This window comes from Eutrigla gurnardus (genome assembly GCF_963514095.1).
Source record: "Eutrigla gurnardus genome assembly, chromosome: 10".
NCBI classification, from domain to species: Eukaryota; Metazoa; Chordata; class Actinopteri; order Perciformes; family Triglidae; genus Eutrigla; species Eutrigla gurnardus.
Window position 1 is genome coordinate 2,444,086 of NC_139924.1, and position 288,358 is coordinate 2,732,443.

The 288,358-nt window shown below is 43.5% G+C and overlaps 9 protein-coding genes across 13 annotated transcripts; 3 read left to right on the forward strand and 6 right to left on the reverse strand.

Moving 5' to 3' along the window:
- Window positions 1-14,301: 14,301 nt before the first annotated feature.
- Window positions 14,302-18,626, forward strand: atf5b (activating transcription factor 5b). 3 transcript variants are annotated; one of them, XM_084018642.1, is made up of 4 exons: window positions 14,302-14,504; window positions 15,122-15,343; window positions 15,709-16,903; window positions 17,343-18,626. In XM_084018642.1, the coding sequence occupies exons 2-4, from the start codon at window positions 15,205-15,207 to the stop codon at window positions 17,527-17,529; spliced, it is 1,521 nt and encodes a 506-aa protein (XP_083874768.1). In that variant the 5' UTR covers window positions 14,302-14,504; window positions 15,122-15,204; the 3' UTR covers window positions 17,530-18,626. The 3 variants fall into 3 exon arrangements, with proteins under 3 accessions (XP_083874768.1, XP_083874770.1, XP_083874769.1); XM_084018644.1 differs by lacking the exons at window positions 14,302-14,504; window positions 15,122-15,343 and adding an exon at window positions 15,375-15,423; XM_084018643.1 differs by lacking the exons at window positions 14,302-14,504; window positions 15,122-15,343 and adding an exon at window positions 15,382-15,489.
- Window positions 18,627-56,155: 37,529 nt separating this feature from the next.
- Window positions 56,156-62,712, reverse strand: LOC311020438 (ribosomal biogenesis protein LAS1L-like; the record flags this gene model as incomplete). Its single annotated transcript, XM_084020461.1, has 3 exons — window positions 56,156-57,871; window positions 60,015-60,441; window positions 62,527-62,712. The coding sequence occupies 3 exons, from the start codon at window positions 62,710-62,712 to the stop codon at window positions 56,835-56,837; spliced, it is 1,650 nt and encodes a 549-aa protein (XP_083876587.1). The 3' UTR covers window positions 56,156-56,834.
- A 1,051-nt stretch (window positions 62,713-63,763) lies between these two features.
- On the reverse strand, window positions 63,764-95,839 carry LOC311020439 (uncharacterized protein; the record flags this gene model as incomplete). Its single annotated transcript, XM_084020462.1, has 11 exons — window positions 95,570-95,839; window positions 91,855-91,976; window positions 90,937-90,961; window positions 87,402-87,448; window positions 87,128-87,275; window positions 86,744-87,047; window positions 80,665-80,770; window positions 79,774-79,920; window positions 74,850-74,910; window positions 73,917-74,080; window positions 63,764-63,949 (listed from the first exon to the last, which is right to left on the reverse strand). The coding sequence occupies exons 1-11, from the start codon at window positions 95,724-95,726 to the stop codon at window positions 63,764-63,766; spliced, it is 1,467 nt and encodes a 488-aa protein (XP_083876588.1). The 5' UTR covers window positions 95,727-95,839.
- Window positions 95,840-119,103: 23,264 nt separating this feature from the next.
- On the forward strand, window positions 119,104-135,705 carry pou2af1 (POU class 2 homeobox associating factor 1). The gene is made up of 5 exons (XM_084019999.1): window positions 119,104-119,227; window positions 125,376-125,503; window positions 132,531-132,570; window positions 132,681-132,961; window positions 134,079-135,705. The coding sequence occupies exons 1-5, from the start codon at window positions 119,212-119,214 to the stop codon at window positions 134,508-134,510; spliced, it is 897 nt and encodes a 298-aa protein (XP_083876125.1). The 5' UTR covers window positions 119,104-119,211; the 3' UTR covers window positions 134,511-135,705.
- Window positions 135,706-150,797: 15,092 nt separating this feature from the next.
- Window positions 150,798-156,564, reverse strand: linc.pou2af1 (lnc RNA pou2af1). Its single transcript, XM_084019897.1, has 5 exons — window positions 155,352-156,564; window positions 153,479-153,579; window positions 153,024-153,075; window positions 152,004-152,311; window positions 150,798-151,358 (listed from the first exon to the last, which is right to left on the reverse strand). Exons 1-5 carry the CDS (start codon window positions 155,356-155,358, stop codon window positions 151,008-151,010), a joined length of 819 nt encoding a protein of 272 aa, XP_083876023.1. The 5' UTR covers window positions 155,359-156,564; the 3' UTR covers window positions 150,798-151,007.
- Window positions 156,565-158,826: 2,262 nt separating this feature from the next.
- pou2af2 (POU class 2 homeobox associating factor 2) lies at window positions 158,827-168,946 on the reverse strand. Its single transcript, XM_084019340.1, has 5 exons — window positions 168,740-168,946; window positions 167,143-167,243; window positions 160,844-160,883; window positions 160,295-160,599; window positions 158,827-159,765 (listed from the first exon to the last, which is right to left on the reverse strand). The coding sequence occupies exons 1-5, from the start codon at window positions 168,747-168,749 to the stop codon at window positions 159,328-159,330; spliced, it is 894 nt and encodes a 297-aa protein (XP_083875466.1). The 5' UTR covers window positions 168,750-168,946; the 3' UTR covers window positions 158,827-159,327.
- A 46,352-nt stretch (window positions 168,947-215,298) lies between these two features.
- zbtb44 (zinc finger and BTB domain containing 44) lies at window positions 215,299-230,392 on the reverse strand. 3 transcript variants are annotated; one of them, XM_084019950.1, is made up of 6 exons: window positions 230,108-230,392; window positions 227,129-228,232; window positions 222,907-222,991; window positions 222,446-222,597; window positions 221,383-221,683; window positions 215,299-219,090 (listed from the first exon to the last, which is right to left on the reverse strand). In XM_084019950.1, the coding sequence occupies exons 2-6, from the start codon at window positions 228,192-228,194 to the stop codon at window positions 218,694-218,696; spliced, it is 2,001 nt and encodes a 666-aa protein (XP_083876076.1). In that variant the 5' UTR covers window positions 228,195-228,232; window positions 230,108-230,392; the 3' UTR covers window positions 215,299-218,693. The 3 variants fall into 3 exon arrangements, with proteins under 3 accessions (XP_083876076.1, XP_083876075.1, XP_083876077.1); XM_084019949.1 differs by having other exon boundaries at window positions 222,877-222,991; XM_084019951.1 differs by having other exon boundaries at window positions 218,858-219,090; window positions 221,600-221,683; window positions 222,877-222,991.
- A 3,928-nt stretch (window positions 230,393-234,320) lies between these two features.
- LOC311020197 (A disintegrin and metalloproteinase with thrombospondin motifs 8-like) lies at window positions 234,321-252,396 on the reverse strand. Its single transcript, XM_084020116.1, has 9 exons — window positions 251,517-252,396; window positions 249,933-250,172; window positions 245,549-245,681; window positions 245,209-245,376; window positions 243,340-243,632; window positions 241,339-241,525; window positions 238,979-239,151; window positions 238,457-238,632; window positions 234,321-235,865 (listed from the first exon to the last, which is right to left on the reverse strand). The coding sequence occupies exons 1-9, from the start codon at window positions 252,228-252,230 to the stop codon at window positions 235,121-235,123; spliced, it is 2,829 nt and encodes a 942-aa protein (XP_083876242.1). The 5' UTR covers window positions 252,231-252,396; the 3' UTR covers window positions 234,321-235,120.
- A 1,917-nt stretch (window positions 252,397-254,313) lies between these two features.
- LOC311020098 (A disintegrin and metalloproteinase with thrombospondin motifs 15-like) lies at window positions 254,314-269,636 on the forward strand. Its single transcript, XM_084019934.1, has 8 exons — window positions 254,314-255,386; window positions 257,171-257,303; window positions 259,013-259,180; window positions 264,422-264,705; window positions 264,792-264,969; window positions 265,168-265,343; window positions 267,044-267,219; window positions 268,476-269,636. The coding sequence occupies exons 1-8, from the start codon at window positions 254,430-254,432 to the stop codon at window positions 269,251-269,253; spliced, it is 2,850 nt and encodes a 949-aa protein (XP_083876060.1). The 5' UTR covers window positions 254,314-254,429; the 3' UTR covers window positions 269,254-269,636.
- The last annotated feature ends 18,722 nt before the right edge of the window (window positions 269,637-288,358 follow it).

A 288,358-nucleotide genomic window follows, 5' to 3' on the forward strand; every position in this document is an offset into this window, starting at 1 on the left:
ATCAATCAGCTGATGCTGCTCCCGTGAGCTGCCGCCGCACAGCGCTCCCTCTCCTGCAGCCAGACGCTGCACCACGCCCACCTCCACAAGCACATATGAACATGAGCAGCATGAACAGCTTTGTGAACACATTTATAACTTACAAAATACAAAATGTATGAATGTAGGCTGAATGAATGTAAAATATTGGTAACGATGTTTAAATAATGACAGTTATACTTCCTGGATGGTAACATGTAAGGAGCAGTAGGATAACTGAACACGTTGGTTTCCCAACGAAGCGATGAGATGTGGGATATGATTGATAGATCCTGGATCTGAGCCTGGTCTGGAGCAGGCTAGCTCCACAGGATAAATCTCCATGGTGACTTATGTTATCAAATGTGCAACATGCATATTCAAATATTAGATACTGTGTCACCGTTCTGTATTCAACCCAGCTAATCCAGTCATCTGATGCCTCATTCAGGCCCTCTTTACACGAAGGGAAAACGCAGATATTTCCACGCGGTTTGACCTCTCATTTACACGAAAACGCTGTTTTTATCACAGAAAACGATTATTTCTAAAAACTCCGGCCAAAGTGGAGATTTCGGATAATGCCGGTTATGTGTGTGGGAGAAACAGGGTTTTAGGTTCTCAAGTGTCACAGGAAGTCGCTCGAGATTTTTGTGGTTGTTGATTCTGAGGATTCTAATTGGCTTGCATGGCTTTATCCTTCTCCCTACATTGCCGCCCATAGGTTTGCCATCGTTATAATGGTGGCGGGGGGGGGGGGGGGGGTATTTGTTTCTCTAAATACCCTGCTACGTGTAAACGTGGCCTCAGTCTCACCACAGACTTTTCCATTCAGTACTTTTCCCTTCACCCCACCTCAACCTCACCCAGCCTGGCAGCCACTCCCACCAGAGTAAGCCAACTCCACTCACCTGTTATTCCCTGAATCACTAATCAGGCCATTATAAAGACTTCTGGGCTTCACACGCTCTCTGCCAACCCTGCCTGTTCCCGACTCTGCTGCTTGCCTGGATGTCATCTCAGCCTTCTGTCCCTGATCTGGAGATTTCTCCTGGTTTGGTTGGTGGTTGGTGGGCCGAGCAGATCGGTGGGACAGACACTGGGTGCAGTCGACTAGTCAAAAAATAAGGTCCTAACTCCTATTCCTAACTCCTATTCCTTGACCTCTGGGGAAAACGTCACAAGTTAAGGAAAGGCGATAGGAGAACACAAAAGGATTTAGGAAAAGACGGCCGCGGTGCTCAGAGAATCCGACCGGACTTTCACTAAGCTACGTCATTATAACGCGGCCGCTGATGATTGGCAGCTGATGATCGGCACCAGCGATTGATATGGGTCTGCACTGGAGAAACTACAATAATGGACTACAAAAAGCGCATCGTCCATTTCTCCCCATGTTGTTGGTTTTATAACAACAAGTCCTCCAACTCATACGACCACAGTTGTCGTTGGTCCATGCACTCGAATACGACCTCTGGGAGCGTATTGCGGAGATTCTTCCGCAACGATAGTAGTGGTTAAGGTTAGGGTTAGGTCGACGTGTGGAGGCGGTCTCTGCCGATGATGCACGCGCGGGGGGGGGGGAGGTTTAGGGGGGGGGGGGGGGGGGGGGGGTAGCGCGGGGGGCGCGCGGGGGGGGGTGATTGACGGGGTGCGCGCGGGGGGGGGGGGTAGCGCGCGGGGGGGGGATGGGGGTGGGGGGGGGGGGGGGGTGGGGAGGGGGTGGGGGGAAGATGTCGTGGAATCGGGGTAGGTTTAGGTCGACGTGTGGGGGGGGCGATCGTCTGAGACACCGGAGTGTCGATATTTACTTGACCGCTAGAGGGCGCGCTATTTTGAAACGTAACATATGGTCGTAATTCGGTGCTTGACACACGACCTATGTGGTCGTTTTCTCGAGGAGGACAGTCTGTTTTATAAACAGCTGGTTCACCGACCGGCTTCAGGTCCAGCAGCTCCTGAAATAAATAAAAATATCATTAAATTATTATCACTGTCCACACATTTATCAACACAATTCCAATTACTATATGTCTGCATGAAAGTAATTGTTAAATATGCTATTGGACAAAGCCCACCGGCACCGGAGGGTTTTGGTGACATGCCCCCAGTCTCACCATGGACATGAAAGAGGATTTGTTTTTTTTTAACCTCCACGAGCGACCAGTGCATCACTGTAAGACCAGTGATCTTCTTCTACCTGCAGAATGGGAGATTCAGACCACCTTCTTCACAAAAGAGAAGTATAACTTCAATGACACACTGTGTTTCATCTAAGTCGACTCCCACTGCGTGTTCCGCTGCCAAACGAAGAGCAGCCGCCATGAATCGCTCCGTGAAGCGGAGCCGAGCAAGAAACAAGATCAACCACATCAGGATCCTGTAAGCAGATGGACTGAAGAAAGCCTGTTTTTGGACAAAGGAAGTCAAAAATGAGCAGAGGGAAGTGAGTCACTTAAAAAACAGCGAGCACAGGTGAGGCCCATCATCCTGGAAGACACAAAAGAAGGTGAACACGAGGGGAGGTTCTACCTGGATATTATTCTCTCTTCCCCACCACACTCCCTCTGTTCATTTCCCAGCGAGGACAGGAAGCAGAATATAGATCAGTAGAGATGGGCTTTTCCAGTTTGCAATACCATCAAACCTGTAACAATACACAGGGCAAGTGCTGAGATTCTGTAGAGCTTTTCATTCAATTCAGGTTTGCCATTATACCGGAGGTTACACAGTGACAGATTTGGGATGTCTTTCCTCCACATCTTCTTTTATCTTCCGTTATCTTTTTGTCTCCTCCGGTCTTTGATCTCCGCTGCTACAAAAATCAATCAAAGAAAGGACTGAATGGAACAGAAATGATAAAAAATGTACAGTATTTTTGTCTGCTTGGTTAAGACTGCACTACTGGGATCAGGTTATTCACAGTGCTGCACATGCATGTCTGTTTGTCTGAGAGGTTGACGACACATTCCTCAGGGCAACTAAAGGACATGACATGTTGCACAAAGCTGGGGTCTGAGAGCAAGCTGCTACTCAAAGCCAAGATTACCACTTTATATGTCCACGGGGAGATTATTTGGGAACATAATGGAGCATAAAGCAGGAGAAGAGTGTTGAGGGTTATGCAGCTGCAATTCAGAGTAATCAAGTGGACTATTAACAGCAGCTTATGAGCTGATTGGATGGCTCCCATAGTGGCTTCAGTGCAGTCCAAGTACTACCGACACTCGTCTTTAGACTTCATGGGTAATTGTTTAAATGAGCCGGTTTTAACAACCGTTCTTTATTTGAGAGTCCAGATCTCTGTGTGTCAGTGTGGAGGACATGTTATCCTACTCTTCACTCTCAGATTTGAATGCAGCTTTGTCTTTAATGGAGTATTCAGTTCCACCTTTCACTCCATCCCACAGACCTCAACATTGGCCCTGACGTTTGTTAAGTACAGCTGTTGTTCAGGGGAGGAAACGGTGGACTTGTTTAGAAACTGAACATCCATCAGTCATTGCTTGTTTGTGACCAAGGAAAGGGAAACTCCCTTACATTCTCTCACATGATCCACCATTTCATTTGTAGCAAAAGTTACTGTTTGATCTTTAAGCTGAAGCATCGTCTACTTCCACTTTACTCACTTCATCCTGTCTCCCTCCACCAACCTGTCTCCCTGCCACGTTACTCCCTCCACCAACCTGTCTCCCTGCCACGTTACTCCCTCCACCAACCTGTCTCCCTGCCACTCTTCATCCTGTCTCCCTGCAACTCTTCATCCTGTCTCCCTGCCACTCTTCTCCCTTCACCAACCCGTCTCCCTGCCACGTTACTCCCTCCACCAACCTGTCTCCCTGCCACGTTACTCCCTCCACCAACCTGTCTCCCTGCCACTCTTCATCCTGTCTCCCTGCAACTCTTCATCCTGTCTCCTGCCACTCTTCTCCCTCCACCAACCCGTCTCCCTGCCACGTTACTCCCTCCACCAACCTGTCTCCCTGCCACTCTTCATCCTGTCTCCGTGCCACTCTTCTCCCTCCACCAACCCGTCTCCCTGCCACTGTATGTGCGTGTGTGTGTGTGTGTGCGTGCGTGTGTGTGTGCGTGTGTGTGTGTGTGCGTGTGTTTTCGTGCATGTGTGTGTGTGTGTGTGTGTGTGCATGTGTGTGTGCGTGTGTTTTCGTGCGTGTTTGTGTGTGTGAGTGTGTGTGTGTGTGTGCATGTGTGTGTGTGTGTGTGTTCACTGCAGCAGTCAGGAGAGGGCAGCAGACATTCAGCAGACTGTTTCATGTCTCTCATCTCCAATCCAGGGAGGGGCTCATTAAATCCAACTCCTCATCTCTGGCTGATGAATTCTTTATAAATACATTATGTTCACCCCTCTGCTCCTACAAAGATATCATATAAAAGTTCAATTAGCTGGGGTTTGATGATCTCAATGAGATGATCTTTTACAGCTAAAAGCTCCCTCTCCACGTCCACTGGAGCCTTTCCAGAGCAAAAAGCACACACGGAAAAAACAGTAAAGGAACATCCACCAGTGAATAACAAAGGGAAGTCAGACGCTGCATGGGGATTTAGATGTTCAAAGGAGCAGCTTACGCCTCTGGGCCATGCTGGGCTCTCTTGAGTCGGAGAATGAAATCTGTTGTTTAACAAGCCTTTATTGGAATCCACACTTCTACCAAAATGTTGAAGATCAGGGACAAACAAAAGCGCACAGCGGTGGTACATGAGCCAGCGATGAGCACGATCCCAGATCATTTTTTGTCAGACTGTATGATTCTTATATTGGTATAACAAAAATCCATGGGTTGTGTGTGTTTGGGCGAGTGGTGTGTGTGGAGCTTGAGCAGGGATATGTTGAGCTTCAGGTGGTGGATATAGCAGAGAGCTGGCTGCCTTCGGTTCACTCCGTTCTTTTTTGGCTGTGTAGTTTCTAGAGGTTTATTAAGCACCGCCTTGGTTTGTTTCAAGAGTCCCATGGGTGCTCCAGAGACCAGGACACCGCCTTATAGCTTTAGCATGCTTTGTGTGACTTAAGATCTAAAGGAAAACTCCCCCTCTGATACTCTTACATTCTTAGATATCTCCACTTTGTGACATTCAAAACAGTTTGTTTTTGATGGCTAATTTCTTTTATTTGTAAACTGCACTGAAACCTGAACCGCCTGCGACCACTTTACTCTCTGCAGAATCATTTCCATTTAACTGTGTCAATCAAGAGTTTTGACTGAATACTGATTGTATACTGTAACATACTGTACTGTATGTATATTTACATTTCTTACTATATTAAATCCCTTACTTGGGCCTTCCCTCCATGTAGACCCCCAACCAGGTTCCCTCCATCACAGCTGAAATCACCACTATTGCTGCTTTGTACATGTTGAAGACCCAGATCCACCAGGAAACCAAACCCTGTCCTGTCTGTGTTCATGACATCATCCAGAGGCTGACCGACGCCCACTGCTAACTGGCCCGATGTTGGAAACACCATATTGTAGCGCCACCTGCTGCTGTGATGCTGCTCATCATTGAACGCTTCCTGGTCTACGGCATCATGTTGGAGACGGATCCATCTCTGTGTGGCTGTGCCTGCCACTATGGACTACAACTGTAAATACTACTAAGATAAATACTACTAATACTGTTAATTGTATTACCATTGTTAATACTACAACCTGAATGCCCTTTGACAGCTCACAAAAAAAACAACATATTGTCATTTAATGATATAATAATGTTTTTCAGCAAGAAAAGAACACTAATAAGAATTCATGTTGCAATTGTTGTTTATTGTTGCACCTGCTTGTTCCTGATTGGTGGGTTTGTCTGGGGTGATGACATAAGCAGCTACGGTGAAAGCCCAGTGGAGCAATGATGTATAGAAACATTACCAGAGCTGTCACACACTTGCTTATTCAAACTAAGGAAACACAGACCAGTGGAATGGATCACATGACTTCCTGTATGTAAAAGGTATCACCTCGTCACCTGAGTCCCCCTCAGCTCTACGGAGCATTTTACCATCTTTCAGCTCAATGTTTGCTGCACCGTTACAGATTTGGCTCAGTCTCACAGCTGTTTCCACCTCCCTTTCATCAGATTCAATCAGCAGACATTTAGTTTAGCTCAGTGTAAAGACTGGAAACGCAGAAACAGCTAGCCTTGTTCTGTTCAAAAAAGCATTATAGCCTGCCAGAAGCAAAACAGAAGAGTACAAACAAGTTGTAGTTCAAAACAGACAAAGTGAACGTTGTCATGGTGATGTCACCCATTTGGTTTCGGGACTACTGTTTTGAACCATCAAGTTCTGCATTTTATCATCGCCTTCTTGATTTTTTTGCAACCAGTGAAGGAAGTGACCATATTTGACTGTGGAGGAGCGATGGGTGGATCTGATGAATACAAGTGGCAGAGCGGCACCCTTACTGGATCTGTATCCATGTGGATTCTGGTGTGACACTGCTAACAATGCTAGCGTCATGATTCAAGTTTAAACTTTACAGCTAAGTGTTAAAGGCATCTTAGTAGCTAACTGCATTGGTAGCGACCTGTAGGTAGCCCCGCCCCTAAAGCATCCCCTGCTTTCTGGTCTGTTGGACTCTAAATGGACCATAATGTACTAAATGAACTTCATGCTGGATTGAAGAAGACTTGAAACTAGAGATTGAGACCATAAACTCATGTTTACAATGTTTACTGAGATAATACATCAGGAATGAAGTAAGACCATTTTTTCATAGACTTCTATACAACCAGAGAGGAGTCGTCCTCTGGTGGCCAGCAAAGAGAATGACAGTTTAATGAACCTCAGCCTTGACTTCACTTTTCAGAACTGGATGTTGCAGCCTGGGTCCTACAGGGGGCATCTTCTATAGCATATGTTAACTGGTAGCTGTTTTCATAAGTCTTTAAACTTATGAAAACTAATTTCATTTTCTCAGAGAAAACAATGTTCGATCCGTGTTAAAGTTTCTACACCTTCTGATAGTACAGATAGTCAGCGAGTAAAGCAGGTTTGGTGTGTTTTCACGCCTCTGAGCCCAAGTTTGGCAGATGCATTGCATTATGGTCAATTGAGGCTACTGCCAAGTCAAAAGAGAAATCTGCCTAGCCTGTGCTGGAATTTCTCTCAATATGACTTGACTTTGAAGCCCTCAACAGCTACAGGCATAAGACACCAACAAACAGCAACATGCTACGGCTTTCTCTTTTGACATAGCTACACTCTTTTAGAAAGGCAAAATGTTTTTCTCACTCTTTTATTGAAAATATAAATATATACAACCTTTTCACTTATTTGTTTGTTAACATCCCTTACTGTAAAGTGCTTCTAGTCCTTTGTGGGTTAATGTGTATGAAGGATATTCTGTGCTCTCGGTATTTGTGGACTCGTCCTAGAATCCTCCCTCAAGGCATGAATAAAGGATTTTGAATTGACGTGAATTGGATGATCGCTCTGCCTGAGCCCATTGTGGAATGAATCTCCTTCTGTTAAACCTCAGATTCACTTAAAGGTTGAGTAGTTGATTCTGTTCGGAAACACTTTCTGTTATATTACTTGAAATCCTCGTTACATACAGATAAATGTAATGCTCTGACATGAAAACATTTTAAAAATGTCATCTGTGGCTTTAGCGGGTCGGTAAAAACCCCGTCCAATCAAAAAAGTCAGGCCGGAGAAAATAATTGGACGTCCTGCCTGTCTGTCAATGCTTACTTCCTGATCCACTCTGCCGATCTCGGGCACTCGTTAGGCATTCTGGGGGAGGGGCTTTGAACAAAGGTCTCAACGAAGGGGGCGGGGCTTTGCCGGTTTGGTGATGCGTTCAAAGTCTTTGTGGTTTTTCCAAATGACCTACTCTGCCTTTAAACACCACCAACCAATGTGTGTCTCCTCATCAGCTGCATGCAGCTGAAAGAAAGCCAGCTCCCACCGACAGGCTGTGGCTCCACAGCTCCACGGGGCTCCTGGTGGAGGTGCTGAGGGAGAACAGTGTTTAAACTCCAGTAAAACACAGCTCCCTTCAGCTCCCACATCAAAGGCAGACGATTACCAACAGCCTGCTGCAATGAGACCACGACGACTTGAAATCACCGGGACGGCGTGGTACACTCCTCCCCAACCACAACATGGTTCCAAGGCTGTGGTGGAACACCCTGAGAAAGACAACAGTAATCTAGTAATGAGGGTTTCTCTGGATGTAAACTCCTGCTTTAATAAGCCTTTCATAACTACCTGGCTAAGAATGATAGAATCCTGCAATAAAAGAAATCATGTAATTGAGCAGCCCCCCCCCCCAGAAACTACACATGGCCCGTCTCACTCAATAAACCTCCTTACTGTCCACATACGTGTCCAACCTAATATACAGTAGAGGCACTGTCTTCTGCTATCATTTACTATCAGTTCAGGTCTGTGTCAGCAGGTTCTGACTGGTCTTTGAAGGTCACTTCAGATGTGGTTTCTCTTTTTTGACACTGTTTGACAGTGACAGCAGAGACAGAGACAGCTGAGCCACCAGATGTCCTACACCTGATACTCTGTAAGAAAAAACCCAGAAGAAGAGGAGAGAATATAATGTCCCGGCACCTTCCACAGATACCTCTGCCAATAAATAAATAAATCGCATGGAAATACCCAAAATATTAAATTACATTAAATCACATGAAATTACCCAAATAATGAAATGACACTCTCAAACCTATCTGTATGAGAACAATATCCTGCCATATGTAGTAACATCAATGGTTCACAGAGGTTGACAGAAGCTGAATGACTCTCTTCAACTACAACAACACTGAGCTGAGCTCACATTAACCCCATCACAGAAATCGTTTTAGCTACGCATATATTTTCCTTTTTTACCACTGTGTGAGGACGGTTTCTCCAAATTCAAAAATCAAATGAAAGTCTTGGTGGCTGATGGCCGCTGTCTCTGGCAACGTGCTTTCTAGTGGAGGTTCTTGCTCCCACAATTCAATGCATCATTTAAAATAAGGATTGAAACACTAAAAGTCAAAACAGAAAATTCCATCATGCTAAGACGTTACATTGGCCCATATTATAGGGACATTTCTTAGGGTGTAATTATTAAATTACAGCGCTCTCTTCACCCCAAAAAATAACCATCATAATATAAAATATCAGCAAATCAAGATTAAAATGCCAGTCCCACACTGCATGAAATGTGGAACATTTAAAAATGCACCTCAAATTGATCTGAAAGATATATATATATATATATATATATATATAAATATGGTAATAATAGTTTGTTCTGAAACGAGATCTTCAAAAAGAGACCGGTCTCGAGTACTTCAACACTTGTGACCCCCGATTACAAACCAGCAGTGTCTCTACTTGCGAACAGGCTGAATGTCTCTGAGGTCGGAATGAAGCTGAATCCAAAAGGGATTTTCTTGTTCTGTGATAAGATAAGACAACACTTTTACGTGGTCTGAAGAGATAAACCGATCCAGTATTTCATGAAAAAAGCAGAGACCCCCCCTCACCTCTGCAGTAGTCAGGGTTTAACAATGGTGTTGGACTCACGGCTCCTCCTTTCAATCATCTGAAGGATATTTGAATATGTTGTGAAAAAGCTGCTTTTCAATTTCGGTTCAGTTCATTCCACTGCACACACACACACACACACACACACACACACACACACACACACACACACACACACAGAGAGAGACAGATACGAAGAGATTGAGGCGTTTCTACATTTTGCCGGTTTTCAGGTTCATATATATATATATTTATTTTAGATTTGTTTGCAATCTTTAAATGTCCTAATGAGTGAAATGAGTCTTTCATAATTAAACCTACAAAAATCATTGTTTCATCATCTGAAACATGCAAATGAACTCGGCCTCATTCATATTTCCTTTTTGATTTTTACGTGACGTTAATTAAAGCATTAAAACAAATGTAGAAATGTACGTGGTGTGTTTGGTCTCTAGCAGTGACAGATGTGAGATGTATGGGGTGTCGTGGGGATTGGATTAAATTGTCTCCATTGGATATCCTCCCCAGCTCTCTGCTCCATCCTCGGCGTCAGGGTGGTGTTCATGGCTCCGTCATCAGCACGCCACGTCTGTCTGTGTGTGTTGGCCATATTGTTGCTGCAGCACCGCAGTGCTTACGGGTGGTTTGGGGTCCCCTCGGTGCCCGGCTCCCCTTCACGGAGAGGCGGGGAGAGAGTGACACGCTCCCCTCACATGTTCTCCTCGGGGAACACTTATCAAACCAATACGCCAGCCGTCATTCAAGCCGCCATGCTGCAGACTCTCCACTTTGAAGTCTCCCCATCCTCTTGTTTTTTTAATCCCCCTCGCCTTTTCTCTCAACGTAATCCCACTGTAACTGCAGGGATTCTTCACAATTCACACAACAAAAAAACACACACACACACACACACCACTTCATCAACAATAACAATATGTTGAGAGCAACTATTGAATAGGAGGCTAAATCTAAATGGTGTAAGTGCTGGCACTGCCACGCATCTCTGCGTCCGCGTTGCCAGTCGCTGTAAAAAGTTAATGTAAGCGCGATTCACAGGGAGCTGCTGGTGATGAAACTATGGTGTAACTGATACCAACGTGCCACAGTGAAGGAGAGCATGGCCGCCCTCTCTTTGAAGGAGGCTCTTCCCATCCCACGATGCTCTGCTGGAGAGGCTCCTGTACGGCCGTACAGTACACACGGACAGATGGAGGGCAATACTGCACACAAAAGAGGCAATAGGGTTTTTTTTGCCGCAATACAGAAAAAAGCCTGCAAGTGAAGGAATTCATTGTTGGCTCCCCACACAACACTGAATGAGAGTGTGAATATCCAGTTTACAGTACGGAGGCTGATCTCAAACACAACCGCTTCTATGTCACGGAGATTTCCACATATTTATCATTTATATGATATCAATGTTATCATATTATTCCCCCCAAAAATACAATTACTAATTTAAAATGTGATTGGCATAATCATTTAAAATCAGTGTTTGCTTGTTTTTTATTTCCATGTGTGAAGATTTCTCTTCAATCTTTAATGTTTTGCTACAAAAACATTGGAAAGTGTTGATATAGATTCATAAGTGAGTTTGGTAAATCATTTTGTTAGAAATGATAAAATAGATGAAATGTAAAATTCTTGCCGGGGCATTGCACACAGCACCGCAACTTCCTCCTGATCTCCGCGACCTCGGGTACTACAAATTTGTGCGCGACTAAAGAGGTGCATAATTCATAATAAATAAAAATCCTAAAACTGCCTTGCCTGCAAAAATAGCAAGGCACTGTAAACAATGGGGGCGTAAAAGAGCTCTGAGGGGGAGGCCGTGAAAAACCCACGGCTACAGGGATGCCAAAAAAACATGTTTTTATCCAAGAGGGGTGAGCTAGTGTTGCCTATTACTATAGCAACAAGAAGACCTGGCTGCTTCAATCAGCTTTTGGTTTGTCGGCGAGGAGGAGGATAGGCAGAGCGGCTCCAGCCAGGCAGCCATGCAGGCGTCCTGGTTTTACTAATGAGGGCCGGCCGGCCGACCTCACACATCCTACTGTCACTCTGCAGCCTGCAGAGGTCACACTCACAGAGGGGACGAGACCCAACACACCCACTGCTATGTGAAGGGCAGCTGTCTGGAAACCTGACTCTCTCATCGGTTTTATTTGGCATCAATCGGGATCCACGTCTGTCGTCCAGCAGCAGGAAGTGGCAGTCGGCTGTCTTCAAACAAACAAACAAACAACCATATCTTGTCTATACTTAGCTTTACATGTTCCAATGCTTGCAGCTCTGTCAGACTTGTTGTTTTTCTCTGCTTCATTAAAGCTTGTGATTAAATGAAGGTGCTGCTTTAAACGATAATGGAGTTGTGACAGAGAAGACATTCGTAACGGCATCAGAGTGTGAAGTGGCAGAATTACTCACCACCCATAAAGGCAAACTGCGTCCTCGGCCGTATTTCCACGCGGATCTTCAAACACGACATTCATGTGGTGAAATAAAAGCCCAAACACTCTAATAGCACATCGGTGGCCTGCATGGTGAAAGTCCAGTGTGTTTGACTCTGTGACACCTGATTCATTGTGACTTACTTGTTAAAATAATGTTGTGTGGGAACGTTATATTTAAGAAGACAGGGTTCTTTTAATTCTATTATGGGTAACACTCCATTTTAACCCCACTATTATTATTATTAATAATAATAATAATAATAATAATAATATTATTATTATTATTATTTAACCCCACTAATCATGGAGCATATATCAGTATATAAGTCATATATAAATATTTATACAACACTATCATGTGTTAAGAAGCAGGTATAAGGTTTGAAGAGTACAGTATTTGTCAACAATTATAACTCCTATGAAGACATATTTTTACATATCAATTGGATTGTCATCCATGATCTGTTTATTCAGCAGAAAACCTCGGGACGGAGCGATGGAGGATTTTATGATGGATCACGATAAGAAACACTCTCAATTTTCAAGTTTTCAGTGCAATTGATAGTGATACATTTTTGCATTTAAATATCTTTTCAATGAAAATTAAATATCTTTTGCTATTCAAGTTTGTATGTGTGTGTGTGTGTGTGTGTGTGTTAGTTGTTCTTTATCCCTGATGTCAAGGAATGTCCATAACCTTTTATTTATATATTTATCCATGAATATATTTTTTCACCCGTCTAATCGTCCACCAAGTGGAGTGCACAGAGTAAGTGTTTCATTTCATTGTGCTGTAATGGATGACAATAATGTATTTCATCGTATCTTACCTCTCCCTCTTTATTACTTTTCATTTGTCAATTCCAATAAAACTGTACCAACGTGTGTGTGTGTGTGTGTGTGTGTGTGTGTGTGTGTGTGTGATGCTATGTAACTGTAGTTCTTGTATAGGGACAAGTCAGAATGTGTTCCTCAATAGTGAGGAGGGGGATTTACCCTTAAATACATATTTACATGAAATATGTATCTGATAAGCATGTGTTCTCATACACCTCACAAAATCAATGAAGAAAACTCAACTGACATCAATTATATTTCTCATAATTTGACATTGTTTTAAAATCTCCAAATAGAGTACTCTACAAAACTTTAAAAATGTCCTTTTATCTGCTTATTAATACATAATAGTGCTGTATATAATTAAACAACACTGTCTCCTAAAAATGATGCTCTCAACAACAACACTGCTTTGTAAATGACTTTACTGGGAAAATGTATTTTCTCAAGTAAGTCACAATTAAGTTTCAAGAGTCTCCAATAGTGGACGTATAGGTCAGGGGGTCCAACACAGGACTTTCACCAAGGAGACGGATGTGAGAGTCCTGTGTCAACGAGTACTTTTGCTGTTGTTCTGTTGTTTTAATGTTGTTGTCATTATACGCCCATTTCCATGGAATTTTTCACACTTAAAAACAGTTCACTTATACGATGCAATTACTATTCATGTCATATCAAATGTGGTAAACGTGTTTAAAAAAAAGACAGAGTTCTATAAAGGGTTAGATATGCTTGATTTGCCACTGAGAACCAATGAGCACACAGTGATATTAAAATAGGGGACCATATAGCTCAAATCAACATTTCTCACATTGTAACAGATAGTAAGTGTGTGTTTGTGATCAGCCGGAGGTCAGCTACCTCTCTGTAAACTAGTCCCAGGCTGCTGCTGCTGCTGCTGTAATGTGTAATGATTAGTAATCAGTAGAAGAGCGATGGCAGGCCAATAGAAATAAAAAAGTTCCCCCAGATAAACCAATGGTGTGGCCCCACTGTTACAGCGCTCAGCGAATCCCCTGCGGATCTGATGCAACAGGGCTGCAACTAAAGTTACTCCGTCGAACTGCAACATGGTGTCCTTCCGCTACGGCGCTACGGAAACTAGAGCCGGCTACACCGTCTGTAAAGTATCCCTCCAAGCTGCCAGACCGTCTCTGGTTAGAAGTGTGTTTCTGGTTCAGCATGTTAGTTCCAGTCTGACTGGACTGTTAGGCAAATGTGTACGTTTCACTTTCAATGCCAGTTACAATCGAATAATACTTTCTACAGCGGAAGAACATCACGAGTGTTCTTAGGGTTGTGTGTCATTTCACATGTGTGGCATTTAGTGTACATCGCCGACATAAAGGAGACTAAATGAGTGCGTTCAGGTGTGTGTGTGTGTGTGTGTGTGTGTGTGTGTGTGCTGGCGGGGAAAGTCCCGAGCTTCATGACGTAACGGCCGGCTGAACTCTGTAAACTGCGGAGTGATTTCGTCTGCTGTGATCAGGTCCGGGCATTAGGAGTTCCAGAAGTAGCGGATTTAAAAACTTTGTGTCTGCAAGTCTGTTCGTTGAAATAACACTTCCCGAGTCCCCGACGAGCAAAAGGGGAGAAATATGGCTTTCTAGTCCGCGTCCGTCGTCCTGCTCGCCGTAAAGCTCCGCGCGCTTTGCTCGCTCAGCACCGAACACCGGAGGAACTATGGGGTGAGTAACCTGCTTACCGAGAAAGTTGGACGGCAGCGTCCGCGTTCAGCTACAACAGAGTTTAAAGTAACATTACATGGACAGCACGTTAGTAAACTTCATTTACAGACTGTTTGAGCCGTTATTACTAGTTTAAAGTGACATGTCAAAGTGGTGACGTGGTAATAAAGGTGGATTCTGGGATTTTCTTGACACCATTTAAACTCCACAACAAGTTACATTCAGGAAAACAACGTTCTGTTTGTGAGTTATAAACGTCTGTTATTACGATGTTTAAAACCGTTTTTTAATATTTGATCATTTACCTTTTTTTATTTCCCCATAGTTTATTGTGATGTAAAGTATTTTAAGTTCCTGTTTTGCACAAGATAATTATATTGTTGTGACATAAATCCATAATGGCTTCACAGCACAGGTGGAAAAGTGATGACTTGATTTGACCTCATTCAACTTTTAAAATACATGTTAAATGTTATTAAATGTTAAATTTTAAATATTAAATAAAAAATATAATTTTTCAAATTTGGGGAATTATTAAGGGCTTTAGAGGGTGAATTTGATGATTTAAAGGCTCAATCAAAATTGTACACATTTCTTAATTTCCTTCATTTTTTCAGGTCTTCAGGTATCTGCGCAATTCTTTCATCCACGCAACGCACGGTTTGTGCTTTTGAACAATTTAATCGAAGCAGAAGACACAATGGCGGCATCGATCCTTCGCAGGAAAATTCCTCCCATTTCCACAGGCGAGCTCGGCGCTCCCCCTCTCCGACAGGCTAGCTACAGCCAATCACGGCCGGGGACGTGGGCGGAGCCAGCGGGAAGGCAGCACTTAATTGGTGAGTTTTTCCAAGACGCTTTTTTATTTTTCCACATCCCGAGGTCGGAGCCGCAGTGCAGCACGGGCTAATGTCGTACAGTGAGTACAGCTAAGTGGATATTTATCGAATGCAGACGATGCTGTTCAATCATTTTCAGATGATCGGTTAGTTGTTCACTTGGATTCTTTCTGGATGTGTTGCTTCATTTAAAGCTTCATGTTTTTTTTACATTTATCCTCTCCACCTTGCGTGATTTAAGATTTTTTTTTCAGATTTTTTTGTTTTTATTTCAATTATTCTCCACAAAAAGCTGAATGCAAAAAATGGATTGCTTTACTGCTTATATTTAATTATTTTTTGATTTTTTTGATTTTTTTTCATAGGTGATGGTCACTCAGATTGGATGACGGAAAAAGTTGATTTGTCTTCATTTGTGTCGACGACCGAGTCTTCTCCCAGCTCCTCCCTTCCACCGTCGCCGTTAGAACAAGATGTCAAGGTGCCCTCGGATCTGGAGGTCATGACCTCTCTACTGCAGGAGGAGCTGGCTCAGCTGGAGGACTACTTCCGCTCGGAGTCCACATCCACAGCGAACAAGTTGGAGAAATCCTCAAAATGTGACAAGGGTGCTCAAGCCATGGGCTCCCAGTCTTATTATCAGTTACCCTATGGCTCGTATGGGACCAGCCAATCAGAAACCAGCCCTGTGGTTGTTACCTTGGCAACAGGGGAACTGGACCTGGGCAGCTTCTGTAGCGGTCCCATCGGCAGAACCAAAATTGCGCGACCGGCGCCGTACAACTACCACCACCGGTACCACCACCACAACAACGGGCGGAGAGTCATCAGCGAGGCTGTGAAGGTCAGCGAGGACGTTGGACTTGATACGTGGGGCTCGAGGGGAAGTTACTCAGGAAGCACGGAGTTGTCTGTGAACCACTACTCCACGCTGAAGACCGTGAGCAAGAGCAGCCTCGGTAGCGTCAAGAAGGTGAGAGAATGTGCTTTATCGTTGAAGGAAGAGGAGAGTTACTGTTTCTCGGAAGGAATGTTTTGCAGCGAGGAGATTGCGAGAGGCTTTTGTCTGGGAGGCTCGTACGACGGCCACCACAAGCGGACAGACGGACAGTTGATGCACAATGTGAAGGTCAATGTAAGTTACGACAGCACGGGGCTCGAGGTCTTGCACTGCAGTAAAGATGGAGGACTTTCCGGAAGTATTCCCCAAGAGACAATGGTGGCCGGGGACGGCTACTTCCACCAGTCCATGGCCAGCACAGAGCCTTACCATAGCTTTATAGGGGACCTGGATCAGCCCTCACAAGCACAGGCTGTCGAGCCCCAACATGGCCACTACCTCTATCCAGAATGCCTTGCAGACCAAAGCTACGAATGTCTGTCCAGAGGGGAGGGCGAGGGCGCGCTGATGGGTGCCCCCATCCACCGCCCCACCCAGAGGCTAAAGGATGAGCCCTGCTCTGTGAAGCCGGCTCTGGTGATGGGCGCCGCTTCTCCGGAGGGCGGCACTGGAGAGAGGAAGCAGAAGAAGAGAGACCAGAACAAAACGGCTGCTCACAGGTAAACAACAGCTCTCACTCCTGCATGCTTCATCAGCATCTACTGAATGGTCTTTTGTGTGCAGTGGATCGTTGCATCTTTCCATATCAATCAGTTAAAGACACTGAATACTTGTAACTGTTAACATGGCAGGAGTGTTACATACTCCGAGCACCCCCGCTGCTTTAAATGTCCTGCAGAGTGAAGGAGGAGATGGAAAGTCCCTCACTGCTGCCAAATTCAGCCCCACCTCTCCGTTCTTATAAGTCTGCTGTGTCTGTGTGTGAGTGTCAGTTCTTCACATCTGTCTCATGATGTTAGCTAAGGAGAAAAAGAAGTGTTTGCTCAGGGGAGGGATGCGTGTAATCCAGCCGACGTGGCTCGCTTGTCACGTTAATAAAGATGCAAGGCAGCAGAAAAGTCGTGTCAAACCAACAAAAGGCAGTCCCTTGTGTTGCAGGTACAGGCTGCGTAAGAGGGCGGAGCTGGACTGTCTGGAGGAGGAGCTGCACGGCCTCGAGGGGCAGAACCGGGAGCTTCGTGACAAGGCGGAGTCCGTGGAGCGAGAAATCCAGTACGTCAAAGATTTACTGATCGAGGTCTACAAGGCGCGAAGTCAGCGGCTCAAACAGGACGGCAGTGCCTAAACCTCCCACGCTGACCTCACCGCCAAAAAACTCCCAACCAGCACCAGGAGGAAAAAACAAGTCAAGAGCACCAAATGGTTTTTGTCTCACAGGAATGAAATGGTAGTTGCATGATTTTGGTAGTTCTTTTTAAAAAAAAAATAAAATAAAATAAATACAATCGTTCCAAGAGGATGGCCAAATAAAAAAACCCACCTTTCCTAAAAAAAAAAAAAAAGCAAAAGGAGAAGTTTCCAAATGGGTGACTAAACTATAAGAAGCCTTAGTGAGGTGGCTCCTAGAGGAGATGCTGAACTTGTCCGTGACCACTGTGATCCGAACTGCACTCGCAGCCTTGATGACTGAGTTTGCGCTGCTTGCAATGATTGATCGTTTACAAAATGCTCTGAATCGGTAGTGGTGATGGAATTTGCTTGTGTTTTTTTTGTGACACGCATTGGCAGCATCGAGGCAGATCCATGCTAAATATACATTTTATTTTCTATTTTATTTTTACTTAATAATGTTCATTTATCCTTTTTGCTTTAAAACAATCGACTGAATAAAGAGTTTGCTGAAAAAAAGTGTAACACGCTCTACAAATATTAATCATCAGAGACATTTAGAAAACGTGTATTGCTAAAAAATGTGGAGTATTTACACTTCTTTCCCCTACTGAAATACCCAATGCATGTTTGATTTTGGAAAAGCATGTGCGAGTGTTATTTGAAGGCAATATTCTGTTCACTGCATGGCTTCAAGATCTCCACCGCGTCCAAACTTTATTCTTCTCATCGGCTGGCGACTCTTTTGACCGGAGTTTCCCGCCGGTGTGACTTCCCCGCTCAGGTCTTTTGGTTTCCGCTCTGACAAACGCAAACATTCTCTGGCTTTTCTTCTCTTCCTTTTCGCTCTTCTCTCGGCTGTATTTTGCGAACAAACAATCACCTGTTGACGCAACAATAAATCATTGTTGGGTAACGGTACGACTTCATGGGAATTTTGTTTTTCAATTGATCAATTTGATGTGTCTGAAATTCAGGTCCTTTTTAGGAATCAATGTCAGGAAATTATACATCAGGTCAATTACAGCCAAATAAACCAGTTATGTAGTATCATTCATCTCTGCCTTTGGACTGTTCTTCACCGGTCACGCTCTCATTCTGCAGCCGTTCAAACTCCTCGTCACAACCAAGAAGTGTAGAAGTAGGAGAGTGGGAGGAGGGCTGGGTGGGGGGGCAGATGCAGGATAAAGACCCTCCTCCCCTCCTGTCTGTTCTGTGGAAGTGTGGGTTCCAGCCCTCTTTTTGGCTGCAATGCAGTCAAGATATTTCCCAGGATTCACCACTGGACGGCAGCATAACGCAGACTTTGATTGACACCTGACCCCGTTTCCCTTTAGATGTAGAGCTGTGTGTTGATTGGACGTGGCCGAACAGTCGGTGAGGGAGATGTGACTGCAGAGGGACAACATTTCACCGCTCGCTTCCTGTGACCGCCGCAGGGCCGAGCACAAGATATCAAGCTCCAGCAGTCAACAGACAACATGAAGTTGCCTATCTCGTCTCCCAGTGTGTGTGTGTGTGTGTGTGTGTGTGTGTGTGTGTGTGTGAAATCTCTTGGTATCTCTCCGAGCAGTCATACGCCTTTCAAGTGCATGAGGCAACATCACACAATCGTTGCAGGAGGAGGAGAGATGCAAGTGAACTATCAGAAAGAAAAGTACTGGCTTGACAGAGAATGCCGTTAAAGCTATTGATTCTGTTCTGTCTGCTGTTTGTTTCATAAAGATGCTATCTGAAAAAAACAAAAAAAAACAATTCAGTTTGTAAAGCTGATAATAAGATATAAGATTTATTTAGCACATATTAACTCAGCCGCTCCTTTATAAATGATAATAATTTGAATATAATCTAAAAATTATCCACAAAGGGAATCCAAATAGTAATACACGTATAGCTTATTAATCAGAACAAATCAACCAATTAACCAACCTTTCAAATGCCACAACAAACCCGGAGAAAATGTGTGAATTAAAGGGTTTATTTAACATTACAATCACATCACACCAACATCTGTAATACATGAATAATACAAGAATATGAATATATAGTAGTTTGCTCTGTGAAGTCTGCTCTGGGGATAATCAAGGGGTAATGTAATAAAACATTTTGATAATATATATATATATATATATATATATATATATATATATATATATATATATATATATATATATATATATATATGTGTGTGTGTGTGTGTGTGTGATACAGTTGGCTGTTAAAATGTAGTGTGTACAGGGAGAAGTATATCCGTTTGTTGTGAGCACACATGGATCACTCCCGAGAGGTTTACTGTGTGGAGGTGTTTCTTGCCAGCAGGTGTCATCCCGAGCTCAAACAAGACTGGAGCCATTCCTACACTAACCCTGCAACAACATGTTGGGCCAGAAATGTTACGGGAGCCCACTCATCTGATCCACAACACCTTCAGCCTGATGAAGTCTGGCGAGCGATACTGGAGTGCAGGGACAGCCTATTCTCACAGGCAGGGACAACAACCATTCGCTCTCATGCCTTCCTGAAGCAGAGTCATCCTCATGCAATCCACAGAGTCTATTTTTATATTCTTATTCCTATTTATTTATAAATATATATCCCCCCCCCCCATCCCATGTTCACGAGTGCACAAGTAAGAATTTCATTATGCTGTCATGCATGGGTGACAATAAAGTATCTTTTCTCATCATGTTGTGACACTATATTCCAGTCCTGATGTTTGGCTCTCTAATTGGGGTTAAATGAAAATCCTTCAGGTCAGTTGCACGTCATTAACCCCGTGGAGCAGAGTCACAAAGAGTAAAACCTGAAAGCAGCCAAAACCGATGCTAAAAAGTAGGTCAATTTGGTCATAATCCATCCACGCCTGTGAGTTTGTTTTGGGGTTATTAGTTATTATTTGTAAGAACAATTTTACTGAGTAAGACAATTGACCTATATTAAAGGGATAGTTTGGAATTTTGGACATAAGACCTATTATCCAAGTCAGCCGGTGTGTTCGAGACGTCTGGAGACGTTTTCAAGAAATTTCAGTCAGTTCTTCTAGTTGCCGAGTTCGCTTGTGCTATGGCTAGCGCAAGTCAACGGTTCTTGGCTAGTCTGGCATTAAAAACACTCATACCGACTCCACAGTGCACCCGAGGCAAATCAATTGTAACGACAGACTATCGATGTACATATCTATGTTGATAGAATGTTTGAAATAAAACCAACCTTGCATTTTTAAGGATATATGTCTCAGCAGCAGCAGCAGCAGCGTGTCATACTTCCTAGTAGGCTATGGCAGCGGCAGACTGATATCACCTAGCACTTATAAGTTACCGGTTCTATAATAGTTTGTTTACCTGCTGTCATTGCTACAGACGCAGAGTAGCCTGCAGTGCTAGTTTCTTCAATCTCACAGAAATGGACACTTTTGGAGAATATACTGAAACTTTTGAAGACTCTGATGAGGAGTTTTTTTCCACCCAAACCCAACCGTATCTGTACGAGCCTGAATATACAGAGGAAGAATTGCGCGAGAGGGATGCTCAAAGGGCAGAACGTGAACGAGCGTCTGTGGAGACCGAGATAGCCCCCGCTGGAGCTGAGAACCGGGACCGAACAAACGGAGACTGGTGGTGCCAGGAGGGAATCCCCCGCAACGCGTCGGAGGGTTTACGGGTCTACGGACAGAGCAGAGGTTCGGGTTTGCGGTGCGTAATTGCGGGTTGGCTGGGCCGTGGGCTGCCCAGTGTTTGCGTGAGGTCCAAGCGCTTTTCACCCAGGTCTGAGGGCATGAGGCCCGACAATTCGGCACGATTTTGGCACGAGTTCGATTGCCTATTTACGGGCAGTATTTCGGGCGGCGCGTCTTAGAGTTTTGAGTCCGACAGAGCATGTGTGGATTCGCATGGCCGTGTGCTGCCCGGTGTTTGTTTGTTTATGAGGTCCAAGCGCTTTTCAGACAGCCTTGGGGGCATAAGGGCTGAGTTGAGTTGTGCAATATTTTGTTTTCTGTAACACTTTCTGTATTCATTTTGACGTTTGAAATAAAAATTAAATGTTGTATTATTTTGTCCTGGGACTGCACAGTGGTGTAGTGGGTAGCACTGTCGCCTCACAGCGAGAGGATCCCGGGTTCGATTCCCGGGTCAGCCCGGGTTCCTTCTGTGTGGAGTTTGCATGTTCTCCCCGTGTAAGCGTGGGTTCTCTCTGGGTTCTCTGGCTTCCTCCCAGAGTCCAAAGACATGCAGGATGGGGATAGGTTCATTGGTGACTCTAAAATTGCCCGTAGGTGTGAATGTGAGTGCGAATGGTTGTCTGTCTCTACATGTCGGCCCTGTGATAGACTGGCGACCTGTCCAGGATGTACCCCACCTTCGCCCAATGACAGCTGGGATCGGCTCCAGCCCCCCCGCAACCCTGAATACAGGATAAGCGGTAGACAATGGATGGATGGATGGATGGATGGATTATTCTGTCCTGAAATCATTGAATTTTGGAAAGGTTCGACTTGGCCATCCAGGGCAGTATGACAACGGACGGATGTTAAAATGTATATTTCCAGAGCAGAAAGAAAGTTTTACAAAGCCTCAAAGATTATTATCGAATGATCCGACCAAAGCAAAGATCACAGAATCACCAAAATAACAGGATTCCTCCTCTGGAAGAAAAAACAGCTAATTTTATGAAAATCTAGCCGTTACCTGTAGGTTTAGCCTGCACTGCCATGAATGAAAGCCTGGCAGCAGCACTTGCACAAGGTTAGCAGGTCAAAAAGACGAAAACCATCTAAAAGGTCAGCTGGGGTCATGAAAAGAGATGGATGTCAACACTGTTGGACATCGGTGGAAGCAGCGAAGCTTGACCTTCCACAGAAGCCATTTACCACTTTGTACAATTAGTACGCAAACAAACAGGAAATGATGCAATACATGCACAGATGGATGTAAAGCTAACGGTAACCTTGGAACACTAGTGCTCATTAAAGTGTGAGAAGAAAAAGGTAAATGCACTTTCACAACCTTGTAAACAAACGGCAGTTGATGCAACAATCTCAGCTCAAGGTCATGATTTTGTCTATTTCCATCCACAACTAGTTTGGACTTTTTTACCTGCTGCGTCTCCATTTCCTTTGTGCTTTGCAACATGGTGCATCAGCGGCACATAGAATTAGTGTTCAGGACAGAAGATGTGACCAATCACCTGCAACTATGAATTGACATGCTCAGTAAATATATTGATATTCTTGTGAGTGTGGCTGAAGAAAAATGAGTTAAGACGAAGGCAACACAGGATGGTGTTCGAGCCAGCAGGGGAGGGCGATGGGGGAGAGGGGATGTGATGCAAGAATGGAAGAGAGGGAGGAGGTGGGGTGGGGGGACCACACTGAGGCTCCAGTAATGGTGGAGAGTAAAGGATGAGATGGAGTTGTTGCAGAATGGCCTGCAGCTCTGTTTCAGGCTGAGTGTGTAGACCAGCAAGGAGCTGTTAAATATGTTATGAGCGGCTGTAAGCAGCCAGTGGGGGAGATACAGTTACAGTACGAGGGCTGAGGTTAAAGATGGTGGGTGAGCTGATGGAGGTGGGTGGTGGGGGGTGGAGGAGGAGGGGACTGTAGTCATGGTGACATTACCCATTGCTTTGTGGACTCCAGTTTGGAAGCTCTGAGTTCACCATCTTGGATTTTGTCCGTCGCCATCTTGGTATTTTTGCAACCAGTGAAGGAAGTGACCATATTTGGACTGTGGAGAAACGACGGGTGGATCTGATGAACACAAGCGGCAGAGCGGCGCCCCGAGCAGCAACCTTACAGGATCTGGATCCATCTGGATTCTGGTGTGAAGCTGCTTACAAAGTTAACTTCATAATTCAAGGTCAACTTTACAGCCGAGTGTAAAAGTCATCTTAGTAGCTAGTAGCATTGGTAGCGTGGTAGCCACCAGTCAAACAGCAGGTAAACCCCGCCCCGGCTACCCTGGTTCAAAACCGCCCTGTTCCGGTCTTCCTTTCGGTAAGTGAGCTATGAAAAGAAACCGAGAGTGGCTGAATCGAGGTGGACTCTTCTCGTAGACTAGGTCTTGTGGACTAGGTCTTGTGGACTAGGTCTAGTAGGTCTCGTGGACAGCTATTGCAATTTTCACGGTTGCGGTTCTGTGTGAGTCACACTCACAGTACGTCGAGCTACCACATAAAGCCAGTAGAGGCGCAAGTGGACCAGGAGACTAATGTTACACACCATAGAACAAGATGGGCTTCCTACCAAGCATTGGTAGTAGGGTTGCAGTCGAATAGTCAAAAGATGAGGTCCTAACTCCTATTCCTAACGCCTTTTCCTTGACCTCTTGTCAGGTTCGGACAAGACGTGGACTCGAAAACAGGAGGTGAGGACCCAAATGCAGTCAAAAACGGATTTATTTCAATAATAAACTAAATACAAACAAAACTAAGACAAAAAACAAAGTATCAAACCAGGAAGACCACGAGGCAAAAACATGACCATCACAGAAACACTTACGAAAGGAAACCAGAACACCAAGGGACACGGGAGGCAGGACGCAGGTACAAAGAAAAAGCCAGGGACATGACGTCGTGCAGCATGCAGGGGGTAACAGATGACAGCGACAATGAACCGACGATGAGACAGGGGAAACACACAGACTATATACACAGGGAGGCAGGGAGCTGACGAGGAACAGGTGAAACACATTAGGGCAGGCAGGGTAATCAACACGAGAGGGTGGGGGAGTCAAGACAGCGGAAACAACAAGGACCAGGAAGTACGAGACAGGAAATCACAACGAAACAGAAACACAGATCATGACAGTAAGGGACGGATCCCAGATGTCCCCAAGGTCCATGATACGTAGGGCGGGTGGAGGGGGCCAGGAGGTGGGGTTCAGGATACGTAGGGTGGGTGGAGGGGGTCTGGGGGCAGGGCTCAGGAGGCCGGGCATGAGGGCGACCCAGCGGGCGGGGCCGCTCAGGAGGCCGGGCATGAGGGCGACCCAGCGGGCGGGGCCGCTCAGGAGGCCGGGCATGTGGGCGACCCAGCGGGCGGGGCCGCTCAGGAGGCCGGGCATGAGGGCGACCCAGCGGGCGGGACCGCTCAGGAGGCCGGGCATGAGGGCGACCCAGCGGGCGGGACCGCTCAGGAGGCCGGGCATGAGGGCGACCTAGCGGGCGCGACCGCTCAGGAGGCCGGGCATGAAGGCGCCCCAGCGGGCGGGGCCGCTCAGGAGGCGACCTAGTGGGCGGGATCGGAACAGGAACAGGTGACGAGCGGACCTCCCGAAAGCTGCGTGGAGCAGGTGCAGGACGGCCCCCCGTCGGAACAGGAACGGTTGACGAGCGGACCTCCCGAAGGCTGCGTGGAGCAGGCGCAGGACGGCCCCCCGTCGGAACAGGAATGGGTGACGAGCGGACCTCCCGAAGGCTGCGTGGAGCAGGCGCAGGACGGACCCCCGTCGGAACAGGAAGGGGCAAAGAGCGGACTCCCAGACGGCTGCGGGGAGCAGGCGTCGGACGGACCCCTGTCTGGGACGATCCTCCGCCGGGACTGGTGATGGACGGGCCGCCGACTGAAGACCACTGGAGAGTGTCGACCGGGCAGCCGACTGAAGACCACTGGAGGGAGTCGACCGGGCCGCCGACTGAAGACCACTGGAGGGAGTCGACCGGGCCTCCGACTGAAGACCAATGGCAGGTGTCGACCGGGCCGCCGACAAGAAGCGGCTCTTAAAAACTTGTTCCCGCGATGTTTTGGGTCACGTGATATGGTTGCGACCCTGTGACGTCTTTGCAGTCGGCTGCTAAGTCGGACACAAAAATCTAGCCATCATGCATCGCTTCAACCCACAATACATCACGTTAGGTAGTGCGCTGCAGGCGGCTACATCAAGTCGAATTCCCCTATTGACGTGGGTCTGCAAGGCTGAAACTACAATCTTCCAAAGATGAACTACAAAAGACGCACGTTGCCCCGTGTGTTGTAACCGTGATGTGACATGTAGGTCGGCGGTCAATTTAACAAACGCAATCGGAAATATCGGCGCTATGGCTCATGTGATTGATTTGGTCTGTCAATGTGTTGGTTTATGTTGTGATATATTGTCGTATGTGAGTAGAATTATTTAATGGATTCATTAGTATTTTTATTGTTGTCATTAACGTTAGAAAGCGATTCTACGGAGCTTTCAAAACAGCATTAGAAATTCAGCCAGGAATAAACAAGTTAGCTTAATTGTTATACTTTCCTTTATTGTATTTGTAATCTGGACAGCCAGGGTGCGCATTTATAGCGGAGAATTCAAATGTCCTCTCCTCAATATTGAGAAAAAACATCCCTAGTCTGCCTAATTTTACTTTGATCAGCATGGTAGATATATTAAACAATAAAAACTTGTTAAACTACAAAAACGTATATTCTTAGACACCTAAGAGGCCTACCAAATCAATAAGAGACATACACAGGTTAAGTAATAAATTGTGTTTAATCGTTTCATAAAAACTATGTACAAAAAAAATCTAGGGCTTTCCATTTAACAGTGAACTCCCAGTGGGGAAAAATTGCTTGTAGTAACATGTGCCACAACTCCCTCTGCCAGGGTGCACAGACATTTACATTTGTTCATTTATTTTTTGTGATTTTGTGATGTGCTGCTAAGTATCATGTGCCAATTGTGTGTTCTTTTTCTTTCTAGCAGCATTCCTCTGCTTGATGCAGTATCCATCGGTGCTTCTTCTTTGCCTTCCCTTGGAGCACTTCTAGGGCCTTACGTCTAGCAGCATTTCTTTGCTTAGCTGCATGTCTCTGCCGTGCTTCCTTCTCCTCTTCCTGTGCAGTCCTCTTGCTTTCTTGTGCACTTGCACAGGTTTTCTTGCAGCCATACTCCACCTGGAATTCAAATATTACATGATGATATTGCATGATATTGACATGACTAGGCTATACAAGCATAGTCTTCTCTAAGAACAAGGTAGCAACATAACATCAAGTAACAAAATAAGGCATAATAACAAAAGATGTTATTAACAGTGATCATTGTATGTGGTATTTGTGAACCAAGTACACAGTGTAGGCCTACTGTGTGTGTGTGTGTGTGTGAGTGAATAACGGAGAAAGAGCACTATGCGGACGGAGATGAAGGTCACTCGGTCACGCCACGGTGTCTAGCTCTCCTCTCCGCGCACTGCGACACAAACGCGCACCGTACCGGCAAACTTTTATTTTATGCCGGTGAAGACTACACAAATACACACGCGTAACAAATGCACATGGAGGAGAGGAGCATTACCAAAACATTACCAAAACAGCAGAAACGCGACCAGACTTGCACATTAGTTCCTCATGTAACATGTAATGTTAGCTCAAAATACATCATGACACACGAGGGCTATGCGTTTACAGGCTTATAAGGCTAACGTTCATTGACTAAAAGACAGTTCATAACCAAGCTAAATAAAGCATAGCCAGCCAATGAAAAAAGCTATGAAAAAGTTTCGACACTCGTACTCCAAGTCTCAGCTCCGAATCCGTCTCCGCTCCGGCGTCTTCAACCATCACAACTTGTTTCAGCTGCGTCTTCGCGCGACTCGATTGATGCAGTGAATGGCCAATCATAGATCAGCAGCACACTGGTGTGCCTTCAGGACTGGCTGACAGTCACACAAGTGACAGTCACACAAGTGACCTATTTGGCCATGAAAAAAGCGAGTTTTGCTTTTCGGCACGCTGTTTGCATCCATGCAAAGAAGAAGAAGAAGAAGAATTTACGGTTTGCGCTAGCCTCGATAGCTCAGGACTCAGGACACGTTTGGTACCGTATTCGTATTTGTCACGCTAACATGGAGAAAAAGAGGTCGGAGAAAAAGTGGAATGTGGTGGCGTGGGCCGGAGGAGGAGAGCGATGAAGAGATGCCTTTAATCCAGCCATGCTATACATTCTTAGAAATAAGGGTTCCAACAGGGTTCTTTCACAAGGGCTGAGGTTCTACCTGGAACCATTTGCTTCTGAAAAACCCTTTCCCTAAGAAAGGGTTTTTCAAGGGTTCTTGGTAACACTTATGGTTCCAGTAAGAACCATTTTGATCGAGAGAACCCTTTAAAACCCCTTTCCTCAATAAAAGGTTTTAAAAGGGTTCTTGGTAACGCTAAGGGTTCCAGTATGAACTACTTTGATCCAGAGAACCGTTTTTGGAAGAAAGAGTTCTTCAGAGATTGTTGAAAGCATGGGTATAAGGTCCTGTGTCACCAGGGACATACTTCCTGATAACACTTACCAATAATGGTGCAAAATACAATTCCTTGTGACTACTGATACAAATACTTTTCATATCCATTTTTTTGTTTATTTGTTCTTCTCCAGATCCTGTTGATCAAACTGCAACATAATTGCCCATCTTTGGATTTGAACACCTGCCACCCAGTCCAAAGTCACTGGCAGTAGTGACTGAGCTAACCAGCTAGCTGCATTGAGTCATCAGGTCCACCATACTAGTCTATCACCTTACACATTCTGATCAGACATACAAATAATGGCAGTCCTGAAACTGAAATGTTCTGTTACCAATTTATTTTCACAACCATTAATTATAAGAAAGCAAGACCTTCATCAGCCAATCTTGTTGACCCAGGCAAAGATTAGCTGTGACTGGGATTTTAACCCCCACCCTCCAAATCTAAAGTCTGTACCATTACCCACTGAGCTATTCAGCAGAATGTGTAGATCCACTGACTCGCCACACTCACTCACACAGCCAGGTTGACAGTTCCTTCATGTCAGTGGTCAGACAGAGGGAGCTGATCATGTGTCTGTTTAGCTCTGTCTGTGCAAACTGTGACTTCTGCTTTTAGGTCACAGGTTCAATTCCCATGTTGACAGATATCATACCTGTTGTGTTTTTGTCTATTGGACCCGGACTGAGAGACCAGAGGCAGAAGGCAGGTTTAAGATGTTTATTGTAACCAGAAATGAATGGTGCAGCAGGCTGGTGCGGGTGACGTGTCCGTTCGAGCTGGTTAGCAGAGGACTGCTGAGGTGATGAGCAAGCAGGTGGACTGGCAGGCAGGGATGAGTCCAACGGGAGAACGCTGGAGTCCTTCTGGAGAGCGAAGTCACAAAAAAGGCGTTAGTAAAGATTACGACTAGGCAGGAGAAAGCACTGTTTGCGGAGACGAAGATCAGAGCTTCACACATCACCGTAGGGACGAAATAATCTGGCGCCGGAGTGATGAGGACGCCAGGTTTAAATAGTCTGCTGGTGATCTTGATGATTGGCATCAGGTGTGCCCGCTTGGTCCTCTGCTGCCGGCACGCCCACCGGCCACGCCCCCCAGAGCGGCTGGAGAGTGAGAGGGAAAAGGAGGGGGAAGACAGACAAGGGAAAACACAACACAGAAACACAAAAATCCCTCCCACTGTCCTGGCAGAACCGTGACAATACCTTGCTGATTGCACTTCCAGGCAATTAGCTCAGTTGGCTAGGAGCTGGTTCTTGGTGCCAGACGATCTGGGTTCAAGCCCCAGCAAGGGTGATAATGGTAATACATCAAAATACCTGGTGGTCTTTGTGTAACAAATGTACAAAATTTTAGAGTCATGGTAGATGATGTTTGACAAAAAACATATCAGAATTTTTATCCCAAAAACTGTTTTTTTTTTTTTTTTTACAGTGTTTTCAAATCTGCCTGCGCGACAGTGAATGGCTTACTTAATTTGTGAAGCCACAGTTGAGTTGCCATTTGCCAATTAGCTCAGTGTGATAGACAATGGTCTTTGGTTCCAGAAATTGTGGATTTCAGCCTCAACTGGTGCAAAATTTGCAACATTACAATGTCAACTGTCTTGCCTTCCTATTCTCCTGTTTGTTGCTCAGAATTGCCTAAAATTGCCAAAAATAGTCTGGACCTGACCCATTGCTGCGCAGCAGTTATAATTGTGTTTATTTTTTAAAGTTTAGTTACACTACTCCCTTCTTCAGGAGGAAATTGACACACAGCAAAGAAGCAGCCAGGGGAATTGAACCCTGGTTCCCTACAGCAAGGATATAACCCCTCTTCTGGGGCATCTAAGTGAGCTATACTACTCACTGGACTTTTGAAAGTTTGTTACAAGTCACGTGATCTAGAGATACAGTATGAAGTTGTGAGTTCAAGGCCTGGTTGATGAAGAGTGACCATGTTAATGCCTACTGAGATGATGTGTGGATTAGTGACAGACAATTAAACACTTATTTTACAGACAATTTTACTCATGTATTTGTCTCCTCCTCATACTTTTCCATGATCGGCCTCATCCCATGGCTGCTGTACCCTGCTGACTGGCTTAGTCAAGTTGTGAAGCTGCACAAAAGTTCAGCGATAAAGAAAGGTCTTTGATGTCAGAGGCCAAGCCTTAACTGATGAAAAACTCATATTGTAACACTGACTTTTGGGGCTACTACATCAGGGTTTGTTGATGCCGGGAATTGAACCTTGATCTCCCAGGGGAAAGGGCAAGGTTTGGTGTGTTGGGCCTGGGAGCTGGCACAATGGTGGCTGTCATGTGTGAGTTAAGAGCTGGTTGCCCCATGGATTGCACCATATAGTCTGGTCTTCACCCTCTACAAGCCAGGTGTGACATACCAATTGTGATTACTGCGAACAGAACAGAAAAAAAAAGAACAGAAGAGAGAGAGAACAGAAGAAACTTCAGAGAATCAAGGTGAGCTAAATATAATATCTTATTTCAGCATGCTTGACCCTAGCTGAGGACTTTTATGGTGAAAGGTGGACTAAGCATTTGTTTCTTGTTATGTTTTGTTCGTTTGCTTGTTTGTTTGTTTTCTTGTAGAAATGACTTACACAGCTTGGACGAAAGCCGAAGTGTGCCATTGGCTTGAAAAAGAGGGTTTTGCTGAGATTTCCATTATTGTTACAATATGTAACATTTTGAGTACTTGTAACATAACACTGAAAAGTATTTTAACATTATTTAAATCAATGTGAAAACATTGTGGGGTTCCCTCACTTTCTCATGATTCTGTTCCACTGTCACGATAACTACATACAGTATGTACTCTGATTCCTTTCATTGGACCATGCATTATTTTATTGTTTGTAGATAGCTTACAATAAGGCACAGTAAATGCACCTTGGATTGATGGAACTAAAACTCTTTTTTGTCTCCCCTTTCTGCCATGTCACCGTTGCTGGAGATTACACAAATCCACGACTGAGGACAGCATGATGTGTCTGGCCTGTCATGTTGCTGATTCCACTGGACCTATGCTGACTTTTGACCTGTTCTCCCCTGGGACCTACACAGCCTGTTCTGTTGGACTATCTTTAAATAAATGTTTTTCTCATTCAAATGTTTTGAATGTTTGTTCAATGTCAACATGATAAATGACCACAATATAATATGAACGTATCTGATCTGTAGAATACAATATGGTTCTTTATAGAACCCTCAGAGGACAAGACAGTTATTTGTGAAAACCTTTGAAAAGGGATGTTTTTAGATCCCCCTGTGTGAGGTCTAGATGAAACCCTTGAAACATGAAAGGGTTCTTGGTGGAACTCCTTGTGTGGGTTCTAGATAAAACCCTTGAAAAACGAATAGGTTCTTAGTGGAACTCCCTGTGTAGGTTCTAGACATAACCCTTGAAAAACAAAAGGGTTCTTAGTGGAACTCCCTTTGTGGGTTCTAGATAAAACCCTTGAAAAATGAAAGGGTTCTTAGTGGAACTCCCTGTGTGGGTTCTAGACGTAACCCTTGAAAAATGAAAGGGTTCTTAGTGGAACTCCCTGGGCAGGTTCTAGATGAAACCCTTGAAATATGAAAGGGTTCTTAGTGGAACTCCCTGCGTGCGTTCTTTGTAGAACCTCTAATCAGGGGTTCTGGGTGGAACTCTCTGTTTGGGTTCTACATCGATAATCATATTGACTGGGGATGAGCGAGTACAGCATTATCTGTATCTGTATCTGTATCTGTTAACCATATGAATTATCTGTATCTGTATCTGTACTCGGAAATGGGCGGGGCCTAACCCGGAAGTGGGCGGGATTTAACCCGGAAGTGGGTCTGGTTGTCTTGAAATGAGCGAGGTTTTAACTGCTATGTTATTTTAAGCATGCAATTGATATGGGCTGATCAGAAATTGTTATTTATTGCTGATTAGAAAACTATTTACAGGACAGCATCAGCATTGAGCTTCAGATCAATGGTTTTGATCACGATAGCAAACGAACTATTTACAGAACAAGTTTTGCAACAATGAATACAACACATGCGGTTGCAATTATCAAGTAAAATGTAATGAACAAGAGTTTTCATACTCAACAATAACTTTTTTCTTTTAACTTTAATTTTTTTTATGATCAGTGTGATCTTTTTTTTTATATACGGTATTATATATATATATATATATATATATATATATATTTTTTTTCCCACACCAGGTGTGTGTGTGTGTGTGTGTGTGTGTGTAGCTTGATTTCCAATATTTATACCACTACCAGCTTTATTTTTTCACGAAATACAGCAAGAAAGTGTTAGAGCCAGGCAGCCAGATGACGGTTAAAAAAAGAAAAATCTCCGACAGGCAGAGACGCAACGCGAGTCGGCACCACGTCTGAACGAAGTACCAGAACTCTACTAGTTCAAGTAAGTACCAACCTAAGTAATAACAAACCTGAAGCTGAAGAAAGAAACCCTAAACATTAACGGAAAACGACCCGCGAACCTGAGTGACTGAGGGAGAGACAGAGAGCTGTTCTGTGTGTGAGTGATCAGAGCGGACACAACAACACATCTGCGAGTGTGTAGGGGAGGGGCTGTAGCATATCACAGGACGCAGACACAGTCAGCTACCCAATGAGGATTTTTATTTAATCCGAGCACAGATATTGACTCGTATTACTCGTGTAATACTCATACTCGGCAAAAGTGCTTTATCCGTACCGGATACTCGTTTCAGCCGAGTATCCGGCTCAACTCTAATATTGACATTAATAATTAGCTGTTGATAACCAAATCTGCTCCTGCGACATCCCCAACAAGGGGTTCTGGGTGGAACTCCCTGTTTGGGTTTTAGATGAAACCCTTGGAAAATGAAAGGGTTCTTGGTGGAACCCCCAGTATGGGTTCTTTGTAGAACCTCTCCTGGGAGGTTCTGGGTGGAACCTTACACACACAGTTCTAGGTATAACCCTTTATGTGGGGTTCTCGGTAGAACCCTCCAAAAGGGTTCCAGGTGGAACCTTTATAAAAGGTTCTACCTGGAGCCAAAAAGGGTTCTCCTATGAGGACAAGCCGAAGAACCTTATATGGTTCTACTTAGCACTTTTATTTCTAAGAGTGTAGACGCTTCAGAATGGGGGTGAAAACCAGCGGTGCTACTCAGACTTTGTCAGACACGGATATGGGGGAGGAGGAGGAGGATGAGGAGGAGAATTGCCTCGCAAACATGATGACACCGTCTCCAACTCCGCCATCGTCCCCGACATCCACACCGTCAGCCCCGCCACCGTCCCCGTCACTCTCAGAACCCTCAAGCTGGACCGAGTCACAAGTAAGCGGGTGGTTGAGATCTATCGGTGTGAAAGAGCCGTACGTAGAAAAGCTTCATGAAGAGGAGGTTGATGGGAAAGTTCTCGAAATCATCGACGAAGCTTTTCTGTGCGGTAGAATGAGCGCATATGCTGGTTCGAAGGAGAGATATACTCTTTTTCAACTCGCGGCAAAACTCACGCTCGACAACGCACATCGACGATGAAACCGATGGGGGGCTAATGTTGTTTTTCCCCAACACGGTGAGAACGGCTGTGTTTCATCTCCTCAACCAGGCCCTCCACAAGTTTAGGCAGAGCGAGTGCTACGGCTACCAGGTGAACGACCCGAGCCAGAGACAGCACCCATGCCTGAAACCCCCTGAAGAGGACATTCTCCTGTACAACTACTCTGGAGTCATCAAGAGTCGGCGTACCTCTAAATTCATTCAGGCCATTCAACACTTGCTGACGCTTCGTCGCATCAAGGTTGAGGATTCAAGGGTCAAAACCTATGCCGAGTCTCTGCTGTCTCAACTGAAATCTGAGATAAATGTCTGGGGAGCCATAGATGACATGTACACTGAGCTGGTAGCGGATAATGAAACGATTCTGAGACATCTTGGTATGGTGACAGATTGTTGGAAGAATTAAAAAAAAAAAAAGATGGGTAATTATTGGAGAAAACTTGTAAACTTTGTCGAGAACCACGCTGTTATTTATCCGTTGATAGACGCGATAGAGCCGTTAATTCTAAAACGAGACGAACCTCAAAAACTTCAAATCCTTCTTGATTGTGCCCGCTCTAAGCCTACCTGGGAAGCGATCGTCTTTCTTGATGGGCATCATAGTTCTATAAACTTGTCCGACATTTTTGAAAGAATTTTGTTCGAATGGTCTAAAGAAAAGTCTTTTCAACCTTCACCTTATCACGTGTTCATTTTATATGCTCTGTTTGTTGATATGACGATGTATCGCCTGCCATGCAATATCCCCGTAAATGTTTTTCTTGAACTACAAAAACTACACGATATGATTAAATTCACCTACAGTATCCTTGTTTTATATCAAACCTTGTTAATAGTTTATGGTTTATAGTTTTAGATACACTGATTTTTTTTTAGAATTTGTTGTTTAAGAAGGTTTTTTTTTACAATTGTTGTTGTAGATAGCCTACACTTTGTTTTTAAGAAATGTTTTTAGAAATTGTTTCTCATGAAAGAATAAAAAAATGTGTACCAAGAAATCCGAGGTAATTTCTTTGTCGTCTTTTCACAATGAAGAAAGCTATGGAAAAAGCGTACTATACACCCGCACACCCGGGTAGTTTCGGAGGGGTCGATCGACTCCATAGAGCTATACAGGATTAAACGGGGCAACGTGTCAAGAGAGAACATTTTCAAGAATATTTAACGGGACAGGATGCCTATACACTCCATAAACCAGTCCGCATCAATTTTCCAAGAAACAGAGTCTTTGTACCTCGCCCTTTAACCCAGTTTCAAGCCAACCTCTGTGACATGCAAGCCTTGGCTGAATATAACGACGGTTTTAATTATTTATTAACGGTCATCGATGTATTTTCCAAGAAGGCCTATGTGAGGGTTTTGAAGAGAAAGACCGCAGACGATGTCGTTAAATCGTTTAAATCAGTGTTGGAGGAAAGCCAGATCCCTCTCAAACTACAAACTGACACGGGGAAATAATTTTTTAACAAAAGTTTTCAAGCTCTGAAGAAGGAACACGATATTTTACATTTTTCTACAGCCAGCGATCTCAAAGCCTCGGTGGTTGAAAGATTTAATCGTACTTTGAAAGGAAGAATGTGGAGATATTTTACAGCCAACAACACTATGCACTACCTAGATGTCTTACAAGACTTGGTAAAAAGCTACAACCACGGATATCACAGCAGTATTAAAATGAAGCCGGCGGAGGTGACTTTTGAAAATACCCCTCAAGTGTTTGAGAACCTCTACGGCTCAACCGCAGCATGCAAACACAAATACAAATTTGTGGTGGGAGACACGGTGAGAATATCCAAAGTGAGAGGAGTATTTGATACAAAATATGAACAGAGTTTTACAGACGAGGTGTTTACAATAAACCAACGTCTCCCGCGCTCTCCCCCAGCATACAGACTGAAAGATTTTGACGGAGAAATCATAGAGGGATCGTTTTACAAAGCTGAGCTGCAGAAAGTAAAAGAGACCATGGGCAAGCTCTATCATGTGGAGGAAATTCTAAAACGACGTATGGTTCGTGGTAAAAGACAAGTTCTAGTGTGCTGGAAAAACTGGCCTGAAAAATACAACAGTTGGGTGGATGCCGACGTCCTTACAAATGTATAAAACAATCTGATGCGATGTAGAGCCTCTAGTCTCGAGGACAAAAGAGCAACGAGCATCATGGATCATTCCTCCGACGAGGGTTTTTACCTCACCCTACCCTCCAACGCCAGCCTCAACGTTTTTAAAAAAAAACAAAAATTCCCATTACCAGATAGATTTGACTCAACATATAGATTTAGAAGGGTCATGGGAGGTGGCCTTAACGGAGATTTCATACCCTCACTCGTGGTATAATGTTAAGAACCATCAAGAGGTCAAACCTGCGGCGAACGTGAAAGTTGTTAATCTAGAAAAAACAGAGATTTCAGACACTCGTGGGTATAGGGTTTCTATCAGGGGTTCAGCAAGCAACCCACAAGAGGAGAACGTTTTCCGTCAAGAAATTAGAGGAGGATGTTACGAGACCATTTTACGATTCATAATTGAGCTGAATCATTATTTACAAAAAATCGACGCCGATGTGAGGATAGCCTTTGACGATGTTCAAAAGCGAATCTCCTATCTAGCAGGGGGTCAAACTCATTCACTCCCACGGCTTACATCGTGGGAGTGAAACCCGGAGAGTGGATCAAGTTTGACGATGGGTTGGCCCCCTATCCAGCGGATATAAATGCCGGTTTTTACCACCTGTACTGTTACAGTGACGTGGTGCGCCCTCAGATAGTAGGCGACGCTTACGCTCCTCTCTTGAGAATCGTGAGTGTACAAGGAGCGTACGGGGACGTTGTCACCAAGTATTTTAATCCCGCCTACTATTTACCCGTCTCAAAAAATCACATTGAAAACAGGTGCAGCTTTAATCTGATCAGAACAAACAAATCGATTTTACCTTTGGCAAGACTATTGTGAAGCTCCACTTTAGACCCGTCAGAAAGTAAAAAAAAATTAGAAGCGAGAATGAGTTACCCCATGCATGACCCTCTACGTTTAGTGGGTTATTATGAAAGCCAAGTGGAGGGTTCCCTCCCCGGTTTCGCAGCTTCACCTGTGATTTACGGGCCTAGGATAGGCTCCGTGTTTTCGAGGCTGTTTTGTTTTGTATCCCCTCTTGTGAAAAAAGGTTTTGCCCTCGCCAAACCTCATCTTAAAACAGCGCCAAAAAGTATTTGTATTTATTTATTTTTTTATTAACCTTTATTTTTCCAGGAATATTCTCATTGAGATTCAAAATCTCTTTTTCAAGAGAGTCCTGGCCAAGAAGGCAGCATACAAACATTTAAAGTTTCACATTAAAAACAACAAAAACACAAAATTTCACACTAAAAACAGACACAAACACAATAAAAAGTGTATCGCTTCCGACGTATTCAGCCAAGCCGTCGGAAAAATGAGCGGTCTCATGTGTCAGGGGGTACAAGAAGGATTGGGGGGAATAATGTAGTGATGGGAATTCCGGCTCTTTTTGGAGAGCTGGTTCTTTTGGCTCGGCTCACTAAAAAGAGCCGGCTCTTTCGGCTCCCAAGTGGCTCCTCAGATTTTCTGTTGCTTAAAGTATGTTTATCACCAAAAATAATGCAAAACCATGTGTAAAATGAATTACTAATGTGAAAAACATACACTATATCAAATATGTCATTAATATAGGTTTAATAAGCTACTGAATACACTCAAATTTGAACAGAGTGCTACAAAAATAAATTATTAAGTAGGCTATAAAAAACAAAGTCCCATCCAGGGCTCCAGACTCCTTGTTTCACCAGTGTTTAAAAAACAAAACAAACAAAACAGAAAATTCACTGGTTGCATATGTGCAAGAGGATGGACTATTTACATTGAAGGTCCTCATGTGCCTGTGCAGGTTATTTGTGGAGCCTGCTCTATATGATATTTTCACCTTGCACAAGTTACACTCCGCCTTTGAGCTGCTTATAGCATTGAAATGGGTCCAAATTCTACTACGTTTCCTGCTGCTGTCACTCATTTTCTCACCGTTTGTTCGTCGCGCTCTCTCTCTCTCTCTAGCTCGCTCGTTCTCTCGTCCTCTCTCTCGCTCTCTTGTCTCCCTCCGTGTGCATGTGCGTGTGCTCACCGCTGTGTGTGTCTGAACCTCCCTGTCCCCCGCCCCCACTGCTCTGTGTATGGACACGCAGTTGCCGCCACACATATTGATCAATCACCTGTGGCTTTCACCAAAACTAGCAGAGAAAAAAATAAATAAATAAATAATTAATCGGCTCCCAGTGAGGAGCCGGCTCCCGTCGTTCACTTCAAAGAGCCGGCTCTTAGAGCCGGATCGTTCGCAACCGACACATCACTAGAATAATGGTCCTGGGAAAAAAAATCAGTCGGCAGAAGCCTTACTAAGAGAAGGACCGTCGTCGAGACCTCGGGTGATATATTTTAAAGATAGCTCTTTTACATAAAAATTCGGCCGAATGCACAATGGCTGAGCTGGATTTATTTTCAGCTCCTATGACTCAAATGTCTATCGAAGATAAAACCTACTCAGAAGTCCAGCCACTGTCCGCCATCAGCGACGGGGGTTTTATTCCGGGAGAAGGTGAAAAGTATTTGGATCTGAACGACACCTTACTTCACCTGTGGCTCAAAATTATTGACGCTGATGGAACAGATATCGAGGACGACGCAAACGTGGGTCTCATCAATTATCCTCTGAATACCGTCTTTAGCCAATGCGACATTATGCTTGGGGATAGACTGATTTCTCAATCTAGCGCCACTCACCCCTACAGAGCAATAATTGAAACGTTACTAAACTATTCTGAAGCCACACTCAAAAGTCAATTTAGCGCCGGTTTATTTTACAAAGACACGATAGACTCTATAGTATCCGCGAACGGGCCCAACAGAGGACTTAACGCCAGAGCACACAGCCGAATCTAAAGAGGTTCACCTACTGGGACCACTCCACGCCGACATTCTTTTTAGCGAAAGACTCCTTCTCAACTCGGTGGATGTGAGAATCAAACTTCGTCTGAAAGTGCAGGGTGCCTCTCTATTCACAAAAAAAGTCGCTGTTTCTCCGGCTGTGCGATTGGGGCACGCCTCGGCCTTACTCAGAGGAAATGCGCTCTACCCTTTGTCACGCGTCAGCGTGAAAACGTACTCTCTCCCTGACAATTCCAGAGTATGCACCCAGGAAAATCTGTTTTTGGGGACGATGCCTAAATACATTGTTTTGGGCATGGTGAATCACGAAGCTTTCTCAGGAAGAAGAGATCTCTCCCCCTTTAATTTCCAGCATTTTGATGCAGAATACATCACTCTCTGGGCTTCGGTCAGAGAGTTTTACAACATGTTTACCGCTACAGGGAGGCATCTGAAAGATTTACCTCTAGGCATCAACAGACAAGATTTTGAGCGGGGGTATTTGCTGTTTGTGTTTAATCTCAATCCGGGAGAGGACAGCGATGCATTGTCCAGGGTTTCTAACGGAGCTTTAAGGCTGGAAATGAGATTCAGACGACCCTTACCCAACACAGTCACTCTTGTGGTTTACGCATGCTATGACTCTATTTTGGAAATTGATTCCAAACGCCAAGTGCTGGTGGATTATTATTAATGAAAGAAATGAATAATCATCAATTGGAGAAGCTTCTGCGGAAAGTGCTGGGGAATGTTTTCTGCGGTGTATGGGCCTCTGACCAGCTTACCTCGCCGACTCGCTCCTTTGCCTTACCCTCCTACTTTATCGTCAACACGCATGAAGGACATCGGCCCGGGGAGCACTGGTTATCGATGACTCTGGAGGAAGATGGGGCCGCAACTTTTTTTGATTCTTATGGATTTTCTCCCGATTTTGATTACTACCCTCGGAGCATCTTGCGCTTTTTGGAAAATCGTTCTGACCGGATATTGTACCACAACCTCCAGCTTCAACACCCTTTATCCACAGTGTGCGGTCAACACTGCGTTTATTATCTGTACTATCGATTTTGCAGGCTGTCTTTTGAACAAGTTTTGTCTTTATACGATAATGATGTAGTAAAAAATGACCTTGAAGCAAATACCTTGGTGAAAAAATGTCTACGTTGTACTAGCTCTAATAAGAATAATACTAGTTGCGGTGTACAAGACGCCTGTTGTTTAGAATCTTTTTTGAACCAATGTTTAAAAAAAAATGAAATGAAAATGCTGTACACACACTCTTAGAAATAAAAGTGCTAAGTAGAACCATATAAGGTTCTTCGGCTTGTCCTCATAGGAGAACCCTTTTTGGCTCCAGGTAGAACCTTTTATAAAGGTTCCACCTGGAACCCTTTTGGAGGGTTCTACCGAGAACCCCACATAAAGGGTTATACCTAGAACTGTGTGTGTAAAGTTCCACCCAGAACCTCCCAGGAGAGGTTCTACAAAGAACCCATACTGGGGGTTCCACCAAGAACCCTTTCATTTTCCAAGGGTTTCATTTAAAACCCAAACAGGGAGTTCCACCCAGAACCCCTTGTTGGGGATGTCGCAGGAGCAGATTTGGTTATCAACAGCTAATTTTCTCATTTTGTCTGGAGAAAGGAAGGAAGCTGCTTTGTCTCTTGTTGGTAAGTCAGAAACTAATTGTAGATTTGGGTTTAGGCATTGTGTGAGTAAAGCTAGTTGTAACATTTAGTCTTGTGTTGATAGCTTGTTGTTGAAATTCTAGTGAAACTGTCTATGCTAAGTGAGTAATCAACTAAGTTTGAGCCAGCTCAGGTGTAGTGAATAGACTTGATTGGAGGGAGGGGTCACACTCAGAACTTAAAGGACTGCCAGTGAACCTCCTTCAAACCACATTTTGTCTGGAGAAAGGAAGGAAGCTGCTTTGTCTCTTGTTGCGTCAGCTGCAGCGTCTGGCCATCAGAACGAAGACAGCTGAACAAAGACAAGGGAGTCTATCTGTGGGAGTCCATCGAGGACGTCCATTGAGGTAGGTATAACATCTCCCCCCTCGTGTCTTATCCCAGTCAGGACATCACACTGGAGAAGATTTCACCGGAGACCCTTCGCTCGAGGCTGTAACCCTCTCTGCTACCCACCATTCTCCACCGGTAAGGAACTTGAAGTACTAGGGGGGCTGTGGAACTGCCAGTCTGCAGTCAAGAAGGCGGACACCATCTCAGCCTATGCCTCCCTGCAGTCTCTCCACTTCCTGGCCCTCACGGAGACCTGGATCACCCCAGAAAACACTGCCACTCCAGCTGCCCTTTCAACTGCCTACTCGTTTTCACACTCCCCAAGACGAACAGGGCGAGGAGGAGGAACTGGGCTCCTCATCTCACCCAGATGGTCCTACCAGGTCCTTCCTCTGGACCACCTACCCCAATCTACACTTGAATTCCACGCCGTCTCTGTCACCCTTCCTTTCAAACTCAACATCATAGTGATCTATCGCCCACCCGGTCCTCTCGGTGACTTTTTGGATGAGATGGATGCCCTCCTGAGCTGCTCCCCTGATGATGGCACACCACTCGTCGTCCTCGGTGACTTCAACATCCACTCGGGAAAGCTGCACTCATCTGAATTCATTGACTTCTTTTCCGCATTTGACCTTACACTCTCCCCCTCTCCACTAACTCACCGGGCCGGGAACCAACTTGACCTTGTCTTCACAAGATCCTGTGGCATCTCTGCACTCTCTGTTACCCCGCTCACCGTGTCGGACCACCACTTTGTGACTTTCTCCCTCCCCATGGAGCCCACCACATCCCTCCCCTCTACGCCTCGAATGGTCACCAGCCGCCGCAACCTGAAATCCCTCACTCCCTCCGCTCTCTCCTCAACTGTTATCTCCTCGCTACCATCCTCAGAACAGTTCTCCTTAATGCCTACTGAGGAAGCCTCCTCCATCCTGATGTCCTCACTCTCCTCTTCTTTGGACACTCTCTGTCCCCAATCTCACGACCTGCACGATCATCTCCCTCCCCTCCCTGGCTGTCTGAACCTCTGCGAACCAACAGATCATTGTTGCGAGCGTCAGAGAGAAAATGGAAGAAATCGGGCCAGCACGAGGACCTTACTCACTACCACCACCTCCTCTCTAACTTCACCTCAACTGTTTTGGCAGCTAAATCTGCCTTCTACCTGGCAAAGATCAACTCTTCTGCCTCCAACCCCAGGAAACTCTTCTCCGTGTTCTCCTCCCTCCTCACCCCTCCTACCCCTCCCCCCCTTCCTCCCTTACTGCCGATGACTTTGCTACTTACTTTACCAAGAAAGTAAATGACATCAGCTCCTCATTCACGCCTATTCCCTCCCAGAAGACATCTCCCCCAACTCTCAACTCGGATGGTCTTACCAGCTTCCCCCTCACCTCTGAAGACGTTCACGCACTTGTTACATCTAACCGTGCCACCACCTGCTCCCTCGACCCGATTCCCTCCTCTCTTCTCCAAGACATCTCACACGACATCTTGCCATTCCTCACCACCCTGATCAACTCCTCCCTCACCTCAGGTGTCATTCCAGTGGATTTTAAGACAGCTACCGTGAAGCCTCTCCTTAAAAAACCCACCCTAGACGCTACTGACATCCAAAGCTACAGACCTGTATCTCTTCTTTCATTCCTCTCTAAAACCTTGGAACGTGCCGCCTACAACCAACTGTCATCCTATCTCTCGCTGAACAACCTCCTAGAACCTAATCAATCAGGATTCAGGACTGCTCACTCCACTGAGATGGCCCTCCTCACAGTGACCGAGTCCCTGCGAGACGCCAGAGCCTCGTCCCACTCCTCCGTTCTCGTTCTCCTCGACCTATCTGCTGCATTCGACACAGTCAACCACCAAATCCTCCTCTCCACTCTGGCTGAACTTGGCATAACTGACTCTGCTCTCACCTGGTTTACATTATACCTGACAAATCGCACCTTTCAGGTCACATGGAATGGCTCTATGTCCAAACCCTGTTCTCTGGACACGTGTGTCCCTCAAGGCTCAGTATTAGGACCGCTTCTGTTCTCACTATACACCAGATCACTAGGTTCTGTTATCACATCGCATGGATTCTCCTACCATTGCTACGCAGATGACACCCAGCTGTTCCTCTCTTTTCCCCCGTCCTCTGACACTCACATTGCAACTCACATCTCGGACTGTCTGGCTGACATCTCTGTCTGGACAACTGCACATCACCTCAAGCTTAACCTGAATAAAACTGAACTCCTCTTCATCCCAGGGAAAGACTGCCCTCGCATGGACCTGTCGGTCACTGTCGAGGGCATCACAGTATTGCCGTCGTCAACTGCGAAGAACCTGGGTGTAATCCTCGATGACCAACTATCCTGCACCCCCAACATCACTGCTGTGGCCCGATCCTGCAGATTTGCCCTCTACAATATCCGCAGGATTCGGACCTTCCTCACAAAGGATGCAACGCAACTCTTGGTCCAAGCACTGGTCATCTCCCGCCTTGACTACTGCAACTCTCTCCTGGCCGGACTCCCGGCCTCTGCAATTAAACCATTGCAGCGTATCCAGAACGCTGCAGCACGCCTTATCTTCAATCTACCCAAATTCTCCCACGTGACCCCCCTCCTCCGTGACCTCCACTGGCTCCCTGTTGCAGCACGCATCCAATTCAAGACGATGACACTGGTCTTCAGGGCCATCAATGGAACAGCACCCATCTACCAAAGTCCAGACTCTTCTCTGTTCTGGCGCCTCAGTGGTGGAACGAACTCCCGACTAATGTCAGGACAGCTGAGTCATTTGCCATTTTCCGAAAAAGGCTACATGGCATGTCCCACTAACACCCCCCCCCCCCCCCCCCCCCCAAAAAAAACCCCATACCTATAGCACTCTGATCGTAGCACTGTTGCTCTTGAAGTACTAGTTTACTCAGATGAGGACCTAACACTTGTTCTATTTTTAGCTCTTACTTTAACAGCAATGATACGTTGTGGTTTCCTTGTTTCCTTCTTTTGACAAATGTACTTATTGTAAGTCGCTTTGGACAAAAGCGTCTGCTAAATGACCTAAATGTAAATGTAATTATTAATGTCAATATGATTATCGATGTTAATAATTATATTTAATATATTATCATGATATAATCACAAATAAACGCGACCACCAGATGGAGCTATCCCCCACAGCGTTCAGGGGCGGAGCCACTGACGTCCGATAGGATCGCGAGAGAGAGAGAGAGTGAGCGAGAGATGGCCGGGTACAGCCACCGGATGGAGCTATGTCCTTAGCGTCCGGAGCCGGAAACAGCTGGCGTAGGACACGTGTCGGGGGGCGATGTATGTGTGCGTGTGTGTTAGCGGGACACAAACAAAGAAAGGGGGAGAATGCTCGCGCAATATTCTAAGGCTCAGCAGGCGTGTTACTATCACACGGGAGCTTGTGAATGAACTGGTGTTCATTCAGCGGGACCGGTCTTTTAACTGATAGTAGACGCTTGCTGAGCTCGCGAATATGGCTGAGGTTAGTCAAAAACACTGTTACAGAAATCAACCCAGCAGCGTGGGTATACAATCAGCATTCAAATACAACAACACGGAAAGCAACGGACTCGGCGGTCCGTGATCAAAACTTAAAACACGGCTTAGTCCAGACAAGAGTGGAGCGTGTTTCCTCTCGTTGATCAAACTCGAAAAAAGAAAACAGTTCGTGTTTCTTTCTTCCGTGGGCGACAATATAATCGCGGCTTGGCGATTTAGTCAGCTTACTTCAGATAGGAGCTGGTAGCTGGAATGCAGGAACCGGTTTTGTTCCTCTTCTGCAGGCGAACACAGAGATAATTGCGCGGCCGTGGCGATCCCTCAGGATCAGGAAAATGGGGAGATGACTGTGGCCTAGGACAAAGGAAACTCTGCGGACGTTATAAGTTGGTCTCCTGTTGCAGCGGTATGCTGCGGTGGAGGAGGCCACCTCCTGTTGGTGGAGAGAGCTGGAAGAACAGTTCTTAAGATGGCGTCGGTTTATATAGCTCACGGCTGCTCCCGGGGACCCCCTGGGGTACCTGTGGTTGTCAGCCAATAGGGCACCAGTTGTGTGACGTTGCACTTCGCACCCAGGTGAGAAGTGAAACTAAAATGGCGGTGTAGTTTTTAATCCCCTTTGTCCCTTTGTTCTGACAGCATGTGTAGGCTTTTGTAGGCCGCATTGTGTAGTCCTAATGGTGAGGTCCCAACACCCTCATTAGAGGTTCTACAAAGAACCCACGCAGGGAGTTCCATTAAGAACCCTTTCATATTTCAAGGGTTTCATCTAGAACCCGCACAGGGAGTTCCACTAAGAACCCTTTCGTTTTTCAAGGGTTTTATCTAGAACCCACACAGGGAGTTCCACTAAGAACCCTCTCGTATTTCAAGGGTTTCAGCTAGAACCCACACAAGGAGTTCCACTAAGAGCCCTTTCGTATTTCAAGGGTTTCAGCTAGAACCCACACAAGGAGTTCCACTAAGAACCCTTTCGTTTTTCAAGGATTTTATCTAGAACCCACACTGGGAGTTCCACTAAGAACCCTTTCGTTTTTCAAGGGTTTTAACCTCACACAGGGGGTTCTAAAAACATCCCTTTTCAAAGGTTTTCACAAATAACCGTCTTGTTTTCTGAGGGTTCTATGAAGAACCATATTGTATTCTACAGATCAGTTTAGTTCATATTATATTGTGGTCATGTATCATGTTGACATTAAACAAACATTCAAAACATTTGAATGAGAAAACATTTATTTAAAGATAGTCCAACAGAACAGGCTGTGTAGGTCCCAGGGGAGAACAGGTCGAAAGTCAGCATAGGTCCAGTGCAGGGGTGCCCAACTCCGGTCCTGGAGAGCCACTGTCCTGCATGTTTTAGGTTTCTCCCTGCACCTGATTCAAATGATTTTCAAACCTGTGACAAGGTTCAGTTGCTTGATAACAAGCACATCATTAGAATCAGGTGTGTAAGAGCAGGGAGAAACCTAAAACATGCAGGACAGTGGCTCTGCAGGACCGGAGTTGGGCACCCCTGGTCCAGTGGAATCAGCAACATGACAGGCCAGACACATCATGCTGTCCTCAGTAGGTGAATTTGTGTCATCTCCAGCAACGGTGACATGGCAGAAAGGGGAGACAAAAAAGTGTTTGTTCCATCAATCCAAGGTGCACTTACTGCATTTACTGCGCCTTATACTCCAATATTAATGCTATTAGACCTCAGTGCTGCATTTGACACTGTCGACCACTCAATACTCTTGGACAGGTTGGAAAACTGGGTGGGGCTCTCAGGCACAGTCTTAAGCTGGTTCAAGTCATATCTACAAGATAGGAATTATTTTGTTTCCATTGGCGACTTTGTATCAGAACCTACCAATGTAACGTGTGGAGTCCCCCAAGGTTCAATCTTGGGGCCAAATCATGCAAAATAATAACATTGAGCACCATTGCTATGCCGATGACACCCAAATCTATGTAGCACTATCACCAAACGACTATCGCCCCATAGATCTTCTGTGCCAGTGCATTGAGCAAGTCAAAGACTGGATGTGCCAAAACTTCCTACAACTAAATGAGGACAAAACTGAGATAATTGTTTTTGGTGCTAAAAAAGAAAGGTTTAAAGTAATTCAACACCTTCACTCTCTGTCCCTGAAAACCTCAAACAAAGCCAGAAATCTTGGGGTTATTATGGATTCTGATTTACATTTCGACAGTCACGTTAAATCAGTAACAAAATCAGCCTACTATCACCTCAAAAATGTAGCAAGACTTAGAGGGCTCATGTCAGCTCAAGACTTAGAAAAACTTGTACATGCCTTTATTACTAGTAGGCTAGACTACTGTAATGGTCTCCTTGCAGGTCTTCCGAAAAAAAAACTGTCAGGCAGCTACAGCTTGTTCAGAACGCTGCTGCTAGAGTTCTTACAAAGACCAAAAAATGTGAGCACATTACACCAATTCTTAAATCCTTACATTGGCTCCCTGTGTGTCAGAGGATTGATTTCAAAATCCTCCTGCTCACATATAAATCACTACATGGTCTAGGGCCGAAGTATATCACTGATATGCTCCCACTACATAAGCCTTCTAGACCACTAAGATCTTCTGAGACCAATCTGTTAGTGATTCCCAGAGTAAACAACAATCACGGGAGACCATCATTTAGTCACTATGCAACAAATGGCTGGAATAAACTTCCTGAAGATGTAAGACTTGCCCCAACTCTGACCACTTTTAAAACTAGACTGAAAACTTTTATGTTCACCATAGCTTTCTGCTAAATCTTTTAATGTCTGCACTGTTTTTAATTATTGCAAATATGTTTTTATTCTCCTTTTCTTTCTGTAATGCATTTTTAAATTTTCCTTTATTTTCTTTTAATTCTTCTATTTTTTTTCACTTTGTTGTATGACATGTCATGACGTGAAGCACTTTGAGTCTGCCTTGTGTATGAAATGTGCTATACAAATAAAGTTGCCTTGCCTTGCCTTGCCTTATTGTAAGCTATATACAAACAATAAAATAATGCATGGTCCAATGAAAGGAATCAGAGTACATACTGTATGTAGTTATCGTGACAGTGGAACAGAATCATGAGAAAGTGAGGGAACCCCACAAAGTTTTCGCATTGATTTAAATAATGTTAAAATACTTTTCAGTGTTATGTAACAAGTACTCAAAATGTTAGGTATTGTAACAATAATGGAAATCTCGGCAACACCCTCTTTTTCAAGCCAATGGCACACTTCGGCTTTTGTCAAAGCTGTGTAAGTAATTTCTACAAGAAAACAAACAAACAAAACATAACAAGAAACAAATGCTTAGTCCAACTTTCACCATAAAAGTCCTCAGCTAGGGTCGAGCATGCTGAAATAAGATATTATATTTAGCTCACCTTGATTCTCTGAAGTTTCTTCTGTTCTCTCTCTCTTCTGTTCTTCTTCGTTCTGTTCTGTTCACAGTAATCACTATTGGTATGTCACACCTGGTTTGTAGAGGGGGAATACCAGACCATATGGTGCAAACCAGCTCTTAACTCACACGACAGCCACCATGGGGCCAGCTCCCAGGCCCAACACACCAAACCTTGCCCTTTCCCCTGGGAGATCAAGGTTCAATTCCCAGCATCAAGAAACTCTGATGCAGTAGCCCCAAAGTCAGCATTACAATATGATTTTTGCATCAGTTAAGGCTTGGCCTCTGACATCAAAGACCTTTCTTTATCACTGAACTTATCTGCAGCTTCACAACTTGACTAAGCCAGTCAGCAGGGTACAGCAGCCATGGGATGAAGCCGATCATGGAAAAGTATGAGGAGGAGACAAATACATGAGTCAAATTGTCTGTAAAATAAGTGTTTAATATTTTTCAAATTGTCTGTCACTAATCCACACATCACCTCAGTAGGCATTAACATGGTCACTTTGCATCAACCAGGCCTTGAACTCACAACCTCAAACTGTATGTAGTGTAACTAAACTTTAACTGCTGCGCAGCGATGGGTCGGGTCCAGGCTATTTTTGGCAAATTTAGGCAATTCTGAGCAAGAAACAGGAGAATAAGAAGGCAAGAGAGTTGACATTATAATGTTCATTTTGCACCAGTTGAGGCTGAAATCCACAATTTCTGGAACCAAAGACCATTGTCTATCGATCTGAGCTAATTGGCAAGTGGCAACTCAACTGTGGCTTCACAAATTGAGTAAGCCATTCACTGTCGTGCAGGCAGATTTGAAACCACTGTAAAAAAAAAAGAAAAAGTTTTTGAGGTAAAATTCTGATATGTTTTTGTCAAACATCATCTACCATGACTCTAAATTTTTGTACATTTGTTTCACAAAAATTACCAGGTATTTTGATGTATTACAACTATCACCCTTGTTGGGGCTTGAACCCACATCATCTGGCACCAAGAACCAGCTCCTAGCTAACTGAGCTAATTGTCTGGAAGTGCAACCAGTAACATATGATATCTGTCAACATGGGAATTGAACCTGTGACCTAAAAGCAGAAGTCACACATTGTACAGACAGAGCTAAACAGACACATGATCAGCTCCCTCTGTCTGACCACTGACATGAAGGAGCTGTCATCCTGGCTGTGCGAGTGAGTGTGGCGAGTCAGAGGAGTCCCTGATCTACACATTCTGCTGGATAGCTCAGTGAGTAATGGTACAGACTTTAGATTCGGAGGGTGGGGGTTAAAATCCCAGTCACAGCTAATCTTTGCTTGGGTCAGCAAGATTTGCTGATGAAGGTCTTGCTTTCTTATAATTAACTGCCATTATTTGTATGTCTGATCAGAAGGTGTAAGGTACTAGACTAGTATGGTGGACCTGATGACTCAATGCAGCTAGCTGGTTAGCTCAGTCACTACTGCCAGTGACTTTAGACTGGCTGGCAGGTGTTCAAATCCCAAGATGGGCAATTATGTTACAGTTTGATCAACAGGATCTGGAGAAGAAGAAAAAAACAAATACGGTAAACCAAAAAAATCGATATTAAAAGTATTTGTATCAGTAGTCACAAGGAATTGTATTTTGTGCCATTATTGGTAAGTGTTATCAGGAAGTATGTTCCTGGTGACACAGGATCCATGCTTTCAACAATCCCTGAAGAACTCTTTCTTCCAAAAACGGTTCTCTGGATCAAAATAGTTCTTACTGGAACCATTAGTGTTACGAAGAACCCCTTTAAAACCCTTTATTCAGGAAAGGGATTTTAAAGGGTTCTCTGTATCAAAATGGTTCTTACTTGAACCATTAGTGTTACCAAGAACCCTTGAAAAATCCTTTCTTCGGGAAAGGGTTTTTCAGAAGCAAATGGTTCCAGGTAGAACCTCAGCCCTTGTAGAAGAACCCTATTGGAACCCTTATTTCAAAGAGTGCACTGCGTTTGATGAATAAAAATTTGTATTGAAACAAAAGTTTTGTCATGTCATGTCATTCAAGGTTTAGCGTTAGGTGGGGACAATGTCACTTTTTTTATCTCTTCTTCTTCTCCTCTCACTCCCCAACTCTTCCATGGGTTGAATCTAACGTGGGGACAGTTTAACTTTTTTATCTCTTTTTCTTTTCCCCTCATTCCCCAACTCTTCCTCGGGTTGAATCCAACGTGGGGATAATGTTACTTTTTTATCTCTTCTTCTTCTCCTCTCACCCCCCAACTCTTCCTCGGGACGAATCCAAAGCTTGGGGGTTAGAAATGTTTCTTTTTCCACCGTTCCACCTAGCCTGGGGGTAGAGACCGACTCACCCCGTTTCCCTTTTTCCTCTCCCTCCTCCTCCTCCTCCCATTCTGGTTCAAACTCCCCCTCTTTTTTTAGACGCGTGTATGGATCCCGTGCTCTGGGGTTATGAATAGTTGATGTGGGTACGTTTAGCTCCGTCAACGCGGATACAAATTTTCTCCATCCGTTGGGTGTGCGGTTCTGTGGTTTTTTGGTCCACTGCAGGGGCCTAGATAGGACCCTGTCTCCTTTTCGGCACATGTGCGACAAAGTGTAAACACTAGTTTACCCTAATGCGGCGTTCACACCGGACGCGATAGACGCGAATACAATCGCTTGAGACGCGTGTATCGCGCCGCTTGATCATTTTGGACTATTTGTGTCATTCGCGTCATTCGCGTCATTCGCGCATGACGCTCATTTTTGAACCGGTGCCGCTCTAGCGGGGGAAACGAGGGCAGCGCCAGCGGGGGGCCGGCGGGTCACGTCGGCGGACCCTCCTCCTCCGCCTCGGGGTACCTGATGCCAGAGTCTGTGAGCCTCCTCCGGGAGCCACGTCCCTCGCACCTCTCCCCAGGGAGAGTCGGGGCCACATTCGACTAGACCTCAGATCAGACGAGACAACCCGCTGAATTTAAGCATATTACTAAGCGGAGGAAAATAAACTATCCAGGATTCCCTCAGTAGCGCCGAGCGAAGAGGGAAGAGCCCAGCGCCAAATCCCCGTCCGACGGGCGGGCGGACGCCATTCGCTTCATTCGCGTCAGACGCGCCATTCGCTTATTTCGCTTCATTCGCGTCAGACGCGCCATTCGTTTATTTCGCTTCATTCGCACCGCGTCCCATCGCGCCAGACGCTCCATTCGCGCCGCCTCCACCTGAATCGCGTGTCATCGCGCCATTTACATTGATTTTCAATGTAGAGTCGCCGCTCAATTCGCGTCTACCGCGTCTGGTGTGAACGCCGCTTTAGCATTTCTGTAGGGTAGCGTGGGGAAATAGAGACCTCGAGGAGGGTGAACGATGGCCCTGGCCAGACCAAAATAGTTTTGAACGTCGTCAAAATACGTGTGGATGATGACGGGGTGACCCAACGGATAAGGAAATGCGCTGTTGACATACGTTAGAGAGATGTGACATCCCCATATAATACGCGCTGCCCTTCCCCCACCGTGTGCCTCAAGCTGAAGGCGCTCGTTCTACCCCCAAAAAGAGCGTGTCGTTGGATAAGAGGTTCGGGAAAATTGCGAGTTTTGAGAAAGTCCATTACCCCAGGGTGTGATTTTCTCATCTCATTCCACTCATGCTCTCTTATCATGATCGTGTTGACTTTGTGATCGCGCTTTAACGCCTCTATTTTTTCCTCAGTAGCCCTGTGCAACTCCCTGTAAGGAGTTTTTGTCAAAGGACATATGGCGCTGGGTTCGAAACACGTTGGGCACCCATGATAAAAACACCCCTGAAATTCCCAGACGTACAGTTTGTTGTCAATCAGACCAAATCCGTCTACAAAGTATGACCCCATCTGTTTTTCTCCTTTGTTTAAAGCGTGCTGAATGAAAATTCCGCGATGACGCGACTCCCATTCTAACCATTGGATGCTGGCGTGGGAGTATTTTTTACACTGCCACCTGTAGTTATCCGCTGAAAGTATGGCTAGTGAGCGTGGCTCAAGGAAATTAGTCGCAAACACCTTCATGCAGGCTGAGGTTATGGTGATACGGGTGAAAGGATCAACACCCGTCTGGCTCATAAACTCTGCTCTAAATTTGATACATCTTGTGCGGAGAATGTCGACGTCGTTTTTTGCAGTAATGTACCGCTTGTTTTCGGAAATCAAAGGCCCCTCGGCTCTCTTTATGATACCACGCCTCAAACTTGTCCCTCTCGACGGCTGTCATGCGTTCTACACCGTAATTGTTGGTCAGGGGGTATTTTTACAACATAGTTTAAATGTTCCTCCGAACTAAATTTGTGAGGAAAATACCCCTTGGACCAATCGCTGAGTCCCAGTGCTTTAGGCATCGCGCTGAGTGGCATGGTAAGGAAGGACAGTGAGACTAGAAAGGGAATGTGTGTGTTTTTGTCATCAACAAACGTCTCAAAATCATAGAATATGATTTTATCATCGTGCTTTACCTCGCGTGCAAGGGGTTGGATGTAGCAAAGATGCCCCGTTTCGGTTGCCTCTGTGGTGCAGGGTAACGCCTCTCTACATATTTGACATTTTAACATAGGGCACTTGTGTTTATCGATACCTGTAGCCACAGGTATATCGTAAAATAGTTTGCATTTTTTCCGCCTATCGCAAATGCTGACGAGTTTGCCCATTATTAATCGTTTTTCCCTATGTCTGAGGAGACATGTGGGAGACTGACACCACATGTTGCAATCCTGGCAAAAGACCAGTTTTTTCGTTATTTTTACACAGTCAGGATTTTTACAGACCAAGCAATGCCCGTTGCAGCTGTGTCTGTTGGGGTTGTCGTACCCTCTGTAGCAGTAGTGGCAAACGTACGGCTTTGACAAAAATCCTTTAACGTCGGTGATGCCGCTGTAATGATTCTGAGATAAATACAGATACAACGGATTGTCTGATTTGGGGGAATCTGTCTCGAACCGTGAGAAGGGACGTTGACCCTCTTCTCTGTACAGTATGACAATTTTACATTGCACGACTTTTTCAAATTTAGGGATATGACTGAAAGTGAAGGAGTTCTGGTCGTCTAAGCCCGCTTTTTTCTGTATTTTTACGGCCTCCAGCACAGCCTGGCTATCTGTAAATTCAGGATGGATCAGGTGGGCTAGGCTGATGGCAAAGCAGAGTTGATTATTTGAGTTGTATGGTTTATACAGATAGCAAGCTTTCTTTCTGTGGAGTTCGTGTTCCAAAAGGCTTTCCACTCTTCTTCTGACACCCCCTCTAGGGTTATGTACCACTTGAACCACTACCTGTATTTCATCATCGTCCATAATTGCCGCATTTGATTGTACCAGTTGGTCTAGCACGGCTTGAAAAGCATTCATCACAGCCCCGGCATCGTTTTGAAAAGTAAAGGAAGTGTGTTGTCGTGCGCTGTCACCGATTAACTCTAATTGAACGAAATTGTCGGGTCTAGCCTCTGCCGTTACCCTTTCTGAAAGGGTTTTCAAGGTTCCCCATGACTCGGCGGTAAAATGTGGCGTAATCTGTTACACCATTGTTTTGAGGAAAAGTTAAAACACTTTTCATCTCTACATTGTTGAATGTATCACGCCTCAAGTCTTCAGCATTTGTCTGTGTGTGTCACTGTTGGGTCTCATTTGAAATTGAATGGTTAAGACACGGCTGCTGCCGCTGCTGCCGCTCCGTCTGTATCTGTATGTGCGAGTTTTGGGTCTTGTTTGGATTTAAATGATTAAGAGCATCTTGCAGATGGAAATAGTCTAATTCATAATCTGCCTGGTTATTGGAATCTAAATTATCAAGAGCATCTTGTAAAGGTTGGAAATAGTCGTTTTCATAATCTGCCTGGTTACTTGATTCTAAATTATCAAGCTCATCTTGTAAAAGTAAGAAATAGTCGTTTTCATTTTCTAACGCTTCTAAGGGGCCGTCCAGACGAAGCAAAACAAACTTTTTTTCTCCGTTTTGCCTTGGCGTCGTTTCAAGAAAATCTGCGTCCGGACGAATCCACTGAAAACGACTCAGCGCGCTGTAGTACATATTCCAGGCCCTTATGCGGCGCTGTTTCTGCTACAAAAACGCAGAAGAAGAGACGGAGCTTGACCGGATGTTTTTCCATTGCTATGGCAACACGTGAGAGTTACGGCTAATCTCCGCCCGACCACCCGATCAATAAACACCCATAAGATGACAATTTGGCCCGTATAAATAAAACCAACAATAAGCATCAACAGCCGTCACCCTGAGGACCTTGACGAGGCGTTCTCACACGTTGGGATGGATTAATTAAATAAATGCCTACATTCATGGGAAGTTAGCTAGCGGTTGTTTGTTAGCGTCATAATAAAGTAGCATATCTGCGACTTTTTTCCCGGAATATCGCCCCCCTCTCTCGGCTCCGTTTTTTTTCATACAGCGGCCCTGATACGCCGTCGTACAGACGAGCAGAATATCTGCTACGAGCACGGAGGCCGCCGTTGTTGTTGTTGTTGTTGTTACGAGACATCGTTGGGGAAGAAGTCATGCTCGAGGGACGAGGAGCGGGGCGATGACGTCAGCGTATTCGTTTTCGCCGTCCACACGAAGACAAACACGAAACGGAGGGGTGCCGTTTTTTCTTTTCCACCCTGAGAGCTGGTTTCAAAAAAGTGCGTTTTCACGCCGCGAAAATGCCGCATTCTTATGGACGGAAGGGCGAAACGCACAAGACTTCTGCGTTTACGCACTGAAAACGTTTTTGTGTGGACAGGCCCTAATTCTCTGACAGCCTCCTCTAATTCGGGCGGAACTATGACCCTTTCCTCCGCCATTCCATCCAATTCTCTAACAGCCTCTTCTAATTCGGCCGAAACTACACCCTTTCCCCTTCCATTTCAATATCAAACTGTATATGACATCATTTCACTCATCCAATTGAATAGGATGATAGAAACGCGAAATAAATATATATACGAGGGAGAAAAAAAGATTATTACCCGTCCTCATCCTGAATGGTAGTGTTGGTCTTGGATACCTCGGAAGACGGTGAGGTTGTGAAATACTTTTTTTCAGTTTAAATATGTTTTTCCGAGACAATGTGAATCATTAGTTTATTCAAGTTCTTTATTTTCATTATTGTGAGGGGGCCGTGTTTAAACTTTCAAAGCTTCTTTTTGACCCTGCCTAAAGTTCAATAGAAAATACAATACAAAACAATAGACAATATTTTCCCGTGGTTTTAAGGAATATAACGAGGTAAATTCACCTATTGTGCGTCTGTGTGACTGTGCGTTCAGATCTGAAAACCTAAAGATTTCATTCAAATAGTCATCTCTTTCATAGGTGTGTGTGCGTCTGTGTGACTGTGTGTGTGTGTGTGTGTGTGTGTGTGAACTCAGATCTGTAAACCTAGAGGGGGCTGACCTTTGGCCCTTTCTCAGCAGAATTGGGCTCAGAAATAGAATCTAATTGGTGTTGCTTCTCTTTTCTTCTAGGTCTCCTGTTCTCAGCTGATTTCATGGAGGAGCTACACACCGCAACCTCTGATGACAATAATGATGTGTTTAAATACATTTTCTGTGAATAAAACAGGTTTATTACAAACTCTGAGTAGTTTGTCCCATGCACCAGGTTGAGGGGGGCACGGCTGAGAATGTGTAAGGCTTCATACTAATAAGATATCCAACACTTAAAAAGACCCCCCCTTTTTCTACATCCTCCTCCACACCTCCCTCTCCTCTTCCCCCTCCACAACCCCTCCCCATTTTCTCATGCTTTTAAAGAATATAAAGGTATACCTTCACCTATTGTACGTATGTGTGTCAGAAGACTGTGTGAGACTACAGCGCACACCCCCTCTTCCCACGCAGAGACGATGACATCATACTCATTAAATATTCAACCCATGTTCCCCCCATGCCCCCCCCCTTGCCCCTCCCCTCATCCATCAAATTTTGACATATGGTGTATCCTTGTTCTCTCTCATTTCATTGTAGGCTATGTTAAGATTGTTTTGTCATTATAACCCCATGCAATAGAACATTTAAAAGCATGTCATTTCATTGGAGGTTAATTATTTATTTAGCCCAAAAAAGTTTAAAAGTAATTCAAGCTTCACAAACTATTAGATCTTGGTGTTTTATTTGGACTTTGCCCTGTCGAAGATCCATAAGGGTCCAGACTGTGTGCAGTTGCAGTTTTACAGTCAACCAGTAGGTAACACTGTCAAAAAAACAAAAGGGGTCTGAACGTGCGGGTCCAGAAGTGCGGGGGTCTGAATCTGCAGGTCTCCGGGTCTGCAGCGACATACTATTGCGCTTCGCAGCTCCACACGTCACGACTTGCGAACCGCTTCTTCTTCTTCTTTGGATTTCTTATGGCGGATGGCAAACCAGCTCAGAGGGGGATTACCGCCACCTGTGGATCAGTGTATTGCCAGGAAAATAATTAAGAAACAAAAAAAAAAAACACTAATAATAATTGTAATAATACAATTTAAACGAAATAATAATATTAACACTTATAAACCGGCGTCAACACTTTCGGGCAAATTCTCAAAAACATAAAATTCCTCCTGAACACAGCAAACAGTTACATCATCATCTCTATCACAGTCTACGTAAATTACGTGTAGTTAATTAAAACCACCATTTGTTACATGACTGCATTATTATATAACTGTAAATATCTAAATAATCCAAAATCTATATGATTTTACTTTACACTCTGGCCTTTAACGTAGTTCCTCAAATGCTGCTATGTTGGCTGTGGAAGAACCTATGTCAGTTTTTTCTTGTGGAAATCCATCCAGGTGGTACCTGGTAACAAGTCAGTGTTTGCCTCCACGCTAGCTAGGTAGGTAGACAGACAGGTAGACAGACAGACAGACACAGGGCTGCTTGGAGTCTGAACCCTCCGCTAACATGTCTGCTCGTGCAACAAAGTCTCCACATCAGACATCTTTCACTCCAAAAGGACATCGTCCTTCAATAGAAAAGTATTTATTGAACATATGCATGTAAAAACAGTGTTACACAAAACCAGCCGGTGCTCGGAGCAACATCCCCAGGTGTCGACTCAAAACCCTCTGAGGGACAGACAGCTGTTTCACTTGTATGACGGATGGAAGAGAACCATATTCATTAACCATTTCCAAATTCTATATCACGTTCATCCCTGTCATGTGCAGTCTATGATGCTTCATAGATGTGTTCAATGTCTGCACTGCTTTCACTTTAGTCTCAGCCACCAGTTAAACATATTGTAAACACAACAAGAAGAATTTAGATGAGGGCTGCAACAAACCACCACAAATGTTCACCACATCAACTAACCGGCTGATTATTTTTAAACTCTGTTGTCTGTAAATAGTCAGAAACCCCTTGGATGGTTGTGAGATAAACAAGGCATTTGAAGAGGTCACTTTGGGCTCTGGACATTGTATTAATCCTGAGTTGCCCTCCTTAATGACATAGAAACAGAAATGCACCAAATCGTTCACATTTAAGAAGCTGAAACTAGTGAATGTTCAGATAAATGATGATTAATCAACTGCTTTACACATTTGCTGTTTATTATTGAAGTTGTCATATTCTGAACGTTGTGTTGCTTTGTCCAACCTACCGAGAGCACAAGTTCAACACTGCCAGCAGCTGCACAACAACTCAAAACAGTTGCAGTCCAGACTTCAGCTTACTGAACTCAGCGTGGCCCCACAGAAGGCCCTCAGCTGTTCTCAGCGGGGCCGAGGTCCCCGGGACACTGCATGGCGTGTTGCTCTCCGGCTCCACCGTCTGGTCAAACACAGTCATTGTTGAGTAGACGTCCACCATCAGGCGTAATGGGTCATCGGACTGTCCGGGGACTTGACCAAGAGGGAAGTTCTTCCACAGAACTTTATCACTACACACCTGCCACGGAGAGCCTCGGAGCACTTCGGCCTTCTCGGCCTGGGCATCGCTCCCCTCCCCCTCCGCCATGGAGCGCCAAGGACGGCCATGGTGCCGTGAATACTGCATCTTCTCGAGCAAGCTCTCTAGAGTGTAAATGGGCTGCTGCTGCTGCTCCAGAGGAGGGCCCGGCTGTGGCACCTGGGTGTAGATGGAGACGAGCTGGAGCGCATGCTCCATGTCGTCCAGGATCAACTGGAGCAGGTGAGGCGTGCTGGTGCAGGGAGCCTCCAGGCACGCCGAGAGCAGCTGCTGCCACCGCAGCTGGATGCGGTTCACGAAGACTCTGCCCTTCATTCTGCCCTTCTTGTGGCCCTTTGTTTCAAAATGGTATTCAAACCTCTTGCTGTTACAGAGAAGGATTTCTGAGATCCAAGCGGAAACGTAGAAGGCCCTGTGGCTGTTGGGCTTGTCGGTCAGCAGCTTCAGCTCCATGAACAGTTTCTCCAGGAGGAGATGGATGAAGGCCGGCCAGTTCAGCATCTTAAGGAGGGGCAGCCAAAACCGCAGGAAGCTCTGAGCCAGTCTGGGTTCAGTGGGGTCCCCGTCGTCAGACCCGGCGCAGCCCAGTGTTTCCAGTTGTTCGCAGGTAGGAACTAGAAACCCCTCTTCCAGCAGCACGTCGATCAGCAGAACACTTGACTGCAAAGCAAACTGCTTGATCTCCCCTAGCAACCAGCTCATGTCTGCAAAGGGGGCGGGCTTCTTCTCCCGGTCCCCAGGGACCCCATCTAGACCCTGGTGTGGCAATGCTACGAGGGAAAATTTTGAATAAGGAGCCAACAACGCCACCTAGGGGAATTTCACCCCCAGGAATTCTAAATATATAGCTAAGCTTCTATAATACTAAAGGACACACAGGTTTAATAGTCACTGGCTCAGATGTGATTCCAAAAAAAAACAAGTTTTATTATTAAATATTGTTGTTCTTTTCTTTAGTAAAACAAAAGCAATACAGGTTCCCACTAAGATCAATAAACAGGACAATTAATATTACACCATCTAAAATAGGGCCGCTTTAAAGCGTTGCTTAAGTTGTCGATAAAGTGCTAGGTGCAGGGCTGGGGCTCACCGGGCAGAGATGACTTGCTGAAGGAGAGGGGAAGGGTCCTTATGCTACACCACACGTGAAAACCACACAAATTGTTCATCACAAAGTGCACTACTGTAAAGGAAAGTGAGGGGAACCGCCACCACCGGAATTAGCCAGTCTCTCGCACCAGTGGCACCGCCAGCACCTGTCCAAGAGAGAGAGACAACTGTTAGGCCAGGCAATAGAAGATGGGGAACCTACACACAATATACACACACACGGGGTTTTAAATCTCACTCATACAAACACACACACACACCCTTGAACCCATCGTTTGATCAGTTTAGAAAATAAAAGAAACCAAAACAATTAAACACTAAATGGCAAAAGAAACTTTGAAAAATAATGAATAAACAAAATAACCAGCAGTAGGAGGCACCACAACGATGCAGCTTTAACTGTTAACAGCAATCAGAGATAGCAAAGTCATACTTAAAGGCAGCTGGACAAGGCACATGTACACCAAGCACAAAACAAATGAGACAGCCTACCGTAGGAACTGAATGCCATGCAAAGAGCCAGCTTCAAGGCCACGCTCCCCCACCTCCGACTTCGGACAGCAAAACACCACTGCCAAGTCAATAATATTTCAGCCATGCTGCTACATAACAAATGCGCCGTACAATGCAACCAGGAAACATACCTGACGATGTGAAATGGAGACGAGCTCGATTTAACCAAGGAAGCAAACGCTTTGCGGCGCATGGATGCTGCGCACACACAAACAATGCCGGGGCAACTCTCCCCTCACTCAACCTCCAGCCGGAAGACAGGCCGACTCTGCTGCAAGCAGCGAACGCGTCAGCCACCATAGTAAGCTACAAATGCACAACAATAACCAACACTGTTGGGAAACTTACCTGAGGGTATGAAAAAGCCACCAAACTGGCCCGTTGCCTCACTGCTGCCTGAACGCTGCCACAGCCACGCTAGTTAGTGATGTAACTTCCGAAACGGGCGTGTCGGCGTGTCTCTGAAGTCCCGGATCGAAACGTTGTGCCGAAAAGCGGTTCTGAAACGCCCATGTCACGTGACTGTAGTTCAGTGATTGAAGGAACGCCTCTGTTTCCAAACGGCTATTCCAAGACGGGCAGATCCTTTGAAATACTGGCAAGAGCGACGTGCTGTCTTCCCTAATTTGTACCAACTGACTAAGAAATGTTTAAGTGTCCCTGCAACAAGTGTACCCAGTGAAAGGATTTTTTCAAAAGCAGGGGAAGTGTTATCCAAAAAAAGAAACGGACTCAGCTCAAAAAGAGCTGAACAAATATTATTTTTGAATAAAAATCTTTGATTATTGTATTGCATATAACAATGTGTCATTTATTTATTTTTAATGTTTCTTTAATTCAACCTGTATTCTACTTTACTTAAGGAAACCTAAGACCGTCTCATTTCATAGTGGCACGTATTTAGGAGTTTTCTTTGGCCAGAGCATGTAGTTCACAGAAGTGGCCACTAGATGCCACTGTAGAGTCAGGTTTCATATTCGTTTCAAGGCTTCAACACATACTGAACTGTTTCGAAGCTTCCCTTTGCCCATCACTAACGCTAGCCCGAGCCATGCTGCAGATGCCAAGTCTACTGAGAAGAGGAAGGAGTACGCGCACCTGAATCAAATGATCTAATTTTCCGGGCGCCGCCCCGTAATCAAGGTAGAGGAGGATGAGGTGACACACAGTGAGCAGGAAATAGGAGGGGGGGAAGCCACCCTAAGTTAGTACACCCCAAATACAAATAATGTAAAAACAGTTACAATTATAAAAAATAAAATAAAAATAATGATCAACCTGCTCTGCCACACTGGTACCGCTCCTTCTCAAATGAGATCACGAGTTCCCGTGCCCTCTTGTAGGCTTCCATTTCTTGTTGCCTAGCAACGAGCTTATCCTCTGATTCCTTGTCCTCCGGAGGCCCGCCTCCCAGCTGCCTGGACCAGTATTTCTGCTGGACCCACTCCAAACAGACCTTGCAGCCCCGTCGACACCACTCTAAGGTTGGGAGGTTCCGGTGCGCAAAGTCGTGCCTCAGTTCCACGACCCACTTCGGGATGTCCAGCTGCCCGGCCAGCCACCGCAGCGGACGCGCAGTCCTCCCCTGCGTTTGCCCGATGATCAGGTTAACGAACCTCACCAGGCTGATTCCATACAGCAGTACCAGGTCGTGTCCGTCCAGCTGTCCCGACCTGTCCAGGACCTGGCACCGGACCAGGTCCGCGGGGCAGTCCACCTCCACAGGGCTGCTGGCGTACCGGCATCTGCAGGCGGATATCCGCTGCAGCACGTACCTCTGCAAAACGGGGTCCTTGGAGTAGAGGTACTCCAGGACATGGGCTGCGTTTCAAAAACAGTTTGAGTCGCCCTCGCTCACTTGCCCTAAGCACTTGGCCTCGGGGGAATCCCCGCCGCCATCATAAGGGCTGTTCCAGGTCGTGTCCGTCCAGCTGTCCCGACCTGTCCAGGACCTGGTGTAATGTCCCTGAAGAGGGGTATATGAAATAAAGAAGAACAGACACGGTGTTGAATCCTTGCCAGCTTCATTAACAGTCCGAAAAACATCATCTACACATATTACATTCACATGTATTCACATGTTTTCATTAACACACAATAATAAACACAGAACATTGTCTACATAGTGTGCACACATACTCGTATACTCCACATTATTAAATAATACCGGTGAGTATACTGTATATGACCCAACATAACCTTTATGTATGAACATATCGTTACTCAGCCTCTCTTTCTCGCTCTCTACACACGCGCGCGCACACAGTATTCTTTCTGACGTGACAGACTACTCGGTGAGCAGTGTTGGGCAAGTTACTTCAAAAGCGTAATGCATTATTTATTACTTGTTACTGTCATTTCAAAGTAATTAGTTACATTACAATATTACTGTCTTTGAATGGTAAGGCATTACACTACTTTTACATTACTTTTGCATTACTTTTCGCCAAAATAAAAGGAAATATGGATTCTGTGTTCTCAATAGATCTTCTTGTGTTCAATGCAGCTCATTACACAGCAGGATGTGATGTTTTTCGCTTCAAAATAAAAGAACGAAAAACGGAAAATGACTCGTATCCCGTTATTCGTTTTAAAAACGGAAAACGACTCGTTAACTGATATTAGATATTGTGTTCATGAATGGGATTCGGGGATGAAATAACAGGGCCATTTTCATTCCAGATTTGCCGTACGTCTTTTTTAATGACCCGGAAGGCGCTGTGTTATGCTGCGAAATTACCTGAAAGCCTACCTGAGACATTTAGGGGAGCTCTAAAACACTGTTCATTAACGCTCTGACAGCGTCTGACGATCGCGTTTTGAAATAAACCTACTGTTTTAAACACACACCAAAAGCGTTATGACGCGGACATAAAAGCGGTTCAAAACCGGGGAGAATCGGAGCCTCTGCCTCTTCGCCGCCCCCCTCAGCTGTTGATCCTCGGTGTGCCGGGTCGGCTGCGCTCTGACCCGCTCCGTGAGTCGGTGTCCAGCTCATGGAGCCTGCTAACAACAGCGCTTAATTAACATAGTGTAAGAGTTACACGGACCGGCTTTCACACTTTTCCAAAGTAATGCAAAAGTAATGTAAAAGTAGTGTAATGCCTTACAATTCAAATACAGTAATATTGTAATGTAACTAATTACTTTGAAATGACAGTAACAAGTAATAAATAATGCATTACGCTTTTGAAGTAACTTGCCCAACACTGTCCGTGAGCCACAGGTGGCTAGCTAGCTAGCTCATACCGTACGAGGAGCTACACAAGGACTTAACAACAAAGTAACATGCAAAATAACATTCTCCGCACGACTTCGCTTCACGTCAGGGTATACATACATTGTAATTAAAATACAGCACAACCACATAATGCAAACCGTGTTTGTGGTACCTGAAGAGGGGTATATGAAATAAAGAAGAACAGACACGGTGTTGAATCCTTGCCAGCTTCATTAACAGTGAAGCATCGCGCGGCAAGGGCTCCCCCTTCAGGCCTGTAGACAAAACTAATCAATCATCGAACACATATCCAAAGTGCCTAATCGATCATCGAACACACATCCAAAGTGCACTGTAATGACTTTTTAATCACTGTACACATGTTTTTATCACCTACAAATGAATTGTAACTGTTTTTATCTCTTGAACACATCTCTATAACACCTCAAATACTTGTAATAATTGTTTTACTCTTTTTAATCAAATGTCACTAACATATTTATTAGTATTTATTCTGTTAAATACTATTCAGGCAAATTAAATTCTTCACAGGCACCGGACCAGGTCCGCGGTGCAGTCCACCTCCACAGGGCTGCTGCTGGCGTACCGGCATCTCCGGGCGGATATCCGCTGCAGCGCGTACCTCTGCAAAGCGGGGTCCTTGGAGTAGAGGTACTCCAGGACCTGGTCCCACTCGGCTGTGTTGGCCCACGCCACCACATTCCGCTTTTTCTCCGACCTCTTTTTCCCCGACCTCTTTTTCCCCATGTTGACAAATACGAATAGCCTACTGTACCTGTTGCGTGGCAACGGCGGGCCGTTTTGCACCACACTGTAATACTTCCCTGTAGATTGACAGTGAAATTCTAAGGGTGAACTACTGTATTACGATTGTACAGTGTATTGCTGTGAAAGCAAAGCATTCTGGGAGTCATGACGCTTGCTCAAGCATCCCAACGGTCAAATGTTTCTTTTCACAGTTATTTACTGCTTACAGCTGAGAATCTCGGAAAAATAACATGATCATTCAAATTTGAAATTTGAAGGATAATCATTAGTCAGAGCTGAAATAGTCATTCTTAATATGAAATGATGTCTTCTATATTTTATACAGTCTATAGTTACGTTACCTTATGTCACTTTAATTTGACCAGATAAAGAGAAAATATTTAAAAGTTGCGCCTATTTTTGTGTTGTGACCGTTGAGCACCACAGTTCGTCTGCACTGACGTCGCGGCAGCAGCAGCCTCCTCCAGCGCAGGAAACACCGGAGAGACGACACCGAAAGCTTGGATTTATTAACGTTACGTTTCTAAGTTTTACCACCGCCAGGTTTGGAGCGTCCAGTGGAATTTATTTAGTTTACTATTTAGTAATTTTTCAGTGACTGTCGATGAAGACGGCGCCTGAAGTTTTGACTTATTAACCCATAAGAACCCACCGTGACACAGGTGTCACACGTCCTTTAAATGTTCTGGAAAATGAGCAGCTTTATCCTTGACTTTAATAATTTAATAATTAGCAAGGATGGAATTGAAATAGGCTAATCAAAAAGGAAGTAAGACAACCAGTTACAAAACTGAAGCACAGTGGTTTCCAAGAGTAGGCCTTTATGCACATGAATCCCATTCAAAATGTGTGAGATGAATGTAATGCATGTGTGGCCCAAAATTAACTATAGGCTACATATTATTCCAAAGTTCCAAACATGTGTTTAAACATCTCTCAAGCTTCTCTCTCTTTGCCCAATGTCAGCTGGGATCGGCTCCAGCCCCCCCTCTACCCCTGAATACAGGATAAGTGGTAGACGATGGATGGATTAGCCTATACATATCATAGCAGAAGAACTCAGTACAAACCTTGAAAGGTCAACCTGATTGTTGAGGTTTGAATGTAGACTGTCAGCAGATATGGTTGGCCACCAGAAGTGATGTTGGAGAAGAGTCAGGGTGTGGAAGGTACCAGAATGGCAGGCCAACCAGGACATGTGTCCCCACTTGAGAACCTGAGGATGAACAGGTTGAAAATGTCAAAATGTGTTTAGAAGTTTTTTTTTACCACTCAGAGCCACCGTAGAGCCCACAACATCCAAAATGTCAACAAACCAGCTCATCCACCTTGTCACTCAAAGCGAGACACTGTCGCAGTTAAAACAAATTGGTTTTGTTTTCCTGGTAATTTCTCTGTGTGAGAAATGCTAGGTGTGGCGTGTGAGCAGGGCCAGTTATTGGGGCGCAGAATGTCAGGGGGCGCCCTCTTGCAGTGTTTTTTAAAAATATTTATTTTATGATGTGTATTGGCTGTGTTAATGACTGTTTGCAAACCAAATTGCCCCTCGGGGACAATAAAGACAATCTTATCCTATAACATAAATACACACCTATTCTCTGGTGCAATAAAGTGAAGTATGCAACTAGAATTGCATTAATTATGGTTACAGTAACAACATTATTAACAAAACAATAATAAATATATTGTGCCACTTGAACTGTCACAAGTTGACAACATGATGTGGAATAATCATTCATATTCGACTGCAACCATCTTATGATACACATCAAAATCACTTATTCCCATCAAAAAATAGTTTTAAAAGTAAATTCTTCATCTTTTTTCACTCATATTTATTCCCTGATCTGTGGCAATCTATGAATAACTGTGTATCTTTACTAAATGATAACTATATGTGTATGTATGCTAAGATATGCCTGAGATTGAAGGAACAACAAGCACAACGTACACTGCTGCTACTTTACAACGTCCAGACAGCCCATCAACTGGAACAGAATCTAAAGCAAGTGAGTGGATCATGCAGCAGCTCTAAACCCTCCTGAGCCTGTCTGAGGTGGAAAAGATGGAGGTAGTCAGCAGAGGATCATATCAGATCAAATCTAGTCTATTTAAAAAGAGCATCATTGTAATATATTTGTTTGAGAACTAAATGTATAAAAATAAGACTATATAATTTGCTGTTGACAGCAGGTTGAAATGCATGTCTCATGCCCATAGCCTGAGACTTGAGACTCAGCAAATTTAATTTGTAGGAAATGTAATTGGAATTTCATTCTTGGTGTGTTCCTTTGGCTGGATTGATATACTGTAGTTTAGTTTAACCACAAGATGGCACCACAATATGTATAGCATACAAATGTGGCAAGGCAATGCAGGTGATGCATTTGATGACCCAACCAACGATGTGATTATCCTATGGGATGCCTTGTTATGTTTGAGTATGTATAACAAATGGTTTGCAACCCAAAATTCTCGTTTGGCCCCTGATGGAAACACACATTTTGATAAAGCACAAGGGTTTTGAAACAAAGAGAGAATGATGAAAGTCTGTGTTGGGTCCTCTCTACGGTTATTTGATGCCTCAAAGTCCCTATGTGTCAGCCCTGTGATAGACTGGTGCCCGGTCCAGGGTGTACCAGCCTTATACAGAGCTCATTTTCCTCCTAAGTGTATTTTCTTTCATACGTATATACCTGTCTAAAGATGTAGCTGGCCAGGGGCTCATCCAGCCTTGGCTGCATGGCTTTTTTTGGAGACTCCCCACAGAGATGACACTCGAACCCTGCTTCTTCTCTGAATATACCTTCCCATATCTGACCACACCCATATCTGACCGAAACCATATCTGAACTAACCCCTATCTGACCACACCCATATCAGACCACACCCATTTCTGAACTAACCCCTATCTGACCACACCCATATATGACCTAACCCATATCTGACCACACCCATATCTGACCACACCCATATGATTTTCCTGAGCTACTTGAGCATCATGTTGAGTGGCTTGTGGGTTGAGGCCCAGTCCATACAAAGACGTTTTTTGTGGGTAAACACACAAGTCTTGTGTGTTTCGACCAGCCGTCCATATGGATCCGGCGTTTTCGAGGCCTGAAAACACACCTTTTTGAAACCAGCTCTCAGGGTGAAAGAGGCGAAAACAACACCGCTCCATTTCGTGTTCGCGAAAACGATGTGTTTAAAACACTGCATGAAGAAGTTGAACTGAACTGAAGCCTATGATATTAACCAGATTAATATATATGGAGATTTCACTCACTTATGACAAGCATATATAATAAAAGGATAGAAGGAAAGAGGACAAACATACGTAAGTCTACGAAGAAGAGTCAACATAAAAATGACTGTTTGAATACTTTTATTCAAACATTTTGATCCTGGTTATGGCAATATTTACCATTTAATATGATATTACATACTCCTTCCAGAACAACAGCTGCATGCAGTTAAACCTTTCATCCAACTGAAATATGGAACCGGTCTGATGAGCCCTCAGGTAAACCACATGAGGCATTCTTTCTGCTCCTCCTGATGTTTTTCTGTCACGGAGCGTTGCAACACATTCAACCTTCATTTTCACAATCAGATCTGTTTGCAACTGTGCAGTGGAATTCAACTTGTTATTTGTGAGTAACGTGAGTAAGCCTGAGTTGTGTTAGTCACTCGACATTTGGCCAATTAGTCATCGTGCTCTCTTTCCCAGGTAAAGGCTGTGTGAAACCCGCAGATCACAAAGCCACCCACGCTGATCCAGCAAGCCCCAACTGATCTAGGTGGTCCTCAGGAGACACATGAAAGAGGCTGACAGCTGGAGGAATGTGCTAATCCGCTGCTTTAATGTCAGATATTTAGGCTAAATAGCCTAAAATAGCATGATGTTCAGCACTCATTCTCAATTAATTTGTACTATTACTACTATTTGAATGAATTTACCACAATACTAGGACTTGTTGCTGTTAGTTTTATCTGAGGTTTTTACTTCCAGTTGCTATTAATCTTTTGTATCAGCAGTATAAATCTATGGATCCTGCCAGGAATAACAAGTTCTACAGCATGTGTGAATTGTGGGCAAATCTACGGTCCAGTTAGGAGAAACATTAACATCATTTCAACATGAACTTAAATTGAGAAGAAGCTGAAATTAGCTTGATAACTTGAACTCAGATGACACACAAATCTACATAAATCTGACCTGTTGCAAATAAAGTTAACATGTGTATCATAAATAATGAATTATTACACATTTGTAATGGAATTTGCATCAATGAACCTTGCCCGCCCATGACCCTGTCACTGGTTCACTGGTTTACCTTCCTTGGACCACTTTTGAAAGGTACTGACCACTGCAGACCGGGAACCCCACAAGAGCTGCAGTTCTGTTGGTTCTGACCCAGTTGTCTAGTCATTCGTCAATTTGTCAAAGTCTCTTAAATCTTGACGCTTGCCCCTTTTTTCTGCTTCTAAAACTCAACTTTGAGGACAAAATGGTCTGCTGCCTAATAGATTCCGCCCACTGACGGGTGCCATGGTAACAAGATAATCAGTGTTTTTCACTTCACATGTCAGTGTGCATAATGTTATGGCATGTTGATGTAAAACCCTCAATGGATCGTTTCTGATCTGCTTCCTTATAAACCGTCTCAGGTGGTCTGGTCCAGTTCTACTTTCCGCCCCCAAATCAAAACTAAAGCGATCTGTGTTTACGCTCCATGCCTAGATAAAACTCCCAGAAGCCTGCAGGTCAGCTGAAGACGTTTGTTTGCCGAGACCTTTAATTACATCATTTCTAACACTGTCATTATATTCTTGTATTTAATACCCATTGTATTCTAGTTTAGTTTGAATGAGTCTCTTCATTGCCAGTATTTCTCATGTTTCATTAGATGACACATGTCTTTATAATTATAATCCTCGGTGAGTTATTTCATGTATTTTTGGCACCTTCAAGTCCAGAAACAGCAAGTTGACGGACAATGTTAATTGAAACCCCGGCGTTTATTGAACATGCACACATTGTTATTGTTACATATTGTGATGACAACCAATACCCACCACCAATGTAAAACATTGTGGACAAAAATGCAGTTTTTACACATTATTCTTGGTGAACAGATATAAACTGCTGCATGATCACAGCTATAACACAGACATACTCCCTTATTTCTGTGTGAAATCTCATTTCTTCAGAGCAGAGCAAACAGACTGAGTTTTAGTCACCAAAATGAAGATTAACATGATGATGAAGTGAATTTTGCATCATGGCAGGTTTCACATTGGCTGTTTACTTGTGGCGATTGCATTCACACTTTGAAAATAAAGCAGAACCCACGATTAAAATTTTGCTCCGAGTCATTATTTTCACACTCGCTGTGGTACCACTTAGTACCATCGATCACTTGAACAAGTTGCTGGCTACATTCATGTGTATCCTCGCCACTGTTGCCCACCAGCACATCACTGTAAAACAGACCACGTCATCACATAAGTACACATCCCAGTAAACTTTAACCCACAAAAATAATACTCATGATGCTTAACAGTCAATCAGCTACTGCAAAGACAATATGGCTTTAACCAATCAGAGGTACAGTTCCCAAGGGCACCCCATCAATGACACAACATTATAAAAAGCTGTCTAATATAAAGATAAAACCTCCAGCTATGTCCCAAAACTTAATATATATTAATACATCAGACCGGCAATACTAGAGTTGTGATACCAACTACTGATCCAATACCAGTGTGTCAAAAACATAAAAAAGGTAAACAGGTCATAATTCCCTTCTAATAAATGTGATATTGCTGTGAAAACACCCCTTAAACAACTGTATGTATATTAAATAATGCACATTTTACAAAATGACATTTGAACACATCATGATAGCGTTCAATTTACCTTCACCACATTCTCATTTGTACTGAATAGAGCCTGAATGCATCATAATGTAAATCAATGCAACTTCATGAACTCTGTTATTTGGCCCAGCATGACGTCTAACGTTACCGTGGATGTATTGTTTTTTTGTTTTTTTTAGATTTTTTAGATTTTTTAAATTTCAAACAGGTCAAAATTAATACAGAAATTGTCATACAGAAAACAAAATATGACACAACTAGAAAGCATATAGATATATGAATAATATCTTTATCATTAGATTGTTGTAGACAGCCGGGGTGAACAGATTGTTGAGATGGGTGAACGTTTTATCTGAAGACACCATCGTTACTGGTGTTGGGATCTCTCGGCAAAACGTCATCATCATCCTGTTGGGAGGAAAAAATCCCTCGCCGCACCTAGACGTAGCTGTTTAAACTGGTCACACCAACAAATTAATCCAAAAACGCTGATCTCAGACCATAGCAGTGTCCCATCATCGCCACGGTAACATGAGGAGAGAAATGATCACCCTGATGCTGTTACAGTCACTACTGCTGGATAGTCATTATCAATTAGACAACAGATGGAATAGTCGGCTATAAACAGGTTTGTTGAGCACAACAGCAACCTTCATATATTAAGATATGACGAATGCTCAGGCAAGGTCACAAAGTCATTATTATTATTATTATTATTAGGGAGAGAGAGGGAGCCGCGGCCGCTGCAGTGAGGATGTAGCTATATATATATATATATATATATATATATATATATATATATATATATATATATATATATATATATATATATATATATATATATATATATATATAGTAGCATTCCAACAACTCCGTATTTTCTGCCCTCGTCCATCTGCACAGCACAGAGGCACTAATTATGGCAGCACAAGAACAGGCCATAAGCACAAGAGCCATAGAGGCCAGGATCTACCAGAGCAGATCAGACCCAAGATGCAGACTGTGCAAAGAAGCCCCTGAGACAGTCCAGCACATAGTAGCAGGGTGTAAGATGCTAGCTGGATCAGCGTACATGGAGAGGCACAACCAAGTGGCTGGGATAGTACACAGGAACATCTGTAACCAGTATGGAATAGAAGTACCAAAATCCCAATGGGCCATACCACAGAAGGTGACTGAGAACAACAGGGTCAAGGTTCTGTGGGACTTCAACTTCCAGACTGACAGCTGCTGGCTAACCAACCGGACATAGTGGTGGTGGACAAAGAGCAGAAGACAGTGGTGGTGATAGATGTGGCGATCCCAGCTGACGCCAACATCAGGAAGAAGGAACACGAGAAAATTGAGAAGTACCAAGGGTTGAAAGAGCAGCTGGAACAGATATGGAAGGTCAAGGCTAGCGTGGTCCCCGTGGTAGTGGGGGCACTCGGGGCAGTAACCCGAGTGCCCCGATGTATATATACATATATGTATATATATATATATGTGTGTGTGTGTGTGTGTGTGTGTGTGTGTGTGTGTGTGTGCGAGTGAGTGTGTGTGTGTGTATAAATAACGTAATAATAAATGTTGATACATGTGAACACACTTGTTAAAGTTATAATCCAAATTGCGTGGACATCTAGAAGATCTTTGTTTCTATCGATGTTTGTTTTATACTTCTGCGCATATTAAATATGATGATACTCCTTTGAGCTAAGCTAGCTAGGCTAATCAATGTTTCTCTATAAAAAAAGAGATGAAACTGATACTCTCACCGGTAAGAAAGCGACCACATGACATTATATAAAGTACAGCTGATATGTGTAGCACACATGACAAACTTCACTATTCCTACTTTAAGACGTAATGCATAAACTACGGCTGTTGGAATGAAATCCAGGAATCAAATACAATTTAAATACAGTTCAAATGTGTGTTTTAATAAACGTGTTGTCGAACATTAGCAAATCTCGCCCTCTTCACCTTGGCCTACACGCATAAACGAATGCTTTTGTCACATAAAGTCTGATGAACAAGTGAAGTTCACCATCACAGCGTCGATGTGGTTGTTTAACTTCCTGTCCAGTAAAGGTGACAGCTTAATTATTACGTATCTAGAAAGCAGTCACCTGTTGGTAATTCAACATATTTATTGGTGATGTTTTTGGAACGCCCTCTAGTGGACAGGAAGTAAAACAACCACATTGCGATAATGGCATTGGCAACGAATAAGCCTGTGTAGTGGAGTTAATATTAATAATAGGCTGAATTTGAGCATTACAATGTGAATATAATTCAAATATTGAAAAAAATATGGAATGAAATTAGAATATTATTATAGAGGAAAATTGACAGCTCTAGCATAAACAGAACCAAAACTCCACCGCTGCACTTGACAGGCTAACCATGGTTTGGACATGTTTTCACTTATGCAGTCAAATGAAACTTGATTAACTCCCCATCACCATCAAATATGTAATAAAATATGTTAATGTCCTCGAGTACAAACGTCTTTGAGAAGATGTGTATTTGATGGCTACAAAGAAGGAACCCAGTGGGAGGTAAACGTCTTAAAACCCTTAAAAAAAGAATGATTAAGAAGTCTTTGCCCTGATGTCACAGACATGTTGGAAGACACCGTTTACAGTGGTGACCAACAATCTGTGTTAATATTACACACTAACTTCAAACGCTATGCTTCAGGGCACTTTACCCCCCTACTGGGCTTTTCAATCCCTACAGGACCCTTCTAAACGGCCACATCATAGGATTTGACATCTTGATCTCAGCAGACACACTAACTGAGGACAGCTTGTTACTTCAATGTAACAAACAATGGAAGTTTCACAGAAACCAACTAATGGGCACCTAAACTTGTTTTGTGCAGGCTACAATAAATACCTGATTGCAAGTCAGACATTTTTTACCAAACACAAAAGCCCAGATGCTTGACATATCAGGCCTGAACTCAAACTCGGAGAGAAAATAAACTCCACTAATTAGGGACTCTCTCCATTTGAATTCCAGCCTGAACCAACTCAGAACATTACTGTCGGGTTCCAGACGGCCCTGCCGGGCGGAAGAGCCACAGGTTCAACCCGTTCTAGGCTGCACACTCTGGCTCCCCTGAGAGAGAGAGAGAGAGAGAGAGAGAGAGAGAGAGAGAGAGAGAGAGAGAGAGAGAGAGAGAGAGAGAGAGAGATAGTTAGTCTCTTGGAGAATATACTCTGAATAACATCCACAGAAATGCATTTAACACAGATTGTGATATAAATAGATCCTCTGGTCAATTAGTCCTGGAATCCATTTATGTACTTTTAGCTTTTTAATCGTTTTAAATATGTGATGTGACGGGAGCCAGCCACTTTACAACATGTAGCCATATTTCTATCTCATGTTATAGCAGATAAAAGTATCAAACAATGTTAAAATGCATCAGAATACAGGAAATCTACTTGGTTTAAACATTTGGGGGGAGGACCACCAGACCCCCCGTTTCATTGTCCCACCCACGTTTTTTTTTGCCTTTGACGTCCATGAATGGAGGAACCAAATACGGTCTCCTGTGTCTGTGGTCCCCCATAGGTCTAGATAGTAGCTCACATTAGTCCAGAGACCAGACCAGACTATGTGGAGGAACCAAAGACTGTCTGTGATCCCGGAGAGGTCTAGATAGTAGCTCACATTAGTCCAGAGACCAGACCAGACCATGTTGAGGAGTGTTTGAATGCTAACACTAGACTTTCCTCTAGGCCTTAAGCAAATATCATCATCATTAAGCTCAAAGTAAACTGTAGTTGGGGTTGACAGGAATTCAGTCATGAGATGTTTGACTTTGTCACTAGCTTTGATCCTTTTAAGGTGCTTCACTGTTGAACCATCAGAGGTGGAACATTCAGGCCCTAAAGGCATGCTGAGAGCTAGTGGTGAAAACAAGAACATCTCAAAATAGACCAGTCAACTTCAAATAATAAAATGGCTGCAGCCTTAGAATCTACTCTTCATTACGTAAAGTCCTCTCACAACATGCCATTACCTTCAACATCCTCCATCAACTACCATGTCCTCACTAACGTCACAGACCTCCTCCTCTGATGCAAACCTTCACCCCCATCACCAGGACCAAGCACTGCAGCTTGGACAGAGCCTTTGCTACTGCTGCCCTGACCCTGTGGAACTCCCTCCCTCCCACGCCTGACTCCCACCGCCCACACCCCCACACTTGAACTGTCAAGCCCCTAAATGTTGTATTTGTATCTCGTTTCTTTTCCACTCATGTGTCGGAGTATTTTATTTTATAATCTGTATTTGTCCTGCATTTCATGTAAATAATATTTGAGTATCCAAAAAAGCACCTTATTATTTATTATTATCATCATACAATAGAATACTTGACAAGAGGATAGAACAATTTATAGGTTGCCATATAGAGGCACATTTGTTTACCAAGTTTATAATTGATTCATTCTTAGTTCATGTTCTTCACGATTCCTCCAATAGCAGGGGCCCGTTTCAGAAAGCAGGTTTAGTGAGAACCCTGAGTTAGTTAACCCTGAGATGAGGGCAACTCTGCTGGTTTTTCGGTTTCATAAAGCCAGTTTAGCATAACTCTGAGTCAGTTACCTGGGCAACATACTCCGTGAACCTAACCGTGCTAACCGTTACACCACAGTGCCACGCTGCAGACCTGAAAATAAAGACTGATCACCTTTAGACCAATAGACTGTTTCATTCAGTTATACATATTAAGTCGGGCCGTAAATGTCCGCCACACCAACTATCTCTACTTTGATGCAGTTACGTTGCTCCGCTTTATAAGGATGAGCTTGTTTTCTCCATAAACAGGAAGTTATACTGTATCTAATAACACTCTCCCCGTTGCCATGGTGAATCGTAGTATCGGAGCTCTATTGATGATGGCTTTGTAGAGTCAGCAGGCACGTGCGTAACTCAGAGTTGATTGAAATAATTCAGAACTGCTGTTCTGGAACCCAAAACTCAGAGTTGCCCATCTCAGAGTTGGTCAACTCAGAGTTCAGGGTTAAGTTCAGAGTTGGTTGAGCCTGCTTTCTGGAACGGGCCCCTGAACTACAATATTGCGATGTTTTCAGACCTGTTTAATCTGGATCGTCTCCTGGCTCAGACAGCAGCCATACAGGAGGAGGAGTCTAACACATTAGCTTTCCTTTGACATTTTATTCGATATCATTTTCTCCAAATGACATTTCAAATGTAGCTGTAAGACAACAGCACGTGGTTTTCCGTCATTACAGTGTTAGAATAACTGCTCAGAAATCAATGAAAACGATGTGTCCTACCATGGTGTGAAAGTAGCTGCCCATCTGCAGCAGACACTCCAGGGTCTCCATCAACTGCTCTTGGCGGAGCGTGTGCAGTCTGGTGTGACTGGGCAACTTGCTGCTTTCCAGCTTACGCACGGTGGCTTGCAGAGCCACAGAAGCACATTGGAGGACACTCATTCCTGAGAACACACAAATACTCACATGAAGCCACTCCTTCACTATTGAACCTCTATTACATAGAGTAGATGGAGTTTAGAGAAACCGACAGGAGGACCAGCAGCACTGAATCATGTATCACTGCCTTCAAAGCCACAAGACTCCTTTGACCAAAACAGTAAGTGCACCTCAGAGAACATGGGAGTTGCTGGTCTTTCGCTGCCTGGATGGGTTAGTTTATGTTATTGTGTGACTTTGGTCAATCACAGGTCACAGAATAACGCAAACCAACCCATCAAGACAGCTGTAGAGTAGCAACGACACAATGAGTCTGGTGGTTTAGTAGAAAGCATCGTTAATGGCTCAGTCCCCCATCGGAAAGGGCAGTCTGACGGCCAGGTCGGCGGTGAGAAGATTCTAAAAACAGTGTTCACTTAGTTCAACCCTAAAACACTCTAAACCACTCTTTGTCATCTAACCATACCCACACTGCAAAAAATGGTCATTTATATGCAGATGCAGCCTCCTTTTCTCTCTAGCATACTAATTGAGACTAATTGTTATAACTTTGCCTTGCAGCAATTCATTTGATGAATTATTGCACCTATATTCTGTCTAACTTGTCTTTCATAGCTTGTTTCTATTGCAATGTTTTAAATGTGACCACTCATTAGCATCCCCTTATTGTAATTGAAAAGCAACTTGTTCAACTGTGTTTTGGAAAAGAGCTATATAAACACAACCTATCATCAGTAATATTATTTAGTAGCTTCAAGGATTTACAGCACTTACCAGAGTTATCCGTGGCTTCAACCTCCACATACACACCATCCATCATTGTGTGCTTTAGAACCTGAAAGAAACAGGGTTGAGGTTAGAGGAAGGGAAACAGTCACACCCACAACGGTTAACGAGACGGCCTCCATGTTTCAAGACGTGTTGGGTGTTGATGCCAAAATCACCGCGGGCCCCTCCCAAAGTCCTCTGGACAGGGTTTGACAGCTGCTCCGGGAGCCCTGTTCCTCCACGCTGGGAGAGAGAGGGCAAAGCGACACTAAGTCCACAGGCCCAGGAAGCAGCGAGGTCAAGGCCAGGGCTGCCACCTTCAACCCAGGCATTTGCCAAGCCAACCTAATATAGCTGAAAGGTGCTTGTTGGGGAAAGGATCGGCCTTCACAGAGTGGGAATACCATGGATTGGAAAGTGTTGCTGGGGAGGGGGACATCTGGAATGCCCTTCTAAGCCTGTTGCCCAACTTTTCGAAGGCTTTTCATTATGAAATGCGCTAACTATTTTCCAACAACATCACCATCTCCTACACTGCTGATGACTAACCAAGAAAGCTGTGTACACTTTGAAGTGCAAAAGAGCACTGATGGTTCAGGTTGCACAAGATTGAATTGAGTCACACCCATTTGGCATATAAAAAATTATGTGGAATTCAAGGAGCACATACCTGCCGCCTTCAGATGGCTGCAGGCAGACAACACAGTGGATTCTTGACTATTTTCATTTGATCTGCCTATTTCAATGACTAAAGAAAAACTTTCCATCATGTTCAGTCACAAAAGTACAGCTTCACTGTGCAGTCTACAGCCTACAATAAATATAGACTCTAGGGGTGGGGAAAAATCGATTTGTAGATGCAATGCGATGCGGACGTGGACGATTCTGAATCAGTTCACAAATGTCAAAAATCAATTATTCTTATTCCGTATTGTTTACGGAGCGCCAAAGGTGGAACTTGGACAGTCTGTGGCGTTACACATAACAGAGACACGGCTGAGAGAGAAATCCGACCGGCACCCGCTGCATTTACACTGATAATGTTTCATTAATAATCATTCATTCATGGCTGAAATAAACACTAATACTGCTTTGTACATATTGTGAAGTCCCAGAAACACCAGGAAACTAAACAGCGTCTGAGTTTCTACCTTTACCCGGAGGGGGGGCGGTGAGTCTCATAGAGCTGCATTCACAGCAGCGGTCGCTGTCAGTAAACACATTAGTGATTTTATTACAATACACGGATAAAGAGTATGCTGAAGTTACGACGATGAGTAAAAAGTCTGAAGTCATGGTTTGTTAAGTTTGTCCGTTAAGATACAAATAACTTTAAAAATGCTTGTTTTGGCGTTCGGCTCGCTCAGAGCTAAGCTAGGCTAACACCGTAGCGGCTACATAAACACTGAACATAACGTCATCTCGGCATAAATACGGCAGCAGCCTTGTAGTTTGTTCCACGGACAGTCTCTGGTTTTACTTCTAGTTTGTTTGGTCTCTGTATGAAACGTTAACTGTGATCCCACAGACCGCTACGCTGTGATGTGTTGAAATTCAGCTGCAAATTGCATTGAAAGCTTTTTATTTGTATAAAGGCTACAGTATACTGTTGTTCTCTCAGAGATATGCTCATCACCTGTAACAGGAGGTCTTTGTGTTCATAGGAAGTAATATCTACTTGTGACAAAGAAAAGCCTTTTCTTTAATAAAATATTACAGACCGTAATTAACCTGTTGGTTTTCTTTTATGACCATCACAAAAGTAGGAAGTGACTAGCAAACTCATATTTAATTTTTTTAAAATCATGCATGGAAATGTACATACAGGTTATCCAAGCTGCTACTTATCTTCCCCTATAAAAAATAAATGACACGTTGCATGCAGCTGGTGTATCTTACAAACTGGCTATATGGGTTTTTGTCACAGCTTTTCATCTGAGCTGTTTAAAGACTATATTTACCAGCATGACAGCCCACATACATGTAGCGGAACAACTTGTTAGGGTGTGTTCACTCCAAACGCAAAGCAATTTTATGACGCGGCACTATTACATGCAAATTCAATGCACGCGACACAAAAGCCTATCAGCGTTGAGATTCTTCATTTTCAGTCTGTGGTCCCCCAGAGGTCTATGATAGTACTTTATAGCTGTCCAGAGACCAGTCCAGACTTTGTGGAGACTCCAGAGACTGTGGTCCCCCAGAGGTCTATGATAGTACCTTATAGATGTCCAGAGACCAGACCAGACTATGTGGAGAAACCACAGACTGGCTGTGGTCCCCCAGAGGTCTAGGATAGTAGCTCACATTAGTCCAGAGACCAGACCAGACTATGTGGAGAAACCAGAGCCCAAACAACAAGGTCTCTGCCGTTTTTATGTCTAGATGACCTTATTTGGAGTGTTGATGGTGCAGCTACAATGTTAGCGTAGCCTAGCACCATAAACCAGACTCCATTCAGAAAACAAGCATTTTAAAAGTAGTTAGCTTGTGGTCTTGCAGACAGACCTAACAAAGCAAACACTTTTTAACAAAACTTCACACTTTTTACTGACCACCATCATTATGGAGTTATTTCAGCATACTTTTCATCTGGTTATTGATATTAAATCACAGATGAATACTTTATTCTGGTTTCCTGGTGTATCTGGGACTTCACAGCACAAAGCAGCAATAGTGGTGAATAGTGATTTTAGCGCAGGTGACACGAATAAACACAACTGATCCTGCTGTCGAACCTGCGCAAAACACTAGGTGAAAATGTATTTTGCGTTTGGTGTGAACGCATCTTTAGTCTGGATCAAAGCAAACCCCATGTTTAATGCCTAATAACTTCTGATGAATGGGTTTACCTGCGTAAAGTAAATATGATCTGAGGGAAAAAATGAATCTGTAGGCGGGTTGTCCTGGCCAGTTGACAGGTTGCATAAGTAAGAAATTAATTTGAATTGTTCTTGTAATTTGTGTCCTATTTTGAATCCCACTGTTTACTCCCAATGTGGCTATTTACCACTGAGTGACTGCCTGAATAACATGGCAAAAACAAGCACTACGGTGTCCGTAGCCAACAGAGCTAAATGCAACCGACCTGGGCACACATTACATCCTGTGTCTGTATATGGAGCCTACGGTAGGGAGATTTTCCTCAACCGAACCAGGCCATTTTTTTGCCTAAACCTAAACAAACTGCGACTAAAAATTATAATATAATGATCATTATAACGTATTTAATTGTCATTATTATTATATATTATACATATTATTAATTGTTATTCAACAAAAAAATAATTATAATAATGATGTTAATAATATTAATAATTTTACTTTATCATTATTACAAATAATCATAAAAATTGGATTCTCACTAGGGGTGGGAAAAAAAATCGATATTGCAATATATTGTTGTGCTCTCTGTCGCAATAAATAAATCGATACACTGACGGCAAATATCGATATTTTGGGTCTACGGGTTTTTTTAGACTCCCATCGGTGCGTCTAAGAGTTTACGGTTCTCCGGAGCGGATCCGCGGGGGCCGCCCGCTGCCCGGGGGTCGGTCTGAGCTCCAAGCGGGTTTCACACAGCTGGGTTTGATTGCCTATTTACGGGCAGGATTCCGAGCGGCACGCTAGAGTTTAGAGGCTCACGGACTCTGGCATCGGGTATCCCGAGGCGGAGGAGGAGGGTCCGCCGACGTGACCCGCTGGCTCCCCGCCGGCGCTGCCCTCGTTTCCCCCGCTAGAGCAGCACCGGTTCAAAAATGAGCATCATGCGCGAATGACGCGAATGAAGCGAATGAAGCGAATGAAGCGAATAGTCCAAAATGATCAAGCGGCGCGATACACGAGTCTCACGCGATTGTATTCGCGTCTATCACGTCCGGTGTGAACGCCGCATAAGCGTGGCCGTGTGCTGGCCGGTGCTGTTGTGAGCTTCAAGCGCTTTTCACACAGCATTGAAGGCATGAAGACCCACTTTTCGGTCGGGCTTGATTGCCTATTTACGGGCAGGATTCCGGGCGGCGCGTGTTTACCGTCCGCCGGAGGGTCCGCATGTGTGGATCCGCGGAGCCGTGTGCTGCCCGGTGTTGCTGTGAGCTCCAAGCGGTTTTCACCCAGCTCTGAGGGCATGAGGCCCGACTTCCCAGGTACTGGATGGGTGAACATAACTCTGCGCATAATTGGTTGCATACTGAAATGTGCCCAATATTTCATTTAATTCTGATGTTATTCTTATCTTGTTTAGCTATTGTTAAACTAAAACGGGCCCAAGTTTACATAAAACAAGTTGCTACTGACTTTTCAGTATCAGAAAGCACTGTCCTGGTTTACATAAGACATGTTATTAATGTTCATGCACTTTAATGTGTCCAGCTGGACAGTGTTTATTCATTTGTACATTGTACGAAGTTTTGGAATTTATTTTTTATGCATATTTTTTCTTTTTCAGTCACATATCGTGATATATCGTTGATGAAATTTCTTGCAATATATCGAATATCGCAGATATCGTGTATCGTGATATTATCGTTATCGTGGGCCAAATATCGTCACAGTATCGAATCGTGAGTTACCTGTATCGTCCCACCCCTAATTCTCACAGTACTGAAATCCCAGTCCTGACCAATCCACCCAACACAATCTACTCCAGTTTTTACACTACTACTATATCTATCCGCCAGCTTTTGGGCTAGCTAACTATTGCTTTATTGAAGTAGCATGTTGAACTTGCCTGGCTTTATACAGCTAAACAGCTGCAGTTTGATTATTCTCACTATTATTATTATTATTATTATTATTATTATTATTATTATTATTATTATTATTTAAATCCTGGAACACAATGATGCATTTTTCAGTCATGTCTGAAACATCACATGACAAACAATCCCTCACACATTTTGCTCAGTGGAGAGGAAATGAGGTTACTAACCTCCAGCACTCTGACGTAGCCTTTCTCAGCACTGAGGTGGAGGCAGGTCTTTCCAGAGTTGTTCATCTCATTGACGTTGGCTCCCAAATGGATCAGATCTGCCACCATCAGGTGGTGGTTGTGCTTTGCTGCATGGAGGAGGGCCGTCTGTGAACAGAGGGCCATCAACATTAAACTGAGCATTGGCCAGTGCCGACATCACATGATAACTTGCTTCTAAAATGTTGTGAACATCATCACTCTTGTCCGATTGAACTACACTGCACCGTATCTGTGCGCAGAAGGAAGCGTGCATCTATACTCGATATTGCTGGCTCACCTGGGTTAACGCCATTGGCCGCATTTCCCAGATTCGATCGTTCTTAAGGACTTAAGAAGGCTCTTAAGAAGGGTCGGGCTAAGAAGGAGCGCTAAGAACGCAGCGCAGCCAGGAGCTGCACCTCCGGGCTGCAGCCTTTGACAGCAAAGGCTGCAGCCTTTGCTGTCAAACCCTGCTGTCAAAGACCCAAGACCCTCCTGTCGAAGGCTGCGCCCCCCCTTTTGCTCCCCCTCCCCTCAAAATATTTATGGATTAAAAACTATAACAAATATAGAACAAATTAAGGTTAAGAAAAAGGGAGGAAGAGGAGAGGAAGACAGGAGTGGGGAGTGAGTGAGGAGGAGAAGAAGGGAGGAAGAGGAGAGGAAGACAGGAGTGGAGAGTGAGGAGGAGGAGTTTAGAGGAGAAGAAGACAGGAGTGGAGAGTGAGTGAGGAGGAGAAGAAGGGAGGAAGAGGAGAGGAAGACAGGAGTGGAGAGTGAGGAGGAGAAGAAGGGAGGAAGAGGAGAGGAAGACAGGAGTGGAGAGTGAGGAGGAGAAGAAAGGAGGAAGAGGAGAGGAAGGTACTGTACCATTCCATCAGAGTCTTTGAGGTCCAGGCTGCTGAGCGCAGCCATCCTTTTGGCGATGGCGTAACCCATCGCCCTCTTCCCAACACACGCCACTTTATGGAGCGCTCTGGAAGCACAAGAACAAATCATATATATAAGACATATTTACACAGAATAATTGGTCTTCAATGAGGAAATCAAAAGGCAGTAAAAGAGTATAACAGGTCTGAAACTGGGTTACTAGTGGTTACTACTGCAAGAGGCCTGAAGGTTTGAAAGGCTAAACCAACAGGACCACAATTAGGGATTCCCCCAAATACATTTGGATACTGCTATGAGTACTTAATAATGCCATAACAGTTCTTATAACTAGAGAAGGCAAGTTCTGAAGAACTTGTGATTGTGAACGCTCCCTGTTGACGAGCTGAAACCAAATGCAGATCGCTGCCTTTGAAAACATTGAATAATGTCCAGAATATATAAAAACTGTAAATAATGGAGGGTTTGTTGAAAAGCTAAGTGACCAATATTTGAAATGCGACCTCATCTCTTTAGTGTGAACTTTGCAAAAATGGAGACAGTGAGAGCAAGAGGGAAATTAGATGAGTTGAGCCGGAGGAGAACCATGGATGAGACCGCTTGTGATGTGGATCAGGTGGTGTGGGCTGGACCTGAACAGAAGGGATCCACCATCCCTCGCAATACTATTACAATGAGCCAAATTCCAAAAGTGTGACAACTGCAGCATATGTGCATGATATGGCCGGTAGCTACCATGAATGATGCACTTACGGCATACGGCAGAAAACACTCATCGTCATCGGAAAAGGAATTGTAGGGAATGGATTCACTCCTGGGGAGTGTACCTTCAGACGATCACGCCCATGGCAGACCACCAACAGCGAAGCAAGTCGACTGCCCGCGAGCTAAGCTAACCCAGCTAGGCTAAAGCTATCCCACTACCCAGCCTGCTTCTGGCTAATGTTGGTCGCAGGCAAATAAGATGGATGAAATAAGACTTCTGGCTAATCCAACAATGGGACATCAGTGACTGTCCACATCTTTACAGAGACCTGAGACCTGAGATAGAGGGGACAAGAGTTGGACTCGGGATTAGAACCAATGGTGCTGAAACACGTTTCCCTGGTACTGTTTCTGCTACATATGTTTTGCAGTGGCAGCCGTCTTTTTAGTTTCCAAAATGAATCTTGACCCACTGAAACGGTGTCACCACATTCTTTTTGGACCACATCATAGTGCTCAGGGATAGTACACCTGTATGACTTATCAGTTTCCTTTTTTTTTAAGCACGTTGTAAACTCCATTATCAAGCCGATTTCTGACTGAAAATACTGTTGATGACTTCTGCAAGACACAGATGCATTCTGTATGGCTTGAACATGCCTCAGACATGCTGCTCTATCCAACCCCTCCCGCTCTGCTCTCATACACAGCGACTTGTCAGTTAAGTTGCAGTCATGTTCTCCTGATGAGTCCGAGGCGGCGCTTCTTGGATACTACGCAAAGCAATGTGCTATTCTGACGTGATGATGTAAGAGGGAACCGTGCTCAGGCTCAGTTTGGGCTTGATTTTTAACAGGAATTTTGCCTGAAGCAATACAGACATTGATCCTGCTTGGGAGAAAAAAGTTCTCACTCATTGGCTATCGCAGGTTTCTGCTCAATATTCAATCGCAGTTTCTTTCATGACACAGGAATTCAAGTCGTAAATACGACTATGAATATAAAAACATGTTTAATGTTTACGACCAGTCAGTAACATTAAGATGAAGAGACCAATAATCTGTTCAGCCTCATGGGTGTCGGACGGGTGAATCGGATCCAAAAAATACTGCAGGAAAGAGTAAGCATTTTTTATGACTCCCTCGCCTCAAAGTCAGTTAAATATGAATTAATATCACTTCCCAGCTTTTATGTGTCTTAAAAAAAGGTGTGTGCAAACTAAAGGAGAAAGACAAATATCATCATGACTAAACCATAATCTAGTACATTACGTATATTTGCTGCTAGCTTTTTACTTATGGCGATTTGTTCAGCATGATAATTGTGTGAATGCAAACACGCTAGGATCACAAACGTGTGTTTGCCAGAGAGCTTACTGCAGTAACTCAACATCCATTGGCTTTTTGTTGAAACAACCACAGCAATGCTAACGTGGCCTATAACGTACCCTGCAGCACTCTGTTCTCCTCTAGGGCGGGGCCAGCGTTACTTAAGACAGGACGTTTGTTTTCGCATCGCACACATAACCTTGTTGTACCTACGACAAGCATTGAAACACAAGTATCAAAAATGCAGCAGCTTTCATTTTCAAACCTGTAGGCTTCGACCCCACCTGACGCAGACTCAAGTGACACCATTTGAGGACATTTAAAGTGTAAAAAGTTCCCCTTCAGCATGTGGATGTATGGCATGATTTCCACACATACAGTAGCTTGTAAAAGTATTCATACCCCTTGAACTTTTCCACATTTTGTCATGTTACAAGCCCAAATGCAAATGTATTTTATTGGGGTTTTATGTGATACACCAACACAAAGTGGCACGTAATTGTGGAGTGGAAGGAAAATGATGATATGGTTTTCAAATTGTTTTTACAAATTAGAAAAGTGTGATATGCAAAACTAGCCTCCCTGAGTCAGTACTTTTTAGAAACATATATAAGTTTTGTGGTATGTCTCTACCAGCTGTGCACATCTAGAGACTGACACAAGTCCAGACCTAAATCCAACAGAGAAACTCTGGCAAGACTTGAAATTTGCTGTTAACAGACACCATCCAATCTGACTGAGCTTGAGCTATTTTGCGAAGAACAATGGGCAAACGTGTCAGTCTACAATGACAATTAGAAAATCATGTATCATTTTCACTTCAAAATTATGCACCACTTTGTGTTGGTCTATCACATAAAATCCCAATAAAATACATTTGTGGTTGTAACGTGAGAAAATGTGGAAAAGTTCAAGGTAGAGTTGTTCCGATTCCGATACCAGTATCTGAAATGCCTCCGATACTGCCGATAATGCTGGCATCGGTATCGGTGAGTACTGGAGTCCAGGCACCGATCTGATTAGGGGTGGGACGATACGGGTAACTCACGATTCGATACTGTGACGATATTTGGCCCACGATAACGATAATATCACGATACACGATATCTGCGATATTCGATATATCGCAAGAAATTTAATCAACAATATATCACGATATGTTACTGAAAAAGAAAAAATTTGCATAAAAATAAATTCCAAAACTTCGTAAACTTCCAAAACTGTACAAATGAATAAACACTGTCAAGCTGGACACATTAAAGTGCATGAACATTAATAACATGTCTTATGTAAACCAGGACAGTGCTTTCTGATACTGAAAAGTCAGTAGCAACTTGTTTTATGTAAACTTGGGCCCGTTTTAGTTTAACAATAGCTAAACAAGATAAGAATAACATCAGAATTAAATGAAATATTGGGCACATTTCAGTATGCAACCAATTATGTGCAGAGTTATGTTCACCCATCCAGTACCTGGGAAGTCGGGCCTCATGCCCTCAGAGCTGGGTGAAAACCGCTTGGAGCTCACAGCAACACCGGGCAGCACACGGCTCCGCGGATCCACACATGCGGTCGGTAAACACGCGCCGCCCGGAATCCTGCCCGTAAATAGGCAATCGAGCCCGGCCGAAAAGTGGGTCTTCATGCCCTCAATGCTGTGTGAAAAGCGCTTGAAGCTCACAACAGCACCGGCCAGCACACGGCCACGCTTATGCGGCGTTCACACCGGACGCGATAGACGCGAATACAATCGCGTGAGACTCGTGTATCGCGCCACTTGCAGACCTGCAAACTCCTCAGAGGAAAAAAGGTGACAGTGTCACGGGGGGATTTTTTTAATGGTACTATGCAAATGACACTAGTCTGAGCGTGACTTAACAAAACTCAGCATACTTTCTCAAAAATCATTGTCATTGAGGGATTTGCGCGGTAGCCAGGCGACCGTCTCATCCAATGGCGAGCTCAGTTGGCGCTGTGTGCTTCAAGATTCCGATTGGCTCAGAGAAATGTCAATTATAAGAAAGATTCTGAAGCAAGTGCTGAGATTCCGATTGGCCCAGAGAAATGTCAATTATTATTGTTCAATAACGAAAAACCATGCAAAAGTGCATTCAACCTTTCTCTGTGAACAAAAACTACAGCTCCCATGATGCCCCGCGGCAAACCAGGAAGTGCAGCCCTCACGTCAAGTGCCGGTCCCTGTGATTCACTTATCAAAACTAAATAAACAAGTATGGATAAACACGGATGGAACAACAACGTTATAAATCCAAATATTATCTTTATGTGCCACAGCTTCACCATTTCATTAACTTTTAACTTCTATTGTCAGTAACTTAACTGCTTGGATCTACCGGAGCATAACGTTATCGCGTTTGCTTTAACGTACAATACAGGGGAGCGGACAAAACACAGAGCGACGATACAGCATAGCGTTAGCAGACAACATGAAGCGTACAACATGAAAGCACACAAGAAAACAAGAACTTAAGAGAGTTTACCAAGTGGCTGCATACCGGGTTGAAAGTCAGTACAAAGAAACTACTCTTGCGCTTCCTTTTCACGGAGTAAACACTGGTCACATGGACCCACATTCACCCATCTCTTAAAGAGGAACTACACCATTGGGCTGCTGAACCTCGAACGGTTCTCAAATGAATATTACTTGCGGGATTTTAGCTCTGGATTAACATACACAAAAATAAAAAATAAACTACACAAATGACATAACTGCACAGAAAACACAACAATAACAATGATCCAATAATTGTTCGCAATTCTGGACCCCCCCCCCCCCCCCCCCCAAAAGAAAACTCTCCGGTTCTACACGATCCACGTGAATGACCAAATTGACCAAGAAAACGGCGATTGTCGCCGAAAAGCGACAAGTTTGCAGCTCTGCACTTGATCATTTTGGACTATTCGCTTCATTCGCGTCATTCGCTTCATTCGCGTCATTCGCGCATTACGCTCATTTTTGAACCGGTGCTGCTCTAGCGGGGGAAACGAGGGCAGCGCCGGCGGGGAGCCGGCGGGTCACGTCGGCGGACCCTCCTCCTCCGCCTCGGGGTACCCGATGCCAGAGTCCTTAAGCCTCTAAACTCTAGCGTGCCGCTCGGAATCCTGCCCGTAAATAGGCAATCAAACCCAGCTGTGTGAAACCTGCTTGGAGCTCAGACCGGGCAGCGGGCGGCCCCCGCGGATCCGCTCCGGAGAACCGTAAACTCTTAGACGCACCGACGGGAGTCTAAAAAAACCCGTAGACCCAAAATATCGATATTTGCCGTCAGTGTATCGATTTATTTATTGCGACAGAGAGCACAACAATATATTGCAATATCGATTTTTTTTCCCACCCCTAGATCTGATACCACGTAATTTATTAGAAATAAGAATTTATTTACTGGTTCACTCGGTTAGCTTTGACACAGTTCTTCTTTGCCACTCTTAAAAACAGTTGCGCTGTGCTGGGAGGGGTGAAGAAGAATTGATCACCCGACACCTGTTAAAAGGAGCTAATGTTCGCGGATCATGTGGGCGGTTTGGCAGTACTTCACAGTGGATGTTCCCACCAGTAAGATGGCGACATGCAACATATGCAAAGACTCAATTTTGAGGGCTGGCACGAGTGTTGCAAATTTCAACACCAGCAACTTAATCAAACATTTGAAGACGAGTCACGCTAAAGAGCACGACAAATTTACCAAAGCTAAGGGGAAAAAGAAGGACGTACTGCAGCAGCAAAGTCTGGAAACGGCCTTCCAGCGATGAGATAAATTCCCCAAGACAGCCAAAAAGCAACAAAGATAAACGACAACATTTTGGAGTTTATTGTCCTGGATGACCAACCCCTGATCTTTTTCTTTTTTTTTTAAACACACTGGTATCTGTATCGGTACTTGTATCGGCCGATACCCACAGCACAGCAAGAGTATTGGAATCGGTATTGGGAGGGAAAAATGATATCGGAACATCTCTAGTTCAAGGGGTATGAATACTAAGTATGTTTACAATGGCATCAAACTTACGTCCTGCCGTGTCCATCGATGGCCAGCAGGGCGGCCTCAGAGACGTCCCTGAGCTGGCTCTCCTCTTTGTGAAGCTGTGCCCAGAAGAAAGCAGAGTTGTTCAGGGTCCAGTTGGGGTTCTGGGGATAAGCCCACTCCCACCCTCTTCCACCAGCTCTCCCAACGTTTCCGATGCCGCAAGTTTGGAGACTGGTGTGCGTGAAGCCTGGAGGGGACAGGGTCTGCTGGTACTCTGCAGGGCAGGTCATGTAGGATTCGGGGCTGGGGATCATCTCATCACTCTCATCACTGTTGTAGCCTGAACCTTAAAGGGAAGACACAACTGTTAACATTTTTTATTAAGGTTATACTGCATAAATGTAGATCGGGTCCCCCATGACTTGCCAGTAGGAGATCTGTCAGGAGACACTGGAGGGTTGGAGGACGACAAAGACTGGGGAGGGGAGTGGCAGGTGTTGCCAGTCCTGAGATCCTCCTCCAGCACCTCAACGATAATTGCCAGCTCCTCCAGGCTTTTTGTGGAGAGACTTCTCTGAAAGACAAAGACAGCCGAGGTATGCAGTTATTTTAACAGCTCCTCAAAATTGACATGATTTACAGCGTTCCATATGCCTGCCTTTCATGTCGACCTGGGCTCTGTGCTTTTTTCAACACTCACCTTGGTGCTTCGCCGTCCTGTGCGTGTTTTGACTCGTTGTTTGTTTCCTGTGGAAGAAAATGTCCAGTTTAAGGCTGAGAGTGTGTAGTGGGGGGGAAGAGTTGAGATAGCATGGCTGGTGTCTTGTCGATTTTTGTTCATTCTGTATCTAGAATATAGATTATTTTTAAGATTTTAGATTTGTATTGTGTAACATGTAGACTAGAAAGCCTACACTTTATTAGGTACACCTGTCCAACTGCTCGTTAACGCAAATTTCTAATCAGCCAATCACATGGCAGCAACTCAATGCATTTAGGCATGTAGACATGGTCAAGACGATCTGCTGCAGTTCAAACCGAGCATCAGAATGGGGAAGAAGGGTGATTTAAGTGACTTTGAACGTGGCATGGTTTTTGGTGCCAGACGGGCTGGTCTGAGTATTTCAGAAACTGCTGATCTACTGGGATTTTCACGCACAACCATCTCTAGGGTTTACAGAGAATGGTCCGAAAAAGAGAAAATATCCAGTGAGCGGCAGTTCTGTGGGCGCAAATGCCTTGTTGATGCCAGAGGTCAGAGGAGAATGCTCAGGCTGGTTCGAGCTGATAGAAAGGCAACAGTAACTCAAATAACCACTCGTTACAACCGAGGTATGCAGAAGAGCATCTCTGAACGCACAACACGTCGAACCTTGAGGCGGATGGGCTAGAGCAGCAGAAGACCACACCGGGTGCCACTCCTGTCAGCTAAGAATAGGAAACTGAGGCTACAATTCACACAGACTCACCAAAATTGGACAATAGAAGATTGGAAAAACGTTGCCTGGTCTGATGAGTCTCAATTTCTGCTGCCACATTCGGATGGTAGGGTCAGAATTTGGCGTCAACAACATGAAAGCATGGATCCATCCTGCCTTGTATCAACGGTTCAGGCTGCTGGTGGTGGTGTAATGGTGTGGGGGATATTTTCTTGGCACACTTTGGGCCCATTAGTACCAATTGAGCATCGTGTCAATGCCACAGCCTACCTGAGTATTGTTGCTGACCATGTCCATCCCTTTATGACCACAGTGTACCCATCTTCTGATGGCTACTTCCAGCAGGATAACGCGCCATGTCATAAAGCGCAAATCATCTCAGACTGGTTTCTTGAACATGACAATGAGTTCCCTGTACTCAAATGGCCTCCACAGTCACCAGATCTCAATCCAATAGAGCACCTCTGGGATGTGGTGGAATGGGAGATTTGCATCATGGATGTGCAGCCGACAAATCTGCAGCAACTGCGTGATGCTATCATGTCAATATGGACCAAACTCTCTGAGGAATGTTTCCAGTACCTTGTTGAATCTATGCCACGAAGGATTAAGGCAGTTCTGAAGGCAAAAGGGGGTCCAACCTGGTACTAGCAAGGTGTACCTAATAAAGTGGCCGGTGAGTGTATATGAATAACATTTCTTTTTACATGTCCAAAAAGGAGTGGGAAGAAGAATACATGTATTTAATACCATCCCTTCTCCATTATTCATATCCCCTGTCATACGTATATTTTATTTTTTATTTTTAGTGAATTCTCTATCATTAGATTTTCTTTTTAAAGGTGCTATTTACAACATTGCTAACATCCAGCCACTCGATCTCGCATTCCCCCCTTCCATTGCATTCACGTCACAACACTGTTGCTCGAAGCACATGCGCCTTCAATGGGTTGCCAGTTCTTTGCACCACCTGTTTTTCCATGGTCGAGTGACACTCAAACAAGTGATGAATCTTTTGTGGTATGAATTCATTTGGCAACATGTGGCCATACATTTGGGTTACTTTGTGTGGTGGTGTTTCAAAATGGCGCCTGCTTACAGTCAAACTCAGCCATTTTTCCCTTTTTTCCACACTAACTGGCAACCCCAAAGACTCTTGACCCCTGACTACGCAGAGATACCACGTTATACCAACGTCAACATTTTTTTCAAATGATTAATTCACAATAAAAAAAAATGTTTTCACTAGAAGTGATACTTTGATTCTGCACCTTTCTAAAAGCTCTGTGGATGCATAATTTTTTAAAATTATTTGTTTTAATAAAAATGTTATCAAAATGACCTTTAATTACTCCTTGCATATTCATTTAATTTGACCAAAAAATATAAACGTATTGAGATATTTTAGTATCCAAACTGTAAATTGATTCAGAATTTAAAATAAACAAATAACAAAAAATAACAAATAATAAGTAAATAAACCTGAGTAAAAAAAAACCCAAAATAACAATCAAAAGTAGTCAACAAACTGTAATAAACAAACCATGATAATTAGACCCCTGTATGTTTCTACCTAAAAACATGTGGAGCTAAAATTAGCATAGTAGCTACATTTCGATGGCCGATAAGCAAAACCTCCTATCTGCAGGATTTTCTGATTGGCGGACTTCACTTTGGATGATGAGAAGAAGGAAGGTTAACAATACCTAAGCTGTATTATTCTCGCATTGTAAAATACTCCAAAAACAGTGTATAATGCTTTGGGTATCCTTAACAAATAGCATTCTGCAAGAAAAAACAATTTTTTTTTGTTTTCTCAAAAAAGTGAATTTTTCAGATAGAAGGTTTTGGGTTTCGGCCATCATTTCAGCCAAGCTACTTAAGGTATACTGAATGTAGAAATGTGCTTTTTCATAATTGTAACGATGAACGGGAAGATCTGGTATTTTATTGCGCGTTGTATGGAATGTCTAGGTGTAATATGGCGTTTGGCATTTTACAAGTGTCATCAGGCACGGGTTGATGTTGCAGAGTAATTTGGATTAAAAAAATGTTAATTTAATAAAAGTTAAAATGTATTAAAATATTGTTAAAATGCCCTTAAACTAAATTTAACAGCTAATTAGTGAGAGCTTGCTTCCTTCCCATGAGAGATGTGCTGTATCCATCTAGCAGGATGTACTGATCTGAGCGTACTGATCGGGATGTACTGATCCGGGCGTACTGATCCGGGAATACTGATCTGGTTGTATTGATCCGGGCATACTGATCCGGACACACTGATCTGGTTATATTGATCCGGGCATACTGATCCGGACACACTGATCTGGTTATATTGATCCGGGCGTACTGATCCGGACACACTGATCTGGTTATATTGATCCGGGTGTACTACTGATCCGGGCGTACTGATACGGTCGTACTGATCTGGGTGTATTGATCCGGTCATACTAATCGGGTGTATTGATCCGGTCGTCCTGATCCGGACACACCTGATCTGGTTTTATTGATCTGGGCGTACTGATCCGGACACACTGATCTGGTTATATTGATCCGGGCGTACTGATCCGGGCATACTGATCCGGGTGTACTGATCGGGTGTATTGATCCAGTCGTACGGATCGGGTCGTACTAATCGGGTAATACTAATCCGGGTGTATTGATCCGGTCGTACTGATCCGGTCGTACGGATCAGGTCATACTGACCTGATGCTCATCAACTACTAAAGGAAGAACAGAAATCGACATGGAACCACACCTACACCAGGCCATCTTAAAGATCTGGGTTTTACTGACCTGTTGCCGTTTTGCTGTACATCTCCTGCATTCACACATTTTCATTTGATGGAAAAGGAAAAACAACAACAGTTGAATCAGTGTGAGTTGTCTATTAGACCATTTTTCATCCACAAACATCAAAGTCCCCTGCTTCCAGGCTTAAGTATAGATGTGACGTCTAACAGAAAGAAGGTGGTCAGGGGTCAGTGGAGTTTTTACACCTACACCTCATCATATTTAGGCAGGAATCAAACAATGCATGTCAAACTCTGGTTACATCAAATGAATCCACAGACAAGAATCTTAGTTCTCCTTCAGGGAGAATGTTTGTCTGTGTTAAATGACTGTCATGTTTAAAAAGTCAAACACAGGAGGGAGTAAATGTGATTTAGCATTTATATTTATAATAATATATTTATATTTGCTCAGAATTCATTGTTAAGCATTTGAATCTGTCCTCCTCGTATATTACAACTTCAAATTGTTTAAGTCATGACAGCTGTAGTGCACCCTCAGTAGTGGTGTTTGTAAGTACTAAGCAAAAAAGCAAAAAATGATATGAAGAAATAAAATAGTTTGATAAATAAATCAGATCATTGAATACCACAAGTCATCAACCATGTGACCTCTCTGTACAATCAGACATTTTAGTGAAAGTTTAAGACTCAAATTTCCTTTAGATTGTTACTATAGTAACCATCAGGAGAAGTGTCCTCATATTTGAGCATATGTTTAGCAGACAGAAATGCTATTCAGAAAGTATTCATCTCCTTATCTCCATTAGTTTGTGTAAGATGAAAGTTAGATATTAGCCCAGGTGACTGTGTCTACATGTTCGTCATGATGAATCGTGATGAATATCTTAACCCATATCAACTATTATGTTGTGTCATGGAGCGAAGTCCACTTGGGGGGAACAAACAAACAAAAACTTACCTGAAAATCCTTATCTTCCCAGCCTTGGGCTGTGCGGATATTTTTCAGAAGATCCCTAACTGGCATTTTGACCCGGACCCCAAGGTAGACTTTGTCACCGCCGTAAATGGAGCATCTGGCAGCTGCTGAGGAAACGACACACCATGAACCTTTATGGCAGGACACTTTAAGATGGAACCTGTCGTCCATGAACGCTTTTTTCTCTATTTGAATTGTAAACAAAGTTTAAAGGTCCCCTATTATACTGATTTTCATCTCAGAGGTCCAACAACACTGTATATAACATGCATTGCCCCAAACCCATACATGGTCCTGAATGCTCAAATAAGCTCTGCTGAGAACAGGCTGCTTCTGTCACGGAGAGGATGCCGCTTATGCTAGCGGTAGCATGCGCCAATGTTTACGGTGGATGTATTGCTATGGCTCGCCTGTGTGTCTCAGGTGAAGTTGCTGGTCCAGTATGGTTGGGAGAGATCCTTTTACGAGGGTCAGTGTCGAGGCAAAGCGAGCTTTGTACTGATCCTCGTCACTGAAGCAGTCCGATGTGAAGTGGTTAGCACACACATACAAGCTAACACGGACCGTAGCTTGCACATTAGGGCTGAACGATTTATCGTTTTCTGACCGAAATTGCGATTTCAGACAACGTGATCATATGATCGCCAAAGCTGCAGTTTTTGCAGCGCTCCTGACTCACCCAGGATCTGTTGTCAACTATTTTACACATGCATGCCGTCTCCCGACCATCCTGCCAAGCTCACCAATCAGAAGCAGCATACTACTCGTGAACAGGTCACGCTAACCAATCAGTATTAACCTGCTCCGTATTTGTAATTAGTCCAAAATTACTTCAACTGGACCAGAAGCGGAGTTAGGGGATTTAATCGCCAAAAAAAACAGCACGTCCGTCATTTGGGAGTATTTCGGGTTTGAGGCTGCAGACGTGCACCAGAAACGGGTACTGTGAAAAACCTGTCACGCTAAAGTCGCTGGACAGATATACGATTCCCTCCCGCACCGACTTCTAACAGGTTGCCGTCCCACAGCTATACGCGGAGTGTAAAGAAAAAGTGGTAAGCCATAAATGAATGACCCACCTATTTTAATGTCTGACATATTTTTTAGAAGGGTCATTTTATTTCAATAACAGTTTCTGTATTTAATTTACAATTAAATGATTACAGTTAAGGATTTTTGCAAATTTTTTTTAAAGTTAAGACAGTCAAAGGTGGCTCTTTTAGTTCATTTGTAATAACTGCCATTGGGCAAGGACTTTAAAGGATGAACATGCATGTTTCTTGTTAATAAATACATTTGGAAGCAATTTTTAACTTTAGTTTTCATCCTTGCATTACTGTACATTGTGAATATTGCACTGAAGCTTGATTTGAAGGAAATCGTGAATCAAATCGAAATCGCAATATCTGCCAGAAAAATCGCAATTAGACCTTTTCCTAAAATCGTTCAGCCCTACGGCTCATTGCCATTAAAAAAAGAAACGCAACCACCGTCTGGGGGGCATTAGCTCAGGAGGTATAGCGGGTTGGCTGGTAACCGCAAGCAGTGTTGGGCAAGTTACTTCAAAAGCGTAATGCATTATTTATTACTTGTTACTGTCATTTCAAAGTAATTAGTTACATTACAATATTACTGTCTTTGAATTGTAAGGCATTACACTACTTTTACATTACTTTTGCATTACTTTTCGCCAAAATAAAAGGAAATATGGATTTTTTGTTCTCAATAGATCTTCTTGTGTTCATTGCAGCTCATTACACAGCAGGATGTGATGTTTTTCGCTTCAAAATAAAAGAACGAAAAACAGAAAATGACTTGTATACCGTTATTCGTTTTAAAAACGGAAAACGAGAAACGGAAAACGACTCGTTAACTGATATTAGATATTGTGTTCATGAATGGGATTCGGGGATGAAATAACAGGGCCATTTTTCATTCCAGATTTGCCGTTCGTTTTTTTAATGACCTTGAAGGCGCTGTGTTATGCTGCGAAATTACCTGAAAGCCTACCTGAGACATTTAGGGGAGCTCTAAAACACTGTTCATTAACGCTCTGACAGCGTCTGACGCTCGCGTTTTGAAATAAACCTACTGTTTTAAACTCGCACCAAAAGCGTTATGACGCAGACATAAAAGCGGTTCAAAACCGACGGGGAGAATCGGAGCCTCCGCCTTTTCGCCGCCCCCCTCAACTGTTGATCCTCGGTGTGCCGGGTCGGCTGCGCTCTGACCCGCTCCGTGAGTCGATGTCCAGCTCATGGAGCCTGCTAACAACAGCGCTTAATTAACATAGTGTAAGAGTTACACGGACCGGCTTTCACACTTTTCCAAAAGTGGAGCGTATGCCCATCTCGCGATCGCGACTGTAGAGTCAATTGATTTTGGGTTTAAAATGCATTGTAACGCAAGTTACTGAGATTTGTACCGAGTAAAATATTACCAGTTTTTTTTTTGTAATGCCTTACATTACCGCGTTACAGCAAAACGTAATGCATTACTTTTGTAACGCGTTACTCCCAACACTGACCGCAAGATTGCTGGTTTGATCCCCGGCCCAGTGTCTGGCGTCCCTGAGCAAGACGCCTCACCCTAATTGATCCTGACGAGCTGGCTGTCGCCCTGCATGGTTGACTCCGCCGTCGGTGTGTGAATGTGTGTATGAATGGGGGAATGTCAGTCATTACTGTAAAGCGCTTTGGATAAAAGCGCTAAATAAATGGGGACCATTTACTGTCTCTTCTGTTCTTCTGTAGCTGGGACAGAATATAAGCACTTATGTTGATTTGTACAACCAACAACGGAGCAATCTGCGTGTCTAGCTCTGAGCGACGACATCGTGAAACACCGCTATCTCCCTGCTGTGTCACCACAGGACACACCAAACTTCACCTTGGTGATGAACGCCCCCCTCTCGGATATCTCCTATCATCAGAGGAGTTCGGCCTATGCAAATGACTCCCTTCATTACTTCGGGAGCTGAATGTGAACAGCCTGTAGGAGTGCCGTTGTACCAGTGGGGGCGCTGCAGAGACCATGCAGGAGTCGCTTGTTTTCCTCATCCTGGGAGTTGGCTCAGGGAGGACCAGTTTATAGGTGTAGAGAGTAGACCAGAGAAAACCTGTTTTTCATAATATGGGACCTTTAATATGAATTAAAAAAAGCTCAAACTGGCTTGAAACAGCTCCACCTGTCTGCTCAAAGCAACCGTTCTCACTTGTTGCACAAGAAAACAAAATCAAGTACTTGTGGAGAATTTTAAGGTATTTCAGTATCTCCATTAAGCAACTTTATCACCACGTTCAAAGTTATATTGAAGGTATTTACTTTTCAGTTGATTATTTCACGTACTATTCACAATTACTAGTTGATGAGGTGAACCTGACTGATTTTGGGGTGCTGAACTGTAGTGTAGGCTACTGTAAGTATTTTAACATTAATATGAATGCATTGGTGTTATAAATATAGAATTAAACTAGGACCGTGTTGTTTTAAACCCCTGCATATTACACACTACAAAGTGTGACAAAGTAGCCTCATGGTGCTGTTCTACAGTCCAGCTAGCTGGTGCAGGGTTCTAGGGGGACTGGTGGTCTACGAGGCTTGGGAGCCTGCAGACTTCCAGCCCCCTAAAACCCCGTGTAGCCCCGCTAATGTCACCGCTGAACCGCTACAGGGGCTGCAGAACAAGATGTCCTACCTCTCCGACGACCGCCCACATCCTGTTTACTCTCAACGGGAACAGGTGCGTGTTGCTCGGCCAAGCCCGCCGCCGTTTCCCCTGCTGCATAGAGCGGAGCCCCCGTGTCTTCATCGCTTCTTCCGTTCGGCTCCTTTCGTTTGCACCGAGTCCCCATCGAGTAAACTAGTGAACGAAACGCTGACGTGAATCCCGGGACGTGAGCGGACCGTCTAACCGCGCAGCTTCACGACTGAGCTGAACTAACCTCAGCGGGTCGCACCACCTGTTTTTCCAGGTTGGCTCAGCATGCATCATATCTGGCAACATGACACTGGTTGTACCGACGAGGAGGACAGACACGCCTGATGCCCGAGGGACATGTACGGACTACGCCCATAGCCTACAGAGATGTTGAGGAAATAGTTGGAACTATGGAGAGATACTTTTTATTTATTTATTTCGTTTTCACAGTATAACATACACATACAAGAAACAAAAGAGCAGAAACACAAACTACATATTCCAGTCTGGTAGATAAGTCTCCTCAGACATGTGCGCTATTTCTGGGGCTCCCTTGAAGTCACACAGAAGTGCCTTCAATCTGCATTCTCTTTGCTAGCCACCAGGGGGCGACTCCTCTCTGATTGTATAGAAGTCTATGAGAAAATGACCCTACTTCTCTATGTATTATCTCATTAAACATTGTAAACATGAGTTGATGGTCTCAATCTCTAGTTTCAGGTCTTCTTCAATCCAGCACGATGTTCATTTAGTACTTTATGGTCCACTTAGAGTCCAACAGACCAAAAATCAGGGGATGCTTTAGGGGGCGGGGCTACCTGCTGATTGTCAGGCCGCAGTCTTGTTACCCCGCTAGCAAAGATTTGAGCTACCAAGATTACTTTACACCCTCCGTCTGGACCACGCTCCCCTCCAGTGGCTTCACCACACAAAGGATGCAACACTCGAATCACCCCCCGGTGGTTTCTGGTATCTGGTGGTATCAGCCTTTCAAGTTCAAGGTAGTCCATAGGCCGATTCTTGTAGTCAACTTCCTCTCAGCAGTTGGTTCTGCTGGAAGGCGGCCTAAGTTGGCCGGTGGGGGATGTGGGAGTGAGCACGGAATGGCGAGGTGTATGGAAGCGGCTAACAGTAGCAGCATCAGCTGTGATCTGGGGAATTAACGGAGGCTTCATATAGTCCATAGTAGGTGATGAGCAGAGATCACAGAACACACGCGGTGGAAAAGAGACCATGGAACTGTGGTTTCATTACATTTGACATTATTAAGCATGGTCATTGGGCCCTGACTTAATTTTGTTTGTGTGCACAAAAAATGACTGTACTTATGAGCTGGCAACGTGTTTCCCTGAATTCATTGAGCTGTGAGAACCTTGGTGGCAACAGTTAACTCTGTTATTTAAATGGAAAAGAAAAGAAAGAAACATCACCTCAGGATGATGTTATGAACCCAGAGAGGATGGTGTTTGGTATCTGGGATAGTGGTCGTGGTTTTCCGCCATGATTGATGAATCAATATTTACTCAAGTAAATGACACAGTTGAAAAAATGGCTCCATGACACTTGGCCAGTCATAAATCACAGGGCATCACCCATTGTATCGAAATCTAATATAAATATATAAAAAGAATATATTCTAACAAGGTATTCTATCAACTCCTACTTTTGGATATTCTCTCTCAAAATATTCTCCTGCTCTAAACTATATCAGCCTTTAAAAATAGGATGGAATCATGTTATTGTGTCCTAGTGCAGCTCCCTACTAGATGCCAAGCTGGTCCACATGTTGAGACCAGGATCCTGCCGAGCCCTCAGGGGACAAAAGTAATAGTTGGACCATGTGATTATAGCAACCACATTCTAGTGAAGCCTGAGGGGCCTCAGACATTTCTCTCTGTTTAGTGGTACAGTCCAACCTCAACGTCGTAGGCTTCTTCCCAAAAGTGATGGGAAATTTGTGCTAGTGTGGCAAAGCAAAGTAAAAGTATTAGTGGCACTGAGTAACTAAGAAACCTACACAATTCTGAATAAATGCATTACATTATAAAAATGTTTATAATGTCTATATGTCTATATGTTCCCTGATATAATGTATCATTACAGGTCTGCATTTGAAGAAAACCATGAGCTGAAACACCTTGGTGCCCTTCAGCCAAGAAACCATGAGCTGAGATGTCTCGGTGCCCACCAGCTACACAATATTGTTGAACCAAACTGATTTGATTTAACACAGAGTAGTTCTCCAGGAAGAAACTGATGTTTTTGCCCTCTGTGTGTGTTATTCAGGGGGAGTTGTATCCTGTCACAAACAGACTTTAAAGATCTCAAGCATTCAAGAGCATTACCAAACATCAAAGCAGCATGGTAAAAGTGAGCAAACACAATTACTGTAATTGTCTGTGCATACAAGTTATGCTGAGAATGTCACCTCAGGCTGAAGGTGTTTCTCACGCACACTCACAGAAACTGAAATCAACCAGTCATATATCAGAGGCAAAAATGATATCTGTGTCCCATAGTGGGTTAACTATTAAAAAACGAATAAACTATTGTGAGAAATGCATATGTGACAGTTAGCTTTATTTATACAGATAATCTCATTGAGTCCCAGGGTCTCATTCCCAAGACATACCTGTGAACATGTTTTGAAAACATATAACATAAAAACATTTGCATACACATTACACAAGACAATCTGGCAGGGAATAAAGGGACATGACCTAAATAAATACTGAGGGAATAACGATGGAATGGGCTGCAGCTGAGGAGATGGGCGGGCTGATTGCATGGCAAGAGGGAGTGGCTGGAGCTGAAATGACAGGAGACTTAGTGACATCTATATTGTAAACAAACCCAGATAACCAACAACCTAGGACTAGGTGGAATTTGTGACAAAGACTGACATTTTCAGAAGCATGTGGGGTTAGAGCAATTGATCATTACCCTTTTATGTCAAGTTTACTGACATTGCAGGACCAATCTCATCAATGCAATCATCAATAAGATGTAAAGGGAGTTATGACAGAAGTCTGTGAGGGAATGCCATTGAAACTGACATGGGAAATCCTGTATCAGTTTCTCAACTTCATCTCACATTATCATCAGGGAGATGAGACAAATAATGGGGCAAATATGACAATACCTCTGAATTACTTAACCTAGCCCCCCGTGGTTTAGAATTACGTGTCACCAAACTAATCCTCATCTTGGGAGCACACTGCTGAAATGGAAGCCACCGGTGAGACAGCATTGTGGATTTTGGTTGACCCATTTTCCTCTATGGAGTGGTATGACGTCATCATGTTGACATGACATTCTCTCGTTTTTTTGCCTGCTGTCAGGAGTTTGGATGGTATAGTTGGTTTCACTGAGTTTCTTCTCTATAACATAAGGAGTGCAGAACCAGGTATAAGTGCAATAATTAAATTCTTATCAGCTGACTGGAGCACGTGGGTGACAGCTTTCTGGTCATAGTGTTTCTTCATTTTCACCTGGGAAGAGGTCAGGGCATCCCTGGCCAAAGAGCAGGCCCTTTGGAGACGCTGTCTGTGCTTGGCCACATACTTTAGGATATTCTGGACTGTAGTCTCGGGGATGAACACATGCTCTTTAAGGACATTTTAAAGGACTGCATCCTAGAGACTCCACACAGCCTCACAGGCAGCAAACAACAAAAGTGGACGTCCATCATCCCAATCCTTCTGTGAATCATGGCAGTGTTTAAGGTTCATGGCTTTCCTCCTGCTAGAGGTTTCATGACTGTTACCTAATGTTTTAAGTACTTCGGACTTTCTAAAGTCCAAAATGTAAAAAAAAAAATGAGTGCCTTGATCAGTTTGAACAGTGAAAAGAACTTCAACGGAGCTTTGGTGATGATTTGATTTTCCATAATGGGATGACTTCTGGGAACATAGTAGGCTGGAACATAAAGGCTGGTCATGAGCTAAGGACAGCCCAGGGGAACGATATGCAGTAGGCACTACAACCAGGTATGTTGTTGTCCAGTCTGCACCCTCCATATTGCTATGCAATGCATCAACAAGCCATTATCAAGAACATATGACATTGTTTACTTTTTATATTCTTCTTGGCTAAGAACAGAGAAGCAACATTTTGACATTGTGATATCACCTTGTTGTGCAAAAATGAACTCATCCCTAGAGGCTGGCGGGTATACAACCTCTGCATGGGAAAGGGATGACACAGTGTCAGCCGGTGGGAATTTACGAATCCTATGAGGTGGTGCTTAGGATCCCTTGGCCTTTTCAATAGGAGCGTGGCCAGGCTCAGGTGTCGCAGGGCATGATAAACACCCGTATATCAGTTAAAACTAACTCATTAGCCAAGACAGCTGCTTTAGACAATGAAGTCACTTTTTAACATCACCATTTTCTCTGGACTCATAAAATCTTCCAGGAACATCAACTGTCGAAGGGATTGAAAACGATTAATGACATCATAAGCATCACACAATTTGTCAAAGAGAATACACTGTGCAAACTCAACAGAGGTCTGTCCACTACACTTTTTATGGTTCCTGAAATGTGTCTGTATGGCACAAGTTCTAATTTCTAAGGAGAGTGATGATACAATCTCCTGAGCTTTACTAGCTTTCAGTGGAATAGAATGGGCCACATGTCAGGCATGTAATCGTCATTGTGTAATGCGACCAGCCCAGCGGCTGACTAGTGCTTGCTGAGGGTTCTGACTCAAACTCAGCCAACACCTCCATATACTACATTAAACATATGTAATAAAATAATAATAAACACTTGGCACTAGTGTGTATAGTGCCTGTGTGTGCATAAAGTTACACAGTGCACAAGTTCCTGAGAATAACTGGCAGACTATTTGACATGTAGACTAGGCGTACTTTGAATACAACTTTTGCATTTCCTCATATATTACATATCCATATAGGCCATGTCAAGCCTTTTGTTCATATTGCATTTAAATGCAGACACCAAATGCATTGTGCTATGAAATGCATTTAAACCTTTTTATACATGTTTGAGTGTAATTTCTTGAGTGAAGGAATATTTGAATTTGTGATTTGTGACTGAGGTGTGAGCCTATGCATGTCTTTATTTGTGTAAACTGTATAATATTGTCCATATTCCAACAGAATTTACAACTGAGTATTTACAACAGACTCCAGCCTCTCCGTCTCATACCAACCAGCTCCCTGTAAACAAGGTGGACCAGCCTCTCGGCCTATTTATTATGTCTAATTAACCTTTTTCATACATTATTATTATTATTATTATTATTATTATTATTACTATTATTATTATTATTATTATAATAATACATTTTATTTTAAGTGTCATAACAACGTTATCTCAGGACAGTTTACACAAGAGCAAGACTAGAACAGCTCATGAAGTCACTACTTTTCCCAACATCACCCAGGAGCAAGCGTTACAGCGCCACATAGTGGGAAGAAAAAACTGCCTTAACAGACTTTTGGGCAGAAATCTCAAGCAGGCCAAGATCTTTGGTTCCGTCTGGAAAATATTTATTTTAGCAGATTTAATGCAGTGAGTGTTTTGCATCTAGGCTCCGGCTTCATTATTCCCCATATATGATTACATAGAGGTGATGGGAACTGATGATGAGTAAATATCTTAAACCCCCCCAGCCGGAAGGGGTAAAAGACCGCCAAATAGGAAGGAAGTGAAGGAAGAAGATTGGAGTATAAGGCATGTCACATGATTATGACACTGCAGCTCGTGTTGTCTGCCTGAACTAGCTCGCAGGCTCCACTCCATTAGTATTATTAACAGTCGTAGTTGTATACGTAGTAGTAGTAGTATCAACAGTAGTAGTAATATTAACAGTTGTAGCAGTATAAGCAGTAGTAGTAGTATCAACAGTAGTAGTAATATTAACAGTTGTAGCAGTATAAGCCGTAGTAGGCTAGTGTTAACAGTAGTAGTATTAACAGTAGTAGGCTAGTGTTGACAGTAGTAGTGATATTAACAGTAGTTGTATTAACAGTAGTAGGCTAGTGTTAACAGTAGTAGTGATATTAATAGTAATAGTATTAACAGTAGTAAGCTAGTCTTAACAGTAGTAGTGATATTAACAGTAGTAGTATTAACAGTAGTAGGCTAGTGTTAACAGTAGTAGTGATATTAATAGTAGTAGTATTAACAGCAGTAGTGTTAATAGTAGTAGTATTAACAGTAGTAGTATTAACAGTAGTAGTGTTAATACTAGTATTAACAGTAGTAGTGTTAACAGTAGTAATATTAACTCTAATAGTATTAACAGTAGTAGTATTAACAGTAGTAATATTAACACTAGTAGTATTAACAGTAGTAGTGTTAACAGTAGTAATATTAACACTGGTAGTATTAACAGTAGTAGTCCATGGTAACAGCAACGTTTACATGCATCCATCTCCATCAGCTCCACGTAGACCAGAACACGGTCAATGTTGAGCAGCATCACAGCAGCAGGTGGCGCTACAATATGGTATATATATATGGCAGCATCAGGCCAGTAAGCATTCATCCCAATCCTGGGAGTAGTCAAGTCAGTAACAGTAGAGATGCTGATTTTAGTCATCTTCTGCAGCTTTAGTCATCTTTTCAGGGATTTTAGTTTGAGTCAACTCTGTCTCATAACAACCACATACCATTTATTGCACTTTTCAAATTCTACAGAAGAAAAAGTACTTTCTGCTGGGCTGCCCCCTCTTAGTCCACTATGAATAATCAATCTTTGGTCTCAGTTGAGTAAGATTTCCTTTGTTCCTTTGTTCTATTTGCTTAAATCAACTAATCAAAAGTAGTAGTCATTAAAATTGTGTGAGTGTTAGTCGACATTATTCAACAATATTATTTAGCAGTTTTAAATGAAAAATAATGACCCACCTGAAAGGTATTGTTTATCTGTAAAAATAGTATTACAATATGAGTCAATACAATACAAGTCAATTACAATATCTGCATGAATAGAACAGAGTCGTCTGTGTTTTTCCTTCTTTCACATTCGAGATGCCTGCTGAGAAAAAAGACATATTCAACACCAGCTCATTATGGGATAGTGGTTTCTTTTGGATACAGAAAAAAGTGATCCTTTATAGTAACTGTATCTTATTTTCACAATCCCATTTTGACACTTATCTTACGTTGTCCTGCTTCAGACAGTGAGATAATGTCTTTTGTTGAAAGATGGTTTCTTTTCTTCTTAAAATGTTGTGTTGTTGGAGCCCGAACAACGAAAGAAAAGAAACTATTTTTCTTCAAACTTCAAATCCAACATAATTATGACTGCAAAAATGCAATGTTTGTCACGATAGTTACAACTCTGTCAGTGAACTTCCTTGAGGCCTTCAAACAGGTTGCTCTGAAAATGTCTGGCTCAAACAGGAAAGAAGAATTATATTTTGTTATTTTCCTCTTCAAACATCAGTCCTGATCATAACAACCAGATATTGATTCAGTTTGGGAATTTTGAAAAAAACCAAAAACATGTTTCTTTAATTATAATAAATTGGTAATAAAATGTTATTATATTACTTTCTGTGTACTAAATAAATGTTAGGGAGATTTGTTCACAGTCTGAGATAAAACATTTTTATTTCCTGTGCTAAAATGCCCACTTCTTACGTCCCCTTCCTAGAAAGGCTTTTTAAAACATATTATTTTCCACTTTCACGAACCTTTCATGAAAATCAACAGTGACATCTTTTTATACAAATCCATTTTAAGCAATGATTTCAGTTGTTGAGGGGGAAGAAATATAGGTTTATCAACCCTAACTAACCCTAACCGTTCTTCAGGCTCGAAACCCTTTACATGCCAGTTTGTTGACATAATACCTAAAGTATTTATTTTTGTTTTACAGTAATAATATGATGACAGAAAATGGAATGTACCATATGAATGAAGCTTGCTTTGCTGAGAGCTGAGCTCTCAAGGCAAGGCAAGGCAACTTTATTTGTATAGCACATTTCATACACAAGGCAGACTCAAAGTGCTTCACATCATACAACAAAGTGAGAAAAAAAAATAGAAGAATTAAAAGAAAATAAAGGCAAAATTAAAAATGCATTACAGAAAGAAAAGGAGAATAAAAAGATATTTGCAATAATTAAAAACAGTGCAGACATTAAAAGATTTAGCAGAAAGCTGGTGAACATAAAAGTTTTCAGTCTAGTATTAAAAGTGGTCAGAGTTGGGGCAAGTCTAACATCTTCAGGAAGTTTATTCCAGCCATTTGTTGCATAGTGACTAAATGATGCTCTCCCGTGATTGTTGTTTACTCTGGGAATCACTAACAGATTGGTCTCAGAAGATCTTAGTGGTCTAGAAGGCTTATGTAGTGGGAGCATATCAGTGATATACTTCGGCCCTAGACCATGTAGTGATTTATATGTGAGCAGGAGGATTTTGAAATCAATTCTCTGACATACAGGGAGCCAATGTAAGGATTCAAGAATTGGTGTAATGTGCTCACATTTTTTGGTCTTTGTAAGAACTCTAGCAGCAGCGTTCTGAACAAGCTGTAGCTGCCTGACAGTTTTTTTCGGAAGACCTGCAAGGAGTCCACTACAGTAGTCTAGCCTACTAGTAATAAAGGCATGTACAAGTTTTTCTAAGTCTTGAGCTGACATGAGCCCTCTAAGTCTTGCTACATTTTTGAGGTGATAGTAGGCTGATTTTGTTACTGATTTAACGTGACTGTCGAAATGTAAATCAGAATCCATAATAACCCCAAGATTTCTGGCTTTGTTTGAGGTTTTCAGGACAGAGAGTGAAGGTGTTTAATTACTTTAAACCTTTCTTTTTTAGCACCAAAAACAATTAGCTCAGTTTTGTCCTCATTTAGTTGTAGGCAGTTTTGGCACATCCAGTCTTTGACTTGCTCAATGCACTGGCACAGAATATCTAAGGGGCGATAGTCATTTGGTGATAGTGCTACATAGATTTGGGTGTCATCGGCATAGCAATGGTGGTCAATGTTATTATTTTGCATGATTTGTCCTAGTGGGAGCATGTAGATATTGAATAAAGTCGGCCCCAAGATTGAACCTTGGGGGACTCCACACGTTACATTGGTAGGTTCTGATACAAAGTCGCCAATGGAAACAAAATAGTTCCTATCTTGTAGATATGACTTGAACCAGCTTAAGACTGTGCCTGAGAGCCCCACCCAGTTTTCCAACATGTCCAAAAGTATTGAGTGGTCGACAGTGTCAAATGCAGCACTGAGGTCTAATAGCATTAATATTGAAGTTATGCCAGAGTCTGTGTTAAGACGGATGTCATTTACAACTTTAATAAGGGCCGTCTCGGTGCTATGAAAAGGTCGAAATCCTGACTGAAAGTTGTTGTGGCAGCCAGTTGAAGCCAGGAAGTGATTTAGTTGTTGGAGGACAACTTTCTCAATTATTTAACTTATGAAGGGTAGATTTGAAATTGGTCTGTAGTTGTTGATAATAGAGGCATCTAGGCTCCGCTTTTTTAGAAGAGGTTTAATGACTGCAGTTTTGAAGGCCTTTGGGAAATTGCCTGATTGAATGGAGTTATTAACTATTTGCAATACGTCTATTGATAGGCAGTCAAAAACATTCTTAAAAAAGTTGGTAGGTAAAGCATCAAGGCAGCAGGTGGATGATTTTAGATTTGTCACCGTTTCCACTAGAGTTTTAGGGCCCTAGTTTCGTGGCGCAGCGCAGGGCGGCGCAGGGTGGCGGAGCCGGCGCAATGCAAGTTTCGACCCGCGCAGCCTTGCGCACCGTCAGTTTGGCAGTTTGGTGGATCGCCTGCGCCAAGATGGGTGTGGCGGCGCAGCAGGGGGAGGCGTCACAGATTCAGCTTGGTGTAGCGGAAGTTTCGTGGCAAAAAGCCTCGCCGAGACTGCGCTGAAAGCTCGCCAGCTCCAACCTGGTCTACTTTCGGCGCAAGGCGCAAGGCGCAAATAAAGTCCATTCATTCAAGGCGAATCACAGCTGGCGGAGTGGAAGTTTGGCTGACGGCGCGCAGTGCGAACACGTCACCGAGACCTCACAGGCAGGTTTCCACAGTTCCAGGCACATTTAAATGCGATAAATAATCACAACAAACACTATTTAATGCAACTCATTGAATCAACACGTGAATTTATATCTATATAGATTGTCCCGTCACATCTGACGTCAGATCAAAGGCGGATGGCACGCGTAACGGAAACTCAGCCTCTCGGACCAAAACATCTCCCTCTCTCTCTCCTGTTTTTTAAAATAGGGGTATGTTATTATTATGATACGCGCGCACAGCGCGTGATGCGCGTGGTTGGAGCGGCGGCGCTGCTTCTGTCATCGGGTTGTCAAGTGACGGAACTTGCACTGAACCTCCCCTAACGTATTAAAGGTGAGGAGACTGCGCCTGGTCTACGAAACTAGGGCCCTATGGCATTAAAGCTTGCCATCATTGCTGTGTTACTTTTGCCTGAACAGGGTGGTGATCCAACTTTTTTGTCTGAGATATTGATGGCGCGTCTGATGCCTTCAATTTTATTAGTATAAAAGAATGCAAACTCATTGCATTTCTGCGTGGAATGGAGTTTAGCTATTTGTGTTGGGGGGTTGGTCAGTCTGTCTGTCAACAGTTGCAAATAGGGTTTTCGCCTTATTAGTGTTGTTGTTTATGATATTGGAGTTTCTCTCGCACTTTTTAAGACTAAATTGTAGGCCCGGAGGCTCTCTTTATAGATGTCATGGTGAATATGAAGTTTAGTACTCCGCCAGATTTGTTCAGCCTTCCTGCACTCTCTTCTCTGGGCTGTCACAACAGCAGCTTTTCTCCAGGGTGCCTTTTGCTTACCAGAAATCGTTTTAACCGTAGCAGGTGCAATGACATCTATGACATTCAGAATTTTGGAATTAAAGATGTTTACAAGATCATCAGCATGACATGGGTTTAGAGGTGGTAACGAGGAGATGGCATTTTTAAAGAGTACATTGGCATGTTCATTGATGTACCGCTTTTTGACCTTATTTGATTCTGTTTGTGTGTCAGGAATGAAAGAAATATTAAAGAAAACACAGAAGTGATCAGACAATGAAGGATCAGTCACAAAAACATCAGAAACATGGAGACCTTTTGTGATAATCAGGTCCAGGGTGTGTCCCTTACAATGAGTAGCCTCTTTCACATGTTGAGAAAGGTCAAATGTGTCTAGAATATTAAAAAGTTCTTTTGCACCCTTGTCATTCAAATCATCAATATGAAAATTAAAGTCACCGGTTATAACTAGGCAGTCAAAATCAGTGGAGATGCTAGACAATAATTCAGTAAAATCATCGAAAACATTTGACGAATATTTAGGTGGCCTGTAAATAATTAACAGGAGAACTCTGGGAGAGCATTTCAACACAGCACAAAGATATTCGAATGATGGAAAAACACCAAGTGACATCTGTTTCCCCTGAAATGTATTTTTAAATATAGCAGCAACCCCTCCACCTCTTTTCCCAGATCTACAAACATCAATAAAATTATAGTTGGGGGGTGCTGTCTCGATCAGAATGCTTGCACTGTTATTTTGTTCTAGCCGTGTTTCAGTTAAAAACATAAAATCAAGTTTAGAAGTGGTAATAAAATCATTGACTAAAAATGATTTGTTATTAAGAGACCTAACATTTAGCAGACCCATCCTGATGGTGTTATTGACAGGCTTTGAGGTTGACTTTGGTTTTGAGAGAACAGGAATGAGATTGTTTAGGTTAGCAGTGTGTTCAAGTTTCCCAATGTTTACTCTCTTAGTAGTCACAACAGGAATGCTGAAGGTGCCATGTTTTGATGTAGGCGACCTTGGGTCCAGCTGATAATGCGGTCTACTGCTGAACCCTTTTCTGTCTCAGTAATATTCAGGGCTGCTGTCAGGGTGGGGAGGGGGTGGCCATAAGGGGGGAGAGTGAGCAGCATCACAGCTCAGACACAAGCCTTACATCAGCCCATGTTGGAAGACAAAAGGATGTGTTCATGTTGTTATTATTATTATTATTATTATTATTATTATTATTATTATTAAGTATCTACTGTTTGACTGAGCATGTGAGTCCTATCATCATGAACGCACGTCTCCACCAGCTCCAACACCTCCAGCCACTCTTGCATCATCTTGCTATCACGCTCCAGTTTGAGTGATTCGTAGTGCTCTGTGTCCAGCCCTCTAGCGCCATCTAGTGCATCTTCTTACAAGGTCTTTGTTTGTTTGAAATGTAGTTGTGAGAGTTGCCCACCAGGTGGCAGCAGTGTATAGGAATTAAGCATCCCCTTCCAGCTGAGGCTTGCCCCTCTGAGAGTTGTTCCGCTACTTTAATGGGTAAACTGTCTGCTTCTGCAAGTCATGTTGATATTGTTTTATTTATCTTGACTTTGAATTAGTTTGCTTTGTTTCCCTGTAGAGAACAAAGCGTCAGCTGTTGCTACTGTCTTGATAGAAACAGTTAAACAGGCGTATCATCCTAAAGGGGGTTTATCCCCACCGCTCAACCCAACACAAGTTATGACTGATATTAGTCAAACAAATGGCTCCATGGTGAAGAGGATCATTGTGCTCGCAAATAATGGACTACAGGGCACACAGTGTGTGTGTGTGTGTGTGTGTGTGTGTGTGCGTGTCAGGGTTTACTTTGTTTCCCCGCTCTAAAAGCTCTACAAGCCCTCACTTGTGTCAAGGTGCAGGTCGTGTTCATGAGTTTCTGTGTCGTGGGTGAATTCTTCCTCTGCAGCTCTCAGCGATGCGTTTGAGTCACCCTCGCTCCTCTGTGGCCGAGGAGAACCCACACATGCTGCACCCGACTACACTGGAATTATTGCTAATAGCATCTTGAAGTGTCAATTAAGCACAGCGTCATCCTCTCATCCTTTTTCTTCTGAGGTAGCAGCTGCCAAAAGCTGTTACGCAATTTGGAATGTCTCAACGCATAAAGCAACACTGAGGAATAAGTGGACCAAACTTTTGGGGGGAAAACACAAGTCTTTGTAGGTTGGAGGCGCTGCCATGACATCAGTAACAACAGGAACACGCAATTATTATGATCCATTCTAATTATAATGATTATAATCACCACTTTTGGATGTCAGTCAAACCTGTGAGTGCACGCCTGAACTCCCCAGTCAGTGATTAAACACTGGAGCTGTGAGTCACTCCAAACAATCGATTTCATGCATAACCAGATAGATACATTTCTGATCCATTACTCAGTGGCTTTTCAATTCCCCTGACCTGATCTGACCTGCACACCTTCTACTTGTTATATTGCTCGTTGTTGTTAGGAGTGCTCAACCCCCCCCCCCCCCCCCCATCCTGTCGGGGACGGCAACCTGTCTGCCCCATGACGGGTAATGGAGGGCAGTTCTCAGGTAAGGTGTGTTGTTTAACTAAGATAAAGTGTAAAAGCACCTGGCACAGTTAGAGCATGCCCCTGCTGAAACCAAAAAGGGAAGTTCCATAACTTCCTGAATATGGCTGATATCCATGTCTTCAAGATGAATGTCGTTTTAACTACCGTTAAAATGTTACATCATTTTTTTTCAGACAAGCTATGTTTCATGGAGTCCCTATATTTTTCTTTATAATACTTTATCATTGTCCCTATATTTTACGAATGCTCGTCATTATGTGAGGTGATGCGTTTTTATGAGCCATTGCAGGTTGACTGTTTCAATTTTAACGAGGGCAAAAATCGTTCACCAGGAAAGAATGATTGTAGTGAGTCCGGACATGACGAGGCATCGTCACGTCTCTATGAGATACCGCGGCTATAAGCAGGCCTGTTCTTGTTCTTGTTTTGAAAAGATCCACCAGATTATTTGATAAGAGGGTTTTTATTCCACTGAATCTGCTCGTAGCAGAATCAACATTTTCTTGAACTATTAGATGATTTCATTGTAGAGACGAAGCTCTGTTGTTCGATGCTCTTTGTCACACTATTAACTTAGAACAGAAAGTCCATGAATGATTGAAGAGCCTTCAAACATTTTCATATCTCACCATTACAGAATTCATTCACTAATTATTAACCTACACCAATGGAGTGAAGGGACTTCCCTCATGCGTTTCATGGTCTCTGCTGAGCTGATGTTGTTTCACGCTGCAGTGCCACAAACACTGACTTCACGAACTTGGCCAAGAGAGTGGTGACAGAAGGGTAGCTGCTTGATAGTGGTATGACCCCTCTCGCTGCTTGACCGTTCAACGGGAGCAGCTGTGCAAGCACTTTGCAGCTTTGTTTCCTTCTTAAACCTGTTTGTTTCAGGCCTCTGAGCTGAAGCACAGGTGAAGGGCCAGCCAGCGCTATCCACACACTTACCCAACGTCTTGGAACATACACGTGTCTGCTGTGTGTGTGTGCATGACACACACACACACACACACAGAGAGAGAGAGAGAGAGAGAGAGAGAGAGAGAGAGAGAGAGAGAGAGAGAGAGAGAGAGAGAGCGTGTCAGTAAGTGAAAGGTGAAAGTGAAGCCACAGCCCCCAGAACAGATTTATTAGCTCTGCAGGTCGAGGCGTGTTTCAGGCCCTTTAAGGCTCGGCATGTACACACAGGTCAAGAGCAAGCAGCCGGGGAGCCTGGCACGCACACACACACACACACACACACACACACACACACACACACACACACACACACACACACACACACACACACACACACACACACACAGACCTGCATGCCACCCTCTATCTTGACAACACTAAACTGTCTGTATTGTATTTGTTAACATCATGCTGTGATTAGTGTGATACCAAACAAAGAAGCATTCCTACACACACCATTCCCCTCTGCGATGCCTTGTGATTATTTTAACAAAACATTTCTCATATTACACTTATACATACACACATATACAGTATAATATGATATGTGACAATACAAGGGGTGACTGAAGAGGGGTCTCTATTTTCTTGGGGTTGACCTGTGGGAATGTGGTCTTTCAGATCTGAGGAGCTTTATGCTGTGTGAGACTTGTGCTGGTCTGGTCTTCGTCCTGATCAGGTCCCAACTCCTCAATGTCTTGGTCTTGTTTTGGTCTCCATAGACTCTGGTCTTCCAAATGACTTGGTCTAGACTCTTTATGACAAGTAGACCTTGCCAAGGAGACGGCACACGTTGGTTTATGCTCTACAGTTTAGAAACCCCGCCGTCTTGGAATATTTGCAACCAGGGATGGAAGTGACCATATTTGGACTGTGGAGGAACGACGGGTGGACCTGATGAACACCTTACTGGATCTGGATCCATCTGGATTCTGGTGTGAAGAATGCAAGTTTAAGGCACAGTGGCATTGGCTTCAAATCTTCTATTCACACATCCAGCACGGGCAGCAAGCTGTGGTTCTGAAAAGTGTCCAGTATACAATAAGTACGTCCACTTCTTACACACAGTCTGTGGTTGGGAGTTGTGTGGACACACTAGAGGGCTATGCTGTGAATTCTGTATTAAGCACCATAAAGCTGATGGCATGACAGCAAGTCATTAGGGACCTCTGGAGGAATGGGTGTGTACTGTAATGTCCTCAGGCAGTTTTTCCCCTTTTAGAGTCATATGCCATCTGAACTGACACTTTGACCCTTTAGAGTATTAAGGATTTCCTTTTGTCTTTTCTGTTGCGGCCATTATTTAAAAAAAAAGAAAGTCATTACATCATTAGGAATGGAACGTCAGCCTCTTGTCAATTCATCATGAATCCAAAAGGATCTACTGCTGAGTCACCTGACTTGTCTTTTTTCCCCCGGGGTCCTGTGGGCACTTGTAGTTGACATGAGGCTCAGGTAGGAATCCAGCATCTTTGTCTGGGTCAGTAGTAAGGCTACTGATGGAGATAGCAGCCCAAGTCGGAGCAGCAGTGATACTATCAGCGCCGAAACCTAGCAGCCCACAGGCAAAACTGTCAAATGCAGCTCACACTGAGAAATAACTGTTGCTTCATGGACAGATGGCTCCATCATTCTCTCTCAGCGTTTCCTCTTTGTTTCTGAAATCCTCTTTCTTTCTGTCACACACTCACTGAGGCCAGTTATCTGACCTGATACCTGACTGACATCCAGAACACACTCATTTGAGCACCAACGTGTCTGAGTAAATACCTCATTACAAGCTCGCCCCTCTTTGCATCAGCTATCTACATTATGCAACACTTGGCATCACTCACTGCACGCATTCAAACATCCAGCAGCACACAAAAGTCAAGTCACATAGTGGAGTAAGGGACGTATTGGAACCGCAATGAAAGCTGGTGTAAAGATGTAAGTCTGGGCTTTTTCCTCTGCTCTGTGTCTTACACTGTTTAGCAACTCAACACGATGCTCAGAACAGTTTGAGGTGAAGGCAGTTAACTACCTTTCATTTGCAGTTAAAAGGTTCAAATAGATTTACGGCTCAGACAAACCTTTTTGATTTAACTGTGTATGTAACTATGTGAGTGCTGCAGGGAGAATGTAGGCCAACTCTGGAAGTTAGCGTTGCACTGCTTGCCATTTTTCTATAGGATTTGGGATTGTTGCGGAAAATAAGTTTGCATTAAGGATTTTTGACACTTGAATGCAGAAGTAAAAAACCAGTGTTAGGATATAAATGAGCTCCAGCACAGTCACATGAACGTGAGTCCACAAAACAAGGCTGTGAAGACGACTTGTTAGCGTGATGGCGATAGTCTTCTTATTTAGTCCCTTTTTAAAGTGGCAGTTAGTAAGATTTGAGATGCGTTGCTTCTAGCGGCCTCTCTGGCGGTAGATGGAACTGCAGGCGAGCCTCTGGGACTCATCTCCCTCACCAACAGTGTGACTGTCTCTCATCTGTGTGATGCCTTCAAATGCTCCACACTGAAAGGAGGTCCATGGTTTTCCCTCATTGGCGGTCACTTTGCTTCTTGATGACTTTCCTTCTTCACTTCCATTAGTTTGTTGTTTCTTTTTCTTGGACTGGAAGTTGAATGGTCTTCTTTCTCAGTCTGATGATCCTCCATTGTGAGTCAGCAGTAATGAAATGTACCTGGTCAAACACTTTAGATTAGAGGGAGCCTGACTCAGCAGTTAGAAGTTACCGATTTCCCATTCCAAGTAAACGCAGCATACGTCCATGAGTAGCTCCACCTGCAGACCAACCGCTGCTGACTGACGGAAAAAGATCAAACTCATTTAGAGTTTAGTGGGAATGTGGCCACAGACACGGAGATCCTATTTCTGGACAAAGCAGCAAGTACACACACTTTCATTAGTGGTCACATGATCAACCACCATCGTTTTAAATCACTCTTTGATAGAGAGGAAGTTAAAAGACGATTAATTAGATGAAAATTGACTGTTACTTTAACACATAAAAGCTTCAAAATTCAAGTGTTGTGTATTTTATGTCGTAGAACCACACACGAAAGTCCCTTAAACTTGTGTTGTGTGTGTCAAAACACCCATTGACAAGACGAGGGAGCCACATGTGTCAAAATGCTGACTCATTTATAGGGTGTAAGACTCCTTCCTGCTCCGCTCTATGGAACCAAACATATGAAATGCATTGTTTGACTTCAACCGTTTCTCACTGACCAAGTCGATGTCATTTACTATCATTAAAATGAATAATAAATAAAAAACATCTAAGTATGAAAAACGGAAATCATGAATTGAAACTGAAACGTGGAGCCGTGTCAAAGTTTCTGCGTGTGGTTTTTGTGTGCCGCTGGTCAGTGAACCTTGAAGAAGGTGCAGGTGTTTCCCACTCCAAACACCAGCACAGGCCGGTTTCAGGCTCACCACTGAGTTTAACCTCCAGATTTCTGAAGCTGTTCGCCATGTTGACGCATGATGATGCCAACAATGTTTCTTTAGTCTTGAGTAATGATGTAGAGGAAATATGCACTGACAATAAAGTAAAGAGGTCAGAAAGAGGGGATGACTGAATAACGTCTCGCAAGATGAACTTCTTTTCTCCTTTGAGAAAAGAGATCTGACCAAAGACAGTTACAGGCTCCCGAACTTGAAAAACATAAATCTGCTTCAATAACAATCTATCTTTACAGTTTACACAGTTTGAGTGTAAAATGACATGATGATGGTGATGATGATCCAAAATCATTTCTGAGGCTTTGTGTCCACCCTGATAAGAAGCGCTTGTTGGCAGAATTCAGGTTTTTCACATGCATACATCAATACATACTTTGTCAAATTTCAAGATCCCTGGTGGTCTTCAATAACTTATTTCTGGTTGACCTCTAATTTATTTCTATACTGAGTGTTAAACATGTGTTAAACATCTTAAATGTGTATCTTTGGAGTCAAATTAAATAGATGTTTCATAGATGTCATCTTAAACTGTGTTAGGAGCGTCTTTCAGGATGATCACAATGATACAACTGGCTGCTGCATCAGAACCTCCTCCATCTAAACCCACTCTGCTAGATTGAAGTTGCACCTGCTTCTAACATATTTTAATACAGTGTATGGGTACGAGGAAAACAATCCATTGTTCAGAGATATGTGATGTGACAATTTTACAGTACATGAAATGATGTTTGAGGATGTTTCATTATTTATGAGCTAAAAAACTTTTTTCTCTGCAAGGCAACGTACAACTGTAGTATAATGACTTGTATTTGAACAGATTGACAAAGATTTATAAACTATATTCAAATCTATTGGCTTATGACAAAACCACTTTGCCTCCTTACTTGTTGCTCCATCAACCAAGATTTAATAACTTCAATGTGTTTGAGTTAAGATTTACCACCGTCATTACGAGAACTTCTATTTACCACAAACAAATGAAACCGTTGGCAAGAAGCCTGGAGGGGGGGGTAACAGTCTTTTCTTCTTCACTACCCTGTTTGTGAGCCATTATTCAGATTTGCAATGACAATAAACTAAAAGTGCTTGAACAAAAGACAAAATCATTTTTCATTAAATGTCAGTTTATATCATCTCCTTCTACCTGTCATTTAGCAGCCTGAATACTCTAAATATGACTTTTTACAACAAATATGAGGCCACTTCGTATACGTTTCAATAACTATACACTTTTTTAACCAACAAACTGTGAACTTTGTTTTCTCACCTTTTTTTATGAGCCTGATTATAAACTTGTCCTCACAGTAGCAGTCTCCTTAATCTGGTTGTCTTCCTGCAGCAGGTGGAATGTGTCACCAGCTAGCTCACTGTGGCTACATGCTAACTGAATCCCCTGTTCTTTTCTAACCCTGCTTTTAAGTTAAGCTTCTTTTTCTCATGTGTCTTGTTTTTAGAGGGTATTGTAGCCACGGCTGAACCTGAACACTAAATACCTGCATTGGATATGATTTCTGTGTTTGCGTTGAAACCCTGGTCAAAATCAAGCACAGATGGCTCTGGATGCAGATTTCCAGTTGTCGGGCCCTTTACTCGAGCCAGTGCATAAGAGGCAGCATTTCCAGACAGGAAATGTTAAGCAATCATACCACTGGCAAAAGTATGTTCAGGAAACCACGAGAACAAATGCTTAAATGTATAATTTAAAACCTACAAATGTACCCAGATTTTGTATTTCACTTATGTACCTATCATGCGTTCATAAGTCAGTCAGACAATTTCTGTAATAGTTTATATTGTCAGTTCAGGCCATAAACTAAGCTCTACTATTATTTGACATTGATGCAGCAGTCCAGCAAGCTCCCATACTTGAGAAATGAACACCTTGCTCCAGCATGATTTGCTGGAAAGAGGTCACATGAGACTGGGGGGGGTTTAGCTCAGGAGGTAGAGCGTTCGGTTGGCAACCGCAAAATTGCCGGTTCGATCCCCGACAATAAGTATTTCCCTTTTACTCCAGATTCCATTGACTCAATGAGCTTTGCCCCTGCATTTTGAATGGTTAGCTATATCCATCCAGTTTGAATGTTTTGTTGTCACAGGTATACTAGGAATCAAGCAGGTATAGACTCAAATGCAGATAAAAGGTTTATTTAAATAATAAGCTAACAAAAAACATCCAAAAACCCAGGGAGGCCACAAGGGCAAGAACACTATATTAAAAAAGGGAACAAGATAATCCACAAGGAAAAAACAGAACCCCCGGCTCCTCCCAGCTGAGTGCCTGGTGTCCCTGAGCAAGACATCTCACCCTAATTGCTCCTGACGAGCTGGCTGCCCTGTGTGGTTGACTCTGCCGTCAGTGTGTGAATGTGTGAGTGAATGGGTGAATGACAGTCATTCCTGTAAAGTGCTTTGGAGAAAAGCGCTATATAAATGAGGCCATTTACCATTTTACATGAGACAAGATAACCAGACCCAACCTTCCTTCTGAAAAGTGAAACCAAGGCTGAAGCGTCTTAAACTTGCATTCTCTCTGCTGGCCATCAGGGGGTGACTACTCTCTGATTGTATAGAAGGCTATGCCAAAATAAGGAACTCAAAGTCCTCAAACCAGCGGGTGACTTCACCATGACAACTTCCACTTCTTATAAACAGTCTGTGGTTAAACCAGATGTAGGAACCATATTTTGCTATCCGGAAATGTATTAAAATGAGGGAGCGCAGACTAAAACCAACTAGTTTACACATTACTGAAGGACACAAATTGGTCAAATGATTGCACATTATGGCAATATTGATCGTACAGAGGGAAATGTTATTATCTGAACCTGAAGCTGATGCTTGAACTTAAACAGCCGTCTTCTGTGACCCTTAACCTGACTCCAACCAGTTCTCTCTGCTGCACTTTGCTATAATCTTTTGGAATAAGATGTAATCTACATTTTGGTGTGATTTTTGACCAGAAAATGAACCCTAACAAGATGTTCACTCAGTCTCGATTTTTCCAGCTGAGCTGAATTAAAGCCTGATGCCTCTAAGCTCTTCTGATAATGCAGCACATAAACTGTAAATGGGACTAATTCTCGACTCACGTGCCTAAACAGGTCAGAGCCTGCAAATACATGGGATTAAAATACCACAGCCAGGTAACTCCCATATTGGCTCATTTCAAAATGCTGCTTCCTGAAAAAGTGTTTCTTTCATCTAAATGCCAATATGAGACATTTATTCATGAATGTTTAACATACCTGTACCTCCTCCACAGTATAATTCTTTGCTGCACCTGAAAAAAACAGGTCTAATGTGAAGTCTGGTTACTAGCTGTGGAATGACATGGCAGAATGAATATGCCTCCCGGACAATTTATCAACTCAATATGACACATCACAAGAGTGACGAATGGTCAGTTATTAATATTTTACGGAAAAAGCTATGCTCTGGTCATGGTGAGGTACCCCTCGTGGGAATGCAGTCATGTGATTGGCTGAAAACGAACCAGTTCACACACAAATGCAAACCAGTTCACAAATGAAAAGCGTCTTGTAAATTCAAGTTTGACAGTTTGTATATAAATGTAACAACATCCAAATACATTTTTGTTGAAAAAATGCAATTATTTTTTAATTCATATATTTATGAATTTATTTTACATCTTTTTAAACAAGCCAAGACATTTGTGTGTGGATCAAAAATTGTTGGGTGACCCACCCCTCAACAAAGAATATTAAGACATACCCCCCCCCCCCCCCCCCCTATTTTCCTCCAGTGGTGCATTCCATAAATACCGAACAGTCCCTTAGCTAAAAAAGTAAAACCTTGTAGGCTAAACTGTTTGTTTAAAGTTGTAGGCCTACTCCGTAACATTGTCATCTATGTAATTGTCTTTTAAGTTCCTATCGATCAAAGAGTGAGTTAAACAATGATGGTTGATCATGTGACCACTAATGAAAGTACTTGTACTTGCTGCTTTGTCCAGAAATAGGATCTCCTTCCTGCTAAACGGTTGAAGTCAAACAATGCATTTCATATGTTTGGTTCCATAGAGCGGAGCAGGAAGGAGTCTTACACCCTATAAATGAGTCAGCATTTTGGCACATGCGGTTCCCTCGTCTTGTCAATGGATGTTTTGACACACACAACACAAGTTTAAGAGACTTTCGTGTGTGGTTCTACGACATAAAATACACAACACTTGAATTTTGAAGCTTTTATGTGTTAAAGTAACAGTACATTTTCATCTAATTAATCGTCTTTTAACTTCCTCTCTATCAAAGAGTGAGTTAAAACAATGGTGGTTGATCATGTGACCACTAATGAAAGTGCGTGTACTTGCTGCTTTGTCCAGAAATAGGATTTCCGTGTCTGTGGCCACATTCCCACTAAACTCTAAATGAGTTACTTGGAATGGGAAATCGGTAACTTCTAACTGCTGAGTCAGGCTCCCTCTAGTCTAAAGTGTTTGACCAGGTACATTTCATTACTGCTGACTCACAATGGAGGATCATCAGAGTGAGAAAGAAGACCATTCAACTTCCAGTCAAAGAAAAAGAAACAACAAACTAATGGAAGTGAAGAAGGAAAGTCATCAAGAAGCAAAGTGACCGCCAATGAGGGAAAACCATGGACCTCCTTTTAGTGTGGAGCATTTGAAGGCATCACGCAGATGAGAGACAGTCGACACTGTTGGGTGAGGGAGATGAGTCCCAGAGGCTCGCCTGCAGTTCCATCTACCACCAAGGAGGCCGTTAGAAGGAACGATCTCCAATCATACGGAGTACAATTTTAACCTGTGCACAAAAGGACATGTTACAACAAAAATAGTGGTTTTCTGGAGAGATATTTCTTGACAAGCAATAGTTTTTCCAACCACTCATCAACAGGTTTTTGTTTATAAGAGCACCAATGTTACCAAACCCAAGCAGTCTCACTGTTCACACTGCACGTGGCTGTTGTTTGTCAGGAAATAGTTCCAGAACCATCTAAGAGGCTGTCATTGGAAACTTTTTGGAAAAGAGGAGCCCTTTAAAAAAAAAGAAAAAAAACCTGGCAGGTGATTGAATGACGATCTTTGCTCTACTCCTTTGTTCTGATGTACCTAATCTATGCTAACTTCTGCTAACAGTTGCGGCTGTGCTGTCACACACTCTGTAGCCCCGCCCACAGCTGCCAGTAACTCCATACAGGACCGTCATTTGGAAGCCTGGCGATGAGGATGAATTGTTGTGTGATCTGGTTCGAATCAAGCTGCTATGCGAAGTAGCTAAACCCCAAATTGTTGTTATACGTATCTGTATTTGTACGAGTTAAACTAACAAGATGCAGGATTCTGATTTGTGACTTTTATCAGCTTTAGTAGTTGTATCTGCACTTTTTACAGAGCCAGGCTAGCTGTTTCTCCCTGCTCTCTGACTTTATGCTAAGCTAGGCTAACCTGATTCTTGCTTTACACACAAGCTTAAGATCAAAAGCGCCTGCTCATCTCTGCACACAAAAGCACAAAAAAACATTATTTGCATCAACAACATTGAAACTGGTTGTCATGTATTTGTTTGTGATGTTTTTTTATTAAATTAATTTATGCCTTTCTCCTTTTATTCATCTCCATTCATCTTTCATTGTGCCGTTACTGAGGTCATTTTGTTTCTCTTTTAAAAGAAACACTATTTATCTCTTAGTTATGATTCAACTTAAATAGTGTCAGCACTGAAACTAGATGCATGAGGGAGATTTGTGGTGAGTGAGCTGTGACATCCCGGGGGAAATGTTAGCAGCCTCACGCTGCTATAAAGCAAGTAGCTCAACCTGCCACTGATTTTATTCACTTTAACTATATGACATAATCCAGATTAGCAGCATGCACTGGGAGAAATGTAAGTACAAAACAGCATATTTCATTTACATGATACACAGTATGTACATTCCTTAAGAATGATTGTACTGTATCTTATATATCGAACAAATCTTGTTTTTTAAAACTAATTTTAAAATAAATCTGCTTAGATTTTATTGAAGAGGTTAGAGATCAGCAGAAAATACTTTCTTTTTTTTAAACAAATACTGAATTATTCAAATAAGTGTATCACCTTTGTATACATTACATTTCTTATCACAACTCTTTGTAGAGCATCATTTAGATTTTTTCCATGTTATTTTAGAATCATTTCATAATAATATTGTAGAGAGATATTGTTGGGAGAAAATGTTATTTTGCTTAGCCTGTTTCTGCTGTTGTGTTTTAGGCTAATTGTAATTTAGTGTTATAACTAATTTGACTGTTTGCTAATCAGAAACATAATACTGTAACTTACAACATGTCATTTCGAACATTTGAAACCTCCAACAGAAGTTAAGACATGTGAAGTTCAGCATTGAAACTGTTGTGTCGGACTCTTTTGGAAAGAGGAAGGCGGTCATTTAGACGACGGCTGTGTGTTGCTATTGCGCTGTAATCTTGATATGCAAAATGGCGGCAGGCTTCTCCACCACTGTACAACACTGCACAGCTGTGTAGCTTCCTCTTTCTGGTTGGCTGAGTCCTTGTGTGTGAGGATTGTTTGTCAGTGTGTGTGTTCATGTGTGATGGTTTAAAACGGAGAAAGATGGAATATCTTCTGTTCGCTGTTATTCTGTTGATTACACTGTAACCGTTGCATTACCGCACTTATTTCCTTGTGTTTTTGAAACAGAGCTTCCTGTAGATTTGGCACACCTTTTCAAAATAAAACTAATACAAGTTCTTAGAGCTTCTAGGAGCATCAAATAACTATTTACTATGTTGAGATACAGAGGGAGAGTGACTTCATTTTATACTCAGGTAAACATCACTCTATGTGTGTTGTAAACCAAGCTTTTCTTTGTGAGCGTGTCCCATTGGCTAGCATACAGCTGCAACAACTGGGCTCATAAGGGGCTACAGCCGATAAGGCAGTTGTCACCATAGACTCTTTATAAGGATGGATTGGTTTGTGGACTACAGTTTTGAAGCCTTGAGGTCAGCATTTTGGCCATTGCCATCTTCATTTTTTTGGCAACCAGCATTGGCTTCACTTTCCAGGGCCAGAGGTTGCTGCCCAATCGTCATGGAAGCTTAGTGAAGACCACCTCCTCACCCATCACCTGGTGAGGTGGCTGACTTTGTATCTGGGGCCATGAACTTTAACTTGGTTTTGTTGCATGATATCTGTATGTAGCCATCAAGTCAAATGACCGTTCACTAAGTCCCACCCCTCGAACACAGACTGTCCGATCAAACATTGTCCAACTCTGACCAGGGACCAACAACTGGGCGCCAGCTTTGCACCATAGGTTCTCATCCAATTGTTTCCGTTTTGTGTTTCCCAGAGAGATTGAAAGGAGATATTATTTAAGTTTATAAGTGTGTTTCTACTCCAAATTCTGTGGGGCTTAAATTAGCAGAGTACATTATTACGTCATTAACTAGCGTTAGCATGTCTATGCTACGGAAGAGGTATACTTAAAATGCAGACATGCTGCGTCAGCTATTTTATGAATGTAACTGTGAATAAACACCTAAGCTTTAGCTTCTATCTTTATCTTTTAACCTATTTTGCTGAGTCACTTTAATATCCTTCAAATGAATAATTTAGGCATTGTAGCCTATGTTTCTCTCTGAAACTGCTTTGTTGTTTTAAAAAATAGCTTATATTTATGCAGAGAGTGCAGTTAGTGACAGTGTGGTAAATTTGGCAGCTTGATGGAGAAGCAGAAAGGGGAGGGGCTAAGCTAAGGGTCAACAGTTGCTGTTTCTGTTAAACATCACAGACTTATCTGTATGTGATAAATTATCACACCATCCTGTTTGTCTAGAGAGGGCTAGTTAGCCTGCCTGACCTGTACAGACAAATGAATTAGCTGGAGATAGGAATCTGGATAAGATACTGTCAGGACACCCTCAGCAAAACAACAGAGGTTAAGTAGAGGGCAGAAACACTAGCAGTCTGGACCACAGATCACCCTCAACAACAACAACAGTCATGTTGGAAAACTGGTAAAGTGAAAGGAAGAATGCTCTTGTTCTCAAGAGTCATTTTGGTGAACGGAACCAGAGCTCATCTTGTTTCACGCCCCCTATTTGTATAGGCTTAACTGTACACCATAAACGCTGACCGCTGGCATAAAGCTGTTCCTAAAATATAGCAACACACCCTTTTTACCAAATTAGTTCTTCTATGGATTCTCTCATGTGACAAGTATTAAATCATGCGTGATTTAATGGCTACAGGATGTTGCCAGATCCACCAAAAGAGAAATCTCCATGTGTTGACTTTTATCAAAGTCAACACATGGAGCTGTGTTTGGTCCCAGCAGTGATGTCACCAAACACCAAGGCACATTTAAGTTAGGTTGTATGGGACGGTCCTCTCCATGACAGTCAGACTTTGTGATGTCGACTAACAGAACAAGAGTTAATCCATCTGTCCGGTTCCTCTTTTTTCTTATGCTGATTTGGGCCAAGCCCGGGAGAAGCAGGCTTAGGAGGGCGAAGGTTTGTATAATCCCTTCACTGTTTTCTGCTACCCAAAGCTCATGACCATACAGAACATAAATGGATTGGTATATGACTTGTGAATAAGACCCAGTAAGGAAACTCCCTTACTTATGGAGTGAATCACTCCCTACCCCGAGGACGCGGCCCACCTTTTTCCAGCAGAGAACCCACACTTAATTGTGCAAGTTTGGCCACAGGATCAGTTTATTCGCGTTTTTCATTTATGTTTATTTGCGTCGCCCGTGCTGGACGCGCCAGAAAGGAGGCGGGGCTTAACTAACAATTACTGCTTTGTGGAAGTCCATATACCAGGAAACCGAACGGCATCCTGTCTGAGTTCATAACTTAACCCAGAGGTGCCCTGTGAATTTCATAGAGCTGTATTCACTGTGAATAGCAAGACACATATCGTTCTCTACAGTGAACACTGAAAGACAAAAAAACCTTTGTTGTGATTTAATTGCATTAAACGGATAAAGACCATGCCCAAGTAACGATGATCGGTAAAAAGTAAATGTTTCATGCCCAAGCAGGTTCAACCCCAGAAGTCCAGTTTGTTTAACTAATGTGAGTTCTCCATACCATGCTCAAGCACAGTACACTGCTTTGGCCCTGGCACGGTTGGATGACATGATACGGTTGCTCATGCATGAGCACAAGCACGATGATGCAACATGAACATGATGTATAATCAATAGGCCGCCCACTCCACTCAAATCGCCCCCCCACCTAGCACCCTCTTGTGTTTTCCAGAAAGGTGTCTTTTCAGATGCCAAAATGAATCTTTCCTGACTGAAACAATGTCACCTCATTCTTTTTCTTGCACCATATTATCATCATCTATAAGTCTGACAAGGATATTACACCTTTTTGACTTTTTAAAGTACTTTGTGAACCCTATTATTGAGCCGTTTTTGACTGAATATACTGTTGATACCTGTGCAAGACACAGATGGATTCTGGCCGGGCCTGGGCATGAATCAGACTTGTGGTGTGAGCTGTAGCAGAATGAAACTGGAGCGGGACATAAGGCGTCCGCCCACATGCTCTGATGCAGGTCGATTGTTGACTAGAAATTGACTTGTGACTTCTGCGTGGTGTTAATTCTCTCTTGTGATGACTAATGATGGCTGGATACCATGTAAAGCCATGCGTGTGTTGTATAAGGACATGATGAAGTATGTACAAGAGGTAACCGTGCTCAGGCCCGGTTGGGCATGGAGCAGTGTGAGTGCAGGCCGGCGGGGGAGAGGGGAGGGGGGACAATCATGCTTCAGCACAGAAGGGGGATCTGGGCCTAGTGTGAGTGAACCCTAAATGCCAGCTGGGAGCTGCAATGAGCTGAGCTACAGATGTATTGTGAGGAGAACACTGTGAACTACTGACCTTTGACTCTTTATTATGATCTAATCTGTCACTTTAACATGAATGTCAGAGGAGATATCTACGAGGAGCTGCTCAAAACTCTGCAATAAGACATACAGTCATATCCTTCAACAACATGTGTGCAGACTCTTTCACTTCCTTTGATTGACTCAGATGACATGTTCATGTTGAAATCAATCTATAGGCTTAACTAAGAGACGCCAAGGGAGGTCGTCACAGGGACGCATCAGAGGCGAGACGAGTGGTTTCTGATGCAGCAAATTCTCTTGCGGTTGAAGAGTCGTGCAAATGAGACGAGCAAAAGTTCACCTTTCGTAGTTGTTTTGATGCATCGAGCTAATCAGATTGAATATATAGTCATTGAATATGTCACACGGCCGACGAGTCCATTTTTATGGGAATTTTGGATGTTTGTAATTTATAATTAGAATCTCTGTCAGGTCAGACGTTGATCCACATCTTCTCTTTCTAACTGTTGTTCTATGACTAAAATGATTGCCTGTTTGTGCGTAGTTAGTTGATATGAGTGCCACATGACATGAGATCATTTTAGAGGACATTACATCTGTGTTCTGTACATCTTGTCTTTGTAAGACAGGACATGGTGTTTTATCTGCAGTATGGTTCCTCCTCCTTAAAAGGGAGATTCCTGCTAGACTCAGGGTCATTCCTGCTGTCTCTGAACCTTTGCATCAGAAGGCAGGGGCGAACATTATTTTCCTCTGCAGACGAAAATACTTTGTCGAATAAACCTCAGAGAAAAAGCTGATCCTGGTTGTTGATCTTTATTGGGCAGATTCATTTTCCAACACCATAGACGAGACCACGGCCGTGCTGTGGGATGTCTCACTCGTTCTGCAACGCCAGGGTGCTATCTAAACACACACACACACACACACACACACACACACACACAAAGCACAAAGTTCTATCTAAACGCTCCGGTTCATAGCATATTTTGACTCGGGACAGGAAGATCAGGAGCAAAGACGGCTGCTCATTTGAAACTGTAACGACTGCACTAGTGTGCACAGTGCATAGTGCTACCACAATTTCTTTCCTTGAAAAATAAAAGTGTTCAAATAGTGAGCTGTAGCCTGCCGATCTATTTGGGATTCATGAAGGCTGTTATGGTGGTACATAGGAAGATCACCGCTCATCTGCAGCAGTTCAGAGGGGGAGATGCCGTCACTCTCAGGGACTCTATCACCTCAGGCTCTACTGACTGACACTATTGTCTGCAGCTTCACAGTACTGTTGCTTAGAGTTTATTCAAAAGAGGCCCTGTCTGTCAGATCACATTTCTCCTCATGCTTATACTTGCAGCAAAGGAGGATTTTAAAACTGTGTTGGGCTGATGTTGCAATTGTTAGTCTCAAAGTATAATACATAAACAATAACAAAATGAAAGCCATAATCAAAAGTAACATGATGAATTTATAAACGTTACCTATAAGTATGCTTGTTCATCATTCAACAACTTCCAGAAATAATAATTAATATGTGATGCTCGATGTGAGACAATGAATGATTTCTAATCATGCATCTTTTTTTCCCTTGTACCAATGTTAAAATTATATTAGTATCTACAATGCATTAGCCTACATGAGCATTATAACACATGGACAATCGCAATAAGCCCTCATTATATGTCATATGTGTGTGTGTAATCCAGTCATTTTTGTATTCAATAGATATACAAACAAAGAGGATGGTTATGGCTACATTATCTGATTTGGATGGAATTTAACTGTTGAATTATAATCCTTTACAAGACTCACAATATGTTTTGATTGCGGTGTGATTTTCTTGTGTTTTGTAATGTAGTGCACTTAGGAGACTTTCATGACCATTTCATGACATTCATAAATCACATCTTGACAGCACCATATGACACAAAGTATATGAACATATAATTTCTCACAGTCTGGTGATAAACGACATAACGATGAGAGTGTGTTTCCATATATTTTTTTCTTATTGTATTGACAGATGTTAAAAAGGAGCCAACGTTAATATCCATAACTAAAATGAGAGGCGTGTCTGTTTTGCTGAGCAGGTCAAATATTGAGCATTTTAAGCAGCAGGTGTCGCTTTTCTTTCTCTGTTTCTGGTCTCTCTAGCGCCACCCTCAGCACTGGCCAGGTCCAGACCGTACCAAGGTGTTCGAGTCCGAGACCCAGTCAAAGAGCTACTGAGGAGGAAGAGAAGTCTGGAGCGGCACCACACCAAGACAGCGCCCCCTACAGCGGTGAGGACACCATGACCCATGACAATAATTTGGATGAGCAAAATATGTTTTGATCAGTTGCACATTCAAACTGACATTTAAAATGAGGGATAGATTGAAGTAGATGGGTCATTTACACTCAAAACATTTTTAATATAACAAAACACAGTTTCACACAAGTTTTGGCAGCGTGTGTTGAAAACTCCACCCTTTCCAAACAAAATCCCTTCTTGAACAAGCATCGCAAATGCTGAAGCTGCATTCTTTCCTGCAGCTTTATCACAGCATCATTAGTCATTAAACAAACATGCGTGTGGTTTAGTGCAGCAGCAGTTACTGTGTGGAGCAATGATTGCTCACGATTACAATCTGATCAAAGCTTTTAAACCCACACATTTAGAGTCTGTGAAATAAAACAGTAGCAAAAGTTCTTTTCAAAACCCCAAGCATTTCTTGTCAGATTTTGCAAGTTATTTATATATACATAGAATATATTTCAAGGCGAACGCGTGAGCGTTTTTTTTTTTTTTTTTTCTTTGATTGGCTGAATTTCCTTCATTGTGTTTTGATCATTTACCCTCATTTGTCTCCAGGCTGACATTCTTCACTCGTCAGTGCTGTCATGTAGATAAATGAGTGAATGATCCTCATGCTATCTGCAGCAGGCCGGCTACCGCAGAGATCAAAAGAAATGCACATGCTCCGCTAAACTTCCAGATTCATAAAACTTGCAGAGCAGATGTTGCAACACGACAGGATTGTTCTGTGGGGAATCATTTTTTTCCTCAACTGGAATATTATTGAGAAAATTATAGATACAATGTTCAAGAGCTGAAAGAAAAGGGCCCCCATGGGGCCATGAGGATGTCAGGACCCAGGGCCTATCCCAGGGGGAAGGGGGAGGGGGTTGTCCTTATATAATCCAGGTGTTTTTCCATGACAGTTACAGCCATTCCCTGCATGGCTCCAGGGCTGGGCACACAGCCGTATGCAAAGCTACTTGCAGCCTTGCCAAAGAGCCCTCCCACTTGCTATTTATTATGGCTACTAGACCAGGAAAAGACACACACACACACACACACACACACACACACACACACACAGAGTTCCAGCGTACCAAAACCTTTGGTACAAAAGAAAAAAACAGGAAGCATCCCTTTATACTAAATGTAATTGTAGGCTATGTTATCTTCTAAACGGTTGCAACAATTGAACACGAACGTTGCTTTGAGACTTTTGGGGGGGGGGGGGGGGGGGGGGTCCTGCCATACTACTGCTATATTTACGGAATAGATCGTCATCTTACATCATCATTAACAGCAAGATGATGCTACAAAAACCAAAGTATAAAGATTAATTTCACATGTTTAGACTATTTCTTGACAAATCACAGTGACTTCAGCGGTTTCGGCTGGTTGCCTGGTAACCTCACAGGGACACAGCTTGTTGAAGCAAGTGTGTAGCAAGCTAAGTCATGACTTGTGTGTGTGAGTGCCGGCGGGCACAATCTACCTTTGGACAGCACCGAGTTAGCTGGATCAGTCTGCTTTTAGCCTGTGTTGCTCTGATAAGCTAACTGGCAGCTCCATAGCCGACACGGTTTCACTTTTCTCTTCTCACTCTCGACAAGAAGTCAAATAAGCACCAAAAATGTTGACCATGTGTATTTCTCTAAAAACAGTTTAAAGTAGTAATTGCCAATCCCCACTGGGAGCTGCCACCCGCACCACGCTACTGGAGCCCCAGGTTGCTGGAGACAAGGGAGGCACGGAAGAACCAGGACTAGAAGTGGGCCAGTGTCAGACCCTGCTGCACTAAAATGAGAGCTTTTCTAAAGGGAAACAGAAGATTTTTGTCAGGAATAGCCGAATCATCACAAAGTTCCTTGTAGAAGTGTCAATCTCAAAGGTTTTGAGTTAAATAATGTCTGTCGAGTCACTAACTGTCACCAAAGGAGGTCACACAATGTTGATGGTGGTGGAGCGAGTCGCCTAACAGCGAGAGGGTCCTGGGTTCGATTCCCGGGTTCGATTCCCGGGTCGGGTTCCTTCTGTGTGGAATTCTTCCTGTGAGCTTTGGTACTCTCCGGGTTCTCCGGCTTCCTCCCACGGTCTAAAGACATGCAGGATGGACCTGTCTGTCTCTACATGTCAGCCCTGTGATAGACTGGTTACCTGTCTGTCTCTACATGTCTCCCTGTGATAGACTGGTTACCTGTCTGTCTCTACATGTCTCCCTGTGATAGACTGGTTACCTGTCTGTCTCTACATGTCAGCCCTGTGATAGACTGGTTACCTGTCTGTCTCTACATGTCAGCCCTGTGATAGACTGGTTACCTGTCTGTCTCTACATGTCAGCCCTGTGATAGACTGGTTACCTGTCTGTCTCTACATGTCTCGCTGTGATAGACTGGTTACCTGTCTGTCTCTACATGTCTCCCTGTGATAGACTGGTTACCTGTCTGTCTCTACATGTCAGCCCTGTGATAGACTGGTTACCTGTCTGTCTCTACATGTCTCCCTGTGATAGACTGGTTACCTGTCTGTCTCTACATGTCTCCCTGTGGTAGACTGGTTACCTGTCTGTCTCTACATGTCAGCCCTGTGATAGACTGGTTACGTGTCTGTCTCTACATGTCAGCCCTGTGATAGACTGGTTACCTGTCTGTCTCTACATGTCTCCCTGTGATGGACTGGTTACCTGTCTGTCTCTACATGTCGGCCCTGTGATAGACTGGTTACCTGTCTGTCTCTACATGTCTCCCTGTGATAGACTGGTTACCTGTCTGTCTCTACATGTCAGCCCTGTGATAGACTGGTTACCTGTCTGTCTCTACATGTCAGCCCTGTGATAGACTGGTTACCTGTCTGTCTCTACATGTCAGCCCTGTGATAGACTGGTTACCTGTCTGTCTCTACATGTCTCCCTGTGATGGACTGGTTACCTGTCTGTCTCTACATGTCGGCCCTGTGATAGACTGGTTACCTGTCTGTCTCTACATGTCGGCCCTGTGATAGACTGGTTACCTGTCCAGGGTGTACCTGCCTTTTTCCCAATAACAGCTGGGGTCCAGCCCCCTGTGATCCTCAATACAGGATAAGCGGTAGACGATGGATGGATGTACATGTATATCCTGGGGGAAAGAAGTGCTGTATTACAGTTTATCCCCATTTGTATACAGACAACAAATTCAACTCCACACAATTTAGAAAATGTGAAGCTCTTATATCAACAAAATACTCCAGACTGTTGTTTTAACTCGAAATTGTAAATCAACCAATCGTGTCACTTGTCAAGTAATTAAGATTGTTTGATCCAAGGAATTTATTGTCATTTCCAGACAATAAAAAACAACCAGATGACAGCTGACAGCATGTCTCCAAACAACTGCTCAATCTCCAGTGCAATGCTATTCGCTATTAACCCTCGAATACGAATTATGTTATTGAAGAGGGAAAGAAGTATTTTTGATGTTTGCCACTGTGGGGTCTGCAGAGTAAGGAATACTTTTGAATGTTTGAAATGTAATTTCTCATTTCTGTGAGCGCCACAAAGAACATTCCATCCACTGCCACTGTATCGGAGTGACGGCCGGAATCACAGAAAGAGTTATTTCACAACCAAACCCCTGTTTGGAGTGAACTGCTCCTTTAATGTCTGACAGTATGCCAATGACTTACCATCAGCAGGCACGTCTTTGTCTTTGTTGCAGATTTGCTGAGCCTGAAGTGAAGAGCAGCAGGCTAACATTTTGTACAAGGGATTACTGTTCATCCACAGAGCTTTGGGTTGAGATCCTTGTATTTGTCATAGTGTCTTGTGAAAGTGCCGTCGGTTTACAGTCAAACACACCCAGTCAGCTCGTAGCTTAACACAGTTAAGAGAGTTTTTGATGTTATTTTGATATTCATATTTTTATTGACATTTTCAGATTTGAGGGACAAAACACAGAAACACACAAAAACAGAAAATAAGTAAATCAATATAATAAATAAAATAAAAAAATTTGCTGTCATGACTGTCACTGAAGCTCCTGAATCCTCCTGGAGCAAGTCAACCTCGATCCTCCAGTCCAAATGTAGAAGTGTCTTTGGGATACTGAACCCTTAATTGCCGCCAAAGGCTGTGCCATCGGTGTGAGAATGTGCTAGATTCCATCCCGATGGGCAGTTGGCACCTTGAAGGGCATCCTCTGCCATTAGTATAGTATTGGTATGCATGTGTGTGTGTGAATGGGTGAATGTACTGTCAAGCGCTTTGAGTGGTGGGAAGACTAGAAATGTGCTATGCAGGTCCATTTCCATCGTCTTCTTCAGGACCTGGGTGTAAAGGAGATACATTTGAATCCCATCTAAAACAAGCTACTCTACCTAAAACATACCTTTTAGCACTTTTCTGGGTTAGTGACTAAATGTTCCAGATATTTCCAGCACAGTTCTCATTCCAAACTCATCACATGTGGATGCTCACTTTTTAACACCAAGGGTACACCTACAGGACAAGTTTTCAATATAGGCTACTTGTTGTCCAAACGGCAAATATACTTGTTGGGTTTAGGGTTTGGGTTAAAACTTCCATCCATCCATCATCTACCGCTTACTCTGTATTCAGGGCCGCGGGGGGGCTGGAGCCGACCCCAGCTGTCATTGGGCGAAAGCAGGGTACACCTGGACAGGACGCCAGTCATGTAGAGACAGACAGGTAACCAGTCTATCACAGGGCTGACATGTAGAGACAGACAGGTAACCAGTCTATCACAGGGCTGACATGTAGAGACAGACAGGTAACCAGTCTATCACAGGGAGACATGTAGAGACAGACAGGTAACCAGTCTATCACAGGGCCGACATGTAGAGACAGAAAGGTAACCAGTCTATCACAGGGCCGACATGTAGAGACAGACAGGTAACCAGTCTATCACAGGGCTGCCTGACATGTAGAGACAGACAGGTAACCAGTCTATCACAGGGAGACATGTAGAGACAGACAGGTAACCAGTCTATCACAGGGCTGACATGTAGAGACAGACAGGTAACCAGTCTATCACAGGGCTGACATGTAGAGACAGACAGGTAACCAGTCTATCACAGGGCCGACATGTAGAGACAGACAGGTAACCAGTCTATCACAGGGCTGCCTGACATGTAGAGACAGACAGGTAACCAGTCTATCACAGGGAGACATGTAGAGACAGACAGGTAACCAGTCTATCACAGGGCCGACATGTAGAGACAGACAGGTGACAAGTCTATCACAGGGCTGACATGTAGAGACAGACAGGTAACCAGTCTATCACAGGGAGACATGTAGAGACAGACAGGTAACCAGTCTATCACAGGGCCGACATGTAGAGACAGACAGGTAACCAGTCTATCACAGGGCCGACATGAAGACACAGACAGGTAACCAGTCTATCAGAGGGCTGACATGTAGAGACAGACAGGTAACCAGTCTATCACAGGGCTGACATGAAGACACAGACAGGTAACCAGTCTATCAGAGGGCTGACATGTAGAGACAGACAGGTAACCAGTCTATCACAGGGCCGACATGAAGACACAGACAGGTAACCAGTCTATCACAGGGCCGACATGTAGAGACAGACAGGTAACCAGTCTATCACAGGGCCGACATGAAGACACAGACAGGTAACCAGTCTATCAGAGGGCTGACATGTAGAGACAGACAGGTCCATCCTGCATGTCTTTGGACTGTGGGAGGAAGCCGGAGAACCCGGAGAGAACCCACACTTATACGGGGAGAACATGCAAACTACACAAGGACCGAACCCTACCCGGGAATCGAACCCAGGACCCTCTTGCTGTGAGGCGACAGTGCTACCACTACACCACCGTGCAGCCCTGGTTAAAACTTACGAGTAAGTTAAGTAATTAAGTACCTGACCTAAGTTAAGAACACTACATAAGTTAACTACTTACATCAGTTAAGTATGGTCTCTATGTAAAGTTTTCTATGGATATCTGTTTTTGAGCCGAACTGTGGCCTGAAACCGATGAGGTAAGGCTGGTTCCGTTGGCCCCAACCAGTCAGGTTAAGAGCAGTGAGGGGTCAGCAGTTATTCACCAGAAATAACAGTTCATAAAAAACATTTTTATTAAAAACACAAGAGGTCAAATGTGTCCCAAAAATATGAGGCTGATGGGTACAATAGCATTAGAGATTAGCCGTGGACATGATCTCCCCACAGGCTTACATCTGGCAGAGATACAACTTCAATGTTCATATGGACGTGTCAGCATTATATCAAATACTTCCAGAGGTTGAGAGTTTCATATCTTTCCATCGTCGGCCGGGATGTTATTTATCTGAGAATTGTTAATAGTCTTCCTAATCTACCTCCATCTGTCGGTGCAGGCAGACTCCACCCTCTCTTTGAACAAAGCTGTTCTGATGTAAGACAACTGTGTCCGTTGTGCCTTCAGGGATCATTACAGCCACTCACGCAATCTGATCACTTATTCCACTGCAGTTTAGTATGAAGTGTGCTGTGTCAAAGACATGTATTCATTGCCTTCAACCTTCTTATGATGGAAGGTATAATCCTCTGAATCACAGATCTATAATCAAGCTTTCCAACGGGAGAAATAAATATACATGAATTCAATGATATAGAGTCTAGCAGTTAACAGGCTAGTACAGATAGAATCAGCCCTGCCCCAACACTGTATTAAAAGCTTTAACTTGTCTTTGCTTTTCTGCAAAAAAACAAACATTTTATTTTTTATCTAGGTTTTATCATGTTAAAAATAGTTTTGCTTTATTATTATTATTTTGCACAAGACATATCCTTCAAGACCATACTGTATGTGAACACACTAACACATTCTCAAATACACATAAACACACTTTAATTATAATCTCAACTGAGCTGCTGCTCACACCTGGACTCCATCAGCTCGAGTGTAAATACTGTATATTTATATGTCAACACTACAGTGCAGACTGACTCCACAGCAGCAACATGTGGTTATGCTTACTGCCAATTATTAAAATATAACTCACTTTAATAATCTTTTTTTTTTTTCAGGATGTGATCACACACATCAACCAGTCATCATACACCCCAGGTATATGTTCGTTCCTCACAGCTACGTCTGTAAAATCCATCCCTGAAAGTGAAGTGTGCGTCTCAGCCTGTCTGTGAGGACTCACTCTCAAACGTCTCCTCACATGTCAGGCGTGTTTGGCTCCCCGGCTGAGCCGTCGGCTGCACTCGGTGATGGAGGGCTGCAGCAGCAGTGTGCGGGATGGAGAGCTGCACCGTCTGCCTCCGGTGCTGCTCTGCAACCTGCTGCAACACCCTGGTCTTCATCTGCCTACAACCAGCAGGAGCCTTCAGCTCAGACCGTGGTCCACCCGCAGACCTCCACCCTGACTGCTGATGTGTACATGCAGACTCTATGTCCCAGCTACACCATGCTGACCTACACACACACACCGTTGCTCACAAACTTTGCGGTGAGTAACGCCATGTTCTCGCCAAACACAACGATCATTTTTCGTGCTGCCTTATTGCATGCAAAGTTAATACAAATTCGCAAATGAATGAGTGAAATATTTTGACTAGTTCAAGCAATGCATGTGACGCTGCATCTCTGAAGCCTCTCAGCGTTGAGGTGAGTCAGAAAATGGAGCAAACTAATGTTGTCTCCTGTGTTTGTGGTCCCCCAGCTGACTTTTTACAAATGTATTTTCCTTTTATTTCCATCAATTTTTTTTCTGTTTCTTGAAATGAAATCACAGCTAAATGTTGTTTTGAGGTTCACAAAGCAGCCAGCACTGGCATTTCCAAAAGTAACACTAGAGGGGATGTAGAGTGTCACAGTTTAAAGGTCTGCAGCTCTGACTCAAGCTGCATTATCTGATGTGTTAGATTGAGAATGTGTTGCCATGATCATGGGTTCATTGCAGGACCCGCCCAGCAGAGTCCCTCTTACTCTCTGATCCATGCTGTCAACCTCCTCTTGCAGGTGGAGCCAAAGAGGCATGAATTAAACCTATTGTCCCGCATGATATCAAAGCATAGCCTGCTACAGACAATTGATTTCATCATACTGACATCTGAAAGTCATTTAAAGGATTCCACAATGCCATCCATGTATCAGTGAGTGGAGTGAATAGTGTGTATACTGAGGGTTGAGATTGGCCGTGGAGGCGGGGTTTGATCATTGTTATCATTGCAGTGCTTTGGGACTGACATGAACTCTAACAGCAGCTGTTTATGCTGCTCTCGGCTTTCAACTTTCAAACCTGCAGCATGTGGCTATATGATGAGATACATTTTGGTTGGATTTAAACCCACTGACCATCTCCAACCATCTATAGCAGGGGTCACATGGATCAGTGAGGTGGGTTGGAGGGTTAGAACAAGACGATTCTGTCTGTGGACCAGCACCAGGTGATGGACCTAAATGATTCAGCTTGTCTATGTTGCCTTGGTGGCCTAATTCAAAACATGCATCCATCTAAAAAAAGGAAGGCCTTTTCAATTTGAAGCAAATGTGTTTTATGTCTCGGCTAGTTTAAGTTCTTCAGGGTCCAACCTTAACATTCTAGTGGCTTGTTGTTGTTTCAGAGCATCCCTGTGGCCCCAGCGCCAGGCTCCGTCCCCCAGATGGACCTCCCAGACTCAGGGTTGACCTACCTCCCCTGGGCCCAGCCCATCACCACCATATCTACCATGCCGAACCCGGGGGTCCAGTTTACCCCCGGCTCTGCAGCCCTGCCCGGGTCACCTCTGGTCCACATGCCCTTGTCCATGTCTGTGACCACCATGATCCCTCAGCTGGAGGCTCAGGGTGTAGATCATCCACAGATACTGGACCTCCTGCAGCGTTCAGAACAGCAGCTAGACCCTGAGCCACAAGGCCAGACTCTGGATGAAGATCCAGGGGTTGGGGCAGAGTCACCAAACCTCCTAGATAAACTTCTGGAGGATCAAAAGAATGGTGCTGAAGAGGAGGGAAAGAACTCTTACAGCAGCTTGCTCTTCATTCCGAATGTCTGAAAAAAGTTGTTTCTGTCCATAGAGAAGCATTTTTCCTCCCAACATTAAAGGATCATTTGTGTCTCCCAGGTCGCCTTAAACTTGCGTTCTCTATACTAGCCATCAGGGGGCGACTCCTCTGGTTGCAAAGTCTTCTTGTATCCAGCAGGATGTTCATTTAGTAAATGATGGCGCTTAGAGTTAAATAGATAATAAAGCAGGGGATGCTTTAGGGCAGGCTTGTGATTGATCTACCACTACTCCAGTCTGAGTTAAAGCTTTCACAGTGAGTTTCTTGTTCGTGAAGGTTAATTGTAACATTGGACGTCTAATAATAGCTTGAGTTACTTCTTCTACCAAAAAAACAAGATGGTGACGACAAAAAAACAAACAAAAAAAAACAAAAAAAACTTGGAATGGCCAAAACGCTGAACTTTGAGGTTTCAAAACATCAGTCCTCAACCCAGTTGGTGACATCAATCCTATAGCCTACAGTCTTTGGCAACTCCCCACCAAATCCCACGTTGCTCAGGGACAACATTGTCTGTGTGGCAATTCATTTCTTTAGTAATAAAGTGCTAAACTCCTGAATCATTTAAAGCCAATGGAGCTTTTGACTTTTTTAAGACTAGTTTTAAACAACTGCGTCAGATAGTAATGCATTTCTGCAGCTGTAATTGATTTATATTCATGTTTTCAACTGTTTCCTTTTTGCAGCAACATCTGTCATAGACAAAGAGGAAAACAGGAGTCATGTGACGGTTTTCTGAGAAACAGTTACCCTGCAGTGCCGTCCATCTCCTCGTAGCTTCGGGTGTTTGTCTTAGTGATTAAAGCTGTCAATGAGGCTGGCTGTTAACAGGAGCCTGCAGCATTACGTGTTCTGCGAAGCTGCGTCTTTTCGTCGCTGACAATGTTTTATGAAAGTGGGTGAGATGGGCTGAAGCTTCTGGGAGCACGTTGACAACAGAGGAGCACGGTTGAAGTAGTAAGTTACCGTCCTGACTCTCGGTGTCTGTCCGCACCACCACATGTTGTAGCATAACATCGTGGAGGTTATCTGAAATGAAATGAAGAGATGACAAAAGTATTGTGATTGAAAACAAACAAGGTGATATGTGAGTCCTGCAAGAATGTAATCAAATGTAATGTCTGAGGCACAAAGTGAAACTGTTTTCTGTAATAAAGAACAACTATCTGACGAGTTAAACCTTCACTTGCATAGTGAAATATAAGTTAGTGGATTAATCCTACTTTACCATATATTTCTCACCACAAAGGGGTCTATATACAGTAGGTCTATATATGTCTATATACAGTAGGTCTATATATGTCTATATACAGTATGTCATATATATATATAGACATATATAGACACCCCAAACATGCAGTACATTGGATTACCTTAATAAAACAGAGAGACATAAGGCAGCCAAACTATTGTAAATCAGAATTGTAAATAATAAAGAAGAGTTATAAATAATGAAGAATAAAAATAAAGCCTGATGAAAATCCTCCCTGGATCTTCAGGAAATGGTTCTGCCATAATCAGCTGTTTGTTGTTCAACCCGACATATGCATGGGTAGTTCATAATGTTTTTTTATTTATTTCATTAGTGACAACAGAGAGCATTGAAGCGTCTAACATGGAGGACTTTGCCCCAGTGCTTGTGCTTGCTTTTGGCAGTGAAGACCTGTGAGTCTCAGGGGTTTTCCCTCAGGGGAAACTGACATTGTGAGAAGGGCTGCAACTCATCTGTCAAATCTCACACCTGGAAACACCTGAGATCGTATCATAGGTCAAACGTGCCCATGCAATGGGAACATGAGAAGTTAGGAGTTAGCTTTGGCTGCATGTAAGTTTTTCTCATGTAGCATTTTAAATAGTGTAACACTCCAGAAGGACACCAACACGCAAAAAAAGAAAAGAAAAAGAAATGAAAAAAATGACCAACAAGTGAAATCAATCGCCAAGTAAGAGGATCTCAATAAAATACAAGAGTCAGGTTTCTCCAGTCTTTGTTTGACATCAGCATGACTTTTGAGAAGTTTGGGCAGATGAGATCAGGTCTGACGATATGCACCGCGGCAGCATCATCGCGGCAGCATGCAAGGTGTCTTTAAAGTTGGTGCTCTGTTGGCTCGCTGACACACTTTATGTTGTGTGTCCTGAGGGAAGTTGCAGGAACGATAGACGGTGTGCAAAGGTAAGGTCCTGTGTGATATTTGACTAAAATGTGTCTGTAGGTTCTCAGTCCGGTCTTTCTCCCCCTCCTTTCGGTGCATCGATAATAGCTTATTTCATCTCAAATGCAGAGTCGGGGACGCGGTGTCTGACGTGAGTCCTGCATTTCCATCACAGAGCCTTTAAAGCGCTCTGTCTCTGGGCAAAGAGGCGTTGCAGAGACATGTCTGTGCAGCACATTTGATAGCACGCAGGGGTTGGAAACGTGAAGGCCTCGCCAGGGCTTATCGTGGAAAGGTTGCTCCCGAGGGTCTCAGAAATCTGGCACCCCAAGCAGGCTTAGAATACACAACATTTCACCATTCATCCCCTATTAGGATCCTTTGATATTCATTCTGCTGTAGGGGAACAGCTGCTGCTAGTGCAAACAACATTCTGGAACGTTCATGAATCTGGACCAACCGTAAACAATCAAGCACCTTTGTAAATAGGTAGAGGTTTATGTAAGCTAGGTGGCCGTTGTTGATGGACGATGACTGCAGTTATACATTAATAAGTCATCATGGGTGCAGTTGTACATATTAACGATGTTTGGGAGCTCTTGTGGATGCTGGCAAAACTGTTCACCTGGACAAACTCCAGTTCTAATGAAGCTCCAGAACAGCTACTAATGGACCTTGTTTAGTTCAGGGGTCTCAAACTCAAACTGGCTTCAGGCTGCTGATGGTCTTGTCATCTCATAGGAGGGCCATGTCAACATTCTCCTATCCCTTCTACTTCGCATCCTGATCTCCGTGTTTACACCAGTAATGACGTTTCATATTGTGTTGCCCTTTGCCATTGTATTGTGCAAACAAAATACCTTCTATTTAACTTTTTAAAATAAATATAATTGGGTTTTTATTACAAGGGATAGTTTAATTGATATGAAACAAGTAATAAAATAATGAAATAATTTAATGTAAAATAATATTTTTGACATCCGTCGTGGGCCGGATGGAGAGGGGGGATGGGCAGATGTGGCCCGCGGGACGCCAGTTTGAGACCCCTGGTTTAATTACTTATTCAGATTCAACTAGATTTCAAATTCAAAAATCCTCCCCATGATTGTTGTTGTTTGGTGTGTGTTAATTTGAATACACACAAGCTAGAAATATGCACCATATAATATCAGATCAAATAATGAAGGTTTTAAAGCTGAAGGGTCTCTCTTGCTCCAAACATCATGTAAAGCAACGTTCCTGAAAGGGCGCTCATCCTTGTGGCTCATGTTTTGTTAGTAGAACGTTCCAAATAACCAAACCAGTTGGTTTTGTGGGTCATTGACAGTTAATCCTGCCATTACTGTATTATGTACCCGAGTTAATAAAAGTCTGTCAGGTTACCATAGAGATCACATTTAAAGCAGTGACCCGGAGAAAAACACTCACATTGTCAACACTTTCCCCACTTACAAGGCAACAAGCCTCTTTTCCTTCTTCAGTGGCTGAAGCGCTCTATTAATGTTTGAACTAGGCCAAATCATGTCAAATATGTTTGGGATCTTTACGAACGTCAGTGAGCACCTCTTGAGCTCTGTGAGCTATTAATGTGTTTATCTGTAAAACCTGAACCTTATGGTAGCGTTTGGAGAGAGTTCAGGACCCAAAGCACTCAGGTTAAATATTAAATACACTTACAAATGAAACTCAAAGAAAAGGCAGCCAACAAAAGAAAGAGAGCAAAAAACAAAAGGCAGGCAAAATAAAAATAAAAAACCACTGGAACAAAGGGAAACATGAGAGCAAGGAAACAGGCTGGATGAGGAGCATCCACCCAACACACAGCACAAGGAACCCAATCACACAGGACCAACTGACAAAGACACAGACACAATACAGCTAATTTGGAACAAGGCACAGAGGGCAGACGGCAGGCGATCACACACAAGTAATACACAGAAAAAAAGGAGGGAAACTGAAACAACAGGAAGTAAAGCAAGACAGGACCCAACAGACAGAGAACAACACCAATTCAATTCAATGCTATTTCTAGTGTCATATTACAACAGAAGTTATCTCAGGACACATGATTTTCAAAGTCCCAACATCACCCAGGGGCGTTACAGCGACAGTGGTGGAAAAAACTGCCTTAATAGGCTTTTAGGTAGAAATCTTGTGCAGCCCAGGCCCTTGGGTTCCATCTGCATTTGGTGTTGGTAGTATAGTAGTAGTAGCATTAGCAGTAGTAGTATTAACAGTAGTAGTAGTATTAATAGTAGTCCATGGCAGCAGGTACAGCCAAGCCAAGATGGATCCATCCTAACCACGTCGCCGTAGACCAGAAAGCAGGAGTAGTTGAGCATCACAGCAGGTGGAGCTAAAATGTGGTGTTTCATCATCAGGCCACTTAGCAGTCTGCATCGTTCAGGACCTCAGTGGACTCTGCTGGACCAGAAAGCATAACCAGACTCCCAGGAGTAACCCCGGGATTCACCAGATCCACCAGGAAACCAAACACATCCTGTCTGGGTTCATGACATCATCCAGCGGTACTGGATCACTATGCTGGATTCACTGGATCTAGCAAGTCCCACGTGGGCTGGTTCACCACAGCTGGAGGATCCCAGAATAAATAACCATAATTATGATGATCAGTTGAAAATATGAAAACAGGTTATTCCCATGTGCAACTGGCCTCATCAACAATGGCCCTGGACCCTGGAGCCTAAAGTCCAGATGGGTTGGACTAGTGTGATGCTCTGTTCCGTGCTTAAGAACGGTACACTTCCTCAGCCCTGGCACACTTGGAAGAGGTGGATTTGAGTATGGTACGGTTCATGCAGGAGCACATGCACAGGTACACAATGTGGACATGATGTAGGTTTTAATGGATAGGCCGTCCCTCTCATTATCTCTCAGTGTTCTACTCTGATCTCCCCCACTGTCGAGATGATGTATGACTGAAAAGATGGATTCTGGGTCAGATTTGGGCTACAGACTCGTGGTGTGAGCGGAATCGGACTGGTACTTTTATAATAAAAATGCCGCTGTTTGTCTCCATCCAAATTCCGCTCCACTCGCGATCGCTCCCGCTCCCATGCTCTGATGCAGGCTGAGTGTTTACTAAAATATGTGCAGAAGGACTTGTCAGTAATGTTTTAGTCATGTTCTCTGTGTTGTTCTCTTTTATGATGACTTTGATTCAGCGCTCCGACAGACAGGTAACCAGTCTATCACAGGGAGACATGTAGAGACAGACAGGTAACCAGTCTATCACAGGGAGACATGTAGAGACAGACAGGTAACCAGTCTATCACAGGGAGACATGTAGAGACAGACAGGTAACCAGTCTATCACAGGGCTGTAGAGACAGACAGGTAACCAGTCTATCACAGGGCTGACATGTAGAGACAGACAGGTAACCAGTCTGTCACAGGGCTGACATGTAGAGACAGACAGGTAACCAGTCTATCACAGGGCTGACATGTAGAGACAGACAGGTAACCAGTCTATCACAGGGCTGACATGTAGAGACAGACAGGTAATCAGTCTATCACAGGGCTGACATGTAGAGACAGACAGGTAACCAGTCTATCACAGGGCTGCCTGACATGTAGAGACAGACAGGTAACCAGTCTATGATCATGAACATGGTGATAGCTTCCTCTGCAGGGCTTTAATACAGAGAGCTATACTGAACCCAACCCAAATCACTTTGAATCACTTTATTGTTCTTTCATCCAGACTTTATCACACTACATTCCATGAACACTAGGAGTTTAATGGTGAGGACCAACCTACTTGTCAAATAGAAACACGTCTGTCTCACATCAGGCTGTGTTCAGCCTCCACTTACATTGTGTTTGATGTGTGAATAAGACTTTCCTGTCACGGTGTGACCTGCCCACCCAGAGTTCCTGTTATCAGGTGTGTCTGTGTGTGTGTGTGTGTGTGTGTGTGTGTGTGTGTGTGTGTGTGTGTGTTGTGAAACATGAATGAATGTAAACAGCCCTTGACTGCTCAAGAACGAAACACCCTCTGATATGAATACACACAGGTGACAGGCTCACTTATCAGTTATTGCGAAATACAGAGTTATTTATTCTTGTTCACCATCCAGCTTTTCTTCAGGCCTGATAACTTTTTATTTTGGCTGCCAAAGTTTTATGTTTCATATCTATCTGATCCAACAAGTGGAGGACTGTTCTCACCTGGCACCTATTGCTTTGGATTGAATAGAGAAGCATTGATCCTGTGGCTTAGATATGAACAAGGACAAAGGACTGCATCCCGACATGAAGGATTCCATTCAATAAATCTTATCATAAAACTTCAAAGCATTCTCATAAAGGTGTACAACTTGAGTCCTTCCATTAGTGTTCCTTCTAGAGGGCAGCTGGTGCTTCATGGTGACCTTTGCCGGGAGCCATATTCCTCTCAACTGCACACTATGTGCAATGAAAAACACTTTTAGTGTGACTGTCGCATATTGTTAAACCTTTATAATGTCATATTTGTTTAAAAGGATAATGTAACCTATGTGACTAGTCCCATTACATCTTCCTTTAAAACCATTGCCCTCCTTTTACAATGCTAAAAAATAAATCCTATCAAAGTCGAGGTTAATTGGTGACTCTAAATTGCCCGTAGGTGTGAATGTGAGCGTGAATGGTTGTCTGTCTCTACATGTTGGCCCTGTGATAGACTGGCGTCCTGTCCAGGGTGTACCCTGCCTTCGCCTAATGATAGCTGGGATCGGCTCCAGCCCCCCCGTGACCCTGAATACAGGATAAGCAGTAGACAATGGATGGATGGATGGAGGGATCAAAGTCGATGCAACCAGAGATATTGTCTTTTTTATTCCAAATGCTTCTTCCTTGTCAGAACCTGGTGCCTACATTACCCTCCATGCAAATCAACAGTCTGCTCTGGGTTACCGTTCTGTTTCACTAGAAGTGGCTAATGAAACATCTCGTCTCAAGGAGACATGAGGATCAGACTACGTGTCTGTACGCTCCCTTCTTTCTAAACCCATGTTTGATTTGAAGACTCTTCACCTCAATTCAATGAAATGTTATTTATAGTGTCATATCACAACAGAAGTTATCCCAGGACACTTTACACATTGAGCAGGACTAGAATATGATCATGATTTTCAGAGTGAATACATGTTCAAAGTCCCAACATCACCAGGAGCAAGAGTTACAGCGATGGTGCCGAGAAAAAACTGCCTTAACAGGCCTTAAGGGAGAGATCTTGTGCCTGAAAGCATTACAAATTTGAGTTTGACATTTTGGATGTCCCCATTTGATTTCTTGAAAACCAGAAGTGACATGAGAGGGTGGAGCTGCCGGTTCTCCTGATTTTGAGTGTATCAGCAGAGTTAGAACAATGCTGAAGTGCCTTAAACTGGCATTCCCTCTGCAGGCTATCACCCCTCTGGTTTGTTTTTCAATATTATTTTATTCAAATTATTATTTATTATCTCAGTGATTATTGTAGAAAAGTGAAGCCGGCTGCAAATTAGCACAGTGTGTTGGCCCTACATATCTACACATAATAGAAGACACAAGGTTTTTTTGACATTTGCCTATAAATGCCTGCAAATAAAAGCTGATTGCTGAGCTCTGTGGAGGCCAGGGTGTGGGCATTTCTCCACGCTGATCGGGTGCTGCCAAGCCTCTTGCAGGGGGATTTCCACAAGCGCTGCTTCAGCAGGAGCATGATGGGAGTTTGCCAACGGAATATGTGGAACACGTACCGTACACACCGATACTCGCTGTTCAACTCTGACACGCTGCATCCAGTTTCAGGAATGTGAGCTTAAGCTGCAATGTCAGGAAGGAAAATACTAAACGTTCTAATTTTCAGTTCAGACTTTGCTTTGAACTTGGTCAAATACTGTCAAATACTGTCTGATACTGTCAAATACTGTCTGATACTGTCAAATACTGTCAAATACTGTCTGATACTGTGAAATACTGTCTGATACTGTCAAATACTGTCTGATACTGTCTGATACTCTCTACATCTTTGGCACAGATGAGCCCATCTGTCAAGTGCACACTTGACACAAAGAGTTGCAGAAATGTATCACGTAAAATTTTTCATAACATGATTCCACTTGCCGTTTTAATAATAAGATCTCAGCAGAAACATATTTTACATATTTTATCTGTCTGATAGCAAGCTACGCTACTCTCACGGCCAAGTTTCAGAGAAACAGCTGTCTTTAGGGGAAAATATCTATATTGGGTATATCTGAGATGATTTTATTTAGGGATATTTTTCTTGTAACTGGCCAAAATAAGATCATGTGATCATGAAATTTAAATCATTTATATTTCAGTTTCACCATGGCCTGCCCCTTTAGGAGAATAACGGCAGGTCCTGAACAGGCGGCAACCTCCACTTCTGAAACGTGAAACCATTGCTGAAGGTCATTAAATCTGCACTCCTCTCTGGTTGTATAGAAGTCTATGAGAAAATGGTCCTACTTCTCCCTGCTGGCCACCAGGGGGCGACTCCTCTCTGGTTGTATAGAAGTCTATGAGAAAATGGTCCTACTTCTCTCTCGATGTATTATCTCAGTAAACATTGTAAACATGAGTTTATGTCTCAATCTCTAGTTTCAAGTCTTCTTCAATCCAGCATGAAGTTCATTTCGTACATTATGGTCCATTTAGAGTCCACCAGACCAGAAAGCAGGGGATGCTTTAGGGGGCGGGGCTACCTGCTGATTAATAGGTCACTACCATGCAACCAATGCAGTTGCCTGAATGCCAAAACTGGAGGCTTCAAAACTGTAGTCCACAAACCAGTGAGTGACGTCACCATGACAACGTCCACTTCTTACAAACAGTCTATGTTTCTGAATCTATCACCTCCAAAGGAAGAAGTGAACACAAATTATGACCATTTCTTTCCTCCATCATTATCCAGTAAAAACTGGATCTCTTTTTTCACAAATCACATTTCTTTAGACTACTTTAGCTGGAAACACATTATTAATTCAACAGACTTCCAAACGTTCACACCCTCTGTCTCTATGGTAAATGTGCTTGGAGCTGCCTGCTGGTTTTGTGTGCTCATGGTGTCTGACCCAACAACTCCAACAGAGAGTCCTCCATTTAGGGGATCATCCATCCATCCATCCATCCAACCATTGTCTACCGCTTATCCTGTATTCAGGGTCGCGGGGGGCTGGAGCCGATCCCAGCTGTTCCTTGATATCATATCAAGCATTTATTAAAATATTTATTCACTTGAAAGTTTTGAACGTTCGTTATTTAGATATAGTTAAAAAATCCTGCCGGTTCTGTGATGTTCTGCATCACTTGATGCGTCGATTGATTCAAAAGATTTCACACTTTCAGTGCGTTTGGAGCTTAAAGGCTGAAATAAAGTGGCTTTTAGAGATGTGTTTAAAAGTAGATAACAATTTGCATGTTAAAATTGACTTTCTAATCTGCTGCTGTATGATTGACAGTGTTGCTTTACAGCCAGGTGACTTTTGGAAAGTGGATATCAATGGACCAAATGTCAGGGTTGTATTCTGGTTGTTGGCAAATGGTCCAAGGGAGGTGGCCAATCACAGATAACAATGATTAAATGGATCACATCAAACTGGTAAAAGCGGTCCCATCCCAGAGGAGGACAGCAGGAGGCCCATCCTCCTTGGCAACCCACACCACTTCTCTGTCTGGCCTGAAGGTGTCGCTGTTGGAGCATTTTAATCAGGATTTCAATAATGGTGTGTTTTCAAAGAAGCGAGAAAACCAGTTTATAAATTATACTTTCGATGTAGTATTTATTCAATCCAGTTACTCATTTCCTAATCACCATTATGATTAGGAAAGAGCCATTTATTTTCTTCTTGCCCCTCAAAAATAGATGAGGAGCCTCTGATTCAGACAGACATGATGAGAAAATGAAAGTGTTTTTGAACATCAGAGCATGTAAACATGTTAGAATCCCCAAATGCAAGTAATCTGCCTCATATCAAAACAACAAAACAACAAAACAAACATAACAGGTACATAACCCTCGTCCTTTCTCAGAGCCCGAGGAAGAGCAGCGGTTTTTCATCAACCTCCAGCAAACACACAAGGTCAGCATGTACGAGGAGCGGGAGCGATATCCACGTCCTCAGTGGACCAGAATGCAGCTAGAAATGCTGTGTTCATGTCATAATGGCTGCACTGTATGTTTGCATGATTATGGTTGGATGTCACAAGTCAGCTGACACCTCCATTAGATAGCACACGCGGTTGTCAGAGAGCTGCTGTTTCTGTTTGCATCCCTCACTGCAGCTCCACAAGGAAACCTCCTCACTTGGACTGTGGGAACCTTGTTACCTGAAACACTGTGAAAGCTGTCCTTTATTACCACGTATTGGTCACAAATAAAGCTACCCGCCATCAGCTTGAGTAAGGATAATCAGTCACACATGAGGAGCTGGGCTCTCATTCACAACACACACCTTTCTTTATTTTTCTACTTATTACATCTTCTGGGTCTGAAAGTTTGGCCCTTAACTCCTTCAACATTTTTTTACCTGTTCACTCACTTCAAACAGAATATTCAGATCAATTGGGAATCGACCGCATCTATTTTTCTAATTGATATCATCATAATCAAACAGATGACAGAATCTTCAAAAAATCCTCAATATTCACACTTTTTCAAGCATTTTCAAAGCTCATCACTCACACTTCCAGATAGAAACTCAAACATTCAAACTGTGATACGTTCACAAAGATTAGGACTTTGTTACAGCATTCATATCATGTTTTTGCACGGTCGCAGTTCAAATATTGGTCACTTAGCTTTTCAACAAACCCTACCTTATTTCACTGTTTCTTCCACAAGGTTCACACATAAAGCTTATATGATATGATATGAATGCTGTGACAAAGTTGAAAAATATTCTGGACATTATTCAAAGCGTTCAAAGGCAGCGATCCCCATTTGACTTCAGCTTGTCAACAGGAAGCGTTCACAATCACAACTTCCGAACTTGCCTTGCCTAGTTTAAGAAATGATGCTCTTAATTGTGGAAGAAATATGTTACTTTCTATTCACAATGTGGCATTTATAAATACAACAACAACACAAAACTGTGTGGAACCCCTAAGCTTAATGTGTGAACCTTGTGGAAGAAACTGAAGAAAGAATAAACTATAAAACTGCAGGATTCAATTTCACTCTCCATTTCAGATGATTGCTTAATACTAATTACAAACAGTGTCACAGCATGCATTTAAATGACCTATGATGTGATTTGGTCTGCTACTCTTACACACAACAATGGGTTGAGCCCGGGGTGAAATGTTGCCAGGTTGTGGCCCCTGCCAGCAGCAGAGAAACAGCCACTGGTTGCAGCCTGCAGAAGGGGGAGGAGGAGGGTGGGACGGCTCCGGCGGCCCCCGAGCTGGAATGCAGCAGCATGTCTGTCATTGGATCATAAATATATCATACGTGTCACATATTCTTCTTAGTTCTTTATCATGATTTGAAGTGGAATCTGACATCTCCATTCCCAAATCTAGTTATTATTCTCATTATTACTATGAAGAGGAATTCAAGATCGATTGCTCATTTCTATAGTGATTATATTGTGACGAAATGCAGTTATATTGGTCCCTTTTTAAGAAAAACACAAAAACAAAAGTATGTTTTATGGTGGAGGAGACGGAGGAGGAGGAGATGGAGGAGGAGGAGGTGGAGGAGGAGTCGGACTCTTCTCTAGCAGGGTGAGCAGGTTTGATTTAATAAGCTTTGGGCTCTGCAGTGGTGATAGGAATCCCGGCTCTTTAAAGGGAACTGGATGTATACACTCTACACACAGACGTAGTTCTGAAAATGATATTTAACTTCTGCTTTAAACAGATATGCAACACACGGATGAGGCTCATTAAGCCTGATGAAACGATCAGGAGGAGGGCCCATAAACTAGACTAAATGATCATGTAAACACAGATGAATTCACTGAGAAAACAATAACAATACATACGATGAAGAAGAAAACATTGAGGTGATTAAGAAAATCTGCAGCAGATCTTGTAGCCTTCCTCCAAATAATACCTGAACCAGAAATCAGAAATGTCATATTTCCCTCCACATGTCTGACCATCATCTTCTGCAAATTAGTTTTTTCTTGATTTTAATAGAAACTTCACAGACAGACAGACTTTCACTTCATGTTTGCTGCAGAATCTGGGAAACATGCGTTAGTTAGCCTGTGTAGCCGGCAGTAAACACTACATGACATCATTATGAATTTGTCAAAGGTGAACTCATTCACTGCTCTGGCATGGCCACAGACCTGGGGTCAGCCTGAATGAGGTGTATTTGACTAATCCTCCCGGTGTAGTAGCCTGCAGCGCTGACAGATAAGCGAGATGGAGACGCATGTGTTGTGATGACTCTCAATGGGGTAGACGGTGTGAGCCGCTAATTCTCTGCTTTCTCATCAGAGGCTATTAGAGCTGCATCAGACACCTGAAGGGGGGACGCATGTCAGCACACACACACACACACACACACACACACACACACACACACCCTCATACAGCCTTGTTGAACCACTTGCCAGTCTTAACAATACACACATTTACCTCCAGGGTCACTCAACCCTGGAGGTAAATGTGTGTGTGTGTGTGTGTGGGGGGGGGGGGCTTGAGCAGAGTTCAGGCTTGTTTACAGTAAGAGATCAGAGTAAGGGGCTGCAGACAGATCAGGTTAGGGTGGACCACATCTTGATCTGTTCCAACTCTGTTTGTTTGTTGTTTGTCAGTTAGGAGCCCAGAGTCCCGGGGCCCTTTCACCTTAATGTCACAGGACCCTGCTCTCGTCTCTGTCTGCAGCTCACCTCGTGCCTTGCAGGGGATTTCAGCTTTGACATTCAGCTCTCAGTTAGGCTCATGAGTAAATGATAAAAAAAAACACGTTGTCAGCCAGGCTGTAGTCGGGTCCGGGACCACGTGGAGCTGCAGACCAGCAGGTCTATGTTTCAGGTTGAGTCATTAGGAGCTTTTCACAGCTAAATCAACCACAGGGGCTCAGTGTCATCAGAGCACTGCTCCTGCTGGAAGTTAGATTTCACTTTCTACTCAAAATAAGGCATTTTAACTACAACGGGAGAATGAGTGCTATATACAGTATGTCCGTAATGCATAATAAACATCGTTATAACATGTTATAATCTGCTCATATAAGCACTCACTGGCAGATATCATAATAGTAAATTAAGTTGAGTGCTAACAATAATCACATTAGAATGAATTATATCAGTGATTTTAGAGTTGAATATATAGAATTATAATGATCCTTGCAAAACAATGACCAGCAGTTACCAGCAGAAGGATTATAAAAGTCATTATAAAGTGTTTTATAATGTCTTATAATGTTATTGTAACAAATCATTATGGGTATTGATATGCTTATTTATATTTCTAACAGATTCTTAGGCAGGGAGTTATGGCGGGCCCCACTTCATACTATAGGCCTCGATAGTTCACGTATCTGCATATGACAAACATCCCCCCAAATAATAGAAATTAGTCTTTTCATAGAATGTTTTCAATATTCAGGTGGAATAAACATATGATTGTGTTATAGATTGCTGTAATTGAAAACCATGATGGAGTTGAGTTTGCCTTTTTGATGGTTTATGTTGAATTTTTATTTTGCCAACTTAATTCTTTTGAACACAGGCATTATTCTGAGAAGCCAATCTGAATGACTCACAGGGGCCCATTCTCTGCTCTACGGGGCCCCCCACCCCTTCACTGTCTGTATTTACGCCCCTGATAAGTATGTTTAGAGACACAGCTGTTCCAGGAGTCCCAACCTTCTGGGAAAGATGGAGTAAAACGAGCACAACAAAAGCTATACATGCTTCTAAACCTGAAGCATTCGTTTCACTCTCGATTTCAAATGGCTCTCCTTTCTTCTGATTACAGCCTGTATCACAGCATGCAAATGAATGACTGGCCTATGATCCCATGATGTGATTTGGTATGCTCCTTATATGCACAACAATGGGTTGAGCCCGGGGGGAATGTTGCCAGGTTGGTGGGCCCTGCCCTGGTGGCAGCTTGCACTTCAGAAGGGGAGGAGGAAGGTGGGATGACTGCGGTGTCCTCTGGGTGCCCTCTGACCTCACTGCTGAGTCTGCAGCAACATGCCTGGCTTTGGGCTCCGACATCTTATTTGGATTTTTAATTGAAAGTTTAACAGTTTGTTGCTCCATTCCATAATAGTTGTATCCTTGTTGTACAGATTATAAAGCTGTCTGAGAACATTTGTGATTTGGGCTCTATACATAAAATCAAACGTTATTATGAGTATTATTATAAAGATATGTGTAGTATGTCCAATGACAACCATGTAAGTCCAAATAAAAATATTTTTAGATAAACTGAAGAATAACGTCTTCCTTTATAGGAACTAATCAATTAAAAGTACAATTTATCTGAAAAATGCTGAAAACACCTGTTTTTATCAGTTTGGAGATACATGTTTTTCACTATATTGCTATGGTTAGAATAAAGTAACAATCAGATATTTTAATGACATGATTTATATGTTGTATGCATTCATATTTACTGTCAGAAATCGTCAACGTTTTCCAGGAAGTTTTCCATATCCAAACAATGAATTTGGTGATTTGAGACATTATGACCTGGTGGCTAACACAATGACTTCTGAGATTGCTCTTGTTACATTCTTCAATGATATTTATCAATATAATATAAAACAATGGCTGAAGTTCAGTCTTAGCATCATTAGAGCTCAGAGCTGCATTCAACTACACCTGGCACAGTGTTAAACTGGTTTGAATTAAAGGTCATGCAGGGACTACTTTGTGGCTCTAGGTGACATCTGAGCGGACACATATGACATCCGGAGTCCCCCAATGATCCACTCTGGGGCCGCTTCTGTTTAATATCTAGGTTCAAGGTTTTTAATTGAAACCATTACAAAGTCAGGCTACTGTCACCGTAACAATACATAAAGGATTAAAGGACTTATGTCTCAGCAGAATTTGGAAAAACTTCCATGCATTTATCTTCTATAGACTGGACCACTGTAACCGGGTTAGGTTTATAAATAAAACAAAAGAAAAAACAAAACATGATTAGATTCATAATGCTGCTCATTGTGTCCTCACTGAGACCAAGAAAGTGGATCACATCAGTCCAGGTCTGAGGTCTTTACTCTGGCTTCCTGTCAGTCAAAGAATTGATCATAAAACCCTAAATGGTTTGTGTCTCATTTGATCTATGAACCATCTAGACGTCTCAGGTGGTCTGGTTCAGGTCACTACAAAAAGAATGAGAAGCAGCGGTCTGTTGTTACGCTCCATATGTCTGGATAAAACTCCCAGAAGCCTGCAGGTCAGCTGAAGACATTTCTGACTTTTATTCAATCTTTTCTCATGCTGTAACTTTTATTCTGGGATTTGTTTTGGTTTCTACTCTCTTGGATTTTCTGATTTTATTGCTTTTTCTGTTTTTTTCCACTCTGTTTCTTTCCAATTTGTTTTGATGTTGTAATGTAAAGTGCTTTGAATTGCAATTGAATTGTAATTGAATTGTCGCTGAAATGTGCTCTATAAATAAACGTCCCTGGCCTTACCTTAAGTGTTGGTTTGGATTCTTTTTGAATGAATCTCAGAAAAAAATATTTTGTAAGCATCTAACCAAAATGGTGTATTAGTTATATACATGATAGTCAGTTCTTCATGTTGGCATGATTCATATTGAACCCCTCAGTAAACATCAGAAACGTCTTCTCTTGCATGTCTTTCAGTCACGGTGAACGTCCTCCCAGCAAGTTCAGTCAGATCTTTCAGGATTCCTTCACATCAGTGCAGAGTATTGCATTACAGCCCAGTTCAGCCCTGACACGTTAGCCTGCGCTCTACTGTTACTCTCCTTCCTCACGTCGGCTGTTTTCTGCATTTACGGTAAACCAGGGGGACCTGATGTGGAAGATAACTCATTGGACCAGATGCTGGTGAACGTGACCAAGTCCTTACTTACTGATGCAGCGCCTGTGTGTCAAATGAATGTTTACTTTGACCTGTGTCTGTTTAATGAATGCTATAGGTCAACCTATAAAAGAGTAAACACATTGATTGAATACATTTTTATTTGCTACTGCAACAAGTTATACGTATGAAAATATTTTTTTAGTAAAAAACGAGTAATTGATACAAAAATATCGGCCTTTCTGCCCATTCAGCATTCATCATTTCCTTTCCACCAAAGCAGGAGCCAGTAGAGTGAGATGCAAAGCGAACTATTTACAGTCAGAAGACAAAACCATCCTGCCCAAGTTTCATCATAGAACGTTGTAACACATTTCAGAGTTCATCTGCAAATCCCTCCTCAAATAGTTCTCTTCCACGGGACAGGTGTAGGGATAGTCTGTGGGGCTGCAGTAAGGTGCACATCCGGGGCCAGAGAAGCTCTCCTGCTGCTCGGGCCAACAGTGGGACAAGCAGTAACAGTCCTGGAGGTTGCAGTGCTGATAGTGGTAGTGCTCTGAGGTGAAGCCGTGGTAGCTGGACTCCATCCTGTTGGGCGAGTCGTAGCAGGAGGAGGAGGAGGAGGAGAAGGAGTCCTGTGGCGAGTAGCTGTTGTGATCCATGGGGTTGCAGAGCTTCAGTGACTCCGGTGAGGAGCAGGGAGGCTGTAGGAGGAGACGGCGTGAGCGAACGGATGAGGATTCATGTCAAAGTGACACCAGGACACAGGCTCACCAGGGAGCACCTGTGAGTGGTGTTTTTTTTAGCTTTCAGCGTTTTTGCTCTATTTGCAACTAGTCTTGTTCGGTTTCTCATCACATCTGCTTTGTTTTTGCTTGATCAAAGCATCCAATAAGGGCTTCAGAGGAACAATATTCTCATTTTGGTAATATGGAAATGAGCAATACACTGTATTATTTTATCACGCAAAAACAAGCAGATCTGATGTCAAACAGAACATGATGAGTTACCTGCTGCAGGCAACACAAAAACATGCACAAGTCACTCAGCTCTCTGCTAAGAAGAGGCAGACCTCTATTAACGACATATTCATGTATATTATTACTGTGACACCATTAATACACCAGTAAACTGAGACATGGTGCTATTCGGCAAACATTACCAAACTGCCTTTTATTACAAATAGCGACATCAGTGTGCATCACAGATTTGCTCTCAATTGTTGCCGCCTAAATTGCATTATAATAATGAATATAATACGAAGAGATAGCAATAGTTGCCATGTTATACATGTATAACAGATACTGTTGTATCTGATGGAGCGTGGTGTGTCAGCGGGAGAAACCTACCATGCCATGGCCATAGTAGTCCGCATCAGAGGAGAGTCCATGGCACCAGGGCAGCGGGAAGGTGGCAGGGGGGGGCGGGCACGCGCTGTAGCTGCTGCCGGTGGTGGTGGTGTTGTTGTTGTTGTTGTTATTGTTGTTGCAACTGTAGCCGTTGCTGGGCAACATCATGTCCCCGAACTGCTGCTGGATGTCGTGGAAGGCGCTCTCCAGCATCTGGGTGTTGCGCGAGGCGTCCAGCTGGAAGGCTCGCGCTCCGCAGCTGCTCGCGTCCGCTGGGGGGACGGCGGGAGGAGGGTCCGCATAGCGACCTGGCGGGATTCAGCGGGAAGAAATCACAATCAAATATCTCCCAAAAAAAAAGGCAATAAAAAGCGCAAGTCATTTCCCAGGCTGCGGGTTCAGCGGTGCGTGTCTGTTCTAAACACGTCGGCTGCGCACCAAGCGGACTAAAGGTCTCAGGTCATGTGCAGCATTTCAAATTAAAAGCTGTCAATATTTCCCCAGCCGAGTACATGGAGACCGCCACCGCGGATAAATGGATAAGAGGCATCTAGAAAAGATGCAGATGTAGTCTCTGTGTGGTGACACACAGGAAGCCATTTAAATAGACCTATAAGTTCACAGTGATGTCATGACAACATCATCCAACACATTTGAATGTAGCCTTCGTTTATAAGAAGGGACCTGCGCTTTAGGAATTAGGCTTTCAATAGGTGACTAGAATAACATAGACTTGTGAGTGGCTGAGGCTTCCATGTGAGTATTTTGCTGGTTTCATGGCAGGCTGCTGTCCACCCCCAGGACTGCTAGGCTCGTTTTCTTTTACTTTGCTATTTTGGATGAATTCTCTACGCTGCAGCCACTGAGGATTTACCATCATATGACTAAACTATGGGATTCATAGTTGTGCTTCTGGCTGGATGTGTCGTGGTTACTACAGGTTTAGGTTGATCTAACACTTAGATAGGTTTATTTCTAATGAAGCAGTGGACTTGGATATTTGCTGGTGCGTGAACGTACCTGGAAACGTGGCCGCGCACAGATCGTGAAGTTCCGAGCATGCCTGGGATATCTGTCCGCCAGGGAGGAAGAGGAGATGCATTAAAGACTTTCTCACAACATTCGGATTTCACTTTGACTCACATCTTTTTTGTTCCGATATTTGGTGTTTTTCATATGCAAATCTGTGTGTGTGTGTGTGTGTGTGCGTGTGTGTGTGTGTGTGTGTGCGCGCGCGCGCTTGATTAACGGCTTTGTTGAAAAAAAAAACATTTGGGTGTTTTCTACTGGAAAGGTCGTCAGTAATGATTAACAGGAGCCGTTTATTATTTATTCTCAGGCTGTGTCCGCCAGTGGAGACGCAGGCGGGTGCGTTGGAGAGAGAGAGAGAGAGAGAGAGGGGGGGGGGGGGGGGGGAGAGAGAGAGAGAGGGAGAGAGAGACGGGGGGTGGGGGTGGAGGGGGAGGGATGGTTACCGTTTTGACGGTTTTGCTGGTGGCTTCCCGGGCTCGGTGCCTCTGCAGCAGCTCTTTCACCGTGGTCTTCACCCGGACGCCCTGGTACACCCGCGGCTTGTCTGCGTGGAGAGAACAGCGTGCCTCATGTTTACTAAACACTGGAGGAGACAATAGCCGAGTCTGGCTCCTCTCTCTCGGCCCCACACCCACCTACCCCACCCTCCCTCATTTAAACCCACAATGTGTTCTTCAAATCCCCCAAAATAAAAGTGCGATTATTATTCTGTCTCCTTAATAAAGTGTTCATTAATCACAGTGTTGTTCTCCTCTCCCTGCACCCTCATGAATGTTGGACATGTCGACTATAACGTGTTTTATTAAAGACTGACTGTAGTTTACACGGTGTTGTTGCCTGCTTTTCAACTTTTTAAACGCGCATTATCAGCGGCGGTCAGGCTCCGGACTCTTCCGGTGTCCTGAGCCCCGATCCCCTCCGCGTTCCCGGTCAGAGCGCCCTCTTTACGGCAACACAGGGCTCCGCGCTTCCTTCTGCGCCGCGAGCAGCTCTCTGCCTCGCCGCCCGGACGGGAACAAAGGGACGCGGCACACAACACGGTACCGTAAGTATATTTACTTCCACGAACTCATGTACGACACGATGATGTTGAAATGGCCAACCCGGACCGTTTAGAGGTCGGAGTACGCGGGGATCGCTCGGTAAAGTGGGAGAAAGGCGCCCGGGGCGTCTGCGTAAAACAACAACAACAAAAGAACGAGTCCGCGGATCGATCGCCGCGTAGAACGTGAAGCTTTGCTCGGGGGAAACGCGTTAAAGTTGTCGGTCCGAGCCGCAGTGTTACAAGACAGGGGGCTAGGTGAAGCGGGCATGTGGGTGAAAGCAGAGCCGCAACTCTCCGTGAAAACGGCTCGGCTCGTTACGCGCTTCGCCTCCATGTTAGCGGCGTCTGTAGCCGCGCCGCCGGGCTGCCGGCTCACCGCGACGCGGATACCGATCATGATTTCATCGCTGTCTATAATTCAAACATCCAAGCTCCAATCTGATGTTTATTCAACCCCCCGCGCCCCCAGTCCCGGTATGTTTTCTGTGACATGCGACGGCGTTTCCACCGGGAGAACGCGCCGTAGTCTTCCTATAGGCGAAGCTCGGTTAATGAGTCCACAAAGGGACGTGTCGCATAGGTTACACGTAATTTAGGCCTAAAGGCGTATTTGAATGTAATCAGGAGTGGCAGCTCGTTTGCAAAAAGGCGATTTGATAACTGTGAAACATCATCTGATAAATATTCATACGGCTAAATGCTACTTCGTGATTTGTTTTAAATGTGGCAAATAGTTAAAGAGGACAGACACATCCCACTCTTCTTCCTCACAACGTGCTGTTACGCACACGCAGCCGGACACGCCGGCTCCGGCTCAGATCACACTTCTACTAGTTATCGATCTTTAATGATACAAACAATGTCTCGCAAATGCTCATCTGCATGTCCGAGCGTGTAAACAGCCGGCGGAGCCGCGCAGGGAATCAGCCGCAGCGTCGGTCACGCTGCGCTGCACCGTTTGGATAGGAGAGCCGAGTCCTGGTCCAGCCAGCAGCCACACAGGTGGCATTAAAATACCCCCTTTAATCATCTGCAGTCTAACTTCCATCACCATCTCCTCACATGTTACTCACTGTTGAATTAAAATGAACATCCATAGGAAATAAACCCTCCCCAGTCTGCACATGCCTCAGGTCTGCGTTTAATCTTGTCACTAAACATTCTCCCTCCATGTTCTCTTTTCTTTCTTTTTTTTTGTCTTTTTTTTTTTGTCTAACAGGACAAACTGCGACAAAATGATTTCCAGATGAAAATGGGATGTGAAAACTCACCAGACATGATGGCTGAGGTGAAGAGAGGATCCCTGGAGAAGACCTGTGGGACTCCACAACGTCCTTTTCTGCCTCAACAAAATGGCCAAGAACGAAATTTGTGCAAAAGTCTCCAAAAATTCCAACACAAACGTCTTACAGCAGAGCCAGAGCATACAACAATATTGTAATATAGCTGGGGACATAATAGTTTGAGATTTTCTCCCTCCATGCCTACTATTTAAAACCCCTAGAACTCAATGATTTGACAATGATTTGATTGCGCGTTACTTTCAATTTGAATATTCAGAGGCAACCGAGTTATATCGATTTTTCAATAAAAATCACTACGCATGGACATTGTATAGGCTCTACTTTAATGTAATATAATATTATTTCACACTTTGACCAAAAAGAAAGCATACTTTTATTAATTTTATCTTCCTTTTGCAATATCACAGCATCACACCCCCTCATTAAGCACTACAGGTCTAAGTGCTCCGGTGCGCAACTTTTAACTTCGACCATCACGTCACATCGGCCGCCACACGTTTGCTGAGGCCAGTCTGCACGCCGACAATATACCCAAACATATCTTTAAGCTTTATTTCAGAGAAAAAGACATAAATGTGGCAAAGAAGTGGGCGTGGCAAAGGGCAGTAGCCATCTTTGGCATCGCAGGCCTCGAGCTCCTCCAGCAAGTGTTGTGAGTGAGCTCACCTGCTGAAGGCTGCGGGACAGAGCCACCGGCACCGCGCTGCTCCCCCTCTATCAGCATTTATACACTTATTACAGAATGATCAACATGTCCCACACTTCACAGTCATGATCCACCTTCTTAAATCACAAGCAGATCACCTTCATCCACATTCACCTCACATGATTACAGATAGGAATCATAATCATAATCATAATAATACATGCTTTATTTTTGGATAGGGACAGTGCACATTAATGAACATCGAAAAAACAGATTATAGCAAAACTGCTCATTTGTATCTGTAGTCACTAATAAAGTAATAATAATACAAATAAAATATACAATTAGAAGAGACAGGAAATAAATCAATACAGTACAATACGAAGAGACAACACAATATATTACACAATCAGGTATGTCAGTCATGTTCAGGTCTCAAATCCAAACAAATATTTAAAATAGATATTTAAATAGAAGTTTGCTTTCAGAACTCCTGTTGAGTATCAGATGGCAACAATATGTCCACACCAGCCTGGGAATGTGGCTGTATGGACTTTAGTTACTCATGTTTTTATTTGATATGAGACACATTATGAGTAGCTAAATTATTACAAACAAGAACCAACTTAATGTACACTGATTATGTCCTATGTAGCCAGCTGCAAACATCTGGGGAACACGTGTCTCTCTAACTGGTCAAACACGATCCATTATTAGTCCTATAATGATTATCATAGGCCTAATAATTATGACTATTGTAATTATTATTTATACAACTAGAATATGACTATTAATAGCAGCAACAGCGCTAGTAGTAGTAGTAGTAGTAGTAGTAGTAGTATATCCCTTCTCTATAAAGCACATGTGAGGTTTTGACTAATATGACTGTATGACTTATGACTAGCACTCTGTCATGAAGTTCATCTCTTCATCATAACCAGCTCTTCTTCTCCGTCCTCTTCTCTCCCTCGTGTGTTCCTCCTCCTCGGTGCAGCGCGGCGGTGATGTTGGCGCTCCCCCTAGTGGCCACGAGTCGGAACGTCTTCTCGCAGCTCACCTGTTTGCTGCAACATACATTTACTTCTACACGTTTAACGAGGTGAATTGAGTGATTTACGTTTTTTGCTCATATTTACAACAATCTGCATCCCCTAAAAAGCCCAACAGCTCGTTCAAACACGTGTTTGGACACGTGCTGTAGAAAAACAGCGGTATATACAGTAGAAAGCCTTTCCAGCCAGTATTTGCCCTTACTTTGAAACATCAATACAATCCTTCCAAAATCCTTAATGCAAGGGAACGTTTTCCTTGAGAAATTCAGCTCATTGAAATGTCCACATAAACTCAACATCAGGTGTTAGGCCTCCTGTTCATATTTCAGTTGAAACTAATCTGAACCTGATGAAAAAGAAGAATTGTGTCGGACAAGTGCCGATACAGCAATGATTTATTAAATTATATAACACAGCAGGTATGAAGATATATGGAAGGGTGCACCTTTTATCTGTATTTCATAAAAGTCACAACATTATAAACCACTTTAATATAATTTAATGCTTAATACACATTTACTTTGATGTTGAAATGTATTAAGCCCTGACACGTCCTGCAGGATTCCCAACACACGATGGAGTCAGAACCTCACTTAACTTTAGGAAGCATTCAAGAGTCTGTTTGTTCTGTCTTTTGTCTTTTTTAACTTGCATGGCAGCAAAACATTACCAAATCTAAGTGTCCTTCTCTCTATGTAGAGGTACAGCTGAGTATGTAATAGTGATCCCTGAAGCATTACTCATTCTCATGGTGATTGTGACCATTCATCCAGCTATGTACAGTGACGTTGTTAGGCCTATTTTAGGGGGCGGGAGCTACCCTACCCTTGTTCCCAAGCCCCCTTTATTTCCAGAATAATCTGATAGTGATGAAAGGGTATACATAGAGTTTAGGATTATAGCATCACAGTCTGTAGAAAGAATCTACTTTAGAAAGAAGCATTTCTGTAAAACCTATTTGTCTTTTTTTTTTTTTTTTTTTTCTACAGACACTGTTTCCTCATTTTTGCTGGAATAAAAACAGAATAAATACATCCAAACTACAGTTATTTGTGTAAAGTTCATACTGATGTTGTCCGATTTCACTGTGACCTTTAAAACCAGTCTTGGTTTATTCTACTGTATACTTTATGACAGAAACATTACTGAGCAGAATCCCACTCTGATTGAACCAATCTACAGGACAGTAACTGGTGTAATTAAAGTCCATTCTTTAGACCTGCAGCTTCTCTAATGGAGAGGAATTAGATACGCTATCACTTTAAGACACATTTACATCATCAGGTTCTAAGCATGCAGCTTTAATGTGTCTAAAAGTTAACATGACAGTAACACTTGTTCAACACAAGAGAATGGAAGAAGACCATGTGTGTTGCTTTTAACTGGTTACTAGCTGGACTTCTTCACTGGTTGTAGTTCTAATAAAGGTGCGTGCAAACAAGGCTCTAAAGGAGGACTGGTTGGGATTTTGAAGTCTCTCAAAGAGTGAACGTATGTTTTGTAGCATCACAGCAAAATCCAACAAAAACACTGTGGTATAGTTTGAGGTCACCATAGCAACGGGGAAGACACGTTAGCTTTTTACTCCTGCTGATTGTATTTAAACTTGAAAAGTCCTAAAAGTGGAGTTGAGTATCTTGCAGAACAAAACGTGTGGAAGTGTTTCTTTGTCACCGTTTGTACAGGTTGAGGTGTCACAGTTAACCCCCACGTGGCAATAAAAACCCTGAAGATCAGCCTCACGCCATTTTGAAATTCTTTGTGTATGTTTATTTTCACATGAACACAAATATGTGGACGTCTGTCCCGTACATATTTGACTCAATCCTCATTTATATGTCTTCAAATGAGTTAGTCTCCATGAGAACCTCTGGGCTGTGAGACTGTAGGTTTAAGCGTCTTCAGCATGTAACATGTTAACTTCATATCATTATGAAAGTGGTTCACACACAGTATTGTATCAACATAAAACATTACATTTGATTGTGTTTTCTTTTTACTTTTAAGGCATATGATGTGTTTTTTTAATTCTTCTTCTTTTTTTTTTTTTTACAAATAAGTATGAGTTTCTCATTAGATCATGCTGAATATGGGTCAACATAGGTCACCACACCAACATATCACAACCTGAATCCTCTCTTTGCCAATGCACTGAATTGTCCAATGAAACCTGAGTACGTTTTCTCTGCATTGCCAAGTGCTTGTTGAGTTCATTGTTTCATTGTCTGAGAACGGGGTTCTCCGGTCAGTAGGCCCTCCGGATCTCGTAGGGCGACCAGGAGCTCACTCCGTCCTCTTTGGCCCAGGAGGAGTGAGCCTCGCCGCTGGGGGGGAGGCTGGCTTGGCTGTCGGCTTCCTCTTCGGTCACCATCTTGGACACCAGGTCGCTGATGGGCGTGCTCATGTAGGACGGGCAGGGGAAGGAGCTGGAGGAGACCGGGTAAGGGCTGCTGCTGGTTAACGGGTGGTAGTGGGCTTCCTCCAGAGGGTGCAGGGTGTAGGGCTGGCTGCTGGGGACCGGACCCATGGAGGAGCCTCGGCTGGGGGAGCGGTACTGGGAGGGGCTCCCTGGAGGTTCAGGGCTGGGCATGGAGGGTGGGACGCTGACGGAGGTCAGGCTGTCTGGACAGAGAGCCTCCACCCCGGATACCGGCTCTGGAACTGACTGCTCCCATGAGTCTCTCTGAGGAGGCGGGAAGACAACAGAGGAGGACAAATCAAATCACTCAGACCTCTACGGTCCAAAGGACGCATCGGTCATCAGACACTGCTCACATCAGAACTGTCTTCTAGTAAGACGAAAACATGGACAATTTCCAGTACATCACCGTAGTAGTGACCTGTCAGTGTAAAATCGATCAATAGAAATAAAGAACAGTTGAGTAAAAAAATATCACTTCATAAAAAATAGTCACAGTAAAATGACAGTAAAAATACATTAAAGCACAACATAAATAAAGTGAGCTTTCATACACACAGAGAGGAGTCGCCCCCTGGTGGCCAGCAGAGAGAATGACAATTGAAGGCACTTCAGCCGTAAGGTGTTGTTAAAAACCTTTCCCAGCATGCACTAGGTTTAACGGACAGGTTCACCCTTTGTTAAGTCCATCTTTAAACTATAGACTGAAGAAAGGGACAATGAAACGGGTGTTTGGTTTTAGGAGGATTAGGAATATGAACGGTTTATCTCTCATCACAGGCCTCCACCCTACCAGAAATAAATGCGAGGACTCCCCGCCGTAGGCAGGCAGCAGGGACGAGAGGGCCGACGGCGGCAGGAAGGACCCTCCGGAGCTGGAGAAGGCGGCGGCGCTGCGGTAATCACCGAAGGTCTCTGGGTAGTAGCTGTCAATGAAGGAGGAGTAGCTGCTCATGGAGGAGGGCTCGCAGCCCAGAGGTTTACCACCCAGACTGGGCGAATACACATCGGGGGAGAACTGCTTGGTGGACTGGCAGAAGTCTGAGTCTGAGATGAAGGGACGCCTCATGCCGTAGTAGCTGGGCAGCATGTGAGACCCTGCAGAGGGAACAATATGAAGCATGAAATCCTCATCTTCATCACGGCTGCTCTGTGTGACCGCAGACTCTAGAAAGCTCACATTCTTCAAATGTGCAGACAACTGACAACTGAGTCAAAGGCAGATGGGTTCCTCAAGTATTCATGATGGGAATAATGAGAGTGCTGTTTGAGCTTGCACTGACAGCTTTGTCTTGCAGGCATATAGGCATATATATATATACATATATATGGAGTTTCTCACCTGGCATCTGGACGAAGGAGGGCGGAGAGGTGGATCCTCCCTGTGGCAGAGAAATGAGACTTGATCACATATCAGTGACGTGTGAAGGAAAGGAGGGAGAATGGAGGACATTGATTCGTTCTTTTGCAGGTGACAGATCTTGAGAGTTGGGAATCAAACTTTGCTGGTTTGAATCATGAGCAAACAGGCTGTCGCCACAGACTTTAAATGAGAATAGGGCGTTGTCACGGTGATGTCACCCGTTGGATTGTGGATTTATTTAAACCCCAGACTTCACAGTTTAATGTATTGGATGTCATTTTAGACAAACTGTTGATTTGTCCTATTTGAACTGTATCATGTGGAAGATTAGGCAAGTTAAAACACAAGGAAACATTCAGGCTTTCATCAGAGAGGAGCAGGCGGAGCCAGGAGGCCGGAGGGCTGATGATTCGGGATCTGTTCCAAGACCGGTGTGGATTGGTGGCCTCTTCGGTAACAAAAGCAAAACCGTGCCAAGGTCGTGGTATCTTTCAGGTCTAGGCATGGGACAATGTGAACATTTCATCATAACTGCCAAAATAATTGCTTCAAACACGTAAAATGTTACTAAAACATCCAGGAATCACTTTTCATTTAGTATTAAATCGTTTTACTTGCTACGGATAAGACACACATTCCTTTTAGTGAAAAACAAAACAGAAACCATGACGTGCTAATGTTGGACCCTGATTGGACGTTTGGGTTTGAAGGCTGAAGCTGATGTTCCTGCTCTCATATCTTTGGTACTGACCAGTTGAGTTTACTGTGTTACTGGTCTACTTGTCCTTGCTTCTTCATCTCCTCATATTTGATCATATATTTGACATAGTATTACTTTGATGTCTCTTATTACTATGCTACTACTTGTGCTATCTGCTGTTTCTGCCAGTCCTGTTACTGCTCTGATCACATGTGTTATTTCTGTCATTTGTGTTGTTTATTCTGACATCTCTGATCCTCCTCAGTGTCCCTGAGGTCTCCTCCTTTGGTTCCTGTTTAAAGGGGTTTTTTAGGGAGTTTTCCCTTATCTGATGGAGGGTCCCGGGACAGACGATGTTGTACGCTGTACAGAAGTAAAACCCTCTGAGGCCAATTTGTGACTTGGGGCTATATAAATAATAATAAAAAAGACTAATGATTGCAAGTTCATTGTGTGCATGTTTGTGTTGTGAAAGCAGATCCCGGTTGGTGCAGAGTGCAGAGACATGCAGCACAGAGACATAGGCAGGGTTTGACAGGCTCTCTTGTTTGCATATCGCCAACATGAAAGAGTTGATATTAAGCCTGTGTTGGCTGGGAGGCAAGCAAATTTTGAGGCTTGAATTTGAATGTGATTTGCCAGTGCCAAGACTTCCTCATGTGGCCCGGGTACGGCTCAGTACATCTCTGAAGGCTGCGTATGTAAAGCAGCTCACCGGGGCTCAGACAGACATTGTGTGTGTCTGTGTGTGTGTGGGGGGGGGGGGGGGGGGGGGGGCTAATGATGATGGATTATTATTAGCATTATTTCACAGGAAAGTTCTTCCTTCTAATGCAAAACACTCTTCATATTCTTACATTCCCACTGTGTTACACACTGACGTCTGTAAAATTCCCAAATAATGTATAAAAAAATGAATTATTAATAATATATATATTCCTTTAACTCCCACATATCTATCATCTTCTAGTATTTGAAAATTGATACAGCACTATTTCCCTATCGAGAGCAACGTTTTATTGATTATCAGTGAAATATTGGATCTTTAAAATAAAATGTCACTTGAGTTCTCTGCATGATCACACACCTTTATTCCTCTCAGTCGGAGACTGATTATGTAACAGTGGCAAGTTTGGGCAAAGCAGCTAGAGCGGCGGAGAAGAGAGCAGCAGTGAGACGATGGAAGCGCTTTGTGTTTCCACGGCGACTCTCGTGTTCGAACAGGAGACGACGACTCTGTGGTCACAGTTCAATGGCCTTTCATTCCCACAGACGAAGGGTGGCGGTGGGTAACTTCAGGACACGGAGGCCTTTAGTTACTGTGTCTCATTTGTTAACATACAATTAACATTGCAGTGAAAAGGATACCTGCTTAACAGTTAACAATTTTTACTCAGAGTGAGTTTCTTATAGATATCGATTCTTCATTCATCAAAATGTGGGCCAGTGTGTAGGATAACGGGGGATCCATTCGCAGAAATGGAATATCATTAACATAACTATGTTTTTAATCAGTGTTTAGTTTACTGAGAATGAGCCCTTCATGTTGCACTGCCATGTTTCTACAGGAGCCCAGAATGGACAAACCCAACACTGGCTGAAGAACGGCGCCCTGCGTGTTTACGTCATGTGAAGCCCACCGTGGTTCTCCGACACTCTCGTGAACCTTATCATGACGATGCATTTTGTGAGCGAGGCGAACGGTGTTACCGCCATCTTGGAACGGGAGGCACGAGCCGAGGAGGAATCAGTCAGTTGCAATCTGCAACCTCACCACTAGATGCCACCAAACCCTCCACGCTGTCCCTTTAAGTGGGATGGTTTACATTTAAAATGACACTTTTAAAGGCATCAATGCAATGTCAGCTGCTATTTTTAATTTTGCATTTGTAAGAGAAGGTTTGAATGTCATTAAGCTTCCATCATTTTGAGTTGAGAAATATTACAAGAGTCCAAGAGTTTGTTCGAATTAGTGCTGTTGTCTCAGCCGTGACCTCGCTGACCTTCAACATGTTGCTGCCTCCGCATGTTGGGAGTCAGGGCAATGTCACAATGTCGTCTGCTTTTATTACGAGCTCAATTAATGACGTCAGTACTCTCCTCAGTACCCTGTGATGACGATCAGACATGAATTATGTTTTCATATTGTCAATAATTAGCATGAAAAGAACCTCAGTAATGTGTTAGTCCATCGAGCAGTACTTTCTGACCTCTCTTCCCTGTTTGTACTTCTCACAAGTTCCTACCAAAGATTTGGACATCCACTCAGACTGATGTCCTACTGTCCTCCCACTCAGACTGATGTCCTACTGTCCTCCCACTCAGACTGATGTCCTAATGTCCTACTGTCCTCCCACTCAGACCGATGTCCTACTGTCCTCCCACTCTGACTGATGTCCTAATGTCCTACTGTCCTCCCACTCAGACCGATGTCCTACTGTCCTCCCACTCAGACTGATGTCCTAATGTCCTACTGTCCTCCCACTCAGACCGATGTCCTACTGTCCTCCCACTCAGACTGATGTCCTAATGTCCTACTGTCCTCCCACTCAGACCGATGTCCTACTGTCCTCCCACTCAGACTGATGTCCTAATGTCCTACTGTCCTCCCACTCAGACCGATGTCCTACTGTCCTCCCACTCAGACTGATGTCCTAATGTCCTACTGTCCTCCCACTTGGACTGATGTCCTACTGTCCTCCCACTCTGACTGATGTCCTAATGTCCTACTGTCCTCCCACTCAGACCAATGTCCTACTGTCCTCCCACTCAGACTGATGTCCTAATGTCCTACTGTCCTCCCACTCAGACCGATGTCCTACTGTCCTCCCACTCAGACTGATGTCCTAATGTCCTACTGTCCTCCCACTTGGACTGATGTCCTACTGTCCTCCCACTCTGACTGATGTCCTAATGTCCTACTGTCCTCCCACTCAGACTGATGTCCTAATGTCCTACTGTCCTCCAACTCAGACCGATGTCCTACTGTCCTCCCACTCTGACTGATGTCCTAATGTCCTACTGTCCTCCCACTCTGACTGATGTCCTAATGTCCTACTGTCCTCCCACTCAGACTGATGTCCTAATGTCCTACTGTCCTCCCACTCAGACCGATGTCCTACTGTCCTCCCACTCTGACTGATGTCCTAATGTCCTACTGTCCTCCCACTCTGACTGATGTCCTACTGTCCTACTGTCCTCCCACTCGGACTGATGTCCTACTGTCCTCCCACTTGGACTGATGTCCTACTGTCCTCCCACTCTGACTGATGTCCTACTGTCCTCCCACTTGGACTGATGTCCTACTGTCCTCCCACTCAGACTGATGTCCTAATGTCCTACTGTCCTCCCACTCAGACCGATGTCCTACTGTCCTCCCACTCTGACTGATGTCCTAATGTCCTACTGTCCTCCCACTCAGACTGATGTCCTAATGTCCTACTGTCCTCCCACTCAGACCGATGTCCTACTGTCCTCCCACTCAGACTGATGTCCTAATGTCCTACTGTCCTCCCACTTGGACTGATGTCCTACTGTTTTCCCACTCTGACTGATGTCCTAATGTCCTACTGTCCTCCCACTCAGACTGATGTCCTAATGTCCTACTGTCCTCCAACTCAGACTGATGTCCTACATTCCTCCCACTCTGACTGATGTCCTAATGTCCTACTGTCCTCCCACTTGGACTGATGTCCTACTGTCCTCCCACTCTGACTGATGTCCTACTGTCCTCCCACTTGGACTGATGTCCTACTGTCCTCCCACTTGGACTGATGTCCTACTGTCCTCCCACTCTGACTTATGTCCTAATGTCCTACTATCCTCCCACTCTGACTGATGTCCTACTGTCCTCCCACTCTGACTGATGTCCTAATGTCCTACTGTCCTCCCACTTGGACTGATGTCCTACTGTCCTCCCACTCTGACTGATGTCCTAATGTCCTACTATCCTCCCACTCGGACTGATGTCCTAATGTCCTACTGTCCTCCCTCTCGGACTGATGTCCTAATGTTCTACTGTCCTCCCACTCGGACTGATGTCCTACTGTCCTACTATCCTCCCACTCGGACTGATGTCCTACTGTCCTCCCACTCTGACTGATGTCCTAATGTCCTACTATCCTCCCACTCTGACTGATGTCCTACTGTCCTACTGTCCTCCCACTCGGACTGATGTCCTAATGTCCTACTATCCTCCCACTCTGACTGATGTTCTAATGTCCTACTGTCCTCCCACTCTGACTGATGTCCTAATGTCCTACTATCCTCCCACTCTGACTGATGTCCTACTGTCCTCCCACTCTGACTGATGTCCTAATGTCCTACTGTCCTCCCACTTGGACTGATGTCCTACTGTCCTCCCACTCTGACTGATGTCCTAATGTCCTACTATCCTCCCACTCGGACTGATGTCCTAATGTCCTACTGTCCTCCCTCTCGGACTGATGTCCTAATGTTCTACTGTCCTCCCACTCGGACTGATGTCCTACTGTCCTACTATCCTCCCACTCGGACTGATGTCCTACTGTCCTCCCACTCTGACTGATGTCCTAATGTCCTACTGTCCTCCCACTCTGACTGATGTCCTAATGTCCTACTATCCTCCCACGTGGACTGATGTCCTACTGTCCTCCCACTAAGACCTGCAGGTCTGGTGGTTGTGTCCTTTTCGCTGCATACAATGAAGTTACACAACTCTAAATACAGATACACATTTCATGCGAAGGATGGAGAAGGTTGACTTTATTTGTCATTCCTTTGTTGCATCTGCTGGTATTCTCTCCTCCGTCTCTCAAACAATCCCCCGATTAGTCGTCCTGCATGTCTATAGTGGACAAGCCAGCGCTAAACAGCAAACAAACAGTGCATAACTGTCCTGGAAATCCTTTTGACAGGCGGTTTGTGGCAAATGAAAAGCCAGTCTTGCTTGTGCATGCAGACCTCTAAAGCAGAAATGTATTTCTCTGACCGGGTGTTTGAGAGTGCGAGCGTTGCTGCCGTGCGTCTCTGAGACAACAATAGGAGGCTTGTCTGCGGCCTGAACCCGGCGGAGGACAATGTCGGCTGGCAGGTGTGCGTTAATCAAACTTTGCATAGGCAGCCTCCTTGACTGCCCTTTTTCTGCCTCTCTATACTACCAGTTCACCTCAATCTTCCCACCACCTTCACCTCAGGGGAGCTTTTTTTTGTCTGGGGGGGGGGGGGGGGGGATCATGGCCATTGCCATTGCAAGCATTGTGTCAGTGTTCTTTTGTGAGGTCAGGATGAGGCTGTGCGCTTTGTGTCTCTCTCTGCACACATCATGCTCAGATATTTACAGATTGGCTTTGCGAGCACTCGAGGGGACGAGAGACAGTGGATGGGGGGGGGGGGGGGGGGGGGGCAGGTGGTCAATGGAACAACCATCAGTCCACAAAACAAGCCAAAATGTAAACAAGGAGAGGATTTCTTTCAAGGCGACCTTTTAATTGTGCCACCAACAGAATGTCAACTGTGGCTGCACTGTTTGGTTTGGGAGAAAAATGAAGTGGGGACAGACAGGACAAAAGGCGAGCGGCTGAGAGGAGGTTGTGCTTACGCTGTATCTGGGCCCGCTGGTCTGTCGGGACCGCTTCTCCGCCAGCAGGTCTTTCACTGTGTGCTTGACTCGGACACCTTGGTACACCCTCTTAGAATATTCTGGACAGAGCAGAAAAACATCCACATGTGACACAAATGCAGAGACAGTTTGACTGGTAACACAACGTCACACACATTTTCATCTATCCCCACAAATGTGTGTTCATTTGAATGTTTCACAGTTTTATTCATACACCCCAATGACTCCTTGGGATCGGTGTGTAAATGTCATGGAAATTACAATTGGTTTGGTCGATGCAAATGGCGGAAAATGAGAGTATTTACTAGGACCACCAGGAAACACAGGCCACAGTGAGGAGACTGGAGGGTGTTACATGCAGTTCAGTAACGATGAGAAATCATACTGCAGAAGCAGCTGGGACAAAATTACAAATCTGTAAAGTGTGCTGGTGTGATTCAGGGGCATTCCTGGGAAGCATATGGATTAACTCAATGAAAATGCAAACTTTATTTATGCAAACGGGAATTGCATGCATGCAAAAAAACATTATGTAAAAGATGTCACCTTTTTGAATGGATATTTTAGATAAGCCCCAACTTTACTCAACAAATGACATTCTTGGAAATAGGAAATGTTTGTTGGATTAAGTTAAAACATATACAGTAGAGATACAACATAACTATGCACACTCTAAACACCATCCTATCAGGTATTAATCCATAAATATAGACTGTTTCTACAAACATTGGTACTGTGATAGGATGCCACCTGTGCAACAAGTCCAGTCGTGAAATGTCCTCGCTCCCTTATATTCCACAGTCAACTGTCAGTGGGATTAGAACAAAGTGGAAGTGATTGGGAACGACAGCAACTCAGCGAATAAGTGGTAGACCACGTAAAATGACGGAGCGGGGTCAGCGGATGCTGAGGCACATAGTGGGCAGAGGTCACCAACTTTCTGCAGAGTCAATCACTACAGACCTCCAAACTTCATGTGGCCTTCAGATTAGCTCAAGAACAGTGTAGAGAGCTATATATATATATATATATATACATATACATATATATATATGTATACAATATATATATAAAAGTAGGCTTGGATGCAGCTGATCGCCATGGAAATCCATTCCATGAAGCTCTCTACACTGTTCTTGAGCTACTGTACATTACAATATGAAACTCATTAATTAGCAGAGATGATGTTAAAGGGCTCTTTCAAATATCATACACAGATTTATATAAATTTGAGGGCATTTGCTGCTGACTGTTCCTTATATCCTCCTCAAATTGACTTATTTATTAGCAGTATCAGGAGAGGAAACTATCATCGAATGAGAGATGGAATACAAACATTATCACACACACACACACACACACACACACACACACACACACACACACACACACACACACACACACACACACACACACACACACACACACACACACACACACAAATATCCCAGTCAATTTCTACCAATGCACTCTCCTAAATAAGAGAAACATAATCTGACCAAATGTTCCATGTAGAGCATTCATAACAGTAGTATTGAAGCAGCTGTCAGTGTGTATATGAATGAATGTGTCTTACCTGTGTCCATGATGCTGTTGAGCCGTCTGACACACACACACACACACACACACACACAGACACACACACACACACAGAAAGGCCTCTGTGTTCTCCCGCTGCTCTATTTGCCTACAGTAGCTGAATCCCAGCGTGCAGCACCATACTGAGTGGCGTGCCACGATGGGGAGCTTTAACTACGCTGACAGGAGGGCAGGGACACATGGAACATGCCACCTCACACTGCAGTCATCAGGAGGCAGCTTTTCAAAATGACCTTTATCTATTTGTTTAAATGCAAATGTTTGGTAGGGACGTTTTTTACACTATTTGCATCTGCAGTCCAGATTAGGGTTTGGAAGCATCATGGGGCATGGAAGGGAGACTCACTCCCCCCATCCATCCAAACGGATACATGGTGTCCACATTGTGATTTGTAGCTCCGGAACTTTTCTTTCTGCCTGTTGTCGGGAGATTCTGGAATAAATAAAAGCTGTTTCCGAGCTGTAAAGAAGAAACACCAAAGCATCTTCTTGTGTTGGCATCTCAGGTCAACACACATGACAAAAATAAGTCTTTAAAGAAAACAGAGAGGGAGAGATGTTTGCATGAAATTATATTATTGTGCAATTTTCCACTCTAATTGATGTGCTGAAATTTGTATGAAAGTCTTTGAGCATACTAAAAACAAATGAGTCATCTCAGTCTGATGCTTAAAGGATCGCTGGAGGCACTTCAACAGTTCATAAAGAAGCTCGTTAGCGAAGCTTGAGTTGTTCCATGAAGGTGGAACGTGCATTGTTCGTTTGTTGAAATGTGAACGGCGTGTTTCCCCACACAACGACCAGTGACATGGATTCGCTAATCATTAAACACATTTGATGTGATCCTTTCAAATGGAGATCCAAACACTGATTATAAAAGTTACGATGATGACGTAGACTCAACGTTCTCCGAGTCAGAAGCCTGACTAGTGCAGAACTACTGTCACTCTGGTCAGCTTCAGTAGGACAGACGTGTATATATATATATATATATATATATATATGTGTGTGTGGGGGGGCGGGGGGGGGGGGGGGGAGCGGTGACATATCTGTGTTTGTATTTACATTTCTTTTCTTTTTTACATTTACATTTTGAATTCTAAAGCGATACACAAACACAAACCAGATGTCTTCTTTCAGAAACATCACAACACAGAAAACAGTTAAAATACACATTTATTTACCGTAGATTTCAACTGAATTCACCAAATGTGAGCATTACATAATGCCACATATGCATATTTAAATAGAGCATTTCAGAAAACCTGCAGTAAATAATCAACTGGGGTAGTCTCATGATATTGATTATTTAAACGTTCACCATGTTCACTTAGTGTCTTCTGGAATTTTACAATACATATCTTTAAAGGGGTTTTTTTATACTCTGAGCCATGAATCTGCACTTAAAAACTATCCAGTTGTGTTCCCGTCGATATTCTGAAGGTGCGGTTAGAGGGATTGGTCTTAAATCATTTATAGCCTGATTTACAGAACAATGTTTTCTTATTTATGGATTGATAAAAATGAGATAAAAGAACCTGGCTTTGTTCAGTATTCAGAATTATGTTTTTTTAGTGTAGAAAAGTGAGCACATATATAAGAAGATAGTGCCCTTTTGGTTATTCAAATTTAATGTTTTAGAAAACATAAAAACAAAATGCCTGGATAATCAACTGGGAAGGTTCATGGTGATACCTGTTTAATACAATGTTTAACTACCTTATTATTTTTGGCTGGATTTTTGAGGCAGGACTTGATGAAGTAAATATAATTATGTGAAAGGTTTTCATGAATTTTTAGATGCAATGGGATTTTTAGAAAATCTGTATGCAATGTTGATAACTTCTGCAAAACACTTTGATAATGCCCTCACAACATTAGGAATCACTTCTGGTCAGCAGCATATGAGTTCAGAGAAACAGAACAACCTCCCAACACAACACACAATACAGTTTATATGTATTCCTTCACATTTTAGTAATAGCCTACTAATAAGTATAACTACAAATGCTTAAGCTAAATGCTAACATTTGCCTGCTAACATGTTCACAGTGACAGTGATAACGCACTCATGTTTTACAATGACCACAATCTTAGTAAAGCATGCTAACATTTGCTAACGTTGTCATTATATCATTGATTCAGCTTTACAGGAGTTTTTCTGACAGACATATAATGTCAAAGTTAATGTATGTATGTAATCTATGTATTAAATCTAAATGTTAAATCGAAACGTCACTTTGTTAACACATTTACAGCAATATGTTTTCACTTTAAAATGTAATATTTATGTTTCGATTTAATATATAGATTTAACATTTATTTTTGACATTTCATATGGAGATTTATCTTTGATATTATATTTTTAAGTCCCAGTCGGCAACATTTGTTTGATCATATTCACCGAAGCCGACACTATGATCCAATAGAACAACATGAATCATCCGGTTTTAGAAAAAAGAGCGTGCCTCTACATGCACTGTTGTTTGTTTTGCAAAAATCGTCCAATCAGAACGCAGGGCTGTGTTCGTGCACACACAGAGCCCCTCCCCCCTCGGATGGTACCACTATCACAGGAGGGAGTCAAATGGTAAATGGCCTCATTTAAATAACGCTTTTGTCCAAAGCGCTTTACAGGAATGACTGACATTCACCCATTCACACACACATTCACACACCGATGGCGGAGTCAATCACGCAGGGCGACAGCCAGCTCGTCAGGAGCAATAGGGTGAGGTGTCTTGCTCAGGGACACCAGGCACTCAGCTAGGAGGAGCCAGGGATCGAACCCGCAATCTTGCAGTTGTCAGCCAACCCGCTCTACCTCCTGAGCTAAAACTCCCCACGCGGAGGGAAGTAGCAACAAGCTACGAAGCCTAAGGAGCCTAAACAAAACAAGGAGGTCTAAAACAACCAAGGAAAAGAAAACACCGGTGAAAAATAAGGAAAAAAAGAAAGATTGCGACGGTGCCCGTGATAAAACCAGAGTCAACATTGGACCCGCGTTTCAAAGGTGGCGTGATCAAAGGGATTTCAAAGGGCACGAAGTCCAGGGGAAGGAGCTCGGTGGTCGGGGGAGGAGCGTGAGAGTTGTACACATTCCAAATCTGACCCAAGAGTGCCCTCGATCCACCGGACTTGCCGACTGGGACTTTAAATATAAATGTAAATGCTAAATATTAAATCTTAATGTGCTTGGTGAAATAAAATATTTAACTAATATGCAAATTCACACTGTGGTCAGCAGAAGTACCAGAAAAAACAAAAAACTTGGGTGGTCAGACTGTGTTTATACACAGCCTGACACACTGTTGTTGTCATTTAACAAAACCAAACTTATCGGGGAAAATTAGCACTTGGAGCAAATCGTCCTCCAATCGGAAGATTGGCGGTTTGAATCCCGGCTCCTCCAGTCTGCATGCCGAAGTATCTTGGGCAAGATACTGAACCTCCAATTGCCCCCAATGCTGCACCATCAGCGTCTGAATGTGTATGAATGAGTTAGATCCTGATGTGCAGACGGCTCCTCTGCAATCAGTGAATCATGAATGTTTGTATGAACAGGTAAAAGTGACTGAATGTAGTGTGAAGTGCCTTGAGTAGCTAGTTTGCTAGAAAAAAAGTGCTATATCCATTTACCATTTAACCATACACTATATTGCTAAAAGTATTCACTCCCCCATCCAAATAATTGAAATCAGGTGTTCCGATCACTTCCATGGCCACAGGTGTATAAAAACAAGCCCCTAGGCATGCAGACTGTTTCTACAAACATTAGTGAAAGAATGGGTCGCTCTCAGGAGCTCAGTGAATTCCAGCGTGGTACTGTGATAGGATGCCACCTGTGCAACAAGTCCGGTCGTGAAATGTCCTCACTCCTAAATATTCCACAGTCAGCTGTCAGTGGGATTATAACAAAGTGGAAGTGATTGGGAACGACAGCAACTCAGCCAAGAAGTGGTAGACCACGTAAAAAAGTCGATGAAAAGTCAATCGCTACAGACATGTGGCCTTCAGATTAGCTCAAGAACAGTGTAGAGAGCTTCATGGAATGGGTTTCCATGGCATTCAGCTGCATCAGAGCCATACATCAGCAAGTGCAATGCAGTGTGCAACCTGGTCCACATGCACATCATCTGGAACTCCAATAGGAACTCTCTTTGTGGGTGATGGTGGTGGAGGTGTGGTGCTTGCCTTATTGGGCTGTGAGTCCCTCTGAAAGACAGTATTTGCTCATCAATAGCTGTGCTCCTCTGGGATGATCTCGAAGCATATGCAAAACATATCAAGCCATGGACGGATCTTCAAGCACTTCCTGTTCTTGCCTGTTGACAAATCAGGCAGTTGCGGGACATGTCGTCAGCCACCATGGCACACCTTGTGTCATTTTCCCAGAAAGCACGATTTCCTGGCAGTTAGCACGGGTAGAGGCCAATTCATTTCCAGCTCCTTAACAGTGGTATTATCATTGCTGTGATTTGCAGATGTTTGTACACTGTCATGTGTTTTCTCCTTCAGTAACTTTAAGAATGTTTGCTGACATGAACTTCCTGAAATACTCCAGGGGAGTATGAAGATTGTCTGGGGGTGTGACACTCACCTTTTTTTTTTTAGCAAGATTTTGCTGCCCAAGGTTCATCTTTGGTTTAGGGATTTCATCTAAATCACCAGACTCACTTGACTGCTTCTCCAGGTCTTTGTTGCTGGGGGTGTAATCAGGGTCTTCATCTGAGCTACCTTCACATCCCTCAAACTCACTGTCGTCTCCCTGGATGATTGCCAGTGCATCCTGAACTCCGTATCGCTTCTTGTTATCCATACTACAGAAAATGATAAAAATCTGTTATTTACTGTGGGGTTGAAATTGAGGAGGGTACAAGGTTACAGCCCAATGGGTTTATGTGTTATGATATTATGTATTATGATTATTGTACACGACTATGTGTATAACGGAAACTCAGCCCCTCGGACCAAAACATCTCCCTCTCTCTCTCCTGTTTTTTATAATATCGGCATTGTTATTATTATGATACGCGCGCACAGCGCGTGATGCGCGTGGTTGGAGCGGCGGTGCTGCTTCTGTCATCAGGGTTGTCAAGTGACGGAACTTGCACTGAACCTCCCCTAACGCATTAAAGGTGAGGAGAGGAGCTCATTTGATTGGTGAAGATCTGAATCGGCTGTATTAAAGGTGCGTGTCCACAGGCAGCGGTGTTTCCCCGCGTCCCATTCATTGTCTAGTGCTGTGTCCGAAATCATTCCCTACTCCCTACTCCCTACTCCCTATATAGGGTAGTTCTATGGAGGGCACTATATAGTGGACTCAAAGGCAAAATGAAAAAACACTTTCGGACACTACTCGGGGGATTTCTTTCGGCGCCGTTGATGACGTTGTCCTGACGCATAATTAATACGTGTCAGATTCCGCCAACGGCTCTTAAGTCTCACGCAGAGAAATTACCAGGATAATTATTTTTTAATACATATTCATTGCGAAAATTTACAAAACCAAAAGAACGAGTCCTCCAGCAAGAGGGGGATTCCGTGGCCGTCTCATTTCTTGAGAAAAAAATAATTTTCAATAATGAGACGATCACTACATCGTCCTCACTGCTATTTTTATTTTCAACGATCCCGATCGGGTCCAGGTGGACTTCAGGACCAGGTTGCAGCACTACCGGCACCCCACATCTCCGCGATCCACCAGACCTAAACAGGCTGCAGTCCGTCCCCGATCCCAAACTCCTCGGCGATCGCTCGCCACAATCTGTCCCTCATCTCCGCATCTTTATAGTTTTCAGACTGTCATACGGCGCTTTGCTTTGAGTGACGGTTTTTGACGGACGAAGACCCCGCCGCCGCCTCTCGTCACTGCAGCTTATCGCCGGCCGGCAGGCCGCCACGGCCACGGCCAACTGTCGCCGCCAACCGCCGCCTATCACCGGCCGCCGCGGCCACCACCGCCGCCGGCCACCGAGCAACTGGGCGCGTTTCGGATCGCATGCATTTGCGCCGATGCATGCACGAGACTTGAGAGGATCCGCTGGAACTCGTCATAAACACGCCAAGTTCTCACCACGTCAAGTCGGACACAGGTGCACTTCACAGACCTTTTTTTAATTTTTTTTTATTTAAACTTTATTAATAATTGTATACATAACAAAAACTATCGCGCCAGACTTTGCACAAAGAATATGGCCTGCCCAGTGGCGCTGGCTTTCTTCGTCGCTGACGAACTCGAGCCGAGGCATTTGAAGTCCCGTTGTTGACGGAGGCTGAGGAATTTTCTCACGTGGGAAATACCACGTGATAATTCTAACCAACTAGGGCAACGTTGAGGGGAGTGTCTTATGTCCGCACTTATTTCAGACCATCTGCAGAGAAAAGCATGCAGAGGGAGGTACCCTGGAGATACCGCAAGTTTTTAAAGTCATGTGACATGTCGCAAAGGGAAGTTATCACCAGCATTTGTGACGTTTTTTTTCCCAGAATGCCTTGTTTTGCGAGGCAAATGCATGCGCATGCTTGATTCGAAACAAGCCTACTGTCGCCGGCCCCTGCCGCCTGTCGCCGGGCGCCGGCCGGCCGCCGCTCGCCCAAAGTCTCGTATAAATAATTAATATATATCGCGTTTTTTTAAGTAAATAAAGGAAAACATCACACGTTGGCCGTTTGTGTCGCCTTGTTCTGCTCTGCAATACATATATTAAATATTAACATTTATTATTGTACGATTATTCATATTTCCTCCGCTTTTTCCTGCTCTCTCTCCTCTCGTCCCTTCGCGATTTGTCTTTCAGCGCAATGCATGATGGTAAAATTTGCTCGGCTAGTGACCATCGGCTGTACACTACTTTTCACGATGCATTGTGGGAAACTTTGAGTGCACTATATAGGGAATAGTAATGCTCACTACACATTCGGACACCCCTACAAAATGGCGAACTCCCTATATAGTGCACTATATAGGGAGTAGGGAGTGATTTCGGACACAGCCATGTGAAAAGCTGTGCAATGCATTCTGGTAGCGTAGCGGCGAATGTCGAGAGATGGCGCGCGAGTTGGCCGCTCCTCATTTGCATAAAGTTGAAGTCGAATCTACTTAAAGGCAGGCTCACACCGGACCGAAAATCGCCGTCTTTGAGAGAGTCGGCGTCCGTGACATGAGTCTCCTTGGTGTGGTCGCTCGAATCGGCCCACGTCGGCGTTCATTTCAGCCGATTCAAATGTGTAATCCGCCATTCGAGTCGGTCATTCTTTTACCATTCTGATTGGTGGAGGCTAGCAGCTTGACTAGCGAATCAGTGAAGCCCGGAAGTGACGATGGTAAACATACCAGATAACCAGTGGAATCGAAGAAGGTGGTCTAGAGAGGACCGCCTACTTCCGGTTTTCGTGTTTTTTGGCCCACAATACAGATTAGCGCCGCCTGCTGTTTTGGAGACATTACATCTCGCGCAAGCGCGGAACGTATGGCGTCGGCTGTAATTCCGTAGGTGTGAACCGCCCATGTCGTTGTTCGAGTCAGCCATATTAAGTAGCCGACGCCGAATTTACCGACGCGAGTCGGGCAGTTCTTCCGGTGTGTACACAGCTTTATGCTAATCAGAGGCGCCGGGCTCGACTCGCCGCCTCGGGAACGCTCGCGAACGCTCGCAAAAATGTGTTGTTTAAAGGAGAGCGCCTGTCAATCATCCTCTTGTGGCAGCCCACCAAGCGTGCAATACTGGGAAGCGACGCGTCTACACGCGTTTAAAATCGCCCCTGTGGACACGCACCTAAAGTCCAAGCGGACACACCCCGTCGGCGTGGCGCAGGTGCGCTGACTGCTGACTGCACCTGGTCTACGAAACTAGGGCCCTCAGTGTTATCTCCACTAAAAGAAAAATGCCAAAAGAAACAAAAACATTTTGGCAGCAGCTGCTTCAAGTTACCAAACGTTAAAAGTAGGCTGAAAAGAGGGACTACATTGTACATCCTGTTTAAATCAAAAGCACCACTATCGATGATCCTCGTCATGTTACTCGTTAGTAGGTGATTTATTTTGAAAGTGTGTGTTTCCTTTGACAATGAATGACTAAAGAAAAGAATGGTTGCATTCTTCGACATGCAGCACACTGAACTTTATTCTTTTGTTTTTCCTGTAGTTGAAAACAGGCTGTCACTTCCCAAAGAACATTCATACTAAATATCATAGGAAAAGGAAACCCATGATGAAGTTATATTTTTCTTGAATAACTACTCAACTGTCACACAAGAAATTGTTTGTAGGCTTCATTTACAAAGGGCAAACCAATAAATATATGGGTTTAGAAGAGTTGATTTCATATGAAAGATGGTGGGGAGCCACGTGATGGAGGAGGGATGGATTAAGGGCCCAGAATGAGGATAAGAGATTAAGGGATGAAGGTTTCTGGATAGCCCATAAAGTTATCTCTGTTTATTCTCATTTAAATGCATCAGTAATCACTTTTGACCAGGTGCAATGATTACATGTCTCCCAATATCCCAGGTGAAATTAATTCATGCATTACTTATGTTTGGCACTATCAAAGACAATTCATTTGCAAATGATTCAAACCTTATGGGTGACTCTGTTTATAAAGTAGGCCTATTTTTTAAAATGTATTAATTTGTACAATAAAAAAAACAAAAAACAAAAAAAACAAACAAAGGCAACATAAATAACAAATACATACAAAGGAAATTATTAAAAAAAATAGAAACAAATTGTGCCGATGAGATTAAGAAAACGCATAGGGGCTTGTTAAGGAAATCTCACCTCAAGTATCGTTGAATGCAAGAAAATAAAATGAAAAGTCATCCAATCCACAAGGTATAGAAACAATAAAAGAGCAAGCAAAGTGGCATCATTGAATAAACATACATATATATATATACAAATAATAGACAGATCTGTAGGATCGGCCTATTTTCAGTCCTTTAGGTTTCCACTGCCTGGTTAGTCAGTAGCCTATATGAGTTCAGATGAAGTATGAATCCGTTACATTTTACAATAGGGGGGTTTTCGCAGGAACAGACCCAGCAGGGTGTCCGCTCTCAGGCCTGCTGCAGTGAAGTGCAGCCCGAGAGCCGACTTCCTTGTCAATACTGTACTTTTGTTATGTGTGTCACTGCTGTGTGTGGAGTTTTTATCAGTTAATGACTCAGAGATAAGAGGGATGCACAGCTCTCGTCTGCTGTACCGAAGCAATCTTATTGGACCTGCTCTTCCACCCTGTCAAAGCCTCCGTTAATATAAACCCAACAGGTATCAGAGCGTATCCCTTTGATTTAAACAAGGATCCATTTTTCCTGGGAAACTCCTCCTGTGAACAGTGCACTGTTTATTGCTCTGGCACAGTGCCACTTAGTGTTGTAGGCAGTGTATGGAACATTTGGCAAGAGTTGGGGAAAAAAAGAAGAGCTACAACGAGGCTAGCTAGCAGTGGGTTTTATTTGATTATACAAACAACATAAATGAATAGCCAATGTGACATTATTCTTAAAAAGCACCGGCGGGGTTTCAACTCTTGGAATGCAGCCACTTGTGTGTTTACATGTGGGGACCAAACAACAAAAATCATATAGTAATATGTTGAAACAGTGGCATGCTCCCTGTGCTTCATGTCTATATCACCCTGAGCAGGTTTGTACTAGTTTTAATACTACTTTTACTCCCTCCTCTGTTTCTTAAAAAAGCAGTTGTCTGGAAGTAGTCTGGCCTTTAACATTCAAAGTACAGTACAGAACTAATTGGCATGCATAACATCCATCCATCCATTTTCAACCACTTATATTGTTCAGGGTCATGGGGGGGCTGGAGCCGATCCCAGCTGACATTGGGGTTCACCTGGACAGGTCTCCAGACTAGCACTGGGCTGACATGCAGAGACAGACAACCAGAGAGAATCCGGAGAGAACCCGGAGAGAACCCATAGAGAACCAATAGAAAAACGGAGAGAACCCGTAGACAACCTGTAGAGAACCTGGAGAGAACCCTTAGAGAACCTCTAGAGAACCCATAGAGAACCCATAGAGAACCCGTAGAGAACCCGGAGAGAACCCATAGAAAAATGGAGAGAACCCTTAGAGAACGTGGAGAGAACCTCTAGAGAACCCATAGAGAACCCATAGAGAACCCGGAGAGAACTCGTAGAGAACCCGGAGAGGACCTGGAGAGAACCTGTAGAGAACCCTTAGAGTCCAGGATAACACGGAGATAACCCGAACCTGAATGAGCGCAGCAAACAATAACAAGATAACAACAATGGAATAAAATGCAAAGCTGAATGATTTATTTAGAAAAGTATGTGTGGTTCTGAATAGTTTAATTCAGAGACTATAACCTCACTTTCCAACTTAACACTAGAATCGGTTTCCTGGCATTTCTGTGGGGAGATGTGTTTATGACATCACTGATTGTAACTGACACTGTAGTCTTGGGGGCAGACACCTTTGTCTTGCTGTTTCTTCGGCATTTGGGCCGTCATTATCTTGATTTTCTTTCAACCAGTGAAGGAAGTGACCATGTTCGGACTGCAGAGAAGAGACAGGTGCCCTTACCAGAAGAGTTTGGTTGCAAGTAAAAAAACAGACTCATCAGCCCCCCCTGATGGCCAGTAGAGAGAATGTAGGTTTAAAGCACTCTTCAGAGCCAGAGGCGTGCACTCATCCTCAAACTTTGGCTGCAATTGCAAATGCATTACAAAAATACAAATGCAATAGAGTTATGGCTTTGTTGTGCCACCATTGCCAAGCTCTGGAACCATCTAGGAGCTTAACCTCTGTGTCAGGGTGACAGGCTGTTGCTCACCTTATCCTTCATCTGTAAACAATCAAGACCTTTGTCTTCAATACTTAAGGGTCATTTTGGTTTGATCACATTGTAAAAGTCCCATACCCAGTGCCCATACATTTACTTTGATACACCTTGAATCAAAGTAAATGTATGGGCACTGGGTAGAAACATATTGTATGTACAGAAATTACAATATGTACAAATGTTTTATGTTTCTAAGCTGACCTCCAGTGGAATCATTTGGTCATCACAGCTGAAACCCTACAATATATCCACTAGAGGGCAGTAAGAGACAACTCTACAAAGAAAAGAGTCTGGCAGTGACACAGCTTTGACAGGGTGGGCTGAATATACAAGTAAACACAGGACAGGAACCACAGATCAATAACAGAATGGTCAGAAACGTGGAATGGTCGACTTCCACAGTAAACACACACAATGAATCAGACAGTCAATAAAGTCTGACATGCAGACGGATCGTTCTCTCATCTCTCTGTCATCTGGGCTTGTTCGAACAGCTTTTGCTTATCATGCTACACTGCTGAGTCATGATTTATCACACGCTGGGTCTGATCACACATCTCCTCTGCTGCTGTTATTCCCCACTATCAACAAAAACAGACTGTGCTCAGGTCAGCCTGAGGTGTCAGGCCGAGGTTTCACTGTCTACTCATGCAACTGCTGTTTCTACTGTCCAATTATGATATTTCTACTGCCTCTGCTATTAATCATTAAATAATACCAATAATGATCATGATGATGTTCATCATGTAGCTAGCTAGTTATCTAACCAGCCAGCAGCTAAACGAGTAATACTTGAGGCAGTGCTTCATCCACACATTGTTGCCACAGAGTAAGAAAGTAAATCACATCCGTCGAGGCAACTGTTGAGTCGTACGAGGAGCCGTCTGTCTGACCAATGATCAAACTACATTTCCACCTCATGATGTTTCCTTACAATGTCTGCACCGTTTGAGTTTTGCCTTTGTGAATGCAAACTGGAAATATAACAACGTTTTATCCTTCCATTGGTTTAATTTAGAAATTGGAGGTAAGGTGTGACCCCGTCCCTAAGACCATTAATCAGCAACGTTCACATTTACTCAACTAGTGTACTTAAGTAGACTTTCTTTGGTAATCGGACTGTACTTAAAACAGCTACTTGTTAGTTAGTTGCAAGATGTGACATATCACACCTTTTAAGTTGTGAATACGTCAACACGGTTTATTTACCAGCAACTAAACTATCATTTATTTCAGTCTTGTCCACCTGATTAATATAATTAATTAATAATATTAATATAATAATATAATATATCCTATATTCATGCTTTTTTGTGTCTATTTTTGGTCTCAACCAACTCCTAAAGGAAATATCTGGCTTGTTAGCTGCTAAATGCTGCACTATGTTCACCAGCTAGTTAACTATTGTAAGTGTGCCACACAACTTTTGCATACATGTGATCAAATGTTAATAGAATATATATATATATATATATATATATACTGTATATATATATATATATATATATATATATATATATATATATATATATATATATATATATATATATATATATATATATATATATATATATATATATATATATATATATATATATATATATATATATATATATATATATATATATTATCTGCTTCAATGAAATGAATGCAGTACATTGTGGAATTGCAAATGAACTACTTCTCCACTGGAACATGAATAGGACCGATTAGAATTTTCTATTAAAAAAATAAAAATCTATAATTTCAATCCCAGACGGTCTACATTTTTACTACCTTGTTAGAAAGGGATGCTCCAAGAGTGTCCTCCCTTTTCCAGTGCTACATCTTACATAACCAAGAGTTGATGTTGAGGAACAGCAGTCCTGCCTTCTGTGTCCAAAGGTCTGACTCTTCCTTTCTGAAACATATTATTTTGCTATTATGTAATCTATGAAGGCTACAACTGAGGCAAAACCCCGACCAAATGGGCTCTTTGTGTGTCCGTTTGCAGTCTCTGACTAAAGTCAAGCCAGGTTACACATATCTAACATATATAGCTTTAAATTATAACCATACCATCAGAATCTTGTCAAATTTGTAACTCATTTTGGAGTTTTCAGCCACGAAAACATTCTAGCCTGTTATTCTCTCTGTAATCATCACAAATAACACTTATCACAGGACATGATGTTGGACCGCTGAGTGGAATTTTCCAGAGGACAGAGTATTATGTCTCTGACGGAGGAGGAAGCTGTATTGGACAGGATTCTTCGTGGGATCCTGCGCATCTAGAGATTATTCTCATAATGCCAAATTCCAGCTTGTAAAGTTTCGGTATGTCTCTGGGCCTCGGACACATACTTTTTCTTGGAAATGATAGTGCGTCGTCACACTCGAGAGAAATACTTTAAATTCTTCAGAGAGTCTGGAAAATGTATTTTGCTGAGTGGGATAATATAAATGTTTATTCAAGCTGTGCCTGCACTGATCACTTTGGAACAAGGAGGACAATGGATCTGTCCCTCTCAGAGATCTTTAGTGCTTGTTAGTATTTCCATGCTCAATCATGAAGATCTAAATCATATTCCATCTCTGCATTATTGATGTAAACATATTATTTATGTAGAGGGAAAGAAGCCACCAATTAGCATTACCAAAATATAGAAATATTGATCTCAGAGACGTGACTGAGATCGCTGTGATTAAGTCACACTCCTCAATCAATAATCCATTTTGTCACATTATAGTCAAATGGATTAATGGAACAAAACCAAATGAATTTAATCAACAAAAGATGACCAGCATACTCTTACATAAAAGTAGTGATATATTACAGTAACCAGCTCTTGGACAAGCACATGGAAACATATTAAGTTGAAGGGAATCAAATCCTTTTCCTCAGCACTTTATAAACAACGTCTCTTTTTGAATGTGCAGGAATGAGAGTGAGACATCTGTGGATGATGAAGCAAGAGATGGAAATATGAGGTAATAACCAGACTGCTGTAGAAAACATTCCTTATCAACCAGGTGTCAACCCATTGTAATACTGACACTACTGATAATGTGGCACAGTACCATTACATTTAGTGACAATACATGTGGTGACCTGAGAGATGCTGCAAAGCAATTTCATCACAAAAGCAAAGCAGCTACCTGAGCCAGTGAACAGAGGTCCAATGAGGTGAATCGTCTGTGCAGGTGGATCAGTCCAACACACAAAAAAGAAAAAAAATTGCAGAATACTTTCATACGTCAAGACAAAGATTCGAGCATGACATAGACAGACTACATGTCATTCCATCTAATATGTTCCACCTGTTTTTAGTAGAGATGTGGTTACACTGGAGGTAAACAATTCATTTCTATTTGTATTTTAAGTGTCAGTTATCTCAAGACACCTTCCACATCGAGCAGAAAACACTCATGACTCAAGTCAATGCATTTCAGAGTCCCAACATCACCAGGAGCAAGAGTTAGATCGTCACATTGTGACAAAGCCCTGTCACTGATTGCAGGCAGCACTTAGTGAAACACTCAATAACCTGAGACTACATCGACACACTTCTAACACAAAACACACCAGACAGTCTAGTTAAATCAGATTGTTTATTTTGAGATGGGAGGTTTGACACGGAGGCTCCCAAGCCTGTTCCACTCTATAGAAGCAGACTGGTCCCTAACACTGTGTCGAGGCTTCAAATCTCCGTGACCGATGACGTTTGATGCTGCATACGTCCCAATGAAACACAGGAAGTGAGGTGATTGATTTGAATCTTTGACCCTGCTTCATTCGTTATAAGGAGATGCAAAATACTCGCTTTGCTGTACAGAACAAACTGTCATATCAATCTAAATCATGTTTCATGTGATTATAAGTAGTAACAGGACAACATATTGAAACATTTTAGTAGTAAATTGTTGTTTGAAAATGTTGGAACACTTTCATTGTGTGGACAATGATTCTCAGAATGAAGACATGGCTGCTTAAGACTGACTTTATTGCTTTTGTGTTGGAACAGGAATCACACAAGATGTGTGAATCATTTGGAAGTTTGTGGCTGCTATAATTGCAGCTGACCACTGTGTCACTAAGGCTTTGAGACTTTGAATCTTTTTTCGCAGAGAAGCCTCAAAAGCTTCACAAGGCTTCATCCGCCCATCTCTAATTTTATTAGTCATACTCATCTCACAAACATTCTGTTTATTTGATGTGCTGTCCCTCTTCTCCACAGGCCCGGGGTCTGAAACAACCAGACTTGCCTGTCACTGTCACTACGTATGGAGGCACAGCTGCATAAAGGTGGATGGTTCCATGAGTAAATGGATCAGGGTTTATCAGGGAAACCAGTACCTATACAAAAATTAGTACAACGGCGAATTTGGGCCACTGTAGGAAAAACAAATGGAGCCGAGGTGCACAATATTCAGAAAAAAAGTCACAAATTTGACAACAAGTGCTAGCATTTTAGCCCAACCCTCGATCAATAAACACCCATAAGATGACAATTTAGGCCATATAATATTATCCAACAAAAACCATCAACAGCCATCATCCTCAGGACCTTAACAATAAACAAATAAACATACACTAAGTCTAAGTGGCCTATCTAACTAAATATTATACAAGTGTGTGTGTGTGTGTGTGTGTGTGTGTGTGTGTGTGTGTGTGTGTGTGTGTGTGTGTGTTACAAGATGGCCGCTGTGGGTGTCGACCATCAGCCATGTGGAGTGGGGGTGTTCTCTGTGGGAGGCCGTGTGGCCCTGCCTGGAGAACAGGTTTCTATATACATGTATAATTAGTGTAATATATGTAGTGCCGTTAGGAAAGTTGGATTAGTGAGCATGCTAACTGTCTGTTCTAGATCACTAACAACTGAACTAAGGTTACACACTTAACTCAACAATACATCAAATAGAAAATCACTTGGAAACATTAATATCATCACATTCAGCTTCTGTCCTAAGCTATGCCCAGATTGTTACCAGTCCTTGAAGAAGGGTTGGTTGTTCCTCTGAAGAAAGGTTGCTGTCTTCAGGTTCCTGTGAGGAAAGTTGCTGTCCTTGACGTTGTGGATGAAGGAATTTCTAGTGAGATGCGTCTCGACTAGGAATTCTTGTCTTTGTTGCAGAAGCAGGCTCCAACAACCAGCTTGTTGGTTGTTTTGAGGGCACTGCTCGGGGACTTGAGACCTGTGGTCCAAATCCCAGGAGGAAGAGGAGAGGTGGGGAGAGGGGGAAAAAACCCCTGTGGAGGTGCGTGGCTGTGTTTCCACACAGAGGACGCTCTAATCTGAATGTTCAGGAACAATTCAATCTGCATCCATGAATTGTTTCATAGACACAAAGGTCCCAACAATGGTGACATTAAACCAGATCCGCAGGTAGAACTGACGGCTCAGGCAGATGGGCAAAGGTATCTGATGACAGTGGGAGTAGGGGAGAAATTTCCAGTGGAGATGGTTATAATGGCTGAGCCTAAAACTTAAAGCCACTGAGAGGCTGCTAGACAGGCTAACTAACAAATTATGGCTAAGGAATTAGCTGACGCGCTCGTCGCAACATTGCATCGCTCTGTAAAGTTTGAAATAACAGTCAAAACTCTTGCTTCTGGCTTTTAGGATTGTTTATTGTATCAATGTGGTAATCTCGGTTGTGTCCATTTGGTTCCATTCAAAACTTTATCCACATCGCCATATCGTTGTGTTCCACTGCGGTCAAAAAACTATAAGTGCTCCCTCCGACTAGCAACGCACCTGATACTTGTCGGTAAGCGGTAAACAAAATCCTCTCCCGACGTAAAGCTGCTAGAATCACTTTTATTTCCATATCATTTAGGTTGACGAGGAAAGGACGGCAATTTTTTTCAGAGTTGGTTCAGATTCCGGAAAAAGGCAGAGATGTAGGAGAAACTCAGGGTTTGTTGAAGCAAACCTACCAGAGAGCAGGATAGGTTCACAGAGGCAGTTACCATGGTAACTGACCTAAAGGTGTAGTTCACCTTCCTTCTGGAGCGGAAAACTCAGAGTATCCCTCTTCTCAGGGTTAACAAACTCAGAGTTTCAGGAAAACCTGCTTTCTGGATCACACCCCTGTATCTTGTGAAATCTCTGATAATGTTTGGGCTGAGTATCAGTACATTCTTCTTGTATGCGATTATGCAACTTGTTTCCTTGAAGCCTTTCCGCTTTGATTCATAACCACACCAAAACTGATCAGTGGCTTGTCCAGCTCTCTCCTCGTGTAGACATGCCAGAGGAGATCCTGACCGACCAGGGAACCAACTTTACATCCTGTCTGGTGAGCTAGCTGCACAAGGAGTTGGGCATAATGGCTATCAGGACATCCCCTGACCACCCAGAGACAGATGGTGGAGAGGTTTAACTAAACCCTGAAGAGGATGCTCAAAATGTTTGTGGCTGAAGGATTGGGACAAGTTGTTACCTTTTGTGCTCTTTGCTTACAGGGTAAGCAATTCTCCCCATTTAAGCTACTCTATGGCTGGCCAGTTCAAAGGCCCCTGGGTCTACTGGAGTAGACATTAGCAATGACTGGTGAGGCACAAGGGATTGTGCAATTTGTACTTCAGATGAGAGACCGGTTAGAGCAGTACAGAGAGGAGGCCAAACTGAACCTCCTGGAGGCCCTGAAGACCTAGAAGCAGTGGTACGACCGGCGGAAACCAGGTCATACAGATATGATGCAACACGCCATCTGAATCAAACCAGGTCAGACTCCAGCAACAGGCATGCTACAGAGGAGAGTTGTTCCGATTCCAATACCAGTATCGGAAATGCCTCCGATACTGCAGAAAATGCTGCCATCGGTATCGGTGAGTACTGGAGTCCAGGCACCGATCTGATACCACGTAATTTATTAGAAATAGGAATTTATTTACTGGTTAGCTCCGTTAGTGTTGACACAGTTCTTCTTCAACACTCTTAAAAACAGTCGCGCTGTGCTGCCATCAGCAGCTGCTGTTTTAGAGGGTTGAAGAAGATTTGATCACCCGACACCTGTTAAAAGGAGCTAATGTTCATGCATCATGTGGGCGGTTTGGCAGTACTTCACAGTGGATGTTCCCACCAGTAAGACGGCGACATGCAACATATGCAAAGACTCAATTTCAAGGGCTGGCACGAGTGTTGCAAATTTCAACACCAGCAACTTAATCAAACATTTGAAGACGCTTAAGAGCACGACAAATGTACCAAAGCTAAGGGGAAAAAGAAGGACGTACTGCAGCAGCAAAGTCTGGAAACGGCCTTCCAGCGATGAGATCAATTCCCCAAGACAGCCAAAAAGCAACAAAGATAACCGACAACATTTTGGAGTTTATTGTCCTGGATGACCAACCTCTGTCTGTCATGGAAAATGTGGGATTTCGCCACTTAATGGAGCATTTGGAGCCAAGGTACTGTTTGCTTGGTCGTAATTATATCCCTGAAACTGCGCTACTCAAATTATACGAGACAGTGCGGGAACACATTTTGTGTATGCTGAAAGACGTGCATGCAATCAGCTTTACCACGGACATTTGGAGCTCCAACGTGTGCCCCATTTCTTTGTTAAGTTTAACGCAGGGCCGGCCCGTGGCATAGGCCGTATAGGCAAATGCTAAGGGCGCCGTCATTCGGGGCAGCGCCACGCCAGTGCCACAAATGGTAAAAAAAAGAAAGAAAAATAAATAATCCCACGTTAATTAAATGCAAAGCAAATCCTATTTAATAGAAATAATATTTGTTACAACATTACGCCCCCTAAAGTTACCATCCATCCATCCATCCATCGTCTACCACTTATCCTGTATTCAGGGGTAGAGGGGGGGCTGGAGCTGATCCCAGCTGACATTGGGCAAAGAGAGAGAAGCTTGAGAGATGTTTAAACACATGTTTGGAACTTTGGAATAATATGTAGCCTATAGTTAATTTTGGGCCACACATGCATTACATTCATCTCACACATTTTGAATGGGATTCATGTGCATAAAGGCCTACTCTTGGAAACCACTGTGCTTCAGTTTTGTAACTGGTTGTCTTACTTCCTTTTTGATTAGCCTATTTCAATTCCATCCTTGCTAATTATTAAATTATTAAAGTCAAGGATAAAGCTGCTCATTTTCCAGAACATTTAAAGGACGTGTGACACCTGTGTCACGGTGGGTTCTTATGGGTTAATAAGTCAAAACTTCAGGCGCCGTCTTCATCGACAGTCACTGAAAAATTACTAAATAGTAAACTAAATAAATTCCACTGGACGCTCCAAACCTGGCGGTGGTAAAACTTAGAAACGTAACGTTAATAAATCCAAGCTTTCGGTGTCGTCTCTCCGGTGTTTCCTGCGCTGGAGGAGGCTGCTGCTGCCGCGACGTCAGTGCAGACGAACTGTGGTGCTCAACGGTCACAACACAAAAATAGGCGCAACTTTTAAATTTTTTCTCTTTATCTGGTCAAATTAAAGTGACATAAGGTAACGTAACTATAGACTGTATAAAATATAGAAGACATCATTTCAAATTAAGAATGACTATTTCAGCTCTGACTAATGATTATCCTTCGAATTTCAAATTTGAATGATCACGTTATTTTCCCGAGATTCTCAGCTGTAAGCAGTAAATAACTGTGAAAAGAAACATTTGACCGTTGGGATGCTTGAGCAAGTGTCATGACTCCCAGAATGCTTTGCTTTCACAGCAATACACTGTACAATCGTAATACAGTAGTTCACCCTTACCCCCAATTTCCACTTTATGCGTCTCCGCTGCGTTGCGTCTCCGCCACGCCAGCGGAGCAGATACGTTTCACTTTAGTCTATGGGTGAATCCCCACCAGGTCCGCTGCGCTGCGTGTCCGCTGCGTCTCGGCTCCGGCAGTCCGCTGCTCTCCGCAACAAATACGGAGGACTTCTATTTCTGGCGGATGCCGGACCACGGCGCAGCAATTCAGCACAGGGCAAATATAGCGAAACAGGAAGTTCGGTACATACTCAACAATAAAACATCCGGTTACTTCAAAATAAAACACTTGTGTTAATAAAACCTCTTGACGACGGATCATATTTCAGTTAACTACATGACAAAACGTCAGAATGGGCGGGGCCAGGTACGGAGTCAACAGGTCAGAGGTTTTCAGATTTATTTAACTGCAGTCTCGCGCGATTACGTATTATCGCGACGTCACAGTCGTTCTACCGGACTGCGCCGTGGCGGACTCAAACGCATCCTGTGGGGATTGGCGGACGGCGGACTGAAGCCGGATCGGAGACGCACCGCAGCGGAGACGTATGCAGTGGAAATTGGGCGTTAGAATTTCACTGTCAATTTACAGGGAAGTCTTACAGTGTGGTGCAAAACGGCCCGCCGTTGCCACGCAACAGGTACCGTATTCGTATTTGTCAACATGGGGAAAAAGAGGTCGGGGAAAAATAGGTCGGAGTGTAGTAGTTGGGACTGTTTTATCTCGGTTCTGTCACTAGGTGGCAGTATAGGTATGAAAGTACCATGTAATGTGTCACACGAGTTTGTATAGCGTGTTGGTAGGCAAGTGCAAGTCATGCTCCATGTACTGCTTTTGCTAATGTTCAGTAAAGCCACCTAAAACTTACTCCGCTGTCCGTCTATCCTTTCATGGCATTAGGATATTACACGGAGATAAAGCGGCATGTGGTGGCGTGGGCCAGCAACGCTGAGTGGGACCAGATCGTGGAGTACCTGTACTCCGAGGACCCCGCTTCGCAGAGGAACGCGCTGCAGCGGATATCAACATGGAGATGCCGGTACGCCAGCCCTGTGGAGTTGGACTGCACCGCGGACCTGGTCCGGTGCCAGGTCCTGGACAGGTCGGGACAGCTGGACGGACACGACCTGGTACTGCTGTATGGAAAAGACTGAGTATGACAAGTTATGGTCAGCAGGGGACACAAAAGAGCTGCAAAATTGTTCGATGACTCTTAAAACATATACAGGTGAAAGAGTGCCTACACTTGGAGCGACAGAAGTCACTTACAGTACAAAGACCAAGCCAAACAGCTACCAGTGGTGGTCGTAGCAGGCACAGGGCCCAACCTGTTAGGCAGGGGATGGATCAAAGAGCTGGAAATGAACTGTGTCTTTGTGAATAAAATACAGCAGCCACAACTGACAATACAGGATGTGTTAAGGCAACATTAGGATGTTTTCAAGGATGAACTGGGAACCTGGGTAGGTCCACCAGCAAAAATATATGTCAACAAAAGCGTTGCTCCAAAATTCTATAAACCTAGGCCAGTCCCCTATGCCATGAGAAAGAAGGTGGAGATGGAGTTAGAGAGGCTCACAAAACAAGGAATTATCGAGCCAGTGAAATTCTCGGAGTGGGCAGCACCGATCGTGCCTGTGTTAAAGCCTGATAATTCGGTGCGCATCTGTGGTGACTACGAAGTCACAGTCAACCTGGTGTCGAAGCTGGAGCAGTATCCAATACCGAAGGATTCGTTTGAGAAACTGGCAGGTGGGGAAAAGTTTAGTAAACTGGACATGAGCCATGCGTATCAACAGGTGACACTTGATGAAGCATCCAAGCCATATGTCACTATAAACACGCACTTAGGTCTGTTCCAGGTGAATCGTCTTCCATTTGGGGTCTCCTCCAGTCCTGCGATTTTCCAGAGGATGATGGAGAGTCTGCTGGCGGGCATCCAAAATGTGGCTGTTTATCTGGATGACATTTTGCTCACAGGCCAGAATGACCAAGAGCACCTTACAACACTGAACCAGGTGTTGACACGGCTCCAGGAAGCGGGCCTTCGCCTAAAACGCAACAAATGTGCGTTTATGGAACAGGAAGCAGAGTTCCTTGGACATAAGGTGGACGCCTCTGGACTACATCCTCTACCACACAAGGTCAGTGCCATACAGAAAGCACCCGCACCAACCAATTTAACAGAACTGAGAGCATACTTAGGCCTGCTCAACTACTACAACAGGTTCCTGCCAAACCTGTCGACAGTGTTATCGCCATTACATGAACTGTTAAGAAAAGACACCAAATGGAAATGGGAGGCGAAACAAGAGAGAGCTTTTGAGGAGTCTAAGCGACTCATGCAGTCATCTGTTGTGTTGGTGCACTATGACAGCAAAAAGGACCTGATCCTGTCCTGCGACGCTTCACCGTATGGAGTGGGTGCGGTGTTGTCGCATCGCTTGACAGATGGACAGGAGAGACCCATCAGCTTCATGTCACGGACATTGACACCAGCTGAAGAAAATTACTCACAACTGGACAAGGAAGGTCTGGCGGTGATGTTTGGCATTCAGCGCTTTCATAAATATTTATATGGAAGGAAGTTTGTCATTTGCACTGACCACAAACCATTACTGTCTCTTTTCAATGAGATGAAAGCCGTCCCTCAAATGGCATCCCCTCGTATTCAGCGTTGGGCAGTTACCTTGACAGCATACGAGTACGAGATTGTTTACAAGCCTGGGAAACACCATAGCAACGCAGATGCTCTGAGCCGACTCCCTCTGCGTCAGCAGTCCACAAAGAGAAAACAAGAGGAACGAGTGCTGATGATGGAAAATGTGACCCTCGTCTCAGCAGAGGAAATGAGAAAATGGACAAGCAGAGACCCTGTGTTGTCCAGAGTGGCAGAGTTCGTCCAGCAGGGTTGGCCGCCACATGACCCCGACCCAGCTTTCCAGCCCTACGCTGTTAGGAAAACAGAGTTAAGTGTGTACGAGGGGTGTGTACTGTGGGGCTCACGGGTTGTAGTGCCACCGCCAGGACAGGACGCATTGCTACAGCAGCTACATCACGGTCACGTTGGCATCACAAGAAAGAAAGCCCTGGGCCGAAGCTACTTCTGGTGGCCAAAGCTAGATGCAGACATTGAAGCTGTAGTAAAAAGATGTGTCAAATGTCAAGAACACCCATCACCCATGGGAGTGGCCAAGCAAACCGTGGCAAAGGCTACACATTGATTATGCAGGCCCTTTTATGGGACACATGTTTTTGATCCTGATGGACGCATACTCAAAATGGATGGATGCTTACCCATTAACAGCCTCGACTTCGGCCATTACTATTGAATGTCTACGGAAGAGCTTTAGCAATCAGGGGTTACCAGAGACAATTGTGTCCGATAATGGCTCATGTTTTGTGAGTGCAGAATTTAAAGAATTCATGCAGAAAAATGGCATTGAGCACATCACCTCTGCGCCTTATCATGCTTCGTCCAATGGCTGTGCAGAGCGTGCAGTCCAGACATTCAAGTCAATGCTGAAGAAGGCAGGTGACGGGAGCATCAACACTAAGTGTCAAGAGTGCTGTTTAGCTATCGCATCACGCCACAGTCCACCACTGGGCTGTCACCTGCAGAAATGTTACAAGGCAGGAGGTAAAGGTCAACACTGGACCAAATTCATCCAGACCTCAGAAAAAGGGTTGAACGAAAACAAAGCATTCAAAAGAAACATCATGACAACCAAGTTTCAGGAAGGATTTTCCAGGAGGGAGACACAGTGATCACAAAAAACTTCAGTCATGGACCTAAGTGGATTCCCGGGGTCATAACCAAAATCACAGGTCCTGTCTCCTATAAGGTCATGCTGGGAGATGGCAGTGTTGTGCGCAGGCATGTCGACCAGATACTGGCCAGATCCGAGGAGAAGGACTGGATTGAACCAAAGATTATGGAAACCCTGGGACGGGGGACATCAGCAGCGGCTACAGTGTCGGAGCATTCCATTCCTGCAGGAAACAGCAGAGTTCCAGAGGGAAGCATGCAGGACAGTATAGAACCTGCTCCCGACAATGCCAGGTCATCAGTGACTGACAGCCCACCTGCAGGCTTGCCAGTTCAGTCACAACAGCAGGCCACACCTGCACGACGGCGTGTGGTCAAGCCAAGTTATTTGAAGGACTTTGAGTGTTGAATAAATTGTTAAAAAAAGAAAAAAAGAAAACTGTGATGTTGAAACTGATTCTGTGTCATAGCTAATAGAAAAATAATTGACATTCTATTTTATGATTGTCAGTCTACTCTTAGTTCAGTGTTAATACGAGTTTAAGTTTAAGGCAGATGTGTGATTATAGCTGCTCAGAAAATTGGTGTTAGAAATGATTTACTTCACAAGATTGATAGTATGTTAGTGGTTGTGTTCACCGGGAGAAGCATAAAGCTTAAGGGGGAAGGAATGTAGTAGTTGGGACTGTTTTATCTCGGTTCTGTCACTAGGTGGCAGTATAGGTATGAAAGTACCATGTAATGTGTCACACGAGTTTGTATAGCGTGTTGGTAGGCAAGTGCAAGTCATGCTCCATGTACTGCTTTTACTAATGTTCAGTAAAGCCACCTAAAACTTACTCCGCTGTCCGTCTATCCTTTCATGGCATTAGGATATTACACGGAGATAAAGCGGCATGTGGTGCATGGGCCAACAACAATGAGTGGGACCAAATCGTGGAGTACCTGTACTCCGAGGACCCCGCTTCGCAGAGGAACGCGCTGCAGCGGATATCAACATGGAGATGCCGGTACGCCAGCCCTGTGGAGGTGGACTGCACCGCGGACCTGGTCCGGTGCCAGGTCCTGGACAGGTCGGGACAGCTGGATGGACATGACCTGGTACTGCTGTATGGAATCAGCCTGGTGAGGTTCGTTAACCTGATCATCGGGCAAAAGCAGGTGAGGAACGCGCGTCCGCTGCGGTGGCTGGCCGGGAAGCTGAACATACCGAAGTGGGTCGTGGAACTGAAGCACATCTTCGCGCACCGGAACCTAACGTCACACTGGGGGGACAGAGAGTCAACATTTACCCCTCGAAGTGCGGTGCTGCACACCAGCGAGTTCCGCGGGTCACATACCGGCACATTAATTGCCGAAGCAATTGAGGGGACGCTAGTAAAGTGGAAAATCCCCAAGTCCAACATTCATGTTGTTTTGCGCGACAACGCTAGCAACATGAAGAAAGCCATGGACGAGATGGAGGTACCAAGTTTGGGATGCTTCGCCCACACTCTCCAGCTGGTGGTGCATGAAGGGCTACTGTCACAGAGAAGTGTGAGTGATGCATTGGCCAATGGTAGGAAGATAGTAGCGCATTTCAAACACGCCTGGAGGATATTCAAAAAGATCTCCAAATGCCCACCAAACGTCTGCACCAGAGGTGGAACAGTACCTACTATATGATCGAGAGTTTACTGGAGCAGAAGCGGTCAATTTCAGCATATGGAGCTGACCACAACCTGCCAGTGCTCCTTACGGCTAACCAGTGGGCTTTACTGGAGAAAATAATCACTGTTCTGGCACCATTTGAAGAAAGAAACGCCTGCTTGCTCGGGAGAATGAGGGGAACACGGGTATAAAAACCATGAAAACAACCCTTCTTGAGGCTGTCCAGAAAGGATTCAAGACCATCGAGCATGAGCCCTTGTATGCAGTTGCCACTCTGGTAGACCCACGATTCAAAGACAGGTATGTCTAATATTTTTGCTTTCAAGCATTTCCAACCTATGTTATCCTGTTCGGCCATTTTGTTTATTTTTTTTATTGGTGGAAATGCTTTCAAGGATTTCTGACCTATGTTATCCTGTTCGGCCATTTTGTTTATTATTATTATTATTCCGTACGTTTTTTGGTCGCCTCTAGCTTCTGCATACTTTCAGCTACAAAAACCATTCAGCTATCAAAATGTTCGGCTTTTTCAGCTCTTTCCGGGATATCTTCAACATTTTTTCAGCCTTTCATACTTTTCATATTATTCAACTTTTTCATATTTTTTTTAAATAATGAAAGTCTATGAAGATCATCTTAAAATCCTCTTTAACATGCTCCTCTTTGAAAAGCATGGCATTCTGCATACTTCGACCTACAGACGTCATTCAAATTTTAAAACATTCACAAAACCTTCAGCTATTCAGGTATAACTTTTCATTTTGATATCTATTACAGTTTTTAAATTATCAGTGTTTAAATATGATGCTGTTTTCAGATTTTTTTTTTCAATGGGTGTGTATTGCACGGAACTCTCCGTGTTAGAGTGCGTGACATCATCGCTCAGAGTGTGAGAGCACCCCAAAACACTTGAGATTTTTTCTCTTTCCAAACTCCTCCCGGACATAATTTACGCTCTACACACGTGATATTTTCCAGTTTTGTAGACAAACTTGTCCTGTCTCTCACAATGTACTCAATAACTCTGTGAGATTTACAGAATTTGAACTAGCAACCTCTAAGCGCGGCCACGTCTGTTTTTCTCCCCATCGAGTGCAATACAAATTGAGAAACAGATTTTCAAAGAAAATAAGCCCCACGTATGGAAGCACAGCCACACAGCAGCAGCAGAAAGAGCAGCTTGAAAGGCCTGTTTGAGGAAATCCTGCAGGAGCACGATGAGGAACGTGGGGCAATTAGCACAAGCACACAAGTTCAAATACAAACATATTTGACAGAGCAAACGGCCCCATGCTCAGACAGCCCATTCCACTACTGGGGAGTCAACCAAGAGAGACTGTTCAGTGTAGCGTCCAACATTGTTGATGCAAGAAGGAACAGGCTAGGAGGAGAGAGGGCAGAAATGCTCATCTTCTTGAAGAATAACCTGCCTTTGCTCTTGAAATTATGAGCAATACTAAATTGCTAAAATGCTACTGCAATGTGTAGCCTACTTGTTTTAAAGTATTTTTTGTTTACTGTGTAGCAGCTGCTCTTTTGATTTGTGTTTTTTTATGTTTACTTTATAGGTTAGTGTTGTACTATGGTTAAATACTGCACTATTTTAAATGTATTTATTTTAGATTAAAATGCCTATTTATTTTACAATTTGGTGTCTGCACTTTATTTTTTTTTAAATAATTAATCATATATTTATTGAGTTAAGTTGCTGTTGCACTACTGTTTTATACTGTTCTATTTAACATTTAAATGTAAACATAAATGGCTTCCATTTGCTGTATTCATTCATGTATTATAAAGGGTTTAACCCCAGCCAGGCCTTACGGCAATGATAATCATATCACAGTCATGCAGGCCTGGTATGATCTTTTTCTTTTTTTGTAAACACACTGGTATCAGTACTCGGTATCGGCCCACAGCACGAGTATCGGAATAGGTATTGGGAGGAAAAAATGTAGCGGAACATCTCTACTACAGAGTACCAGAACGTTTGGTGGAGGCATTAGAGGAGGAGATCCGTTTGAAGTTGGAGCTCGGACTTGTTGAACCCTCTGAGAGCAAGTGGAGTAGCACTATTGTCAGTGTACCTAAGATGGATGGAACCCTACGCAATTGCATTTGGTAATGTGACGGAGCCCGTCACTGGTTGCGGGAAGCACTTGGTGAAACACTCAATATCCTGAACATCAACACACTCCTAACAAATACAAACCCGACAGTCTAGTTAAATCGGATCATTTGGACATTCGTTGTCGTCTTTTTTTTGTCTTTGCTCACATTTGTTTTTTTGTATGCGACCAGGTGTTTTACCTTGCGATAGTCATTTCAGAAGCGAGCCGTTTGATCAGACTTTGGCACTAATAACAAAAAAAAACAAAAACTACCCTTTAAATTGGAATTAAAAACTACTTCTGTTTAATATACATTCATAATATTTCGTCCTCCGTCAATACATTTTGTCACTGCTCATCTCGTGAAAATTCCAGTGGTCAGGCAAGATCACAGATTCTCACACACCCAAATTGGCCTAGTTAGGGGATTAAGAGCATGTACAGATGTTTACATTCACCCCCTGACTCCTCCAGTCTGGATCACTATGTACAGTACCAGCCAGGCCCGGCTCACAAACAGAAGCTGCCCTCAGTTCACAGACAGGCCAATTTGCCACCGGCCCCCAGAGGTCGGCATGCGGTGTGGCTAGACGTCAGCAGACGCTGCAGGTTTAGCAGAAAGACACAAGCAGAATGAATATAAGAACTTTAGGAATGTGTTCAAGGGTGAGAGGCTGTGTGTATTGTGTTGGGTGGGTGCACATGTGGGCGTAAGAGAGAGGACGAGGGCGAGAGGGAAGCACAGAGAGGGAGAAAGTTCAGTAAGCCGTGCACTCACACACCATTAACATGAGCTTTTCACTTGCTGTGTGAATATGTGCCTCTTTCACCTCGTTTCTGTGGCGAAGCAGCTTGTTACTTGCTGACAGTTCCAGTCTCCTTCAATGGAATTAGTTGGCAAAGGGCCTTTCAAGTTGTGATTCACACAGCGCTGTGAGGTCAGACGGTAGCACCTAGTGGTGCATTAATCCGTCAGGCCACCCAGTGTCCAGTGTTTGAGTGGACCCTGAAAACAAAGTCAACCTTCATCAACCAGAGACATGGACACATTTCTACCATTTCAAGCCCTCACACTCAACCATCTACCGGTTGACCTCAGTTAAGTCCCAGAGGGTACAGGGTTTAAGGCTTTAGAAGGCGACGTTGCGATTGGGACTTCTACTCCTGAGTGAACTTGTGATCCAGTTTCCTTGTATCGGGTTTCACTTTGGGGCTGAATGGTGGTGTAGTGAATAGCACTGTCGCCTTACAGCGAGAGGGTCCTGGGTTCGATTCCCGGTGTTTGCATGTTCTCCCTGTGTGAGTGTGGGTTCTCTCCAGGTTCTCCAGCTACCTCCCACAGTCCAAAGACATGCAGGATGGACCTGTCTGTCTCTACATGTCAGCCCTGTGATAGACTGGTTACCTGTCTGTCTCTACCTGTCTGTCTCTACATGTCAGCCCTATGATAGACTGGTTACCTGTCTGTCTCTACATGTCAGCCCTATGATAGACTGGTTACCTGTCTGTCTCTACATGTCTCTCTGTGATAGACTGGTTACCTGTCTGTCTCTACATGTCAGCCCTGTGATAGACTGGTTACCTGTCTGTCTCTACATGTCTCCCTGTGATAGACTGGTTACCTGTCTGTCTCTACATGTCTCCCTGTGATAGACTGGTTACCTGTCTGTCTCTACATGTCTCCCTGTGATAGACTGGTTACCTGTCTGTCTCTACATGTCAGCCCTGTGATAGACTGGTTACCTGTCTGTCTCTACATGTCTCCCTGTGATAGACTGGTTACCTGTCTGTCTCTACATGTCTCCCTGTGATAGACTGGTATGTAGTAAACTGTCAGACAGACCTCACACGTCTGGACACTGATAGGACTCCAGATAGACGACTCTGCTCCATGATGTGGAAAGAAGCAAAGTGCTGATTTGTCACTGTTTTATTAACTTGTTATGGTGCCTTAAACAACATATCTACTTCTCTGTGCTTGTTTTAATTTAGCATAATTACTTATTTTTTAACTAACAGGATATGCAGCAAACACCTATTCATTTTTCATGCTGTATTGCTTTCAACATATCATATCATATTTAATGACTCAATGACTTTACTAATGCAACTGTTACTTAACCATTTGAGGTAATGTGGGAAATGGTTTGGTTCCACTCCGTGTGTCATATTGAATGTTAAGTGTTGAAACACCTGAGGCAATATTAAAGCTAATAGTCTGATGTCAGCAGCTCCATGTCAGTGGATGACGTTTTGTTCATTTGATGCTAGGCAGAGCAGCTGGCCAGGAGAGAAATCACACGTGGAAAGCAATGACATATGAAGTGAGGTTGAAAAAGAATATATCCAAACCAATGATGTACAACTTGTGGTCCATTTGTGAAGCCTTGTGCCACGGGCAATCGTGAGGTCTGATGCTGGACGAGTTGATTTCCAGATGTGTCTTCACTTATGTAAGGTAAGGAGTGTGCACAGTGGGGGCAGGCGTCTGCTCTCCTTATTGAAGAAGTTCAAATGTTGATTCAGTCTCTTTTCACCGTAGCAGGCATCATTAACCTTCACCGTATTCATTCTTCTTGTGTGCAAACTGCGAGTTTTCAATACGTTGCACAGTGTCTGTTTGCTTTCCGAACTGACCTCATGAATGACAACATAAAGGCCCATAATGACTGTATTTCATAACTTGTTTGGCTGACAGAAACAGACCTGACAACTTCAATTAATTCGCCGTGCAAAAGCACAGAAAGGTGGGCCTGTCGCTCCACGTTCTCTACGCATGAGCTGACGCGGACGATTAAGAGAAAACAGAACCCCCACATGAGCTCGGGTCCTGTATATACAGTGTCATCCCTCTTTGCCCAGATATGTGTGTTTGGTTTACTCACCTGTGTGGACCTGAAAGTGCTCCTCAACAGGTGCTTCTGTGGTCCAGGGTTGTGGTTGGTATAAAGCTGTTTACTTAAATAACGGCGGTGTGTGTGTGTGTGTGTGTGTGTGTGTGTGTGTGTGTGTGTGTGTGTGTGTGTGTGTGTGTGTGCGTGGGTGTGTGTGTGTGTGTGTGCATGTGTGTGTTGAGTGGGTGGGGCTGCTTGGCTGCCATCAGAGACATGACATCATTGGTGCACTGACTGAAATGCAACCAACAAGCAGCTCAGAATGAAAGAGCTGCTACTTTACTGACATCCAACTGAAGTGGAATCAAATTAAATTCCTATAAATAGTTCAGTGTTTGTAATGACCTCAAAGTTAATGTTAATAAGGTATTCAGTGGAAGACTTGGAGCAACTCAGCATTTGGTGTGTTGGTGATGTTTACCTATCAATCAGACAGGATAAGGCTGATGTTGTGACCAATTAATTTGCTTGCAGACTTGGACAGCAAGTCTGTTGTCCAGTCGTAGGAGTGGGTCAGGACTGTTGTCCAGTCGTAGGAGTGGGTCAGGACTGTTGTCCTAAAGACCTTCTCCGGTTAGTAAAGCAGAGTGCCACCTGCTGTCTCCAAACACATCCAGCATTTTTCAAGCTGCCGATTGTGCGAGTACACGCTTACCGCTGATTGGACGACACCTCCGGGTGAGTGTTGGTGATGATGTCATCAACCAGGGGGCAAAGGAACTCTGAATGCTTCAGCATACCAAGAGATGTTGGACAATTCCATGCTCCCAACTTTGTGGAACAGTTTGGGGATGACCTCTTCCTGTTCCAACATGACTGTGCAAGGTCCATAAAGACATGGAGGAGAGAGTTTGGTGTGGATGAACTTGACTGGTCTGCACAGAGTCCTGACCTCAACCTGATAGAACACCTTTGGGATGAATTAGAGTGGAGACTGAGAGCCGGGCCTTCCCTCCAACATCAGTGTGTGACCTCACAAATACACTTCTGGAAGAATGGTCAAAAAGTCCCATAAACACACTAAACCTTGTGGAAAGCCTTCCAGAAGAGTTGAAGCTGTTATAGCTGCAAACGCTGGACCGACGTCAAATTAAACCCTATGGATTAAGAATGGGATGTCAATTAAGTTCATATGAGAGTCAAGGCAGGTGAGCCAATACTTTTGGCAGTATTGTGTCGATACATTTGTTTGGACCGATTGTCTGAGCTAAATCATACATCTAGATACAATCTACAGTAGATATGATATGTGTAAAAAGGGGTGAGTGTGGCTTTCTGATGTGTTTTTGAAGTTTTTGATCGTTTTCATGGGATTTGATGACAATAACAAAAGAACATCATCGGCTTTATCAGCAGAAAATGGGTCTGAATGAAAACTGTAGTGAGCCCCGGCTGTTCCCTGGGGCCTGAAGGAGTTCTAACAAGGAGACCAGATGGAAAAGAGAAGGAGATTGAATTGATGCATTTTCAGGTGGTGGAGTGCAGAAAGCCATGACACTTAACCCCTGACATACAGTGGACAACATTGCATTTCTGAGTCCAAACAATGTAAGTGCATCTCATAAAAAAATGTGTATAAATATTGATGAAAATATAAGCTTTTTTTTTTAACCACAATAAATGTATTTTACAGCAGGGCTTATCACTATTTAATGCTGCTATAAAATACACTGACATATTAAGCCAGTGTTCAGGTCTACATAAATTAACTCATCATAAAATGGTATACTCAAATGTTTTTCATTTCTTTCTCAAATGTGGACATACCCACAAAGAGCTTTTACGTACATCACCCATATAACGCAGCCTATCGGCTCATAATCTTTATTATAAACTGGCTGTTTTTAATCCAAGGCCACTCCTGACGTCAGCAATTTTGGAGAGGAACCTTCACGCATTCCTGAGATGAGGAGGGATCCAGACCCAGACTCGCCCCCCTCCTCCCGCTGCCCTGCACGTATCATCCAGGACAACAGGCAGAGCTCTCTGCAGGCTCGCTAATCGATCAATCCAAGTAACCTTACAAGTCTTCTTTTTTTCCCCTCCAGACACAGTGGTACATTTTCTGCACACCAACTTTATGAGTTGAGGCCTAAGTTTGCAATGCAAGGGGGGAAAAAGGTTATTTATGAGATACATCTGTTAACACACAAACCCAGGTACAAACATACTTACATGTCAGACCAGTGTAGACAGTGAATTATGTGATATATGGAACATTTTCCAAAATTAGATTTGTACTTATACGACTGTTTTTATTATTTTTTGATTTATCTATAAACCAGTTTTCGGTTTCATCTTCATTTCTCCCACAAATCACTGGGAGGTGCTGCATTTACAGTGAGGAAAACCACAGCTCTCAACACAACATAGCTTGTATTAAAATACTTCCCCAGTGCTACGCAACTGAATCCCCCTTGAACATGTTCCATATTGCTTTTAGGAACATAAACTTAATTTTTTCCTCATTACAGGACCAATAAATCTGCTAGTAAATACTTTCAGTGAGCCTCGTTACATACGCTGGGAAACACGTCTGAAATGTTGGGCTAGAAATGATCATCTGGATAAATAATTTTATCATATAACAAATAGATCACAAATAGGAAATTATATTAAATAAGCGTTATTCACAAGCATTAAACTTAGCTCAATGCTTATAGTGCAAAACTATAAAAAGGCAAATGTTGTATGAAGCCAATAAAGGTGGTCAGGAAATTTGATTCACTCCATCCACGAGAGGTTCTCAAGCATATAATTATAAAAGAGCACCAAAAATCATCGGCTGATAACAAGATTAGTCATTCAGACAGACACACAGATGCACACGCGCATTATCATGATGAAAACTATCCCTCCATGTTCCCTGAAACTCATATGCAAGTTCTGGCCTCCACAAATTGGCCACATGTGCTGGCTGACACCAGGACTACTGGAAAATGTCACAGGTGTCACAGGCGTTTTACTGTCACTGCTGTCAGGTCGGCTTTTCCGTGACTTCCCAGAAATGCAATGGAAAGACTTTGCTGTGACAGAATGGAAAAGAAGAAAAAAAAACCTGCTCCAGAGCCTTTTCTGATGGTTGCTCGGTGGGTTGGAAATCACAGCATCGCTTAAAGACATCCCTCATTGGCTCCAAATATTGGTCCTATTTGTCTGATATAAATTGTGACCATGTCTCAAAATGAAACGTGTTGCAGACAACGGCTGTGCACTAATGAGGGAAAAAGTGAACGCGTGCTTTTAATACCTCCAGCACGTGTCTAATGTCACAAAAATGTCATCTTAAGAGCCTCCTTTCAACGCGTATGTGAGCAGATTGAATCGCTCTTAGCTTGTGCAAGTACACCCGTCACAAGATGTGAATGAACTGATGATGCTACAGAGTGAAAAAACAGGCCCCACTTTGCTGCTGTGCTGCATTAACTCTGCAGGCCGAAGCTGGGAGATCGGTGGGAGGAGTATTTGGGAAGATGAGACTTTGATTGTTGGACGTCAGATTCAGAGATAGTGTCCTTAGCAACCGTGGAAAACAGTGGATTACAAATCCGCTTTGGAGAAGAGCGCAGCCAAGAACCTCATCCCAGTATTGTTACAAGAACAACACATTGTTGGAGATGACTTTGAATAGCTCAGTTGTGAGTCATTCATTTCAGCCGTCCTCCCCCCGAGCTCTGGAAACGTCTGCTGATCAGAGAAAACTGCTAACGGGTTCCACTCTATTGGAATTAATCTATTATGGATTTTATCGTCTTTTTTTGGAAGCTTGTTATGATACCATTAACAGCAACTTTAATAAAACCTTCCTGCCTCTGATATTCTCTTCTGTTGTTTTCCAGAACTGGAGAGGAACAATAACAGACTGAAACCAGCAGAGGTTCTCAAAGTAGGGTCCGTGACCCATAGCCAGGGGGTGCGCAAAATAATTTGCTATGAATTATGAAAGTGCTGTGTGATTTGACTGTGACACATCACGTCAATCTGTCAATCACCCTTCACGCATACTTTCAGCGGAGTTGAAATGATCTGAATCTGTGATATGATTAGGAACAGTTTTGGCCCTAAAAAGTTTGGGAACCCCTGTTAGAGAAAGTAAATGGGACAGCCCTGTATATGAAACATAGTGAGAATATAGAAGGCCTAATTTTTTCCATCTCTGCCAGCATAACGTGAAGAGATCATGAGTTCGGCCATGTGCGTGTCTGTGTCTGTCGAAGGCTGATCTCGCATACTGCTGGACCCATCGTGCTAATGTTTGTGGTGCTCTCTTAGCAGTCATTGAGTTACTGTGAGGAATCAGCGACCCTCCACAGACATAGCAGGGTTTTTATATTACAGAGCGGGAATATCTGCCTAATGTCCGCCTGCAGGCCGATCTCCAAAGCAGATCCAAATGGGCTATTGCATTGTTTGCTGCACCGCGATTAGACTTTAATGGCGTTTCCACACAAGTGACACGATGGACTTTTATACTTCTCTTTAGCCTCCAGCCTTTCCGTTATGTCATTTGGTACCTATAGTCACACCCATGGAAACTTCTCCTCTTCTCCTCCGGTGAGAACAGGATCCAGGTTTGCATGAAAGTTTTAATTTCCTACATAGTTTTATTTCAGGTCCTTGAATTCATTTTGTATCTGGAGGCAAATTAACAGAAATTATCAAGGGTGTCCTCTAGTTAAAATGAACTGAATGAATTACTCCCAAACTGCGTTTTTTTTCTTTTCGGAGGAAGTTGTCTGAAAAAAAGAAGCCAACCCTGAAGATCCTTAAAGCTGCATTCTCTCTGCTGGCCACCAGGGGGCGACTCCTCTCTGATTGTATAGAAGTCTATAAGAAAATGGTCCTACTTCTCTCTTGATGTATTATCTCAGTAAACATTGTAAACATGAGTTCAGTCAGGACCACTTTGTCAAAAAGAATCTTTATTTATTTGCACAAGTTTCATTTGGCGGTATGGTACTGTTCTGGGACTCCCTGCTCTTCCACGCGCTTGCGTGGAAAGCCTGAGGCAGGAAGAGCACCTTCCTGCCCTTCATGAGCCATCATGAACGGCATAAGCAGGGAGCGTAGCAGCAAAGAAAAACCCCCAGACAGAGCAGAGCAACCAACAAGAACAAAGGTAAGGTACATAACAGATGACGGGAGGAGCTGGGGTGGAGGTGGGTTGAAAACGCCGGCAGAGGAAGCAGCGAGGGAGGTCAGGCTAGAGCAGTTTAAATAGCGCGCTCTGAATGCAATTTCCCAATAGGAAGCGAGCACGGGGAGTCAGCTGAGAGCTTGACGTTGTGGCCTGCCAGAACTAACGCTCGCTTGATTTTATGTTCTCAATCTCTAGTTTCAAGTCTTCTTCAGTCCAGCATGATGTTCATTTAATACATTATGGTCCATTTAGAGTCCAACAGACCAGAAAGCAGGGGATGCTTTAGGGGGCGGGGCTTACCTGCTGATTGACAGGTCCATTTAGAGTCCAACAGACCAGAAAGTAGGGGATGCTTTAGGGGGCGGGGCTACCTGCTGATTGACAGGTCCATTTAGAGTCCACCAGACCAGAAAGCAGGGGATGCTTTAGGGGGCGGGGCTACCTGCTGATTGACAGGTCGCTACCACACTAGGTTAAAAATGGTTAAAAACCCAAGGTATAAAGGACAGCTGCTTTAATGTATAAGGTTGCCACAGATTACTCATATGTCTCAGACTATATCTCTGACTCCTTCTTAGTGTCTCCAGACCTGTTTTAAATAGACTGCTCTGTTTAAACAGTCAAGATTTATGGTCTATGCTATTGAAAAAGTGCACTTTTATTTAGGGAACCAGGAGAAATGGAGAATCAGTTACCTCTATGCAGCGTACTTACACTGCATTACACAAACTATGAAGCACATTAATGGAAATGTGACCAGTCAGAGTGTGCAGTGACTTGACGCAGTACAGGCCTGTCATACATCGTGATGTCATTTCCTTTCCTGGGGGCTGCAGATCCATCTCTAGGTCAACTATCATCTGTGTGGGTCACTGAGGGCTTTCTGCTATTCAACTCCACTCTGCTGCCCAGCGTACTGACTCGGCCGGCTCCACTCACTCCCACCTCCATAGATGCACCTTATAGCGCACCAGAAGCTTCAGCACTAATGGAATACACTGCTGGGACACGGAGTGCTGGGCCATAAAAGGACTCTTTCTAAATGTAAGTGATCCTCCAGAGCAGATTGAGGTGGTTTTACTGGAAAAGGCTTTGCTTACGCACTAGATAGCAGGTACAACACTGGATTAAATGATGCTGACATGCTTTAGTGTTTCTTTGGTGAGCCTCTATAGGTCAAACTGAGATTTATCTGGTGACAATATAGAGAAGGCACACACACACATAAACCCGAGTAAAGCTTTCGCCCAAATGTACTCATGCCTGCGGAATCATTTTGCCTATTCTTGTGAGGAGAGGATCTGGCGTATGCCCGCTGACACTTTTGCAAATGAACACCCAGAGTGGTCAAAACAGGGCGTCACTTCCAGTTGGGAGTTACTGAGCTGACTGTGTGCAGGCTTCTGGAACGATAACTGACAGAAAGTGACGTGATGCTGCGTTATGCAGCCAGTTTGAGTTCTGCAGGGCTCTAATGCCGATGCTCTGTGATGCCTCGCTGTGTGAACTGCTTCTACGTGGAGCCTGAAGTGAATGAGCGTGCAGGCAGACGGGCACTTCACCTGCTGATGAGAGACCATATAAGGCAGCAGTCTGAAGGAATGCACCGCAGAGCGAGTGCCAGTTAACCAAGAGCCCCTACAAGTCACACAAACACTCACACATGCATACACACTTTCCCTATGAAGTTGATAGCATCTCTCAGATGGGGAGGTTGTGTTTAAAGACTCGCTGCCTCACTGTACAGTTTGACAGCAGAACGACTCTGAAAGAGTCCTCCAGAGACGAATGCTTGCTATAAATCAAGCTTACATAAGCGCCTAGTGTGCAATTAGACAGCCTCATAAAGCATGTCGTACTCCACCACGCAAGAGCATTACTGTAATGTTCCAAAGTAATCTGACATTTAACGATCCCAAATCGCCAAAGAGCTGCAAAACAAAGACAAGATGCAGCAGCAATGAGGTGCAGTGTGTATCGTCTGAAGATGAACTCGCCTCCAGCAGCCGTGCTGTCTTGTATACTTTGAGTCACCAGCCGTGGCATTTATTACATCATTAATGTCTGTTTTCAAGTTTCTTGGCAAAGTTTGGTATTACACTAGACAATATTTCTATCGGCCTGAAGCCGAAATGGAAAAGAACACGCCGTCCAACCTGAGACGTCATCGATTTCCCCCATTCGTCTAAATGAAATGTGGCAGGCAGAGAAAGTAGCATGGCATCATCTCATCAAACAGGAAGTGACGACACGTTATAACCCTGTACAGTACCAAACAGAACCAAACTGCAGACGGACCAAATTAGCCTGTAGCCAGTGAACATGGTGGATTATTTCGCAGCTACAGGTATTGGTGTTGGTGGAGATCAAAGCAGATTAAAGAAAGTGAATATTGGACTTACAGTTGCTACACATCTCCTAATGAATATCTGCTAGAGGTGCAATAGATCACTGTCTGCTAATGCATTCACCATATCAGCTTCAGAGGGAGATACTATGTCAGTGTTGAGGTTACAGCTAGTTCCACTGCCCCCAGGTGGCCAAGAAATGAATTATTTAATGCAGCTTTAAAGAACTACCTGCGACACTGCAATGGAGTTGAAATGGATTCATATCAGTCACCACTCACAATGTTAAACTTTCACTGAAATCCAGTATCACTAAATTGGTGTTACTCATTTTACAGAAAGCACATTGAAACTTAATTAGTCATTTCTGACAAGAAAGGAAATGAGAAAAAAAGATGGAAATGTGAAAACAATGGCCATTATGAAAGCTACAGGAGACCGCAGCAACGACTCACATCTTCTCCCAGACGGAACGCTGCAGGGTTAATGCTGAAGACGTACGGCTCCTGTCTGCAAAACGGTGTGTAAAAACACTGGAACACATGGAAGTATTTCCCTGAGAAAACAACGGCCGAACCCTGAGAGCCACTCAGAGACTCCCTGCCCGCTGACTGTAGGTCAGTTACAAGAAGCTGCTTCAAATGGATTCTTTTAAAACAATCAATCTGCGTCACACAAGCTCGAGAGGAAATATGTGGCGTCGATGCAGAGTCACGCAGCAGGACCCCCAGCTTCTGTTTGTGAGAGCTCGGCTTTTAGAGACGGAAGCCGCCTGCCAGGATTTCAACAGGAAGTCATCCACGCTGTAGGTCAGGGGTTCCCAAAATACCAGCGCCAGAGACTGGCGACCCCCACTAACCTTGAGGTGACTGAAACATAAGAAAGAACTAATATGTGTATCCAAACACGGGCATGATATGATTTTACTAGGGTGTAACAATACGTTTTTAATACAATACGTATCATTTTCTCTGGTTCCAATATGATTCAAGGACGATGTTTGGCTTTCTAGAACGATACGATATGATTCAATTAATTGAAATCGATACAGTAACTTTTATTTTTCAAAAATTCAACCAGTGTGACTGTGAAAAAAGTCCCTGGATGGATACTGGACAGTGCAGGTGAAGATTCCTCGAACTATTTCTTGTAAGGGAACGGGCAGGGGTAAAATAATTATGGATATAAAACAAGGAAACAACTATAAATGGCAAATAAATTCACCTTGTATTGAAATATAATGTGCTCTTTTTGTATTGAAAAAGGAGAACAGACCACACACCTGTCCCAGTACCGGTTGTGTTTCTGGAGCTTTTTAACGATTCTGAACGACGACGCTCCGACAGTAAAGGCAATGTTCCCAGCCTGGCTCTGGCCGTACTGCACGTGGCGAACCGGAGACCGGATCAAACGACCGCCTGGTTGGTGACACCGGCTCGGACTGAGATGGTGAGACAGGACCGGTATCTTACGGGAGGGGAGACAGTGAGACAGGCGGTGTCTTACAGGAGGGGAGACAGGTGTTACGGGCACAGCAACTTTCTGTATGAAAAAACGATCGGCAGTTGTCTTCATTTTTGACGCTCAAGTCACTCCGCCTGATTACTTTTCCTCACAAACATTTACAGAAGAAGAGACCGGGGTCAGGGCCAATCAGAGACCGAGGCCTGCCCATACTCAGCCTCTGATTGGCAGGTCACCCTGGACAGGTCTCCAGACTATCACAGGGCTGACACGTAGAAAAAGATAACGGTTCACATTCACATTGACACCTTGAGGACATTTGGAGTCATCAAAGAACCTGCATGTCTTTACAATGTGGGAGGAAGCCGGAGAACCCAGGGAGAACCCGGAGAGAACCCACAAAACATTCAATGTCAGTTGCTTTACTACCTCAGAAAAACTTTACAAATCATGAGTTTATGGTCTCGATCTCTAGTTTCAAGTCTTCTTCAATCCAGCATGATGTTCATTTAGTACATTATGGTCCATTTAGAGTGCACCAGACCAGGAAGCAGGGGATGCTTTAGCATACCAATGTTACAATCATGTACATGAGGTCTGTGAAAGAACAGCCTTGCCACATTAACGGCACACTGCTTCTTGATAGGAACATCGTTCCTGAGCACTGTCGCTGTAACGCTTGCCCCTGGGTGATGTTGGGACTTGGAAATTGTATTGACTCTGGAAATTTTGAGCGTATTCTAGTCCTGCTCATATGTTAAGTGTCCTGAGATGACTTCTATTGTGATTTGACACTATAAATAAAATTGAATTGAATTGAATTGAGCACTCGGCTACAAAAAGGCAGCACAGAACCGACACACTGCTGGATTGATGGAAGGCACACTCCAAAAACAAAGCATCATCACCTAATTGCAGACACATTGGTGAAAAACAGAGAAATGATTTAAAATGCAACATCATGATCAGACACACAACCGCAACAACAGGGATTGTGCAGGAAAAGCATGGCCTTCGATTTAATTAGGCACATGATCCTTTGGGCTTTTCTGTCAATCTGATGTTGGAGGTGCAGAAATTGAAATGATGCAAGGTCCCGTCTAATGAAAATTATAAGAAAAGCTTTGGTTTGGCTGCAGTCATGTTAATGTGGGCAGTCATCACATAGGCCCCAGGGACCTCCAGTGACACGCTCATGGCCACGAAGGTGAACTCTGGATGGCACTTTCTGTTCACCCTGAACAAGCCAAGGATGTGATGGTGGACTTCTGCAGGACTAAACCTCCTCCGTCTCCTGATTATCTGATCTGAAACTTGGACAACCTGGTCACAAATATGATTTCATTTCCAAGGTTGGAACTGACATTAAAAAAGGAATAAAGGCTTTCAAGAGTTCATATGATGAACAGATTTCTGAATTATTTGAGTTGAATCATCAGAGCTCTTCTTTTCTTTTCGGACATGTTATGTAATATTATGACTGTTGTTTGAATTCGTTTTTTTGCTGTTACTTTTCATTTTATTTCTTTTAGTTCAAAATGTAAGATAGGCATATCATTTGTTTCATAGACTGCTGAATTGTGCGTCACTTTAAATGTTTAAGAATGAATTGTGGGCTGGCGTAATCTCCTTTCCTTTGGTAAAGGATGGTCCAGTGTTTTCTCTGCTAAAGGAGATGCATTGAAGCACCTTTCAAACAGATCCTTTCATGGCTGCCACATAGATCAGCAGGTAGGAACCTTCTGACTGCAGCCAGAACAGGGCTGTGTCTGATATCATTCCCTACTCCCTATATAGGGGAGTTCTATGTCCAGCACTATAGTATAGTGGACTGAAAAGGCAAAATGAAAAAAACACTTTCGGACACTACGTTGATGACGTTGTCACGACGCATAATCAATATGTGTCAGATTCCGCCAACGGCTCTCAAGTCTCACACACTCACACGCAGAGAAATTACCAGGATAATAATTTTTTTAATACATATTCGTTGTAAAAATGTACAAAACCGCCCTCACGCCCCTCCCCTCTACCACCGAGCTCCTCCCTGCCTCCCACTGAGTGCTCGTCAGTGCGCGTGCACCAGATTCTGTGAACGCGCCCGTGTCTTCTCATCGATAAACGGCATGGAGTACACGCTACACAGAGGTACGCTGGCTAACTTACTCATAGATAGCAACTGCTACGTCATGTAGCGTATGCCTAGCTTGAGGCGTGTGCCTGTGATATTGTAACATGCATGAGGGCACCAACTGTGAACTGCTGAGTGGACAGGATGATACGTGCGCGCTGGATTTTTGCAAAACAAACAACAAGCTTTACGTGCACGTAGCATCGGAGCATAGTGTCGGCTTCAGTGAATGTGATCAAACAAATGTTGATCTTTAAACTTGAAAATGATTGGATCTCCGTACCCGCCCACATCGCATCGCTAGTCCTGGCTACATTCCGCTAGAACACATTCACATTCCATTGACAGTTGCTCAGAGATGGGCGAGTAGCAACGTATGTGGACGGGGCTTCAGACCTCGTTACAGCTGTGAATGTAGCAGTTAGCCTTGCATTAGCAACTGGCTCAGGGATAATGTTTTTTTATTTTTTTAAACTGGCTCAGTCACACTTAAGGTGGGTTGATTTTTAAGGTGGACCAGCACTATTCTACTTCCAGTGACAAGCTGCTCCTCTGAGTCAGTTTGAGCTTTAATATTTCTTTGAACTGTGTAACTGACAGCAGGTTAAACAGTTAAGTATTTATATCTCTACTGCAAACTCTACTGTTTGTATCAGGAAAACACAAAGTTGAATGTTTTCAAAGTTATTGTTAGAACTGTTATGGTATTACTAAGTATCAGTACTCTGTATCAACAAGTATTGACATTTCAATATTACTCAGTCTGATAAAAAAAAGTGCTATCCGTGCATATTTGTAGAGGCTTCACATTCTGATGCATATACACCTTCTGCCATTTATCTTTCCATTCCCACAACAATGCAGAGCAAATGGGAATACATTATTTACATATATTTACAAATAGTGATTAACCGTGATTAATCCACAGCTACCTTGTGATTAATCTGATTGACGGCCCTAATATTTAACAATTACTTTCAAGCAGACATATAGTAATTAGAATTGTGTTGATATATGTGTGTGGACAGTAATAATAATTTAATGGTATTTTTATTTATTTCAATCAACAAATTTGACAAAAACAAAACTAAAACCACAAATGAAATGTAAATACAGCAAACGGTCGAACAGGAAGGAGGAGCTGCTGGACCTGAAGCCAGTCAGTGAACTGTCTGTCTCTACATGTCAGCCCTGTGATAGACTGGTTACCTGTCTGTCTCTACATGTCAGCCCTGTGATAGACTGGTTACCTGTCTGTCTCTACATGTCAGCCCTGTGATAGACTGGTTACCTGTCTGTCTCTACATGTCAGCCCTGTGATAGACTGGTTACCTGTCTGTCTCTACATGTCAGCCCTGTGATAGACTGGTTACCTGTCTGTCTCTACATGTCTCCCTGTGATAGACTGGTTACCAGTCTGTCTCTACAAGTCTCCCTGTGATAGACTGGTTACCTGTCTGTCTCTACATGTCTCCCTGTGATAGACTGGTTACCTGTCTGTCTCTACATGTCAGCCCTGTGATAGACTGGTTACCTGTCTGTCTCTACATGTCTCCCTGTGATAGACCGGTTACCTGTTTGTCTCTACATGTCTCCCTGTGATAGACTGGTTACCTGTCTGTCTCTACATGTCAGCCCTGTGATAGACTGGTTACCTGTCTGTCTCTACATGTCAGCCCTGTGATAGACTGGTTACCTGTCTGTCTCTACATGTCTCCCTGTGATAGACCGGTTACCTGTTTGTCTCTACATGTCTCCCTGTGATAGACTGGTTACCTGTCTGTCTCTACATGTCAGCCCTGTGATAGACTGGTTACCTGTCTGTCTCTACATGTCAGCCCTGTGATGGACTGGTTACCTGTCTGTCTCTACATGTCTCCCTGTGATAGACTGGTTACCTGTCTGTCTCTACATGTCAACCCTGTGATAGATTGGTTACCTGTCTGTCTCTACAGCCCTGTGATGGACTGGTTACCTGTCTGTCTCTACATGTCAGCCCTGTGATAGATTGGTTACCTGTCTGTCTCTACAGCCCTGTGATAGACTGGTTACCTGTCCAGGGTGAACCCTGCCTTCGCCCAATGTCAGCTGGGATAGGCTCCAGCCCCCCGCGACTGGATGGATGGATGGAAATAGAGGACACCATAAACTCAGCAGCAGGGCGGATCATCACACATTCTTGCCTCAAGTTTTTAACTTCCAGATGATAACCACTTAGATTTTGCACACCTTACTGTTGCACAGTCTCTAATGGCAAACTTTTATAACTTTCATGTTCAGATTTATTTCTGTGGTTATTAAAGCCCACACATGTGAGGTGCAGCAGCAGTGGTGAGGTATGAGCTGTTGGTTATTCGCTGCAGACCGTCTGGACAGCCCTCTCACATGTTTACCTCCTCTTCCTTCCTCCATCCACGCACTGCAGGACATCACGTGACTGTAAGGAATTTACACTGGAATGAAGGCTGGATGTTCCATGTCTGGCTGCTCTCTAGAGCAGCTTCAGTTCTGAGCTGGAGTGGAAAGAATCAAACAGCAAATAAAGGTCTGAGAAGCTCATTAGTATAATACTTGAGGTGGATGAATTGATTTTCTTATTGCTTCTAGCAGGTATTTGTTACAGTCGAGCTACTGGTGGACAGACATGGGCCGAGCTGTGGAAAAGGGAGAAATCAGCTTAGTCAATACTTTTCAGACGGCTGTCATCACTGTTCCTGAATCTTGGAAAATAACGGAACAAACGTATTCACTCTTTGCATAACTGCAATACGTCAGCCACAAGAATGGCCAGCAACATTACCCAGGTCTCGAAATACAGCGTTTGAATGTCTAACTATTATTTTCAGTGAATACAAAAGCCTAATGAATCTGGCAAGGAAGTGATTTGTGGAATATTCCATTGAATCCAACCCCTCCATTGATTGGGAATGTATGACACGGGTATTAGTCATGCAGTGTGTTTTATTTTTCCTGGCAGCACAGCTCAGCGCAGCATTATCACTCTCCTCACAAACTGCTGTATCCAGTTTGCCTAAAATCCCCCTCCGGCCATGGAAATCCATTAGATAAGCCCAAAATGTAAACAAGTCATAAATGCATCTGCAAACAAATGTTTGGCTTACAAGGAACAAAGTAAGAGGTCAGCGTTACGCAATGGTGTATGAAGGCAGTGCATGCAGGATGGAGGGGTGAGTAATTCAAATTCATCCACCTGTCTTTGCCCAACATTTAAACGGCTAATGCTTACAGCCATTTAAAACCGTTCAACAATACGCACACAGAAAAGACAACAGGAAGGTTAGATTTGATATTCACTACAAACATTCTGTTCTCTAAATGTAAAGCAATAAGCTGTCAGAGAACTTTCTATGACGGCTGTTCAGTCTCTGTAAATTGGAATAGACCAGATCAACCCAAAACCCAGTGTCAGCCACCAACTTCTGTTTTCAGTAATATAAAATAAGTTGATTACCAAACACAGATTCATGCCAGACACCGACATGTTGTGCCCTTTCAACTAAAGTTTCCTTCATGGTTCTTTGTAAGAACATCTTAAATAATATTTGGATCACTGGTTCAGAGGCGACTGGATGCAGAGAAAGTTTATCTGACTGCTTGGATTGATTGATCAAATGTGCAGTAATACTAATGCATTGAGCAGCAGGAGATCGCTGAAGCAATCTTTAAATTACCGACAATCAATTGGAGAAGGAATGTAACACGGACAAGGAAATCACTGCTGCAGGGTTTGTTGGGGTGACTGGGCAGCTGTGGGAAGCCATGCCTCCTCGGGTCACGCCTTCTCCTCGGAGCTGAAGGCAGCTAGCCAACTGGCAGCTAGCCAACTGGAAGCTGCGTGGCCCTCATTTACAACAGAAACAACACAGTCCAAACTGAGGCTATAAATGCAGAAAACTGGCAAAAAAAACAACAACAAAAAATTCAATCTGAATAATAATCCAATCCAAACAGCAAATCAATACTTATGGATGTTACAACCCCAAAGTCATAGGGAAGCAACACAAAGGGCTGAAACAACCATTTTACCAATACAATAACAAAGGTCTGCTGACATCAAATCTTCTCTTTAATCCACACCTGCCTTTCCTGCAAATCTAACTCTCTTAGTCTTCTTGTTTGTTTATTGAAGTTTGTAGAAAGACATGAACCTGGTGATTGACAGGTCGCTACCAGACTACCAATGCTGTTAGCTACTAAGATGACTTCAACACTTAGCTGTAAAGTTGACCTTCAATTATGAAGCTAACTTCGTTAGCAGCTTCACACCAGAATCCACATGGATCCAGATCCAGGTTAAGGTTTCTGCTCGGGGTGCCGCTCTGCTGCTTGTGTTCATCAGATCCACCCGTCGCTCCTCCACAGTCCAAATATGGTCACTTCCTTCACTGGTTGCAAAAACGATGGCAACGGCCAAAATGCTTCAAAACTGAAGTCCACAAACCAATGAGTGACATCACCTTCTTAAATACAGTCTGTGGTATAGAGTGTAGAAGAGTCATCTTCGTGGCTCCTCATCATTATTTGGCATATTTGAGTCTCAGAGGGCCAACAATAATGTTTTGTCCCAGATATATCATCCTTTTTAGGCCCTCAACACATGGTGAGCAGTATGAACTCCACTCATGCTTTGGTCAACACTGAGCATGTGTTGTCTTTGATTTGTAGCTATCAGCATATTAGGAAAGAGCCCTGTTTCAATGCAATGCCGCTTTAAATGTTGGTGAACTTTCTCATCCATGTTTTTATAAATCTGAAACAGTGTCATCATTTGTAGTTCTGGCAATCAGAGAATCAGCCAAAACCATTTGACACAAATTAGATATTATTCAAGTCAGATATTATTCAATGAAGTGTTAGTTCATTTTGAATGAGTTTAAGATTAAAATTATGGCCAGATCTTATTCAATGCCCTTCAAAAAAACCTTTAAATATTCATTTTAATTGAGCAAGGTAAATAATTTAAATCTAGTGAGTACGTTTAATCTGCAATAAAAATAGTCACTGCTGTTAAATTGTCACAACAGCTATTTTCTTGTTCTTTTCATATTTAAAAACACTTTTCTTTGTGATGAGTGTTAATAAAGTCATGCATTACCAAAAGAGGACATTGTGCTCAATGAACTCCATGTATAGTCAGACACATGCCGCAAAAAAAAACAAAAAAAAAAAAAACATCTTCAGACAAGCTTTAGACTTATTCTGACATAGTTTTATTTATTTATTTACATTTTATACTTTTACAAAACCGACTCTTTTTAGTAACAGGACTGCAAAGCCAGAACACTAGCAAAGATTCAGAACAACCATGAACTCTAAAATACAGAGTGGCCTTGTCAGTTTTGAACAGCCCACCGTGGAATATGATCCAGTTAAAACACTCAACACCACAAACGTCACTTCTCCCCGTACGATGTGCAGCTCGCAGTACTATCTGGGATGTTTTTGTACAGTTTCTCCAAACTACACTTTAAATACAGTATCAAAGACACAAAATACAACATCTGTCTCAAAGCAGGTTGTAATCAAGTAGCCTACAGTAGAAAGAATATGCAACATAGTATGAGTGTATATACTGTATATTTATATATATACACACACTGCAGACAGTCACAAATTGAAGACTACCAAGGCCCCCCATACTCCAAAACTAAGCTGTTCTATTCACATTTAACAAGAATATCCAAAGATGCCATGAAACAGCAACCATAATACAAAAGTCACCAAAAATATATATGCCATTATGAAGAGCTACCATGTGTTTCTTATATTTTCTGACTTTTAAATAAACCTTAAGGACTGGAAAACATATACAACATCGAGTGTACATTGAAAAGGCATGTCCCGTATATAATCAAGATATTTGAAAACATTGCACATAAAAAGGGTTAACGTACAGAAAGGAAGAGGGCATGCTGAGCGACAGATCAAAGCTACGCTGGATGAGGAACCATCAGCCAAATAAAGCTTTGACAGAAGGCGTCGGCAACTGAAGACATGCTCTCCACTTCACACAACGATATGAACATGCAACTTTAGAAACAAACAGAAAGGAGCGGAGTAGAACCAGTCGTTTCATATCAAAGCTTTGTTCCTTGTTTCACAGATCAAATGGCGTCTTGCCTATTCGATTCATCTTCACTCACAGTTCAATTGAAAAAAAATATACATTCTAACACAAATATATATATACATACATATATATACACATATATGTATGTATGTATATAGTCAGCATTCCAAAGTCACCATTCCAAAAACAAAATGAAATCTTTGAAAACGACACCTGTCAATTTATTGCACACCATTAGTTCACAAAAATATTTTGGGCACTTTTGCGTTTCAACAAACAGCAGCATCTCATTATAAAAAAGTTGTTTGAATACAGACACCGAACACAACGGATGAAAAGCATGACGTACAAATGGAGAATAAAAAACATTTTTTTTGTTGTTGTTGTTTTTCTTATTTTGATATTGTGCAACTAGAGTTAATAGGTCCATTTACTAAGGCTAGCCTCTTAAAATGCACAATATCATACAGTGTTTTTAAGGGGCGAAACAGCAGGACCCCTTTGCTGAATAGCATGGACCACTTAGAATGATTATCTCTCTTTTATTATGTGCAATTACTGATTGCCTTGGCAAATCCCCAATGAGACAGAGAACATTTGGTCCTGTAGGAAAAAAGCATGATTTGTACCCGGATAAAAAGGGCAAATGGCACAACTTTGAAAAAAGTGGCTGCAGGGTGACGAAGCTCTTATTAAGACAGCTCTCAGTGAATTTCAGTGACCAGGGTTATGTTGATGCCCTCATCACAGCAATAGTCATCTTTACATTTACAATCAACCCTGTGTGTGAGGCGTTACATCCTGCTGTGGTAATCCTTAATGTCGGCTGTTTGTACTACTTTCAGAGGGAGACAGCAAAGGAACAATACACACCATACCCAGTCACAGTCAGTAGCATTCAACTCATGAATTATTACCACGGGTGTCATTGTCTTCCCAAAATTCAGGCACGACAACGTCCGAGTAGACAATTACAGCCACGTTGGCACAACAAGGTAACAGGAGTTGGAAGTCTGACCCCAAATCTGCATTGAAAACCTACCAAACTGTGCTCAATCAGTTTCAAGGTAAAGGAAAAAGCTCTCTGCTAACACAACGCATTCATCATTTAGAATGATTCAACTCACAGTATTTGGACACACTCATTTACATGCTTTTAAAGCATTATCATCACATACCACCCGACCAGCTGGTAATCTGCTCTGACTGTAAACTGGCCATCACAGATAGCAATCATCATCTGTCTGCATCACTTCCTGCTTCCTGCACACATAGGTTTATTTGACTTTGAGTCAGGGAATTCTTCACAATGCACTCTTCTCTCTTTGTGACAACTTAGGAGAAGAACGAAACAGACTGCTGGTGGTTAATCAACACTTCTACTTAATATTCTTGGTATATTACTAACAAAGCATAAAAAAAACACAATTGTGTTGTACCTAACAGTCATGCATTATCCTAGAATATCAGCAGTGTACCTGTTGGTAACAGAACGCCCAGAACTTGAACCCACGTGAATTATTAATACTTACAGGGACGACTGCCATCGGACAATTAGACGTTCAACTGGGATGAAATGCTACATTTCCATATCTTAGGAGCCATTTGAGAATACAACTCTGCAGTGATGAGAAAACCTTGAAACTCCAAATTTGGAATTTGTGTTTTAGTCTTATTTTGTCATTTACTTTACTTGTGCTGATCCAAGTTTTACTGAACTACCAGCATGTCGTTGCCGCTTCTTGGAGACTCAAGGTTTGATTTAAAAAGTGTTCATTGAAAATAAAATAAAAATTTTAATTGGTCAGAAAAGGTATATACTGCACAAACATCTGAAGGGAATACTCTGTTAATATAATTTCAAGTTTTAAACATTTAAAAATGAAATGTACTGTGTTCATATAGATTAAAAAAGAAAGAAATGCACATACACACACCTGACATATCATATTTCACAACATCCAACATACACAGCATTCAAATAGTAAAACTACAGTACAAGCAATTGCAGTATAGATAATATTGACATTGAACAGTTTGCCTACAGCGACAGCACTGAAGGAATAACACAGTCTGTCCCAACAAACAGCAGTATCACCACAAATGAAATACGATGGGGCTTTTTCTTCAGCTCAACTTGCAAAGACGTGATTTGTCCCTGTTCTCTTCTCTACACGTTGCTTCGTTACAATGCAAACTCTCAGGCACTTTCCAAAAGTGGGGCAAGGCTTGGATTTAAAAGACCTCAAATTGGCTAAGACAGAAATGACTTTAGCTAGTGCTGCATTCACGTCAAATGGGAAACAACGGCCTTCCTGAAAGTGACAATTCAAACATTCGGTTTACTTGCTTCACGGGCAAAAAATACCATTTTGAAAGTGGTTGGACCACTGGTCCACCACCCCCACTGGTCCACCACCACCTCTGGTCCACCACCACCTCTGGTCCACCACCACCAATGGTGGACTGAACTCGGATCTTATGACCAACTGAAATCTCATGTCACCCACACAGAAATCACTCCAGTCATGTTTGGGAGGGGAAATCATTTCAAAGACCCCCCCCCCCAAAAAAAAACAACCTCCAAAAATTGCTACGTGTGAAATAAATCAGCAAGGCAACAGAACTCTTCTGGAAACTTCCATCATGGCGTCTCGTTGGCTTCACATGATGACGTTTCAACATGTGCACATGTCAACGTTATCCTTTTTAGCCGCCGAGGCATTCCAACAGATATTCCCATATGACATGACTGCAAAATAAGACATGATGGACACGTAGAAGGCTTGGATCACTCGATGGTAATGGAAGCCAGCTCCTTGGCCTGGGCCTGCTGCTGCTCTTCAAACACCTGCGGGGAACTGCCTCCTACACTGTTGTCCACCTTCGTCTCTTCTGTCATGGTGGCTGTCTCATCTACGTCCATCTTGAGGGAGGCTGGGGCTTCCAGGGGGTCCAGGGGCTCGGGTGAAAGGAAGCCGGAGGAACTCTCGCAATTCTGGGTAGAGGAGGAGACCTGGGAGATGACGGCCATCTGGACAGAGGAGGAGGACGAGGCTGCATTGGAGGTGGAGGTGCTGCTGCCCGGGTAGACGGGGTGATGTTCGGACTCCTCTAGCTCATACTGGACTCCCAGAGCCTCCTCCTCCTCCTGCACCTGGCTCAGGTAGTCGGGCACGAGGAAATCACTGCACAGACGAGAGACGAGGTCAATGTCCTTTCATTGGCTACCGTGACACTTTTTTTTCTGTTAAAAGATGCTATATTAGCTATTTTCAACAAGGATATATGTATCCCAAACAAATTCAACAAATAAGGTTTCATACACATAAAGCACTGATGATTCATGATTTAGTGATCCATCAACAGAAAATTCTGATTACTGATAATAGATTTTTGTATGGGCCATTCTAAAGCAAAACCTCCAAACACCATCCAGTTCTTAAATAATCAGCGGATGATCAGTATTTACTGCTCGAGTTGAACTCCTACTCATTTGGTAGTTTAGTGAAGCATTTTACACTCCTCTTATCTCATCGATCTCCAGCAATGAGTGATTTCCTACATATCCCAGAATTCCTTTCAAAAGTCACAAGAAAAAAAAAGCTTGTAACTCAAACTTAAAAATTAAAAGTTTTGCTTCTTCAGGTGAGAAAAACAAAATGCCTTGTGGGTGCGATGCATTCTGGTCTATGGAGGCTACTGCTGCAGCCAATATCAGGATATATATTGTTTTGAATAATGTAGGGTCCATCCCATAACGTTGGCAGACACTGATAACAACCTGAGGGTGCCAGCCCTTTCAGTAATATCCCCTGGTGGCGAGCGGCTGCTCTCCTTCAACACGGGACCCCATCGTCACGTTCTAGCCCACTCTGCTGACGTTTCCATTCAATCTGTATCCACAGGTTATGTGTTAAACGTAATTCATGTGTACAGAAGGTTGCATGCAATTATCTCTCTGGGTAGAGTCTGATTCAAGATTCATTTTTTTTCCTATATTCACAAAATAATGGGTCTCTAATGTATTGTTGACCAAACGGATGATTTAATAATGAGGAAACGTTTTCAGAAATAACTAAGGAATCAACTTTGTGTCATGTTTAAATGTAATCAGAGTGTTAGGGTGGGTTGTTCCTTCATATTTAGGGTCAAATGCTTCAAATAACGCCCAATTACACAAATGCACATGGACATTCAAACATTCATCACTCTCTTTTATGGACTTGGATGTGTAGTCTAATTTATTCAGACTTTGTCTTCATGTGAGCCTACATTACACAATCACATGTCAGTTGCTTTGCCATTAAAGCTGCGTGAGTGCACAGCCTGGCCGTGGTTGTGGACCAGATCTACCAGAGTCCCTGGTCCTGCAGCTTCACAATCAATGGTTACGGTGGAGTGGAACGGTCTACTGCAGCACAGGCCACAGCTGGTAAACTTCAAACAGAATACATAGCTGACCTATCGTTTTATGTGAAGACTGAGGACGGGAGTTAAGAGTCTGACTGGATTTCTAGAGAGTTTTCCACACTGTTATGATCTCAGGCGTAGACCTTCTACTATTAAGTGTTCAGGAGTCGGTGGCCTGCCTGAGTCCTGCCGACCTGTGAGGGCTTGAGTTGATTAAGAACTGGAAAAGTCTGGGGAATGAAAAAAAACTTTATGAAGACACTTTGTTCTGCCTTTCACGGGGCTTTGTGTGCCGAGCTGCTGATGAAGACAAACAACCCTTCATTTTGTTATGCAAAACAAACATTTATATAGAAACTGATGATTTGTGTTTTGTAAAGTCCAATATTTTAAAACGCTGCTACTGCACTATGAAAGGAGTTTTCTCCGGTTTGAGAATACTGTACAGTTGGAACGTCGTCAGTAAAGCCCAGATGGACTGGAGGTATTTGCCATCCCTTTGACATGTTAAAGTTTCAAACTTAGACAAATATGTGTTGTTATCTCAAGAGATAGGTGAGAAGATTGATAATCACTGTTTGGTAAATGTGAAGCTACAGTATTCAGTTAGCTTAGCTTAGCATGAAGAGCGGAAATCACTGTGTGGTGTTTGTACACCAAACAGATATAACATATACATGTGTGAGCTTCAGGCTAGCTGTTTCCTCATTTCCAGCCTTAATGCTAAGCTAAGCTAAGCTAAGGCTGCAGGCTCCAGCCACATATATAAATAACAGAGATGAGACTGGTATCAGCCTTCTCATCTAACTCATGGGATGAACAGAAGGAAGCACATTTCCCCCCAACAAAATATCCCCCCAACAAATACAGTCAAATACTTCAGGTACACTTGATCTGTGAATTCAAATCAACTGCATTCATCTCAGAACAATCCCAAACAACCAAAGTCAGAAAATGAAAAAAAGGATCAAATGAACCTCAGGTATTAGAATCTAAACTGAAAATATGTTCTGATCCAGGTGAGATCTGAGTAAATGATAGGGGGTCAGCGGCCCCGGACTCCTCACCTGCTCTGGAAGTAGTTTGCTAGTTCGGATGCCTCATGGTTCAGACTCCTCAGGTGTACAATTAAATTGCCAGAGTTGGTGAACATGGCCCCGCACGTTTTGCACTCGTAAATCCGCGGCTTGCGGATTATGTGTCTGGAGACCCTCATGTGGTGCTTATATTCACCGAAGGACGTGAATGTGGCGCTACAAATCTGGCACCGGAAACAGCGTTTACCTTCGTGCTTCAGCCGATGCATCTTTAGGGAGTAGGCCCGTGTGAACTTTTTCCCACAGCGGTCACACTGGAAAGGCTTAATGCCTGGAGGAGGAGACCAAACAGAACAAAGCTCAGCTCTTTGGGGGGGGATAGTAGAGAGATAGTTGGAACAACCAACACATCTGAACGTAGGCAGGCCTCCCTCCTCATATGTGACATACACAGCCTGGAAATGCCTTTCCCCTCTCTAAGTCTGATTTCCTTTCCCTTTAATTCCCTCATTGGATGAAAATGTAGCTTTTTTGACACAAACTAAATACATCAAACATCAAACCCCTTTCATGTCCATGTGAAAACAAATCTTAAAGCATTAATCCAACTACATAAAAGCAGCCCATGATGCACCTTAAGGAAACTCCAGGTAAAAAAAAGAATAATGGAGCGGGGAGAGGGGTAATATATAATCGAAAACAGAAGTCATGAGAAAAAACTCACTAATAGAATACTCATTAATAGAATACTACAACAAACAATACGTTGAGAAAAAATAAATAAATAAAATCCCACTTGGCAAGGTTTGATCAACCTCATCACACCAGACCCCATCGTTAAGTGCCACATATATTCATTATGTATGTACATGAAAGAACACGCATAGGACTTAGGAGCAATGACATTTCAACGGCAGCTACATTTTTGACTTTAATTGTGAGTTTTTGCTCATGAATGTAAATATTAGCATTTATATATCACTGTGACCCCTCTTCGGCTCCATGATGGTGCACATCATAACAATATGTTACATTTTACACAAGTTCCTCAAGATCACTACTCTGAAGTTTTTCCTTTCACCATTCCACGTACCGGAGTGTATGAGCATATGCTGCTTCAGGTTTTGAATGCGTGTGAATCTGACCCCACAGGTCGGACACTGGAAGGGCCGGTCAGGGCCGTTGGTGCCGGGCCGGGCCGAGGGGCTGATATAGAGGTGGTACGGATACTGAATACCTTCTAACCTGAAACACAAGAGAGGAAACATGATATACAGGGACAGCTTCAGTGAGACGGCCGAGCAGAACACTTCAGATGGTTTGACGTTCTTGAATTTGGAGTTCGATGCCACATTAGCTTTTGTATGAAATTCATCACATTTAATGCTCGAGGGCTTTTTATATTATGCAACCAGCATTCACTCTATTAAAGGGCATCATGTCTTTGACATTTCAACATGATGGAAACAGGTGTGGCACAGCTTGACTTTTATGTCTATATATTCTTTACTGGCAGTGACTTGCCTTGCTGCAGGTTGGAACAAATCATGATACCTTTCATCGTCTTCAGTGTGTCCTCCAGTGTTCGAGGCGCTCTGCATCGATGGCAAGCCCTCAGACACGCCCTCATCCATCGACCCTGGAAGACAAGGAAAGAAATGTCACTCAGATGCTGTCTACTGGACATCTGACCGCAGAATAGTCTCCAACGTGTTGGGTTGAGGTTACAAAGTAGGGATGATCCCATATTTAAAGGTCACATATTATACTGTTTTCATCAATTCCACACAGCTGTCAGAGTTCCAACAACACTGGATTCGATATGCATTGCCCCAAACCCATCTGTGGTCCTGAATTTCAGCTGTCTAAAACTTGCTCAAATGAGCTCTACTGAGAACATGCTGCTTCTGTGTCTGCACCTTTAAATGCTAATGAGCTCCGTCTGTCATGCCTACCTGGAGAGGAGACGACGCCGCTTGCGCTACGCGGCAGCATGCGGCAATGTTTACGTGGATGTATCTGGAGCTATGGCTCGCCTATGTGGCTCAGGTGAAGTTGCTGGGGCCCATATTGTGGGGACAGATCCTTTTACTAGGGTCAGTGTCGAGGCAAAGCCAGCTTTGTACTGACCCTCGTTACTGAAGCAGCCCGATGTGAAGTGGTTAGCACACACATAGAAGCTAACACAGACCGTAGCCGTAACAATGAAACGCAAGAGACCAGACCTGGACCGCCGTGCACGGCGCTCTGTCGGACACACGCCCCCGGGTTCCGTCCGACCGGAGGCAGCAGAAGACGCACCAGAGCGCGTGAGACAGAGGGAGGAGTGTCTCCAGCTTCACCTGCACAGGGATTTATTCACGGAGCACCAGCCGGATCACCCAGTGCCATGACAGGTAAGTTGGGCTGCACTCTCCGTGCACGCTGTGGGTCCGTGCGCGCTGTCTGCCCGTGCTCTCCGTGCCGCTCTCGTGCGTGCTCTCAGTGCACGCTATGGGTCTGTCCGTGATGTTGGTCCACACTCTCCATGCTTGCTGTGGGTCTGCGCGTGCTGTGGGTGCGTGCGTGCTGTCGGTCCGTGCCGGTCCGTGCTGCTGTCGGGCTGGGCTGTCAGTCCTGTTGTCAGTCTGTCCATGCTCTCGTCAGCGCTCTCCGTGGGTCTCTCTGGTTGGCGCTGTCTGTCCGCTTTCTCCGTCCGCGCTGTCGGGCTTATGCAAATGACTCCTTTTGTTACGTAAAGAAAGGAGCTGAATCTGAACAGCCTGTAGGAGCACCGTGATGGAGATGCAGCCTCGTTAACACCTCCACCAAGACGGAAGAGGTGTTTACGTTTAACGTGGAGACGTTGTGGTCGAACCTGAACCCATTTGTTGGTGAACTTTGTGAAACAAGACACGCATTGAAGTGACGTTTTGGAGCCTGGCGGTTTTGCGGTGCGTGTAATGGCATTACATGCATTGCAAGGCATTAAGAGCATGTAAGAACCGACTTCTGAATAAAAGCAGCATTCCAATGACATGATTTCATGTTCATCTACAAAAAGTCAGTCAATACTTTTTTTAGTAATAAATTAATTCATTAATATGTCAACAGACAGAAACAAATATATAGATGAAACAATACAAATAAATAGGACATGATACATTTACAACATTTAATGAAGGATAACTCAAAAACAATAATTACCCCCTACAAACTGTATGTCAGACAACAATATTATTCCAATTGTGTGAATAATAACTCAAACTTATGATTAAATATTACCAATCAGGCTTTAAATGACAATACACCGCCTGGAAGTCAGAAACTCCAGAGAGTCACTAAGTGACTCATGGGACTGATTGATAGCAGACCAAGTAACTTCTGAAGTGGTCTGCTATTAATCTGTAGTGAAAGTAGTGTGTGACTATGGAGCATTTGTTTGAAATTGAATGTGTATTAAATATTGGATTGTAAAGCTTTTATTGAAAATGCTACATCATAATGTAGCGTTGAAGCTAGCTTGAACGCAGTAACCTCCTTCCAGTCGGAGCCCAGAAGAGCTCCAAAACGCTGCAGAGCGGTTCTGATCTCGACTGCGTCTTGTCTCACAAAGTTCACCAACAAATGGGTTCCGGTTCGACCCCAACGTCTCCACGTTAAACGTACAACTCCTCTTCCGTCTCGGTGGAGATGTTGACGGAGGCTGCATCTCAGTCACGGGTTCTGAGACTGACATCCACTGGATTTATCCTACAATATCACACAAGAAACTGAAAACAAAACTCTATTTTTAAAACAAGAGGCCTGTTTTATTGCTCTTTCATTTCCCCGTTCTGTTTTTAAAACAAAATCTATTTTTTGTTTTTTCTGATTTTGTTTTGAAACGAAATAACCAAAGCATGAAGACACACGGACTGAAAACATTGCGAGTGTTTACATTGTCACGGTCGGTAGGAAGGCGGCTCTGAGGGCAACACAGTGTTCGCCAATGACAGATACCGTAACACTCACATGCTAATAAATAATTGCTAAGTGATTTAATTTCCAGCTAATATATCCATGTAACTCACACAGTGGCAAATAAAGGCACACTAATATTTCACTGTTTCCACAAATGACGATATGTACATGTAAACAACATATTGTGTTTGGATGTTACAATGAAGACCTCTGGTATACGCCCATAGGATCCAGGTTTTAGGAGCCAGGTAAACGCTGCATTCAGTAGAAGCTTGAATAGCTTGTAGTAGTGATGGCTATCAGATTTGGTGAGGTCACGGTCATAATCACATCATCGCCTTTCTGCATAATCTACAGGTTATGACATTTAAAAAAAGAAGTGATATTAAGGGTAATCATTCTTCTAATCGTAGGATGAATGATCATCCCTAGCTTGAAGAACAGTTTTGCAGACCTTGCAGGGTGACAACGCGGGTGCACCATGGGTGCATCATGAATGCAGTTGGAAATAACAGACACATTTAATTTATTTAACCTTTCGTGTTCGGGTCAAATCTGACCTTTTTCCTACTTTCATCAATCATCATTTGATTGTCTCAAGGCCTTATGATATCCCCCACACTAGGCATTTGAACATATACAATTGCAACTTTGTAACTGTGGTGTTCCCGGTCAAAAATGACAGCCATAGGATATGAATGGGTGACCCTTGATTGTGTTCATCCATCAGATAGTACACACCACACCACACCACACGCAAACTACAGATAGCCTACAGATCGTGTCTAACAGGATGTAACATTTTCTATGACTTCCTGTCAAATCTTCGAAGGCCGATGGAAACTGTCCAACTGGACCGCAGCTTTTAAGCTCCGCCTACTGCTGCTCCGCCTGCTCTCGTCTGCTTTCCTGGCGAGAAGCAGTTTATCTCGAATGTGCCTAATCTCCAACGTCCTGGCAGCAGGACGGCTGAGCATGTAACACAGTCCGTTAAAAACAGTTGTCTCTCGTTGATGCTTCCAACAAGCCGATTCTACCGGTGCAGAAAACACAAGAACACAACAAGTGCAGTGGGACGTTTACTGCTAACGATACGTACTGACCCGTGGGCTAACTGTATTGTTTCATCCCTAGTATGAATGGTAATACATTACCCGCTACCCTCAACAGGATATGTAAAGACCGGTTATGGATGGATGCTGTGGTTGAAGTACCAACAACCTTCCCAGCTACAACGATACACCATCATTTACTGCCAGACACAGTGTATTTCCACATCAGGCAACGAGTCCCCAGTTAAACCGTCCAGAGAAGCTAACAGCCACGGTTGGATTCATTGTAAGTCTCCACCCCATCAAGTAGTATAGCTGTTAGGTCTCAGCTGTCTGGTTTACATTGCAAGCCCGGTATTACGTAAGCCAACGGACGCTCGAGAGAGATATGTGCTTTATTGACCTTTTTTATGTATTGGAAAAAGACGCTACTAACGGAAACACTGTGGCGCATATTTATTTTGAAAGGTGTAACTCCATCACTCACTCAGTCAGTGACAGACTTTTGTGTTTATAGGGCTGTCTCCTGTTTTTCTACAGTCCAGCCAGACAGACGGCCCTTTCTTCCTCTTTGGCAGCGCCTTTCTCGGCGCCGCCACATCGGCATAATGCCACTGCCATTACACATGAAAGAACAGCTTGTTAGAAAACATTGTTTCCATGAAGGCACTGGTCAGAGTTTTGTCTTTTCATAATTATCTATGCAGGATAAACCCAGGGACTGAGGTTTAGCAGTCAATTCTCAATGTTGTGGAAGATTTAGGAAAGTAAAATAGCCCCACCTATAGAGGAGGACTGTGGACTGATGAGAAGCTCCTCCTGGACCTGTTCACTCCCTGGCACCGTCTGCTGGTCACTCAGCGAGCTCTGGGAGGCACTGACCGGCTGCGAGGACGCCTCTTGGACCTCCTCATCACTGAGACGCTCCACCTTCACCCTCACATCTTCCTCCTCTGCCGGCACTGGTGACGACACAGCCTTGGAGCTCTCGCATGTCAGGAAGTCACTGAGCCGCCGGCTGACTACCACCTCTGATGTCCCTGGGGTGCCCTGCTCTAAGCAACGAGGGCTCTCTGGGAGCTTTGATTTGTCTGAGTGGAACCTTCGGTCGATACCGAACGGAAAAGTCCATGGGAAGGCCAGGGAGGACTCCACAGGCTGGGCTGTACTGTCTGAGAATGAAGGGGATGGGTTGGGGATCTGAGAGGATGTGATGACCATCTGTGTAGTGCATTTTAACGGACTCTCTGGTGATGCCATTGTCACAAAGCTTTTGCGTTTCCTTCGTGATTCTCTGCATATAGGAACGTTTCTCTCCATCACACTGCAGTCGGATGACACAGGGGACACGCTGCCGTCCAGCGGTGTCAGGGCACAGTTCGATGAGGCACTCTCTGGTGCTGATTCGTGCGATTTTTCTCCCGTTATGTTGTTATTGTTACCGCTGTTACCCGGGCTCCACAGAATACTCGACTTCATGAACTCTGAACATGTGCTCGCAACGGCAAACATCTGCATGTAACTTGCAGCTGCAAGAACGTCGATGATATTCTCAGTGCTAATGGAGAGGGTAGACGTGTAGGCATATTCCAACAGTGGAGCGAAGCCACTAACAGTCACATGATGAAGGTCCAACACAAACTTGTCCTCCTCCTCTGGCCGGCCCACCAGTTTGGAGCGGAAGAACTCACTGCAGCAGGCCAGCACCACTTTGTGGGCCAGGAAGAGCTTGTCCTGGACCCGAATGGTGATATCGCATAAGTGACCCTGGTTGCGTAAAGCGTTGAGCTTCTCCAGCATCTCCTGGCTGTGGGAGGTCGAGCTGTGGGTGAAGGTTTTGACCCCCATGTTGGAGTCAGTTTATGGCTGTGTACAGGAAATGCGTCCTGCAGAGAGATGGAGAGACAAAAAACACTTATTAACAATATTCTAGGAGCAATAAAAAATATTTGTCAAGTTTTGTTGTTTTATGTATCAAGTCGTACATCATAACTGTTTGTAATGTTTATGTGTACGTCTAATAATACATAACTTCAAATTCCAGCTTCAGCAGTAAATTAATCAGGTGCGAAATAACAGATGCCACAGTGGAAAAATGGATAAATAAATAAGTACTAAGACAAAATAATATGTCAAATATATAACAACATAAATAACAGTCCCACGGTCAAGACAGGATGAGAAAAAGACAAGGGCATTGTGGGAGGCAGTGAGTGTAGGTAGCGTAAAACACTAAGGACCTCTCTGATGGGAAGGCCAGGTAAGGGGGGGCTGAAAGCAGGGTAGGGAGCACGGAGAACAAAATGCCAAGTTATGTAACAACAATCAAAGCAGATGCGCAGCGATGCGAGCCAGACCCATGTGGAGGCCAGTGCTTTACAGGATGCTCAGCAGCTGTCTGCAAGACATGTGGATTCTCTGAGGCATGAGATTTTCCATCAAACAAAAGCTCAAGTGAAGGGGCTCTCGCAGGGAGAGCACACTCCCCTCTACACACAAGACCACAGGAAAGTACTCTTGGGCTATGTTGGCCCAGTAAACGCAAAGTGAATTATAGACCTGGGCTGCAGAAGTGCAACAGGAGAGTGCCTAATATGTACCAGCAAACAGGGCGTACAGAAAAGAGCTGAAATTCCACCTTGTTGTTTTCTAGGCTAAAATGTCCCCTGTAGGAAAATGATTTAGCTATATGATCAATATTAACATACAAGTCAAATATGATCTGATTAAAATAATGATAATACTAATAATAATGCACAGTTGTACATAAACTACACCTTTAACAGAAAACTGTAAAATACATTTTGCTTTTCTAAACCTTGGTGCCTAGTTATAGGGAATGTTAAATCTTTAACCAAGCCACCTGGAAATGGGTACAGTCACTATTTTGAGAAATTCATCAAGAAGCCTTGTTTAGCCTCACTTCTCAAATGTTCCACTTCATTGTACACTGTTGTAACACCTTATTATTTAGAAATATTAGTATATACGTATGAATCAACTGATTGAGCAATGATAAAGTAAATATGAGTCAGCAACAAGAGTTACAAACTCCAATTCACCACAAAATAAATATGGATAGGGCAGAGGAGGCGTAGCCTTCGATCTGGTTCTTTTGGTGTTTACATCATGAAAGCAAGTGAGCAGCAGCGCGACGGCAGACAGCCGGGGGCCAACGGGCTCCTGTGAGCAGAAGGGCTGCCAGACACGGGGGCTAAGTGTCCGGTGGGAAAGATGCTAAACAAACACGTCTGCATCAACAATCACAGCTTAGCAAACACTAGCTAACAGTGTGAAGCTCGTACTGCATGGCAGCCAGGAGATGAAAAGCGCCTCCGTTTTGAACTGTCAAAATAAACTCCCCACGCTGCAACACGTTTTTAGAAACGCACTCCAGACCGACGAGAAATTGCCTACAATTTGTGTCGTATCCAAAATTAAAAGTTTACCCATCATGTGTTGTCGCTGCCTACCGACTGACCTGTATCGTTCTTCTCGTGTACAATAGTATAGTCGGGATTTTACTTTGTCACAGAATTTATTTTGAAGCCGAATGAGCTACATTTCCGGTTTGGTCGTAGATAACCCTGAATACTTCGACGCAGCTGCTAACTACCGTTAGCTACAAAGCTAGCGCTAGCCGACATAACACAGTAGCATTAGTTGAATCCTTCTCCTATCGTTACCGAGACGCGGTGGCTGTATTAAAGTCTATGCAGCGGCGTTGCGCTCCTCCGACAGACTGTACGAAGGGAATTTACCTTGCGGGACGAGGCCCGTGGTGTCGGCTGGGCCTCGGGATGCAAACAGCTCAGTTGACAAAAAGCAGCGATGGTCGGAGCCAGCGGAGCGCCCTGCCGCTTCCCTCCGATCCCTCACATTCCCTGCGCTTGTCGGCCAGTTGTCAGCCGCAAAACGCACCGTTGAATCAACGCTCACGTGAATTCACATCACAACAGACTGAGGTTCAAAGTGTACGACGTGCTGTTTTAATTCCTTTGTGCTACCCGCTGTCCCTTCTGCGCTGTATCTGTATCCCCACAATGCAACGCGCATCTCTCACGGTACCGTACAGTTAGAAACAGGAAGTCTCACACTCAGCGACATATACAACACAACTCTGGCTACCTCGTCCCACTGTCCCTACTCATTCCCATAGACCTGTTCATCTGATCATAACAAGCACAGCTCTGTTATGTGCGGTGAATATATTTATTATCTTCGTATTATCATGTACTTCTATATTTAATGTATTCTGAATGTAATTTATACCTCAATTCTTTGGCCCACTAGAACATGCAATGTGTTCATCTTTCCCAAGACCTACCCACACCTATTTAATAAAATGTCTAACTTATTGTATGTGGTGTTGGCCCTCATATTGTGTAATGTGATTATTTGCTGTTGCAGAGGAAATATTAATATTTTTATATTTAATTTATTTCCCCCCTAATTTCTTCTTTTTATTAATCTTAATATTTACTTTATTATTTCCGATCTTTAAGGAAAAAACAATTCCATTACCACGTCTAGCCCTTGACTGCATTTCTAAATGGATATCTTTTTTATGTTTTACTTTTTTATAAATATATTTGAAAGTAACCCAAACCAAAGTCTGGATATGATATTATGAGTCTATTGGAATTTGCAACCCTTTATGGTTTTCACATCTTGTCAACTGTGAATAGAATAATACCAACATTCAGACAAGAATATTGTTAAAGGGATAGTTCGGAATTTTGGACATAAGACCTATTTTCCAAGTGAGCCGGTGTGTTTGAGACGTCTGGAGACGTTTTCAAGAAATTTCATTCAGTTCTTCTAGTTGCCGAGTTTGCTTATGCTATGGCTAGCGCCAGGGCCGGCCCGTGGCATAGGCCGTATAGGCAAATGCTAAGGGCGCCGTCCATCGGGGGGCGCCACGCCAGTGCCACAAATGGTAATAAAAAAATAAATAAAAAAAAGTTGGTACAAGAAATAATCCCACGTTAATTTAAATGCAAAGCAAAGCCTATTTAATAGAATGTTACAGATAGTAACCTGGCTTTTTAGCATTAGGATAACGTTACATGATTCGCTAATTGCTAATCAATAAATAGCTAACGTTAGTTGACTGTTTTAACGTCAGTTAATATTGTGGAGGGGGCTAAGTTGTTATGGAAAGTAATAATGTAACGTTAGGTAATTACAGTACTCCCACCTATGGGACATTTGTATTAGATCCTTTAAGCAGGTGTTTACATTTGTTTACATTTTTATTACCTTCTGGTTAGCTCACGTTTGCCCTGCTGGTAATAGTGACTTTTCCACCCCTTTATATATTATAGTTGTAAGCCTAGTAGTTAAAGTGCACATCATTAATGTTAATTAAGCAATATCACATGAGAGAGAATGCTGTTTTGAATATGAGCACTGCTGTGATTCGATCAAAGATAATCATAACATAACATTCTCATATGATATATTACTGCTACTTTGCATTCTGCTATTCAGCATTTCACTGTAATGATGACAATAAATTGAATCTAATCTAATTTGCATATCAGTTAACATCATACATATATCTCTTTGGTTTTTCATTTATATTATATCATTTCATTTTATTCCTGGAATCATATGTTTTTATTATTAGACTGTAATACTCAATGGTGTCACATACTCCTCTCTTCAGATGCACTGTTGAAGTTTCTAAATCCCACCCCTGGGCCATCTACCACATCTACCACTGCTGCCTCCACCTCAGCAGCACAACCCAGCCATGATGCAGCAGCATCAAGCTGTCTTCCTGTTGCCCCCACCTTTAATATCTTGTTTTGTGCAGTGCCTTATTTATATTGTATTTTTAATTTATTTTATGCAACTTGTTGACACGTTTTATTTTGTGTTTAGTTAGATCTTATACTTAAGACTATTTATGAATGTATGTAAAAATGATTGTATTTCATATATTCATTGTATTTTTTGTATTCATTTATTTATTCATAATTTTTTTATTTTGTTAACTATTCTGATTGTGAATTTGCTTTCTTTAAGTAAAAAAAAGGTCAAAGACAAAGCTATTCGGTTTCTTGTGAGTATATACACTACACTGCCGATGCAAGGGGGGCGCTACCTAAAATCTTGCCTAGGGCTCCAGATTGGTTAGGGCCGGGCCTGGTGAGTATATACACTACACTGCCGATGCAAGGGGGGCGCTACCTAAAATCTTGCCTAGGGCTCCAGATTGGTTAGGGCCGGGCCTGGTGAGTATATACACTACACTGCCGATGCAAGGGGGGCGCTACCTAAAATCTTGCCTAGGGCTCCAGATTGGTTAGGGCCGGGCCTGGCTAGCGCAAGTAAATGGTTCTTAGCTAGGAACCTAAGAACCATTGACTTGCGCTAGCCATAGCATAAGCGAACTCGGCAACTAGAAGAACTGAATGAAATTTCTTGAAAACGTCTCCAGACGTCTCAAACACACCGGCTCACTTGGAAAATATGGTCTTATGTCCAAAATTCTGAACTATCCCTTTAAGTCCCTGTTGTAACCTGGTAGACGGAGGTTCCTCCCAAATCACTGCTACTGAGTGTCTTTTTACTTCTTACCAGAGACGTTTTCACACTTCAGAGGATTTTACTGAACCCCTTATGGCATTTCAGTTTGGAATACAAGCAATGAAATCTGCCTCACCCTGCTTTTAAAAGCATCCGACCCACCTCAAAAAAATCCATTAGTCTGGCCTTTATTGATGGTTTTTATTAGTCCACAATGATCTAAACGGCTGCTCTGGAAAACATGGAAAACTAACATTTATTTGGAATTGGAAGTATGTCTTCTGATATGTAGCTACCAATCTGGACATGATGATCCTCAAGTAATGAAGCTTTTGTGCACAATAAAAAGGAGTAAAAGGATTGCACATTTCATTTTGGCTGTTGCAGTAAAAGAGAACCATGTATTGACATATATGTGTTTATTTGAACAGATAAAAAGGCAAAATCTCAAAGACAGCAGCATCTGCCATGTTAATTATACGTCCAAAGTAAAAATTTTACAAAAAATAAATAGCTTGAAAAGGAAGCTGTAATAACAAAATAGTATGGTCCTTCACTGAAGGGATATATGCCTAATGCTCCATCTCTTTTGTTTTATAACATAATGTAAATTAACAACATAAATGAAGAATTCAAATATACATACAAGAGTTTGAAAACAACTGTGAGTGTTTGCATAAGATGCATTAACAAAAAAAGTCTGGAAATGAATAAAATAAACGTTATTTTTCAAATACACAACAGATAGTATCCTTATCACTTAATGTAGTAAAAACACCTCCAAAGAAACATCTATTGCATTTCAGATTGTTTGTACCTCTGTCCCTCTCAACTAAATTATAATGGAAAAATTCTAAAATTAAACTACAGGGCAGAGGCAAATTCTCTATCATGGGTCTCTATCAAGTCATTTTACATATCGTGTAAACTCAAACTTAAGTTCTATAAATTATTTTCTTCTAGTTCGGCATTAAAATAATGTGCTTAGACACTGGCTGTAACTACCACATTATCGATCAAAATGTCAGATTTAGTGTCAATGAATGGTTTTCCCCAAGTTCAGTACAAATTTGCAGGGTAAAAATATCATCATCGCAATCATTTAACACCCCCGCAACCCTGAACAGATTAACTGGTGATTGATAATGGATGTATGGATGGATGGAGAAGCAATCAAATAGGAGCACATTAGGCTTGACATTACAATGCATCAATCGAATGTACCTACCCTAATAATAGGTAAATTGCTCGATCAAAGCTTAAAGGGGTTGGGTTTCTAGGGAGGACAACTGGAGGTATATTTACACCGTGCTGGTGTTTGACAGCAGGTTTCATGCCATGTCTAGCCCCACTTTAATGGATAGCTAACTTAGAAAGACACACTTTTTGAAGTCTGGTATAATCTATAAAAAGTGTGTCTTTCTATGTTAGGAAAGACACACTTTTTATAGATTATACCAGACTTCATCTAAAAAGTTACAGTATGTTCTATTTAAAGTGGGACTAGAAAAGTTCTCTTTCTGGTGAAAATACACACACAGCACCTTCATCTAGCATCTATACATAGCATCTCATGTACATCCTGAGGTAGATTTCCATTGTTTCAAAATTTCGCAATAGTGGTTGTCAAATGTCAACAGAAGATGACAAAACCATAATTAGGCAAATGCCCCTGATGTGACTAGATGGATGGTAACATGGATGAATTATGAGGCAATGGGCTCCAGGGCACAGGGATGTTAAAGTCCCCTCACCCCTTCTCCATACTGTAGAACAAGACTTCCAGAATGAAAGAGACACAACACGACTACAAACAATTCAACAATACAATTCTCAGAAACTATGTAAACATGGTTTGTAGTTATTTTGCAATTCTTAATGGTTGTTTTGTGTCTTTATGTTGTAGTTTTGTATCTTTTTGTTGCTATTTTGTGTCTCTTGGTGTTCGATTTATATGTTTTTGTGGTTGTTATGTGTCTCTTTGTCGTGGTTTTGTCTCTTGGTGTTGGCCTTGTGTTTCTATGTGGTTGTTACATGTTGTTCCTGTATCTTTGTGGTCATGTTGTGTCTCTTGGTGTTCATTTTGTTTCTTTGTGTGGTTAGGTGTCTTTTTGTGGTTGTTTTGTGTCTCTGTCCCCAACACTTGGGCCTATGCCCGGTGTTCCCATTCAGTAATCCATCCATGGTTGGTAATTGCAGTCGGACAAAAAAGGGAAAGTTCACTATACTCATGTTCTTCATAAGCACTCTTGGTTGATACATTCTCCAGAGACTGGCTCTGGGATTTTGTTCAGATCGCACTTCTCTGGCTCAACAGTCTTCCCAGTGTAGTCTATGCACAAGACGGTGCGGCGGCGCTCCCCCAGGCCACAAGTTCGCGAGCAGACGGACCATGGTCCCATCTGCCATATGGGGCATGGCAGATCCCCACAAGGCCTGATGTCTATGGGCTTCAGGTCTTTGTTGCATTCGCTGGAGAGGAAACCCATGCTGTCTCTGCATTCAACGTTCCTCCTGGACCATCCAGAGCCACAGCTCTTGGAACACTCAGACCACTCCCCCAAAACCCAGTCAGGCATGCCAAATTGATGGATCATATGCAAAGATGGGGATGAGCCCTTCCTATCCTTGGATTTGTTGAAAATCACATCTCTAGGGATGAAAAAGGTATATTTGACCTTGGGAGGGTTGACGTCCCCTGCAGTGGCAAGGAGTTGGATGGTGATGGTCTCTTTCAGCTGCCTGAAGCTCTGGATCCTCTCCAGTGTGGTGGAGGAGCCACTGTACTTTAGCACAGCACCCAGCACAGGTATGTCCTGCTCCACCGTGGATACAGAGAAGTTACCATTGAGAATGTAACTGCCACTTTCTCTCTTTATAGCCAGGTAGTTTCCATCATGTTTAATTCCTCTGTGGCTCCGCTGTTTGATGTCAATGTTAGTAGCGCCAACAGGGATCGTGATAATGTCATTGTAGCCATAGCTAGAAGGGAAAACAAAGAACTGCATTTAGATAATGTACACACATTGTTTTCTTTCTTTAAAGAAATAGTTACACAATATGGTAATGTTATTCCTTCCCAACAGACTCACTCTCTCAAATGACACCTGCAAAGTGCACTACTAATTCCAATAGTCTTGCCTTCTTCTCTACGGAGCCAGGCTGGCTTTTCCCCTTTTCTTCACATGAAAACAAGGATTATATATTATTATATAAGAAAATTAGATGTTATGCATATGGTGGTGTGTTCTTTGTACTATGTTTCCTAAAATTGCTTTGCTTACAGTATGCCAATATAATGAATAGTATAGCCTTGTATCATGATACGGATTGTATTGGCAGATACTTGCCAATACACAGCCCTGTTATTGGTGGTCAAGGAAGAAAGCGTCATACTAGCTACTGTATATGCTAAATTGGTCTAATGTCCTCTCAACTTCAGCATGATCTTAACGCATAGACATGAGATCGGCATTGATCCAACTCAATTTCCAAAGCCAATTTTTACCACACTCTTTTTTTACAGCTCTGTTGTTTTAACAGAAGGAGGCAACACAGTAACACCAGTGCTCAGTGGCTCCTGGATCTGATAGCAGACCACAATATCCTCCCCGAAGAAGACCCAGTAACCATCACAATGGCAAACATCCAAGATAGAGTATTGGGTATGAAGAGCTGGACACCAGGCCCCAACACCTACTGGCTAACGAGAGGCAGCACAAATGGACCAGCTGCTGATGGATGGGACACACCCAGAGTGGTTAAACCCCTAGACCCCTAGGACCCCTAGAAGGGAGCAACTACTTCCAACTACCGGCCAATAACCCGCCTCTGCACAACAATGAAGCTCCTGTCAGGCATCATTGTGGCTAACATGAGAAGGCACGTTGATCAATAAATGAGAAGTGTCCAGAAAGGAGTTGGTAGGACAAGACAACCTGTGCATGGCCTGGATTGTAGAGTCTTCATCATGAACTCAATGGCGCTGTGAAAGACAACTCTAGAGGCCAACTCAAGCCAATCACACAAGTTACCATCAAGTGCGGCATATACCAAAGGGATGCTCTGTCCCCGCTGTTGTTCTGCGTTGGCCTGAACCCCCTCAGCCAGATCATCACTAAGAGTGGCTACTGATACCAGTTCAGAAGTGGAGTAACCATCAGCCAGGGGGTATGCCAGGAATGAGCGTGACCTCGACTCACTGATCCACATCACAAGGATCTATAGTAATGACATTAGGATGTCATTTGGGCAAGATAAGTTAAGGATGATAAGGTTGGATGGTATCCAAGAGAGGTAAGATGATCACCACCGAAGAGGTTGAATAACCAAAAGGCAACTTAGCAGATGTTCAGCACAGCTACAAATACCTTGGAGTCCCGCAACCAAATGGAAACCATGAAAAGGCCCCAAGAAAGTATACCTACACATGTCTTTAAAAAAGTCAGCTAAATGGAAAGAACAAGATCAGAGCCATCAACACATACGCAATGCCGGCCCTCAGATACCCCCTGGAATAATAATCTTGCCAAAGGAAGAAAAAGAAGCAACTGATATCAAGACAAGAAAGCTTGGCCAAGGCCTAGTGAGCCCCAGAGCCAATATCCAGGATGAAATAACCAAGATCCAGGAGTACATTAGGAAGATGGCCCGCTCAGTGAATAGCTCAGACAGCAGAAGATGATGGAAAAGGAGGAGGAGGAGGAGGAGGAGGAGGAACCATCATGGAAGGACAAGCCCGTGCACCCACAGATAGAAGAAGTTGCTGATAAGAGAAACCCTACCAGCGGCTAGAAAAGGCTGGTCTGATGGACAGCACAGAGGCACTAGTCACTGCAGCACAGTTGCTGAGCACAAGTTCAATAGAGGCCGGGGTCTACCACACCAGACAGAATCCCAGAAGCAGGCCGAGGTCTACCACACCAGACAGGACCCCAAGTGCAGGTACGGTGTACATGGAGTGCCAGAACCAAGTGGCTGGCATAGTGTGTACAGGAATATCTTTGCTGAGTTTTATTGGCTGGAAGTCCTGACATCAAAATGGAAGACACCTCCAAAGGTGGTTGAGAATGACTACTTCAGTGTCCAGACTGATAAACAAACCATCTAACAACAGAGAACAGCAGTAGCCATTAATTTAGCTATTACAAGCAACATCAAAATCAAAAAGAAGGAAGATGAGAAGCTCAAAAAAATACCAAGAAAGAGGAGCTAGAAAAGATTTGGAGAGTAAAGGTATCAGTGGTACTCGGAGCACTCTGGGTTGTAACCTCCAAACTGGTACAGTTGCTCCAGTAGATTCCAGGATCAACATCCAAGATCCTCTCATAAATTAGAGAATGTACAAATTAAAAACAGGCTGGGGTAGCTTTACAGCTGATTTAATTTTGGCTTTTAGATGGCGATGATACCAAGTTTCTTGTGCAGTGCTCAGTACCACAAAACCCACCTCTATAGTCTTTTTTCACTCCTCAACTATAGTGCAAGAAATGCAAATAATTGAATGATGCTGAATTACAAACAATTGTTATTACTTGATTTGCATATGTCAAGGAATTGTTTGGAGCACTTACGTTGCCTTGTTGTAGGAGCCTGTGATCTTTCTACATGTGAGCCCACTTCCTCCACATACTCCACACTTATCAACTCTCTTGTTAGATCCAATCACCTGGTCGCAGCCTGCCTTCACACACTGGCCTTGGACACACACCGATGTGGTGTCAGGGCCACAGGTCGTCCCATCAATCACCTGCAATGAAACGAAAAGCAGGTGTTTAAGGTATCAACTAATCAAGTTGAGTGGAATGGATATATTCATTTATTTATATAACTTTTTAGAACCTGGTAGTTAGTTTCTATGGTGTATATCTTGGGAGTTTGTCTACATGGTTTATATCCTGGTAGTACGTTTACATGGTTTGTATTCTGGTAGTTGGTTTACATGGGTCATATCCTGGTAGTTAGTTTACATGGTTTATACCGTGGTAGTTGGTTTACATTGTTTATATCCTGGTAGTTAGTTTACAGGGTTTATATCCTGGTAGTTGGTTTAGAAAATGGTCTGTATGAGCTGTGAGTGCAGACGTATACTGTACCTTGGATTCAAACACCTTAAATTCACTGCTGCCTCTAGCCCTGCAGAACAGTTTACATCGGTCTCTGGGAGAAACACCTGCGTACTTTGGGATCCATTGTTTCATATTCCCGTTGAAGTCCAGGTAGTTGAGGCTGTTGTACTTCTCACACTGCTCCTCTCTGAAGCTCTTTCCTACAGTAAAAAAAAAGGATTCAAGCTTAGTATACAATACACTGAGAACTCTTTAAAATGAATCATCTCACAAAATGAAGCAGCTCAACCAAAATATATCTTTATGTCAAAATAATCCAACACTTAAATATGTTGAGTACATCAATTTTCATATCTCTATATTAGTGGAAATTGAGATTACATGTTTTGATGAATTGTCTGCAATGGACTGTATATCAAGAGAGACACAATTATTAGTCAATTAATTGATTTGTCAATTGACAGAAAATAAATCAGCAACTCTTTTGATAACAATTCCTAATCTCAGTCATTTTTCAAGCAAAAACACCAAACATTACCCCAGCATCCCACCTATGCTTTTAGAGAAATATAACAGTTGGGTTATATTGATCATCCCTCCATTATTAACCAATGCTTTATCATGACATTCAATTTAATTTAAATCCAGAAAGTTTATTTTGTTACATCATACAACATGCGCAGTAAAATGGAAGCCCATTCTATGGAAGCCCATTTTCATCAATGTGAGGAAAAAAAGATCCTTATAATGTCAAACATTCTCAAAATAACGAGTAAGTATCTCATAGTCATGACTTAAGTATTATTTTAAGTAATTATCTCAAGAATGTTATTATGATGACCCACAGGATTTTTTATTATATTTTCATCACATGGCTAATTTTGTTATCTTTTTTTCCTTTTTATTGGCAGAAATGGGCTTCCATACCGTAGGCCACTCTTGAGGCTGTGCTTGAAAAAATGCTTGAGTGCAATAAAGAGAATAATAGAATAACAGTACAAATATGATTAAGAACTCCAAGGGTCTGTTTTGAAATTTTATGCAACCTGGCAGCCTTTCTTGGCTTTTGTGGATCAAATGGAAGCAGAGAATGTAACCTTGTAATACATGTGAACCCCTTACTGGTATTGTCACATATGTTCTTTCTGTCTCTGCTATATGTGTCTACGTGATTTATCTTATTAACAAGTACATAATATGATTGTCTTTGATGTAGCGGTATAGGTCTGGTAGGTGGGTGGGTGGGTGGCGGGTGGTGACTAGGGATTAGTTCTGTTTGTATTATGTTTGTATTTAATGAAAATCTCAAATAAAAAGACCTTGTTCAAAAAAATATGATTAAGAAGATGAAATATCATGGATAAAACTTTAAAGATACAATATAAATATATGCCCCATAAGTATTCAATTGCTAAAGTGTAAAAAAAAAAAGTAACAGATAAGCCATAGACTGGTTGTTAAAATCTTGAAATTTTAACAACCAGTGAAGGAAGTGACCATATTTAGACCTCAGGAGGAGCGATGGGTGGATCTGATGAACACAAGCGGCAGAGCGACACCCTGAGCAGAAATCTTACTGGATCTGGATCCATGTGGGTTCTGGTGTAAAGCTGCTAACAAAGTTAGCTTCATATTTCAAGGTCAACTTTACAGCTAAGTGTTAAAGTCACCTTAGTAGCGAACTGCATTTGTAGCATGGTAGCGACCTGTCAAACATCAGGTAGCCCGCCCCTAAAGCATCCCCTGCTTTCTGGTCTGTTGGACTCTAAATGGACCATAATGTACTAAATGAACATCATGCTGGATTGAAGAAGACTTGAAACTAGAGATTGAGACCATAAACTCATGTTTACAATATTTACTGAGATAATACATCAAGAGAGAAGTAGGACCATTTTCTCATAGACTTCTATACAACCAGAGAGGAGGCGCCCCCTGGTGGCCAGCAGAGAGAATGAGCGTTTTACGCCCCAGACTTGGCAGAGGTTGCTGCCTGAATACAATACTGGTTGAGGAAGGAAAAAAACAGTACAGAGCAAAATTCTCATGCCGCAGATGTTACTTACTGAAACCTCAACAAATAGTGAGGTCAAAGCTGTAGAACTGGATATTACTGGATATATTGAATACAATACTGGTTGACAAGCCTACAGGAGAGGTTATGGAAATTGATTGTAAAAGCACATTTTGCTGAGGTTCTACACAGGAATGCGTAATGATGTTTGTTGAATGATGTTGTTTGATCTTTTTGAGTATTTGTCTACTTTGTTTACAGCAGTGAATATTTGTATTTGTTGAAATTGTCAAGTAAACTGATTATTTTGTATTTATTATTTCAGCCAGCAGCCTCCAGTACAATTATGAGACTGCATAATGCTAATCCTCACCGTCATTGGTGTCACAGGGCTGCGTGTTGCAGGACTGGTACTGAACCCTCTGTCCCTCGCAGTACTTCCCTCCGTTCAGGGGCACTGGGTCAGTGCACTCCCTATAGGAGAACTCCACCCCACCTCCACATGTTCTGGAGCACTGCTGCCATGGTCCCCACAAGCTCCAGCCGCCGTCCACAGCCATCTGCAGTCAAACACAGCAAACAGGGCGAGAGCAGTCAGAGAAGTTGGTCCGAGCCCAGAGCCAAAGGCAATCTCAGCTGTGTAGCCTAAACCACAGTCTGGGCTCCTAGGGTTGAGGCCGCACAGTGTGTTGGCGTGCCGCGACTCCAAGGCTAAATCTGTGTTGAAGTTCGGCACGCGCCTGCTGTCTGCCTCTACCCACATTCCTGCCACATGTGTCACTCACCACTAGTGGAACCTGCCATACTCCACATTTGTAAGGCACAATTGAAAGCGTGTGTGCATGTGCATATGTGTGTTTGTGAGAGTGTCCTTTCCATGAGTTTTATATGTTTGGACAAAGCCCGATCCCAGCTGCCAGCACGTCTGGGTTCATAAACACGTGTGCGATCATAACACAAAGAGAAGATTTCAAGGCAAGCAAGCTAAACTGAAACGCTAAAGATTATTTAAGGAAATATAAACAGGCATCATGAAGCAACTGGATTTAATCTTACCAAATTCCAATGATGCTGTTATCCATACTCTTACAGTATCCTGTACTTGTCATTCATATAATTCTACTTAAAACTGCTCACAGCTGCAATTCTGAAAAAGTGTCACGAAGTGAGACGCTGTAGAGTTTTGTCTTGGCGGCTTCCCTTTGCAGCCTCACTCGGAAGTTATATTTCCCAATGCAGCAGATTTCCAATGATTGTTGATGAAACCAAATCAAACTCTATCACACAATTTCACTGGATTTGCCCAGCTGTCATCCCATTTTTGATGTTCAAATGGCCATATTTCTGAGCAGTGCACTTCAAAAGGAACAGACTAATGGAAATCTACGGGCTGATCTCAGAAGCAAGAAAGTGCAAGCAAAGAACATTGTCAGCGTGACGCATGCAGCGAGGAGTCAGTTAGTGAAGAGTGCACAGTTAACTGACTGCAATCCTTTCCAGGTTAATTTGCTCAATTTAAAAACTACGGAAGTTGGAGGCCGCTTTAAGTTGAGCTGAAACAACATTTCCTAGCTTCGGTATGGTGAAACAGGGCAGACAGGCAGAACATAATGTCAGGAGGAATTTGATTTGATTATTGAAGAGTGTGGATTTTCAGTGCAATGGAACTTCTTAATAATGGCCGTTTGTTTTCGGGAGAAATTAGCTTTCGGTTCACTGGAACATTTATCGGACTATTGGGATTTAGGAGAAATGGACCAGAGTCCACATGTGAGCAATGTTAGTATTTTGTTTGCAAATTCAAAATTCGCTCTCCTTCTAGTTCTTTTTCTCACCAACTAGTGAGAAGAAGAGAAGCCTCTTTAGCTGTTTCGCTATGTTCAACAGCTAGCTACTGACTTTGTCTGATTGGCTGTTTGATGCCGGGCAAGTAAATGTTGAAAACAGCTGTGGAAAATAAAGTTGATGAGAGTGAACCAAAACATTAAGTTGTGGCCCATAAAACAAAAACAATGGGCTCAAAGACTCTATTGTAGCGACCTGTCAATCAGCAGGTAGCCCCGCCCCCTATAGCATCCCCTGCTTTCCGGTCTGGTGGACTCTTAATGGACCATAATGTACTAAATGAACATCATGCTGGATTGAAGAAGACTTGAAACTAGAGATTGAGACATAAACTCATGTTTACAATGTTTACTGAGATAATAAATCAAGAGAGAAGTAGGACCATTTTCTCATAGACTTCTGTTCCACAGCTAAGGTTGCTAACATTAGCCACCATAAGCTACTGGTGATACCAGACTGACTAAAGCTGTGGCAGCAAACCCCTGTGTCTTTTATTGTTCATGAATTCAGAATAAAGAAGCAGTCTCACCAACGGCTGCATCACCTCCTGACTCGACATGCACACTCCGTGGAGGCAGGTCCCGTTGAGGCTGCAGGGGGTCCCGTCGGCCCAGGGCAAGCTGCCGTTCTTGGTGGAGCACTGCAGCGTCCCGTCCTCCTGACACCACAGCTGGCTACAAATATCACTGTCTGAAGAGTTTGAGCATTGGACAAATTCCTCTCCAAACATCTGCTGGCACTGCTGGTCCAGGCTGTACTTGGTGCCTGGCAGCTCTCTTGGTAGTGGCATGGTACTCTCCGGGACATCCAGGAGGCAGTCCCCTGTTGTTACAGTACAAAGTATGAGAGGGATTATAGTGTGGATATGGAGATTATTGACCATTGTAAATGTGTGTGGCCTAACAGTGGAAAGACATTCAGGGTAAATTGTGTCCTGAATATAAAAAAATGAATGCTTCAAATGTAATGAACGCAGTGGACCTTCATAAGTGGCCTAGTGCTTGCTCCTGGGGTGATGTTAATGTCCTGAATCCAGACATTTGACACTATTACAAATCAGAATGAGTGATTTTCCTCTAAATCAGTGATATTCAGAGCAGCTCCGCAGTAGTTTGCTATAAATGATACAATTGTGCTGTATTATTAAGAGAGGGCCAAGAGAAACTGATATGATAGGGGGGGTGTTAGCTCAGGAGGTAGAGCGGGTTGGCTGGCAACTGCAAGATTGCCGGTCGATCCCCGGCTCCTCCTAGCTGAGTGCCTGGTGTCCCTGAGCAAGACACCTCACCCTAATTGCTCCTGACGAGCTGGCTGTCGCCCTGCGTGGTTGACTCCGCCATCGGTGTGTGAATGTGTGTGTGAATGGGTGAATGTCAGTCATTCCTGTAGCTTTGGAGAAAAGCGCTATATAAATGAGGCCATTTACCATATGATTGTGACTCATCATGTCAATCTGTCGTGACTCAATCAGTTCACTCGGGCGCAGCGAACATTTCCTGCCGCTACTTAGACTTGGCTTATTAACATGCTAGCTAAATTGAGATGGCATGACGATAGTTTGGCTCTGCTGTCGTGTGTCTGCAGGTGCTACTCAGCCACGAGGCATCCAAGCTCAGGCAACATCTGACTACAAAGCAGCCAGAATTTCAGGGCAAAACAAAGTGGTCTTATCATGATGTCAATACAAATGTGTTTGTGTTTAGGACTATGAAACATGTCTGAAGTATTTAGGCTCAAAGGTTTTAGAATAAAATAGAACAAATGGAAGTAAACAACTAATGAATCAGTGTAATGATCACAAGGTCCCTGGCCCCCAAAAGTTTGAGAAACACTCTCTAATTATTCTTTATTCCATTAAATGGGCTTTTTTTTGCACTCGATAATGACGTCCACAGTTTGGAATGAACATTCTCAGCCACACACGTCTTTTTTGTAACTGATAAAGAACATATTTTGCTGACGCCAGCTGTTGCTTTTGGCTGAGGAGGTGAAGAACAGGAAGGAGTCCATTGTATGAGTCAGTGGAAAAGAAGGTTCAGTGACAGGTCTAGCAAGGATACACACTCAACAAGATGCACAATGTGAGATGGGGAGAGGCAGAAACATAGAGGGAGGTGGAGAGGCTGAGGAGGAGAGGATATGGAAAGGGAAGATGTGGAAATTACGGGTGAGATAAACTATCCCTGCAACCCATAATTTGAGGGGAGAGACATGTTAACGCAGGAAAGCCACAGTTAGAGGAATAACAGTATGCTTTGTTCATCTCTGAATCAGTGCTAATAACAGAGCCACGCTGTTGTGGCAGATGTCCATGTTGGCAGAAGCAACTCTCTACTTTTTGATTTGCACGGTGTGTAATTTTGAACCTGCTGGGGCGACAACCTGAAACATTTCCTACCGTGTCCATTGTCAAAGAACTCAGTGATGTAGAGAGCGCTGCAGGGAGACCAAGGTGCCGTCTTGTTCAGGCTGACAAACAGAGGAGCCATCAGATGATGTCCTCCCAGATCTCCAAACAGCCTCTCGCAGGTCTTGGAGTCATCATGAGGCATACTCAGCACATGACCTGCGGCGGGGAAAGGATGCAATGACAACCAATGTGAAACATGTTCCCAGAATAGTGGTCATGAATGATTGAAAAATGTTTTAAAAGGTGCACATAATGCAACTTGCTATTGTGTTGTATTAGAAATTGCCCCCCCCCCCCCCCCCCCATACGTCAATAACTGTGAGCTAACCGAGCTCGTGTGCAGCTGTGAAGGCAGCTTGCAGGCCGTTATCCTCGATGACTGAGCAGCTTCTCTTGGGGTCGCACATGGTCCCCACATCAGCCACGCCCAGCGTGTCGCAGCTCCTCTGTCCACAGATGTCCTGCAACACAAACCCGGCACTCTGAAGCTGGATGATGACATGATTACTGACACTGAGCTTTTCATTGAACTATAATAAAGTGGATGTTCAAAATCATAATTGCAACCACTATTCATGCTAGAAAATTGCTATAATTATTATAATTTGTGTGTACTCAAACTGTATTATGTTTGATATCTTATTAGGGTCGACAAGATTCTATGCCATTGTTATTAGCTGCTTATGACTAATACCAGTGCAAAAATATGTTTTTTTTTATTTTTTTAAACGTGCTAAATTTGATATTTAGACCATATTTATTGCCTGCACGCAGCTTTCATGGCAATGGCTGAGCCGACAGCTTGCAGCTAACAGTCATAATGCTAACAGTGCGGGGACTTCATTCTCTTTTCAACCATCCCTTCATCCATGCAGCCCATAGACTTCAACGCACACTGGCTGTGAAGTGGATGCAGTCACCGTGACCCACTTGATGAATGCATTGTTTGGTTTGGAAGACTCCAGTTCAGCCTCTTGGTATTTGCCCTTCACAATCTAGATTGAAAGGGCGGAGCTAAGTACGACCAAATACAGAAGGCACTTTTGGACCACAAATAGTTTACAATTAACTTCCATGATCTGAAAACACACTGTAAAAGTGTTAAAGTTCTAGAGATGAAAACACAGACAACTCCCAGGCCGGAGAGCACCAAGGTAGCGACCTATCAATCAGCAGGTAGCCCCGCCCCCTAAAGCATTCCCTGCCTTCTGGTCTGTTGGACTCTAAATGGATCATAATGGACTAAATGAACATCATGCTGGATTGAAGAAGACTTGAAACTAGAGGTTTATCTCAGTAAACTCATGTTTACTGAGATAATACATCAAGAGAGAAGTAGGACCATTTTCTCATAGACTTCTATACAATCAGAGAAGGGTCGCCTCCTGGTGGCCAGCAGAGAGAATGCAGCTTTAGGGCACTTTAGGTTTGGCTCCAGAACCAACATAGACGCTCATACGACCGCAAACGACAAACCACAAGAACAACTAACACAACCTTGTTCCTTTATTCCCATGAGGAAATTCTGTTAACTGGCCAGTTTTCACTATCATGTCTTCTTCCTGTTCTGTCAGTGTTTTGTCTTTAGTATTGCAAATGCTATAACAATAAAAAAGTAATAAACTCATAAGCATATTGTATTGGATCCAATTCAACAATTTCATTCAAATCAGTTGGTCTTGTTATGGACAATCAGAGTCCTATTTAGCAATACTGGCAACAGATTGTTCGAAATCGAGATCATTTCCCTTTGAAAAGTTGTGACTATCTGCTCGGAGACTGTTAGCAGAGTCGGCAGAGTCGTTCATTATTCTGTCAAATATCAAATCTATGTTTCTGTGTTTTGGCAGTAAATGTGAGTGGTGACCCTTCACTGTCAATTTGTGTCCACTTGTTTTTCTGCCACTTTCCAAACACAAAAACATGTTGCTCAGTTCTTCCGTCATAAAACAAAGCACTTAAATATCCTCAACATGCAGCTTTCTGGGGCTGTGAGGGGAGAAAATAAACAGTGTGGAGGAGCAGCGGTCTGTCCTGCCGAGAAGACGGCCGGCGAGAGGGATGGACCCCCCCCCCCCAAAAAAAAAAAAATACCAGGCAGAACCCTCCGTGATGTAAAACCCATCTGGACTTGAACGCTGCTCAGCGTGAGTTTGTACACCTTGTTCCTCTACAGCATCAGTCACTCATGTATGCAGACCAAGTGTAGGAGACAGACCAGGACTGTAGGAGACATGGCACATCTTCAACCCAGATCATTCAAGCTGAATATTTAAAGTGTCTTCATGCTGATTTTGTGGCAGCGCTAACGTTAGCTCATCCTTCCTTGACATTTCAAAGCGTCTCCACTGAAAGACGAACAAACGGGGGTAAATGACGGTTTCCACAACCAAAAGCCGCTTCAACAAATGCAGCACAAGACCACAAAAGCCCAGATGTTCTATTCATTATGTCACTGACTCAGGGTCAGATTTACATGCTGACAGCGTTCAGTAGGCAAATATATGCCAAGCTTGTGATCCGACCAAGCTGAACCCAGGGCAGAAAGGCAAAAATAGAGATTGTATTATTTAGTATTGTCTGCTAACACCTTGTCAACATGCACATACCAGATGGAAGAAGGCAACCAAATACAGCAGAACAAGCCAATCACAAGTCAAACCCTCAGGACTTGTGGACTTATTTCCTGTTGGAGCATCCATAAAGAACAGTGTGTTTGCTTTCTGTTGACATTCCCCGCGCATGGAAAAGATTACAACTATTCCATCTGACGATCCCTTTTCAGCTTCCTTAATTTACCCGGAGGCTAGAAAGGCTTTCCTTTACCTCACCTTGGTTCTTTCCCCCCTCTAATCTCACACATGTGTGCTCGTTGGTTGCATAAAGAGCAAGACATGGCAAAAACATCCCAAAGGAAGGGCCTCTATTTCGGCTGGAACTCCACACAACTGGCCCCAAAATGCACCTGTGTTACTGAGAGACATTGAGGTTGAGTTGAGCTGGTCAGAAACCACCTTATGTGCTGCAGCTGGTCTGGGACTGAATCCTATCAGGGGCTTCATTCGTGACTCATCCTTGCTGGTTTACTGTCTTCTGGATGGAGAACAAAATATACCAGACTATCATTAATAGACTTTCTACAACTACAACATTTGAGTTATCAAACCCCCCAAACCAGGCTCTGACTTTCATAATCTATGGTAATCACTGGCTTTGAAGCCACTGTGAGTCGTGAAGCTCCATACAAGATATTTTGTACTGAATAGTTTGAAAGCTGTATTAGTCTCTCATTTCAGCCTTGTGTTGTTTGCTGTAAATCAATTCTTGATTTACAGCAAACATTCTTTGTTTTGTTTTAGTCTCCGTCAACTCCTGGGGGAAATATCTGGCTCTTTGGCTGCTAAATGTTCCACCAGATAGTAATTCACTTTGTCTGTCTGCTGTTTGGTGCTGAGCAGCAGTGGCCAGTCAATACTAGTTGTTTTTTTTTCTTGCTTATAACTGCTTCCTGCTGTTGCTGGAAATGAAATTGACGAGAACAGTAATGTTGCTGTTGAGCTCGTTGGTATGAGCGATACTTTTCACAGTACACAACAGTACGCATTTCACCAACTAAACTACAAAGTAAAATTGCTTCAGATTTGACATGTTCATAGTTCATAGTCAGATTCATCCTGCATTGAACAGTGAACCTCTGAAGGAAACAGTGCAAATATTGCTGTATTAAGTCTTTCTTTCTTCTCTTTGGGAGCTCTGAGTGCTGGTACCATAACAGCATAAAATGATGTTCATGAAATTGTCGGTCAGAGTCTGTATGTGTGCTATCAGTGTCCTCTTTTCTCACCGCGGTCTTATCAGTTATTAATGTAGCTTTCGCTGCATAAGAAAACGTGTGAAAAGTGTCAATCGCTTGAGTCTCATGGTCAATGTGAGAGTTGGCAGCCATGTTTGACTCATTGCTTTGATAAAAAAAAAAGTATTAGCGCAGCATTTCAGGTAGTTAAAACTTCCCAATGAAATCCAGGATACTACTGCTCCTTTATTACAATCTTGGGTGTTCCCCAAGGATTAATTCCTGAGCCACTGCTGTTTTTAATTGAAATAAGCAACCACAATTGCAGATCTTTTTTAAAACTCAAGATCCATTCATTTGCTTTATCTGCAGATATCACAGTCTTCCTCATTGGATGGTTTTTCATCTGTTGTCATAGAGATGGCTGGGTAATGGAAATGTGATACGTAATATGTGAACGTGATAACACGATTGTATGGGGAGGTGGTACCCCTCATCTTTGTACAAAGATGGTATCTGGTGACAGACACAACAGTCTTTCTTCAACCCCCCACTGATTCCGGGTTGATGACCTTTGACCTATGAGTTTTTGTTTTGGTGTTCACAGACAGCTGATGTTGTCCGCCTCCAATTGTCATTCAATCTCTCATCCAGAGTCTTTGTTGTTTCACGGTCTCTGTGACTACTGAGCAAACTCTATTAGCTGAAGAGGACTGTGAGTCTCAGCTGAAAAGCTCTGGAAAACTGATAAGTGGACCATGAGTTATTATTTTGTCAAACTACTGCCTCCAAGCATCACCCTTAATGCTCAAATTGTGAATAATGTCTGTAATGAAATGTTTCCAACACACATGTAGATGATGGTATGTCTTCTTGCAGAGACCCTGTGTAAAGAAGCAGGTGTGTATCTGGGCCTCACCTCTCTGGTGAACAGCATTGCAGTGTCATAGTGCTCTGGATGCCTCTGGCTTGGCGGGTTGAAGAGCTGCTGCCAGGAGCAGAAGTTCCTCAGAGCCACACCTCCATTGCTGGAGACCTCCGGGCCGATCTCCTCATCCTCCACCACCAACATCTTCACCACCACCACGTTTACGGAGTTCTTTATGCTGGGGTGCTTGTAAAGCTGGGCAGCCATCGACATCAGGGTCAGAATGTAATGCTGTGTGGGGGGAGACATGGGACGAAACATTTAAAAACTTCCAACAAGGTGAATTTATTTGACAGTATGCTTAGGTGAAGGTCGCTTGTGTCTCTCGCTGCAGACTAGAGCCCAACTAAGATTACATGTTATGGCTAATAGTAAAAATAGAAAGATACAAAAGTGATAATAGGCGTGTCAGGATGATTAGGTCATGATACATGGACGTAGCCTCGATCATTTTTACAATATCAACTTATCGTGTGATATATGGCGCAATTTTGACATGATCAGCTCTTCATATGATGTTATGAACATATCAGTCATCTCAATTAGCGATTACGATGTATAGACATGACGTGGTTCGACATTAACGCTATTGACTTATTGTGTGGTATACATGGCTTGGAGTGTTTACATCGCAATCATTTCTGTGACAATATATATCATCTAAAAAAGGAGTTATTTTAATATCTCACAATATTTTGGTTGACTATCCTATGATTGCGTCATGGGGGGGCCGGGTGGCTCGGTTTTTCCAGAGCGCTGTCATAGGCTTGTGTTAAATTGAAATGAGCGTGGGCGTGTGTCTTCCATCAGGCTTGCTGAAATTACTTTTTCTAGTGTGGGATGATTTTCCTGCTTAAAACGTTTTTCCACATGTGCTACATGAGCCGCATCTTGATTTCTGCCTGGGACCTCCAAATCACTAAAGCCGCCCCTGCTTATAGAAACCAGGTTAATGACATTTGAAAGAATCTGATTTTTTAGTTTAAAAAGAACAATATAACCCTATAATATAAGTTATGAGTCTCACTGAACTGAGGCTGACACTTTGGCGGCTGAGGAACATGTGAACTACAAACACACTAGAAGCTTCTATAGTTATAGCTATCTATAGTTAGAGAAGTGTAGTAGTAGTATCACCATCCATCAAACTTTGATCAAATTAAATATTAGATGGGTTTTTTTCATATTGTACAGCAGGAAAGGATCCATTAAATGAATTTACAAAAAACAGAATAGATGTAAACGTGGTGGATCTTCCCCGGATGATGCTGTGGCCCTTCTGCCAAATCGTGACCAAGTCTTCAGGAATGTGGTGCAGCATTGCTCGCATTTCTGTTGCTTGACCTCTTTCTATATGCCTGTGAAAAACAGGGAGCCCACCGATTTCCTCCCAAGCCCCCTCATTGCCAAGACGTGATTTATGAAGCAGCACGGAAAATAAATCCCGCCACTGAGAATCCCTGCAGCCAGGATGGAGACATGAACTAAACAAACGCCTTTGTTTATGGCACATTCTGCGAAATAAAACGTTCCAAACAACAGAGTTCAGGAAAGAATGAGTTCGTCGTGTCTGACCTTGATTTCATCTCCATAGAAGTGTGTCATGGATGAGTCTGCGACCACCAGGGTCTCTATGAACCGTGGCGCGGAAACAAAGCGTCTCCGGCGAGGTTCCATCCGTGCGTCACCGTCGCCGTGCGTAAAACGTTCCCCAACGTTGTGCTTCTCCCCCGCTGCGCGGTCAAACCGGAGCGGGGCGCCGAGGCTCTGAATGAATGTCCTCCTCTTGATGACATGCAGCTGCTCGGCAGAGTTTGGCCCCGGGCCGCCGCCAAGTTTGGGCTCAATTAAATACTCTTTCCCGTCTGTGATGAAGGAGCCAAAGATGCCGGAGCACAAACTGACAGCCACAACCGAGCTTCGGTCGTGATCCACATTCCCCGAGTAGAAGCAGCCCCGGAGCTGTCCGTCGCTCTCCTCGCTTTGCTTCATGCGTTTCCGGAGATCCGCGACGGGCCGGCCATCTGAAGCGCCGACGTCTCTGGCTCGGACGCGCTGAATGGTGAAGGAAGGCGCGATGAAACTGGTATCTGGAACCAGATTCAGGGTCAAGTCTTTGCCAAACGCGCTGAGGATGAATCTCGGCTGCTCCTCGCTTCGTTTCCAAAAGCGCCCGCGGATTCTCGCGTTCATCCGGACAGGTACGACATCCTCGGATTCAAACGGGGCGGACGCTGCCGCCTTCATTACGCACAGGAGTGGAAGGATCAGACACACAGCGGAACGCATCTTCTTGACACCTTTATGACATGTGTGGCCTCACTCTGCTTTTGGCGCGTCTTCTCCAATCTAACCGTTAGATCCTCAGATTGGAGACCTTTCCCAGTGAGAGTCGGTGCGCTGTTTAACGTCAGCCTGTCTGTCCTTTCTAATTCCCTCAGCAGGCTAAGTCTAGTTGTACCACTCACCAGCACCGCGGCAGTCTGGACACGTCGGGGGTATTTATACCTTCTGCTCCTCTCGGGGCATGAGGGGGTTTATTTTTGATATCCTCCGTTGCTGGAAATTCTCCTCCCACTCGCACTTCGTGAGATACTCGCGGATAAACGGACCCAATGAGAATAGGCCGACACTCCCCCTACTGAAACAGCTTGACAACCGCGCTCCTATTATTACCCCAGCGTGCTATATGGCAGCGGCAGGACATCTATACTACGCATAGCTGGAGGTCCGCTCCTTGGTTATTTCGGAGCCGAGTGTGAGTGGCATGCCCCCACAGAGCCCCCCCCCCCCCCCCCACACATACACACACAGAGCCCGCAGACACCCCCCCCCCCCCCCCCCCCCCCCCCCCCACACACACACACACACACAGAGCCCGCAGACCCCCACAAGGCCGATCTGCTTGATCCCTGCACAATGATTCTCAAACGGTGTGTTTTTACACCATTCTGCCGAGATGATGATGATGATGATTATTATTATTATTATTATTATTATTATTATTATTATTATTATTATTATTATTATTATTATTATTATATTATTATTATTAGATGTTATTGATTCATTCCGATAAGCAAACAGTCGTTAAGAAACTAACAAGTGTAAATACGTGTATTTAATGGTTAACCGTAAGACTGCAGTAAACCTGAAGTGATATTCAACATGTTGAGAACCCACATTGCATTCCTGCAGGTGTAGACGTTTGTATGAATATGTCTTTGCAGCAGTAATACTTGTGTTCATGATGCTGATAGAAGGCTTCTCTGCATTACACTAAACACATGTTCGGCTCCATGGAAATCACCTGAGTGTGCCAGCAGCATGCCAGCTCTTTAAAACAATACTAATGAAACCCAGAGGTGCAGGTTAACCCCGTCGCCGCGTGGTGGCGCCATAGTACAACACAATCGTTCAGAGGCGCTGGGAAGCTCCAGGGACCTCCGGGCGCCAACAGGTGGCGCTCTTGGCCTGCGTTCACTCAGCGTGCGTCTTTAAACGTCTCCTTGTGTTTGTGTGTGAACTTCCGCTGCTCTGATGAATCCCGCGGTGTGTTATTAAGCTGTTTAAGCCTTTTGGGAGTCGGAGAGTCATCCTTATGTTATGTCCTTAAAATTCCCCTAGACAGGGGCATAACAACCCATTTAATGAACAGATATGTACGGGAAACCGCAGACTGGTCTGAATCTGGACTGAGATCCCTCAATGAATAAAACATTTGTTTTTTATTATGATTTTGTATCTGTCTTATGCCATGTCATGTGCTGATGTGCCATGTCTGGAGGGTTAGTGAGTTTGTAGATGGCATGTACCACCACCGTTATTTTATTTGATTTATTTACTTATTTTCTGTCTTGTTTCCTTGAAGTTTGAAAATGTCAATACAAATCTGAATTACGACAAAAGAAAAGGAAAACCACAGAAAAAGGAAATGGCGTGAGACTTTTGGAAACATGGTGGAGATATACATCCCATCATTAGCTATATAGTTGGAAGGTTGTGCTACAGGTGCATTGGTTTGACTCCAAGTGAAACCAGTTGTCCGCTCCCAGTCTGTTTGTCGGCTCCCAGTCTGGGGGGGGGGGGGGGGGGCTCCCCGTCCGTCACACATGCTGTACAGCAACAGCAACAATAATATTTGGAGAGTTACAAGTGGCTGCGAACTGCAGCACAAACCCTTAACGCATGACCAATGAGCTCTCTCTGTCTCCCCCCCTCTCTCTCCCTCTCTCTCTCCCTCTCTCGCACGTTCCCAGACCGCGGCTGACAGCGACCACCGGTGTACGGTGTGTGCGACCTTAAAGCTGAGCTGCAAAGAGACGTGCGCGGCCAGAGTGGAGACGCTGTCCCGACGGGAGAGACGCGGGGACGCAGTGCGGATGCTCAGCTGTGTGAGGACGCACGCGGCGCTCCGTGCCATTTGCGCACGACAACTCCACTGCACGCGAACGCACTTGAGCCCGACGCCGCTGAGCAGGAGCAACGATGGCGACATTCATTAGTTCCTTGGTTGTTTTGACGAAGTTCCTGCTGTATTTGAAAGTGACGTGTTGCGTGGAGGTAGATTTCTGCAGACCCGTGCGCGTGGACCATCAGAAGCATGAAAAGCATCCGCATCGGCGCGCGGAGCAGATGGACGGAAGGCAGATGGTTTTTAGACTGAGTGCGTTCAAACAGGACTTTTACCTCCGCCTCACGCCGGATTCCAGTTTCCTGGCGCCGGGTCGCTCCCCGCCTGAGCGCGGCGGCTCCTCGGCATCCGACGCCGACATACGGGAATGTTTCTACTCCGGTAACGTCAACGCGGAGCCGGAGTCCTTCGCCGCGCTCAGCCTGTGTAAAGGTCTCCACGGGGGATTCTCCTATGACGGCATGGAGTATTCCATCAGCCAGACCGAGACTGAAGACGCAGCGTCCGTCTACGGAAACCCTTTGGAACGGACGCATGTCATCCGCCGCCGGAGACGCGCTGCGCGCTCGGGCGGCGACTTCACCAGCAGGTGTGGAGTCACGCCTGACACCAACTTCAACGCGTCCCTGCAGAAATACAAGCACATGAGCGAGCTGGAGATTGACGGCTTAAGCGAAACGGTGTGGAAAACCCTGGGGAGGTCCAAGAGGTTCGCCTCCATCCCGAGGTTCGTGGAGGTGCTGGTGGTGGCAGATGAATCTATGGCCAAATTTCACGGGGATGACCTGAAGCACTACCTCTTGACCCTGATGTCAGTAGCGGCCAGGCTTTACAAGCACCCCAGCATTCTCAACTCCATAAACATCGTGGTGGTGGGCTTCATGGTGATTCAAGAAGCTGACAAAGGACCTAAGGTTTCCAGTAATGCAGCCCTGACTCTGCGCAACTTCTGCTCCTGGCAGAAGAAGTTGAATAAGCACGGAGACAAGCACCCAGAGTACTGGGACACCGCCATTCTGTTCACCAAGCAGGTGAGTGTAATGGGGAAGAGAATAGATGCTGCACCTGTAAACTCAGTGATGTTTGTGGACAACATGAAGTTGTAACAGTAAGGTGTCCAGGTGCATGCCCCGATGCACTTATCCATCTGTCGACTGCACGGCTCTGCTAGTCTCCTTCCTTCTGTAGTTCCATGAGTCAGCGGCAAAGAGCTTTCCATGAAAGCCCTCGCCTCTGTCGGCTTGTACTGGTCACTATCTCCTTATAAAGGCGCCTCCACAACCCACACGTTTTTAGAGGAATCCAAATTCCTTCTTCATTCATAACACGCTGTTGTGACTCCATCTAAAGCCTTCGGTCTGGTCACAGCTGTCAGATGATCCCATATGGCGGCCACAGCTGCAACAAGTAAAGTCCCTGACGCCCCTCTCTGATGCCTGCTTGTTGGTGCCTGCTTTCCATTAGGTCCGGTTTGGCTCCGGCTGGCCGTCTGATACACGCCCTTGCTCCTTCACTTCATTGCAACGTACACAAACATTTCAAGATCTTTTCCCCAGCACTGGGGAAAGATCCCTTATTTACATTGAGAGCAATTCTGTGTAGGAAAGTCCAGGTCCAGCGCCCTTGTAGGGGCGCCGTGAGTGAAGCTGCTGAGATGGAAAAAACCTCGTCATAGGTTACGGAGAGCAAGTGGCGTGGAATACATGTGGCTGGCAGAGGGTGCCTTCTGGCATCGCCGGGTTAACTGGGCTAACTGGGTTAACAAGTCCATCGTCCACTATGTGTGTAGTGTTTACACAGTGACATCATCCCCATCCAGGATTACTGAAACAGAGACGAAACCATCGGAACGTTTTCCCGACCGAGATACTGCAGCTGTACTGGGAGCTTGTGAGGCCGTACATGTGCTTAAGCTCGGAGCAGCGCTGCTTTGTTACAATGCCCATCTTATTTCAGTGTGCTGGCATGCTAGGTTAACACAGTAAGAAACATTTCTCTACACTTGGATGAGGTGGAAAAGTCAGTGTTGAAGCGGAATATGACAAAGTGCAAAGGAAACAGGTGAAGAAGAGTCTCCTTAGCACTCACACAGAGCTGATGTTCACATTCCTATGAAACAAGTAGAAATCTCATGTTTAAATCCAGTTTCTATGGAACTTTGAACCATTTGGGATCCACTCTTTATGTAACGTACATGCATGAGGCGGTGTAGGTACATAAAAGGTGCAGAGATGTACAGAACAGCTCCTTGGACACACACCCTAAAACCAACAGGAAGTCAGCCATATTGACATTTTACCTGAAAATGTCACGTAGTGGAAGCAAGGAGTGAACTTGGAAGTGGCAGTGCGTAAGATTGGAGATGCGTTCCTCAACGACTTGCGTGGGAGAGGGAGGGCCTGTTCATCCCTGCTCACAGTTTGAATTCTTAACATTATTCCCGCCAGAGAAACGAGGAGATGCTGAAGCTGGTGGTGAACAGGTAGAGAGAGAGTGCAGTAGAGCTGGGCTGTGTGCTGCAGGTGGAACTCCTCTCTTCCTCCCAACATCTCATCTTACCTCTTCAACTAAACACTAAGAGGAACTCTGTGTTGGGCTTTCTCCCATGAGCCTCTGCTTCACTATATTATTAAGAACAGAGAAAGAATAAACAAACCTTCGTCCCATGTGCTTTGTATTAGTGTTCTTCATGGTCTCTTCACTCCGGAGCTCACAGCCGCACAAAACATGTTTGGAACACGCCTCAAGTCCCATCTGATTTTTCAAGATTTTTCTGAGAAGGAAATGAAGTGAACACTTGTGTCTGTGTGAGCAGGATCTCTGCGGGGCCACGACCTGCGATACACTGGGGATGGCCGACGTCGGGACCATGTGTGACCCGAAGAGGAGCTGCTCCGTCATCGAAGACGACGGCTTGCCCTCCGCTTTCACAACTGCCCATGAACTTGGTAAGAGAGTTGTTGTGTTATTCCCCAGGGGGGCGAACCCTCACATGTGTGCATCGTGGGTCCTTATGTTCGTGCCTGCGTTGCCTCAGAGTGAGATATGCACAGAACCCGAGCTTCAAATGTCAAAGGAATTCTGCAGTCAGGTTTGACAGGACGTATACACGCATAATCAGTGTGGAAAGTGGCCTGGCCGGGGGCTTCGCAGCATTCATGATAACCTATATTGGCCGTAGTTCTCAGTCCTGGTCCCAGGGCACTGCTGGCTTTCAACCCTGGAACCTATTTAATTGCATTCATCTGATGTTCTGTTTGTAATAAAGTCCCTCATGAGATGCTGAGGTCAGGACTTCTTCATGTTCAGCATTACAGCGGGACTCCCCCCCCTAGTCTGTGATGCTTTTGTGAAAAAGAGACTGTGAGCAAAGGAAGTTAACGCTTGTGATATGATATATATACCAATTTATATCATTGTGCATATTATTTATCATTTTAAACCATGAATGTGACTTGTTTGGACATGATGCAGTTGGTAACTTCAATAAATATAACTTGTTCGTCGTATTTGCTCAAACTATCACCATCACATACAGGAGCACTGCTTACCTGCCTCATGGACTTCTGTCAGGATGTAGGGTTAGTTTGAGCAAATATGACGACAAGTTATATTTATTAAAGTTAGCAAATGTAGCTTCAAGTGCAGCGCAGGAGTCAGGGCATAGTTAGCTTAGCTTAGCTTAGCGTAAAGACTGGAAGAAGTGGAAAAGAGCTGCTGCTTCCATGTTGTCACAGAAACAGCTCGTCATCACAGCAAGGTTGCCAGGTTTGGTTGCACTGCATCACAGACTGAAACCAGAATGATGCTCAGTGACTGGATCTGTGCTGCAGTTGATGGATGGTTGTTTGTTAAGAAAGAGCTTCCACTAAGACAGACAGAGAGGAGTCAATGAACCTCAACCAGAATCCTGATTTAGTTTTCATTGAAGTGGAGAAGTGTCCAATGAGGTCTGGACACATTGGGTTCATCTACAATTGTGTCTATGTGTCATTAAATGGCGTGTTTAATCTGTAAGTTGATCAAGGCTAATCCTTCCTTTTCAATGCAATTGAATGGGTGTTATTAAGCTGTATAGACTGTTGTTTGACATGCTCCTAAAACTGTCGAGTTAAGGCAAATCCTAGTAATAATACAAGGAACTTTTATTTTTTCAAATGTTCAATCAGTGGTTTAGGCTTTAAAAGAAACAGGACCCACGCCTGAAACCAGATGCACACGTAACTCCCGAGGCCCCAGGGAGGCATTGCTTTACACTGTCCTCATGTATGTTAAGTAATCACACAATTTCCTTTCAAAATGGACCTCTCCTACACCAACACTTTTTTTTTCTTTTGGAAAGTACAACGTGTTCGTATTTACAGAATGAAATGATTTCCTTGGGAGCAAAATTCCCCTGTCAGCCCCGTTTTAGAACGTGGACGTATGCCACGCCGTGTATTCCCATGCATAACTGCATTCCTGTGTGCTATGACATCAGCTTCAAGCGGGTCCAAGTTGAGTCTGCAGTGCCTTATGTCTCCATGTGTGTCTGCTGAAAGTTAGCCGTTGTGTTCGTATCTTTGACAGCACGCACACTAATCTGTCCAGGAACTCTGACAAACAGCTTATTGTGTTTTAAAACATGAGATAACTGAAAATCCCCCCCATCCCTCAGGACACGTCTTCAACATGCCCCACGACAACGTGAAGGCTTGTGAGGAGGTATTTGGGAAACTAAAGGACAACCACATGATGTCTCCCACCCTGATCCAGATCGACAGGAGCAGGCCCTGGTCTGTGTGCAGCGCCGCCATCATTACGGAGTTCCTGGACAGAGGTCATGGTGAGTAAACGCTTCCTGTTCGTGTCTCTGGACTCTAATTTTGTCCAGGCTTCCTGCTCTCAGCTGGCTGTAACCACGAAACAAATGATCTCTGTTATCTCCGTTAATAATCTTGGTTATAACCTCAGTGATCACAAGTCCAGAGAAATATTCCTTTTCCATTTCTCATAGAAAAGTCAAAGTAGTTATATTAAAGGTCGACACACAAACACTTCAAGCCACTTCACAATAAATAACACAGAGACGTCCAAGAGCAAAATGAGAAAAACTTAGAATAGAATATATCCACCTATGTCTTTAGTTTACAAGGGAATCAATCAACAATACAGACTTTAATTACAAATGCTGACATTAATGGTGAACTGAGAATTCCAATATGTTCTTATTTAGGCCGATAAGTGCTACTGTATATAAATAATAATAATTATTATAATAATAATTATTATAATTATTATTATCCGCCACGCACAATATGTTTGTTAACAGACTACGGGCCCTAGTTTCGTGGCGCAGCGCAGGGCGGCGCAGGGTGGCGGAGCCGGCGCAATGCAAGTTTCGACACGCGCAGCCTTGCGCACCGTCAGTTTGGCAGTTTGGTGGATCGCCTGCGCGAAGATGGGTGTGGCGGCGCAGCAGGGGGAGGCGTCACATATTCAGCTTGGCGTAGCGGAAGTTTCGTGGCAAAAAGCCTCGCCGAGACTGCGCTGAAAGCTCGCCAGCTCCAACCTGGGGTGCAGTCGAATAGTCTTTTTTGCTTAGGAAGGTTCCTAACTGAAGAAGTGACCCGGAAGTAGACAAGTGGCCGCCATGATAAGAGCTGTTCGAATTCTCTAAATGCAAAGGAAAGGAGCTCCAATGCTTCCTTTCAGAGCTCCTTTAGCATAGGATGCAACGGACCTTCCTATGCGATAGGAAAGGAGATTACGCCGACCCACAATTCTTTGCGAGAGCAACATTTAAAGTGCCGCACACCTCGGCCGTTCATGAAAACAAACGATATGTGCATTTACATATTTAACAGTTACTTTCAAGCAGACATAGCCTATAGTAATTGGAATAGTGATAATAAATGTGTGGACAGTGATAATAATTGAATGTTTTTTTTTTTTTTTTTTTCAATCATGTTACAAATGTTTGACAAAAGCGAAACTAAAACCACAAATGAAATGTAAATACAGCAAACGGTCAAACAGGAAGGAGGAGCTGCTGGACCTGAAGCCAGTCAGTGAACCAGCTGTTTATAAAACCAACATGTGGAGAAGTGGACGACGCGCTTTTTGTAGTCCATTATTGTAGTTTCTCCAGCGCAGACGCACGTCAATCGCTGGTGCCGATCATCAGCTGTCAATCATCAGCGGCCGCGTTATAATGACGTAGCTTAGTGAAAGTCCGGTCGGATTCTCTGAGCACCGCGGTCGACTTTTCCTAAGTCCTTTTGAGCTGTCCTATCGCCTTTCCTTAACCCTGTGACGTTTTCCCCAGAGGTCAAGGAATAGGAGTTAGGAATAGGAGTTAGGACCTTATTTTTTGACTATTCGACTGCATCCCTGGTCTACTTTCGGCGCAAGGCGTAAATAAAGTCCATTCATTCAATGCGAATCACAGCTGGCGGAGTGGAAGTTTGGCTGACGGCGCGCAGTGCGATCACGTCACCGAGACCTCACAGGCAGGTTTCCACAGTTCCAGGCACATTTAAATGCAATAAATAATCACAACAAACACTATTTAATGCAACTAATTGAATCAACACGTGAATTTATATCTATATAGATTGTCCCGTCACATCTGACGTCAGATCAAAGGCGGATGGCACGTGTAACGGAAACTCAGCCTCTCGGACCAAAACATCTCCCTCTCTCTCTCCTGTTTTTTAAAATAGGGGTATGTTATTATTATGATACGCACGCACAGCGCGTGATGCGCGTGGTGGGAGCGCCGGCGCTGCTTCTGTCATCGGGTTGTCAAGTGACGGAACTTACACTGAACCTCCCCTAACGCATTAAAGGTGAGGAGAGGAGCTCATTTGATTGGTGAAGATCTGAATCGGCTGTATTAATCCCAGTCTCCTCCTCGTCTCCCACTCACGCCTTCTTCTCCTCCCTCTTTCCCACTTGCGCCGGTGGGCGAGACGGGAGGTGTGCCTGCGCGAGCCTGCGCGGTGCACGAAACTTGCAAAGTCCAGGCGGACACACCCCGTCGGCGCGGCGCAGGTGCGCTGAAAGCTGACTGCGCCTGGTCTACGAAACTAGGGCCCTAAACCTTTATTGCACGATAATCGCCTACAATTTTGTTGTCGGGATCAAGTCGGACACAAATTACCCAGCATGCATTGTGTTGTCATTCTTTCTATTTCTATTTCTATTTCTATTTCTAGCTGAATGAGCTTCATTCTACTGTTAATACAAGGCGTAGCCACATACACAGCACTTCCCCTGGTTCTCTCACTGCGTCTATAGAGCAGTTCCACACTTTTTACTTGATGACATCATGAATTTGAGTTTCAGCACCCGATGGATTTGGTAGAGACCTTTTGTTTTTTATTAACTATCTTGGACTGTGCTCTGATCTACATGCTTTTTGGATGAATCTGTGTAATGTCTCTTGTTGCGATGAAGCCAAACCGAGAATCATTGGCAGACTCAGCTCTGCAAAGTGTTTCAGCTTCTTGCAGCTCATTGTTTTGGCTTTCTGACCCACCACTTGAATGTTTCGGTTGAGTCTCATCAACTTTGTTTCGGTTTTTACTCAACGAGCGATGAGGAGAACAAGTTAGTGACTAGCCGGCCAATAGAGTGGAATGTTGAGCAGATTTCCATCTTGGGAGTTGATGAAGACCAAAACAGATGATGAACGGGACTCACATTCATCAGTTAGCCAAAAACACCAGGCAATAGTATGACACACAGCATTAGTAATATTAACACAATATTACACTTACACTCATTTTAATGTGACTTTTGTCATCATGCCAGGACGCCTTAGCTGTCTAGTCTGAATGATCGGATCTTCCTTCACATTGGGGTCCGATCAGACCACATGCCGAGGTGGCCTGGCTCACATTGAGTTCAGATCTCAGTGAGGGCGCCATGTGGAATCAACCTGCATAGCTTTGATACTCAAAAAAGAGCTTTTTTGATTTAATACCTGGAATACATGTTGTTGTATTATGATGTTGTCACATCCAGTTATAAAGTAAACTCCATAGAAGTGGACGAGAGTCCTAGATGTATAAAACGGTTAGTGTCCGATGTTTGAGCCAGGAAGGGAGAACTGGCACATAGCAGATTCCCACCAGCCTCCATAGATCCACCAGAAAGGCCACAATGTGAAACACTGGGTGGCAGAATGACACTGGAGTGCAATAAACACGACCCACTGAAGAAACAAGTGTACACCAGGAAGTACATTTCCCTGAGATGTAATGTTGTGTGCCGATGACGACGTACAGTATTCACTTCCAGTATCCGCAGGCTATATAACATTCACAAGTGTTTTAATATGTCATTGGGCTGCTGCTCCATGCCAACTTGTTTTCTGTTCGTGTGTAAACTCCTGTGAGTGGGTTCTGTGTAATGAGACAACACACACATTTATTTGCCTCCCTCGACCAGCAAATCAGCATTTACTGAGTTTAACACTCCAAAATAAAACAGCACCGTCTTTTCTACATGACTCATTTGCTTCATCTAAACGTGGTGGCGCCTGTTTATAGACAGCTTTTTACTAGTCCAGCTTTGCCAGCCCCGTCTCCACAGTAGAAGGTCTGGCTACAGTATATCACATCTCCGGGATCGGGGAAAATGAATGCCTGGTTGGTTTGTATGTCTTTCAACCAATCACAATGGTCGTGGGCGGTGCTAAGCTTCAGAAGCCGCTGTGGTGCGGCAGCAAAATAGTGTCGGGAGGAAACTTGTTTGGATTGAACGTCAAGCCCCGTCATTAACATGTCTGATTCCCCGCAAGAAAACTGCATAAAACCTTCAAACATGTATGTGGACTGTGTGACGAGACGTTTATTAAGACAAAAGAAAAACATAATTTGATCATCAATGACTCAGCGGTGAAGCCCGTGTATACTTTAGCTCAGTGGACTCATTAAACACACAGACACACAAATCCACTATCTGTAGCTGTCGCAGGACGGTCAGCACAGGTGGGTCTACCTGCTGGGCGTTTCTGCCATCGGGCCAGCCACAGGGTCATCAGCGGGGCACCACCCTTCACTGATGTTTCACTGAGCAGCATCAGGGACTCCCTGGCGCCCCATGCAGCCGGCCCTTGGATCCATGTTTACTCCATGCTTTGTCCGTTCTGCTGAGCCAGAGGCAAAAAAAGTCCCTCTTTCCGCCTCCTCTGCCAGGTCTTAAAGAGCCTTCTTCTGCTTGGAGCCGGTGATGCCGAGGGACTTCAGGAGTCACTGGGTGGCCCCTCTGCAGCAATGAAAGCCCTCCACCCAGCTGCTGAGCACACCGCTGCCAGCTCGGTGTACTTCTCCTTCTTGCTCTGGAAGGCAGACTACCTGCCTACCTGAACTCATTAGCCTCACCGGAGTCTTTCAAAGGCTGCAACCTTGGCAGCTGTGACTACTTACAATAAGCATGTTGGTTGTCTATGTTCATCATGATCATGATGGGGAGTGGCTTTGAATGGAGACCTGAAGGGAGGGACCGTCAGTGAGAGTCATTTCTAAAGTGTTGGCAACACTGGGCTGGGTAACATAGTTTCTCAAGATTACCAACCCTAGTTTGAATATTCTTTTCAAATGAACGGACTGAGGAATCACAGCGTACATAAGCGTAGGAAATATTTGGTTATCCTCAAATTTAGTCAGCCAATGTATCCCAAAATGCCATGGTAGTAGTGCGTCATCGTTTGGATTCAGTTGTTTTGTCCTTAAAGGTGTATTCCTTGACTTCTTGGCCATATGGATGCAGTGATGTAAACAAAACATAGACTATTAGCAGACATTCATGTTTCTGCCAACCATAACCATGATTCTACTGTATCTGCTGTACATCCATTAATGGATTTATTATATTTTGCTCTTGAAACAATGTTGATGAGAGATGATGATTCAGTCTGAGCAACTGTGGGCCATGAAAGCAAATCAATGAGCGCCTGGTATGGCTAAAGAATATTGCAGAATTGATGACATTCCCCCCCATTGTGAATGCATACATATCAATGAGTGCATTGTGAGTGAATGCATGTGGTCTGATTGCTTGTATTGTTGCGTTTTAGGAGACTGTCTGCTGGACCAACCCCAAAGGCAGCTGTCTCTCTCAGACAACCTGCCCGGTTCAGGCTACAGCCTGCACCGCCAGTGTGAGCTTGCATTTGGCCCCGGCTCCAAACCCTGCCCGTACATGCAGCCCTGCTCCAAGCTGTGGTGCACTGGGAAGGCTCGTGGCCAGCTGGTCTGCCAAACCAGACACTTCCCCTGGGCGGACGGAACCAGCTGTGGCAACAGCAACGTCTGCTACCGAGGATCCTGCACCGACAAGAACGACACCAGGCACGTCAAGGTGAGATTCTGTAGAGAACAGGCACCGTCCTGCTTCCTCTTTTTTTATCAGAGGTTGACGTACCATTGTACTCGTTTTTGTGCCAGGTGGATGGCCGGTGGGGGAAGTGGGGAGCATTTGGAGACTGTTCCCGAAGTTGTGGCGGAGGAGTTCAGCTGGCCAAGAGGGTGTGTGACAACCCTGTTCCTGAAAATGGAGGCAAATACTGCTCCGGCCTCCGCATCAAATATCGCTCCTGCAACCTCAACCCCTGTCCTGAGACAGGTACTCGAGTCTCTGTTTAAGAGGCCAGAAATGACAATCTGCTCTTATCTGTCTGAGTTGAAGCACCCATTATTTTGAAAATTATTATGAACGTCACGTAGCCACAAGAATGTAAAGAACAAACTGGGCTGGGGCTTAGTGAATGGAATATTCTGTACAGCGGTGCAATCTAATCACAGGCTGTTTTTACATCTCCAGGTAAGAGTTTCCGTGAGGAGCAGTGTGAAGCGTTTAATGGCTTGAACCTGAACACCAACAGACTGGGTTCCTCTGTGGTTTGGGTTCCTAAGTATTCTGGCATCTCTCCCAAAGACAAATGCAAACTTATCTGCCGTGCCAATGGGACCGGCTACTTCTATGTTCTCGCTCCAAAGGTAAGTAGCTGAATTGGTATATTCCTTTAACTGTTCCTCAGAGTCACCACACCATCAACTTGTATCAGTTTTTAATAATTAAGTATTTCTTTTTGGATTAAAAAAAAAATGGAATTAGTTCAAGAAAATAAATGATATTTTAACACTGGGGGTACGTTGTGTAACCAAATGATCGATTGACTGGCTTCCACTGGTGAAGGATTTGAGCCTAATAGTTGCCATCTGCAGGGCATGTTGCTGCAGCCTGTAGAGGCACACATAGAAATGCTTTCATCTTCCATTGCTATGAATACAGAATAAAGACCTGCCACACTTAGATCTGTCTCAAAAGCTCAGATGTGACTTTTGGGAATGAAGTCAATGTTCTGAGCTAAATGGGATCAACTATACTGCTTGCTAATGCGAACTGATCTCCTTGTCACCGAACACCTCAGTTGAAATATTTAGATAGAAACATTGAGCAGCTCTCTCCAACAAAGTTTTGGCTTCCTTATGATTTAGCCCTTATTCTCCATGCTCCAAGGAGCGGCGAGTTGTGTTCCTCCAGAGCAGTGAGAGGTGATGTGCCGGTGGCAGCGGGGCAACGGGACAGTATCACCTCACAGCTGTGGCTTGTCAGCAACTATTTATGTGGCACAGGACCAATACAAGTGAACATGTGGTTCATGTTTTTGGACAATACACTCCATCTGCTGCTACTCTGGACTTTCTATGTATGTTGCTCCATATGATCCATGACCATATATGTGTCTTGCTCAGGGCTGGACTTACCAGCTGGTAGACAGGACACCGACCGGCCAATAGAACAGTCAGATGGGCCCATTATTTTGTTTGAATTGGCTTCCTGATGATGAGATGAAACGCTTGTGTCAGTCCGTCACCCCCATGCTCTATATGAATGTGTGTGCATACATTTTATTATTATTATTATGTATAGTATTTGAAGTATATATTAGGCTTGGGAGGAAATTTCATGTCACAATTATCCTGCCAAAATAATTGTGATTCATGATATTATCCCGAATCACAATGTACTTAAAACATACTCGAATCACTCTCAATGTTATATATCTTTTACAGATAAGACTCATATTTCTTTAGTGAACATCCTTTTTTTGTATATATATATATATAAAAAAAAGCATTCTAATATATCTATAATCTTAAATGACATAAATGAAATTGTAATTTATTGTTCAACTTGGTAAGAAATGAATAGATGGTCCCAGGTATCTGATACCCAATCGAGTCATTTGTAGGCTCAATATGAGATTTTGGTATCGATGCATTGCTAGAAAACGCTGCATCATCCATACACGCCTTCTCCATTACAGACCGTATTTATTCACTACATGTTTACAACATGGCAGCAAACAATGATTCAGATTGTATATAATGGAATAGTGGCATTAGAATATGCCAGAGGCTACCAAAAGCCCCCAGCTGGCTACTCCGTATGCTTGTGTGGAGTATACTATCATTTAACAATGCCACTTTTTGAAGATATGTATCAAGTTTCCTCCCACTTCATGTTCTTCCAGGCTCTTACATGGCCTTAGGGTTTTTGAAGGGAAGTGTGCTATTTAGTGTGATATTTGTCCAAGTCCAGCCCTGGTCTTGCTCTTTCTGTGGCTCTGTTGTCCTGCTTCCATATGATCCACCTTAAGATGCACATGATGTAATGTCTCTTTACCCTGCAGGTGGTGGACGGGACGCCCTGCTCTCCTGACACCTCAGCAGTATGTGTTCAGGGGAAATGCATCAAGGCAGGCTGCGATGGCAAGCTGGACTCAAACAGGAAGTTTGACAAGTGCGGTGTGTGTGGCGGCGACAACCAGGGCTGCAAGAAGGTCTCGGGACTGTTCACCAAACCTATGTAAGTAGCATGTCAGCACATAGTGTACCGCTCTCTAGGGTCACACCGAGGTCAACATCGATATCAATGTCGACCCGGAGACCACCCTGACACACACACACACAGACACACACACACACACACACACACACACACACATACAAAGACTAAACCTGACCTTTACCTGAGGGACGGTCTGCTCTATCCATTGAACTACAGCCAGTCCATACTGACCTATTACAGTTACTGCAACGCGTTATCTCAGGAGCCGCCTCCTGGAAAGGGCCTCCGCACACAGCCACCGTAGATACCGCGTAGCCTCTCAATGTAGGACAAAGCTGCAGGTATAGCCAAGAGGCAAGTTAGCGGACAACACGTATGCTGCATTCACAGCAAACGCAAAGTGAATTCAAAAACACAAATGTCATGTATTTGTACCATTTGTGCAAAAACATTTCAACTCGAGCAAACTTGTTTCCTGGTGGATCTGGCACTTCAACATTACAAAGCAGCATTAGCGGTGATTTAAGCCGTGATGGAGGAAACCTGGTTGGTGCCGGTGTGGAGGGAAGCCCCGCCTCCTCTCTAGTGTGTCTAGCCAGAGGGAAACAAAAAGTATTAATGTGATGTAATGTGAGGCGGAAATTCAATTGGTGCTTGGTGTGAACACACCTACAGTATATGGTCACACTTTGGCAGCAAATATTCAGTGATTCACATTACATTCATAATAATAAATCATCTTGTGGAGTTATTCAAAACACTAATGAGAAATTGTTTAAGGAAGCCGTATAACAGTATTATTCCTCTGGTGCGCTCAGTCTCATCGATCCATCCCAATTCAGTGTCCACACTTTATATCCGATGACATCACAAATTTGACATTGAGCACTGTAGTATTTGGATTTAGGAGCAAGATGTTCATGTCTAATATTTTGTCTTAAACCTTAACAATAAATGCAAAACATTGTGGATGAATAAGCTACTTTGGAGCGTCACTTTTGGATGTATTGGTGGCTGGTCAAAACAATGTAAATAAGATGTGTTTTTTACTTTTGATAGAGGTTCATTGTTCCCCATGCGTACAGTCTTTGTGCTTATCTAGGCTAACCATGTCATACAGGCTCATTTTAAGGTAATGAAAACACAGTTGTGAATATGAATAAATCCCCTTTTATCCTACACACTGTTTTTCTAAGTAGAAATACAAATTATATTACATCCATCATTGCCATTCAGCATCATTAATGCTGTACATCTCCACACTTTCTTTTTAGTCATGGCTACAACTTTGTGGCGACGCTGCCCGTTGGAGCTTCCAACATCGACGTTCGTCAGCGCGGCTACAGGGGAATGGTTAGCGATGAAAACTACTTGGCGTTGAAGAATCGACACGGCAAGTACCTGCTGAACGGCAACTACGTGGTGTCGGCCGTGGAGCGCGACTTGCTGGTGAAGGGCAGCCTACTGCGCTACAGCGGCACCTCCACATCCGTGGAAATCCTTCAGGCAACCAGACCCTTGCAGGAGCCTCTGACTGTGGAGGTGCTGTCTGTAGGGAAGATGACTCCACCCAGGGTGCGCTATTCCTTTTACATCGCCAAGGAGAGCAAGGAGGAGAAGACTCTGCGGAAAGAGGAGAGAAGCCACACGGCGCATAATAGTGTCTTGGCGGACAGCAACAGGGTAGAAGCTAAGAAGTCGATGATGGGTAAGAGACCCATCAGCCACTGGGTGACGGGAAGTTGGGATTCGTGCACAGTGACTTGTGGGAACGGTCTGCAGAAGAGGCTGGTGCAGTGCCAGAGCACGGAAGGGCGTCCTGCAGTGGACTGTGACGATGTGGACAGGCCTGTCGCAGTTAGATCTTGTGGGGATCCATGTCACATGTGGGATGTTGGTGCCTGGTCTCACTGCTCCAAGTCCTGTGGAAGGGGCTTTAAAAGGCGACCAGTGCGCTGCATGACCGACAACGGCCTGAATCTACCCAGAGACCACTGCTCTGGAAGGAGGAAGCCTCAGGAACTGGACCTTTGCAATCTGAAGCCATGTTAAAGCAAAACAGACTCAGCCCAGACTTATTTTTGTCAGTCAAAGGGACGTTTTGACATGAAATCAGCATGATAATGATCCATGGCTGTGTGGTTGGGTGGAAATACTCTCAAATGCAGCCAGACAGTGTCTGAAGGGGCGTCTGCTACACCGAAGAAAGTCAGTGGAGACGGAGAGGGTCTCCCTCCACTGTTTGAAAAGACGGACAACTGTTTTGATAAGAGAAGAGGAGGAAAGCTGTCTTCTTGTAAACTGTCAAACCATCTTCCTCATGTTTGACTTATGGTTAGTCTACCTCAACCAGGAAAGAGGACACACTGCCTGAGCATGTACAGAGTTACGAAGGAGAACGATGCAGAGACAGTGATCACCAGTGTTGGGAGTAACGCGTTACAAAAGTAATGCATTACGTTTTGCTGTAACGCGGTAATGTAAGGCATTACAAAAAAAAAACTGGTAATATTTTACTCGGTACAAATCTCAGTAACGCGCGTTACAATGCATTTTAAACCCAAAATCAATTGACTCTACATTCGCGATCACGAGATGGGCATACGCTCCACTTTTGGAAAAGTGTGAAAGCCGGTCCGTGTAACTCCACTATGTTAATTAAGCGCTGTTGTTAGCAGGCTCCATGAGCTGGACACCGACTCACGGAGCGGCTCCCGGTCGGTCAGAGCGCAGCCGACCCTGCACACCGAGGATCAACAGCTGAGGGGCGGCGAAAAGGCGGAGGCTCCGATTCTCCCCGTCGGTTTTGAACCGCTTTTATGTCCGCGTCATAACGCTTTTGGTGCGTGTTTAAAACAGTAGGTTTATTTCAAAACGCGAGCGTCAGACGCTGTCAGAGCGTTTATGAACAGTGTTTTAGAGCTCCCCCTAAATGTCTCAGGTAGGCTTTCAGGTAATTTCGCAGCATAACACAGCGCCTTCCGGGTCATTAAAAAAGACGTACGGCAAATCTGGAATGAAAATGGCCCTGTTATTTCATCCCCGAATCCCATTCATGAACACAATATCTAATATCAGTTAACGAGTCGTTTTCCGTTTCTCGTTTTCCGTTTTTTAAACGAATAACGGGATACGAGTCATTTTCCGTTTTTCGTTCTTTTATTTTGAAGCGAAAAACATCACATCCTGCTGTGTAATGAGCTGCATTGAACACAAGAAGATCTATTGAGAACACAGAATCCATATTTCCTTTTATTTTGGCGAAAAGTAATGCAAAAGTAGTGTAATGCCTTACCATTCAAAGACAGTAATATTGTAATGTAACTAATTACTTTGAAATGACAGTAACAAGTAATAAATAATGCATTACGCTTTTGAAGTAATTTGCCCAACACTGGTGATCACACACATCTGCACACAAACACAGTTTCTTGGTATATTTACATGCATTGGATGAAATTGAAGTGAAAATGAAAAATGAAAAGTCCAGGACAAACAGAGGAAGCATGGTGAGGTGAAACCTCAGCACTGTGCCGTTATCAGAAGCAGATATCTCACCTGTGAATTTCTCATTTCACTGAAGAACTCATCAAAATGTGAAACACAGTACTGTATCGTTCATGCAACATTCAAGACCTGATTGGCCCATGCAGTTTCTACTCATTGTTTCCTGATTCGCTGCTACTGTCTGTGCTCTGAAGTTGAATAATCTAGGGCTGCAACAACGAATCGATTTCAATTGATTGTAAAAAAAAGTTTTGATTTCAATTAATTTGATCATGGATTAGTTGGGTCTATGTTATGATGCACGATGCCATGGGGGCAACATTTCCACGGGGACAACGTCCCCATGGGGGCAAGGTCACCATATGGGCAGTAAACCAGCCAACTCTCTGGAGGAAACAAATACGTGTCGAAGGCAGAGGAGAACAAAACGGCAGAGCAAAGTACAGAGGGAAACTCAATTTTCACACAAACAGACAGAAATACCCCAGATCTACTTTATATCCATATTGAATTAAATGAAAGTAAACTTAAACATTCCAAATCCGTCCCAATTGCAGTGTTTGTGAATTACATCAGCTAACAGGAAGTAAATATGGACCCAAGCTGTTGCCTAGCAATTCAATTCTGTTGAAATAGTCTATCATTTAATTTTAGGAGATTTCATCAGTCAGAGACGGTCTAAAGTGAATCCTTTAAATCTTCACAATGGAAACTTGAGCAATATCTGACCAACAACAATAATAATATTAAAGTCCCAGTCGGCAAGTCCGGTGGATGGAGGGCACTCTGTCAGATTTTGAATGTTTACAACTCTCACGCTCCTCCCCCCAACCACCGAGCTCCTTCCCCTCGACTTCGTGCCCTTTGAAATCCCTTAGATCATGCCACCTTTGAAACGCGGGTCCGATGTTGACTATGGTTTTATCACAGGCACTGTCACAATATTTATTTTTTTCCTTATTTTCCGGTGGTTGTTTTGGACCTCCTTGTTTCCCTCCGTCTCCCCCCTGTGATAGTGGCACGACCCGAGGGGAGGGGCTCTGTGTGTGCGCTAACACAGCCCTGCGTGCTGATTGGACAGGATGATCCTGGTGCTGTTGGATCTTTGCAAAACAAACAACAGGATCCACGTGCACGTAGAGGCCACTTTTTTTTCTAAAACCAGATGATTTATGTTGTTCTATCGGAGCATAGTGTCGGCTTCAGTGAATATGATCAAACAAATGTTGCCGACTGGGACTTTAATGATAATTTGATTCAATTATAAAGTAATTATGTATAGAGCACTTTACAAAGCTCAAAGTGCTTTTCAAAACAGCAACACATTTGAACCAAGACAAACAAGAAACAGTAAAAATAACTAAAATTTAAAAGACAGACCATCAAGAAAAATCAAAAGGATAATGCAATATTTTAATGTGACCAACATATGAGCAATATGTTTGTTTTTTGGATAAAGTGCTAAAAAAATAATAATCAATAAATCAAAGTAATAAAACATATTATTTGATTATCAAAATATGTGTTACTGTTATTCTTGCAGCCCTAGAATAATCAAAGCCAGCAGTCAATCAAACTACCAATCAGAGTCAGGTCATAGCTTTACAAACTTTTATATTGTTCTAAACTTTAGTCAACAATATATCCTTGTCACTTGATTGCCTACAATCTTTATGAATTTGGTCAAGATACAAGAATGTCTTAATGTTGCCTGTGACCAAAACAGACAATTATTAGAAGAGGGAAATTAGTTAGGATAGGATGTTAGTTTATTCTGTTCAGTGAATGTTGGCTGTGTCCTTTCTGTGTAAACCAAACCCACCAATGCTAAGCTGTTTTTTCTGTGTTGCCAAAGAATTATAACCTTGAAAATAACCTTGGTACTGTTGACCTCCGATTTAACTGTTTTTGTCTTCTGCAACATCCATCGTCTACGGCTTATCCAGGTAACCAGTCTATCACAGGACTGACATGTAGAGACAGACAGGTAACCAGTCTATCACAGGGCTGACATGTTGAGACAGACAGGTCCCCATCCTCGCAAAACTCCTCACAAAAAGGAACCTGACCCAGGAATTGAACCTGGGACCCCCTCGCTACCACCGTGCAGCCCCTGCGATAACATGTTCTCTCTATTTAAGAGCAGAGCAGAATGCTACACAACACAAGAGCCACAGTAGCTAAAGTCTCCTTGTATTTGACTCACAAACACACGTCTTGTCATGCACATTATTGAACAAGCCTCAATACAAACATTCATCAGCAAAGTGCACCGCAAAGTTTGCATGCTAGCTAGCTAATCAGCTGCTCAGCAGCAGCACATTAAACAGCATGTAGCTACGTTAGTTCACTTTGGACCATTCTCTGCCGTGCACCACCAGCACTCTGGCAGCCTGCCAAAGCAACCTTTAGACGTCATCTTGTGCTCTCGGGAACTGTGTGACATTTAGTACTGTCTTCTAACATTTTCTGGATCACACAATTGAGGTTTTTAGTTTGTTCCTTCATGGGAAACCAGAGTATATCTCATTCCCACGACATATTGACGCACAATTTAATCTTTAGTGGGTCAAACCAGTACAATCATTCCATAATAAACTATAAATAACAATACGTCCAAGTGTTTCCCTTTTCTTTCTTAGTGTAAATATTAATGGTTCACAAAATTCACTGTGGTACATACTTAGGTTTTTGGGTTGTGGTTTGTTAGATTTTCAGTACAGTAGGGAAAACAAAATGCAGAAAATAATTTTTTTGATCATTTAACGTGAAAAATTATAAACATTCAACAGTTGCTCATTGGCCACAATTATTGCTTTTTACAGTTAAGGCACTCAAATACACTTGTATATTCAATAAAAAATAAATAAAATCTAACGGAAATGTAAGTTTATCCACAGATATTACTCTGATATTCTTTAGTTTCACAATGTTGGCACACCAGTTGACACAAACTGGTTTAAACCAACCAGCATGCTACAGCTGACAACTGGTGCTCTGCCAAAATATTTTGAAACTTGCTCTGCATAATTTTTTTCTGTGTATACAAGTAATAGACACAAACAGCTGTTTGGGTAACACGGCATACCGAACCAAACATCCGGATATGTGTACCGGTAATGGCAAACGTATTTCCTATATTACCCAGCCATTTACCTGTGAAGAAATGAACTGGTCCAATTGGAAAATACAACACTCTCCACGCCTTCTTTTCTACTTTTGACAAATACATTGGGCTTTTGCATTAACAGTAGCCTATGATGCTTGTCAGTGTTGTGTAGCCTGAAATAGAGATGACAATCTGACCAAAGAGTTAATATAGTTATAGATAGTTAATTCAGTGAGTCGATGGAATCGGGTGCCGGCAGCAAATGAGTTCTTTGTCAAATGTATTGTTTTCCTTTTGCCGTCTGTCCCAGTAGCAACAAATGCTTATGTAATTCTTGTTCTATGGTGTTTAACATTAGTCTCCTGGTCCACTAGCGCCTCTATGGCTATATAGAGCCGCTGCAAACCGAAATAACAACCGTTTGCATGATCCACCACTCACAACTCTCTCCCCTCCCCCTTGCCGACCGACCACCATGTGACTCAGCACTCTTACCAACTCAAGCTGCCACCACGACTCACACCAATGCAATCTGAGGGCCCTATCTTAGCGGTCTGAAACACAAGTCTGAAATGCAACTTTCTTTGTGGGCAGATCTTGGACACTGTTGCTATTATAACAGCCGATAAATGACTCTTGCGCCCGACACAAATCTAAAAATGGTTGGTCTTCAGTGGCTTGATTACTAATAGGTATGTTTTGGGACATACTGCGGACTGCTATTATAGTGGCAGATTTACCGGGAGCACAGCAAGAGTGGTTCACTGCCTCCCTTCGTCTCCCTCCATCCTCTCCTCCACTGGGAGTACCGTGGCTTCACTGGGCCTTCCTCCAGACTCCATGTCGACCGTATACAGGGAATTAGCAGCACACTTCTTCCAAATGCGCCACACCGTAACGGTACATTCCTCCGCTAACAGGCTGGTGGGGGGGAACGCCACACTCACTCACATTCATTGGCGGCTGTCAACAAAACAGTGCGCATCCCCTCGAATCGAGGAGGACTCGAGGCTCCTCTCTTACACAACTGACTCTTTTTTCCCCTCTGTAAACACACAGCCAGCCACATGCATGATGAGCATCAGTTCTCATTGCTTGCAGCCGAAACACAAGTCCGAGCGGCTTTGAAACAGATGTAGCAGTTTGAATTTGGTCAGTCAATTACGACAATTAGCCGGAATTATTTGGGTGCATGTACGCTATATATATGCCTATTTGTTCATATCGTCATGGACTCCACAATGACGCGCCACTGACTTTAAAGCAGGTTTTACCTGGTCCGTGGCAGAATCAAAATAGCACCAGTGAAACTGCACCGGACCACGCCTCATGTTTTTGCTGACACGCCTGGGGGAGCATAAATAAATATAAATATTATAGAGTTTTCTAATGTATCCTGTTTTGAAAAAGGTTTTGGGAGGATTCTTTTTAGGATTTTTCATCTGATGAGGTGCTATCCATGGTGTTGAAAGGTGCACTTGGTAGGTGTGCTTATTGCTGAAAAATTATCATCCCATCCATCCATTTCCTACCGCTTATCCTGTATTCAGGGTCGCGGGGGGGGGGGGGGGGGGCTGGAGCCGATCCCAGCCATCATTGAGGGAAGGCAGGGTTCACCTGGACAGGTAACCAGTCGTCCCTCATCATTCAACATGTATATGGTTTGATCATTTGCTCTGGTGCTACATGTATTCTCTTTAGTCAGCTGCTTCAGAAAAAGGATAGTGTTTTTTCAGGTAAGAAGCTGTTAACAAAGTTAGCATCCATAGTTCAAGGAAAACTTTACAGCTAAGTGTTTCAGTGTAATCTAAGTAACTAATTGCACTGGTATATATATATATATATATATATATATATATACACACACACACACACACACACACACACACACATTCCCCACTCGCCCCATGGGCGTTCTTGTGCTTCCTCCTTCAAGCTTGGTTCCTCTACCAAGCCTGGGAGCCTGCTTAGCTGTTCCCAGGACCGCTCTTCTGGACAGAGATCTAAGATATTGTTCCTGCTCCGATTGCCTACTCTCCATCGTGTCTTGCTCCTCTTCAGCCCTTGGTATTTTTCAAGCTTCAAATGTTCCTTCTTCTTGATATTGCAGTTGCTTGTAACAGCTACATTTATGACTACTGATGTTCTCTGTTGTTTTTTCACCACCACGATGTCCGGTTGGTTAGCCATCACCAGTTTATCACTCTGGACATCGGGACCTCCAGCCCATAATACTCAGCACAAAAAAAATACTGACTGGAATGAATGGAGAGAGCCGGGAAGCCAGAACAGAAGGTGATGTTTTGAAGACCTGTTACGTGCTCGACCCGCCAACCATATAACAAGCTCAGAACGTTGATTCAAAGAAGATAGAAAGCCAGTAGTTGGTTTTCAGCAGTCCAGATCGTGACTGATGGTCCGTCTGAAGTGTCAGGTTTTCAAGTATTATTCTGATATTTCACATTAAGACAACGGGGAAAAATGACTTCCCTACTGTAAGACTAGTGGTAAGGATCCCACATTGTTGGACGACAGACTGGACAGATATCTTTTGGTTCACCTCCCTTTGCTCAGTCAGTATACTGTATGTTCCAGTACATTCCATTACCATTTTATAACTTTTATTAAAGATGAGACAATCTTGATACATCAGCTCTTCTCCAACTGAAGCATGACGGCAGATGAAAACATGTTCATTCATCCACTTTGGTATTCTGCTGATTCAAGCTCCCTTGTCCCGGCTGTTCTGTAATAACAAACCCAGCTTGGAGAGCGCCTGCCCATGTATGCTTGATGCATTGCCGGACAGATGTCTCTCAGACCAAGGATTTGACCTATATGATGCTTTAAAGGTCCATACTAATAGTCAGTATTTTTGACTGACACTTGTGAATACTGTACATAGATTCTTGTTGGCAAAGTCAGTTAAAAACCCTAAGCTCCTATGGGATGACGTGCTCTCATTTCTCGTCAAATACTGACACTCTGTCAGGATCCTTGGCATCACTATCTAACACACTTTGTTGCCCAGCACATCAGACAATAATGCTTCATTCCAGCCAAAGTAAACGTGTGGATTCCCAGGATCCTTGAGCACTAAACCCCACCCATGGACTCAACCTTTCCACAATCCATGAGCCATGACATCAGCAGGTTACACATAACCAGAGTGCAGCCTTGGTACAGTCTCTTCCTGCTCTCTTCTCTTCACCTTCACTGCATAATTTGTAGAGAACAAAATTACATAACAAAAGTCAATGGAAACCAAAATCATCAACCAATTGAGGGTTGGATTCATAATCACATATCAAAGTTAAACATTTGAATCACAGGTTGATCCAACACATAATGTGACTCAGCAGTGAGTTTGGGCCCTGCCTGCCTGAATGTACTCCCAGCAACATCTGGGCTGCTCCTGATGAGTCAGACGATGGTGTCTGTAGCGGAACTCCTCAGATATAGGTGCTCACTTGGATTTAGGTCAGCAGAATGTGAGGGCCAGTCAAATGCATCAGTACCTTCGTCATCCAGGCAATATCTACACACTTGAGGCCGGTCATTGTCCTGCACCAGGAGGAGGCCAAGGTCCACTGCACCAGCTTAAGGTCTGACAATCGCTCTGAGGATTTCTTCCTGGTACCTAACAGCAGTCAGGGTACAGTAGGCTATGACTTTGAGGTCTGAGTGACCCTCTAAGGATATGCCTCCCCAGACCATCACTGACCTATCACCAAACAGGTTATGCTGGGTGATATTACAGGCAGCATAATGTTCACCACGGCATCTCCAGACATTTTCACGCCTGTCACATGTGCTCAGTGTGAACCTGCTCTCATCTGTGAAGAGAAAGGGGCGCCAATGGTGGACCTGCCAGTTTTGGTGTTCGCTGGTGAATGCCAATCAAGCTGCACGATGCTGGGCTGCGAGATCAGGTCCCACTAGAGGATGTGGGGCCCTTATGCCACCCTCATGGAGTCTGTTTCTGACAGTTTGATCAGAAACATGAACACCAGTAGCTTGCAGGAGGTCATGTTGCATGCATGCCTTTCTACGGCCCTGTCCAGCTCTCCTAATGTAACGGCCAGTCTCCTGGTATCTCCTCCATGCTCTTGAGACTGTGCTGAGAGACACAGCAAACCTTTTGTATGGCTCTGTCATCCTGGAGGAGCTGGACTACCTGTGAGGAAGGAGAAGGAGAGAGAAACTGGCCACCACATGCAAAACCAATCCATTTGTGGGTGTTGTCTTGCCTTTGCCTCTCCATTGCTCCTGTTGTCATTTTCATTTGCACCAAAGCAGGTGAAATTGATTCACAATCACTTGCGCTTCCTAGACTGATATCCGGGAATTTTAACTGATTTGGTGTTATAGAGTGATGATTAACTGTTCCCATAATTTTGGGAATTGCATGCGACTGAGAAGAGTGTCTTGCGAGCCAGCAGAGACAGCTTGTCATGGGCTCCTGAATGACCAGGCCAACACTGCAAGGGGCAGTCCAGAACGCTGCAGCACGCCTTATCTTCAATCTACCCAAATTCTCCCATGTGACCCCCCTCCTCCGTGACCTCCACTGGCTCCCTGTTGCAGCACACATCCAGTTCAAGACGATGGCACTGGCCTTCAGGGCCATCAATGGAACGGCACCCATCTACCTTCAAACACTGGTCAAACCACACGCCCCGACGCGAGCACCTCCTCTACTTCAGCTGGCCGGCTGGTACCACAATCGCTGAAACCAAACAAATGTCGCTCAGCAAAGTCCAGACTCTTCACTGTTCTGGCGCCTCAGTGGTGGAACGAACTCCCGACCAATGTCAGGACAGCAGAGTCATTTGTCATCTTCTGAATAAGGCTCAAGACTCACCTGTTCAGACTTCACCTCGACTCTGCATATCATGACCCACTAACCCCCCCCCAAAAAAAAAACCCTTACCTATAGCACTCTGATCATAGCACTGTTGCTCTTAAGGTACTACTTTACTCAGATGAGGACCTAACACTTGTTCTATTTTTAGCTCTTACTTTATCGGCAAAGATACGCTGTGGTTTCTTTGTTTCCTTCTTTTGACAAAATGTACTTATTGTAAGTCGCTTTGGACAAAAGCGTCTGCTAAATGACCTAAATGTAAATGCAGTCCGTCATAGTAATGATCGGCTCTGCTCTGTACCTGTGTACAGCTCTGTCAGGCTGCACCTCTTCTTCTGGTTCTGAATCTGAGCCCATCTGTAGAAGGCTCATTCTCTTCTTGGGTGGTCCAACTTCAGAAGTCTGTGGAGACTTCTGGTGATTGTTCATGCAGCATGTCTCCAAGTGTGGTCCACACCTCTTCTCTCTCATTATTTTCAAGCCAACAAGTCCTTCAGGTTCCTTTTCTGTTCAGATCTCAGCCATAGTATTAGAGCGACGACGAGTGCAGAGTGGGTCGAATTGTGGGATATATGGGGTGGGTCATTCTGCGCTAGGGTTAATAAATGCATTTTGACTGTCAAACAATTCAACATTTTAATCAGATGAATCACAAGGTAGGTGTTTATTAATCACAATTATTATTGTTGTGGGAACAAAAAGATAAATGACAAAATGTGAAGCCTCTACCACTTTGTTTCAGGCGGATTACAAATACTCAAATTTCAGGACTTGCTGATATGGAGTACTGATATGATTATTTTTTTAAATACCATTACAGTTCTAACAATAACTTTGAAATCATTCCACTTTGTGTTTTCCTGATACAAACAGAGCAGATTTTCCAGTAGGAATTTGAATAATTAACTGTTTAAGAGCGCTAACAAAAAAAACATCACCAGCCTTATGCTTCAATTAGGATGCTCTCTGTTGCCTGTAATTCACCAACCCTTTGAAAATATTCAGCATGTGAGTTTGTAGAAGAATACATTTGAAATGGAGGTTTGTGAGACGGAGGCCTTAATGTTCAGCCCATTAAATATTCAACTCAACCAAATATCCACATGCTCTGAATGGCGTGATCTGAAATCTGAAACCACTGAGCCAGTAAAGCAGATGAGTTTTGTGTTTTGCTTTTATAGATGACATCTGAGGGAGAAGGTTCAGTCTGTCTGTCAGTGTAGCCTCGGAGGGCAGTTTGTTAAAAACACAAACACAATTTCCCAGTTGTTTAAAGGCCTTCTTTTTTAAACTGCACTGAGATCATTTAACAAAACACAGTTGTCAGCTTGAATCACAACTTAACAGAGAAAAGAAACATTTCTACTAATTGTCATGGTGTGTCTGCTTCTCCACCACAGAGAGAAGGGACATTTTTAATTCAAACACTCTGCAAACAGCAGTGACTCATCATTCTTTGATTGGTTTCCTTTTGGTGTCCCTTTGTGGTGTCTTTTGCTATAAAGAAGTGCAGACTGGCTGGGTTGGTAAATGTGAGAATGGCTGTGTAAATCAATAAATTAACATTTTATAACTTCTGGTTGTCCAGTGAAAGAACAGACCTAGTGTGATGGATTAAATGATACGTTGGAGATGTTGTTACATTATGACATGGCATGCTGGGTGGACTGGGATAGGCATGTAATCTCTCTTTAACCCGAAAATACAAACAATGAAACTGACAGTATACTTAAGTGTTGCTGAGTTTACATTTTTTTATTTATTTATCCCCGAGCCAGCTGCTAATGTCGGGGCTAACTGCTACATTCACAGCTGTAACGGGGTCTGAGCTCTCTGTTGCTAATGGTGGGGCTAACTGCTACATTCACAGCTGTATGCATGGTTCTGTCCTAAAGGTTGCTGGAGCTGACACCCTAATAATCAGACTATTCCAATCCATGACAAAGCTTGATGGAAATATTCAAACAGAAGATGGGCATTTTAATTTGTCGCACCAACACAATAAATGGAAAATGGAAGATGTGTCAAGCAACTCTTCTAATAATTTCACCTGACGTGTAGATATTTCTTTTTTTTTACCAAGTTTTTTTTAATGTTTTCATTCTAATGAAAGAAAAAAGAAAAAGAAATGCAGGAAAGAATAATAATCTGAAAGTAACATAAATGTAAATAACTTTCCATTCTTATTTTAACATGGATTTAATTTAATCTATAGTAAATTACTTAAATATAAACAAATAATTTATATTAATAATACCGAACCCAAATATTAAAATGCATCTAATAATTACATTCCCTTCCTCTTTCCATGAATGAGGAACTGCCTTGTTTTACAGACTGCACACCCAGTTGTTACACTGAGCTACGGTCGTGCACCGTCACCAAAGACAAATGAATCACTACGGCCTGCAGTTCAAAAAGGAAAGTTGAAAAGTCACAAGTCGCCTTTGACTGATGGACATTTTAACATACTATTTACACTCTATGTTGTTCCATGAAGTTCTTTGAGTGAGAACAAGTTGAGTGACTATATTCATCTCCAAATTAATGTTGGAAGGATCGTCAGATGGAAGCTACTGTACATTAAATCCAAAACTGCACCACTTTCCCCCAGAAAACATACTCTAACATTCAAAGTAATTCATGCAAATAAATAGAATTAATAAAAAAATAATGCAATCAATAAACTTCAGAATAAATGCAAAGATGAAATATTCACATTTCCAATTTGATATTTCTGTACATTTTGCAATCTCAGCTAGACTTTAAAGGTAGATCTTTGGCAAAGTGACGTGTTTCTAATAGTGGGTGTCCACAGACCTGTGATTCACATACAGTATTCGATGTGTTGTCTGGACTACTTAGAGGCATGAGGAAGGACTTCTTGTTTGACACTACATCAATAAACATGTTTGGTTTGAATGTGTCTGGAAATAAGATGAAGTCAGCCATTACTATTCTGTTCCACTGGCCTACACAGCTTCTTCAGCCATTTCAGCTCCTCGCACCAGCTTTCAAGAAGTAAAGAAGCAGAGACCTGCAGTGTCTTCCTGTGTCATCACCGTTTGAGACTTTAGCCACTTTAATGGACCTGGACTGTGCCTGTCGCATCCTGAATGGATCAGGGCTCTATTGAATGTGAGCTTTGGTCCAGTGTATTCAGAAAATCACCCTCTTGGAGTTCATCTTAAGGAGTTTTACCTCACAGTGGGCCACTGCTGCAGAGAGGTGTGAAGAGAACTCTTGTCCGGAAATCACATTATCTGCTTTACACAACAACACAGCAGTTGACACGGCCTCTGCCAAGAGCTGAGTGGATTTTGATTTACCCCCCTTTTCTCCAACCGGAGGCCTGTCCACCTATTCAGACCCTGCTCACATGGCTAATGAGCATGAAGGGTTAATGTGTTCCAGTCCATGGGAACCGCTGAGGCTTTAAGTTGGTCTTTCTTTACATCGACTGAACCGCAAAGTCAAAATGACCAGCGTTGCAGAATTAAATGCATGTGGAGGGCTGTAAACAACTGGCTGAGAAGTTCAACTGCAAAGCCAAAGGGTTGGGAGATACAAAAAGAACACACTTGTTTAACAGAGGCTGTTTATAGGGGGAAGGAAACTTTGTACCCAAATTCCATGCATCAAATCTTTCTAGTGCACATCAATTAAACGATGAGTATGATGATGGGCTATTGTACGTAAGACAAAACATTTGGAGGGGAGGGAGTTCAAATTCCAAGAAAAAAAATAAAATGTACTTTTAAAAACAAATATAATGTACTATTCTCTGAGATTATAAAGTCACAAATTTCCAAAACGAAAACATGTTTTGTCTAGAAACCACATCAATACACTTTGCAAGGTAACTGAAGCTCATCATACCTAAAAAATAACAGTTGGTCCAATCTGAGCCAATTCTGTTCCGTCCAGCCCTTACAGAACAGAACAGACATATTACTGATATTCATATGCACACTGAAAAAACTCTTGCGTAGATCTAACTTAAAAAAATAAGGGAACATTTTCCAATCACTTTTTGCAAGTTCAGTGGAATAATTGATATTTTGATATTTTTCATAATATGCATTTCACTACATACTAAAATAATAAGTAGAGCTGATAACAAACAGCCAAGAAATTGAGTAGAACCAATGTAAAAAATATAAGCATGTTAAGCAAATCAGACTTAAAACTCTTGCGTAGATACAACTCAAAAAAATTAAGGTAACATTTTCCAATCACTTTTTGCAAGTTCAGTGAAATAATTATAGAGGCTATGAGAAACAGTCAAGAAATTCATTAAATTAGTAAAATGAATGTTAAAAATGTAAGCATGTTAAACAAATCAAAATTAATTAAAATAGGTAACTGTGAAAAGCGCTATATAAATAAAATGTATTATTATTATTATTTAAAAGGGAAAAATACGAATTTTGACTGTTAACTGCTTCAAATAATCAGTTACAATTACCATAAATTTAACAAATAGTAAAGCGATATCAATTTTCAAGATTTATTAAATCACTACATGAAAACATTACATGTGACATCTGACTGCTCATAAAGTGCAGCTTTGCAGAACACGTTAAGAATAGTGTCTTTTGACACAATGACTTGAACACTTGTGCGTAAAAAACATGCACCTTGCAGCATTCTATAAAACTTTCATGGAACAAACAAGTAAAACATCCTGACAAATGTTAGTGCTCAGGCTCTGATAAATGTCTAAAATGTATGAACAAACACAACAACACACAACAGCTCTTCATATGTGCAGGCATGACAGCCATTTTTGAGTGCCTAGGCAAGAAGCATGTTTTTGAGAGTCATATGAACCTGGAGGATGGTTTTGGACGCAGTGTGTCGAGTCCCACGAAAAGTCTCTGAAAAACCTCAAAAGTTTTGACAAGTTTGGAAGGATACTGGAGATTAAAGGTTGTATCAGCGATTCTGGTTGCCCTCACTTCCGTTGCGAGATCCAAAACAAACAGAGCCAGCTAGCCCCTCCCTCCCGTGTTTTGAAAATGATAATTTTCATGAACGTGCCACCCACCCCTTGTCTGTGATTGGTTGGAACACTGTTTACTTTGCTTTTGAGGTGTTGGTAGTACCATTTGTTTTTGTGTGCGATCTCGGAGCCTAGGCTGCCTAGAGAGACGCGTTCTTTTGACGACCTGCTTATGGGGCGGGCAGCTAGCGGATCGTGAGGTAAAAACAGATGAATGTGATCATTTATGTTTCGGCTCAGAATCGCTGATACAACCTTTAAAGGGATAGTTCGGAATTTTGGACATAAGACCTATTTTCCAAGTGAGCCGGTGTGTTCGAGACGTCTGGAGACGTTTTCAAGAAATTTCATTCAGTTTGTCTAGTTGCCGAGTTCGCTTATGCTATGGCTAGCGCAAGTCAACGGTTCTTAGCTAGACAGGCATTAAAAACAGTCTTGCCCACTCCACAGTGCACCCGAGGCAAATCCATTGTACGATGGACGGGCGCCGGGGATGGGCGCCTGTCGGGCCTGCATGAGTCGGGTGCGGCTGCCGGTGGACTACCAGTCTCTGTGCTGACCGCGTTACGCGTATGCAAGTCCGACGGTGCTGCTCTAGGGGGGGTTTCCTCCATAGACGTATTAGTTGTCATTTTTACTTCCGGACAGCCATTTGGAAATCGCGCCCCTTTAACGCGTCATCACAATCACGTGACTGAAACCAAACTATTGATGTGTACATTTCCCACACAATTGAATACATTTCTGCTTACATTCACCACATGTTGGCTCGAGTACAAATCTGATTGCATTCATCTTAGTTTTTTCAGGCTACATGAACACCAGTATAAGCTCGACTCCAGTCCAGAGAGTGCTGGTCCAATAATCCTGTAATGCTCATGTAGCTGTTTAGTAGCAGTAAAAAACAACAACAACTAAGGAGCGATTTAACTAACAATGGTGTCTGTGGCCACTAAAAGCACCATGAATTGCATCACTTGCAACACTATCTGCTCATCTTAAGGTCTAAATACCAATGATGTTGATGCAATGGGGCTCATTTGCATAGGAATTGGCAACTTTTTGCACCAGATATATTAGGTTATTTAAATGCGTGCAAATAGCACAGGAGTACCAAGACGCTATTTGTTTAACAGCACAGTTGGGGGTGCCTTTCACCTTTTGCGGGTGCTTTGGGAATTTGCTTTTTGATTATATATAAGCACTAAACATAAGTTGCTGATGGGAATATTTTTAAGGTATTTGGTAATAAAAGTATTGGATGAATTAAAATCTTGAACCCGATCATAGAGCCATATGAAAAGTCAGAAGTATTCATCCTCTGGGGACCATGATTGCATGTACAAAATCTCATAAGCCATTTGATTCAGATCAACAGAGCGACATGAGCGAGCTAAAAACAAGAGAACAACTTCTGCACTTTTGCAGTTGTACATCCATAAACTAACAGAGACATATAGATGGACTACAAGACAAAACACACACAATAGCTGAGTCCCATTTCTGCGTCTGTCCTTCTGAGGCAGCATTTGAAGACTGTTACCTGTCCGAGCGGCGGCCGCTGCAGGTCGGTCCCATCTCAAAGATGAATTCTGATGCAGGGACCTTCTATTCCTGATTCAGAGGATGCAAATGATGGATCCATCACAGGAAAGCTGTGTTTTTCATTCTTGGATTCATTCTGGGACACCCAAACTGTGACCCAAAATAACATTACAAACCAAACTGTGGCTTAGTTGACCCGTTGAACCATGAGTGTGGACCTCTGTGACCTTTGCTTAACCATAACACCCTTTTATGCATAGATTCACAGAGAAGTCTCAATGTAAATGGGGTCAGTGTTCCCACAAATGGTTACTGGAATAAGCTCTCAATTGTTTAGTGGTAAAACAGCCACATTTTTCAGGAGATTAGATGACTTTTAAGTTCTATTTGAAATGATACTGGATGGTTTCTCTCCTTGTTTCAAATAGGGTGGTGCTTACAGCTGAGGCTGGTTTCACTGGCATCATCAGATCTAATTCTTGGCTAAGGTCAGACAGGAGTCTTTCCACTGGAGGAGGAGAGTCTGTGGTTTGAATCAATAAATCTAAAGGATCAGGGTTGTGAACGTGGGGTTAACAGTGAAGACTTCGTCCGCAAGAATTTATTGGTGGTGTTGAGTCCCAGTACCAATCTGGTTTTAAAGTGAAGGATTGATGGTCTTTAACCGAAGTTGAGATAATGTAATATACACCCAGACCACAGCCACATATGTGATTTCAGCAGTGTGTGGTTTTAATTATGTCTAATACACTTTCAAATGCTGTTCCCTTTGCATATCATTGAATGTGACACTGACCGCCCAATGCCTTAAAGGAAAAAAAATACACATTTTCCCGAGATAGTTTTAAATAACTATCAAATTTAGCCTCTGAAATGTCTACCATATAGTACAGGTTATTTCTTAAAAGATTTACTCCCTGTAATGCATAGAGTCATCGGGTGGCTGTGGCTGAGAGGTAGAGCGAGTCCTCCAATCCTCCAATCGGAAGATCGGTGTCCAAGGCTAGAAAAGTGCCACATAAGGATTATGGAGGCCATACAGGTTTTAGGTGTTAATATTTGTATTTCCTTTGAAATGAAAGAATTCCAGCCTTTTAGAGATGAAACACAATTTAAGAGGCGGTCCCGGGTTCGATTCCCAGGTCGAGTTTGGGTTCCTTCTGTGTGGAGTTTGCATGTTCTCCCCGTGTAAGCGTGGGTTCTCTCTGGGTTCTCCGGCTTCCTCCCACAGTCCAAAGACATGCAGGATGGGGATAGGTTAATTGATTACTCTAAATGTCCCGTAGCTGTGAATGTGGCCCTGCGATAGACTGGCGACCTGTCCAGGGTGTACCCTGCCTTCGCCCAATGACAGCTGGGATCGGCTCCAGCCCCCCCGCGACCCTGAATACAGGATAAGCGGTAGACAATTGATGGATGAATGGATGGCCCAAGCAGCAACCTTACTGGATCTAGATCCATCTGAATTCTGGTGTGAAGCTGCTTACAAAGTTAGCTTCATAATTCAAGGTCAACTTTACAGCTAAGTGTCATCTTAATAACTAACTGCAATGGTCACATGATAACGATGGTAGCGCAGCCTCGGTAGCAACTGTTATGACCCTGGGTCATTTGTTGTGATGTTGGTTAATGTTTCCACTCTCCCATTAGTATGTGTGTGTGGGGGTCAGCAATCCTCTCTCACTCCCTCCCTTCAGCGTGTCTCTTTCGGAAAGGTAGGGCCGATTGATTGCTCACTTGGATTGATTGCTGCAACAGGATTGGTTGGACAGAACTTCTCTCTCTGCAAATTGCGTGTATGGTAAGCCATGTGTTGGTAGGTAAAACATTGGTTTGTTAGCTGTATCTTAGTCCCAATATTCTGTCCTGTGACTATGTTTGATCTCCTGATAAGTGATTCGTCTAAACGTTGAGTTTACTGGGTGCTTAAACCCCTAGAAATCTTTCTTTGTTAATACATTTTTCTTTTCCCGAGAAGCCCTTTATTTTCTCACCCCGTTTCTCCTGTTTTGATTATTAAGAGTTTAGGTTATTCATTTGTTATTTATTGATATTATTTTGTCAGGTAAGCTTAGGGAGACTTTAGAACATATTTCTTGTGTTGTGCCTTGTTGTCATGTCTAAGAAGAGACATGAAGTTATGTTCAATTTTGTCTGTCAAGTGACATCCTGCTTTATTTTGAAATCTAACTCTCCTCTCATTTCAGGTAACTTCCTTCTTCCCCTGTGATTTCCCCACTGGTCTGATTGTCTGCCCCACCCTGATTGTTTCCACCTGTTTCCCATTACCTTGTGTGTGTGTGTGTGTGTGTGTGTGTGTATATAGTCTGCGTTTCCCTTTGTCATGTCGCAGTTCGTCTTGTCTCGATGTCAGAGAACCACGGCAGCCATGTTAGCCAGGTTTTGAATTCTGTGTTACGTTTTTTGCCATAGTCTTGCTTAACATTATTTTGATACTTGATCTTTGTTGTTGTTTTCCCCGAAAGAGTGTTTTTTTTTTTTTGTTCTACAATTTTTCCTCTGAGTGATTTTCCTTTGCTACTTTGTTATTAAAATATTGTTCATTTGTACTTTGTCTCGGAGTCATGCATTTGGGTTCAAGTCCCAGTTCAGTTGTGACACTTGCTTCCTCTTAAGTTAAATTAAAACTCGATGATTTGAACGTTCCTTTATTGTGCTACTGGCCTTTCTGTGGGAAGACTGGGAGAGCAACACATGCTATGTCTAAGGTTCCCCCTAGACCAGGAGCATAACATGATTTGTGGGCACGTCTATTCTTTCTGCCGTGGATCGCCGTCTTGTCGGGTAAATTTGATTTGTTTTTCCCTCATTGTTTCTGCTTGTTAAGGTTGTTTTTTTCTTTTGTGGGGGTGGCAAAGTGGAGGTTAAAATAAAAGAATTTGCTATGAATCCAACCATAGAAAAATTAGATTGTACAAAAAAATTCTTATTTTGATTTTATAAATGTTTTTTAATGTGCTTGTGCCGTTATGCAAAGAAAGGCAGAGTTGAAAGAGCTTCTGTTTAATGCACTGTGAAAGGGGTTTGTTTGGTGAGCCAGCTGAGGAAGCTGAGCTGGCCCACTTAACATAGGGGGCCAATTGCTCCATCAGTTAGTGTTAGT

What these genes read in the sequence shown, in the direction of transcription:
- atf5b (XM_084018642.1), top strand. Translation starts at nt 15,205, where the DNA reads ATGGCGGCATCGATCCTTCGCAGGAAAATTCCTCCCATTTCCACAGGC. An exon ending in GGGAAGGCAGCACTTAATTG is followed by an intron (nt 15,344 to 15,708) that starts GTGAGTTTTTCC and finishes TTTTTTTCATAG; the next exon opens with GTGATGGTCACTCAGATTGG. An exon ending in AACAAAACGGCTGCTCACAG is followed by an intron (nt 16,904 to 17,342) that starts GTAAACAACAGC and finishes CTTGTGTTGCAG; the next exon opens with GTACAGGCTGCGTAAGAGGG.
- pou2af1 (XM_084019999.1), top strand. An exon ending in CCAGTCATCATACACCCCAG is followed by an intron (nt 132,571 to 132,680) that starts GTATATGTTCGT and finishes CTCACATGTCAG; the next exon opens with GCGTGTTTGGCTCCCCGGCT. An exon ending in CGTTGCTCACAAACTTTGCG is followed by an intron (nt 132,962 to 134,078) that starts GTGAGTAACGCC and finishes TTGTTGTTTCAG; the next exon opens with AGCATCCCTGTGGCCCCAGC.
- linc.pou2af1 (XM_084019897.1), bottom strand. An exon ending in CCAGCAAAACCGTCAAAACG is followed by an intron (nt 153,076 to 153,478) that starts GTAACCATCCCT and finishes CCTGGCGGACAG; the next exon opens with ATATCCCAGGCATGCTCGGA. An exon ending in GTGCGCGGCCACGTTTCCAG is followed by an intron (nt 152,312 to 153,023) that starts GTACGTTCACGC and finishes GAATCCCGCCAG; the next exon opens with GTCGCTATGCGGACCCTCCT.
- pou2af2 (XM_084019340.1), bottom strand. An exon ending in CTCCTTCGTCCAGATGCCAG is followed by an intron (nt 160,600 to 160,843) that starts GTGAGAAACTCC and finishes TTCCCTCTGCAG; the next exon opens with GGTCTCACATGCTGCCCAGC. An exon ending in AGTCCTCGCATTTATTTCTG is followed by an intron (nt 159,766 to 160,294) that starts GTAGGGTGGAGG and finishes CCGCCTCCTCAG; the next exon opens with AGAGACTCATGGGAGCAGTC.
- zbtb44 (XM_084019949.1), bottom strand. Translation starts at nt 228,194, where the DNA reads ATGGGGGTCAAAACCTTCACCCACAGCTCGACCTCCCACAGCCAGGAG. An exon ending in TCCACAGTCCTCCTCTATAG is followed by an intron (nt 222,992 to 227,128) that starts GTGGGGCTATTT and finishes CTTGTCTTCCAG; the next exon opens with GGTCGATGGATGAGGGCGTG. An exon ending in GCAAACTACTTCCAGAGCAG is followed by an intron (nt 219,091 to 221,382) that starts GTGAGGAGTCCG and finishes TCGTCTGTGCAG; the next exon opens with TGATTTCCTCGTGCCCGACT.
- LOC311020197 (XM_084020116.1), bottom strand. Translation starts at nt 252,230, where the DNA reads ATGCGTTCCGCTGTGTGTCTGATCCTTCCACTCCTGTGCGTAATGAAG. An exon ending in CAATGCTGTTCACCAGAGAG is followed by an intron (nt 245,682 to 249,932) that starts GTGAGGCCCAGA and finishes TTTGTGTTGCAG; the next exon opens with GACATCTGTGGACAGAGGAG. An exon ending in GGCTCCTACAACAAGGCAAC is followed by an intron (nt 235,866 to 238,456) that starts GTAAGTGCTCCA and finishes TTTCCCTTCTAG; the next exon opens with CTATGGCTACAATGACATTA.
- LOC311020098 (XM_084019934.1), top strand. Translation starts at nt 254,430, where the DNA reads ATGGCGACATTCATTAGTTCCTTGGTTGTTTTGACGAAGTTCCTGCTG. An exon ending in CCATTCTGTTCACCAAGCAG is followed by an intron (nt 255,387 to 257,170) that starts GTGAGTGTAATG and finishes CTGTGTGAGCAG; the next exon opens with GATCTCTGCGGGGCCACGAC. An exon ending in TCTATGTTCTCGCTCCAAAG is followed by an intron (nt 265,344 to 267,043) that starts GTAAGTAGCTGA and finishes TTTACCCTGCAG; the next exon opens with GTGGTGGACGGGACGCCCTG.